Source organism: Argiope bruennichi, chromosome 1 (assembly GCF_947563725.1).
Source record: "Argiope bruennichi chromosome 1, qqArgBrue1.1, whole genome shotgun sequence".
Classification (NCBI taxonomy): Eukaryota; Metazoa; Arthropoda; class Arachnida; order Araneae; family Araneidae; genus Argiope; species Argiope bruennichi.
In genome coordinates, this window is record NC_079151.1 from 112,852,128 (window position 1) to 113,136,123 (window position 283,996).

The following is a 283,996-nucleotide window of genomic DNA, read 5'->3' on the forward strand; positions in this document are numbered from 1 at the left end:
CACCATGCTAATACAGTACTATGATAATTCTGTAAGGAGAGTTTTTTTTCAGTTTAAAAAAAACATTTTTATATAATTCAGTAAATTTAAAATAATATATATCTGAAGATGAAAGTCAATTATAAAGTTTATTTTTCTTCAAAAAAATATTTTTAAACACAAAATTTTAGCAAATATGAAAGTTGTGTTGCTTTAATAGCTTATCCCTACCTATTCCTTTTATTGTGAGCATGAGTCATCCTAATAGAGTCATGTTCTGTAATATTGTAGCTCCCACAAGAAGACAATTATCCTCGTCACTTATTTTTTAAATGCTTATTTTCTCGGTGTCTAATCTCACTTATTCATTTCTCAAATTAAATGTACAGATAAGAAATTTACTTTTCCACCTCAACTTTCAACAATAAAAATAAATAAAACGCTTAAATATTTGATGAAACAATAAAATCGGCTTGATTTTCATCGTAACAAGAAAAACTATTGCTGAAGATTGCATTGAAAATGTTTAATAAAAATGTTGCAATTTAAGAAAAAAATTGCATGATATTGCACTATATTAATACCATTATAAAGAAAATGTCTTTTCTATTTTGTAATTTTATTAAAATCATATTTGTACTATAATATTTTTGAAAGTTATATCAGGCAAGATAACTCTTAATTTTAACTAACAAACTAAAACTAACTGTAGTTAAAAAAAAATTTTAAATCTCCCTAAGATGTACATTTTCACCAAGTATCTTTGTTCCAATTTGATAGTTTTAAATCAATTCTTCTGGTCTTGGAAAGCTAACACGGATAGAGGAATACACATGTGTGTCTGTATTTACGCACATACAGACACACATCCTTCTCTATTATTAGTAGAGATTTTGTTGAATAATTTGTTCACATGTTGACATTTATTAATTTATTATGTTCTTCATTCTATTGAGTTAGCACAAACTGTGTGTTACGACTTTTTTTTTTAATCACGCAAACAAAGATACTTTTTCATTTAAATCCAGGGAATTGTATTTCTAATTTTTTGTCAGTGAGAAGTATTTGTCGGAAATGAAGCGGGGATAGGAAATCATTCTTTTGACAGGGTAACGTCATCGTAGCGCTCGTCCAATGACGCCTTTCCCAAACGTCACTCGATCGAGGAAAAAAAAAAAAAAAAAAAAGCAAAGATCGGCGGCAACAGGCGGTTGGCGAAAAACTTGGGAAAAACATTCTACTATTTCTGTGTTGAAAGAAGAAGTTACGTTCAATTTAGAAGCACGCGATAAATTGTCCGGGAAAAAAAAGTTTCTGTTTTGAAAGAATTTTAACACCATATTTCCAAGGTAAAGGCTTCCTTGGCAAACAGAAGTTACTAGGTGAGTTATTTTCGATTCAACTGAATTTCTGCCGACGCAATTATTATGCGTGTTTCGAAAACGCACGTGAATTTTATCTAATGTTTATATTTACTCGGCCGAGTTTGGGTCTTGCTTTTAACATAACTGTGTTTCCAGAAGTCGTGCGATTCGTCAAGCAATTAAGTAAGGAGTTTTTGCTGTTTTATACTTGGTCTATAAAATATTTATATATAGATAATTAGTGTTGTATATATATATATATATATATATATATATATATATATATATATATATATATATATATATAATTGTACTTTATAAATGCATATGACGTGTGTGTTCAAGTAAAGTCACTTTATTCTAATGGTCTATTTCGCCATATTTAATCAAAAATTTATATAACAGTGATGTAGCAGATTGAAAATTATGAACAATTGGTTTATTTTATTAACGTTGAGTTAATTTACCCCCCCCCCGTGTGTACAAATTTCTTCAGTCTTTCAACAACAAAAAGAAAGTGTAGACTGTTCCTTATTTTATATAAATGTTCCTTATATTTCATTCATCACGAGTGAAATTCGTATATAATTAAAATTACCAAGAATCCAAATCAACAGTAGTAAAGCATTGTTTTATATCACATTTTTTCATGAAATAAACGCTGCTCACAATTGTGATTCAACAGTTGAGACCAGACAGATTTTAAGACGTGAAACATAATTTCACTAAACTAAAAACTATTTTGAATTGGTTTTATATTAGTTTTGTAATATGAATATTTTAACAAAAAAGAAACATGATTTTTGTTTCAGAACGTTGCTATAAGGAAATGTCAGTCTTTTATTTTTCATGCTATTGATATATTTTATTGAAACTATTTAGTTCTTAAGAATTTCGACATTTCAGAATTACTTCGATTTTGAAATAATTATTTAAGGAATTGCATTGTTTGTGTAACTGTCTTACTGTATGCATGGGTATATTAACTCAAAAACGAATCTATCTGTTTGGATGAAGTTTTGTAAGTATTACAAACCAAAACTGTTGATTTTTATCAATTACTGTCTCCCCAATGGATGAGAATCTTTTCATGCAGGATGTCAATTAGTCAGGTGAATGCTTCTTTTTTGTGTACGTTAGTATTATTATTACGAGTTTTTTTAGATACAAAGGTACGAGAAAGATAGAAACGCAATTAAACTGGTATCATTAAATAATTAAAAAAAAACATTTAAAATTGTTTAAATTTTTTTCTGATTAAGGTTTATATATTTTTTGCCAAAAAATATAAAAATAATTTTATAAAAAAGAATAAAGGGTAAATCAAAAGAATTTTAAAGGGGTTTCATGGATGTCACTTTGCCTTCTCTTGTTTAACATAAGGCAACATAGATTATGACTATAGTTTGCAAACGATGTGCTTGAAATCCTGCAAGGATGTGAAAGGGAGATAAATCTAGATTTTTTTTTTCGATATGGTCATTTCCACGTATTAGTATGCCTCTTAGTATTAAAATGTAGTACGCTATAAGTTTTTATAACGGAGAGACAACATGCAATATAGAATGTATGAATTCGTTATATGATGTACTATTGGTTTGCAATGTAGTGTTATTATTTGTAACAATGAAATCGAGACACCATTATTGTATAGCAGTTTGAAGAGAGATTTTAATTCTGATAATATGTTGTTACAATTGAAATATGCAAAATGACAAAAATGTCTAATAAGTGGATAATTTTTTAAAAATTTAAATAATTATTAATTAAAGGGAATTTTCATTGGCCCTGGCAAATTGTTTGTTATTAACTTACTTTTAAATGATTTAAATAAATGTATTTATGTATATACACAGAAAAAAGTAGATTTTAAGTAAAAAAGAAAAGTGAAATTTGATTGTCATATTTGGCATGTTATGATATACTATCTGTACAGACTGGTTATATTTAAAATAATCCTATTCTGATCTATGCAAGACTTTCTCTGGCTGTCATCCTTCGTTCAAATTCTTTTTATAGGTACTCGTTTGATTGACCTGTGTAAGTGGAATCTGTTATAAAAAATAAATTTCCAAATTTCGACTACTAGGGGGAAATAAGGCATGTAAAAAAACAATATATATATATATATATATATTTAAAATATAAAATTATACTTAATTATATTATACATTTATTCAAAGTGCATTCCATTTATGTCAACCACTGTATTATGTTGAACGCTGGCGTGAAGGAATTCTTCAGGAATTACATGAACATGGTATGTTATGCTTTCTTTTAGTTGATGTAGAGTAAATATACTTCCTCTAAATACAGGATCTGTCAGATAATCACAAAAGCAGAAGTTATAAGGATTCAAGTCCTGAGAACAAAAATAGCAAGGATCTGGGACATTGCGCGATATTACACGATTGTCGTCTAAGTGAGCATGAAACAATTCGTTCAGTTGTCAGCAAATATGGGCTGTTGCACGATCCTGCATGAAGATAGTACTTACATACTCTTAACATTACTTTTTTTGTAAAGCATGAATGATTTACTGTTTAAAAGATATTAACAATAATGGGCACTCTGACTGATCACCTTTTAGGGCTTTGAAGATTCGTGTATATAAAGGATAAAAAATTGAAGCCAGCAACAACAACAAAAAATCATATAACACAATTTATTTCCCATTATGAATAGTTTATTCAAGTACAACATTAAAATGTGCAGTATGGGACAATTTTGGGTATCGTTATTCTTTATAAAATGAAATATGTTTCTTCTGACCAAAAAAGTTTTTAAAGCCATGTACCTTCAATCACCATTCTTACCAAAATTCAATAAGCAAAATCAATGCACAATCATAATATTATAAAATATTCTGCAATTTTATTACGATATCTTTATGATATTGCATACCCGTTAGTATATCGAACAACATCTTGAGATGCCATAAAATATCTTGTACTTATAGCTTGATATTGTGTCTTTTGTATAAGGTGGGACTTGTATGGTACAATTTTAAAAATACATTTCAAAGCTTTCGTATTTTGGAGAAAGGGATATACAATTCCTGCGACGCAGTTTTAATGTACAAAAAACTCTGTCATTAACAATGGTTTCTTTCGCGATTTCGTTTGAAATCTGTTTCCACTGTTTTTTAAGCAGCTCATATAACATCCTCGCTTCTTCAAATTTAAATATCATCTTTTTGAAATCATCTTCCAAATATGTCTTTTATGCAAATCTTCCAGATATCGAAACTCTCGCAACATAGATTGCTGCTATTCTGATCGTTAAAGCTTGATCTTTCATCTCTACATGCATGATGAGGAGCGATTTTCTATTATTGATTACTGGCATTTTAAAAATTTGATAATTTTTTAAATATTTTTTTAAAATTTCCTCAAAAAGTGCCATCTTGGTTGGAATTCGAATAATAATCTCTTTGAATTTGAAGAGTTTCTTTTACTTGGTATCCATATAAGGTATATATAAAATTACAGTTTCCACAAGAGCAAAAAAAAAAAAAAAAAAAAAAAAATTCTGCATTGGTTGAGTAGGATCATTTTAATTGTAAGCACTCTGTTATAATAATTAAGTAGAAAAAAATCTGGAAAAATAGATTATGTTTAATGAAAAGAAATATGATAGTGTCTACAACGTAGTAATATAACAAAAATACAATAATAAACGCTAATCTGATGCTCGCCTTAAGGATCAAAAAAGTAATAACACACATTATACTATAATAATACGTGCCATTACTGTAGTTGTTTTGATCCTTTTTTGACTAGCCTAATATGACAATTTCATGAGTCAAGGATGCGGAATAAATTGAGAGAACGATGGCTTCTGTTGGTCAATCGGCCTTGAAAAGCCTAGAAAACATCTGAAAATGAAGTTTGTTTAATCCCCAACATGGGGTATAGGCATTCTGTAATACTCACAGAGAAAATGTTCTACAATCCCGTTTCGCTTGGCGGAAAATGTCTAATAAAATTTTCAACTACAGCGAGCAATTAGTTGTTAAAGCATATGTCTACTACTGAACTTTTTTTATTAGGAGAATGGCTAAATGGATGAATCCATAATCTTATATTCCTCTTATTTATATTATTTAACAAGACTAAACTCCTTAATCTATTGATGGGTACATACTACATCGAATTATACTTCATTCTTACTTTTTCCGTTCTATACTTTTGTTTATTATATGACTATACTTATAACACTCTGCTGTACTTTATACAGTAGACTCCCGATTATCCGCGCCTGCCACACTAAGTTTTTTTTTTTTTTTTTGCTTCCAAGCAAAGAGAAAATGCTTCCAAAGCAAGAAGCAAACACAAATGACTTGATTTCTTCAAAAAGGTGTAGTTTTACAGTTATGCTTTTGTAATGACATAATACATTACAGTATTAAAACAGTACATATGTATTAATTTTTCTGTGTATCCTTGACGCCTCTCTTAAGTACAAAGCACTTTTCTGTTTTCATTAGCAAAATGCATTTTAGGTTAGTTTTGAGTGATATACTAAAATATTAAGCGTTAGTTAAACATTTCCTGCTGTTTATTTTACATTTTATTGTACATAAAACGATTTTCAAAGTTGGAATAACTGTTTTCTCTTTTGCTATACCCGTTTTTAGCTTTTTTCGGATTATCCGCGATTTTTGTTATCCGCGGCGGCCGCGCCACCCAATTCCGCGGATAATCGGGAGTGTACTGTATCTTCTTTTTTATGCTTATGCATAAAAAATAAAGAATGACAATAATTAGAAGAAATAAGGACGATAATTAGAAGAAATTTATGCAAACGAATTTTCAATTTAAAGAATATTTAATTTGAATAAAATGGTTGAAGATATATTAACCAAATTTATGTGATAAAATTTATTTTAATGTTAGTGCAGAAGCAGGACAACAGTTTTACGAGTATTATTAAATTAATTTACGTACAATTTATTGATGTTTTATTACTGTTATCTTTATCTTATTTTTATGAGAAACTTTCTGAATTGTTGATAAAATTTGGGTCGCAAATAATATTTCCCATCAAACACGATCAATCATTCCTGATAAATACGACGCAAATGAAATCAGTTTTCTTATATATTAGATATGCTTGGCTGAACAACAAAAGTCCAGACATGTTCCTATTTCAATGACGCCAAAATGTTGTCCGCTTTGGATAAGTTTCGTAATTTGGCAGCGTGCCTGTTGTGATATGTGAACCGATGCATCGGGGGCTTGGCGCACAATAGTTCGGTTGAAACCGAGCCAAGAATTAATGGATCGATCGGTAAAAGGGGGTGGGAAAACAGAATTTGTGATGGGTCGTTGACCAGTTTCCCTGTTGGGTGAAAATCTTTTAGAATTTCTTTCCAAATAGTTGGTCTTCTAAAATGTTTGACCAGTCATGCTTCGTCACTTTTGACATTTAATATGCTTCATAGAACCTGCTGTATAATTATATCGGTTTGGAGTTAATTTGAGAGTTCAGTTATTTCCAACACGGAATTTTTTTTCTCAAATTAGCTCGTTTGCACAAGCCGTGTATGAACTTTTATTCAAATGTCATTATCCTTCGTAATTGCAATTACTTTTATATTTTAACATATTCATTGAGATTGTTATTTTATTCCGCAAAATTTAGAAAAATTATATTTTAAACAAGGAAACAAATTTTCTCGAATTTTTATGAAACAGTGAAAACATTATTTTTTAAAAAATTTTCTCAACAACAAACAGTTTTAGAACGACCAGCTGGTAGCATTGACAACATACGATTTGCTTTTTGCGGAGACCCTACTTATTATGTTGTATGATCAGAGGAAGAGACTTTTAAAGTTCTAGAATACATACAAATATCATCAGATCTCCAAAGGTAAAACAATCACAAAAGTAATTCATAAATACGCCATAAAAGGAATTTGCTTTTATTAGTCACTGGAATGGAAATGAAAATTTCTTCATATTTATTTCTCTTAATCATTGATTGTATTTCTCTTATTTGATTGTAGAGTGAGTGTAGCAGTCTTATTGGTATATTTTTAGAAAACATTATGGCATAAAATGAACTGGTACTGAATGATCCAGCTAATCAGTATTTAATTTTGATAACTTTGATATTTTCTTTTGAATCGCAGGTTTCGTTTTACAAAATTGTTTTTGCTATTAAGAAATGAACAAATTGTAGATTAGACTTACCCTTGAAAACTGTAAGCAACGATTGCATTAAAATTCTGTGACTTGAATAATATTTTATTTTTATTTGAGTTCTTAATTTTTTAGCTGTTATGAAAAAAATTGATATTAGAATTTTTTTAACATAGAATACGTTTTACGATTTCATTTTTAGCTTGAAATCAATACGAATTTTAGTTCGGAATTACTTTTCATGTTTATGTTTTTGAAACTCTCTTTTTTCAGAAACAATTTCCTGGAAAATAACTGAGCGTTTGGTTTGATTTGTTATATTTTATCTGTTTTTTTCTTTTTCTTATATGGTTATTGGTAATATTTTGAACACTGTTTGTTTAGTACGAATTATTTATTGATTTAAAATCGTATTGAGGCAATTGGCTCACTTAATCCATATAATCCATATGGATTAAACGAGGACCATATAATCCAACCAATATAATCCATGTCTTTGTACATAGATTTAGTACTTAGTTTGCGTATTTTAATATTTTAATTAAAGGCTATTCACTATTTATATACAAAGGTATTCACTAATTTTATTCATAACCCTTAAAAATGCAGTTCTTGGTTCGACTCCCGCCGAAGAATATTACTAGAGCTGTGAATTTCTACCAAATTTCTATGAATTCTATGATTTTCTGTTAAATGAAAAGGTCTTTTAGTGTTCAGATTTTCTAAATGCTATCTGATATGATGCAGGAATTGAATGCAAAATTCAGGGAACTCTTTTTAAAGAAAAAAAGAGCGAGTTCTTGGTCAAATCTCTATTATTAATAAAGAAAGTGTGCGTATGTGTGTATGCTAACGTTCTAAAGTATACCGTTTGACCTAGAACTTCCTAAGTTCACCCAAAATACTTTGGACGGAAAGAATGCACATCTTCAAGTAATTTTTTTGAAATTTTATTTAATTAAAATTTAAGTGAAGTTTTGCCGTTTCCTCACTGTATCTCCAGAAAATATTATTGTACGAAACTGATTTTTATGTCATTTTAAAAATTTGGTAAAATTGCCTTTCTAATGACACCAATTTAGTTAACTTTTAGTCGTGCAATTTTTTAAAAAAGTATTTAATATATAATTTCCGCCAATACATTTCATTGTTTCAATGAAATTCAAATCATATTTTTATTTCACAAACAAGTAATCATGTGAATTTTTTTCTTCCTTGAAAGATTACCCTAATTATCTACACATTTTACGTGAAGAATCAGAAAATAAAATTATTACAAAAGATTATATACAGTTGGAAATAAATCACTTAGATACTTAAGTTTTTAATTTGCGGAGATGTCACAGGAATCGACCCCATTTGCAAATGATGTTGCATACAACAGATAGAGCAGCCATAAATCTATTAAATTAACGCATCTTTCGTAACTATTGCAATTTTATTCTTACAATACTTTGCTAAGGGATTTATGAATATCAAGTTAATTAGACGATTTAACTGAAATTAAATATAGTCTACATTTCTGGAGAACCAGATGGTTGCCAAACGTGGCTAATAAATAAATAAACAAATAAAAAGAAGCAATGAAATAGAAAAAAATTCAGTGAAAGAAAGCCAGATAAATGAAACATTTTTCTATTACATTTTCTTATTTTTCTTTCAAGCTAGTTCATCCACTTTAGTTATCTCACGGAGATTATATCCATGTGCAATAAAAGTTACTATAGAGAATTCTTCAGACTCTAATGTTTTTTTAAACTAACTTTTCGATGATATTATTTCATTCGAACTATTTACTAATTAGAATAAACCATTACTACTAAAATATAGAACTATTTTTCTAAGAGAGACAAGGTATTTTAAATTTGGGATTGTTCTAGCTAAGCGAAAATGCCTGACCACGGTACAGATTAAGCAACCTATTTAATTAAATCCCTTTTGCCTCAGTTAAATAATTAGAATCATCACTATGTTTTCAGTCCACGTAAGTTTTAGTACAGATGATGTAAATTACTGTCAATTGAATGTAACAATAATAATTTTTCAAAAGAGATAAATAGTTCTATATCCTAGAAAAATAGTTCCATATCTTAATAGTAATGGTTTATTCTAATTAGTCGATAGTTCGAATGAGATAATATTATTGAAATTTTTTTTAAATTTTAGTTTCTGAAGAAATTTCCATTGTACCTTTTCATACTGGATTAAGCAGAGTGCAACCAATATTTCTGTTATTCCTCAGCATTATTTTAATACAGTCGAAAATGAGAACCAGCTCAATTCGGTAGCTCAGAATCTGTTTTTGGTTCTCTATTTAGCCCAAAAGAAATGATAAGGATTTTTTAAAAAGTGCGGAGACATCCGGGGAAGCAAATCTGATAAGAATACAGACGTCATATTCCTTCTCTTGAAGATAAATCTGAAGTGTATCTTGTTATTTTTCATGCTGTACTTAAACTTTTAAATTACAATTCTTGTCTACCGAAATTCCTTCTTACGAACATACAGCTGGTGCTGAAAACGAAGTAAGCTTTATTTATTCGAAGATTTTTTTAAAAAATAAGGTTATCAACTATTTTAATCATATCACCATGTGTTAATATCATACTATTTTGTGACAATGTTGATAGCATCTATAAAAGTGGGTGGGAAATAAGTAAAAAATTTTAACTTGGAGACTTAATAGTCATTTTTTATGAATGGAATTTTAAAATAGAATATTAAGAGTAAATGTAAGATAGTAACAAGAAAAACAAATTCCTTTTTAAAATTAAAATTTATTTAAATTATCAAACAGATTACCAGATGTATAGGAAATCGAAATAATTTATAAAGAATAATTTATATTTTATCGACAAAAATGCAGCTTTTAGCTAAAAGATTATGTAATATTTTGCTAACATAAAAGGAATGTTGAATTGAATTACAATTATACCAAAGTTACTTTTACATTTTTCAATGGAAAAAAAACCATTATGTTTTAGAGTTATAATGTAAAAAAATGAAAAATGATTTACGTACACGACAAAAAGGTAGAAATATTTTTATGATACGAAACAGAAAGTATAGTTGGTAGAAAAAGGTACACGAAATAGAGCAGCATTATTACTTTTGTTTATTATTTTTAGCATTTCAGGTTGATACATTAAAATTAGGTTACCATTTTCAATTTTCAAATATTCTAGTAATCGAAGACAAATTTTCCTTTAACGGAAGTATATATAGATTCTTTTTATTTTATTCTTATTATTATATACGTTTCTTAATATCTTTGAAGAAAATTTCCGCTTAACAATTTTTTCTTGCATTTGAAATGTATCTTTTAAGTGAAAACAATTAGGGTTTTAATTCTTTTGCTGCCTAAATGCTCATGCCTTTACTGGATGATTTTGGAATGGGTATTTGGATACAAGGTATATATAAATAACAGAGGAAAAATGAAAATACAACGACGATTTATAGAAATATAGCTTTAAATGTTGTGATTAGAGAAAAGATTGATTTCGAATTACAGAACAATTCTATTTGATTTCGAGTATCTTTTGAGAGTGTATTTTATTCAAAGACATCACAAGTTTGAAAAAAGAATAAACATTTTCGATAACTCTTATATTTCCGTTTTAATTATTATCTATCTTCATTTTTTTATTTATTGAGCAAACTCTATAGATAAGCATATTTTTTCTAGCTATTTTAAGGAATTATTTGCCTATTTATAGACTATTCGTATCCCATATTATCCTACAAAAATTACAAAGGGTGTCTTTGAACATCTGATTCAAATTGAAGTTAAATGATTGAGACATTGACATTGAGTTATATTACAATATATTGCATCCAAATAATCATGACCTGTTTAGATTTATATTTTTACATCGTATTTGACCTGCCTTGGAATTCAGGATTTTTGAAAATTTCTATGCGTAGAAAGGTCAAAAGAGCATTTTATTGAATTTATTTCTTATTTTTTACCTCGAAATATATTTCGTCTCATAAATATTCTTTGTAAGGCCGTAAACATGTTTATCCCAGCTAGATAGGAACACAGATAAAGATAAAAATTACTATTGATTTTTCTTGTACTTCATAGTTTTCAATTTTTTAAAAAAAAGTTTTCTCCTTGTAAGCTTTAGTCAGAACTTCAAAGAAATGTGAAAATATTTATTTTTGTATCATATTATTTTGAAATTAACCGGCTTAATGGAAAAAATAAATACAGTATTCATACATTTTTTTTCTCTGTTTTTGATAGTAGAAAAAAATAAAAATGAAAAATAAATGTTTTACATCAGATTTTAGTATCTGTAAAAAACAATATATGGTAATTTTTGTATCAGTTTTTATGGAAAAAAATCAAGAAAATAAATAATAAATAAAATTATTAGCAAAATATATTTGAAATGAAATATCTTAAATAAACTTTAAATTCAAATTCCCGAATGCGCATGAAAAACTACATAGCACGACTTTCTAAAATTAAAATGTATCCTGTAACATTTACTAACAGAAGAGTGGTGAATCAGCAGTTAAATCCTCTACAAATTAATGTGAGTGAATAGATGTTTCTTTGTATAATGCAAGGGGTTTAATAGCAAAAACATATAAACATCTGAAGTTAACTTTGAATTATCCACTTTATTTAAAATCTTTTCTTTATTATCGGATAATCAGGAAGTAAGGTGTATGCATTTTGAAAAACAAACTAAGTTTATTTATGCATTTACCCTTATCGAAAGCAATATTCTAGAAAGAACAATTGTTTTTTCAGCTTTTAAATGCTATGCTTTCGGAGATGCGGGATTTGTTGTGTTTTGAGTAACATGCCTGATTAGCCAAGCAAGGAACAGTATTTGTAAATTTCAAGGTTGCAAGGAAGGCTTGATTCTGGTACAATAATTATTACTCTTTTCTGATTTGCTCGAAAACGTGGATTTCAAAAATATTGCTTTTAACCATGACCTTCTGTTGCCCAATTAGGCTTAAAGAGCTAATGTTGATTATTAACAACGTCACCATCACCATTTGGATTTCGAGACTCTGAGAATTATAGATTGGGTCTCCCTGTAAATAGAAAAGTGGACATAAGCAGATTTCTTTAATGCTTAATATAAGAAGAGAATGTATATCTAACATATATTCTTATCTTAAAACCATTAAATTAATATAAAAAACAAAACTGGAATAACTATTTTTTTTATTCAATGTATCTCACTTAAATTTATGTCTGCACGGTTATTTTTTAAGGAAGTATAGAAACGTTAAAATGGATATAGATTTAGTTATTTTTTTGAGTGAATTTGTCATAAAAATTTCTTTAATTTGAATACTTTTCAGAAACCTGAAGAAAGCTTGAGAAAAGTATTAGGTTGTTGCAAATGAATGTCAGATTTTGGAATCAAAGAGTTTGCATATTTACAAACACTATGAAGTAGAGCAATTGCTGTCGAATGCTAAAAGCAAATATCTCTGAATGAGAGCAGAGATTCAATGAAGTGCTAAACAATAGTGTTAAGTATGTAAAATACATGGACATAAGCCAAATGCAATTATTTTCGCAATGAATTCAAAACAGATCGCCTCGAAATATAGGCAGTCAGAAATATCAACAAAACGTTAACAGATGATGCAATAAAAGAACGAACCGTGCAATGGTAGCTTAAATAATTCCGATTCGGCAATAATATAAATTAAATATGTAAATTAAACACATGGAGTTTTGACATCGGCATGGAAAACAACGAATTGTGGACACTAGTAGGGTTTCACCCTCACCTAACTGTAAGACATATAACAGGACAAATACTTTGCATTATTCGACAGTTTAATACCACTTGCAAACATGGACAATATAAAGAAGCTGAAACAAAAACCTGAAACCTGCAATGGAACTGCTTTTTTTAACAAAAAAGAAAAGCGGCGTATGATGAAAAGTGGAACTTATACTATAATCATTGCCTATCTGTTCACTATTAGACTTCGATAAAAATAATAAACCCGAAACTAAGCTTTCGTTTAAAAAGGATAATGGTGACTGTTTGATAATTTGCAGCTGATGTGTTTGTTATACATTGCAGTTATGGAAATATTAATTGAGAGAAATTTTCCATATATCTTGATACAGCCTATAAAAAATTACGAGTTGTGCAGCATAAGTAGGTTAACAAAAATGATCTGTCTCCTTATAACGCAAGATCATATGCATTTTTTGAAAAAATTAAGAAAAAAATACATAGTACGAACAGTTTTATTTAATAGGTAATGATAGGTTTTTTAGTTCCTCAACATTTTAAGCTGTCATTCTCTATTCCAAAATTAGATTGTAGAATTCTTTATTTATTTTGTCTAATGTGAAAATATTTTATTGATATTTTGCTTCGTGTTTCAGAGTGTTAAAATAGAGATAAAAATTGTATTGTTGTATGAATAACATGATATCTATGATAGCAGAAGATATTCCTAGTATTTCACGAATTTAGACAGGGACAGACAAGGAATATGAAGCACTACATTGTTTTAAGAAATTTTCTGATGGCAGTTAGGGATTAAAGATGAAGAAGATTATAAGTCAGCTAAGAGTCGTTGTTGAATCAGAGCATCCCGGTGACAGAAGAACTTAGACCAATCACTCAATAGTGGTATAACATCAGCGTTAAATGATTTATTAAAAAAATGAGATTTACATGAACTAAACGAACAATAAAAAAATTTCTTGTTGTGAAATATATTCAGCAATTTTAAGCAATCAAAACTATCCATTATTGCATCGTGCTGTTGTATGTTATGAAAAGTGAATTATGTATACTGACCAGAGATTCTGCACAGTGATTAAATATAGAAGAAAATACAAAACGTTCATTTTGATGCACAAAACAAGTGATACTGAAAAATGTTTAAGATTACAGTTTGTTCGTGAAACACATATCAAAAGGAATTATCCACTGAACTTTCATAAGATTGGTGAAGACATTACAGCTGAAAAGCTGCCAAAGATTGCGATGTTTATATCAAGCACCGGTGAAAAGAAGGAGATAAATTCTTTCCCTTGACAATGCTTGACCGCATGTCTACAAATCCTTGAAGAAGTTAAATGAACTTGTTTATTAAACTCTATTTCACCTAGCCTATACACAGACACTTTTTTCCTCAATGATTTCTTATTGGATAGATGCTCAAATACTAAGAAGGTGTCGAAAATATCTTTGAAAGTTCCATTAATTCTAGACGTCAGAATTCAGTCTTATAGAATGAACAACTTGTTTATTGTTGAAAAGGATTTTCTTGTTATTTGACCGTGACGACACGTGAACTGAGTTCATTAAATCTCGTACCAAAATTAACCCATGCGTCACGAAGAAATACTTTTTACGTACCACTTTTATAAGACTGATTTATCAGATTGTCACTGAAAATCAGATCCGTTCATGTAATTTTAACCTCAAGTGAATTGACTGTGCTTGCAATTTATCTATGACTGTTTCTTGGCTTTGAGCACATATTCCTAAATCGGTGACCTGTTATATATCACGTAGTTACATTATAACACCTACTTTTTGAGCTAGTATTTACCCTATGAGTGAAAATTATCAAAACCTGGCAGATTCTAAAGGTAAGTCATGGCATGTTTTTTTATAAAAATAATTTCGTTTTGGGGTATTTAAAAAGTTTGAATACCTTACGTAAAAAGATCTCCTAATCTTCATTCAATCATGATTGAATAACAATTATAATTTTGATCGGGTCTTCCTGATTATAAAAGTAAAATTTTAATTCTTCATAACTTCTTTCTGAAACTGTACACATTAAGAATATTGTAAGAATGTTACATAATACCTTTGTGAAAATAGAAGATTTAGTTACTTTTGCTTCGTGATACATATGAAGCTATTACGCACCTATTTGGGGTTCCATCAAATTTTTTATTGAAGAGAAAAGAATGTGATGCGAAGACCACAATGTATGAGACCCACTTTGTGTTGACCCTCTACAACAGAATATCATATGAATGAAATTAAAAAGTGCCCATAGCATTAAACATCAATAGGAATAATATCATAGAAACTTTTTCGCATACTCTCCAGTGAAGATCTTATCCCCCTTCCGTATAAAATTATGTACGTTGTTGGAATATTTTGCGTGGCACTGGCGAATATTATTTATAAAATATAGATCTTTAACTTGAATCTAACATTTTTTACTGAACCTGTCACGCGTATGTGTATTTCATACACCTTCACACACCTTAAGGTGTATTTCATACACCTTACATCCTGACTGATTCGAAGCAAAACTATTATTGTAGTCACAGAATTCCATTCTGAATTTCATCGATTTAAATGATTACATTTATGTCTTATTGCGAAAATGCAGACTAACAGACAATCAATCCTTCGACAAATTTAATTCAAAATTTTATAAGAACCTCAGTAGCTCTTTATATTTGTAGTTACGGAGTTCACGCGTTCTTGAAAATTCGGACAGATAGATTATCTCTAGATGGATTTCTTTCAAAATTTGATAGAAATCTGCAAATTTTGTCTAAAGTCGTTATACCAAATTACATCCGTCTAGTTCAACGCATTTTAGAGTGATAGTGTTCACAGATAAATGAGCTGACAAATATAATACCAAAATTTGTTTCTCGAGCTCAGAGGTGTCTGAAGCATGGAGATTCGTCCAAATCTCGAATTCAAATTTTTTGAAGATTACAATACTTTTTCTATACTTCATAAACGAGAAAGTAAAAATGTTTAAATACATTAAAATTGCTATTTTTTAAAAGTGCTCACCGCATTGCTAAAGGCAAAATCAAGCGTTAGTATGTCAATCCTAAAGACCATACAACGTAAAGAAACACGGTAAATAAAGATGGTAAATATGTCGCGTGACAACTAGGTAATCATTTTTGACGCTCTTCGTGACGTAACCGTGTGGAGAATAACGAACAAACAGAATTGCACACGGTCTGTTTGTAACACTTATATCTGCAAGTTGTGTTTTGATTCTAAATAGATATTTCTCTAAAACTTTTAACACACATTTTTTTCTTCTCTTATGTCATAAAATCTAGGTTACTGGCGCATTAAATTCTTAAATTTGCCTCTAGTATGTCTGTATATTGTCTTATAGAATAATGAATAGCTACTTTATCATATATGAATAATATTTCTAATATTTTAGTAAAAACATCCAGAAGATTGAGGGGGTAAGAGATATTTTAATTACCATATTGTTGAATTAATTTTGCTTGTTACAAACATCTATCACCATCATGCAGCAAACTTTATAAGAGCCGTTTCAACCTCATTTCACTGTTAAAAGAATGAAAAGCTTGCAAGAAAATTTTTTGATGGATTTTTTCCCTTACTTTGCCGCATACGAAGTGTAAAAAAAAAATATCGCAATCGTCAAAAAATTCGAATTCGAGCTTCTGACAAATCTCCATGTTTCAGACTTCCTTGAGTTCTAAAAACATATTTTTGGTATTATGTATGTCTCTCTACACAATAACCGACAAACGCTTTGTACTAGACGGATGAAATCTGATTTATGAATTTTAAACCAAATTTTTAACTTTCTGCCAAATTTTGAACCAAATTCATTAAGAGAAAATATGTCTGTATGGCTGTTAAAATGCAAGTTAACTCGATATTTTCAAAATATAAAGAGTTAAATGACTAAAATTTAGTATACAAGTTTAACCTTTAAAATGTAGATTCTTAACAAATTTGTTAACTGTTTGTTAAATCTGTTAAATGTTCACCATTCGTCAACCTGTATTTTCACCTGTATGAAAATATATAACCCATAACGAAATGACTAAAATCAATAAAATTCAGATTATGATCTTGACTATACCTGAAGTTCTGTGTCAAATTGTTTACAATCAGTCGGAAAAAAAGATTTCCAAAATACACATTCATAAGATAGATTCTGAGAAAATGTTTTAAATTCACACCAACAATCTATATTCGTAACTAATGTTCTCTAATATAACATCTTACTCAAGGTCCATAATTTTATGTGTGTGCGGGGAGGGGGTGGATAAAATCTTTGCTGGAGAGTATGCGATAATTTCTTTGGGAGACCACTTCAACAGCTGATTTTACATATTCAAGATATCTGGACACATAAAAATAAATAATTTTTTGACATTTTTTTAATGCACAATAGAATATTCTGAAGAGCCTTATCAATTGTAGTTTTTTTTCCTTTTATGTTTGTTGATCATGTAGTCTGATAACATCTGTTCATCCGTTTCTCATTTCTACAGAGCTCTCTAATGTTATTTTGAAATCTATTTTTTTATATTTTAAATCTTTTTTGATTATTAACTTTCCGAGTTCGATGAACAATGTAAATGACAGAAGAAAAACAATAATAACAAAGTAAGCAAGCATAAAATGGATCAATAAGTAGTAGATGCAGAGCTGTGGCCGTAACCAAATAATCTTAAAAATCATGAAAAATCCGTCAATTGCGGAGTAATTAAATGACAGGTCGGAAAGTTAGTTGCATTAAAAGGGATGAGAATCATGAGCAAGCTCACAATTAAATCTGTGATGCTTCTTTTTGTTTCTTCCTCTCTTTTAAAGCTCGTTCTTCGTTCTTGTAGTTTGTATTTCTTCGTCTGAAAAATCATAAAAATTCTCTGGATACGTAATAACTAAATAACAAATCGGAAAGCGAAAATTGACGTTCCTCCCATCAAAATTGGCAGTGATTAGGCCCACTGTTAAATGTGTAATATTTCTATTTTTTTTCTTCTTCTTTCTTCCTCCGTTTGGACGCTCGTCTTCATTCTTTTGGTTTGTATTTTTTCGTCTGTAAATCTACAAAATCTCTCAATGAGCAATAACTAAATGAAAGCGAAAACTGAAATTCTTCCCTTTGAAACTGGTGGTGATTCGGCTGTTCATGACCCCCCACCCTCTGTGTGATGCTTCCCTTTATTTCTCTCCCCCCTTTTAAAGCGCGGTTTAGTTCTTTTGATTTGCGTTTCTAATTTATTCCTCTTTTACTCTAATTTAGTTTCACTTTCAATTCCCCTTGATGGAAATGCGCTTTCTTTAATACACATTTATTTTCGTATGATAGAAATCACCCATAAAAATTACTTTGGTCATTCTCCAAAATTCAGTTCAGCTAATAACAATTTAAAATTGCAATCTCTTTATAAATAGTGTTCCTTTTTAAAAAATCTGTATTTTAATTGCATTCTCTTGAGAAATATATTCTTACAGCAGTGCTCGTTTCTGAGTTGACGAGATCCCTTGTATTGAACCACATGTATGCGTTATAATAATTAAATAATAGTGTTTGGAAAATAGATTTTAAAAAAGGGCCAAATAATATTAGGTGTAAATATTAATACAAATCAGCTTGAAAGGCTAATAAAAATTTCAATAACTGCGCAAACCAGTTTTTGTGAAAAGGAAATAAAATTAAAAGAAGGATAATACTGTTTTCCAATTCTTTTTTACATGCTTTGTTACATTAGTTTGTATCTAGATAAAAAAAATAATGAGAATAAAAAAGATGTAAAGATGAACTTGTATTCAATTAGTAAAGCTGCGTTGTTCTCGTTGTCATGGTTACGAGCCAATATTATGACCTATAGAGAGAATATGCAAAAGTCATTCGTATTTTCAGCTCGGGAAATTATAATTATTATTTTTTATAATGTGCGTCAGTTAAAATCTGAAAATTAATATGGTAATAGGAAGGCTTTAATAGGTTTTTATTTTAAAGGAATAAAATAGATATTTTCAATTTTGTTTCCCTTTTTTCTGGTTTTGATCCTTGCTCAATAGAAAATATATATGACATTCCATTATTTTTACTTAAAATTTTATATTCTACTATAAATAATTGTTTTCTTTTAGGAAAAAAAAGACCATTTTATTAATTTTTGTACAAATTTATTATTTTAAAAATAATACAAATAACTGCATAATACTATTATAAAATTCCTTGTCAAGAATAGATTTGCCGATTTTGCATATTTTCCTAATTGTTAAAAAAATAATATTTTGCAAAGATTTTTTGAGAGTAGTAAGGTTAAGTTGATGGCATCACACTAAATTAAAAAATTGCTCTTCATCCCAATGTTACGTAGTAGAATTTATGAATTGTTTGAAAGCGCTTTTAGCAGTATCAGAACTTCTTCGAATCCAGATTTTTTTTTCTTGTGTCGAAACATTATTAAATAGTCACACTTTATAAAATAATAAAAGTTAGGAATATTTAATTGTTGTTTCCAATGGCACTTGCCATGGACTAGCTCGCAGACGAAGTCAACAATTTTAAGCCGAGGGTACATCCTCGTTTTTTAGTAGCGCCAACTAGGTCCAAGAGTACGTCTTAGCTACTCACGCATCACATTCGCTTGTACAGCTCCTTTTTAACAGTGGAGTACATTCACACATCTCACAGATAGAACAACCATGCCCGAACCAGGACTCGAACCCAGGACGCTTGGATCACGGGGAAGATGCCCTACCCCTATGCCAGGACGGCGGCTGGAATACTGCATAGAAAATTCTAATGAAACTCAATAATCTGTTTTTTGATATAATTTATACGCAGAAATGATGAAATAATTATGTCTATAGACCCTAACCTTTCAGAACAAAAACTATAGTTTAAACAGTGGGCGATTATTAAGAAACAGAAAGAGTAGGAATAATTTTATTTTAAATTATAAGATACGAATTTGTTTGAATAATAGTGTTTCACTTACTTTAATTAAAAGTAAAATCAACTATTTTTGAGATCTTTCTGAAAACTTATTTATAATTTCTAATAAATATGAATTAAAATATCTTTCTTATGCATGTATTCTACATCGCACAATTTGTAATTGAATTATACGCGTTTATATTACATATATCTATATCTATACTTATAATAAAGCTCAATGTGTGTGTGTGTGTGTGTTGGCGCTCTACAGGCCAGACCGTTTGACCTACAGCTACCAAATTCGGTACATGTATAACCATGGAGGTGGGGAATGTTCACCTGGGGTCCCTTTTTTTTTGAATTGTCAATTAGAATTTTAATTATCAATTAAAAACTAACTTTCCCGTCTAAAAAATCTTCATTTCCCCATCGCCAAATAAGTCAGGCTTCAGTTTTTCCCCCACGCTAATGAGGTTAGGCTTAACATGTTTTCGATCGATTATTTCAAACGATTCTATTTATTTTCTTAATGTTTGATGCATTTAAAATTAAATATTGTTAATTAATTGATCTTTCAGATTCCTTCTGAAGTACTATTGAATTAAAATAAAACAGAATAAAGGAAATTAAAGATTTCTAATCTGCATAGCGTTACCCCAACTGGCGTAGAAAAATCACGCATTTGCGTTACTATAACTGGCGTTGAAAATTCAGGCATGCGCATTGTGTTCTGATTGTTGACAACTATTTTCAACGGATGCGGACTTGATTTAAATTATTTTCAGATTAGTTGTATCTTTTTGTAATTAAATCGTATTTGCGTTAGTTATATATTTTTTTGCATATGCTTATAGTTTTAAGTATATAGTTTTTAAAGTAGTTTTTAACCTGTTTTCGACCGATTATTTTAGACGATTCGGTTTATTCTCTTAGTGTTTGATGCATTTAAAATTAAACATTGTTATTAATTGATTTGCTCGTGATGAATCTAAGAAAATTTTGTTGTCTTGAAATATTACATAAATTAAAAAAGATATTCTTTAGTGCCCATAAGATTTAAATGCTCAAAGACTCTGTTTTCAGTAATCATATTATAAAAAATGCTTTGTTTCATGCTATTATTATATTAATTGCAGATTAATCATTTCCACTCTAATTCAAAGCATAAATTCTACGGGAGTTAACAGAAAATTAGAGAGATACATATTACGTTATGACTGAAGGGTTTATAATATTATGAGGGAATTAAAGGACTATCAAAATTTGAAATCTTAAAACATTTTGATGAAGAAGCTATTAAAGTAGGAATTACATAAAATATTTAATTATTAAAATTTTAACGAGCATTAAGATTGGCGAACCGGTTTGTCGCCAAAGGCGGCTAGTTATTCATAAATATTGCATCTTCCATACATATTTATATATAATTTCAACATTTTTCAGTATTGTTATAATCAATATTTTCGCTATATATAAATAATTGGAATAATAGTTATTTTATATTTTTCGTTTATTATGGTTATTTATTATATTTAAGTTCTTTTTATATATAAGTTTAACCTCTTAACTGTTTAATTTTCTTTACTATCTAATAAGATAACACCTTCTATTTTGGGAATATTTTCTTATTTTGATTCAAATGGAAATCCATTGCATACTTGACTTATTTAGATATTCGAAGTAATTTTAATATTGAATTAAAAATGTTATGAATGGTTTATTTTTTGCTTCCAACTATCAAAATTCGATAAATCGATGTACGTATGGCATACGGGCAAAAAAGTTAAGCGGTTAAGTAAAAATATACTCTGACTATGAATAAATTGTAATCACATTTTAGAAAGTTGACAATGTTAAACATTCCACTTCTTCCCACTTTTTAATTTTTTCTTCTTTTGAGTGTCGTGTTTAACAATATAATCAGAATAAAAGTTGTGCACTATTAATTTGTGATAACTATTAAGGTGATAACTATTAATTACAGGTGATAACTATTAATTTTCGAACTTCGAAATTCTACTATCACAATGCATTTCTTCAGAATAGAAAACACAGATTCATTGCAATGAAGAAACTTTAGAAGCCTGAGTTTTCATTAATGGTAATGCATTGTACCATATATTAGATTGACATTTGAATGAAATTTTTTTATCCATCTTTTCAAAGTTGAAATAATCTGACAGAATCACTTGAAAATGCATGAACTATCTTCTGGAAAAAGAATGATGATTTTATAAATATTAATCTGTCGATTTTCCATATTTTTTTTGTAAATGAACTTTTTATTTGAATCGGTGAAACTTATTTTTCTAAAATTCTATTGATATCTTTGAAACTTATTGTTAAACTGTTCGTTTGATACTTTTAAAACGAATACTTTAATTCATCGAAGTATTTGATAATTATAAAATTTATATTTCTTTCTTCAACGAAACAATATGCTCTTTTTGTTCTGATGAAACAGATTGAGAAACAATCTCCTCTTATATTCTGAAGATTTCTGTTTCATTGGCGATAACTTGTTCAGTTTCCAAAACACGTTTTTTCATGTTACGAGTCATCAATTCTTTGTTACTTTCAAATGTTATTCTCTTTCGTCTTCGGAAAATTTAAAGTTGGTACAACATTTTGTTTCAACATTTTTTCGAGGGAATATCAAGCAATGCTGCTTCCAACTTACGCTTTTGTTGAAATACTGAGGACAAATTCGAGTAATTGCAATGTTGTAAGTATCTTTCCTTCTGAATATGAAAATTCAAATTTTCGTAATATCAAATTTTATAAAAATTCAAATTTTTCCATATTTTTTAACTGTTTTTGCCTTTTATATTCTTGGGATATATTCAAATCATCATTTTTTCAAAAATAATTGAATAAATAATTGAAAAATTGAAAATATTATTAAGTAGTAATAAAAATAATTTCAACTATCATTTGATCAATTTTACTTTTTAATTACAATAATATATCGGTTTGATTAAATCATATATGTTTTCTTGATTTGATTATATTAAATATACATATTTCCATAGAAAATTAAATATACGTAACTCGATTTTGTTGCTATGTATTAAAAACTTAACCCTCGTACCTAGCAAGAGTTTAATGTATTTAATAATTTTATTACAAAATAAATGAACTAATGTCCAGGACAATCCACGTGGACACTAAATCATAGTGCTTGCAGCTGAACAAGGACTTCCATCGTATAGATTGTTCTGTTCTTGCAGTACATTTTGTGCAAGTTTACGTGGGAGATTAAGATTTCTTTTTTGAAAGTATATCGTTGAGGCCTTGCATCGTACTTTTCATCTCTTATATGCTTAAAGAGGAGATAAATATTTGGCTGCAGAACAAAAAGAAAGTTTTTTGAATCTCGTGTAATATCATAAAGATATCGCTACAATATTGCAAATTGCATTAGTCACCTTGAAAGTCGAATGGCGTAACTTCTTTGAAACGGAGCAGTTTATTAAATCGCACTTTTTTTGAGTTAGAACTATTCCAATTTTTATAACTCACTCGGTTTTAATCTCAACAGAGTGGACCTTTCTTTTTATTTAAAGTTTAATCTATTTTATTAAAGTTAGTAAATAAAAAAGTTGCATTTAAATAAATCATTAAAATGCTGGTTTAGTTAAAAATGCCTTGTAATAATAAAATGATTTGATTAATAAACTAATGATAATAACTCCTTTGACTTTAGAGGTGCTAGAACTGCAGACCCGACAGAGTTTTTATCATTTTTTTTACGTCTATTCAATACTAGCTTTTGTTTCCTCTGTTTTCTGTCTCTTTTAATGGATGATTAGGAGTTTTGGTTTCGATTACTGTTGCCTTGACAGAATAGACATGCTTTATTGAATATTCATTTTCTTTTATTAAATGTTACTTTTCCAAAAGAAAAATATATGAAGATAATTTTCTGAAACGTTATTCAGATGAGAATTTTTAGGAAGGATCAATTATTATTAATTATTACATATAAAAATCGATGAACGTCGCAGATTATTTATTGCATATTTTCATTCGACATTATTATTTGATGAGCACCATCAAGCTGACTGTAAGCAGATGAAAGGGCGTGGGAGAGACATTAATACTTTTATTTGTTGAATTATCACTTGAAAATATTATTAATGAAACTACTAGAAATTTGTATATAATGAGTATTTAGTATGTTTGAAATGCAAAAACTTTCATAAGTGGATTTGATATTAAAAATCATTGGCTATTTATGGACAAGTAGCCAAAAAAAAGTATCTAAAGAGAAATTCTCGAAATTGTCGAAAAATTCTAAATCAAGATTTTCAGGAATCTCCACTTTTCAGACTTCCTTGAATCTGAAAAAAACCATTTTTGGAATTATATCTGTCTGTCGTCTGTACGCCTTTGTAAACAATAACTCAAGACAGTTTTGAGTTAAACAGATTAAATTTAGAGTATGAACTTTACAGATTTGTATCAAATTTTGAATTATATGCATTTAGAGATTCGTTATTTAGAAAGTCTATTTATCCAATTATCCATGTACAAATGAACACTATAAATACAAAATGCAAAGATACATAAATAAAACTGGGTACACAGGTACTTACAGTGTACATCAGTACCAAATTTGGAACTCAATCTGTCTTGGGGAAGACCGTATATCAGTTTTGTACTTTTGTATGCATCTAAACGGTAAAATAAAAAAAATGTAATAATTTTGGTTCAGTGTTTTAGAATTTAAAGTGTATATTATTATCAAATTTTAACTAAAATCATCCTAAGGTTTGAGTGTTTATTTTTCTTCACTTTCACATGTATAAAAATGTGATAATTAAAAAATGCAATGATTAATAAATGAAATTTGGTAGGAGATTCTTTGACTGCAATTGCAATTCTATATCAAATTTTGGTTTCAGTTGATCGACAAAAAGTTGCTCAAAATGCATATTCAATTTTTTGTGTCTTATATATTAACCGCATGTGAGAAATTAATCGCCAAGGATGGTACCATAAGTCCAGTAAAAATCCTAAATTCATATTAAAGATGGACCGTTGCTCTTCAATGCAGGGAATACCGATTTTTATCATTATATTATGAAGAATACAATTATCTGTATGGAACTAAAAAAAAAAAAAAAACTGATCACCCGTGAAATTTAAGGCCTTGCCTTATGCCCACAATTTTATGCTTGGTAGGAGATAATGCATGTATTAGAGAAAATTCGAGAAAGTTTTGAGAAGATTATTTTCGCAGATTTAAACTGAAATCTTTTGAAAATATTTGTTTCAGTACTTCTAATTTTTAAGCTGACGTGCTGCCACTATCTATCGTTGTATATCGGTTCGAAAAATTACTGATTTATTTGTTCAGAACGTGACAAATACATCCCGTAAAAGTGATTGACGGTTTATGTCATATTTGATCAATAAAAAGTCGCGGGCTCTGACAGTCAATTTTCTTGAGAGCGCCGTAAGCGCTCGCAACTGTTGATCGTTAATTGATACGATCGTCCATGATATCACTGGTGAGACACGCGAAGGTTGAATGCCGTAGCATCTGAAGAATTTTCAGCGTGTCAGTGAAAAAATATCCAGCTCGAAATTCTTCAAATAGTTGGTACTTTATGAATGTCCTCGTTCGTTTCGCGGAATCGAGACCATCCCGTTTTCCTAGCGCGTCGAGTAATGGGAAAAGACGCGCGTTGTTTGTGAACCTGCTCGTAATTTTTCTTTTTTCTTTTTTTTACTATGCTCTATCAGAACAGCTGGTGTAATTCCTCCACTACTAGAGCGTCAAAATATCCGAAACGAGTGAGAGGAGAAGTCAGGTTCTATAGTCAAAGAGTTTACCGCATACGAATGTTCTTTTGTTAATTTTATGCCAAGGTCAAGAAATCGTAAATACCGTATATGGCGTTTATTAGATCTAAATGAAAGGTATGGTGTTTTGAAGTCTATTCTTTGAAATGATTTGCTTTCAGATTTTGAGAAACTTCACTTCACTTGAGTTTTTCATAAGATGAATAATATTTATGTTAATATTTAATTCTGAATCTCCATCGAGGTCCAAAGCTGAAAAATAACAACTTTTACTTTCTTTTATACGAAGTAGACAAATCTTTCAAACTTTTCGTCTCCATATTCTAGATGAAGAGTCCGAAAAATATATTTTTGAAATTATAGTTTCTGTAAGGGAATATAATAAATTAAAAATGCAACAACATTGATAGAGGGTAAGTGATATTTACATCAAAACTGTGCATTTCTATAAAATCTCTGCTAATAATAAAGATGTATGAATGTGTGTGTTCGTGTGTGCATGTTTTGGCACACTTCAGACTTGCCGTTTGATCTACAGCGACCAAATTTGGCACATATACTTCTTGGAGGCTGGGAATGTGCAACTTGGAGCTTTTATGAAAGATGTTAAATAATTATAAATTAAACTGAATTTTGTCGTTTTTTCGAGATATCTTCGTAAAACATTATTACACAAAAATAAATTTTACATTCCTAGAAAATTTTAAAAAATAATCTTAATGAAATCAATTTTTATAGCCGTGATAATTTTTCTGGAATTTCGGCAATTTTTTAAAAATATTTCTGTGACTAATTTCCAATAACAGATTACCATGAAATTCAAACCAATTTCATTGTTTTATAAAATTTGTATTCGCTTGATTTTCTTATATTGTTAAAAGCTAAACAAAAAAAGGATTCTGTATAGTTTATAAGACGAATAAAAAAAATTGGTTGCAATACCACGAAATTTAGAAAGATGCACCGCATATTTATGTTTTTCATAGTATCACGATTTTATTGGATCGATCTCCATTAGAAAGTTTCATATTCACAAGAACCAAGCATTTGTAAGACAATTAAAATAACACTGCTTTCATGTCTGATAATTTGACTGAATTATGAACACGAAGTTATATCTAAACAAATTAATCGAAATTAAATTCAACCAATATCCTGAGGAACTAGCTGGCCTCCAAGGGCAATTAGTTTATAATAAATTTGACATGTGTTGATATTTATATTTATATTATTTATATAAAAATATATAAGTATATTTATATTTTATGCATTATTTAATAAAATGTGATAAATGTATAGTAAAAAAATAAACGCGTCGAAATATATTTATTCGGGTAGTTACAGAATTATTTATATCTGTAAACATAATAATTAGAAAGGAATGGTACTATAAATTTGGTAAATGGTTTTGCACTTAAACTGTCGATTTCAAATAAGTTTCAGACGAAATCTGTTTACCAACTTCATTTGTCCGTTTGAGGGCACACAGTAACTCAAAAAGGCAATTAGCTTAGTAGAGGCAATTATGATATACAATTTTATTATTAGAATCATAGATTTTTTATCAGATTTTGGATTAACTACTTGGGAGAGTTGTGTGTTTATCATTTTGCCAATTTTCGCAGTGATAATTTAGAAACGTAATAAACTATATCGGAGAAACACTGTGGACTTTACATAAAAATTACAAATCTCTAAGTTTTAACTGAATCTTTTAATGAAATATTAGTTTCTCTTTACATGGTTTCCCAAACGTGATAGATAAAAAAATTTGTAAGGTAGACAAATAAAATTATTGCAATATTGAAAAACTATTCATTAAAACTCTGCAAAATTGTTCTAAGAAATAATATGCTTCTAAGTTTCTTAAGCCAAAAAATTGTTTGGTAATTGAATTGGTTTCATTAAGATAAAAATTTTGAATATTAAAACGACGTGAAAAATTAATATTGTGCGATATATTTCCAAAAATTATAGCAAAAAACGCAATAATTTAGCAAAGCTTTTAATCTATACTTATAATAAAGCTCAATGTGTGTGTGTGTGTGTTGGCGCTCTACAGGTCAGGTCATTTGACATACAGCTATCAAATTTGGTACATGTATACCTTAGAGGTCGGGAATGTGCACCTGGGGTCCCTTTTTTGAAATTTTAATTAGAATTTTAATTATTAGTTAAAAACTAACTTTCCCGCCAAAAAAATCTTCCATTTTCCCCACCGCCAACTTTCAGTTATTTTTTTCTCCCAACAGAATTGAGGCTAGGGTTAACATTTTTCGGCGAATTATTTCAAACGATTCTGTTTATTTTCTTAATGTTTTATGCATTTAAAATTAAACATTGTTAATTAATCCATGTTTCACATTCACTCTGAAGTACTTTTGAATTAAAATAACACAGAATAAAGGAAATTAAAAATGTATAATCTGTATAGCGTTACCCCAACTGGCGTAGAAAAATTCACGCACTTGCGTTAACGTAACTGGCGAAGAAAATTCACGCATGCGCATTGTTTTCTGACTGTTGACATGGCAACCAACGGATGATTTTAATTATTTTTAGGTTAGTTGCATGCTTTTTTAAGTAAATTGTATTTATGATAGTTATATATTTTTTGTATATGCTTATAGTTTTAAGTACATCGTTTTTTAAGTATTTTTTTAAACCTGTTTTAGACCGATTATTTTAAACGATTCATTTTATTTTTTTAGTGTTTGATGCATTTAAAATTAAGCATTGTTAATGAATCGATCTGTTCATGATGAATCTGAGAAATTTTTGTTTTGCAAATTCTTGAGATATTACATAAATTAAGAAAGATATTCTTTAGTGCCCATAAAGTCTAAACGCTCAGTGACTCTATTATCAGTAATCATAGTATTAAAAAAATGCTTTGTTTCAGTAAAAAATATTATTATATTAATTGCAGATTAATCATTTACACTTTAATTTAAAGCATAATTTCTACTAGGGGTAACAGAAAATTAGAGACATACATATCAGGCTATGACTGAAGGCCCTTATAATATTATGAGTGAATTATATGACTATCAAAATTTGAAGTTTTAAAATATTTTGCCGAAGAATCTATTAAAGTTGGAATTGCGTAAAATATTTAATGGTACGACCGGAGTTTACCCTCCTGCTTGGAGCAATTTTTAAAAATCGCCAACAACGACCTTGCGAAATGTTCAAAAGCAAAGGAGCAGATGTTCAATTATAGTGCATAATAAAGATTGCCAGCTTTGGAGCGTTATCGCAACTTCGTGAAGAAGGGGGTTAAACTCCGGTTCAACCTATTTAATTATTAAAATTTAAACGAACATTAAGATTGGCGAACCGGCTGGTCGCCAAAGGCGGCTAGTTATTTATAATTATAATTCAAATATTAAAAAATCGCTACGAGTTTACGCTTTTCTCATCCAAAGTTTATATATGCCCAATTTGGTAGTACTGGGTTAAACTGTGTAATCTGACGCACACAGTTTCCTTTATTAATAGTAAAGATTCTTTGCAAATATATAGCAGTATATATATATTTTTTTTGAAAATATAATTCTTCTTCTTTTTTATACTTTATGCCTCAAGCGATCCCAGTTCCAATAAACAACAGTCACATATTCACATTTAAAAATATCTGACAACAACAAAAAAAAGCTGTTGTTGCAAGAGTCCTTTTTTCTAAAAGACAATCAAACGGTTCTTGACTAGACTGAAGTTAAGCCACGTCTGCTCCAATTTCGAGACTAAAATTACTGTAATGGGTGTTCGTCAAAACTTTCTGAATCGTTAGTCTACAAAATCTTTGGAAATATGTTTACAACTGTTATTTATCGAACATGCTTGTGTTTTGTTTCTCTTTTTTTCTTTCTCTCTCTCTCTACTCTTGAAAATCGTGCTGGCGTGAACTTGTTTTCACCATCTCCCCTAGCAACGGGCTGTATCTGAAATACTATTCGAATTCGTAAACAACTCGATAGACAAAAGCGTCAAATTTCGATACAGTTTTTTTTTTCTTTCAAATTTTGATGCTGTTTTTCCAATTGAACAGTAAAGACAAGAGACTTTTTTTTATTTCGATGTTTATCCACTTAATGCCGAAGATGATAAACCTCTTCCGCAGCTGAAACTTTTAGCTCTTTTCTTTTTGAACCTGAAGAGAATCTCAAAAAAGAGTTGGTCAAGAAGTTAGACAATGAGTTCAGTTTCTTTTCAAATTTCTCATTATTATTCCGCTTCCGTGTTTAGAAACTTTATCAGCAAATATGTGTCGTTTCAATGGTCTGGTGGTAAGATCCCGGTTTCGGGACTGGAAGGCTAGTTTAGGGTTTTTTTTCATAGGTAAACCGCCACGAAAATGGTCCTGATCACTAGTTTCTTCATTTGGAATATTCAGTTATTAAGTGGGAGAATGGAGAAGGAAGCCAAGTCATCCTTAGCCATTTGACTATGGTTTGAAATTGCAAAATCGTCTCAAAGAATTCCTAATGTTGCTTCGAAACGGGGAATAAACTGAAACTAAATGAGATTTTAGCGAAAATATATGCTTCTCAAAATCATATTTTTGAAATACAAAATTTTTTTGTCAACAAACCAGAATCATTTTTGTTTAGACTAAGTTCGAATATACTACGACAGATTTTCTGCGAAATTTGGCTTCAAATTCGAAATATTCTAATCTCGAAACCAAAATTCAACTACGAAGCTACAGTATCTTAGATTAAGAAAGAACAAGTCTAAAATATTGTTACAGAAAATGCAATTCAAAAGACCCATTAAATCCTATGATCCGCAAAATCAGCGGATTTTGTATAATAGGTGTAGGATGAAATAGTCTAATAAGCTCAATAACAAAGAACAGTGCTTTATTCAATATGGAAGAACTATCGACAAAACATGGCCAAAAGTACACGAGAACAGCAAATAAACTGCAATACACAAGCAAAAAATCGATAGTAAACAGCTATATCAGCACAGAAAGAACTCAAACTCTATCTCAACACACGATTACTCAGACTTTACTCAGCACATGACTTAATGCTGCCTCAGCGTTTGATCGACTACTGCCCTGTCTTTGATTTTTTATAGTTTCGTCGATATAGTGAAGAAAATTCTATGAAGATTGTCATAACTCGCGTTCTAATGGGCCTACCACCAAAGTTTTTCTAGATTCCGGAGTTCTCTTTGTCGCCAACATCACCAATTTCGTCGCCAAGATTAGGGTCATTAAATTGGCACCCGTTCATCATCCATAAGAGACGTCTGGAGAACTGTCTTCCTTACCAAGAGACTTAATGCGCCGGGAAGCAATATAACAGATTCGTAACAATACATATTAAGATGTTTTTATTTATGAGTAAGGTTTAAGGATTCTTAACTTTTAAGGTTTAGCAGATATCAAAAACTTCTTAACCAATGTATTCATTATGATGAAACAATAATTCTTGTAATTTGAATAATCTTCTTATCTTTACTAAGTAAGTAGTTATAGGATAATGAAATTGTCTATTGTCTGTCTGAGTCGGGCAAAAAGGCAGAATAAGCAACTGCCTAAGAATAATACAAATTTGAGAGTGGGGGTCCTGATGTCTCGAGTCTTTTGGGAATATTTTCAGAGTAATTAATTTTATACTTTTATTTATGAAATCTTTATACTCGGGTTAATTGAAATTAAAATCAAATCTTATTTAAAATTCGAAACATTATTCTAGCAACATTTCGAATTAATTAACTTTTGTAAATCGTATTATTTTGCTTTGTAATTCTAAAAATAAATACATTCTTAATAATTTAAAAAATGAGCGTTTATTGTTTGTTTGTTGAATAGGTTGTTTGATAGCGATTTGTTGCTTGTGAGTTACGGTTTATTGCAAGCGTTGCTCCTGCGTATGTATCAGCTGTGTTTTGTTATTGTGTGTTCGTGCGAAGAATACAGCATCATTAGCCTTTACTGAGTATGCTGGGAATTTTTCTCCACACACACCAATATATTTTCCGAAAAAAACAAACATATTTTCCGTAAAAATATGGTTTACTTTCTTTTTATTTCTCTAGTTTGTTTTCATTTTTTCTCAGAATTTACTTTGTACGCATTCTGCATGCAGCAAGTATTGTTCCTACACATTTAATGACATTTTATGTTAAGATTGCGTCAAGAGGCGTATTTTTTACTAAGCACATACCTAGAGCCACTGAGCTAAAAGAGACAGCAGATAAATTGATAAAATTTTTATTCTTATAGTTGCCAAATAAATAAATTTTAAAATTACATGGATTAGGATAATTTAATATTAGCATGATGTCAAGCATTATTGGTCAGGTTCCTATTTTCATTATGTTTACTATTTTATAAACATTCGGAGTTTCATTAAATAATTCTGTACACAGAGATAAAAAACTAAATAAACAAAAATACGCATTTTTTTAAGGTTGGGAAAATAAGAGATTAACCTAAATCATTAATCATTTATTAATATTTTGATTGAGTTAAAAACGTATTGAAAAGGGAAATTAAATTGAACAGTTAGTTGAAAAAAGGATTTCGTTATGTGTACTGCCTCGGGAACAAAATGCTTAAATGCGTTACAGAGTACATTCCAATATATAAAAAAAGTTACCTCTTAAAATTTTCAAAATTTTGCAACCGTAACTGTAAGCGCTAAACTATTATTTTTCACATCATTCTTATGGCCATACTTAAAATTGCCTACATTCTACATTTCATTTCATTTCCATGATTGACATGTTCTTTAAGAATTCTCCTAACAGCATAGAATTTTGAGAATAAGTCAAAAAATGGATAAATTAATTCTATAACAATTTCGCTTTGAGCTAGCCTGAATATGTAAACTAAATTTGCAGATTTCTATCACACTTTGAATAAAATCCTTTAAGAGGATGTCAAACCGTCCGGCTGGCCGAGTATAAATTAACACTACAACTACAAAACGAAGAGAGCTAGATGGATAAAATTTGGTACACATTTTTAATATCTAAACATAGACATGTGTAGATATGTACTAAATTTAAATTAAATCTGTCAATTTATCAACCGCTGTTGGTCTATATTTTGAGCACATAAAGCGATAATTCAAAAACGTAACAATATAAGAAATGAAATTTGGTTTATAGTTTTAGCATCTGAAATAAAGATTTTCATTAAATTTTGAACCACTTCTATCAAAGGTCGTCTGTCTGTCTATACTTTCACAAACATGCAAACACGATAAATCAGAAACGTAAGTATAAAATATGAGTATAAGAAATTTGATATATAATGTTGTTACTTTAATTGTAATCAAACTATCGGTCGGAATAAAGTTCAAAATATATGTTTGGTTTTCTGGTATTTGTTTCTTAACCGCATCTCAGCTATTAATCGACAAAGATTGTACACTATTAGGCTCTTTTGTAACTATTATTAACTAATGGTTTATGGTTAGTAATATGTATGTACATTTATTACAGAATGTAAAAGAAAGTTTTGGGGAGACATTCTGTTTGTTATTATCTATTTATAGCTAATGTTTTTTCAGAATTATAGAAATTTTGTTATGCAAAATATACTTATTTAATAATTATATCCAATACTTTACGAATGTATATGCTGAATCTTATAGAAATGTTTGTTATAGGTTTGATTTTAATGAGAGTTGCTGAAGTACCATCACTTACTGTAATGAATCAAACATGTATATATATTCAAACGAACTGTTTCTGAGTCGGAAATTTTTCATATTCACGAAAATTAATTCAAAATATAAAAGTTTGATAAAGACAGTTCTGAAGATTCCTATGCTTTTTTGGATTTTTATGGGATTGCGACAATAATGTTCTCAAACAAAGAACACTCAGCTTAGTAATGCTAAATTTGCAGACTTTCTGTATCTAATGCCTAAAAAAGAACAAAGCAGGTGTTAGTGTCACGTTTCACGAAAATATCTTGTCTGTCATAAATTTAAATACGATTGCAATAATTTTAAAGAAATTAGAAACTTTGGCAGATTTCCCCATACATTTTAAGAATAAAAGTTTATTTTTATCATTCTAATAAAAAACCGGATTGAGGGAAAATACCCTATGATCATGAAAAAATAAAGTATTTCTTACATTTAATTTCGCAATTTTACTCTTTCATAGCGTTATTACGCACATCACATTACATTTCTAGGAATCTGTGTTGTATTTTATAGCAGAAAGCTTAAAAGGTGAACAATCTTCAACTCACGTGGAGTACGGTTTCTGCAACTGAAATCTTTAACGATAAATTATTCGGCAAGCCTTTATTTCGTAATTGAAGATCTCATGTATATTCTTTTCATTATTATTTGATTCTTTAACTTTTATTACATAAGATTTTTATTACGTAACATACAATTTTTCCATTTTATTTAATATGTAACCTTCTAGTTATGATTTTATATGAATTCTGTTGTAAATTAATTTTAAAATTTTCCGTTGTTAATATTTCAACATTTAAGATAAAACTCAGGTAAGAAAATACACGTAGAAATTATATAAAGAAACATATCTTGAAGCTCCTGATGCAACACGTTATGTCGAGAAGACATTTGGAGCTAGTGGAAACCTCACTTATATTACCAGCAGTGTATGTAAAGCCGGCATTCTATTGAATGCCTGCGAATTTTTTATAAAATTGTGAAATATAAGAATGATTTGAATATGTATATAATTTCCTTAGGAATTATATGCAATTCTATAGAATAACAAATATAAGCAGAGATTCTTAAAATAATAAATTCTATTTAGACAAAGGAGATCCTGATAAGGATTTTATTTAAAAGACATGCATTGATGAGGAATAAAAATGTTACTCAGAAAAATAATAAAAGAATAACATTAAAAATATTTCGTTCTAAATGCATGAAAGAAAATGAAAGCCATACTAAACATGGTTTATGCCTTTTTAATCCTATTTTGCCATTCTGTTATTTGGCTTGCATCAAATGCTTAAGACATGTGTACAATACTAATTATTTCAAATTTGGATGAAATTGCGTAGACATTCTATAGAATCCGAATTTTAAAGTTTGCCGTTAACTTTCGAATTGATTTATTTAGTACTTCAGTTTATATTAATTATTTTTTTAAACATACAAGATGCTGCAATAAATATTCTCGACAGATGTAATAATTCCCCGAAATTTTATGAGTATGCAAACTGGCCTAGCCTGTAGAAAGCTAAGACGTCTTCATCTCGCATTTGATGTCATGTTCCGTGTTCGATGATTAATTTCTAAAGCATATCTATATTTCAAGTGAAAATAAAACTAAAAGCCATCATCCCCACTAAAAAATGCTTTATTAAAAATCAAAATCTTATATTTATTGTTAATTTTATTTTTGATCTGAAAGCGCTTCCTTCTGGGAATAAAAGTTTTGTTCCAGAACCTTCTGAAAATTTCTGCTAAATGTAAAAATAACACGTCTAAATCCTTATTTAGAAATTTTTTGAAGAAAATTTTCTAGATAACTCTGATTGAAAAATTTATTTATATGAAAAACGTAAATATATTTATAATTAATTGGCTCATTATTTCGCCGAGAGAAAAGAATATTCTTTTACTTTTGAGTTTCCAATAAAAAAATGTTCTGAAATATTTCAAGGAATGATCAAAATATGTATGAATTCATAAACATTGAATTGTTTGCAGTAAAATTGTGAAACTCTCTATTGTTTCGCAATTTTCCAAAGAATATTTCTTCCTTTCGCAATGAAGACGACTGAACTTCAGTTTTATCTGAATTCTCAGTTTTATCTGAGAAGAGGTCACATTTTGTCTTACATGGAACTATTCTGCGCTATTTTTTTCTTATTAACAGAAAGAAGTGCTAATAGAGAACATGAGACCCATTTTACAATATTAATTACTGATAAAAACACAAGAATTTTACATTTTAAAGTTTTGTTAGTTGTGATCATCCCGGTATTAATTTTGAAATACTTCAGCTATGTTAATGATGAAAGAGAATGTGTGCGTTTATGTGTGTGTCTACTTGTTTCTTGCCACTCTACAATCTAACCTAGAGCTTCCAGCTTTGAAGTGTGGGAAGCACTAATAACTTTTACTTGACATATTAATTAAAATTCTAATAAACTAAAAATTAAGGGGATGTTGGCCTTTCCCCTTTAACTAAACTAATGATGCATAAAAATCTTTTTTGCATCATTTTAAAATTTACAAAATATTATTTTTTTAGTTATATTAATTTAGTTGTCATGCAAATCTTTTCCGAACTTTGAAATTTTTTTAAAAATTTTTTTTAATTATTTTTCTTTATAGTTTCGCATTTTTGCAGTGAAATTCAAATCATTTTCATTATTTCACTTAATATCGATTAACTTGATTTCTTCCATTCTTGAAAGCGTATTTTTTTTATTCTATATGCTTTATATAAACTATATAAGGAATAAGAAAGTAAAGTTTCAGCGTCATAAAAATAGAACAAGTTAGAGGCTCTTGAAATAAAATGTCTAATTTATATCTATCATAATTTGATTTTTAAAAATATTTTTTGGTGTAAATATTAATTAATAAGCATGTATAAGAGATTTAATTGAAATTAAACATCATCGATATCCCTAATTAACTCACTGGTCGCTAAAGGCTGTTAATGATAGTAACATACGAAGAGTTTTGCAGAAAATTGAACGTATTCTGGAAAAAAAAAGATATTTTATTTTTAACTTCTTTGACATAAAATTGGAAGTGTGCTTCTTTAAACTTTCTCGTAAATATGCATCTACGAAGTTATTACTTAATTACATTTGAACCAAAATTATGTATATGTGTGTAATGTAACAAAAATTATTTGATTGCACCAAGAAAAATTGACTAAAAGTATCCCAAATTTTCTTTTACATTGATGGTTTTTAATTTCTTTTATAATATATATATATATATATATATAAAAAACTTATTGTATTATCAAAAAATTTGAACTCGAGATTTTGACGAATCTCCATGCTTCAGACCTCCCTAAATCCAAAAAACACATTACTGGAATGTGCCTGCCTGTGTGAAAGCGCAATAAGTCAAAAATGCTTTTAGCTAGACGGATGAAATTTTTATATACGATTTCTACTTTAAATTTGTAGAATTTTATCTAATGTAATTCCTTCTGAGGAAATCTGGCTGTACGATTAATGTCAGCACGATAACTACAAAATTTAAACACCTAGACGATAAATTTTAGTATACAGGTTTAAAATCAACAATGTAGATCCGTATTACATTTTGAACCAAATATGGCAAAGAGTTGACCATCTGTCTATCTGTTCTTCTTCAAGAAAATTAGCGCGATAATTAAATTGATTTAAATACTAGAAATTTAGCATGTGACTTTTTTGAGAACAAATATAATTCTGTTAAACGTTTATTGTTTCAATTAAATGTTACTGTTCTGTCAATTGTTAATTGGCACAAAAAAAGGCGTTCAAAATAAACATCCAGTCTTCTAGTACCAAGTGATTAATCTAGGCACATCGCACTCTATCAAGTTCTTTCGTAACTATCATTGGTCTATGGCATAAAATTAATAATATACTAATACATTTGTTAGAGAGTATGCGAGAAAGTTTCGGGGAGATTATTCCCGATGGTCGATTTTGTTATTTTGGCATTCCTTGCGGTAACTTAGAAAATTATACTTAGAAGAAAATGATTATAGGGTGTTAATCCAAACGGTAGCTTATATCTAAACTATTGGAAAAAGATATATATTTCCTACTAGAGCTTGTTCATTAGACAAGCAAAAATTATATTTTGTGTTGTTTGAGATGTGTAGATATAATATTGAAATAATAATGATAAAATAATACAAATAATAATAAATGAATGTCTAAATTTTTATGCTGTTCTCTTTCCCTATTAGTCATTTTTAGTAGCATAATTTTGATACACTAATATTTTAAACCGAAGAGGTGCATTCTAAAATGACCGTACCTAGAGTGCTCCTATTTTAGCCGATTTCTGACTCTTCCAATGGATCTCTGGATGAAAATCAGTCAGTTAATACACGACACGTCTAGAGGCAGTTATTAATTGCTATCAAATAACGAAATAAAAAAATTACATAAAATATATTTGGTAGCGGAAGTGTAGATCTCCTTTAATAAAATACTATTGCGTCAAAAATATTTTGCTAAAACTGACAACTAGAATTCAAACACTATATAAAAAATTGAATAAATATAAATTTTTAAAATGTGCATCTATTAATCCAAAAAATATATAATATTATTCTTTCTGTCATTTAATTTTATTTCAACTTGAAATATATGACTAACTCTAATGACTTAGAAATTTGTTTTTGGGCCCAATCTCATATTATACCTCCAATGAAATATTTACCATCATTGGAAATAAAAAAAAATGAAAGATCTTTGTAAGAATTATGCCAGTATCTTATACATAAGCCATTTTATCTTGCGTTACCTCTGCTTGTTGAAATTTAGAACGGTTCTTCAATCGATGAAAACATACGCCTGACCTAATTGGCTTAACATTCTTGTTAATTTATGTTTCCGAACTGTTTCAATAAATGCGCATTTCTAAATAAGTGCTTGCTCCTAAATGGTGATGCATACTTGTATGAGTTATTTTTTGAAAATGTCAACCCGAAACATTATTTCTTTTATTTATAAATAAAATCCCATTTCAGTGTACATCTATACAATTAATTATCTGTTTGTTTATTCGTTTGAACCTTCCACTATTTTAGATGGATTTGAATTAAATCTGAAACTTATAGTCCTTGGAAACTAGAAGTATTAAATATCTATTAAAAAGTTATTGCAACTCCTTCCAAAATGGGGTGAAATGGGGATAAAACAGTTTACTATTTTATCCCTCTATTACTACTTAATATATCACAACACAAATTATTTTTTACATAATCATAAAATTCAATATATTAGCTTTTCAGAGACACTAATTTAATTTTACAATTTTGTTCTTAAAATTTATAGCTTATCTTACTAAAAGTCAAAATTGGATATTAGATGGTGCAATACTATGATCATAGGCTGTAATGTTACATGAAAAGAAATATAAATTGTCAAAATGTTAAATTATTTGCAACTCTTAAGGAATTTGTTTTATTCAAATTCCTTCCGACGAGAATAAGCAACCGTCGAATAAATAAGGATTTCTTGCTTCCCCTGGGGATCATATTACTTTCATTTTTATGATGGAATTTTCAAATACGAAAGAATGGAACGTGGCCAGTAGTAGCCCCTAGGACTCAACTTCAATTCCTGTTTTGTTGTTACGACAAAAACATTCTATTAAATTCCTGATGCTTAGAAGGGGGTGAGACTAATACTTTACTGATTATCAAAAGAAAAAATTCATTATTATTATTTTTGGTTCAGCTTTGAATTTATTTGCATTAATATAAATAGTTTCCTCCATCCAGCATTTAAATAATAAAGTAAAATCCTCTCTCTTTTCAGATAAGCAACAGTTATTGATTTTGTTCTTTTTGCTTACCTTGTCTTTAGAGCCATATGAAAACATGTTAGGGAATTGAATATTACAGACAAAAATGCTTCCTCTTACACCGCCTCCAACTTTAATTATATGGACAGGTAAGTTTTTTTAATGATGCATTTTTATTAAAATGTATTGTACATATATTATTAAATGTATGATGTATTGATATTTAAAATATTTTTATGTTGAGATCTATAATAAATAATTTTTAGAAAAGATAAAATGCAAGCAATAATATTAAATTTTAATTTGTTTATTATGCTAATTTTTTTATTAAAAATCGCAGTTTTGCTTCAATGTAGTTATTTTTTATGCATTCAAAAATTATTTTATTCTTTGTATTCCTATTTTTATTATTTCAAAGAAACATAATAAATTTATTGTGAAAGAAACATAATAAATTTTTTGAATTATAAAAGCTGATAAATATAAAATGAAAATAAAAGCGACGAACTTTACTGTTAAATAATCGAATATCATTCGAATTTTAGGGCCAAGGAGCCGCTTATCAAGATCATAGTCGAACATCGTATTACTTATTTTGCATACCACCACCAACAACAAAAAACCGAATTACAGTCTTAATGATAAGTTTTTGTTGTTGGCACTTGTCATAGATAAGCCCGTTGACAAAGTCAGCGATATTAAGCCGTGAGAGCTTTTCTTCTTTTCAGTAGCACCATCTAGAGCCAAGAGTATGTCTTAGCTATTCATTCGGCACAACCCTTTTTACGAGGCGGACTTTATTCAAACATTTTCATTCACTCACCCATCCACCCACAGATCGTACATACACATTCGCTTGCATAACCCCTTTTTACGGAGAGTCTCATTCACACACCTCACAGATAGAACACAGGGCACAGAACAACTATTCCCGAACTAGGATTCGAACCCGGTACTCCCAGATTACAGGGAAGATCGCTTGCACAACCCCTTTTTACGGAGAGTCTCATTCACACACCTCACAGATAGAACACAGGGCACAGAACAACTATTCCCGAACTAGGACTCGAACTCGGTACTCCTAGATTACAGGGAAGACGCACTACCCTTAGGTCAGGTCCTCGGCTGATAAGTTTTTAAATTTGTACTGTAGCTGTAACATTTTGGAACAAGCTGTTGCAAATGATATGATGCGATTCCTTTTTAAATTGAAATTTTTCAGTGATTTCGATACAAATAAATAATTTTAAAGCATTTTCTGCTTAAAAAAGGAATTTTCCTTTTATGAATTGATAAAGCCCTTTTTACTACAATGAAGAATAAGGATTCAACTAATCATTTTACAGATTTGTTTGTTTTCTTGTGATTGAATAGCTCAAAAGCCAGATCTACCATATTTTGGCAAACACATGGAGAAAGATATTCCACCATAGAATTAATAACAATAAAATTTCATGAAATAAACTAACAAGTCAATAGAAATGAGCGATTTCACCTGCATTGAATCATAAATAGATAAAATTTAAAAAAAAAAATGGAAGAAGAAAATTTTTGCACTATTTTTAGAACTGCTCAGAAAAAAATAAGAGAAATACTGCCATGAGGTATTAAATTCAAAAGATCGAAAACTTGAAAATAGTATCATAGTGCAGCCTTATATTAAATATTTATATAATACTTTATGAGTACGCGTGCCATGAGATATCTCATCTGCTAATTTTACAACATTTATCTGATACATTTTATGAATTCGATCTAAATCTCGAATAAATATATGCTTTTTAACTTAAATAGTAATAAGGACATCGTTTTAAGGGCTTGATACGATTCATCTTATTAAAATAATGTGACTTTGATTATAACACGACTTAACTATCACAATTTAATGCTTAAAAATATATTTTGTCAATGGTATCACAAATATCTTGATATATACATATTATGAGATATAAGGGATTTAATTGATACTATACACAACTGATACTATACACAACTGATATTCCGATGAACAAGTAGGTTGTCAGAGGCGGCAAGTAAAAAATAAAGTGAAATGAACTAAAACAAACACTTGAATTGATGTGCCAAATCAAATTAATAAAAATAAAGATCTTAATGGTTATTTCTATCTTCATCATTCACTCAAATAGTAGAATTTCAGCTTGTTATAATCGTGTTTATTTCCTTAGGTAAATTGTGTCACATATTTTGATGATTCGATTGAAAGAAGAGATAGAAATAAAATTTCGATTTTTTTTTTAAACTTAGAATGTTTTATATTTCTATAACCTTATATTTTTTAGTGTAATTTCATTTATTATTTTCGATCGAAAAACTGAAACGAATTTCAAAATTTTTTTTTCTACCGAAACTTCAGATGCTGTTAAATTTTTTTCAAATTTAACTCTTTGGGTTTTTTTTTTTTTTTTTTGCATTGTTTTTGCGAATCTTGACACGTGTACATCAGGTTTTCCTGCAAGAAGAGTTTACCAACAGCGAAACCAACATTTTCTTAAGTTTCTCGAGCGATGAATTTTCAAAAGGTTTCGTTGAGCAATCTGTTTTTTGTTAATTAACTAAATACCCGCGAAAGTAGTTGTATTGTTTTGGCAAACATTTTGCAATGTTAGTCTATTTTCAATACTTAATTTTCATTTAGTAAATGTTTCAAATAAAATACTTATAGCTTAATTAGAAAAAAAAATTTACAATTTAGGCAGCTTTCTTGTGGCGACATTTCAACAACAACAATAATAAAAAAATCAAAAAAATCAAAGTAGATTAATTTTACTAACGAACCTTCCTTGGTTATGATTGAAATTTCCCAACAAATAAAAATACCAAAATTGAAACTTACTTAGCAAAATACTGAAATTTAAGCTAAATTTTATGCATTTTCTAGGTGTGCATTCTAAGTACTCTAAGAAGAAAATGCATTCCAAGAGTGTATAAGTTATGTTTAGAAAACATCATCCAAAAGAATTTTACTAGTTAAGTAATTTTGATCAACTTAAAATTATTATATAATAGAGTTTAAAAAAACATTTTGGTATGCAGATTGATTTGTTTTTCTTACTATTCTATATCAGAATAAGAAAGATAGTTAATAAACAAGAAAAAAATCTTTAATTTTTTCCACTTTTGAAATAATGTGATATTACAAGAACCTTTAAATACACGAACAAAATAAAATGCATTAGTGAAGGAATTTTTAAAATATAAAGTACCCATTTTAATCGTGACCTAGTATCTAATTTCAAAATCGTTATAGACAGGCGTATACTTCTAATTAAAAAATGCTTTAAATGACATAAATAATTATATTTTATGCTATTGTGTTAATAAATGCACTTCAAAAAATTACCAAATATAAATTTTTATATATTTTTTTACATTCTATTTGTCATATTTTGTAAAATATTTCCAACATAAACTATTTTTTGATAAAAAAAAAAGACTTTAAGCTTCTCCGATTAAAATTATCCGAGTTATAAAGCTTTGAATATCACTATTTTAAATAAATTTGGATAATTTTTTTGAACATTATCCCCACCAAATCAACTTATGTTATCTCTAATGGTAGCCGTTCATTGATCTAAAGTAATGAAAAGCTTTCTAAATCAACTAGATTTGGTCACAGAGAAGTGCAATTTCTTTGATAAAATTGGTAGTGTATTTAGTGTGTCGAAAATGTTAAACTACATATAACTAGGAAAAATTGAAACTTCGTAATTTTTAACTGTAAATTAATTAATCAAATAATAATAGATTATAATTATTCGCATTATTTAAAATATTTTTCCATTTGGAAGTATATCTTGATCTCTAATGATTTAGAAATCAACTATTGATCTGTTAATGGATTAGATTCCCTATATATTGGATATAATATATATTAATGATAAAATATCAATTTATATATATTTTTAGTTACTGAGATCAGATATTAATGGGATCACTTCAAGTACTTTTACATCCCATCAACTGAGTTTAAAACATAATAATAATCATTAATTTTTCAGAAAATGGTTTTGTTTATTTTGTTCCTTTAAATCATTTAATTGACAATAATAGTGAGCATCAGAAGAGTTTTTTTGGGGGGTAGGCGGGGCTTTCCATTAGAGTAATTTAAAACGTCGTTGAATTTCGATAAATTAACCTTGAAGTTTTAAAGCACGTTATGTCATTTGCAACCATAATGAGTATTTGATAGAAATTAATGTTTACAATTAAATATAACACGATTATATTTTTACTTTCTCTTGGTAAACCTGTGGAATATTATCATAAAAACTCTTTTACATCATTTGAGAATACAAAAATAGTTCTTATTATGATACTTATTTATATCCAGTACAATTTTTTTTTAAAAATTAATAAATTTTGAGAAACATTTTTAGATGTAATTTACAACATTTTTCATTGTTGTAATGAAACTCAAATATCTTTTTTTTTTTTCTTCAAATATTTTATTCTCGGTTTCCCATGATTTTTCTCCAGTGTTAAGATCTAAAGTATAGATTTTTTTTGTACATTCATTAGGTTTTTTTTAAAGCACGATCTTTATACTTTTTTTGTTTCATTGTAATTAAACAAAGGATTTAACTTCAAGTGTAAAAAATGATTTTTTTTATAGTTTGTGCAGTTCTAAATGCTATTGCTCCTTTCGGTAAAATAATTAGGTATATATAAAGATATTTTACATTTTAAGCTTCAACTTTTTCTACTTTATTATACTACACTAAATTTTCCCTTAAATCGGCGAAGTTGAAAGATCTCTAAGATATTACAAAAAACTATAAATCCTACTTTATAATTTCCATTAGTATCTTGATATATTTTATCAGCTAAGTCCGATTCCTGAAGCAATTTAATAAGTTAGTTGTTGCTTAATTATTTTCCATTTCAGACTAACGACTCAAATTTAGATTAGATGGCAAATAAAGTTATCTGACAAATGTATGACAAGATGACTAGAACAGATACAAAGCTTTTAAATTAGCACTTGTCTATAAAAATTAAAAATTTGAAAATATTTTAGAAATAGGACCATTAAGACTAAATTATCATAAAAGATTTAATTGAAATTTTTCTTATATGAAAATCCTGGTTAACCATTTAGTTCGCTAAAAACATCTAGAACTAAATAAAAGGCTATTTTCTCCATTTTTTTTCTACTTTTTAATCATCGAACCTAATAGAAATCATTTAGAAGATTTCAAAATAAATAAAATTCCTAGCTTGTTCATTATAAAAAACTAAACCTACAAAATTCCAATTTATTTTTCTTCGAGACTTCTTTTCCCAATCGCAATGGAAAAAGACTAATCTCCAATCGAACCCAATCAAAATAAATAACCTTCCTTTAGCTCGCTAATAAAGCGAAAGAATAAAAATCCTTAGCTGCAGAAACTTCTCCTCCCAAAGACCATCTTCTTCCGTCGCGACAAAAAAGACGAAGTAAATATTCCACACGTGGCCGCCCAGAATAATAAGGGAACATTCTTTTCTTTGTCAGTCGCTGCTATATTTAGCTTTCGGGTGTCCGACGTTATAACATGTATTATCTTTTGGTACTTTCAGTGGAAACAGAGCCGGGGCTTTGGTTGCTATTTTTAGGGTCACTCGCCTTCACCACCCTTCGACTATTCTCGGTCTTCATTGATTATAGACTATTCTCGGTCTCCATTGATTAGCTCAATAAATAACCTCTCGTGACTTCCGATTAAAAAGTAAGACCACTCGGATTTCGGTGCCTTTCATTTTCCACCTTTGATTTTTTTGCTGCATTCATTGGTAATTTCTTTTTCATGCATTGTTTTTAATGAACAAAAGTCTTGATTTGAAGCAGAAATTTTTGCGATTTAATAATTATCTTCCATTTCACTCAGATTCCTGTTTCAGGAATATTTGATATAATTTTTTCGTGCTGTTGTAGAAATCGCGTGATTAAAATGAGAATAAGTGGCATTGCCAATTTCACCAGTTTTGTTCTCTAGTAAAATACTAATGATTAAAAAAGTATTTTAAAACCAGATTTTCAGTAGAAATTTTTTGCGTTTATAATATTTTCTCTAACCCCATCTCGCCACAAGTACTACATACAGCATGTAACATTTTTTTATGGTGTGACAGAAGTCACGAGACTAAAATGGACACAATTGCCCTGACTGTTTTATTCAGTTTAATACCAAAATAAAATATAAATAACTGCGCGAAATTTATTTGCCTATTTGTTTTAGCAGTTACAGTCATTTATAGAAGCATTCAACTTCTTTATCTTATCAATAACACATCAAATTTCATTTAACTGTCTTGTTACGTTTTTGAATAACCGCATTCTAAAACAAATGCTTCTAATTTATGCATTTCGCCCAAAATTTGGTACAAATTAATACCATGGCGTTAAGATCTCATACTAATCCGTCATAAATTTTCATATTCTAGAAAATAATTTTTCATATTGTCATTGTGCTGTAATTTCCAGTAGTTATCGTGGAAAAAGGCCAAACATTAATTTAATTTTTAATTTATTAAAATTCTAATTAAAATTTCAACGAAATTGCTCAGAGGTGCACATTTCCACCTTCCAAGTAGCATTTGCCTAATTTGGTACCTCTGAGTCAAACGATCTGTCCTGTTGAATGCCAACACACACAAGCACACATTTTCCTTTATTATTGGTAAGGATACTGAATAAGATTTTGTTTAGGGCATACTTTTAATAAAATTATTGAATATTGTGGTAATTGCAACTAACGTTAACTTCAAAAGTAGACAAAAAAAAAATTTTTTTTGAAGCTCGCTTGTTTTAAAATTATTGCTATTATATTATTGCTCTTATTTATCAATTCAGATAAATTTTTATTGAATAATTCTTTAATATGTTAAATCAATCATTAAATATATTCTTTAAGATAAAAATTCAATGTTGAGAGACATTTTTTTATGAATGTGTTTCGATTTTGCGTGCATTTTATAGGATAAACTGAAATCTAATCAGTTCTGATTTCTTCTTCTGATACTTTTATTTTTTATGAATAGGCTTCGATTTAGCAAATATATTAATTTAAGCACTCCTTGTTTAACACTATGCATAAGATTTTAGATGAAATGCGGGAAAATTAGACAAATAATACCATGAGCATAACTGTATAAAACTCCTCAAATAGTACATATTAAATAGCAATCAAAGTTTAAAGTTTAAAAACGCTTTGCTGGGGAAGTCATTAAGACTAAATTACATATAAAAGATTCAACTAAAATCGTACATAATCAGTAATTCCGGCGAATCAACTGGTCATCAAAGTTGGCTAATGAAAAGAAATATTACTAGTTAACAGAAATGTTACTAGTTATATTAGCAAGAAAATTTTACTATCCAGATCAAACAAATTTTAAATTTATTTGATCTGGAAGAGACCATTGATTTGCTGTTGCTTAAATTTCACTTGCAATTACGAAAAAAAAAAAAAAATGGTTATCAATAGTTCTGGAAGTGTTTTGTATGAATGTCATATTTCTTTCTGGAATTACAGCTGACACAGAAAAATTATTAGATTGTTGTTCGTTTAACTTTCCATAGCAGGGCAACGTTCGCTACAGCGCTTAGTAAAAAGTTAGAGGAACTTTCCATAGATGATTTTCTTATAAAGTTTGTTATACGTCCACTGGTTTTGTTATTAGAAACATATAGCAATTTCATTCGTTTAGCATGCAATGTTTTTCACTTATTACATTATGCTCATATAAACGCACTCTGATAACTCCAAAGATAATTTTTACCCTGACTTATAGTTGTTTAAAACATTAAAATTCATCAAAATTTCAATCTCAATTTTTTTCTGATTGCAAATTTTTAATGTAGTCACAAATATGAGAGAACAGGAGATAAAAACGCGTTGTAACATAAAACAATAATCTTCTCATAAAAGAAATTGCAATATACGAAGGTATTGCAATTTTGATCAGTCTATGTTTACTGAAGCAGATTGCCCATTTTCTTCGAAAAGTAAAAGTTACAAAGGGGAATTCTTCGGATGCTATTTTTTTTTCAAATTAAATTTAGTGAATCGTTTTTAATTTTTTCAAAAATGAACTATCTGAAATTCTTACTTAAAAATTAGGTGAAATAAGGAACATTGCTTCAAGGCGTAACTATCTTGTAGAATCCGGAATGCATGAAGATTTTTAAAAGATGACATCGTCTTCTTAGATTTATGGAGAGAATCTTCTAATATATTGTGTTTATACGTCATATGGGTTGAGTATTTTCTGCAGGATCTTATCCACAGACTTGAAAATTCAAATAATCGAGTAGCAAATTGCGCCAAAGCTATTTCATCATTAAAGTCCTGCATCCTAATTCCTAATTATCAGACAATTAAATTTCATTTCTGTCCTATATCAAACACATTTTGGGGCTTATTTTAGTTTCTGTTTAACATCTTTTTCTCTCTAAAGCAAATTTTTTATATACCACTCATTAGTCAGATTTTGAAGTCTAAATTTCGACATTTTTTTTCTTCTTCTTTACGTGATTTTTGAAGTAATGCAATGGATTCGAAAATTATCCATAACCTTTCTTTAATACTTTGCTCTGCTTTAAAAGATTTTAAATAAATATCTGTAGAATTTTTTAGATTATCTTTTTCCGCCTTTTTCAAAAAAAATTCTAAAAAAGAGTGATGAAATATTATTTTGGGGAATTTATTTTTTTCCACAATTAAGATAACTGTTATTTGTAGTGCTTTTGATATAATTTAAAATAAATTTACAGAATGTTTTGTGTAACACTGTAAGGTGGGCATTAATGAGTGCGTGTTATAGCAAACTTATGTTTTAACATTCGTAATACTTCTTTGCGTGAGAAAATAATTTATTTTGCGGTTAAAACAATTTTGAAGCTTAGTGGCTTCACCACTTTTAATTAGATATTTATTTTTTCACGTGGCAGTATTGTTTCAAATAAATAATACGTGGCTTCTACAGAAATGCATCCGCAACAAATAAAGAATTGTAACGTCTTTAAGTTGCCAGTACGTCGGATTGCCTATTTTAAAGGTACTTAGTAGAAAGGGAAGATCTCGTTTCATTTAAAAATAGTTTCACACTTTAATTAGCATGAGTAATAAAGTTACTTTAAAATAATTTATCAAAACAGTCCTTAGAAAATTATAATTTATGGAAATTTTTCTTAACCAAATATGCTCTTTCATACTTATGATTCTGATTAATTTTTAAATAAAAGCATAGTTAAAATTTTGAGAAACTCTGTGTATATGTAATTACATGCAAAATTTGGCATCAAATTTTCTAATTCAAAATTTGGTATTTAATGTCTTTTTATCGTATCTTCAATAAATATTATCGTAGAAAAACATTTTTTCATCACTTTAGTATTCAAAATATGAACTCTGAGTGATAGAATTACTTAAGCGATTTAATGTCAATTTCATATCTACGCACTTAAAAAAAAACTTTAATAAATTTCCAAAATTAGTTAAAACACAGTTTTGTAACAATTTATTACGACATGCAACAAAATACAAAATTGTGAATATTTTATTAGCTCTCATGCGATTAGGTAAAAATAAATGTTAGAACCTCTATATTATTAATTGAAGCTTAATATAATAATGTTTCAATGAATGTTTTTATTCTTGGCATTTTTTATATAAATAGGTTTGGTTATAAAAAAAAAATCTACATACTGAATGCTGCACTTGATACAATCAACCCATACTAATCAAATCTAAAACATTACAACTTTAAGATGTTTTAGGCTAGAGGATTGAATCGCCTTTATTTTTTCTCCCTCTTCGAAATGGCTTATGTAGACATTTCAATGTATCCAATTGTGGCATTAAAAATAATAATAATAATTCACATTCAAATGGTGTAAAAAAAGTACAGAGCTTCTCAAAAAGTTTGTTAAAGTTACCTTTAAAAAGGAAATTCACATACTTGAAAAACATAATTAAGATTTTTAAAAAAAGAGAAATAATTGCAAATTTTTAAAAAATGCCAATGGAAATTTTTATTTCATTCTTAGGAGTAGGTAATTCCTTCTAAGGAAGAAGGAAGTACTCCATTTTTAGGAGTACTTCCTTCACAATATTTTTCATTATTTAAATTTTAAAGGTAGAACAGCATATTCTCTAATCGCTTTTTTTAAATAAATTTTTGGACAATCTGTCATTAAGCTGAAATAATTTTATTAAATATATGATTGCCCATCTGATCAAACGACCTCTCCTCCATGGTACGATGTAAAATCGTGGAAAGAAATGTTCTTGCGCAGCACTGACCTTGTCATCTGAAAATGGTGCGAAATAAAGATATATGCTCGAAAATATTTCTTATATAGCTTCAGAATGGGAGATTAATTCAACTACACTAAACTGAACCGAGTGAAAAGATTTACCAACTCAAAATCTTTCACAAAAGGCTTTATGGAATTATTTCTCTTTTCTCGAAGTGAGAAAAATTGCACTAGATGCTATACTGCGTGATACCCAGATATATATTCTTGGAATAAAGGCTCAGAATCTACACGTGTAGAATTAATGCGACATGTGTGTCTGTGTGCCCGCTCATGAAAATGCATAGCTATTTAATCATTAGGAGATTGCAGTGTAGAAATGCTTATTAAACGTAATGATATTACGTGAAATCTTTAATTTCCCACTTTTGCCTAGCGAACCGCAAAAAGTAGCTTTCTAATGAGCTTCCTTGTTTTTCCTGAAATCCCAGTTCCGGGCGCATTACAGGAAAAGAAAAAAAGAAATGGAAAGAGAAAAAGAGACAGAAAAAAAAAGTCCTTCAGATCGTCCTGAGGGCTTATGCTTACGTTTTCGAAAGTCAGCCAACCCGGAGAAAAAGACCTTTTGACGTCATTGGCTTATCGCCGTTGCCTGGGAAACGGCTCTCATAACATCCTGCCGTTCAGTATGTACGGAGCTAGCTCTACAATATATCCCTAAAACGTGACTGAATTTACTCGTAACGAGCAGCCCTCTCCTCAGCCATTGTTGTGACAATACTTTGATTAGCATTTTTATATTTCTTTTGAGACCTTCCCCTTTTTTTTTGCAATTATGGCGACTGACCATTATACAGCACCACAGCGGTCGAGTCTTTTAGGGACCCCTAGCTGACGGGGGACCCATGCACATGAAAATAATATGCCCGAAGAAAAAGAAAGCAAGTTCATTTTAAAAAGTTTTTGTAAGATTTTTTTTATAGTGTGCGTAATGTAGGAACAGTGTTAAAAGCGAAAACGAAACCAACAGAAGCAGTCAGTTTGTTTATATTGCTTTTTAGGTAGTTTATTTCTGTTTAGACAATAATACATTTTGCATAATGCATTTCTCTTAAATATTTTAATATTTAATTTAAAAGAATTTTCATTCTTAGAAAGAGAATAATTTAATCATCCTGGTTTAGTATGCATACAAAAGAATTATTCTGAAATATCTTAATGATTTTGACAGTTAATTTTAAATTAGTTGCAAATATTTGCCTAAAAATTGTTCCTTAATACAGATTTACTGTGCTTACTTTTGTTCCTAAAATTTTAATTTGTAATAATATTACTGCACCAGGGTTATATGGATTACAATGTTTAGAAACATATATAATTCATTATAATAAATAAATCAGATTTTTTTATAATATAACAATTTGTTATAGATTTTATATTAACTGCAATTCTTATAAATGCAATAAGAAAGTTAGGTCTTTGAATTAATAAAAGAAATTTCATTTTAACTTTGCTGCAATTTTGATCTATCAGATATACATCTTTTCAATGTAGTCAAATGCTAAAGTTGTTTTAAACTTCCATATTTCTTTTGTATTTGAAATTTGTAAATATATTTTTTGATTATTAAATTAATCATTTAAAATTTTTTACAATGTATTATTATATATTCTGGATATTTTTATCATTATTGAATATAAATCTGGAAATTCAGCTATATGTATATAAACAGTATATCAGTATTAAAAAGTGGGAACAGAATATGAAATCTGCAAAACAATGCATTAATTGATAAAAGAAATGTAGATTGCAAGTGGAATTATAGCATTTTCTGCTGATTATGGCATTTACTTGTTATTTCTGTTGTTATATATATATATAATATTTGCTTTTTGCTTGTTTATCATTTTGTCTATATATATATATTAACTTTAGATGACTCGAAAATTGAATTGTTTATGTTTAAATATATATAATGAATATATTGCAATACATCTTTAAGAATTTATATATATATATATATATATATATATATATTGATGAATTTATTTATTATTTATTTAAATCCAAAATCTATGATTTTATTCTCACTGAAATACACAAATCATTGCTGATAAAGAAATAAATTAATATATTTATTCTGAGCTATTCATTATATTTGTGGTTTAATTGATAACTTCTGATTAGAGAATTGGCATGCATTGTTTTGATAGAATAATATTCACCATACAAGATTTGTTTTGCTTAAAAATGAAATTTTTATTGATATTGACAAATATTGTATTTCTGAATTAGTTGCATATAATTGACAAACAAATCAAATTATTTTGGTTACAAAAGTGCTTATTAGTGTGTGGTCTTTGGTGATTTTCTTAGAAATTAGTCCTGTCATGGAATTTATATATAAGTATCCAAATTTTTTGAATTGCGTTAAAAGTGTTTATTTATTAGAAAAAATGAACAGAGGTTTTTTCCAGTCTTAAAATCATTTGTAAAACCATTTTCAAGTTTCATGTAAATTAAAATATTCCCCTCCCCCCAGAGAACAATTATTGTACTTCATGGCCTCAGGATTCAAAACAACTGAATAATAATGGAATGTTGTTAGAAGACGAACGGCCTGTTGTTCCTGGAGTTACTGTAAAAGCTGCTACTGTTGATGCACTTGTTGACTTGTTGATAGAGTCTTTCTGTAAGTATTATAGCCCTTGCTTACTTTTACTTTGTTTATGTAAATGTATGCACAAAATGTATGCATACTGTTTTTACTGTAATTTTATTATTGTCAGCGAGTATTAATCATTTTTATTAATGCTTATTTCAAAAATTAAGAATCATTTTATGATTGAATAACTTGACTATATAAATTCCATTAGTGAATTACTACTTTTATTTTTTGAAAAGTTCAAATTTGACTGTTTTATCTATATAAATTCCATTACTATTTTTATTCTTTATTTTGAAAATGCACAAATCTAGCTATTTAAATTTTGGGAGTATTTTTGTGAAAATGAAATTATTTCTAAAAATATTTCTTATGGTAATTAAAATTTATTTTATATGTTAAGCTGATATCTGAGAACAGTAAAAAAATGCTTTGGCTCTATTATTTATTTCATTTTTTTTTTTTTTTTGTCTGCATCTTGATTTCTGCAGTTTTTTTTCAATTTGATTATTATTTGATAGAATGGATGAGATATAATGAAATAGTTTTACTTTGTTTAACATATAAAATAAGCATTTTAAATACTTTTATCAAATCAAAAAAATTTAATTTGAATGAATTCTTTATTAAAATGTTTGTAAAAGAATGGATAGAATAATTATTGTAAAAAAAAATTATTATCCTGTTAAGTATGTGGATTTTTTTTTTTAATTCATTTTTTCACACAGTACCTACTGGTGGTTTGAAGGAAGAAAACAGCAATTTTGCCAGAGTGATGTTGCTCATGCATCAATGGTTTACATCATCAGAAAATTTAGCTCATTGCCTCATATCCAGATATCCTTTCTGAGTTTTATTATTATTGATACATAATTTATAATGCATTTTTTTTGCATTGTATTTAAAAAATTTTAAGGTATTTAAAGAATTCTTTTTTTTTTTATTATTTTTTTTTTTTTTATTCTCATCTTTGGATTGAATTCATGGAACATTGGTTTTTAGCAATCTGCATTCGCTAAATCTCTTAATGTATTCCCAGTTTCTTTATGTGACAGTAGATAATGAAAAGAAATTTAAATATTTGTGAATATAGAAAACTGCTTTTGCATTTTATAGGAAATGTTAGAATATTCTTCTTTTTATTGAACCTTTAAAAGAATTGCAGTCTGCTCATTACTTGCAGATGATTTGCTTTGAAATTTTGCATATAATTTAAAAATTGTAACATTATTTAATTTCTCTGGTAAAAACAATTTCATTTAAATATTGCCTTCCTTAGAAATATTCATCTTTTTTTTTCCATCACGATTTTAATAAATATTTATATGTTTCACAATGACATTTACAAAGATGTATGTTAAATAAAGTTTTAAAAAATTCAAAACTTTCAATTTGTAGATGATGTAAGTGGTCTTATCTCATGACATTATTTAGGATTAAAAGTTATCCTTACATCCCCATTAATATAAAATGTCATACCTCATTAATTTACTAAATAATTGAACTCAACAATTTAATCTTTATTGTTATGAGATTTTTTATTGAAATTTAAAATAATGAATGTCTATTAGGTCTAAAAAAAAACTTTTGGAATACTTTGAATTCATTTCATTTTCTTAATTTCATTTCTTGTTAATATAGTAGGGACCTCACTTCTTGAAAAGCATATCATATATTTTCAAAGAGTCTCATTTGAATTGTATCTCAATTGCATATCTAAGCAAAAGTTGTTAGAATGCAGTATTGTCTAAAGTGACTGTAGGACATTAAAAATCTATCAACTGTCTAATCTAAGCAAAAAGGATGGAAATCAAGATGAAGGAAACAAAGCACACATAATTTTCTTTAAGCTTACAATTTTTTCTCCATTTTTATTATCTTTTGATCATTATGAAGAGGCCATGTAGTTAAAAGTAACTGATGATTGATGTTTCATTGTATTAAAGTGAATTAAAAAGAATTGCTTAACATATTCTAAAATTGTCATACATTATATGTTGCATTATGCATTTGAAAACAAACTTTGATGTTGTTTCAGACTTTTTATGCTAGATAAAAGAAATCATAAAGTTCTGCATTTGGAAAGAAAAAAAAAAAAATGCACATATTTCTCTTCTAAAAAATAAATTAATTTTTGCAAAGCATTTACATGTGATATATTTAGTTTAGTAGACAACAAAATTTTTTTTAATATAAAAATATTTATTTTAAGAATTTAAAAATGGAAAATATTAGAAATAAATATTTTATTTGTGATTAAAATAATAAAAATCACTTCAAAATGAATATAAATAAAAGTTTAAATTTTGTGGAATAAAGCTTGTGTTGCAGAAATAAATAAAGCTTTGCATGTTGTTTTTATTCTTGATGCATAGCATTTTATCTTAATGAATATATTTAGATTATTACTGATTTCTAGATTTTTATTTATTTTGTATAATGGAGGAACATTTTACAGACAAATTTAAATTCATCTTCCTTTTGTTATATATTTTTTTCCTTTTTCTATAAGAATAAATTTGGAATATACCTATAAATGTTTTTTTTTATTAGTTTAATAATTCTATGTAGTGCAAATGAATATAAAGTTTATATTTCTCTTAACTTTAATCCACATTTTGGGATTCTGAAACTGCTCTTCATAATTGTCAATCATCATGTCCACATACATATAAAACAGTCACAGAATGTACAATATATCAGTACCGAGCACGTATTTGCCAAACATTCAGGTTGGTGCACTATCTTATTTATTCTTAATTAATTTTTATTTATATTTGATATTTTTTTCCTAAATTGCAGTTTTGATTACATTTTAATAATGTAATATCTTATTTATGCAATTCAAAATTTATTATATTTTACTTTTTAATGTCTGCTTATATTTTGATTTTCTTAATAAAGGTATTGGATTCGCATGTTTCCTATTCATTTTGATCTTAATTCTGCTTTAACGACCATTGTAAAAGACTTTCAGAATCACCTTTATAACCAAAGCTTTTGTGCATTAGCAGATCATCTTGATCTATCAAAACTGTAAGTATTCATTAAAAATTTTATTACAATGATTCTATTTAAAATACATTTTTATTCTTTAAATGCAATATGACCAGCATTTTCTTATTCCCATATACTTTGTAGATTTCCTTTTTCTTAATCCCTTTCTTTAGACTTTTTAAAGTGTTTTCTGAATGCACTTTTTATGCAAAATATAACATTTGATTTTCACTTTTTAAATCTTTTTATGTTGACAATTAATAAATTATTTATATGCTAAGCCATAACAGTTTGTTTAAATGATTAAACTATTAGCCCATCAAATATATTGCACTATATTAATTAATTATATTAGTAATCTTTGTTTTTTTAGTTGCTATAATGTTAATTTTTTATAATTAGTGTAATTAATCTTTGTTTCTAATTAAGAGACCTTTGGGATTCATTAGATAAAAGTATATGTAATATATTTAAACTTATTTGTCATTAACTTGCCTTTCGCGTTAATAGAATATAGTAGTAATATTCAAATATGACGCAATGTTATGTTATGTTCAATCAGATTTAAAAAAACAGGTTATTTATTTATGAAAAAAAAGTCAAAACCTTTTTGAAATCTGATTCAAACATGATTGATTCATTACATGAATGCATGTGCTCTTAACTTAATATTTAATTTTTTTAGACCATCTTATGATTGGGCGAGAAGTATGTCAGTTAGAAATCCTCCTGCAAAACATACCAGGAAAATATCATTGGTATATGATCATCTAGAACCTAGTGAACTTGCAGAACATATAACCTTTCTGGAACATAAAGTAATGCGAAGAATTACAGTAAGTCAAATGTTATTAAATAATTTGCTATTCTTCTTTTACAATTAATTTTTCCTACCTATAACTTTGAGATAGTTCATGATTTTTTTAATTTTGATTATGTATAGGTCTGATAATGAAATTATTTTGAAATGTTCTTTACTTGTTATCTTTTTATATCTTTAATTTATTATCTTTTCCTTGATTGCACCAGATACAATATAAATTTTAACTAACCTACAGCTTAAAACTACAATAATTCCTCAGAGCTACAGTGTTTATTGCTACGAATGCATGCCATTAGAGAAGTCATAAAAGGAAATTACTTAATGTGATTGCCACTCTTTTATGTCTTCCACAGTATCATATCCATCCAGATATTTTTCTTATTAAAAACTGGTATTTATGTGATGAAAAGGGAACACTATTTCTATGAAAGTGGTTTTGGTTTCATTTAAAAACTGATATGAATTGTTAACAATGAATGACTGCCTATCAATACTCAAAACATAATTTGCTTATTTTAAAATTTTATTTTCAGGATGTCTTTGTTTAAAAATGAAAGCTTTTATTAGTCTAAAAAAATGCCTTAATTAACTCATTTATTAACATAAAAGATACTAGAATAATATTAATAAATGCAAATTCCAGACACTAGAATTTATATCTTATTATATTTTGACTATGCTATATATTTGACTGTGCTATACTTGTTATGCTAATGTTTTAACTATGAAGCTCCCTATCATTAAATTTTAATGATAGGGCTTAAGCTTATCATCAAATTTTGTTTCCATATTCTTCAATAAAAAATTCATAGTACTTAGTTAAATGGTTGAAAATTATTTGTTTATACTTGTATGTTTATTCATATTGCTTATTAAGAAGCAAAACTTTTTACTTTGCGATGATTAACTCTCATTTTTCTTGAATAGTTTTCAGATTTTAAAGCATATGCAGAATGTGGTACTCCTCAAGACATTCCCAAACTGGAGCGTTCCATTTCTTTATTCAATGGCCTTTCTCAGTGGATACAATGGATGGTACTAAGCAAGTCATTGCCACAACAAAGAGCTGATGTTATTGTAAAATTTGTACATGTTGCTCAGGTTAATTATTGCTAATATTTCATATGTTTTAACAGAAAGACTATGCATTATCAACATTTAATCGAAAATAAATTATTCCATTATTGATTATACTCAATTTTCTTTCTGTAGAAACTTTTACAACAGAATAACTTCAACTCTCTAATGTCAGTGGTTGGAGGTTTAAGCCACAGTGCTTTAGCCAGACTAACCAACACAATGGCTTGTGTTCCCTCTGAAACTAAGAAAACCTTAGCAGAGCTTGGTGAATTACTTGCATCAGCATCGAACTTCAGTAATTACAGACGAGCTCTTATGGATGCAAAAGGCTTCAAAATACCTATTTTGTAAGTTTATATATAGTTGTTAGATGCACTTGTATGCTTTAGAATATGAATTTGTGTACTTTGTCTAATATCAATATTTTAGTGAATTTGGAAATGAACTTTATAAATTCGGGCATAAATTTGATTTATGAGATTTTTATTTTCTCAGTTGTAAAAATTATTGAATTATAGAACTTTTTGTTTATTATATTTTGTTGAAACTCCCCCCGCCCCCTTCTTCTTGTTGTTTAACATTTATTAAAAGCAAGCATATGACAAAAAACAGTTGCTATCCTTTTGTATCAAAATCTTCTATGGATCTGAAACCCATCGTTGAAAATATTGTACCTTTTTCTTCCATTATCATTCATGTTGCTATTTTTATTTAATTATATCTTATACGACAGAATATAATCTAATTATTCTAAAATAGATTCCACTATCATTTACTCAGACACATTTTAAAGGTTGCAGGGTAGTATATTCAAAATGTATTTTTTTTTATTTAAAAAATCCATATTATTATTATATATGCAGAAATAGGAAGGAAAATATATAAAAAATATCAAAATTCTTGTGTTTACTAAGCAATATTTTTAATGAAAAATTAAGCTATCTAATTAACCTACTTTATTTTATTTATTTATTTTTTTGTAGAGGGGTTCATATGAAAGATTTAATATCTCTTCACGTTGCTTTACCCGATACTATTGAAAATGGACTAGTCAATTTTAGGAAAATTGCACAACTTTCATTAATATTTCAAGAGCTTTGGGAGCTCCAGAATTCTGTACCTAAAGTAGCTGTTAATGCTGATTTAGTGAACACATTAAGAGTGAGTTTTTATGTTTGTTTTTCATGTATTTATAATTAAGAAGAAAAAAAATTAATTTTTTGTGTAATGCTGATTTTTTTTTCTGTTTGCTTTAGTTGTCTCTGGATACTCCATATACTGAAGATGAACTTTATGAACTGTCTCTAGCTAAGGAACCCAGAAATTCTTTATCTGTAAGTAAATTATCAGTTTTGAGGAAATGAAAAGGGAACAAATAAGACTTAACTATGTTATTAAGTGCATTGTGTTAATAAGCTCAGTATAGAATGTGATTTTTTTAAATATTTAGATATTGTTTTAAATTTATTGTTAATTTGAAATTCTACATGAATTTTTTGCCCCTATTTGTATGAAATGTAAAAGCAAACTTAGGAATTTAAAATATTACAGAAGAAATGAGAAATCTGGAAAATTTGAGACAGTATTTTAATAACCAAGATACTCACACTTTTGTCACCTATTGTCTTTTTATACCAACAATCTAAGTTTAAAAGTTTTGTATATTTTCTGTTGTTTTTGAAGTCATTTGCACTAATATATTTAAAGAATTTCATTTTTTGATTGGTTGCTAATCAGTGATTAGTTTGTTGGTAAGTTTCCTGCAGTTTTGAATGTTGTAAAATTCTGAATTATAAATATTTCTAACACATTTTACCAATTTTGCTAACTGAATTTTTACATAAAGGTTTTATAGAGCTTTTATTAAACAAATATTTGCTAAGGGTTTGGAGGCATTTATATGATTGTTTTAATTTTAAAAAGAAAATAAAACACATTAATTTAAAATATTTTCACTATTGTGATAGAATTAAGAAATATTCAGAATGCAATTATGAGTAAAGAATACTTAAATAATGCAAGATCTTAAATAAACTTTAAAAAAAACTTATGTAACATTCATGCTTTATACATTACATTAAACCTTTATACATTACATGTATAAAAGTTTATTACTTTTTTTTTTAAACTTATTTTCCCCAATCGACATTTGAAAACATATCTTCTGAAAATAATGAATTGGATGGCCATTTGCAGGAATAAACATACCAAAAGAATATTCTATTTCATTTTAGTAAACAACATTTTTAAATGAAAATCATGTGCTAAAATGGTAGCATTAATTGTTACTGAAGAGATGTAAAATATTAATTTATTTGTCTTGATTTAATGATATGCTTTTCTGACTATGAATCATATATGAAACATATTTTTAAGTTATATAATAAAAATATATCTGTCACTTATTCTTAGATAATTTTCATGCAAATGGCTTTTATTGAGTGAAATGTCAAAATTGAATATTGTAATTTTCAATCATTATTCTTGTATTAGTAATTTCATTTGGATCAATTCTTACCTTCTGGGCCATAAATTCAATTTAATTCTATCATTGAAAAGTATATACATGATAAATCAAAGCATGATATTTTTAACATTAATATCATATATAATCACTTTAGTAATGGTATATTTATATTATTGTTATCTAATTTATTATTAATATGGTTTATTTACATTTTTATTATTTATGCATTTTATTAATTTTTATTTATTCTTATTTTATACTTAATATTATTATTACTAATTATTTTTAAATAAATCTTAATTAATGCTTAGATTTCAGATTTTCTGAATTTCTTTTTATTGTATCTACATTCCATTTTAGTTTATTGCATTTTGAAAATTATAAGAGCTGATGCATCTCAAAAGTTTGACTTGTCTGATTGGGTTTTATGTCTTGTATGATTTCAAATCTTGTCTGATATGAAATCATTAACTTGATATTATTTAGTTAGGAATTGTTAAAAAAAATAAAAGAATGTGAGATGTACATGTTTTTTAAACATCAATTTATTTAATTTTATTAATTTTAGGTAAGCTATTTTGTTACCATATTTTTATATAATTTTAACTATATTCTTTTATTTAAAAAATTCAACCTTTGCAGCCGCAGTCATCTCCCACTAAATTAGCTGCATTTTCGGAATGGGCTGCTGGTATTGGAGGACCTGCTGATACAGAAACATTGGAAAGATTTTACCAATCCATTGTTGAAGTAAATATTTAATTATAATTTTAAATATTTTGATTTTTTAAAGATATTTTTAATGAAATTGATAAAAATGATAAGTTAAATATTTTCGAAGGGGTTAAAAAGTGTGGAAAATATTTGTATTGGGAAATAAAATGATTAAAATAAAAAAAAGAACAGGTCTTGGGTGGAAATTTGTATTTAATATATATGTGTTGTTAAACATTGGGAATATACTGATTAGAAGTTTCTGTGGTTTTTAGGTGATCATGAAAAATTATGATCAAGATAAAGATGGTTATCTTTCTGCGGAGGAATTTGAAGCTGCTTATATGAATTTTCCATATATAGACCCATTTAATGTTATTGATGTTGATGGGTAAGTTTATATATTATTCCATTTAATAAATTATTTAAGCTTTATTTTGTATATTTATTATTTAGTAATCTGTTACCTACTGTATTGTTTTAATTGAATGCAACTTTTATGAAAAAGGATTGAATTATTTAAGTATTATATGCACCAGATTAATATATATGGACGATAATTTATGTAAAGCTTTAGGTTGTGTAATTCATTATGATGCAATAAAATTTGCTTCAACATTGTAATAATACTGTGGATATAGAGAGCAAAATGTACAATTAACATGGAAATTTGAAAATTCTCCTAAAACTTATTAAATTATTTTTTTTAATAAAATTGTAGATATAGAAAAATAAATAAATAAATATGAATGAGAATTTGCTGTGCACCTTTTTACTACTATCTCTGTCCAGATAAATATAATGCTTAAAAAGATTAAAGTAATCTGTTTTAATATTTTGGTAAGTTGATGCAATTTTATAGTCAATTAAAGGTCTTGGCTTCTCATTTTATTTGCGATATCTCAATTATTTCTATCAATTGTTAAATTAAAAAATCCTACTCATAAAAAGAAAGAAATTAAAATAATAAATACAAATTCAGTACAAAATTTTGTTGTTAGTTTTAAAATATTAAGGCATCAAAATTCTGACTGTGTTAAATTAAGGATGGATAAATTATATAAAAAAAATGATATTTAGGACATGAAATCAGCTTATTATAAAGCATTTCCTAAGGTCATATCCAATTTCTATTCAATTGCTTAGAGCAAAGAAATTAATTCTCACATAAAGAATTGCCAATTTCTGAAAAAATGAGAAATAAAATTTCTATGTTTTAAGTTTTTTTTTTTTTTCTTTTCTTTTCAGTGATATAAACATATAGTTGTGAGATTCATTAGTTCAATCATGTTTTATAAGACAAATATAATAGTTTCCATAGAATATTTGAAAATTTTGCAATTTAAAATATTATTCTGTCATCTATACAAAACTTTCTAAGTTTATTTACAAAATTTTTCTAATTTTATCTAAAAAATATAAGTTACCATGCCTGAACAAAGAACTTGACACTGAACACTTTTCTTTATTCCAGAGATGGATTAATCAGCAAGTCAGAATTCGTTTCCTACTTTTTGACTGCAAATTCAAAAGCTATTCGTGTTGCATTTCAACATGATTTTAATGAAACGACTTATTTTAAACCAACATTTTGCGCTCATTGTGCAGGTTTGGTAAGTATCAGGCATTTGTAACCACACTAATAATTATCCATATTATTTTTAAACACATTTGTTTGCAACAATTGACATAAAAATCACAATATGCTGTCATGATAAAGAAAGCATTATACTTTCAGTGTTTTGTTTTAAATTGAAGAGGAATTCTTATGTTTTACTTATTTTTTATCAATCCTATTTCATTTATGTAAGAATTTTTCATCCTAATATTCAATTAAATTTTCTTTTTGTAAATGTTGATTTTACTTAATTTGTTAATATTTGGATTTATTAGATTTGTGATTGAACAAAATTATTTTTCAGTTCTATCTGTAATATGAATATTTTTTCTTTGACAAAAATATTTTTGATAGCTTTTGTTTAGTATCTCTTAAATAGATTTTTTTTTTTAATTTTAAAGATGCTACTAAATTTTAAAAGGAGTTTTGTAGCTTTATTTGAGAAATGGTTGCAATAATCAATTTACATTAGAATAAGCTATTTTGAAAATGTCTTAAGTACATGTATTTAGTTGAAATTCTCTTTCTCTGTCTTAAAAATTGTATACTTTTTTTCTGTTTTCTTTTCATAATGTACTTTCTTGGTGAGGAAAAGTTAATTATCTATTTTAATAAAACTGCTATTTTGTATGTGTTCAAAATAATTTAATAATTACAGCAATTGCACAGTTATAATTAAACTAATTATCTTCGCTCTTATGACCAAAATTCTCAGTGAGATGTTTATCAGTAAAAAATATGTAACAAATAATTGTCAACTTATGTGCTGAGTAGTAAGTAGGAATCACAAATCCGGAATATTTTTTGGGGTAATTCAGCCAAAATTCTATAAATTAATTCTGCATCCTGTCATACTTTGAAGTCTTGGCGATGTTTATATTTGCCAATTGCTATGGAATTCTTTCATTAAAGTATGAAATAAGGATAATTCTTCCAAAATACTTGAGTTCTTAATTCTTTTAAGGTTATTTATGGGAGTAGGGGATTCAATAAATAATTCTTTATATGATACAAAAATGATCAAACTAGCAAAAAGGATAAAAAAATTTTTTAAAAAAAATTGGAAAAATTCTAACTACCTACTGAGATAAAAATTTTATAAATAAGTAATTTCCTAAATAAAATTATTATTACTACAAGGTGTTCAGTCAGCAGCCTTAGTTGAAAATATTTTGCTTGTGAACATAATAAGAATAATGATTCCTCTGGTAAAGTTTTAAAAGAATCTTGAAAATTTAAAGAAACAATAACAATATTTTTGGGGGGATTTTTTAAAATTGTTCTTCATTGATAATTGATATTTGAACCCTTGTGTAAAATTTCATGAAATATTGAAATTTCTGGCTGAAAATTATCAGAATATAAAAAGAGATAATAATAATAAAAAAACTTATTATTCTAAATGTAATTGAAGTTTAGTTTCATAAAAAATTCTGGTACTGTTAATAACTACCATCTAAAAGAAAAGCAAAGATCATATTTTTATAAATGATCCTGATGGAGTATTAATTTTCATTTTTACCAAAAAGGCCTTTCTACATTTTACAATGGATGATGATATTATAAGAGATATCTAAAATAGTGTGATACAAAAATTTGCATTATTCCATTTTTTATATAAAATTCAAGATATTGTTTTAATTGTTCATGAAGTTGATGCAAATTTTTTTAGTAAATTGCATATATCATTTGAATATTGATTATTTGAATACTATTATATTTTTAGTAAATTTCATATTCTATAAATTTTTTTTAATATTTTCTCTATTAGCTGTGGGGTCTTATAAAACAAGGTTATAAATGCAGAGGTAAGTAGTTTTATTGTACTTATGATGTATCAATTATTTTCCTTCAATTGATTAATTCATTAAACATTCAGGAGGATTAATTTTTAGATGTAGAAAAGGGTTTTTTTTAAGATGCTGTATAAGAAGTACCTGTATAAATCAATTTCAAATATGTCTGATAATATATTATTTTCAAATTTTTTGCAACCACAAAACATATAAGTAATTTTTTTGGCCCACAATTTAAATACTAAACTTTGTGAGAAAAAAGGCTTCTTATATTATATCCACTCAGTATTATTGAAACATGCAAATAATTTGATTTCTTTGTGTATTTGTCTTAAATTTCTTTATTGAATTCTTAATATATGTATGCAGGGCCTTTCTTTTATTGATCGGATCGATTACACCCAATTCAACCCCTGCTCTTAAGAGGCCCAATTGTCCCCTTAGGACTACCCCCCTTTCACATACATACATACAAGGCCAGCCCTGTATATATGTATGTATGTGAAGAATCTTTTGTAAACTATATATATTTATATGCTGCAGCCTATAAGAATGCTATTTAATAATAAGAATATGATACTTAAATGTAAATTAAATACTTTTTAAAGATATATATTTGGTATATAAATATATTTTAAAGGTATATGAATACTTTTTAAGAGTATATAAATATTTTAAAGGTGTATTTAAATACTTCTTGAAGCTATATTCTAGATTATAAAAGTATATATTTTATATATATGTTTATAGATTGTGGAATCAATGCCCACAAACATTGCAAAGAATTGGTTGTGATGGAGTGTCGAAGAACATCTGCAAGTACATCGAGGTCAAACTCTTTTGCAGCTGCAGGTAAAAAATCAAATTTAATATGAATTCTATAAAATATCTTGAGGCAAAAGAAACACAATAATTAATTATTAATTGAAAAGTAAATCACATTATATTACAAAAATATCAAACCCTGTATTCTTTGTCATTAAATAAAATTCTGCATGAATATTTATCATTACAAATTTTACAGCTGTCTTAAAGGACTTATACTTATTCTGAATGGAAACAAAATAATAATAAGTATGCCTTATATTTCCAAATATGTGTCAAGAGGACATTTTTTTTCTTCAAAAATTTATCTAAAATTCAAATATATAAGCGTAAATAGAAGTTAAAAAAAATGTGCTGTGACTTTGAAGCATGTTACATTCAGTGCGAAAACATCGCCAAGCAAGAAAAAAGGGGTATATATTTTCTAATTAAGTTGCTGTAAAGTAAAATGCTAGATGTCAGGGACGATAGTTATAATTCTGGTAATCCTATTTGAAGTAGGGATTTTTTTTTTCATTCATTTGTTTTCTTGTATAAGATTTATTGCATCTATGCTAGTTTTTTTTTTTCGTTTGAAAGATGAGTGAGAAGGGAAATTTTTATTCGACAAATTTATAGCTACAGGTGATCGCATTTTCAGGAAATTCGAACTGTATGACTGTGTATTATTTCTCGTAAATGAAGCAAGTTCGAGAATAGTTTTTGCGATGATGCAACAATAAATTATTTCGAAAGTGAAACAACTCATTTCCACTAAATAAATAATTAATTTCATTAAAAAATATTTTTTCTTTAAATTCAAGAATTATATGCTATAGAAATAATCACTAATAATGATCTCTTTTCAACTGTCTAGCAGACCCCTTTTTTGTGTGCGTGTGTGTGTTCCATAAAGTTCCATAAATTCTTCTTTTAATCTTGCAATATGCAGTACATGGGAAATATTTGTAACAAAAGTTGCTATAAGGATATGTTAATAGTAAATTTGTTTTTATGTTAATAGTAAATTTATGTTCCTGACATAAATTTACTATTAACAGAAAATGTCATTAAAATATACGAGTTAAAGAATAAAATAGTTTTTAGTGTATTTGTAATGAGAAATGCAAGAAATATTTAATTGTTTAATTTTTACTGAAGTTACTTTTCACATTATTAAATTTTTTATTGGTAAATTTCGAACTCTTTTTGAAAATTTATGATTTGAATCACAATAGTGTTTCAATTTTAGGCTTCAAAAACTTACATTCTTGGGAATTAAATATTAGAATTAATTTTAAGAAACTGATATGTTATTATTGAAACAGTCGCAGTTGTTCTAGTTGAAAACATTTTCATTATAAAAAAATCTGCTAAAGCCTCATTTATTTAAAATTTTTCACCAGATGGCCCGAAATTAAAGACTCGAATGCAACGACCTTGGCGCCGTCAACTGAAAAGTAGCCATTCCGACGGCGATTCCAGTTACAGTTCCAGAACTAGTACTGAAAGTGATCTCTGTAGTTGTGACAATGGTTTTGTGTTAGTGGATGAGCCATCTCCTGGAAGTGCTAGAAATTCAGTAGAAAAAGATTATCCTCGAAGTCCTCTAACAAGTGAGTATGCTTATTCTTGTCTTCACCTCGGGGCACTTCAGATATGGGGAATGAGAAGCTTTCTGTATGGTGGATGGTTACAGAAAAACTGTGGGGCTGGCTACACTCCCAATGTGTCCCATATAGAAGGCACTGGACCATGGTCATTGATGGCCCTTGGGATTCAATCATAGCTTCTGTCTACGCTGTGGCGCCATTCTGGTCATTTAAAATTAGGGCTTGTCGGAAAAATCGCTTATGATTATTTTTATCGGGAATGGAGCATTTGCGCTCGATAAATTATTCCCTACCCCTGCTGCATCATAGGTTTACTGGGATTTGGCCTTTGGCAAGAAAACTTGACGCGGATGACGGTTTTTAGTTTTCCATAGCTGCATTTCCGGTCGGGCAAATTGGTAATAATGGAATGGTGATAATTTTTGTAAAAATTTTATTTGAGCATGTATTTATGAGATCTTGTACATAATTTATCTTATTCATATATCTTGCAATAAATGATAATTACGTAATAGAAAAGTAAGACTGTTTTTATCAGAAAAATAAATAGCGGAATTAAATGCATTTAAAAAGAAGTAAGATGTAAGAGAATTTATAGCTGTTTTATTAACTAATATTTAAACAATCTCATATTTCTAAATGAATTTTCTTGAAAATTGCTATTATCTATACTCATAAAAGGGGAAAAAATGTATGTGTATGTATATATATTACAATAGTTCACTTAGCAATATCTTTATTAAAAAACTAGCCGCCTTTGGTGATTGCAAAATATTTAGCTATCAAAGTTTCAGAGTTTGATAGTTATATAATTCAGTCATACTATTATGTAGGCCTTAAACAGTTCTGTTCATTGTATTACTTATTAATTTCTGTCAGAGTTCATAAAATGTGCACATTAAATTAGAGTGGAAATGTTAAACTGCAATTAATATAAATACATTTTTTACTGAAAACAAGCACACCTTTTTTTGAATATGAAAATTGAATGTAGAGTCGCTCAGCATTGAAGTTGTATATGCAATGCTGAATAATTTTTGTAATTTATACAATATCTTAAAGAATTACTCAACAAAAATTTCTCTAATTCATCGTAAAATTCAGTTTTTATTTTTACTTTCAAAACATTTAAATGATGCAAATGAAAATATTTTATTTGACTTCAGTCAATAAATGTTCTTATGAAAAAATTATGAAGTTTAAATTTTACACAGTCCTTTTGTCCTAAGGAGTCATATTCTGCGAAATACTCTTGACACTTCAACTCTTAACTCAAGTTCAATAAATAAACTTTCTATCTTCTGCGATCAAATCTGTCAGTTTTTACATATCAATATCAGAACAATAAATATTTTCATAATCATAAGCCAATCACTCATTTCAAGTATTAGCTTGTGGAATATATATATACATAAAAGCATACATACATATAGAAAGAACTAAACATTATTAATATCCATTTAAATTTGAATTTAAAGCCCTTTCTATGGATTTTTTTTTCATTTTGTTAAATAAAGTTAAACCGTAAGAGATATAGAGATTAAATCCTCATAAAACTAAAAATTATAATTCATTTTATTAGATTAAATTTGTATTATGCACATCAGAATTATAATTTTTATAAATGTCTTCCGTGTGGGAAAATTATAAACGTATTCCTTTTAATAAATACATTTTTAAAGCAAATTTCTCACACTTTTTATTTATTATATTCAACACTCGTTTGAAAAGTGGTAAGGGTCATCAGCATTTTTCTCAAGGAAGTTTCGTTTCGTTATCAGATACAAGTAGTATCTTTCTCATTCATAGTGAGTTGATTACCATTTGGCGTACATTGTAAAATCGCCAAATCTTATGTGCAAAGATAAAATTTATAATGTGGTAGTCTTTCTTGACACTTGAGCGGAAAGGGGGAAATTTATCGAGCGCAAATACCATAGAACCATTTTATCATCACTATCTGTTAATCCACTATGGTGGGACCTTAGATTGATGACGAGAAGTTGCTGTATACGAAAAGGAAATGTTTAAAACTTAGAAAAGCACTTCAAAACAAGTAGGAACTAGTATTGCAACTTAATGGAGCTTCCATTTCAAATAAATCGTCCGATCTCCTATTCAACTCCTTTTTATTTAACATTTACACTGCAAAAGGAGTTTGTAGTGCAGCTTCTATCTGACTGTCGGAAATTACAAACTATCATTCACCATCAAAGCAAATTTTGACTTGATAAAATTGGTATTTTTTTTAACTTTTTTACATTCGAACACTGTCAACTCCATCCGTGCCTCAGACACTTTTGTAAGGGTTATAAAATAGTGAACATTATTGGCGGGAAGTAACTCTACCGCTTTTCTAGATTTAACATAATGTCTTATAAGAGGTAATTCCAAATGTACGAAAAAAGTTGGGTTTTTAATAAAATAAAATCATTTTACAAACTACGTTACAATGAAAATTGGCAGGAGTAATTGAGAACCCTATTAGGAATAGGAAAGTCCACGAAGGAAAAGTGAATCTTGCTCATAGCCATTGGATCTTAATAATCCTAGGGACGTATAGCTTCATAATTTAACTTGCAAATAACTGATGCAGGGAATGAATATTGTCACTTAAGAAAGTTTGGTTTTCACATTTTGCTTTCTCGTATAAGTAATATTGAGAAAGTATAGTAATCGTGATAAAACTCAAATTCGAGATTTTGACAAATCTCCACGTTTTAGACCTCCCTGAATTCGTAATGCACATTTCTGTAAATTGTCCGTCTATCTGTATGTCTGTTCGTGATAAAGATAACTCATAAGCGCTTTGAGTTAGAAGGTTAAAATTTGGTATGTGTTCTTTACATCATATTTACAGATTTCTGACAAATTTTGAATAAAATCTGTTCAGAGGAAATCCGTCTGTTCGAATAAGAGTTTACACGATAATTACAAAACGAAGAGAGCTAGATAGATTAAATTCGATACATGGATTTCGCATCTATAGTGTAAATGCCTATCAAATTTTGTGCCAAATCCAACTACGGGTTGACTGTCTGTCGGTTTCGGAAACATTTGAACATAACACAAAACCGCGATAACTTAAATATATCAAATTTGATACGGTATTTTGTGACTATAAGTGCAGTTTTGTATCGAATTTTTGGTTTAGTCGGTAGAGAAAAACGTGCCTCAAACACGAATTCGATTTTTGGCTACTGTTAAAGCATTCCAGGGTGTAATCGCCAAATAATTCGCCAAGGATGACGCGTTTGATTTAGTAAAAATGCCAAATTTATGCAAAAATTAATATTTTATACTATTGTATGCCAGTGACATGTAAGGCGTTTTCTGGCATGGCAAGTTTATTAGAGAGTATGCCAGAAAATTTTGAGGCGACCACTCCCACTGATTTTAATATGATTAGTACTAAAATAAACAAACGTTGGAAAATAACACTGAAGAAGGAGTCCCTTAAAGAAAGCAAGTGTTTCACTGCCCGCTAAAGCTTCACCGATGAGTACAGTAGTCACCGTTCCTAATTACCCTCTCTGACCCTATTTGAATGAAATCAATCATGCTTTTGTAATAGTATTAATTTATTCTCTTATTCCCTTATTATGAAGTTTGGCTTATTTTCTTCGGCAATAAATAATTTTCATTTGTTTTACTTTTAACAGAAACTCCTCCATCTCCTCTGAAACTACCCTCTTCTCCGCTGAAACCACCCCCTTCTCCAAGAGGTTGCGGGTGCAAGCAAGAATTCAAAGTGCCGTCTTCGCCGAGAACGCCTACTTCGCTGGAAACGGACTCGGAGCAAACCCTGCTCTTGCAGAAAGTGCCAGCTCGAAAGAATCTCATTTCATGAAGTATTTCTCGGATAACGAACTCTTCAGAATCTCAGTCTCTGTTCATCTGAAGTTTATATAAAAAAAAGTCTGATTCCAGCTCTTCCAAATAGTAAAATGTAAATGACTAATTTCTAATTTTTATATATATAAAAAAAATATCGAGTAAGCTACAGCCATGTCCCTTGGTGCCATTAGAGTAAAATTTTTTTCCTCATTTTTACTAGTCAGTGATTGTGCACGTTGTATGTGCTGAAGTTTTAGCATACATATCCAAAGTAATACATAGTTGATTGTACATTTTATTGATATGCGTGTTTGTTATTCATGTGCATGTTCATTTTCCATCCATAGGAATGTATTTTACAAAGTACTGATGGTGTGATTTTAAAATTTTTAACTTTTGTAGCTGTTGAAGCTTTGGCTAAACAACTTTTTGTCAAAGATCTCCTTTAATGCCAGAAAATGCTTTGAATGCAACTGTTTGCTTCCAAAACTAGTTTATTACGAAATCATCTCATGTTGATTGTTGTCGAAGATATTTTAATGAAATTACGAATTTTGGTCACAACGATGTAAATTTTAAGTATGTATATTTTTTTTCTTCAGATGTGTAAGAAAAAGAAATTTTCTTTGATTATAAATTAAATCACTTGTGAGAATTTATATATATATATATATATAATATGTGTCTTCTACAAATAGTAAAATAGTTTGCTTTAATGAGTCTAATGAGTCTTGTATAATGAGTCTAAGTAATAATTTACATTAGATGCTTTAATTTTTATTAAAAAAATGAACCAATATATCCAATGTTTGATTATATCTATCATTCTCGATAATAGCTATATACTTTAATTGTAATTAAATAAGAATTCAATTTCTTTTTGATTAATTTTCTGCTTGTAAATTAAATATTACAGAGTGTTGAATTGCTTCATAACATTACATAAATGCTTGCAGTAAAGATATCTATATGTTGGTTATATATCTTCCAATCTTTTCTTGTGATTGAATTCTAAACCCTAAGTTACAATACTGATTTGAATATCTTGAATAATTTTTTTCTCGCTATTTTAAAGAGAGACTCTTGCCTTACATTCACTATTAATATTTTAAAATCTCTGCCTTTTTATAATAACTATCAATTCAGTATATTTACATCATAAACTATCTCTATGTTATGTGATAATTTGTTCAAGTCTGGTTGTCTCAAGAAGTTTTAAATTCATCGTAATTTTTGGAAAACTTCGTACCATTTGATTATCTATTTTAAAATCTTTTTTCCATAATTCTTTTTTATAAATATCTTCTTTCCTTCTTCTTACATACAGATGTTTTTTGCTACTTAAACTTTGAAAATGACAGTCTTCCTTTCCAGTTTCTTTACAGAAAAGTGGGACCATTTATTTTCTAAAAAATATGAGTACTTCAATATATATATATATATATTTTTCATTTAAAATTTCCGAATTGTTGCTGTGCTTCATTTTTGTGAATCATCTAAAAAATTCGTTTCATAAAGCTGTCTTTTTATATGTTATTGTTTTAATTGGTCATTTTTTTTTGTTTTCTATTTTATCTGATAAGTTATAATCTAGTGTAAATATTTCTAGTATTACTCAGATGTAGTCCATCTTTAGAGCTTCTATAAGAAATCATACGGCAGTATTACTAAAATAGATTTTATATTAAAAATATAGAAAATGAATTTTAATAGATTGATGAAATAGAACAAATGGGTACCTGAACTCTTCTAAATGTGGACTCCAAGCCTACCAAAGTAAAGGGATGTAGAAAGTAATCTCTTCTTTTAACAGGAATGCAATTTATCACTCTTTTATTATTTTAAAAAATGCATTTTTTAAAATTTAATTAAACAATTTACTATAAAATGTATAATTTTCCCCGTATTGCTACATTTAAGTACAATTGCAGTTAGTACTTTCCGGACAAGTACTTCTGTCTTTTTGTGTAAATAATGGTAAATATAGTTAAGCATATATATTTTAATTTAATTCTAATATTTCTAGATCTTACATCTAATTTTCATGCTCAAAAATAATATTTCCTTTAAATTTAAAAACCATAAAGTAAAGAATAACTTATATACATTTATATTTTCCATACTTGTCGATAAAAAAAGAAATTTTCCATGTAAAATGGTTGCTTTGAAGAAGAAATCAGATCTATATAGAAAATAGAATATTTATGTTTTCTCTAAATATTATGGCTTTTATTATTAAATTATGCAAAATTTTTCTATCTCTTCTTAAGTCGATGCAGAATTTGAAATGACTTGTAAGAATCAGTCTTTAAAAAGCAATAAATAATTGATGAAATCTGTTAAAGGTATGAGAAAATATTCACTTGTTAAAAATAATAGTCCTTTTCTATATTTTATAACTCTTATATATATATATATATTATAACAGAAAAGCATTTTTTGTATGTATTCAATAAAATAACGAAATCGAATAAACGTAAGAATCAATATTTTTACAGAAATATTTTGAATATTAAATCTGTCATGCTTCGTTACATAAAATGCATGTAATAACCATGTCTCAGTCATCGAAGACTAAAAAGATAATAACTCATTTCAAAATTACATTTCTGAAATACGAATAATTGTTTATTTTTATAGATATAAAATCTGAATGAGGGAGATAAAAGTATGGTTTAAAAATACATTTACATATAGGTGATCATGTAAAATCTTATAAAAAATAAGAAATTCAGAGAAAAATAATAAATCCAGTCTATTATAAATTTATCCAATCAATTTTTAAGTGTTGAAAATGCTAATGCATTGTAAAAATAAAAATTCGTCACAAAAAATATCTTTTTTTTTTTTTTTTTTTTTTTTCATGATGTGTTATTTATGCGGTTATACTTACCTCAGCATTTGTAAAAAAAATATTCGCTTATTTTTTTATTAATAAATATTTTTAATTTATGTAAAATAATAATCAACCAATTTTTTCTAAATGAAAGAAATTTTGAATACGCCTTTCTTTACATTTTTTCAGGTTTCAATTTTAATTGCTAAGCATAAGTTTTATATGTGCATTGAATTGTTATATTTTTAAAATTATTATCTGCATTAAGCTGTTCGCAGAGTTTATAATTCTTGATAATGTGATATCTTTATATGCTATATCTGAAATATTGTCTGTTTTAAATTAAGCAATAACAACTGTCAATGAACCGTTTGTTAGAAAGTGCAGGTGTTCTGCATCATAACCAACCAATGGTCGGCAATTTAATGGTATTTGCCTAACATTGTTATTAACACCCGACACCTTTGGTTATCGGCCAACTGGATCACTGAAATATTGATTATATTTGAGTTTAATTCAAATTAAATATAAGCAGAGCGCCAAGAAATGCACTTCTACATGTCTTGCCCATAATTTTCTCAAGAAAGGGTTTTTAAAGCCTGAAATTGCAATAGACGTTAAAGCTGTGGCATTTTAATAGTATGCGCCTTTTTTATTTGATATGTATAGGAATCTTCCTAATGGAGTCTAGTCACAGTGACATTAAAAATGTTATTGATTGGGTTATATATCTTCCTGTAGGACGTTTCTTCCATGGAGTAATCGTATTCTTCATGTAAATTACAGAGGCAATAAATATAATCGTTCTTCCTTGGCTCTAAAACGAAAAAACAAAATCTGGCATTTAAGTTTTGTGGAAACAATGAAAACGATTTAATTTTAATTATTGAAAATTATACAAAAGTATATATATTCTTTAAGAAAATTTCGATTTTTTTTTTTTAATTAATATTTGAAGAGATTTTTTTCAACTTTAAAGATGAAAAAAAAAAAAAATTGCATAATAAAATTTACTAGTACACCAAAATTTTGCTCGTTTCTCGTTCTTTTAAAATTAAAAAAGATAACTGCTAGGTACAAATTTTCACCCTCAAAAGCATATTTGTGCCAAATTCAGGAACTGTAGGCTCAACGAGCTGTCATGGTATGCCAACAGAAACTTCATTTTTATTATTATTAGAGATATGAATATCCAAATGTTGATATTTAACTCACTTTAAATGTAATGTGAGAGTTTGAATGGATTTATCCTTAAAATTTGAATTATAATATACATACTCTTTTTCCTTCTACAAATTATGAAAAATTCTTAGATGGATTTTTTTGTTGCAGCAATGATAAAAATAATTTCATTATCACGATATTAATCATCTTGATTGTGATACATATGAAATATGCTTTGCTGTATTTAGAAGTTGTTAAATCTCTCATAGAATATACATAATAATACATTAGTTTTTATAGGTACTTTACTTCTTTAATCAGCTTTGTTCTAGTCGTTTGTGATTTCATTGTGTGATGTAATTTATTGCGTGTGAATGTTGTTTTTCTAGCATTGTTAAAGAATTGTATAGTGTAATTACATATTGTTGCTCCTGCCCTAGTTTATGGGACCATGTTTACCGAAAGAATTGTACATTATAATTTTTGTTTCTTTTTAATTGAAAAGTTTTTAATTTCATTTACTTTCAAAGTGTTCTTATTTTGTATTAAAACTGTATTTATGGATTTATTTTATAAAAATATTTACAGAGTTTTAAAAATTTATGAAATAAATATTTGAGTAACCTCTGAATTGTTTGAAAGCAATTATTTAAGAAAGGGAATACAAAAATGTAAAATAAAATACTTGAGGATTTTTCAGATATTTTTCTTAATAAATAAGAATAACAAATTCTAATCTATAATTATAAATAAACTAAAGCAGTAATATTAAGCTTAAAAATTGTCAGAGTGTTAAAAAAATAACCATAAAAAGTATATATGAGGAGTTAATTAATATTCAGAATACTAAAATAATTTACCTTTGTTTCTGGTATTATCATTTCTCAGCTGACATTTGTCAATCAGTTTTTTCCTAACATTGAATTATGTTTTCTTTTCCAAGGAAGAAATAAACTGAATGCTTTAACTAACATTATCTTGGAAACTTAAATTATATTGCAAAGCTTATAGAACAAAATTCGTGTAGTGAAATTACGCTTTAAAACTTGTATGCAAAATGAAAAAGTTCATTTTATATTTTCATTTTGATTATATATAAAAAGAATGTTTCAGTTTTTATATTTCTAAGTAATTTAAACTCAATTTTCCATTTAGTTGTTTTATATACGTTTCCGTAAATAGTATGCTTTTAATATTTTGATTTATTTTTTACATGTCTATGTAATGGAGCATTTATTTAAATATAAATAGGATAAAATACAAATTTTTTTTCTCCAGAAATTCTTCACATTCTCATGGACATCTTTTCGTTTAAATATCAAATGCAATTTATTACTAGCATATTTTGTTTATTCCATTTGTATCATAGCGATTTTATGTTGAAAAATTGATTGTTGTGCATTTTGTGTTTATTTGTTTAATTTCAGTATTCGTATTATTGATGATTATAGATATTAAATTAATGCTGCTGTCTTTTAGAAATGATATTAATTTTTTTTTTCGGAAAAATTTCTATTAATATAAGTTTTACTGAATTAATTTTCAATTTTTTAATTTATTTTTCAAAAAACTTTAAAACAAGTAATATATAAAAAAAATTTAAGTCAATTCCTACTTAGGTCAACAAAGGAAAGTTTTATTTCAGTTACGTTTTATTAAATAATTACAATCAATATAATTATGTGTATACATAAGACAGAATCACAATATTAAGTGGCAAAAGAGAAAGCGAATTTCCTTGCAGTTGTCCATTTCCTTTCTATATATGGTGTTGGAGTATTATTTTTGTTTGTTACTATTTATTCGCTTTCTATTTGTTTCCGTTTCTAATTATCTTATATAAATATCTTATATCTTATTATCTTATATAAGAGAAATTTTATTCTCCCATATAAAACTTAAATTAATTAATTAATATTTGAAAAAACTGTATTAACATCAAGTGTCATCCACTACAAGTTTTAAAAAATATATTTGAACCCGAGCGGATAAATAAAAAATATTTTTTAACGGTTGAAAATTTGAGCAAGATATATAAATATATATAAGGAGAGTGTGAACCAATAGTAGGAATTGAAAAAAAGGTTTACAAACTTTTTTGTTTCGCTTTATAAAAAATTATACGAATTTATTTGTCAGTTTTAAATCTGAAGCAAATGATTAGTTCAAAATTTATTTGTTGGTATTTAATTTGAAAGACAATATTTTAATTGTTAATGCTTTTATATTTTGTAAATTAGTAAACTGAGCTCCGAATTATCAAAATAAGTCTTACTGAATGGTATTTAATCAAGACTGTTTTTTTTCTGTCTGTACTGTTTTCCTGTAAAAAAAATGTAGATTTTTTTTATTGTTAATGGATAATTGCATAAAAACAAGTAGATCTTTGAATTTTTATAATTAGAATGTATTTTTCAAATACTAAGCATTCTTTTAAAGTATTGAGTTGCATTTATAATAGTCATTTAAATTGAAATTACTCTTGAAGTTACAATAATGAAAGACATAATATTTAAACTCCTGCCTTGTCTCCAAGGAAGTTTGAATTTGACATTTTTAAAGAACTCTTATGCAGTTGTTAAGTGCCATGTATGTTACTATATGACAACGTGTTTTCCTCTTCTTAAATAATTGCTGTGATGATTTTTTAAAAATTTAGAGGATAATGCATTATATGTGTTGTGATAGTTTTTGTTATTGTTTACAAAAAATCTAATTATGTATTTCTTCTGAATAGGGACCAGAGATGTCACGTTCGTGAAAATGAGCTTTAAAAACTGGTTTAATTTATTTAAACAGACTTCTGCCAATGGCTAGAAACATTTAAAGCCTCAATATTACATTGCCATATAAATCCCATTATGTAAATTAATTTCATGTCAAGTATTGGAATGTGTTTGAAATTTTACAATATTAAATAAGCATGAATCCAAGTGTAATTTCTTTATATGATATGATAAACTTTTGTATTTATTATAGTTATTACATTTATATAAATTAAAATATTCGAATTCTTACGAGTCTCGAATTTCACATAATTTGTACATTTTTCCCCCCGATATGTAGTAACGAGTGCTGCAGTGTTTCCAAACATCTTAGTGCATTTGTCGAGGTGTTTAGATCAGTTAAGTGAAGTCTGAATGTGATATTGAAATTTGTAAAAGTGTTTGAAGACCATTATTCTAAAAATAAATTTATTCACGGACCATTTTCTTCAATACAGTTTGTTTTTAGTATACATACAATAATCATAGAAGTTATACTGGAACAATAATAAGTTCGATTAGAAATCATTAAACCATTTTATGGAATTACTAAAAATGAATTGATCGTACATGCTTTCAACATAACAATGCCATCATCATTAATATTTTTTTTTATATCCACCACCATTTTCTTAATTCCTTCCTTACATTAAAATTTTGTCGGACTTCGAATTTCTTTCTAAATTTTAGATAAGTTGAATGTCACAATACCGGAATACTTTCCGTAATATACAGAATCGTATTTTTCTTATATGTCATATACAAGTAATTTCAGCATTATGTTATGTCCTTTAGGATTATAATATTTTTTACGAAAGATTTTGCTGGATAATAGTATAAATGTTGTACGTAAATTACAAAATTATTACATCATACAAAAAATATTTTTTTTCTCTGAAAATCAACCAGCTGTTGAAAATATAAATCATATATGTAAATATAAATATTTTTGAAGGAATGAAATGAAGTCTGATGCACACATAAACCCCAAAACAAGTCTTTGAGCACGGCATACTTTCTATGAATTGCATCATGGCTTTGGTTTTGATTCAAATGAAAAATTATTTCGATTTTTTTAAATTTAAAAATGGAAATAATTTTCACTTACAGGATATGCACTTAGTAAGTGGTCTAAATATTGTCCATAAGCCTGTTACGAGAGTAGATTAGATCTATCATAGTTAGGTTATTTTTCTGTAAAAAATAATTCGCACGATGATGTGAGCGCTAAGAAACAAGTTTTAGAATAGAAAATATTGCTAGTTTTTCTTATATTTTTATATAATGAAATATAAAAATTTCTGTGCTGGATTATTACTTTCCGTGCATATCCAAAATATTGCTTTACAAGTTATATAACAAATGTATGAGAAAATATGTACGTAGAGAGAAACAGTCTTTAAACATTTGTTTTGCAATTAAATTAAAATGACTATATTTAAGGCTCTCTTGATGGGAAGTTTTATAACCTGTTAATGACTATATATCTGCACATTAGATTATCCATTTCCTGTCTATTTCAATTTCTGTCTTTTATAAGTTTTGAAAGTAGACTTTGGTGGACCTTGAAGAAAACGTGCTCTTTGTACATGCCCGTAGACAGCAAAATAAGCCGAGCTGTACACTTTTAATAACTTACCCGTCACTATACACACTGACATAAAGCAGCTTTTTATTGTGGCACTTTCTCCTGCAGATGCTCTGCCATTTTCTTTGCAGGATTCTGATGACTACTGTTGGTTTTAGTTGCATTTTGTCCAAGAAAAACTGTGTTCCGCAACAATAAGTTCCTTTTTTTTATTTTTTTCTGTACACAGTTTCAGATAGAGAACGTGTGTCGTGTGCAACACATTCAGTAGGTTTTCCTGATTTCACAATTAGGCAAAAGACTAGCAGTGTATTTCTCGTAACACTACCATTGTACGAGCCTCTCAAAATCGAGGTCATTACACATCCAGATTTAAAGTGAGCAAAAATTGGAGCATACATATTTCCATATGTTGCAGTCTAGGAATGTTAAACATTGGTTATATTGTGATTCCGGGCTAAGTATCCTTCATAATATTCTTTACTATTAAGAGCTTGTTTAACAGCTATCCCGAGGAGAAAATTAAAGAATCTATGAAAAATCCGAAATCGCAGCAACCATCCAAAGGTGAATCGCATCAGCCAGTAGCCCGTGCTTTCGTAGATGCCCATGGGGAAATCGCAGGGTAGATCCATTTGCTCATACCAGAATCTGGCCATGGCCTCCCAACTTAAAAAGATAATAAACGAATTCATGGCTGTAACTATTCCGCGGCTCATTGTAGTCGATTCCTTTTGAGGTTTTTGTACAGAAGGTCTTAATTCGCTGTCCATTATATCTCTGCAGATTGCGAGGGTCTCTTCCAAGTTACCGTTGCACAGATTGTAGCGGTCTTCCATACCGAGCATATAGCCGATTCCGCGCCAGAAGTGGATAAGGCATTCGAGGTCTTCTTTACTGCAATGCAGGCCGACGTGTTTCGGGTGGAGAATTATGAGGCCGACGAAAGCAAATTGCGTGAGAGCCATGTCATATTGTGAGACAGCTGGACATCGGCGTCGACAAGTGGACGGAGGGCCGTTGATTTTGTCGGCGACTCTCTTATGCATGCCGCGGACCATGGTGATACTTTGGTGCGCTGGGTCATCGGGGTTGAAGATGTCTCCCTCGTACCATCGCCGGATGTGGACCAACGTGCTGAGGTAGCGACGGAAGAGGCACACGACGTTTGCGGAATTGCCGGTGGACATGAGGGGGGCAGTCATACTCGGTATATGTACAATGAGCATCAAACCCGCCAAATGAGAAAAAAATATGCTGAAAAGAAAGAAAAATTAGATGCTTGACGGATATAAGAAATACAAAGCTAAATGGCATTACAATGAAAGTAAACTCTTAATCAATAAGTGTCTCACGCACAGATCAAAACACTGTAATATTTGTTATTATATGAATTCCTTTAAGAAGTTTACCTTTTTCAAATAATTTTCATGACATGGTGACAAAATTTCTGCATATATTCACCGACATATTTTCTCAACTTCCCTTGCGCAAAAGTCGATCCGACTGTTATTTTAAAATGTATATGTTATTCAATAAAGAATGGTGATAAATTCATACAAAAAATTTTACCAATATTCATCCAAATTTTAATCACTCTCAAAACACCCCCATTATATGCTATTCACATATCTCACTTCTTTTACAGTCTTCAGATACTTGTTTCTTGAAACCATTTTTTGACATACCATTTAATATTATTTCCGCAGCTTGTACCATTGCCTCTGAAGATGGTTAGCGCTTATTCCAGAGACGTTTCTTCAAATTCGTGAAAAGAAAAAGAAAATCGCATGTTTCCATATAAGGAGTATAAAAAGGACGAGAAACAAATGTGACTTTGATTTTTGAAAGATAATGATGAGCAGTCTCGGAATTCACCGTGCAAAAAAATTGCTCGTGCCATAAGCAATTTTTCTGTGCACAACGTATGATTGGCATCCAATGAAATGTTCGATGTTTCTGATAGACCTTTTAAAGTGATTAAACGATCTTCTGCCATTATCAGAAGGGCAGTGTTGATATTTATTTCCTTTAAAACACTCATTAAAACTGCGACTCCACGTTCCTTTGAAATCGATGTAAACATTTTAAACTTATTCTAGTTGTGCTATAGGGAAGAAAGACTCCTTAAATCTTTCTATTGCATCATCTAGGCCTCAGCTGACGAGATTTTAAATACAAAAACAAAATATCAATGTGTTTTCTCACCATCCTTTTGGGGTAGGTGAATGTCCATTCTTCACTATTCCTCTAAACAATCATATTAATTTCATTTTTCTTGATTCTTTTATCACATTAAAAAATCAGGATCATTCTTTATAGAATAGCCTTTCGTCTTTAGCAACTACATGATTTCCCCAAGAGAGCTGGTAGTAATTTACTTTGTTAATTGTTACGTAAAATGTCAGTCGAATCTTTTATATGTCTAAAATGTCTTCCTCAGCTAAATATCTTTTTATTTCAAATCTTGATACTTACGTAAATTGTACTATTTTGTAAGTATTATGCAATTATAATTGTATGCCAATCTAATTTGCGGCCATTTTTATCGGAAGTTTGATTTCAGTAATTTTATTGAATAATTTTAAATGGGAAGTGATTAAGTTCAACTTAACCAATAAATATAATTATTTTTTTTAATTCAATAAGAAAACAATATGGCCAACTGAAAGAGTGATAACATATTTTACGCAACACACAATATTCAAAAATCTGATTAAAAGCATACTTTAATCAGAAATATTTCTATTAATAATAAAGATGAATGTGTATGTGTGCGTTGACGTTATATACACTAAACTGTTTGACCTACAGCTGCGAAATTCGATCCATATATATACATTTTAGGGTGCATCCTGGAGCGTTTTTTTAAATATTTATTTTATTTAAAGCTTTAATTAATTCAAAATTTAGCTACATCTGGCCGTTTTTGCTACATTTGCATTTTTAATAGAGGTATGATGTTATTGGGATGGTCTCCGTTAGAAAGATTCGTGTGCACAAATAAACATAATTTAAGTTAGACAATTAAAATAACATGGCTTTAAAGGTTGACAGTTTAACATAATTATGGGTAAGAATTTATATCTAAGCGATTTAAATAACACTAGGGATAATAACTTAAATAATTTGCTCATGATCAATGTTGTTTACTAGCAAATTCTTTTAAATAAAAGGCACATTTAAGAAATTAACATGAGTTATTACTATATTTTAATAAATCTAGCCACCCGATGTAACTCTTTTGTGTTTATCGGTTTTGATTATAATTTTTTGAAATCACTAAAAAAACTGTTAGATGAGAAAGCAGGAACAAACTAGCGCCCTCTTTATATGCCCATCGTTAGAGCACCATAGGTTCTTCTCATATTACTCACTTGGTACTTTTCAAGTGTACTACATTATAAAATATTGCTCATTTAAAACTTTAAAGTGAAAAATGATGTTTGAATTTTTTTGTGTTCTCACTTATCAACTGTAAAAATATTTTTTGTGCGGTACTTTTAGTTCTCAAATATAGGTCGTTATCACAAAAAAGATAATAGAATGCATAACAAACATTTGCTAACATAGATTATATGTATATATAAATTTCTACAAATATTTCATAAAGACGTTAATTGTCCTCACTTTATGAATCCCCGTTTATATTTTAATTTATTGCACAGTCTTTTTTAAAATTTTGAAAAAAAAATCAGGACAATAAGCCAATTTCTTCAAAAAATATCAGAATGGAATATATAAAAGATGATAGAAGACTTAAACTGTGTATGCATTTATAATCTTGTCCCACAAAATATCTGTGATAGTAGCGATATATATAGAGAGCATTTAATTTTTCAATTATTCCTCGTATGATGTTTCAGTTGGGCACAACTTAACATCATAAGAGGAACATCATCACTCTTAAAACTTAATATTATTTTGAAAAGTGGCATATATAGTTGTTGCATGGAGTAATATTTTTGGAGTAGTATTATCACTACTTATAATCCGATTGAAAGAACCAAACGATGTAATAGTAGATAAGAATTTTACAACCTTATTACTATGAATGATTCATGATATGAATAATTATTGATTCATCGACGTGACTTGTGAAATATAATTGCATTACAAATGGTTCATTGTATTACCAGTGAATTGATTTAATTAGTAAATGCATTTACAACTGCCTAGTCACTTATTCACAATGATCCTTTCTGGGGTCAGCATGAATCCCGGATGTGAATTGTCTGGATAAATAAGCGATTTCTTCCTTCTCCTAGAGGCAGAGTAATTATTTAAGGTCGAGTTACTTTCAATCCCATGGCAGGACGTACCTCCTAAGGGAAAAGTAGGTCATGGCTGGAACAACTCTTAACGACTCTGCTTTCAATTTCCATGTTAATTTCGGGACTGTTATTATTCAGAAAATCCCGGATTCTTAGGTAGACTGGGGGTAACTCGCTTACGGTATGATACTCATAGAGATAAAATATTAACGTGTATCTATATAGGGGGCCCACTTTAAACTCTTTATCCCACCTTAACTTTTGAACCATAACGTCTATAGGCCTGAAAGTGGTGTCTGGGTGCATTAAATGATGCTTAGTCTATCTTAGTCATCTGGGTGCTTAGTCTATCATTCTATAGACTAAGCGATAAGACTGCTTATAGCTCGACTTAGCGGGAACTTCTGCAATTAGCATTCTTATCTCCACTTTCATGATTATGAAATTTGCACCACTTTCATGACTAAAGATGCCGTCATTCAGAAATTAAGATTGGGCATAAAGGATAGCTAGCTAGTACCCTTTATACAGAAAACGCTTTTTTTCCAATAATTCTTCTTCTTTTCTTTCATTCACTTGCTTCTCTTTCTCTGTTTTTGAACTGTGCTAAATATACACAAAAACTAATCCAAAATGCTTATGTAAACCGAACTCGTATGTCTGCGATATCAAACTAACAGGCTTTAGTAATTTACTGATTCCCACATTGTCTGCAGAATCAATATTTAAGAAATATTTTTTCTATTTCTCTTTAATTTTATTGCCAAATGTATTCCTGTAATACATTTTATCATAAAATATTTGCTGCTATTTAAACAAAAAAGGGGACTAAAAGAACTGTGAAATGCGTCTTCTTCACCATTACAGTATAAACCACCTGGCATAAATAAAGCATAAAAATAAAGTTAACCACTATTAAAAAAGTGACAATACACTAATATAAATATCACTAAAGAACCTTTTAAAAGATAAGTTATTAACATTACATAACATCCGATTATTACAAGTTCTTTTGATGCTAAGGTAGCAATAGGTTATATACATCGCCACTGATGCAAAAACTTATTGAAGCAAATATTAATATATATTTAATGACTGTTCATAATGAGAAAATTTAAACATTGAAATAGTATAGGGATTTGAACACAAAAAGATGAACCTTTCTTATTTTACGACGTTTGCAGTCTCGAAAATTGGAATCATAATAAAGTATGAATTTTTATTTGCATATTGGAGAAATCACTTTCTCTTAACATTTTTTCGTAAGTTTCTCATTATAAATCATACGAGTATTCTTGTGTCTGAGAAGTAAAGGAAATTTTAAGTAAGAGATTTAATACCCTTCCTTTTGAAACAGTTGAAACCCTTTCTAAATTAAACAATGGCATTTCAATACTAAATTTTGATTTTTTTTTCCTCCATAAACTGCAATCAACCAAATTGAATAATGATTAATGTACTAACCATTTACTGAAGCTTGCACAATCGGACCAAAAAAACAAACAAAACATGCACACTATCCTATATTTCAATCAGTTTGACATGGTTACTTGAAATAATATTAATATATTTGTGCCAGATGGTTTAGAAGAAGAAAAGAAAATCGATTCTTGATGAAGTTGACTTTAAATGAAGATGTAGAAGGCGTATCTTTCTTTTTCTCTCTTGTCAGATGTATTCTTTTATGGGCGTCTTGTTTTTCAGCTCACCTACCGCCAGTTTACGCTTTCCGCTCCACTCCCGTTTTCGGAAGTGGAGCATCTCACGATTTCTGTATGTTCTTGTGACCGAATGACTTCCAGGAGCTCTCATACTGAATCTCTCAAGCATTCAAATGGAGTGACGGATGAAAGACGCTCGCCTGTTTTCCTTTCTTAAAGCTTACCTATCGCAGACAGATGCCGTGTGCGTCTTCCCAGGATCTCCTCGTTCATAGAGATGAAGTACTAATCTGAGATTAGTGCTTTTCGATTTTTATATGCGAATCTGAACTATTGTTGGGAAAAAAAACGATACTTTTTTTTCTTATTTAGTTATATTAATGTCTCGTTTAAAGCTCACGTCGACTATTTAGTGATAAACTTTTATGTTTAACATCAAAATATTTATGGGCTGCTATGTTATCTTAAATCGCGACATCCAAGAATGAAGTTGGACAAACGTTGCACAGAGAAATCCTTTCATTTTCATTATACTAATTATCTTATAAAAAATGATATTCGAACATCTATACCGTAACATCAATGTATGATTATGTTTCAAGATTGATCCATCTGCCCTTATAACATTTTTAAGAATTTTCTATTAATTATATTGAAGAGATATCTTGCACATACAAAATATATTTAATACCATTGCAATGAGCTTGCACGATCCTTAAAATGTTAAAAAGTATTGATATAAGGTATAATTAAAAGCATTTTTAAAAACTCATAAAAATTCAGAAGAAATATACAGGTATAAAATTAATGTTAATGTTAGTTTTTTTTATATATTTTTTTTAAGTTGCGCAAAAAATGTGCATCATGTTCCAAAGTTAATAAACATTAGCACGTGAACAAATTTTTTATTAAAAATCTATTTAAAATTTTTAAAGCTCCCGAGTTTGCTTTTATCACTAAAGAAATAATGTATAAAATTTGGTGTTCAAAGTCTAATGGTCTGCCCCATTTTCAATGATTTATGCATAATGCAACATGCAACTATTTATAAATGCTGTATGAATTTACAAATTGTACACGTCTTGTAAACATTATAATAACTAAAATCTTTAAGACACCCAAATAATAATGCAGATACTTCTAGTATTTGATCAACGAAAATGCCTCAGAAGTTATCGCTAACTTACACGAAATATTGCTCGGAAGTTAAAGAGAAATGACCTACAGGAAACATAGCTTGATAAACTGAACCTTTGATAAATTGAGCCAGGTAATTCATTTTCATTAACACTGAAATTAAACCATTTGACAAGGGCTATCTGACATTAGTATTTGTTCGATTTGACATTAGTATTTGTTTATTCTTCTTATGTTTTGCGCTATATTAGACATAAATAACTAAATAGTTTTCATGCAAATTTTTTGTACAATGAAGAAGTGACCTTTGCTCACCTGAAAAAATGATTTTTAAATATTTCCCTAGCTCTGTAGAAGCGCTCCTTGTCGAGCCAGGGGGGTGGTTGATCGGCGGGGCTTTCGCAGTCCCCCCTCACCTCTGCCCCCTCTCGAAGTTCTTCCAGTTTCCCGACGACTGCATCCGGCTCCTCTGGTTTGGCATTCGGTGACATGGCGTTGCTCGGTAATCCGGCACTCGGCTTCTCGGTGTTATCCAGGTCTTCGATCGGGAGCTGTGGGTGGCAGGAAGGTATGCTAATCACTTTATACCTTAAAAGAAACGAAATACGAAGGAATTATTACATAGTTTTCAATGAAAATAAATTCTGTTCAGTATTCCGACAGTAAATCATTTACAGAATTAAAATGATATATGAAGTATTGATAATACTAATTGATGACCTTTTATCAAATAGCAGGTGTCAGCATTTATACCTGCGCTATATATATGCACAGTTATGGCTTCCTCATTGTATTGAGATTAAAAGATTAGTAAGTACATTCACATAAGAAAGAGCCTGCATACAGATTACAATTCTGAAGAACAATCCGATGTTCGACGATTTAAAGGAATCTAATGAATTTGAATGATGACCTCCAGAACATCCGCTTTATATCCCTAACATAGCCTCAGACTGTTACCTCCACACTATTAACTGGCCTTGAGGGTATTTTCAGTCGGGTTCTGAATTTGAGGTACTCATGGGCTGCACGACCCCGCAGAATTTCCTCTAACATTTGTTGAGGCACTAATAAAGGAAAACCGGATAAATGTATATCAATGTAAAAATGGGTACATTCTGATGATTTGAATATTTTTTGATGAATACTTTTATTTGAAGAAAAAACTTTCCAGTGAATATAACAGCGCTTATTTCTAGATATTCATAATTAATTATTTTATAATACTGCTAGTATAATAATAATGTAAACTTTTTCTTAAAAAAACTGGAGTAATCAGAAATAATGATTATAGTGTCTCTAAAACCAGTGTTTTTTAAATTTAGTTTATTCTCAGTCTTGTTCTCAAACATACAGAAAAAGACAGAACGATTGAAATATCAAGATTTTCAATCGCTGATTTCGTTTAATTTTAACACCATAAAAATTAAACGGATCCATTGCCTTTCATGAAAAATCTGTAACTTCATTTTATTAATTTATATCAAAAACTCTTTAAAGCATTTGAAAATTTCTTATGATTTAACTTTTTTTTTGCTCTATATGACCTTTTTGTAAAGATGGAATGCTATTTTTCACTCACTTCATGATGAAAATAAAATTCTGAAAATTTGTTCAGTTACTTGCTTCTAATGACAATACAAAACTGTAATAGCTTGAGAACTCTTAATTATCAATTAATATATCAATTTAAGGAAATATTAATTTCATACATGAACCCCCATTTCGTTTTCAATTTAAAAAATGATAATTTTTGGATTTTAAAAAAATTGTAATCAAGAATAAGAAAATATAATCAAGCCTAAAAAGAATACAATAACAAAAAAAAAAAAATTAAAAAAAATTCACTTATTTTTATTAATGCTGTAAAAAGTTATGTTGACAATAATAGAAAAAGTAACATTATAAAGACACAATGAACATAATGAGAAATTCCTAAACCTGTCTTTTAAATAAAAATGCGATTAAAATTTCTATTTACTTAGAATATTTTTTTCAGAAACTGAAGCTTTAACAGTTATGTTATGAATCAATATTTTGTATAAAAAATTAATCAGGATAAAAAATTTAGATGAAAATTAAAATATTTACTTTTAAAATTAGAATTATTCACTAAAGAGAACTCGATTATATAATGGAATATTAAAAGCATAGATTGTGTAAAAATTGGAATAATTATACTTCGGAAACAAGAACATCAACAGAAGGTTATTTTCTCCAATATGAAATTTGATAAATTTGTTTAGATTATGGGTGGAAACTTCAAGAAATCCTATCGGTGTATCAACTTGTTTGCTTACCAAATTTGCTATACTGTAGATTCGATTCTTTGATAAGGTTTGGATACTAAGCAAATGTAAAAATCCGAGTTCTGTTATCAAGTAGATTGAAACAGGAAGATAGCACCAGCTTTAAGTTCTATTGTTTAAATAATATAATAAAGATTAGAGATTAATTGCTATCAAAAGCAATTTTAACTGTGCATTTAAAAACAAAAAACATTTTTAACAAGAAAAATCGCCGGAGAGACGATAAAAAACGATAGGAGAAACATATAAAACCATAAAGTCTCAGTAAATATAAGGAATTCTTAACAATTCTAAATTTTCATTAAATAAATAATAAAATACGTTGTAAATGAGATGATTCCTTTAATCTAGTTAAAGCATTTCTATATATACTTCACTCTTTTTGTAATTTATGTTTGAGCTATCTTATTTTTGAAAACAAAAATCTTTTTAACTGATAAAAATATTCTAACTTTTTTTTTTATAAATGTATTTTATTTCGTTTTAGTTACGTTCCCCCCCCCCTTACGTTTTCCATTAACCGATGCATACAATTTATTTTTTTACAATCGTTGGGAAAAAAAATGAATACCGAAGCAATTGCATGTATTTTTGTTACGTAACGAGCGGAAATAAATTGCTTTTAAAATTTCATCATTTCGCGAGGAGGACAAATATTCTATTGTGCTTTCAACATTTTATAGCTCATTTGTTCTTTTTAAACTTAAAATCGTTGAAATTTTTCGTTTATATTCGCGCAAGCGCACAAAGAATTTTATTTTCTAATGTTCCTGAAATTAGTAGATAAAACACTTATATTTATAGAACAACTAAAAACTTTCTTCCAAGGTTAAACATTTATCAAATATTTTAACTTCCACCGCCACTAAATTATTTATTTGTATGAACTATAAAAAAATTTCATATACAATTCCGTTTGACTAATTAGAATATAGATGAGCCGGCGTCCTGGCATAGGGGTAGCGCGTCTTCCCCGTGATCTGGGCGTCCCGGGTTCGAGTCCCGGTTTGGGCATGGTTGTTCTTCTGTTGTTCTATCTGTGAGATGTGTGAATGTGCCCTCCTGTAAAAAGGGGTTGTGCAAGCGAATGAATGATGCGTGAGTGGCAAAGTCGTACTCTTGGCCCTAGTTGGCGCTGCTATAAAAAATAAGAGACGTTCCCCCTCAGGTTTAAATCGCTGTCTTCGTAACAGCGGGCTTGTCAGTGGCAAGTGCCATAAGAAACAAACAAACAGAATATAGATGAAAGACGATTTTAAAGAAGCAATCTAAGAGATCAGATTTCAGATCAATTCTCAATTTCTTAATAAAAAACATTCACTAAAAAATTAACTTAAAACATAAATTTCAGTAAAATTCTTTAAAAATGCGTTAAACACACTAAGATTAAGGTAACGTGAAATGCAATGTCATTTATAAAAAAGAAAAAGAAAAACTTTTTGGCGGAAAATTGTGATTTTTTTAAAGCACTTTCTTATATATAGATTAAAAGTTTTTAAACACATAAAATATAGGTTGCTTTCAATTTCAGAGCATTATTTCGAAAATAAGGCAAAAAATATTTTAAAATGATGATACTTTCATTTCCAAATCTGTTTAATGGGTTGATATATACTAGTTAAAACCTGTTTAAAAGCTTGGAAATACATATTGATTTGCTAGACGAGACGGGGGAAAAGCAATAATAGCAATGAAATGCGATTAGTTTTGCCATGGTAGTGAAATGGTATCTATCTTCGAATGAGGACGTTGTACGTTTATGGGTTAAACTGCAGTTCTTGCATATGTGTTAAGTAATGTGCCAGAATAGAAAAAAATACTTCTGATTACTTTCTGTGGCAGTCCATTACAATTGCCTGAATGGAACGACTGATCGGTATCCCGAAAGGTCGGCAATTCTAAATTTCTCTTTACTTCAAGCAGGATCCGCTATCTTAGTATAGGTAGTATCTTAGTATATAAGTAGTGATTAATCCTCCAAGTGCATATTTCCAGTAATCTCAGAAGATTAAAATAAAAATAAAGTGAGATAAACTGTGCAGAAAAGGTTTATTATCGGACAAATTATATTAAAAATATCGAGGTAAGTGGAAGGGAAGCGGTCGATGCAATTTATTATTTCACAGACAAAAAGTGTTTAATATTAATATATGAATGAACAATTTTCTAAATTTGTGATATTGTTGTTCGATTTCTAAATACAGTTACAAGCTTTCTGAGAAAAAATAACAGCATATTATAAGCATTTAAAGTTCTATAATGCATAATTTCCAAGCTTCGTAATGCAAAGAATGATTAAAAATGAAAAAAAACAGTATTGAACTAAAAGAAAAGGCTTATTTATCGAACAAATTGTATTTTAAAAAAAGTGTGATAGAAAACCTTCAACGCTATTTATTATTTCATACACCCAAAAAAAATGTTTAACCTCTAAACATGAGTATGTGCAAGTGCGCCTATTAGTTTGAGTGCGTGTTACTGCTCTAAGGGCCAGACTATTTGACCTAAAAGCTACCAAATATGGCAGGTGTATTTTAGAGGGTGGAAATGTTTATCTTCTTGAAATTTTAATTTAGATTCCAATTAATTAAAAATAAGAAAAATTTTGGCACTTTTTCGCGATAACTGCCAAAAATATTGCAGCATAAATATGATTTTTATCATTTTAAAATTCAAAAAAATTATCTTCTGTTTATTGTTGAAGGGAAACTCAAATTTTTTCATTGTTGCTACAGATATTTCCTCCTGAATTTTTCTCCCATTGTTGATATTTAAGTTATGAAGATATGGTTTATTTTTTCCCCGATGAATTAATTATCCTTTTTACTTTTCGTATACGAAATAAAGAGAAAATATTGTAATTGTCAAAAAATTCGGAATCAAGATTTTGACGAATTTCAGAGTTTTAGATTTTCCTAGGGTGGAAAAACACATTTCCGGCATTATGCATATCTGTTTGTTTGTGTGTATGTGACAAAGATAGCTCAAAAATGCTTTCAGGTAGATGGATAAAATTTGGTATACAACAAATTTGTAAATTTCTCTCATATTTTCTCAAAATCCGTTCAGAATAAGTCTATCTATCCGTGTCTGTTCTTATATAAATTAGCAAGATAACTATAAAACGAAGATTCGGTACACAGATTTAACATGTACAGTGTGGACATCCATCAAACTTCGGGCAAAATCCAACAATCGTTTTTCCGTTTTAGAAACATGTAAACGTGAAGTCAAATACGCAATGACTTAAAGGGCCGCGGTGGCCTGGTGGTATGGTCTCGGCTCTTGTGCCGTGGGTTTCAGGTTCGAGACCCGATTCCCCCGAAGAACCCTCGTGTAAGGGGGTGTGTTGCAAGCTAAATCCATCAAGGCCAAACGTCCTCTCGCTGGTGTGGCGTGGCGTGCTGTGGAAAGGGGGGTGCCAGCTCAGGTGTCGTCCTCGTCCTCTGACTGCGGTTCAAAATGACGAGGTCCCTCCCAAAATAGCCCTAGTGTTGCTTAAAACGGGACGTTAATATAACTAATCAGCAATGACTTATCTAACTAGCAGTTAGAATGTAATTTTGTGAACACGAGCGTAGTTCTATGTCAAATTATAGTTTTAACCGGGTGGGAAAAACGCGCCTAAAACCAAAATCTAGGGATTAACTGCCAAAAAAAACTTGTGATACAGAATAGATTCAATAAAAATACTAAATTTATGGAAGGTTAATATTTCATAACTATTTCACACCAGTGCCATGCAAAGCTTTATTCGAGAGTGAACGAGAAAGTTTGCTGGAAACCACTTCCACTTTTAACAACCATTTTTAAATTTTACTGCATTTACAACTAAAGCTCCAAGGTACGAAGGGAAGGGCTAAATTATGCAACGATGAAAATTTTTTAAGTGATCCATTTATTAATACGTTTAGAAAGAAAGCTTTTCTATTAATTGAAATTAAATCGCTTCAGCTCCATATTAAAGTTCAAATGTTAAGACAGACGATATAAAATTAGGGGGGTGTATAACATAATGAACAGACCGGTGTTAAACTTCTACTTTAGTATGCAGAATATGTATATCGAAATTTGGAGTTTAAAAAGACTTCGAAAGCCGGTAAGATCAGGCTTCAAAAAGTATTTAATCGAAAATTGTGATAAACCATCAATTACAGCGCCCTATCTAATCGCCAAAGACGGCTAGTGTTAACATATAAATTAGCAACAATTTTACTGTAATTGTGCCGAAATTATTCGGGTTTTTCCTCTATATATAATGAAATAAAGGATTTTGTGGGGGAAATGACATTGCTTAAAAAGCTAAAAAATTGCTTAATGGAATTTCTTTTTTCTTCATGTACAGAGCTGCATAATTCTAAAATTTCGTAATATAAATATGGAAATGCATAAACTCTGCATGAAAAATCATAGAGTGTATAAATTTTGACTTATTTTAATGAATAGTCGTCATGTAATCTTTTTTTGTGGTTACATGACGACTATTAGTGAATGTCCTAGTAAATCTAAATTGTATTCGAAAAGTGAATATGAAATATGCACAAATGTTCCATTTTCCTGTATTTTAAGGCATATTCGTTCATTCCAGAAAGATATCGATTATATGCACTAGGCTTGCGCATACTATAAATATTCGGTGGAATAACATCACAAATTAACTTCGATTGTTTAATGTTGTGTTTCTTATCTATAAAATCAAAGTCATTTCGATTTTATAGATTAGGAGGAGATCGATCTTATGCGAATTAGAAATTTCAAACAGACACTTAAATACTAAATTTTTAACAGATGATTGCCATTAAACTGACAAGTGTGATTCATATCTATTATCTATTTAGAGAATTCTTTTTTTTTTATTATTAAGAGATGGAATTATCTAATTAGATAAAAGATTGGAATCACAGGCGTATTTAGTTTAATTTTAAATTTATCTGGCCGTTTAGGTGCAACTCGATTGCTTGCCCAATTTTGAATTGAAGTCTAAATACGAGGATCCTATCTGGATCGGCAATTCTCTCCGAATTTCCGCTCAGTACGAACGAGAGGACATCCAAACAGATTTAGTATGCAGCTAATTCACTTTTACGGTAGTTCTCAAGCAGAATTATATTTCGAGTCAAGAACTCCTGGGCGCCGAAACCGACATCTTACCGCTAGACAACTACGGCACCAATTAGACAGTGAACATGTTAAAAATATTTTTGTTTTTGCAGAAATATGCTATGTTTTCTTAAAAATATGCTAAGCAGATTTGATTTTTATCGATTAATCTTCTTAGCATCAATCAGCGTATTAACAACCATTTGCATATTAAGATTTACATTTCATATGCAATTTCTTAATACGCTTTCGAGGTTAGTTTCTGATCAAGATCATTCAGTTCTAATCTCGCAGAGAACATCTGACCCAAATTTGGATGCATTATAACAACAAATTTTAATTAATAAATTGTTTTAAAGTAACACTGTAAAAATAAAGTTTAATAATCCTATATTCTTGCCTACATCAAAATAACGAAAAAAATTTATATACATAAGTGAAAGAGAAATTATAAAACATCATTTACTTTGTTTATACGAATTATTACCTTATTCTTTATTCATCAATTTTGTATGAATAAAGAAATCTTTTAATAACACAAGGATCATGTTTGAAAAAAGATTTCATCTGAAATCAATTATTCATTATGTTATAAAATGTTAAATAATATTCCGAAATTTAAAACGATAGTCATTATCAAAGTTGTACTATTTTTTAATAATTTTTTTGTTTTGTTAGTATAAACTTAGTTAGAAAATATTAATCTTTGAATTTTTGTGATCAATTTAAATTGCTATGTTTTTCATTAACCTTAAATCCCATTAATTGAGTTTATGCTATGTTTCAGAAAAAGTAAATCTAAAATTTTAAATAAAATGAAAATAAAATAATTAATAAAATGAAATCTGAAATATACAAACAGTTGAATTCTATATATATATATATACATTTCACATCTATTGGAAGAAAAAAAAGTGAAATATTTCGAAAAACTTTCAAAATTCAATCCAAACAAAAAAATTGTAAAAATAAAATTGCCAGATTTTGAATTTTTCTAAGCTAAAATCAATATAAAAATGCTCATTTTTTTCCCTCATAAGCATCAATAGTTCAATTTTTTTTATTTTCATTGTTTTTGGATGATTGTTGAGGACATTAATTGAAAGCTATGAAAATAAACCAATTGTCATTGATAGCATACTATATTATTTCTATAAAATTTCTAAAAAATTATCTTATCTTCAAAAATCAGTTATTGCTCCTAGTTCTTTGAAGATGAAAAATAATTAATAGTTACTGTCATCGGGTATATAAATTATTCCTCAGTAGATACTTAAAATTCAAGTTACTGAAATATAGAGAATAAAATAATACACAATCACAATAATACTTACACAACGGTCCATTTAACCTTTCATTGGCATTTTCTTATGAATAATTGTAAAAATTAATCTTGTAAAAATTATAAAATTACAAATTGCCACATAGATATGTTTCTTGTTAATGGTAAATGTCAGTAATAATGTGTAAATGAATCGCTTAAGTTTTCATGAAGATGGGTGATATTTTAAGGAAAGATGATTTAAAAAATAATTTGCCAGTCATGCGTAGTTCCCTTTTTCATGATTTTCAATGACAGTAAACGATTTGCTCATTTTTGTGTAAATGATAAAATATACATATTCATTGATGATAAAAAAAATGGAATCCGCTGTTTCTTTGTCTATAAATTTACTACTTAAAAATTTTTTTAAATAATATTAACAAATAAAGTCAAATCAGAAACGGTGAATAATATAAGTACAATCAATAACTGTTAAGATAAATTTATATAGGATTTGTAAAGTTTGGAAGGATTCTCTGTGCATTTTACCATCTTATTCCTGATCATATCATATTTGAAAGCTAACACTGGTTAGTAACGTAAGTGCCAAAAAATTCAAAAATGTTTTAGTTTCCTTTCTTCCTTTTCAGTGTTCCTTTTAAGCATCAAAAGGAACACTGTTTTAGAATGTGATAAAATGTGAAAAATGAGAAGTGGTCTTCTTAGTATTTCAGAACAGAGTTTAAAGAGGTCGCTAGTATGATGTCTCTGCGGTTGAATCGAACAGAAGTTTATGATTTCCAAACCATTTCACTTTTGATATCTACAATGTCATTTACTTACAGTCTTCATTTCAAACAACATTATCCATAGCTTCTAACAGTTAGCTATGATTAATTTTACTAATCTAAGCAAAAACATCTTAGTTATTCTTATAAATACATAACAAACTAGTTATTTATAATCAAAATCGATCACTCGATATCAAAGAATGATTTCGAGCGCCTAAATTTATTAAAACATGCTAATTATCCTCGTTCATTACATTAAATGAGCATTTTGTTCTGAAGAATCTTTTTAGAAAATAATAAAATACTGGTCAAGGGTAATAGATTGCTTTTGCATACATTTATAATAGCAATAATGATTTTTTTGTTAACTATTTTATTATATTAGTAAACATAGTATACATAAATGAAAAGAAACTGAAATTTAAATTCTTTTATCAATTCGATTATTTTACGTTACAGATTTGTCGAATTTTAATATGATAAAAATCTTTAGAAGACTAATAAATTTATACAAGAATATATTACAATCAATACAAATTTAGATGTAAAGATAGCTACGGATATTTTTGTAATAAAACGCAATTTTTTTTTATTTACAAATCTTCTTATTTATGAGCAAAAGTTTTGAAATACTGCAATCAAAGTATCAAAGCAAGGACGGTGATATCAGCGTCTGTGAATTTATCATAATATTAAAGATACATACTTAAAAGTGTAAAAAATTTTTACCTTTAACAAACTTTATTAAAAATATTGGATAATGTCAGAATGTGTGCAAGCTTGCACTCTAGCACTCCACAAGCAAAACAATTTCATCGGATTTGGCATAAATATATTTAGAGGGGTTTCAATTTGTACCTCGGAGCGAATTTTTTAAAAATTTCATTTATAGAAAATCGAGATTTTGGCGCTTTTTTATGATACATTCCGAAGATATTATGACGCAAAAATTATTTTACGCCATTTTAAAATTTAACAATTTCAAATGATTTAAATTTTGTGTTCGTGCGATTTTTTTTTCTGAATTTAAACATTTTTTAAAAATATATTTTAGCAAAATTTTTAATAATGCATTTCATTGTAGTAACGATATTGAAGCTCTATTTATTGTTTTGGCAAATCTTTACTCTTTTTTGTTGTTGTTTTATTTTTATATATTATCTTTTATATATCTATATTATTTATATTATCTGAGTTATTTACATAATTAAACAGAAAGTGACTTTACAGTTCCATGAAAGACACCGCGAAGTTAGAACATATCGTATACGAACAGTTACTTTGCTAATGCACTGTGATATTATGGCGTTTGACTTTTTTTTTTAATTCCATGTATACATAATAAATATAAGTAAAGTTATTAAAATAAAAGGGGTTAAATGCCTATCAAAACTTGTTATTAAAATTATTTTGCTGCGATAAATACAAGCTTCAAGTTATACATAATCTATTTAACTGGTGTTAACTATAGTCAATATTCCCGGCAAACCGACTGGTCGTCAAAGACACCTAATCTAAAGAATATTTGTACTTAAAATGATCTATTGCAAATGTTTCCTGTTTACACATGATAAGCATTTAAATGTTTGAAAGGAAATTCATAATTAACTGACAAAACTTAGCAACAGACTTTAATATTCCTTAAAAAGGTAATACAAATATTAAAGCATATAAAATAACATTTAAAATGTTTAATTTAATTGAGATCAATAGAATAAGAAAAAAATGTAACAAAATAAATAATTCAAAAATATTCAAATTTTTGTAATTTTTTAAAATTGCTATAAAAACAAGAAATAAGAAAACTTCTGGTAGGAAAAATTAAGAAATTCTTTAATGTTTAAATTATAAACTTTGTAATACGCAGTTTAGTGACGATATGCAAGAATGAATAATGTAAATAAAAGCAAGTATGAAACAATGAAATTCAGCGCTAATTATACTTTATATAATACACAAACAGAAGAATACCTGTTTCCAAAAATAGCCAAATAAAGTATTTCTTCTATGAAATAGCAAGATATATAACACTGCGTCCATAGAAGACCAAAGTGTGAAGTGCTTTACGAGGCGAGAGATAAAAGTGTTATGCTGATCAATTGTCCTGCAGTCCAGTGTTGTTTCAAGAAGGACATGGCCATTGTTTCGAGACTTGCTATACCGAGGGACAGTTACGTATTTCAAGGAGACGACAAAGTTTTATGCCTCTCAGGAATACCCGTCACCCTCATAATACCCATCACTTTTAGGAAGTATGAAACTTCACTCATTCTTTAGCGAAGGACTCCTTCACGTATCAGGAAGCGCAAATTGCGCTTGCAAGACAAAAGAATTGAAGCTGATATTATAAACTTTTGCATGAATTTTCAATTTTGAAAATGAAATATGTGGGTTGCATTCAAAAATTTGAAATAATATGGTACACTTTTGTCTGGTGTCAAATACTTGTTTATGTGCCATCTAAAGTCGAAATCATGATAGTCTTCAGCTAAATAGCAAGCACGTATATTTTTGAACATGCCCTCTTCCGTTTTCGTATTTTAAAATGAATGTTTAAAAGTATAATTTATGTAAACATCCGTTTAAATAAATTGTTTATAGTTTGTCGCAGTATTCGTAAATAACACTAAAATTTATAAACAAATTTTTGAACAATCGTTTTTTGTTTACACCAGAGAATTATTTATAACAAAAAATATTTAATAGGTTTCACTACTTTATGTATGGAACGATAGAATTTGTGTCTTTTAAACAGAAAAATTTAAGACTTGTAAATTTAGTTACAAATTTTCTTTTCAAATTTCTGCATTTAATACCATGTTTCATTCCTAAAAATGAATGATATTATTTTTCATGATTTATTAAGTTCGTAGATATTAGATTGATATCGCATATCATATATTATCGTGTTTCATTTTATTTATTTATCTCAAATCAGTGATGTAATATGAATTTTAAAATGTCTAATTATTGTCCAACATTAAAATTTCTGACCTGAATATAAACCAAAACAGTTTCAAAACAAAGAATACCACTCCATTCTTTTTAAGAAAATAATTCTGTCTTCTGTGTAAAGTTACAAAATCTCCTGAATAATTTCTCTCGCTTTTTCATTTTTTTATTCTGAAGAGTTGAATTTAAAAGAAAAGGAATAAAATTTATTTGTTCCCTGCTTCTTAAAACAAATAAAACCTATGCCATTTTTATATCATCGACGTGAATTGAATGAATCCTATTGAACTTTAAAATTGTAATATCCCGATAATGTTTCCTGACAACCAAGCCACTGCATTTTTATTATCGTAATTTCTAACATAAAATATAAAGCCCTGAGAATAGAAATATATTTCAAAATATAGTCCTTTATAAGCACTACTCCACCTGAATTGTTCAAATTTAGTATAAAATTATCACTGCAGTTTGGAACATTTTTATCATGGTACAAAATATATTCACTTTGTCTTTCATTTATTTATTGTTCTTAACTTTCAGTTGAAAGAGTTCATTTAACATTTTTTTCTATATTAAAATTTCTAGGACTCAAGTGAATCACTCTTGGTCTCAACTATAACAATGCCACATTTCTTTTTAAAAAAATGTAAAAATTATTAAAATATTGAAATGATTGTTTTTATGAATAAATTTTCAATAAAGGGGAACTTTTCTCCAATTACAAAATAAATACCAAAAGATGTTAAATAAATCCGTAAAATTATGCATATATTTTAGAAGCAAATAATTTTTTGCCATTTTTGAAAAAGATGAGGAGATACTAGTTATGAAATTTATTAAACAGGTCATTATTTAAAGTGAAAATGTTATTTTAATAGTAGTAAGTAAGATTCGAATAATTCACTACAGTTATGATAGTTAAGAAAATGAAAATCAGAAATAATAGAGAATATGAGAATACACTTCGAAAATCATGTGGATCCTACTGGAAACGCTTTTGAAAGATATACCATTTAGAACAATCATATTTCTTAGCTAGAAGTGAAAATATCCTTTGAGAAGTTTAATATAAACTTCACAAAGCATTTACAGAAAAACAACTTAAACATCTTATTTTAACTCAATTTCATAAACGTAGGCCAAAACATTTACACTGTAAAATGATTAAAATTGTTTTAAATTTTTACCTTTCCTTTTCCCTTTTTTATTTTATCTATTTTTTGCTCAAAATTATATCATAAACATGTAACAGATATGTTATTAGTTTCAAAGAAAAATTATGGCATGAAGCATCTATTTACCAAAATGTTATAAAGCTGCTTGGCTATCATATCTTATTTCAACCGACTTATAGGAACAGGACAAAGGTGTTTTGAAAAGTCATGAGAAAATGCTGAAAGAAGCAGATTGTAGGCAAAGTAGGAAAAGTCATCCCTATTAGTGATAAAATTTAATTTTGAAGAATGTGGACAAATATTTAAATAAATAATTGTTTAAATCTTGTAATACGATTTTTTCACTTTCCTTATAGTGTAACACATTCATAACAGATAGAAATACACACGATATAAATCGAAATTTCTTCATAGTTAGTTTCTCATAGTTTAACTACATATTGCATATTTTTTTTCTGTGAATTCTCTTCTATAATGAAATTATATAGAGAGATTTGTGAAAAAATATATAATTTTTGACTTAAAGGATTAAAACTCTTAAATAAAAAAGCTCAATAAATAATTTATTTACATAAATGCATTTTAAATTGCTTTTAAAATAAGAGCATGTACGTAATATTTATGTTAATGTTTCAAAGTTTACATGGTCGAATTTGTATACACTATTCTATTCGGAATCTAAAATATTTAAAATAAGAATAATTACACGATAATTAACAAAGTTTTAAGAGATAATATTTTAAAATCAAAATTATATTTCCCTATTTTCATTTATTGATATGAAACATCAGATGAAACGCAAACTCTTTCTTCCACTAAATAATAAAAAAGAAGGCGGAGTTTATATTCAATATCGCGCATCTCAAAAAGGAGATTATTTTTTGTGTTTTAGACTTTACGAAATACCCATCGGTTGTGCAGGAGTAATTTGAAGAAAAATATGCAACAGAAAAGTTGAATTATACGTGCATTCTTTATGGATTTCGCCAAATAAAGAATACTGGTTGTTTATGAAAATGAATAAAACCTGGAAGACCCATTATTTCAAGCGATATAGTGAATACAGATTTCTTTATGCGGAGTCCGCAAAAATCCATATTTCACGCTAGTCGTGAGCAGGATATTGTACAGTCAGCTATTCGGAAGATTTTACAACGTTTATTACATCTTAACCCACACCGCATTCAAATATTACGACAAATGAAATCCATAATGTTGACATGCTCATAATGTTTAAAATTAATTGGATTACAGAATAGATAAGTGTTACGTAATGAATGAAGCAGATATACAGAATTAATAGCCTTTGGCAAAAAAACGACAATTTTGCCGTTTGTAGTTTGACAATTTGCTTTTATAGTTGTAGAACATTTTGGTGTATAATAAATTTAAGCCGATTGATTATTTTATAGTTACTATGTATTACTTTTTATTACACAAGTTTTAGAAGAGTAAACTGCTTATAAAGCTATGCATAAGTGTAAAAATGTTTTCAATTAGAATTACATCTATATTATGTATTAAAATCATGTACGTTATCTTACTCTCCATGGCAGTATACCAGCCGCGGTAGAGCGGTTATCCGAAAGGTCGAGTCGTATCCGTTTTCCCCTTGCGTCGTCTTTGATTCTCGGTCACACAGAATCCAGGGGAGGAGATGGACATTCTGAATAAATATTCGGGTTCATATTCTTTTTCAAGAAAAAAGCTATCTGTAAGAAAAAGGATGATGCATAAGTTAAAAATCAACAGACTTAACACATTAGATGATGGCAAACACAATTATTTCATTCTAAAATTTATATATGCTTTCCAATAAGTCAGATTTCCATTGTTCTTATTTCTGAAAGCGAATATGGGTAAAACCGAACCCTCCGAGAAGCATCTGCAGTAGCTATTATTGCAAAAAACAGTTTATGATTTATATAATCATTAGCGATTCTCTGCTCAATTATTAAGAGTTGCAAACTGATTGTCGCCAGATATTAAATGATTAGCATTGTATTTCGATTTGTGAGTAACATTATACTGAAAAGCAGATGTGCCTTTCTCCACCCACATACACGTACTATTCTCTTTAATAATTCTCTGATAACAGTAAAAAAAGTTGGAATTTGGATTAGTTTCTTTTGGATTACATAATCCCTACAATGTCTGCTACATTTTCAAGGAAATACCTTTAACAATTTGCTGAACATATTTCAACAAGGTAATGTAAAGTAACAAAAGTGTTGAACTGATTCGATGCATTTCGTCAATATAATTAACGTCTAGAATATGTATAAGAAGATCAGAGTTATTGAATTATTAAATAAAGCAACAAATTATTTGCAAGAAGGGCAAAAAAAATGTCTCCTAAGCATTATTGATAGTTTTTGCGCGATTCGAAATTTATTTTTAAGTATTTTTGAGGGAAAAAAAAATTGCTGAGCATTGAAATGAAAAAAAAATCTACTCCTTTTATACATGATAATGCACAATCTACCAATTTTTTTTTAAATTTTAGAGATACAAGAATTTATAAAGTTCGAAAAAATCAATATAAAAATAGAAATTATTTTTTTACAGTAAGGAAACTTGTAAAGCTAATTTTCAAAAATTAATATATTCAGTTTAAATATTGTGAGCTTAAGAGCAATTATTTTATGTTTATTGAAAAAAGCTACATTTTTACGAATATAATATAAACTAGTAATAGTATGAATATGGAATACAGTATAAATATCAAATTCTCCACTATTTTACTATCGACAAAAAAATGAATTACTAATTTTACCAAAGGTCTTTATTGTAACGTGCTTTGATTTATTTTAATCGATTTGCTTTTATTTTACTAGGCAGATATTATTTATTTATACATCAAATGTTTAAATTTCAAATCAGGTATAGTGTAAGATTTAAGAAAGATAGAGGAAAAATGAATCATTACAGTTATTGTTTACACACTTAATATTATGTTTAAATTTTATGTTATTGACAAGATACTTAATACATTATAGACATTGTAATATAGCAGAAGTAAATTATTATTCTTAGTATACAAATAATCAATCTTATTCAACAGAAATTCTTTTTTTTATGCAAGTGTAATTTAACAAAATCGAAAGTCGAAAAGAAAAGTAAAGAATTAAATTATAACATAAATTATTAATTATAACCTTTTGAACATGAGCGTGAACTTTTTTCAGCAAATATTAATTGCAGAAATCTTATTAATATTTACATTCATTAATAAAAAGTGCTTATAAAAACTTTTTAATTGTCAAAAGATTGGTGGAGAAAAACAAAAATTTTAAATTATATAATCAAAATCAATAATATAATGTAATAATTATATATCTATTGATGATTATAAATTGAGGTCATTATTGTATTAGAATGCATTGAAAAACAGATATATTTTCTTCTATAGCATTATTTCAAAAATAGAAAAATGAAAAATTGCTTATATACTTTTTAAACTTCAAAAAGTACTTTAAATAATCACTCTGTAAAAAATATACACTTCTTTCAACTTATACCAGAACAATGCATTACATTTAAATTCAATTTTAAGAATATTTTAATAATTACTGAAAATGATGTAATTGCTCTTTGCAAGACATAATTACAAAAATTCTCTCAGTCCATTTAAAGAGAAAAGTATTTCATTCATTTCAAATACCGTCAAACTATTGCTGACTGAAGTATTCACTCAGCAACAGTTAGGTGGAAAAAATTCCATTCATTTGCAGTCCTATGAAAACAGAATCTGGAATGTAAGCAATGAGAATTTCGATGAAAACGAGGAAATGCCCTAGATTTTTAACTAACGTGTAGGTCGTAAAAATATGCAGACAGTTGAGTAACGAGGAAACAAGGCTGGGTAGAGAATAATAACTGCATTTAAGTATTCAAATGTCAGTAACATATGAAGGCTAAAAAAGAACAATATTTTAAACTATTTTACAGAACTTTTTTAAAATAAAATAACTCATGCTATCTAGAATGAATCACGAAGTTACCTAAGTTATTTTTAAGCGATATCATATCTAAATATTTACTTTTTACTAGCAATTTACTCATTAAAAACCTTCTCATGCTCTATTTGTTCCTTATTCAAAATAGACTTTAATTTCTTATTAATCATTAATTAATCAGTACGATCTGCTTGAGTCAACTAAAAGATGCTTTAAATAAATCAAAACAAATTTATTTGATCAATTTGCTACCTGTAAATAATCTAAATGTCACAAAGAGATATTAGTTAAATCTAAAATAATAATATAATGATGCAACAAAATAGGGATCTTATTACAGGCTGACTTTTTAGAGCAACAATATAAAATTCAAATATTTTACCTTAATCGCTAAAAATATTATCGCTTAAAATTTTTCATTTTTTAGAAATTTTTTTTATTTTGTAGTTATAATGATAGAAAACGCTAAATATAGCATTAAATGATGTTCTTTCGACAATGGCATTGCAATGTAAATATAAAGGTTTTATTATTTTCAAAAAATTACACAAAAATTATAAAAGTAGCCATATGGTATTAAGTAACATCAGTTTTTTAAAACAAATTCTAAACCTTATAAGCTTAGTATACTTTATATCTCTTTTATTGTTGAAAAGTTACGGTAGTAAAAAGAACCCATTCTGACAAGATTGAAAATTGTAATTAAAACTAAAAGATAACACTTGTCAATTTCTAATGATTAAATTCATACCTAGAAATATTCATCAAGTTTATGTTGAGCGACTTTGTTCAAAAATGCATGCTCCTTAATATATTAGCAAATTAAATAACTGAGACAAAAAATTAGTAATCGCATATTTTATTATTTGAAATGTTTCAAATACCAAATATTTTAAAAAAATATATCAAAAAATACGACCATTAAAAAATTTGAAATATATATTTATCAAAAAATATAAAATTTTAACATATTATCAATTGAAACATAATTTTTAAAATAATGGTTTTGATTTTAACGATAACTATATTAATACTGGCAAATAATTATCGGTAAGTGGTAAAAGAAAGAATCCATCGATATTAAAAAAATTTGAGTACCAATAGTATCAACATATACTCTTTAAAGAGTAAATATTCTTTCTGAAATTTGAATCTAATCTTATAATTAAGAATAAAATTGCTAATAAAATATTTAAAATATTTTAAAGAATTTCAAATAATTTATTTATGAAATATTTCCCATTCAAAATTCATTGTTTTACCAAAATGCAATATATGCAGAATTTTAGAGTAATAATTAGAACTAATGCTTACATGTGACATATTGTGACAATATATAATCAAATGTTACAAATAACAATTCGGAGGGAGATATAGAAAATCAATTTAATTTACCGCAAAACTGAATGTATTTCCCTAAATGGGTAAAAATTAGCTCTTAATTTTCAATAGATAATTATTTTATAGCTTATAATCCAAATAGCTCAAATTTATTATAATTTAAAAGTTTTGTCAGCAATTGTTTTAAAGGTTCAGAAATTTAAACCCGGAAGAAAGAAATTGTATTTGAATATATTTTTTCTGTATCGAAACTGCATTTGTATAATAAAGTTGAAATGCTAATAAAAATACACGAATTATGATTATATTTTGTAACTTATATCAAATAGTCACATAAAATGGACACAATTTTATCCTCTGTAAAAGCTTTATAACATCGAAATAAAAACAATTATTAACGAACATCGAAACAAGAACAAAATAATAATATAAAATTCAGTATTAATGATCTCTTATACACATCATTAGTTATAAAGAATTCAAATATCTGAACTTTCGCAGACAATTCTGCAGATAAGAATACATACCTATTATTGTATTAAATTTAGGTTACCTCATGAAATCTTAGCAAGATTCTAATATTATTAGCTGGATTTCATATTATTTACCTAGAAACAAAACGTTATTCTATAATTTGTACGGATAGAACCATTATTTTGTTAGAAGATCCACACCCGTGGTCTATCAAAAAGTTTCAGTAAGTAAAATAATGTTTCTGAATTCCTTTTCTCCTAAACAAGTCCCAAATATTCAACTCCATATAAAAACAGATTAACTACTTAAGTGACGTTTTAAGGAAATATTTAAGGAAAAATCCTGAAAATAATATTTGCAGTCCTCAACATCATTTCTTTTCAGCAAAGTAGCCTATAGTTACTCGTACTCATTATCTCCAACCATTACATGTATTGCAAATTCTGGAAGCTGCAATTTGTGTCTAATTATTAAGGAAAACCTATGTAACTTCCTTCCCTAGTGGAAATTCCTAGATCGAGTAATTATATTGCAGATTGTCTTCGAAGTATTCATATCAATTGTCTATATAATTAATTCCGTTGAGAGCTTTATCCAGTACTCGCTTATATAAAACTCTTGTTTCATCTAGAAATGAAAAAGTCTTAATGTTTTTTTTCTCCCATACTCAACATTAACTTCTAAAAGATTTTCATAATTGTTTGATATTACCATTTACTTTGCATTAAACCGGTTACTTATAAAAGAAAGAAATATCTCAACCTAAAGAGTTTAACAATTTAAGTACGTTAATGACTTTAATAATCACAATCAATTATAAAAATAAATACTTTAAATCTCTAAGGACTGGATTTAAGGTTTCTATACGAAATGAAATTGTGTTTTTGTTAATTATTTTATTTTCATAATGAAATGCTGGGTTGCCACTTAGTTGGTTTGTACTTAATGATATTTAGGTTTAAATGGTACTATTAAAATTCAGTTTATAGCTTCAAGTATTAAATTAGCCAAAAATAAAAAAAGCTTTTGAACTGGTTCAACTCAAGATATATAATAATTTTCAAATTTCAGAATTAATCCATTTACCAATATCAAAAGTGATGGTTTTGAGAATAAAAATAAAAATTATTTTATTGTCAATCTGCCTTATAAATACAGCCTTAAAAAATCATGCAATCTCAACATAACTTTCACTTCAAATGAGGTTAACTTCCTGAAACAATTCTTAAACTCCATGAATCAAAATCATATTGGCTTTCCTTGTCTTCTTTACGCATTAGAAATGTTCATAATAGCTTTCATTCAGCTTCTTTATCTACAAATTAATTTAATAAATTAATTAGATAACACATCCTATTTGGGATAATTTGTTACTTCAATCAATATAAAAAAAACCGGCACTCCAAATACTTAAAGTGCCCAGGGGGATTTTTTATGTGTTTTTTAAATAATTGATACCGGAATTTAGTCACAGAATTGAAAGTAGAATTCTGTAATTCATTGCATTATATTTAAAAATCTTAAGTACACAACAATAAAATAATTTATCAGACGAAAACTTAAAACATTTTTCATTTTTTCAATGTAGTAAGGATAACCTTACGCTCAACTTCATATATACATGACAAAAATTGCTATTTCAAAATGAAATTACATTTTTAAAAGACTGCGATTTAAAAATAATAGAAAATAAATTAAATAAACTAATTGCGAAAGAATAAATAATCGTTGCATATATTTTTCTTTAATATTTATTGAAAAAGAATGTTCTTCTATGCATGAAAACACAATTTTCAGTAACAAAAAATTTCTTTTCTTTCTTCTGAAAGTATTAAGAACTTTGATCTTGTTTCATATTTCATAAAACTTCTAGATTTAGGCCTCCTCTAATACAGTTATATGCTAATAAAAAATTGTAGAATAAAACTTTTAATTAATATTTCATATTTCTTTAGGAACTTTAATATAATCACTTATATAATGGTTTTCATAACAAAAATAGATGCAGTCATTTGTAGCATTTCTGATTCAATATTACTGAAAAGCATAACCAGCAGTGTGGAATTGTTAAATGCTGTATTTTTTTTTTTTTTTTTTTGCAAAATGTTTTCAATTCTATGATTTGTATATAAATGCACTTTCATGCTAATATATAAGGATAATAATCTAAATAAAATTAGTAGCAATTAAAGAAATGAAATTTTTAAATTTTTCTATCTCATAGAAGATTTCATTGAATTTACTGAAAAAATATAATACTCGATATAAATTAAGGAAATTCTTTTCAATTCAACAAACATAAGATTATTATTTCTTTTATTTCATCTTCTCGTATTTTCATGAAGGAATCTGTCATTTTATGATTTCTTATCACTTTCCATCTGCCACACACTTCAGAATATTTCAAATCCAAGCTTCCAAAACGTCCTTTTCTACACAAACAAACATAATTCATTTCAAAATGATGACCTTTCAAGACTGTCAAAGCTTATCCATCTACAAACTGTTTGAAAGTCAATCCGCGTTTTTTCTGACAAACATCGATTGTATTCGATTTACTAATTTAGTGTTCAAAATGAATTTTACATAATGGAGTATTAGAAATAGGCATCTAGTGTTATTGGAATATTATATATCTAGTGTTTTGAAACTACAAGTGCCAAATTCGTTGGCACAATAATGAATAAATGAATAAGTACGAGTATCTCTCAGATAAGTTTGCGGTTCGGTAGGAATTGTAAGTAACTCCAAAAATTAGTTTTTATTATATGTAGGCTCTAAATATACTGTAAACACAGTCGATTTACTTATCTTTACTTGTTTTTACTTTGTTTCAAATTACTATAATCAACCTTTTTAAAATGTAACGATATTTTGATTTCTATTTAGCAATTTCTTTATTTTTTTTTATCTATCATCATGCATATGATATCTCTTTATGACTTCGGCGGTACAAAGATTATACTTAAATTTGCTTAATCTAGCTATGATAAATGAAAAAAGTTTGAAGAAGGTAATTAGCGGCAAAATAAAAAAAATCGAAATTCACGTAATTTTTTCATCAAATCTCTACTATCATTCATTATTATAAAAAAGGAACGAAAACCGCTAAATATATTACTTGTTTAAGGAATCTCGTGGAAATAAAGATATGCAAATTAAAATAGATTAAGAAATCTGGTAATTTATCTTTTTTTCCCTCAAAAAACAGTGAAAAGATTCATATCCTCTTTTAATTTACTGATTCACATGAGATAATGTGCTATAAAATATGTATAAGGTTTAAATAAAAATTCAACCAGTTTAACATAAAAACGATGAAATTTTATTCTGAACATATACATAAATCACTAATACAGTCCTTAATAATCATTATAAAGGTAAAATCAGTATTAAAACATTTAAGTATAATCGAAACTTTATGTAATTTTGCAATTTTCCCAGTGTTCTGAAATAGTTTGCTTAGAATATTGCATGTATTCGTTTTATAATATATTAGATTTATAATATGTTATAAAACGAATAAGTTTTATAATACATTAGATTCATTTTATATTTTTAAAAAGAATATTAATTGTGGGAAAAATGCTAAAATATCTTACGAAGGTATTAAACTTTTTAAAATAGGTTTTCAAAAAATAGTATTAGATTAAGACAGCTTTTGCATTTAACTGAAAAGTATTGATTAAAGAATGTATTAAATTTCATACTAATGTTTAAAACAATTTGAATGAAATTGCGAATTTTCTTAATAAACTAGTCAAATTTTAACACTTTTAGAAAACGTTTCTAAATCCATTCTGAATCGTGTCTCTCCCCCCCTCCTAAAAAAACATCATTATTTTGTTTTAAAAAGTAATTTTTTATTCTAATTATTTTAAACTTTTCAATCTTAAATTGATAATTAATTATTATAGATTATGAATCTTGAAATCAGCTTTTGACAAATTCATTACCTGATTCCTTCTCTCATGTGGCATCACAATTTAATTATATTAATCCATTAACTGATAATTAGAGTCTGGAAATATTAAAAATGTATAATTTATCGAAGGTACACAAGCAAACAAAACTTCCATTCTCTTGGAAATAACAGGAAGTGAGAGTAAATTCGATCATAAAATACTTTTTTTACAAAAAGAAAACGATAAATTGAAAGTACTTAAAAAAACAGGCAGAATAAATTAAGCTTTAAAATTTGGTGACGTTTGTTCACAAATTACAGTTTTTTATATTATGCGAATATGTTCGCAAGAGGTGACCTATCTAAAATGGTATAAATTGATATATCCAATCGTAATTCCTGCGTCAATATGTTTTTATAATAGTACCTATCCATTTAAGAATGCAAGAAAAAAAATTGCTAGATAACGAAATTACAATCAAAGACCATTACATAAAAAAGGAGTTTTCTTATAACCCGTTTGGTTGTAAATGCTACGAATTCAAGCTAGCTAAACTCTGAAAAAATTTAAGCAGATGTTTTTCACCATACTCCGTCTTGTTCTTAATGATAGCATTTTTCATTCCCCTGGAAGGCATGTAAAAGCGCTGCTAGCTGTAAAACGAATTCTCTGACTACAATACTTTAAGCGCAGAGAAAACAACCACAAATTACCTAATTCGATAGAAAACGAATCGAGCTATATCGTCTGCCAAACTCTAATACTGCAATACTGGCAATACAGAATTAGTTATTAAATAGATATTACAATATATTTGAGAGAAAATGGTGTAAAAAAAAGAAAAATTTAAAAAATCTTCAGTTAAAATTTTTTACGTTTTTAATGGTGTCTTTTATTAAATGTTTAGATTTTTTTATCCTATTTTAAGTGCTTAATTGCAAGCAATTAATATAGGATCAAAGAATATAACTATTAAATAAAGGATGGAAATTGTTAATAAAATGAATTATAGATAGAAACAATATCATTGCATGCATCGCAAATTTAACGAAATAAATCATTGTTATTAATTTTTATCTATGAGATCGTTCAATTATACTGTTATATTATCTTTGTAATGATAAGTGGCCAAGAGAAAAGAAAGAAAATTAATATGTACTATCTATATTAAAATGATACATCTTTAACAAAATGCTCAATTAGTTAAATCAGTAAATCATCAGTATCAAATCTATACATGTATACATAATTTGATATAATAATATGCATAGTTTTTTTGTTACCCATAGATGGAATGTTAAAACAAGAAACCATTAAGTCGTTTTCACTTTTAGTAAAAAGCTTATGATGTATTAGTAAGCTCGAGTTTATTTAAAACAGAATTTAAAACAGATTTTTTTTATCCTGCCAGTTTAACATTGAGTTTCTTCTTTAACCGTCATGGTTGAATTTTGTCTTAAAAAATCTATGAGATGTATACATACATTTTTATTGGAGTTGAATCAATGCTTATACCAATATTCTAAAATTAATGATTAAACAAAATTGTACACAATAGACGCTAAATTTAAAAATAGCAGCAAAGAGAAGGCAATTTCAAATACAAAATTCGCACTTTCTATTTTAAATACATTATATCAGAAAAATTATATTATGTCAAATAAACTATAACAGAAATATATAATTTCTTTGATCGAAAATGACAAACATATTTTAAAAATAAAAAAAGAAAATGAGGAGACAATGAAGTTATGGTTGAGAGCAATGGTTTGAACAAAGTGAAAAAATAAAAAGTAGTAAATAGTAGTCAAGTAAGCAAAAAAAAAAAAAAATCAGTAAATCTTGTAATCATTTATAAGACTTCTTCATTAACGTTTATTAATGTCATGAATGATTTTAATGCATCTACTTATTCTTGTTCTTATAAACATTAGTGTCCTCTTTAAGAGAACACACAAGAGTTAATTGGAGGTAGATTTCGAAATTTTAAACAAAAGGTAGATGATGGAGATGATACTGAACCGACATCCCCCATCTAAATATGACAAACGTACCAGCGGGAAACCGTTTTTCTCTTGACAACAGATTTAGTCTGTCGCAAATTCATATATAGGAGGTATTTTCGTGGGATTGACTTTCGAACTTGAAACATTCTGCATGGAAGCTGAGATTTTACGATAAAATTACGGATTAGAAAGGTAAGAAAGTAGAAATTCTTATAAACTGAAGTTTTTAAAAAATTTGTCTACATTTCTGAAAGAAAGATAATCTAGTTTTAGAACAAAAGATTATATTAGAAAATTCATAGATATTTCCACAAAATAATGATTCCTCAATTTTATTTAGGTGTTGTTTCATGATGTTTAACGCTGTAAACAAACCTCTAAAATTATAACAAGGTATGATACCGATGGACTTTACTTAATTAAAGCTAATAATGAATTTCTCATTTTGATATTTAAAAAGATAACATTAAAATATGAAAAGTAAAATTTTGAAATATATTCTTAACTACTCTTAAAACTCTATATGCGGAATGGTAGCCTCTCGTTTTTAGCAAATATGAAAGACTTTATTGAAATGAATTACTTCGTTTTATTATTTTCATGCTTCATTTGTAAGTGCAGTTTCCTTTAGTCATGGTGAAACAGAAGTTCTTCCTTCTGTGGAATGTTTAATTAAACATAATTTGTTGTATGCTCATTAAAAATTGCTCTAATTTTAGAAAGTTTATAAAGAAAGAGTGAAAAGAATTCGAAACACGCGGTTAAAAGGTCGAAAAGGAAGATAAACAAGAACTTGGCCACCTGAAACAAAAAAAGAAGAAGAAAAAGAATGAAAGAAACGTAATCAATGCTCCCAGAACCTCGCTGTATAATTGTAAGTTCAGTTTCTCTTATGAGTTCATCGAATTCTTGCCGTGACCTTGGAGAAGGCTGCAATCGCCCCATCCGCCTCTCTGGAGACTTCCTACTCATTTGACCTAAGGCACAGGTAGGCATCAGCACAGTTGGGTGTTGGAAGCTATTCAAACTTTACTCACATTCTTTACGTAGATACGTTGAGTTTCTAGATGATTCTTTAGAGTTGAAGCAATACTAGGTGATGAAATGATTTCTAAATTAAGAGTTTCTAAATGGTTAACGTCTTTCTAAAATATAGCCTCGGGGTATATTTAGGTATTTCTAAATATAGTGCAAGTATTTTTTGCAATCAAATTCTTTAGAAATTAAATTTTTGAAGCATTTAAAGAAAAATAATTAACAAACTTTGTAATAATTGGTGTTTGTTGTAATAACAATAATAACCTCTTTGCATAAGATGACAATAAATATTCTAAAAGCGGGTAAACAAGCAATGAATCTCACAATGTAACTTTTTATTGATAGTCTTATGAAAAGAAAAGAAAAATTTATTTTCAAAGTTATGGTGATTTATTATTCTAATATTATTCACGGATTATTTGTTATTCTAATATTACATAGCAATATGAACCAAAGGTAGGAAGAAACTGAAACTAAGAAGAAATAGGGCACATCTTTATCATTAAAGTTTAATAAGATGCATTATTTATATCCTTATTTTATCCAAACATCGATAATCATTGTTTATCGATTTCCATTCCATTTCACATTTCCATTAAATAACAAAGTATGTCAATCTAAAAAAAAATCTCACTTTCTCTCTTTCGAAAACAAACTGAAATGCTTTTATAACATTAAATAACTAACTTCCTTGGAATATTTTCTCCTTTATTCTATTATTCAGTATAATTAGATTTTCTTTTTATTCCTTCTCTTACAAATTTTTTCATTAATTATTAATATAATTTTGGAATTAGTGTCAAAAGCGGATTTTGGAAACAAGAAGCCACTGCAACAAAATCGCTTTGATGTCCCTTCCCTTTGCCCCATATGGTACATTCATTTTTGGCATTGTAATACCTCAGGTATAAAATATGTTTTAAATAGAATTACAGATTTTTATATTAGCTGTAAATTTAGCAAAGTCACAGAAATTACAAATTTAATCAAGTAGAATTTATTATTTCTTTTTCTTTCATTGATTCCAGAAAAATGTGAATACAAAGGCAAAGGAGACATTCTTTAAATATCATGCAGAAATAGTAATCTAATCTAAAATGCAATTGATTTCAGACATATGTTAATAAAAAGATAATTGAGAAAAGAAATAACAAATCGAAATTCTAGTCAGTTATATTAGGGAATATTTTTACAATGATATTTGAATGGGTATATATATATATTTCTTTTCTTTGAATTCTGAAGAATATCATAAAAGAGTCTTTTTGTTCCCAGTTTTATATTAAATATTTTTCTTTTCAAATTACTACATTCTAATTTTGTACAAAAATGTTTTAGAGCTGCTTTACTTTTTATTAAGAATGAATCATTAAATTTACTACACAATATCACATCATAGTGTAAAATCATTGTAAAAATTCCACATTTGCATTCCAAAACTTCACTCTTTTCCATTACAATCGAAATTCAGGGGAAAAGCTTTATTTAAGGATGTACAGTTTGTGATTAATTTTTTTTTTTTTTGGTTAGAAATTATTCTTAACTTTCCGTATTTTCTTATTATCCTTTTTTAAAAATCGTAGCCTACTTTGAATTCAATTTATAAAAGAAAAAATACATAATGTGCGAAATTTTACAGCTTTCACTTATTTACTAATCTACTTATAGTAGAATTCAGTTTTCAAAAGCAAATGAATTTCTATCTTTAAACCAGAAATTTCTTTTAGATCTTTAAGAAAACTTGGCGTTAGAAAAAACTCATATGGACATTAAAAATAATCCTAATATTTTAGAAATAAAGCAAATTCAAATACAGAATTTCTGCTAATAATGCTCACTGTGAAAGATATTTCTATACATTCGCATTTCTTCAAAGTATTTAAGTGTTCATGCATTAGTTAACTTAAAATTAATCGAAATGACTACTAATGTAATTTTAGTTTTCTGGTATTTTAGGGAATTTCTTTACAGTTCTTTACATTATTAAATATATTTAACGGTGAAATAGGAGCTATAAGAAAAATAAGAAGAATAAGAAACATAAGTATTTTTATTGAGGTTTTTGTGTGTGTGTGTGTGTGTGTGTGTGTGTGTGTGTGTGTGTGTGTGTGTGTGTGTGTGTGTGTGTGTGTGTGTGTGTGTGTGTGTGTGTGTGTTCATGAATATATTGACTGATTTTAGCAGTTTATTTTTATTCTCTATCCTAGATTAACATTATTTAGAAAATATATTTAATTTTTTGCATTTTAATTTAAAAAAATTTATATTTGAGAAGAAATTATAGCTTAAAAACATCGAAATAAAAGCCTTAAAATAAAAGGCAAAAATAAATAATGCAAAACGATACTTTTTAAGTAAAAATAAAAGAAACGTAGCAATATAAAAGATAAAAAATATATAGTCTTGTAAAATTCTTTTTTTTTTAATTCTCTTATGGCGAATTGAATTGATCTTTTTTAAATTTTCGACAGAGTGAAAGTAAATGCGTTTTTAGTATGCCAACAAGCTGAATCATTTAAAAGTACCTACAATGATCTAGAAACGGAAAAACCTTTTCTAAAATTTTAATACTAGAAAAATTCCTAGATAACTCTGAATATCTCATTTGATTTCCCTGTGATTTTAGTAATGCTCAGCATTCTGAATTGTGGGAATCAGGTCAGAGTGATTAAAATTTGAGGTGAAATTAAAGTTTTCAGACTCATGATATGAGTCATTTGTGTATGACCTAAAAGCTTGACAAAAGCACAACACAATAGATATTTATTGCAGCAAAAAGAATCCGATCACTTCAGTGACACATCGAGGGATTACTTGAAAAAAGACTCTATTGTAAGTATTAATGAATTTCGCGGAATTCAGATATTAGATGTTGAAAATTGTTTCCATAAATTTGGCTTATAAAATTTGCAAATGTAATATATATATTTCATCGTTTTCTTCAGGGGGGAAAAAGAAACCCTCGACAAAATTAAAACTATGCTGAAATCTATTTGTCAAATGTCATTATCTCAAAAACTATACATGCCAATCATCAAAACGTCAATCAACCATTGTTCCGACGAACCGGGACAATTTTAATATTCAGGACAATCGTTACATTCATCATAAATTGGATTAAACAGTTTGGAAAATCTATCCAGAAAGAAAAACTGACAATAGCATTAAAGAAAAATCGTTACATTTTTTAAAGTGTCCTTATGGCCTGTTAAGAAAATGAATATCAAGTTTCTCCTTTCATTACCAATGAAAAAAACTGAAAATATTACATAAAATTGATATGAATGCTCACACGCTTGAACTTACCGAATATTATGGATGAAAGTCTGAATAATTTCTTTTATATGGCCCTCTTATTTCTCACATAATTAGAATGGACCATTTCTGAAAAAAAAAGATTGTAAATAAGCATATACTCAAATCCATTATGAATAAAACAATAACTTAAAATATTAACTTACAAAATGAATCACATTAATTATCAAAATCAATTGCGTATACAACTAAATTATGTCAAAGAAAACCCCCATGAAACATCGTTTTATAATCCAAATACTATCATCTGTTTCTTAACAATGCAATGATTTTCAATTTATGCATATTTTGTGGATTATTGAACATTAAATCTAGAAGAGAGAGTTCAGTGTTCTCATGTTGAGGATACATAGATGGTTATAGAATCGATTCTATTATTTAACAACGATTTCAAAAATATTAGGTCCTTTCTCAATTAAATTATAATATTTTACATATTACAGTATTTTAATATATTCAAGCTGCGTGGTAAAATATAGAAAATATGGCCCTAAATTTTGAAAAAAAGAGCCAAAAGAAATTGTATAATAAATATAATTGTAAATAGTATATTAAATTTCAATATACTAGTAAGAAAAGATACATTCAATTAAAAAAATAAAATAACTTATTCAAAAGTAGAGAAATATTTATTTGTACTCCAAAAGTTGTTTTGATATTAATTATTCAAAGTTTCAAAATTAATTAATTTACAGAACACGAGTAATACTGAACTAATACTGAATTGTGATTTTAAAAAGCTAATTTTCAAACATTTAAAGTTGTAAAAACTGTAAAATACTCTGTTTTTCGGAGAATTCGAATTTTGATCCAATTATTTCTTATTTTACCAGATTCTTTAACATGAAAAAAAGCCATCAGAAGTGAAAAAATAACTTTGTAATTAACTTAATTTTTATGCCTTATGTAGTAATTTATATATTTTGTTAATAACTTCAGGTAGTAAACCATTTTTACCGTGTGTCCTTACAGTATGTTAAATAAAAGATGATGATTTTATAAATTGATATGATTTTAAACGAAATAACTACTTTTAACAAAGAAAAGTGTCTTACTGACAGATGAAGCTATTGAATTATGAAAAATATGAGATGTAACTTTCTATAGATACAAAAATCAAGGTGGCTGATTTTTAAATTTTCCATATGATATTGCAGAAAACTGTTTAATGTATATTTGTAACACTATTAGCAAGTTGTACATATAGGCGATTTTACCCTTTTTCAGTTAAAGATACATGGAAGTTTTAAATTTCAGTTTACTTTTGCAAAAATATCAAGGATTTTCGAATTTTTTTATTTTATCAAATTGTTGCACATCAAAGCGAGGATAAAGAAATATTGTGTGCCTATTAAAGAGGATTATTGTTAGTCTGGGAAACATGGTACAAAACTTAATCCAATCCAATTTGAAGAATATCAGTCTGTAAGTATGCTACATCTCAATATTGGTACTTTTCCGTTTCAATAAACAATGGCTTTGCTAATTTTGATTATATCTTAAAATATAGTGAATGACATCCATAATCTTTTATAGTTAAAGTTATTAGTTAGAAAAACAGAAAATAACCTAATAAATACGTCTTCTATCAAGCCAAGTTATTCTTGTATTCGATTGAGTATATATGTTTTTTTGGATCTCTGGCATACAAAATACAAATTAAAAGTTCTTTTCAAAAAGTTATTAAATCAAAGCATTTTCATGCACTATTTGATGAGTCATTTGTGCAATAAATTCAACATCACATCAAATTAAATCTTTATTCAATTTTCGTTTTTCAAATCGCATCATGACCAAAGCTCTTTTCCTTCGCCTTATTGTAAATTTTCGACTCTTAGATCTTTAATCCTACAGTTTCTGTGCTAAGTGTAATAAATAACAACAGAAATTAACATTAATAACTAAAAGAAAGATTGGTTAACAGCGTCTGTATTCTAACAAATAAAGTAATACAGCATTCATAAATTATGGCCTTTAAAAACTTTATAAAGATATCCAAAAAAAATTTATTTTAGCGAGAAAAATATTTTTTTTCTCCCGAGAAAATGTATTGTTATTAAATAATAGCGGTGCTGTCATTACGCTATTAGTAAAATTTAAAGTATCGATAAAACAGGTAAATATTATTTGTTATGTTAATTTCTTCTGAAAGCTGTATTCAAAGGTTCGCATTATTCAAGAATAATAAAAATTGCTTGTTCAACTTTTATGAAGTTCAGTGATTTCTCGTTCATCTTATCAAGTATTTGAATATAATAATATTAAAAAAATGGAAAAGTTATTATTCTTGCATTATAAATCTATTATTAAGGTAATTAATGCAAGTTAAGCAGTTTAAATCATGACATAAAATCAGTAATCGCCGTAAAAGAACAAGAATAATTGAACACTCTTAGATATTATATGCACTTCCACGGAAGTGGTCTATAGGCACTATAGCTGTTGTCTGTCGGAGAAACGTAAATGAAATAATTAAGCAATTGAAAATATTCAGTATATGAATAAATACATCATGAACGCACGAAGACAGCTTATCTTCCGAATCGGAGTTCTTAGAAGACTTCAGGCATCGTTAGACGGCCTATATTACAAAAGAATTTTTCAGCCGCTGGTAAAGAATATGAAAATGCTCAAAGAATAACCAAGGTAACATTCCATAGCAAGCGCTATCAAGCAATGAACTGAAGAAAACATCAATTAGGTCCAGACGTGCATCGGAAAAATATATTGCTTAATGAAGGTTTCCATTTTTTTTGCTTTTCTACCAAAGACACATTATTTTTATCATAACTTAATCTAACATGGTTTAGTTTTTCTTGTATTTTTATAGATATTTTCTTCATAAAATTCATGTTACATATAACATATATTTTTGTCTTGGTCAAAATATCTTTTTTTAATAATTTATTTATAGGAATTTTTTAAATATATTTTAATTATTTTGAAGTATAATTTAATTACTTTCAAACATTCATTCTGACATAAACTTAGTAATTTTTTGACTTGAATTAGAGAATATAATGTAGAAGTAAATAAATAAATTCAATGTTCAATAATTTAAAAAATAAGGAAAAATAATTCTATAATAATCAAATAATTATATAATGATATTAAGTATTGAATCAAAAATTTAATAAAAGAAAAAAATTCTATATTTGAATTCAATTTCAGATATTCAAATTTTAATCATTAATTCGGATTTATTTGACTCACTTGCATAAAAAACTCTTATCTCCTATATTTCTAAAATGCTGATTTAATTGTAACCCTTCTTGATGATTGAAGTATTTTGATAATCGCAATAATATGTATTAGATATATATTAGTGTTCCATTGTTGTTTAAAACGATTTAAATAATTTTTATTATATTTCATTTAATCTCTGCCTTGATATCGACGAAATTATTATAGACAATACGTATAAATTGAACGCATAATATTTTTGATACGATAAATAATATGCTAAATTTATGAAGTAAACACACGTAAAACATACAAATATTAAAGAATAAGATATATAAATTATATTAAAGTACGTTTTGAAATTATTTTAGGAATCTGAATAATAGATAAATAAAAGGCTTCGCATTTTTTCTGAACATCCAAATTAAAGTAATTTCAGTAAGAGATCAGAATTTGCAATGTAAAATATACCTACACCGCAAAGGAAATATGAATAAATAAATACTTAATTATGAGATAAGAATATTATGTCATAAACTGTATATTATATCCCTTATTATAAAACGGCCTAACTTCAATGCATCCAAAATCAATATTACCAGGAAACGGAAGTTGATAATGTAAGTAATGAAATAATAAACCGACAGCGAATTTCCTCTTTTGTTGAAGAACACCATGAAAATGATAAATTATTTGATATTTTCGAAGTATGTTACGAATTCTAATCCCTATACTTTACTTTAATAATCCTTTCTGAACCATTCTTTTGGATTTAGAGTAATCTTCTGAACTTAGATTATATAAAAATTATGTATAATTGGAATAACTCAGGGCAATCATCCGAATGAAGCTTCTGAATACTCATATGAAAAAATTCTATTAAAAAAAACAATGTATTCCGATTTTATACCCCTGTATGTCAGATTGCAATTACGTAAATTTCAAAATTAATACTTGTAAAAAATTTTGAAAGCTGTATTTTCTTATTATGCTTTATAACTGAAACAATTTTTTTCACTGAAAGTATGCATTGTGTAAAATTGCATATTTAATTAATTCGATAGACGATATCGGAGTGATAACAGTTTTAAAGCTAGATGCAGTGAAGTTTTGTGTACTTGAATATAAAAAGCATTTCTCATGCAAGTTTTAATACTTGCGAAAGTTTTTCATGATGCTATTTTCACGTTTGGCAACTTCTATGAATAAATAATAATAATTTCTTCCACCAAAATAAGCAAAAATCCTCTCATAAGTATATTCCTAAATTATCACTTTTGGAAACAATTCCACAGAATAAAAGCGCCCTAGAAGTAAAAGAAATGATATCGAAAAAAGTAATGAATGCCAGGAATATAATCATTTAGTTGTAATTATCTGTTTTTGGCAATGCAATTTTGAATTGAACTTCATTCTTCAAAAATAAATTTTTTGAGTATTGCTCTGAGTAATTGTTGGTTTTGCATATTTGCCCCATGTTAATATTTGAGCTTGATTTAAATAAAAAATACACATGAAGAAATGAAGAGGTAATGTTGCGAAAGACCATTATTAAACATAACTTTTTTGTTAGTAATTATAGACTAGGCAGATGGTCGAATTTGGGATAGTCAAAATGTTATTATTACAATAAATGTACTTTTTATAGTTGAAAATCATTATTAGCCTTTTTAGTTCTTTGATTTAACACCAACGTTAGTCTTTGCGATAATAATTTGTTCAACTAGTTAAATTTGAATTTCTATAAGATTTCATACGCTGGCTCAAAATTATTTTTAATAGTAATCATAAGTTTTAATTGCAATACTGTTATATTTTAATTTTAATGCTGTTAATACTTATCAGCAATTTCATCTTTATAGTACAGACTTCAAAGAAACTCAAGGAAACGTTTCACAATATTTGATATGTTGCTGTTTTTCTATTTATTCTCAGATTTGACGCCTACATTTAAATCATACACTAGACAATGATATATAAAAAATTAAACGAACAATAATCAATTTATATTGTTATTTCGATTTTTAAATTTCGCAGTATTTTATTCCTTTAAACCTCAATTAGATAGAAATATATTCAAATATAGCTCTATTCTTAAATGACAGAAATCTTGTTCAAATTATTAAAAGAGACATAAAGATGCTACTTATTACTTGTATTTATTGTGTCTTACTCATTAGCAAATTATCTCAAGATGTACTAAGTTTGAAGTAAATGTAATATATAATTACTGCTGCTTTAATATATCTTGTATAGTTATGCTGCTTTTCTTAAAACATAAACTAATGCGACTTCATTAACGATTAAACATTGAAAAATTAATTATTATTTACTTGATTATGATACATAATATGTAATGCGAAGAACTTTCCTGAACAAGAAAAACGATCTTTAATATTATTTAACTTATTTAATGTTATTAACATTAAAGATCGAAACATAACTTAACATAAAGAATTAAATATTAATGTTATTTAACTTACAACATTTCTTAAACTTTTTCGTCAATGAAAAAAAGTTTAAAATATTTGTAGAAACTCTTATTTATCAAGAATAGTCAACTTAAATAGGAAAGAAATCAAATTAAAAATGTTTAGTTTTTTAGGGAATTGAACAAGCAGAAAATATATTTTTGGCATTACTAGTTTATAGCAATGGTTTTCCATATCTTTTTCAAGATTATTAAATTTAACTTATGTTCTTATTAATTATTGCATATACAAATACAAACTTATATAAGATCTATACAAGCATAAAATCATGAGGTACACCTTCAATAAAGACTTAGATAGTAGAAACACTAATGAGCTCACCTTAAAATATAAGTTGAATAAGTTTAAAAATAAAAACCAACAGAAAAACATCCAAACGTATAAATTTAACTACTCAGCTGCAATACTTGTCTGTAGATCAGTCGTTATTTTTAGCAAACAGGAACTTGTTTCAAAAGTCAACACACAACTTAAAATAGCCTCAAGGAAAAATAGTGTCAATTACCTATAACGATTTCACTTTTTAATATCGCATTGAGCATCAACAGTCGACTAAACAACGCTTCGAGCGATAATAACAGGTTTAAGAACTTCCCTCTTTACTTTTCTTCTTTTTGTCAACTATAAACCCCATATTAAAGAATAGAAACAGTAATAATATAAAATTAATCGCAGCAAAAAAATGATCATTTCATAGAAGGCTTGCAATAAAATATCAACATATTTTGAAATTTGATTTGAAAAAGAATTTAAAAATTGCATTTATTACATCATTAAAAAATGAATAATGAGTCATGATAAACGAAACAACATTCTAAAGAAAAAGAATTTTATACTAAGCGAGCTATTAATTAGGCAATAGAAATTCCATAATAGAAGCTAATCGAAAAAAACTATAAACATTTGTTAGGGAGTCTAATGTTATTTTCTGTTCTACGAATATCTTTCCTAACTTGGAACGAAACATTTAATTTAGATTCAGATTAGTTTTAGATTTGTAATAAAAAATGTGATTCCTAAATGAAATTGTTTAAATGCGAAAAAAAGATGTTCATTTTTGTAAAGAAACGTCGGATAGGAAATAATGATGAGGTTAAAAAAAACTATGAAATGTCAATGCTATAACAACGGTTTTGAAAAATCGTGATTCGATTATTAAAATTTTTGAAAATGTTTAGAAGATTCAATTTAAATCTTTAAAACTCTAACAAGGTTGATAAAGTAATGTTGGAATTGGTAGAAACGATCCATGATAAGAATATTCATTTAATGGATCACTCATTAAATATTAAGTGATTGAATTTGCTGTAATTTGGTGAATAATGAAAAAATAAATATATTTATATATTCTTGTACATTGACATTTCTATAAATAATTCTATTTTTATGTCTCGTTTCTTTCCAAGAAACTTCATGTTCAATGCATAGAAGTTGCATTCGATATCCAATATCCCCTGTATATAAGATTTTAAACAGTATCTTTTGTTTGTGGAATGACGAAAATGATCAAGCTTTAAATTAATTACGTAATTATATCACCTTTTCCTTTTCTAACTGATTTAAAGCCAACTGAATTAAATTTTATTTTAGTATTATTTAGTCTGAAAGCATTTACGAGTATGTTTTTAAGCAGATAAAGAGCTCTTCGAAAAGATATTAAAAAAAGCATTTTACAAATGAATACATCAGAACGTGTGCCTACTTTAATGTTATAAATTATACATTTATTTGAACTTTAGTCCATGGTCATGTCTTCGTATCATAACGTAATATGGATATTTTAAATTATATATAAAATATTTACTGTTTATACAATTAATGTTTTCTTCTTTATCAAATTTTCTATATGTATCTGACAAATAACACTATTGCATCTACGGTTTTTGTAGCTTAATATTAAAAAATCAGATTTAAAAAAAAACGTTAGTTATTGTATTAAGAATCTTACATATCCATATCTAATAGTGTCGAAAGAAACTTTCAAAATCTATTTATCTTGTCTATGTCTTAATCACAAATATACAATATTCTTATGTTCTCAATTTTTTTCACTTTCTCTAAAATAATTTCACGGTGTTTTTTGTTTTACTTTTATACAATGGATGGGGCAATTTTCTCTGTCATATGAAATAAGAAACATTCATAAAATCTCTTTAATTTGCGTTGAGTATAAAAATTTCAATCTCAATTTCAATGTATTTGCCCTTGCAGAACTAATAATTTGTTTTCATTTTACATTTTGCTGTCCAGTAAGCTTGCAAGATTTTAAAAAAAACATGGTAAAATATAATTTTTAAAAATTGACGTTTTATTTATTTTAATGATTTGAATGAAATGTTCTTTTAAATAAGATGATCGTCATTTCTTTAAACTGAAATATTTTAAAACGTATCTTTAACTAATCATAAAAATTTACTAAATTCTATATAATCAGCTTTCTTCCTTATTTCGATTATTTCAGATTTTCAATATAAGTTGAAAATCTATTTATTTTTCTATTTTTGTGTGTTTATAAAGGTTCCATCAACTTACAGACTTTTATTATGAACTAATCGCCTTTGGTGACCATTGGTTCTCCTGGTTAATAGTCGCTAAAACTTTCAATTAAATATTTCATATAATTTGGTTTTAATAATTTCTTCAGTAAAAATAATTTTCAAGTTTCAAATTTAGATCGATAAATAATTTATATTATTTTAGAAGTCAGTTTTGTTCATTTACTATGCACTTTCAATATTTCGGTCAACATCCCTACAATTCGTAACAAATGCATACATTCTGTTATTTTTAACCTTTTAATAATTTGAGCTAATTTCTAATCTAAACAATGTAAAACATTCATATTTTTCCTCAAGTTAATAGTATTTTAAATATACAATTAAAATTACTCTTTATTTATCCTACATGTGCTATTCTACTTCCAGTCCTTTTAAACAGTAAGATATCAGCATTTAAAAATTAAGCTCATTCTCTGATGCACAGGTTCATACGCTAATTCAATTAAAAATATAATTTAAAGAAATACTGTAATTCCAAAAAGGCAGCTGATGTAAAAAAAATATCATCATTTGAATTATTAATAAGTATTCTCTAAAAATTCAAAATTATTAATAATTTATTTCAAAAATTCAAAAATAAGTAAATAATACCATGTAGCATTTAAAATGATTTGTATAAGCATATCAAAGTTAAAATAAGACAATTTTATAAAACTTGAAACTTTCCATGCATACGACACGGCTTATTATCTAATAATAAAGAACAGATTATAATCTAATGCTATTTAACTGTGAAAAATCTATAATACTATAATAAAATATTCTTAAACACACTTTTCGGCTTATTAACATTTATTACACATTTCTAAATTGCCTCGTTCATGCATTTAAATTGTAATTAAAATGTACTCAGAATAAACCTTTCAAATTTTACAAGAAAGAATAACAAATTAATCAGATTCCTTTCTTATTTATATATTGTGCTGAGATTTAAGAGGCAAAATATATACTTATTTTCAGCTTTTTTTAATTTTTTTTTACAACATGGTATGCATTGAAAAATTGCATGTAACGTTTTAAGAATTCATTAAACGAATGATAGCTTCTCCTGTAAACAAGAGTTTCAAACAGAAGAATCTTTACGTGAGTACATTTTAAATTAATACTCTTTTTTTATTCTACAGAAAGAATTTCTATTTTTTCGCTAGAAATTATAAATATGCACTTATTTATTTAAAATTTAATTTAATATAAAAAAATTACCCCTTCTGTTCGTGACTTTTTCTAAAATTTGTAAGCTATTAAAGAATAATCTAAAAATTACATACACATTTTTATATTATATTCATGAAGAATTTTTTGCTGGGCATAGTTTATTTTAAGACTTCCTTACAAATTTAGACTAAACCAATTCACCTGACAGAGAAATTAATTATCGAATATATAATAGCTACGCATATTCATTTCACAGATCAGTCAGTTTAAGTACTTTGTCCTAGAATTTTATTAAATCATGGCGAATTCATATCGTGCATTGCAACTACTTGTATTGGAAATGGTAGTCAGATGGGATCACAAGAATTATTGGGTGTTCCCTCTAGCTCGTGCTAACGATTTCAAAATTTAAATATACAATTAACTAACAAATGTTTTGAAAGACCATAACTAGACCCGAATCCATCTCTATGTACGGACTTGCAGGTGCAGGAGATTTTTAAATTTTGGCATCTATGTTTTAAAAATGCCAACTTAGTGAGTACCTATTTCAAAAGAGAAAAGGATTTGTTAGAAGATTATCTGACAGATTTCAAATTCTTAGGTTCCTCTCTCGGAGACGTTATGCTGAGACAGTTAATGAATTTCATTTTAGTTTTACATATGTAATGACAAGTGTGAAGTGTATAAAATTGATAGATAGCGTTGATGAGATGGACTGAATACATTTTACCAGAAACTCGATTTTTATTTACTTACGGGTGATATAACACGGGCTTTTCTTGTTCTAGTGTCAATAGAAAAATATTGGATGCACAATTCACAATTTCTTAAGAGGAGTATGGAAATATCAGGAAATATATAACACTTATTAACATCAATGATAACATTATTCACATTATTAACATTAAACACAGGTTAACTGAGTTGGAATATATTCATAAAAGCAACAAATTTTGTTGTAATCCGATTGTGTTTAAAAATTTTGTTAGTGTTTCAATACACATTTATAAATAAAATTTTTTAACAATAAATTATCAACAGTGACTACGGTCAATATACATATACTGCACTAACTTTGTTGAAAGGACAATGCAAAATTTTCATACATCAAATTGCATAATAAGAAAAAGTATAGGAGTTTTAAAAAAGGATTTTTTACTTTCTTTATTTTGGAGATTTTATTCAGAAAGAAAAGAAATTAAATAAAGGTAAAATAACAATAACTACTTCAAGATTAAAAACCAATAAAAATCTCTTTTTTTAATTAATATACAAAAATAAATATTCTTATAATTTAATTTTTTAAAATTCTAAAAAATGGGATTAAAGTCTTGATGAACAAATGAAAAAATATTATCACTGCTTTATTGACACAACCAACAAACAAAAAAATAAAAAGTTAAATATTGCGTAGTTAAGATTAAATTCAAAATCTATTATCAAAATGCAAATCTGAAAGAAAATGGTTACTGCCACGTTTTAAGATTGCTTAAAATCGCATAGAGAGAGAATATTTTGATAATATATAGTAAGGAAATAATTGAACCTACAAAGTGATTAAAAATTTTATAATTCAATAATTTGAAGCTGAAGCTTGAGTGTAATTCACTTTTTATGCTATCTTATATTGTTTTATAAGTATGATATCTATTTACAAGAAGTTCAATGTATTTACAGAATGATATATTTTATCAGAAAACCAAATACATTTTTATCTGCATAGTAGAGTTTATTTTGCACTGCAAGAGTAAAGTAAATAATACCTTTTACAAAATGAATTTCAAGAAGACTTGTTATTTTAATTACAGTATAAAACAACAATAATTTAAATGTAGTAATATTATGGTATACATTTTGTGATGTTGTGATGGTGTACATTTTGTAATGATCCTTAAAAAGAAGGTAGAGGATAGGTGATTCAAGTAAATGTCGCTGCTGAGCATAAAACAATTAAATATTGAGTGTATCAAAAGCTTAAAAAAACAAGTGCAAAAATAATTAATTTTGATTTAAAAAATTAAACTTACCTCATCAAACAAAATGGTGTTCCTTAAAATTTCGTTTCAAGATCGTTTCAAAACACCGCTTTTCTGGATAGTTATTATTTTCTGTAATAAAAAAGAAAACATTAAACTTGTAATTTCATAATTTCTAAAATTCATTGATTGAAACTTTAAAACTTATATTTTATTGTGTATCCTCTCTCTTTAACGACAACTGCCTGTACAGTTTATTTAATTTTTATTACTAAGTACTAGTGAAATCAATCAAAATGCAGATAATTTCATACTGCAATAAAATAAGCAAATATAAGATATATACATGAATCGAATAAATATTTTTAGCAATTTTTTAAATATAACTAAGTGCATGTATCTAAAACTAAGTTTTTATTTATTACTAACATTAATTTTAGAATTTTAATTCTCAGTAAGGAAAGAAAATAAACATGTTCATTTGAACTTTCTCCAATAGCTTTCATATATGCATTAAATCAAAAAAAAAATTCTTTAATTATCGATAAAACTTCTAGAAAACTATAAAAGCTTTCTACTAATAATATATCATTTTCGTTGTTCAACTTTCAGAAAAGAAATATATTAAATGAAGTATTATTTTGAAAATATTAAAAGAAGAAAGCAATGTGTATGTTTGAAAGCTCAAAACACTATTTCTTTAAAAATGCGACTTTGGTTAAAGTATTATTCATTTTTTGAGCAGCTAATACAATGCAGAAAAAATGTTTTTCATCGTAATCAAGATAACGTTCATGCAAACGAATGCACTATTTTTTTCTCTAAGCTAGAAATATCGGAATTTGCATATATCATAAATGCAATGATTCAAATGACAAACTATATCATAAAATATTGCAAAGCATTGTAATTTAAAATACATTTAAATCATTAAAACATCGCTTAAGGAATCAATAATACAAAACTTTCGGTCTTTTATTATATATATATATATATATATATATATATATATATATATATATATATATATATATATATATATATATATATATATATATATATATATAAATTTCATCGGGAGTATTTTTATTACTTCAGGAATCCTTTTTCTAAATCCTTTAAAAACAAGCTTAGAAACAAAAAAATTGTCGAGAAATGAAGATATATATTGAAAGAACACAAACCAAAAGCACTTTTTATTCCTTTTTTAAAAAAATTAATATTATTAAGTAGTAAAGAAAAGAAAGTAAGATGGCTTACTTATATGTTTCTCTCAGAAAAGAAAAAATAATTAAATCACAGTTACATGTGAATGAATCCATTTACAGTACTATTTACATGAAAATTGTCTGACAAAACATTCATGATTTAACAAATAGCAAGATATATAAAAAAATAATATTTCTTCAAAGTATTCTATATATTTGTAAAAATTCAAATAAAAAATTAAAAACTGAAGGTTTTTAAAGACGCGTTGTTCCGGACAAACAAAATTTTATAGATTTATTATGGACAGTTCTAAAAGTTATGAAATTTCGAAATAACTGCAATTAACCAATAGATTTACGCGTGTATGTTTCTATTTTTACAATCATACCTAAGCTTTATGGCCCTTTCTCAGTTTAGAAAATTCAGATAATTAATAAACACATCAAAATAGCTTACAGTCGTATTTAAATAATTCTTAAAAACAGAATAATAACTACTGTTATTTTGATATAAAATTCTTATAATTTAGCAATATAGAGTTAATAACAGTTTGTTTTGGATTTATAAACTTTGAGTTGAATTTTATATAAAAATAAATGAAATAATGGGAACTGAAAATAGTCTTCATAGCAACTTGAAATTTAATACATTTCATTATGAAACTTAACTTCTGCCTTGTTTATATTGCTAAGATATCATTCCACGTAGACAATTTCAAAAATAAAATTAAATTAATATACTTCTCTTCCGCATTTGAAAATTGCTCTCAATTTAAAATAAAGAAATCGAATTTTGAATAAAAATAATTTGAAAATAAAGCAATCGTTCGACGATCTTCCGCATTCGAAAATTGATCTGAATTTAAAATGAAGAAATCGAATTTTGAATAAAAATTATCTGAAAATAATTCTGCAAATTGCTTTCTGCGTTTTAGTGAATAAATTAATGGAAGTTTCCTCAAGATTATATAACCATTCTTCTTTAGTATAAAACAAAAGACGTTTTTTACTGGGATCGATAACTTTATTTTGCATTGATTTTAATTCTTTTGCTATGAAAAAAATTAGTTTAGCTTTAAAATTTCTATATTATTGTGTAAATAGCTATGTATAAAATTAAATCACAGTGAAAAATTTATTAAGTGGAATAATATCTTTAAGAATCACTTAACACCGACAATAATTTCGCTGAAAACAGTCTGAAACAATTTTTGCAGTTAATATTGCTTTTGTGATAAAAGAGCAGCGAAAAGTGACAATAATGGCATCGCAGCTTCTTAATGAAGAAAAGAAGTTATAAGTTGAATACTTTTAATGGTTTGCTTTTGTAATTGAATTGTTATTTTTCTACGCTATAAAATGTAACTTAGGTTTTAATAGTGTAAATAGTCAATTTTCAGAAAAATCTCCGATACGATTTAAAATTAGATATCAGAAAGACCAATTTATATAGGAATTTCCGAAAAATAATGCATTTTTATGAATAAAAACATCATTTCGAAAATTATAAGCACGATATATTAAATCTTATGCGTGTATCTAAAATGAGTGCAAATATAATCAGTGACAAAAGCATTTATATAAAAGTATAAAATGTATAATTCATTAAAAAAGAATTCTAAAATATAAAATTTTATAATCATTTTTTTTTAAATGGCGATGTAATGTATATAATCCAATAATTTTTATTTAAATAAATGAAACTTTAAATATTTGTATTCAAAAGTTTAAAAAAATCCACGTTTTAGAGTTTTAAAAAGAAATGTTATTTTAAACGATTAAGAAATAATTTTAATTTGACTAATGTTAATCATTTATTATATGCTGTGTGTAGTAATTTAGATTTACCCTAATAAAATAATCGACCGCAGAAATTCAAAGTAATCGAAAATAATTTTCAGTTTTCAATAGAATATAAGAATGCTTTAATGTAATTTCAAAAACAATCACAATTGAAAGTATCTTTCTCATATTTATGCTAATAATATTCAAATGCGTTTCTTTTATATCCATTTTTTTAACTTGCACAGTGAAACTTTGGAGATAAAATATTTACTCATTATCAAAGTACTGAAAAGTAACTTTCGATTTCTTTAAAGAACATTTAAAGTAATTTTTATTGCGTATAGGTGCGTAACGCGTATTAACGGAAAACAAATATTTTTTATTATTTTTTATAAAGACCTAATTTTTTAAAAAATTTAAAATAGATAAAAAAAAATTGTCATTTTTCGAATTTTTTAAAAATATGCTTTAAAAAGCTTCAATGCCACATTTTCCCGCAATATTAAATGATTGCCCGGAAAATATCGGTTAAAATCAATGATTATTAAATAAAATATATTTTTTTATTAGAAAATGAATTATTGTTGTTTTTAATTTGTTTAAAATGCACTATTTTATTTCTTGGAAAATAATTTGACGTCAACAGTTCAAGCTGATGAAATTTTTCAAAGAATTAAAAAGGGATTTAATAAATAAGTTAAATTTGGAAAAAAAAATCTTCAATTCTGTGCAACTAACAAGAAAATGTTTTAAGAAAATAATACTTATTTTTCATGCGAGTGAAAAAACTCTTGAAGACAAAATAACCTTAATTTATTCTTAAATTTTACCCTTGTTTTGATAATATCATACTGAGAATAACTGAAATCAAGAAATTACTAGTAATATCAATACTAAAAACCAGTGCTAATAATATAATAAAGTGCAAATAACAGTTACACAGTTTGATAATCGGAAATTTTTCCTCCTCCTAATATATATACAATAATTTGGGCAAAGGCGTGTTCGATCTTTGCATCTAATGTTGTTTCAAAATTGCCAAATCCTTTTTCCAAATAGCCCTTGTATGATTCCAAAATTGGGCAATAATATTATTAAATGAAACAAAACCAAAATTTCACTTTCCGTTTTATCAAAATGCTGTTTTAATTGTTATTACTGTTATTCAATAATGATTTTCTAAAAGACTTCAAAATGAAGTCTTTCAAAATGCTTTTAAATAGTATCATATAGAATGTATTTGTAGAAACTAAATATTTTTATATCTTTAATTTTAAAGAAATGAAGTTCCCTTTCTGCATTTCTGTAAAAAGTTAAATAAAATTACTTATTTACAGGTTCTGTGTAATGTTCTTTAAAATTGATGAACCATTGATAACCAATTGCATCATCATTGAGATACAGCTGTCAAGATTGCTAATATTTATATTAAATTATAAATAGGGAGATTTATTTTGTCCTTTAAATGATTTAGACACAGCAGCATTAATTATTTCTAAAACGAGCAGAGTTATATAAAAAATAACTGCTCATAAATGCTTTTGTGCTGTTAAAATATTAATTAATTAATTAATTGTGTTCCAATATAATTATTTTCCTTTCTAAAGAGCATTGTGGTGCAATACTCGTTCAATTGTAACAAATGTTTTTGAGTTTTATTGGCTTGGCAATCGGGCAATTACAAGAATCGTGCAAATGTCTAGGTAGTTGGAAATAAATAAATCATTACTGTTGCAAATTTAAAGTGATTCTAATGAAACTTATAAGTCATTTAGAAAAATCAAAGGTTTATGAATCGATAATATTTATCGATTTTTTTCTCTTGAATTTTACAATAAGTTTTAGATCATGTTGTAAATCTTTAAATTTATTTCATTGTAATTCAATTATAAATTTGTAACAGTAAGAAGCTAGTAGTAGTTAACAGGTAATAGTAGTAAGCTTTCTAAAAGCAGGATTTTTCTCAGATTGCCAATTATTATTCTTGATTTTTGCAAAAGTAAGCAGCTGCTTAATAATGGAGATAAGAATGTTATGATATTCTATAACCCAATTAAAAGAAAATCTCCATTGAGAACAATAACGCACAACGCAATTAGAATAAAACAGCCCAAAGTTTTATAAATTCAATTTACTTTCTCTAATACCTAAAATAAAAAAATTACTTTTACTCCGTGTTAAAATTTTGCAGTGTTAAATGTGAATAATCAATTTTCCTTTATAAAAAGCTTAGTAAAAATACATAAAAAAATTATTTCGGCCAATAAATCTTTTTGTTCGAAACCTATGCCTAAAGATTACAAATGGACATCATTTTTTATTGTTTCCATGATTTAAGAAAGTATTTTAATTATTTCTCATAGCAATAACTACAAAATCGTTATCTTCAATTCTGATTTGATTTAGATTTTCTTATGAAAGGTGTAATGCGTTTCAGAACAATCTGTAAAGTCACTGAAAGAGTCGTTCATATTTCAATAGTCGTGGATCAATTGAAATACATCTAGCTACCATCGAAGAGTGCAATTAATTATCATATTTATTTTCACTCCTTGAATTTCGAAAAGATATAAAATTACGTTCTCTATTTTACAGCAGTAAACGTTCAGACAATAAAATGTATCTGATTTGTCTCTACATTGCCGGAATGATGCTGGCGTATACAGCTAACTATTTGCAAATTTTTGTTTTTTTGAAAACTTATATTTATTGTTTTATTTTCTTCTGGTTGAATTATGAGATGTATCAAAATATAAAGAAAACAGTTATACACTTACAATCAGTAAAAAACTGTACCTTATTTTCTTGCATTCTTATGGCTTAAAAAAATCGTAGGTGAAAAAAAAATTGTAAAAATTGCGAATGCTATTTGAAGGCTCTGTTAGAGAAGTTCAGTTCTTGGGTTCTTGTATAAAATTAAAAAAACATTATATAAATCAGTGATTGGATATAGAGAAATTTTCCTTTAATACTAAAATAGCAGAAATTGACATTGACATTCAAAATTATTTAATTAACAAGTTCATATTAAAAAATTCAAATTGTTTCGCCCAGTAACAGAAAATAAGTTTTTAGTTCATGTTGAAAACTTTCGTTTTTCTTAAATTGATCGAAAAAAAATTATCTAATGCAGTAAGATAAAAGAGAAAAACAAAGATTAAATTTCAAAGTCTATTGTATCGATTAGTTGAAAATTACCATTCATCACTTTGATCAGTGCAAAAATTTAGAAATGGTCACTTTACTAAAGAAAAATATCTCTGCGGATTGTCCGATTTAATTAATCGAAAATCTTCAAAGAATTTTTTTTCCGAAAAACTTGTACATAAAGGAGGCCATTTTTATATTTTATGCCATTAAAAAGTAATAAAATTTTGAAAATGGTTGATAGTTCCATCTCGTCATTTACTAAAAATATGTTAAATGATTTTAAAACATTCAGTAGAATTATAAAGCCTTTTAGTTGAGAGACTTGAAAGTTGACTATAAAAACAGTATTCAACAAAACTGTAGTATTGAGATGACTTTTCAAAACGAATAAGGAATCATTTTTTAAACGAATTTATTCAATTAAATATAGTGTGATAATTTTTCTTTGTAAGTATCTCGTTAAAATAAATTAGACAACTTTTATATCAAGAATATCCTTTTTTTAATTTTGCAACTTTTTTTATTATTATAAATTTTTAGTTCTTACCCTTCTAGCTGCTCCTTCAATGAAACCAGAAAGTTTTAATTGGGTACCAATTTAGATAATGTCTTCGAAAATATTTAGATGCGAAGTTAAAAAGCATTTATGCAAAAGAACAAGGTGAATATCGAATGAACTCTAACCACATCCATTAATGAAAGCAAAACAAAAACATTTTGTTTGCTACTAAGCAAAAAAATAAAAAAGAAAAGGCACCAAACCTGTAAAAGGTAAAAATAAATGGGGAAACATCCTTCAGCTTATAGGATGTCTAATGCTTTTTAGAAATGAGGTCAGAAAATGAAAAAAAAAAAAAAACTGGACTAAGGAAGCCATGAATACTTTCTCTTTTTTTATAGAGTCCAGCACTACTATGAAAAAATCTTGTTTTTGTTCCAATCATGGAAGGGCGGAAATTTTCCACATCTGTGATGCAATATGTTCTAATTCAGTTCTTTTACACGCAACCACTTTCTATTTAGGTCTATAAAAAAACAATATTTTTGTTCTGTAAGGTAGAAAGTGAGAACGCGTGAGTAAATGAATAAAAAGAAAGTTATAGAAAATACTCGCATTTCAGGGTGTGTTGCCAAAGAAGGAAATACCATTGCAATCAAATAAATGTTTGGGTTTTTCTTCTCAACAAACAATCGCTCAACCTAATTAGTATTTAAAAGCGTCACGTTGCTAAGCAGAAGTGTCTTAAGACGATGTTTTTAAATTTCTACTTTTTTTTCAATGAATACTTCATTCAAATACTTCCTTTCTTTTACGATTTTTAATAAATAAATTGCTTTCAATATTTATTCTTCAAATAATAAAAGAAAAAATAACAGTTAATTATATTTTTACAGGAATTTTATTTTAAATTAAAGTTTATATGTTTCACGGTTTCATTAACAACAACCACTCCTTATATTACATTTTACAGGTATAAACGCTAACATGTCTTATGGCTTTTACTTCGATAAATCGATTAATTGTTTTAAAATATTTATTATGAGGAGTTATCAATTTTTTTTTCATTGGCATATTTAGATTGGAGTAGATATCCACTAATCAAAATCTCGATTACAATGATATCTTTCATCATACAATTATATCCATAACATAGTCAAAAAACGTTATTTTCTGAAACATAACATCATTAATATAGAAATAATTTTGAAAATGTTTAATTAATTACCTTTTAATAACATTTTCTTAAATCTTCTGACGATAAAATAAATATGATAAAAATAAGATCTATTAATTTTTATACTAAAAAAATGTATATAATGAGCATTTCTTTACCAAACTCTGTATATTAACTCTGAAAACTAATATTTACAAGCACGAGGGAATTACGTAGAACATTTTCAATTTTTTCATTCATTTTTACTGCATACCATGACTGAAAAATATAAGAAAGTGTTTGCTTTAAAAGCAGAAGTAATACAATGATTCAGACATAACAGCATTTCTCAGTGATCCATAATATGTAAATTGTACATCAGCGTAACATCTGAAACGCAACAATTACATTTTTAAACATTAAAGCAACGGATTGTTTTGCCAAACCTAAGAAGCAATTCAACGGTTGAGAAGCCAAAATGTCGGCAAACAGCATGTAAGTATCACCTTATGTTCAGCGAAGCAAAAAGGAACTTATCATTAAAGAATGGTTAACAGTAATGCGGATATTATTGTTAAGTTTCTTTTTCATCTTACCTAAATTAAATAAGGCTCAAGACTTGCGTTCCAAAACCCATACACTATTTTATCTTATAATATTCCATGCCATTAACTGAAATCATGCGCAAAACTATAGTTAACCATTGCAGATATCTTGGAAACTGAAGATAAAACACATATTCTCAGAAATGAATTTATCAACTCTTTCAGTATTTCACAAAAAAATTAATATTAATTATTGTTAATAGGTTGAGTATAATTTTAATGAAAATAATATTAAACTCTAGAAAATAAGAATATTTGAAAAAAATGCATTGCCATATCTAAAATGATATAGAAAAATCCCAATAAAATAGCCTTAATTAATCATCAATGTTTATTTTAAATCAGCCAATTATTTTCGATGAATTCCAGTTTAACTCTTCGTGAATGACTTTTTTACGATTAAATCATATGAAAATTAAAAAATAATAATTCAGATGGTTATTTATTCAGTTTATTAGTGAATAATTGTTTCAAAAAGAAATTTTTAGGTTGATTAGAGATAAGATTGTTTTTTATAATATTTTCCAACAGTTTTGAAAAACGTTCCAAAATAATAAAATATGTGATCTTTATTCTACAATTTTAATAGATTTAGAAACTATGTTATTTGATTTTTGTCAGTTTTCATTAATATCTAATAAGTTATACAACATGAAAGTAATTTATATTAATTCTTATCTCAAATATGGTGTCAAAAATGTACTATAAATATTAAGATGTTTATGGAACAAAAGTTATAGTCTTGTTAAAAACAGATTAAAGTAATAACATGTACAATAATTGTAAAAATACTATTTATTTATTCGAGGTAGTTATTTCTATCTGCATTCATACTTTTTATTATGTTTTAATAGCAATCGCTTTCTTCCTATTTATAGAAAATTCGACAACTTAAAGTGTATAAAAATAGATAAAATGTTAAAAAATAAATAAGAAACCAAGTCAAATAAGAAATATTAAAAAAAATAGCGCTTTCAAAAATGAATGTTTTTCGCTTGTCAGGTATCTACTACAATCATATTGTTGCTGATATTATAACTAAACTTTAAAGTTTTGATAATAAAGAATAAATTAAGGATAAATTCGAAATTTATTTTGACTCGAAATTATGGCATCATAACTAAATGCATTGAGTGAAATATGAGAGAGAGGATCTTGTTTTTAAAATTCTGCAACAGTGTTTTAGATAAAAGAAGATAAAAATGAAGTTTCTTCAGAATTTCTTCACACTGAATTTTAAGAAGTTTCGTATAGTTATTAAATCAAATAAGCTTCTCTTTAGTTCGTTTCGGGTAGCATATTGGTGTGTCAAATGAAGACAGAAACTGCCGAAAGCTAACTACTAAACCTATATATTGAAAAATGAAGACGAAAATAGCCGACACCATGCTATTAAAACCTGCGACTAGTTATGTTTTAGTATCATATCATGAATCTCTAATCCAGTCAGATAAAATGCATATAAAAATCAGAATATATTAATATCCTCTTGACTCGTAACAAGAACTCGTTTGAAAACCAGTAGCTAACCACAAGCCGATGAGAAAAAGTGATCTGACACAAATACAGAAGTAGGTTTTGAGCTTGAGGATATAAGTCTCTCTGTCTATATTTACCGTGACAGCCGGCAGTTAGAAAGTAGATCAGATATAAAAATACGCGAAGAAAATGAAATAGTGTCTACAAGAGGGGTAGATGGATCAAAGTGGTGAATGATGTTGCAACCGCACGAGGGTACATTCGAAGCCCGAGGACCATTCGACGTTACTGAAAGAGAAATGAAACCGAAAGCTACGCGTCGAGGAGGAAAAGCATTGAACCCCAAAGCTCGTTACTTCTGTTTATGAGTTTTCGCGGCGCATCACAAATGAGCTGTCCGCTATATTAAAATTGAAACAAGAATTCCTTCCCTATTCTCAAACTCCTTCATTTCATCCTTATAGAATGCACTAATTTAAGAAAAAAATATTGAAAATGTAATTGATTTCGCTAGATTTGTCTCTCACAGGTGGTGTTCTTAATAACAGCAAATTCTTAAAATAAAACAATCTAAGGTTTTCATATTTTAAAGGAAAATCACAATCTCGAAAGTCGAAATAATTCTTGCAACACGCATTACCGAATAATCAATAAATAATAATAATAAACTGCTTATTAATGTTTTTCAAGTTTATATGTTAGTGCTAACATTTTAATGTTTCTAGTACATATAGATATTATGTGTACATTATATACATATAATATTTAGTACATATATATATGTACTAGAAATATATAGTACATATATATCTCTAGTACATTTCATGTTTTTAATACATATATATAAATTAGTTACGATTTTTCCACATTCTATCTAAGGTAGGATTTTATTGCCTCAAGAAGCATGAATAATTCATCGTACAGTTCTACTTCTACTGAAAGGGATGCATGGAAAATTATTCAAATCTCAAAGCACTCCTGTTTTGGCAAACCGGAATTCAAACAAATAAAAATGACGGTTAATAAACGCTACTTTCTCCGGTGAGAATTATTTTAAAGAAATCCACTTCAATAGATGAGATGACAGTGCACTTTTCACATTCGTATTCATTAAATCAATTGCATTAGAAAGAAATATAATTTAACTCTACTATAATCATTATAGATTAGTAATCAATTAAGTCATTAAATGAAATAAATTTTCTTCAAAAAGGCAAAAACTCTGGTGATTAATTCCTCTTTTACATTGCATTTATGTTTAATTCCTTTTGCTCTTTTTTTTTCTTTTGTTTTAAGGCCAAAATTTTCTTCAACTTATGGTTTGTTCTTATAAAATAGAATGCATCACTTTTGCAGCTTTATTGCGGACAATAAATCGTAATTCAGTAAATATATTATCTTTTCATTTCAAAAAATATACAATCTGTGAATATGAAAAAAAAATAATGCTACAAAAATGTAGTAACATCTTTCAAAAATGAAAAAAAATTACTTGAAATAATCAAGAAAGCTTTAAATGCAATATTAATTTTAATATCTTATCCAAAATTTCAATAATTTAAAATATAGATAAAAAATTAATGATAAAATGTAATCTTCTTCTGCAATAAATATCATTCCTATAACAATAATTAGTCAATAAAACCAATTACAACAAACCAGTCCATTTCCAAATACAACAAAATGATAAAATAATATTCGTCAGATTTTATTAATCTGAGTTCAGCCATTTTCCATTGTCCCTGGTAATGTAATTTTGAAACAGCAAAAATTCAGACAGCAAGTGCCTCCACGATTCCATTAATTCTTTAAAATTTTGAAGCTCAAACGATTAAAGAACTCATCCTAATTTAACATTGGATAAATTGCTCTCGACAAAAGAATAAATCAAAAAATGATTTATTCTTTTGAAAAATATGTTATCATAGTTTCGAATTTATTCATATTCATATATTTTAAATTAATACTTCGTTTGTAAATTTTGTTTCGGATATGAATATTTAGAATCAATAAAACTTTGTAATTCGAAATTGTTACTTCAAAACAATTTGAGACTCAAAATCAGATGACTAGAAAAGCTCATAGTCATTTAAAGACTTTAGTAAGTGCGCTTATAAATCGTGTAATGTATAATACTTTTTACTTCAACCTAAACAAAAAGAATTTTTAAATTTTCAAGTTTCAAAATTTCATATTTTTGCCGATAAATTAAAAAAAATTAATGTAATACATTTCATTGACATAATTTTGTTAAAATAAATAAAAGTAAATTAATCTCGATATAATTAAAAATTTTATTTTAGACAAACAAAAGAGAACTCATAATAAATTTCTGCATTTTTACCAGTAGATATATATATATAATCTTAATACTGCTAACAATGATTAAGCCAAAGAAAAATTGGTTAATATATTCAAATTAATTGAATTTCCATCTTTGTAACAGAAAATTGAATATTTATGCATATTCAGCATATATTGTATATCAATGAAATATGTTATGTATGATTCTCCAGTTACAGAGATATATTTTAAAACAGTTTGAATACATTAATTCATTTTCTTTTGACTCTGTCACTTTTAATGGCATGGGGAAAATATATTTCATTTTTAACAAAGTTTTGAAGAGTTACAACTTTATCATTGACACAATGTAAAACAACATTTTAATTATCTAGAAAAAAATATCAATAGATTTCATGTGAACACAAAATCATGAAATAGAATGCCTATTTTACGAAACATATTTCTTATTGCCTATTTTTGAATTCATGATTTAATAAAGACAAATTTAATCGCCTTAGATATAAAAAAATGTTTAAATTTGAGGCATAAGATAAAAATTTTAAAAAATTACCATTTAAAAAATGACTAATTTATTCTCAATTGTTAAGACTTAAAAATGCTTCTATACGTTAACATCTTATATCTTTTTTCAAGGAAAGTTTCCAAAATCATTCTTTGCAATGGATTTAGATAAAATAATATAATGACTAAAACTCTTCTTGTTAATAAACTGTGCCAAAAAGTAATAATAAAATCGAAAAATTTAAAAAGACTGAAGTTGGGAATAGATGGATTTATTTATTTTTGCATTCCTATCAGAAAAATAAACTATTTTATATATTAGAAGAAACATAAATTTTTTCAAGTTTATAAGAAAAGAAATATTTTTCTGAGTTTAAATTAGATTGCTCGGAATTTAAGATTTTGCTCTGAAAAATTCATCTAAATGCTTTTAATAGTTTAGATATTTTTCTTGTATTATCTACTATAAAATCTATTTGTGCAAGGTCATTTTCTAAGATGGCTTTCTAAAGTTTTCAAATATTACTGGGGTGAACCTATTTTATAGTTGCAGTGTCATGTTATACAAGGTTTACATGTAACAGTCGCATTTTTTGGCAGTGGTATTCCTTTCACTGCATTCACAAAAATATGCATGAGAATTTATATTCTGTTTAACACAGAACAGAACTTATTATAGTAAAAACGAATATTGTATCTAAATATGAAAAGTCGTTATGAAGGAAATTAGAAGGCGGCAAGTTGACCGTATCGTTATACTTAATCTTTTGTTTAGATATGATATTTGTTATTGCATGAACAAAAATTAATGTCGGAATGTTATTATATTTAAGTTATCAAAATTCGTTCACCATTATGATGTCATGTAAAATAACAGCATGCATTATATTATTACGGCTTTAAACTTTGAAAGAAATCAGTCAATAAAACTGTAAGTCAAAAGGATACAGATAGTCAATCAAACTGATGCCGAACCAATCTTTAATTATTCATTATTTTAAGTTCTTAAATTTTTAAATGTATGGAAAATATCTCAATTTTTTTTTTTTAAAAATTAATTTCTATGTGTACGACTTTCTTTATCCAAATATTTTTTTCTCGATTATGTACCATAGTCATTTCATATATCTTGAAATGCGAAATGAAAATTTTCAAATATTTTGAAAGTGAAATGAAATTAACACTTATTATTAGAAAACATAAATAACCATAAGTAATATTTTGAATTTATACGTGATGAATCATGTCAATGTAAAAAAAGATTTAACTTATCCCAGATTTGACTCAGCACTTAACAATAAAATAAAACATGATAGCACTCTAAGCTTGTATTTAGAATTTACATCATGCAGAGAAGCAAAATGAAAGTTTACCATTTAAAAGACTGACTATAAATAAGAAGTATTAAGTTATAATAAGATCTTCGAATTCATGTCTTTTAATTTTCTAATGCATGTGAAATATAGAACAAATTTTTGACATGATTGTATCTGGTTCATGAAGATTTCAATTTCGGTTATAGGTTTGGTTGTTAAACCTGTGGTATTTCAAGATACCTATGAATATATATATGCTCTAAAATTCAACACACGGTTGTTCAAATATCCAAGGCAATATAAAAAATTATTACAGTATTAAAAGTTTATTCAACTGTCCAGTAAAACTGGACAATTGGAGAAAATACACGGAGAAAATAAATCTTTAAGATATTTTTATATCGAATATTTCGCAGAATTCCATAACATCATCTCTTTACAATTTACTTTTTGAAACATAAAGATTCTAGAAGTCTCATTAATAATTCCTATTTATAATTTACAAATAATATAAAAATAAAGTTCGAAGTCTCTAAAATTATGTATTTTTCTACTTCAGATTAATAACTAATGACACAAACAACACAATTTCATTGTTTATGATGTTTCAAGCATAATTATATTCTTTTTATCGCAGCATATGCAATTTAAATGGCACAAATGTTGCTCATTTTTCCTTCGTAAATATAATATTCGAAAAATAGCTTGTGCATAGTTCGCATTCTTCTGATGGAATTGTTCATATTGTCTTTCTCCTGAAAACGGATGAAATAAGGCTTTAATTTCTAGTTTTAAAAAGATGCGAGACATCATTATAAACTTTATTTACTGAATCCATGGGATTACTTTATACTTGAACACTTCAGTCTAGACTGGACAATAAAGGTTCGGGATAAAATTGCAGTGGTAATATAAGTGGAAAGGTTTATTTCCACTCTAAATTTAGAAATTTTTCTTCCTGTTTTCCGGTCAAGTGAACATAGCAAGTCATCTGATACCACAACAAAACAGAAATGAAATTCTTCTTTAGTAGCCAACGGCATCAGAAAACCTGTTCATCTGACTTAATGTCAAGTAACTCGTGATAACCTCGCACTTCTGTCTCCCACTTAATTCCGACCTCGAGTAAAATGTCTTAAATGACCCAACGATGACACGCAGACTACTGCATCAAACAGTAAACAGCTTCCAACAATCAAGCATGAACGCAATAGTAATATTCTACACCATTATTAAAATACTGATAGTTTTTACAATCAAAGCTTTCTAATTTTCTTTCAAAATAAATTAATAGTTGATCAAAAATATATAATAACAATGAGTTTATATAGGGAGTTTTCCTTCACCATGAAATCGATTTCTTTTATTTGAATTCTATTTTCAGTGTTTAAAATTAAAAACTTCAGTGATTCCATGTATTTATTTTTTTAGCCAGCTTAGATATAGAACTTCAAATGGGATTATATCTTTTCTGGCAACGTACAGCAAATGGTCACTATTTACAAGTACAATATGATGATAATAAGTAAATATTTCATTTTATCATTGGGTATATGTCTTAAAGATAGTGTATTTTGTGAAATTTTTCACAGCTCATGTTCAACCCCGAATGCATTAAAACGAAAAAATAGTTATTCAACACATTTAATAAAAATTTTGAATACTATTGAAAATAAAATGGTTTTTGTAAAAGTTCATCAAGATGTTGAGCTTTTCAAAATTTCTAACTCTTACCAAAATCATATTATGAATTAAAGTTGTAATAAGGAAAATCCTTTTTATTGTTTAAAATTACAGCATGACTAAGCTTATATTTCACTGCAGTTTTCTTTTCAATATAAGAACTCCATTTTGAAATTAACATAATCTTGTATTCCTTCAAAATTTGAATAAAATCCATTGGCAATATATCAGTGAAGTTATAACTTGAAATTTCATTTAATATATATTCCTGATAGTTAATATAAAAAATATGAATGACATATGGTAAATAGCAGGTAAAAAGAAACAAAACCGTTCTAAAAGGTGTAAAAGTAAATTCGTTAAAAAAATTATCACTCTTTTTATTATAATGGACACAATAAGAGAAAAGAGAATAAATAATTGGAATTATTTTTGCCGGTGAAAGTTTATTTTATTATAAATTACTTAAAGCATTTCAAACTAGCTATCCAGAACTCCTTTTGGAAAGATACAAAACTTTAAAATATCTTTCTAGTTCAATAACCCAAGTAGTATTATGACGATTTTAGAAATTTCATTTTTAATAGGTTTTTCTACTAGGATATTTTAAATAAAATATTCAAACCCGTTTTTTATTGGAAGTATATCAAAACTTTCTTACACACAAAATTAAACCTTGTAAGAAAATTATCCCATAGATACTTAAATGGACTAACAAAAATTTTTTGGAGAAAAGATAACTATTTATACATGTTATCATCTTTCGAAAAAATTAAAATAAGAAATTCTAAATAAATTTTAAGGCATTTATTAAATAAAATATTATTTGATTCGTTTTACAATAAATGAATTATTTTAATAAATATTTTATTTATAATTTAAACTTTAGAAGTCAATAAATTATTTTAAAAAAATTTGAATTTGTCAGTAAAATTTAGTGATATTGTCTAATAGTTTTTATGCTGGAGAGGTATCAAATTTAAAAAGTCTTAGTCTTGATTCAAAATTTTTTGCACTCATAAAAATTATTAACATTAGCCAATAAAAGATATATTAATTTATGTATTAAGTATGAAACATCATTTAAGTATTCAACTTAATTTATGTAACTGGAAAAATTAGTGTCCAGAATGTTATGAAATTTAATAAGTCAGTTTTAAAAATAAATTTACATTTTACTTTAGTTAATCGCGAATTTAAACAGTATTTAAGAAGCTTTAAGTGATTTAAAACTCTAAATTATTTTCAATATTGATTCGTAAAATATTATTATTTTTTCCCTATATTTATTATATATGCAATTCTTGAAAAACCTAAATAAAAAAAACATGAATTAACATTTCCAAAAATTTAAATTTCTATTTTTAAAAACAGTATCAAATATCCAAGTCTTTAATAAATTACCATTTTAAAACTGGAAATGCTACATGTGAACTAGGCGATAAGAAAAGCAGTAATAAACAAATATAATGTAATTTTAATGTTTTAATACATTTCACCGTGATTGTTCTTTTAAAACATAAATTTGTCGACTTAAGTCTTATTATCTGAATTTTTCAATTTAAGAAAATACAATTTTAGACATGTATTTTGAAACAAAGTATTTAAAAAAATAGATTCACTACTTTTGGAATTTATTTTAATCAATTGAAATAATTTACACAAAAAAAGGTATTTTGTAGAATGTTTGTCCGTGTAAATTTCATCAAGACGTTCAGTAACACTTTAAAAATTATCGAAGAATTTTTTTTATTCACTAAAGTTGCATAAATTTCACCAGTAAAATAAAAAAAAAAATCCTTTTATAAAAAAAATGTAAAGTTTAGAGCTTCAAGTTCTGAAAAGTTCCCGACCCCTGCTCACAATGTGGAAACTCCATCCGATGGCATACATAGATGAAAAATTATGAAAATGCAATGAAAATGTAACTGAAGCTTTATGGTAGAAATGAATAAGGAATATCAGGTTTTATTGAGAACTTTTTCTTCTCACCTAACAATTGTGCGCTATATTTTAGATTATATACATAACATTTTTCATGAAAAGAGGCAAAAAAATTAATTAATTTCAAAAACTTTTGAATTTTATTCAAATACTATTAAATGAAAATTAAATAAAAATGGTTCACATATTTTGTATCCCATTAAAATCTTTCATTTTTGATGCAACAATTCTTTTTGAAAATTTTAACAATACTGGGTAAATAATATAGTACTATGACATTTTTAACATATCTGAAACAATTGATATCAAAAATATCAATTATTTTTATTCATTTATTTTACTGAAAGTCTATTTGTTATGTTTCGTATTTAGTGACTTGCATTTAAAGAAACTAAATTTTCATACTTTTTAATATTTAGGGGGATCATTTGATTTCTAATTACAAACTTAAAGTATTTAGTCAAAAACTATTCCTTGAAAAGAAAATACTACCTTTTATATTCAGTTGCTTATAAAACTACAAGCAAAAAGATACATTTCATTTTAAGTGCTTTATTACTTTATTCCTATTCCTTTTAAAATCGATAACAGTTAAGAAATAAAAAGTTTTGGTAGAAATTAGTTTTCTTTTAATGAAATGGGAAAATTATTTTACTAATTTTGGGGATACTAATATCGTTTTATATCAATTTTAACTTTTATATCATTCTAGCGTCTTCATTTCATAGCCCAATATAATCAACCAGTTTCTGCTCAGATGTAATTTATTAATTTAAAAGAAATTAAAATAATTTCAAAAGCAATTCCCCAAACAAGAAATGGAAATATATTCTAAATAAAAACAGATCTAGTAAGTTGCTATTTTCCGTTTAATAAGAACCTTTCTCGCCATTTTACGTAATAATTTATTGATTCCTAGAGCTAGTTTAGAAGATTTCAATACAACTGAAAACTACACATTCGCAAGACATGTATCTTGTAAAGCAAACTCTTTTACTTTAAATTCGTATATCTATTTTTGACAGATAAATTCGTCTTAACTTTTTGGATAATTTGAGCTATAAGTCTTAACTACTTTTTAAATTTTTTAACTACAGAAACATTAAATTATATATCTGAATAAAATTTTATGAATATGTATGTGCTTGAAATAAACATTGTTTGTTGTGGAAAACTGATTTATTTTTTTAAAAAATTGAAAAATAACAAATAAAAATCAAAATAAAATATTTATTATTTTAATACAAAAGTGAAACAAATTTTTTTCGTCAAAATTTTGAGAAATAACTACGTAGATTTGAATCATGTTTTCCCTAAAAAATGATTTTATAGAAAGTTAAAGAATCGGCCAAAATTATAATGAATCTAAAATTCAGAACATAAAATTGAAACACAAAAAAATCCTAATTTTAACACAATAAAATTTTTAAAATCTGGAAAAAATATCGACAAGGATCTAATTTATAATCGTGTTATGCGAAATTAATGAAATCAAATGATTAAAATAAACATTTGAATAAATTAAATGAATTATATTTTATGAATGATTATGTGCTGTTTACAAATATAGAAATTGAACAGTGAAAGAGTTTCCTTTCTAAGATCATGAAATTAAAATCACGAATTTTTCATTATACATACTTTTGGGCTCTAAAAGATTTGTAAAAGTTTTTAAAGGGAATAAGCATTTTTCAAATGAAGAGAAAATATTCTGCCACTAACAATCAAAATTAATCATCTTAAATATTAAAGAAAATAAATACTTAATTGTATAAAACACATAACGTATTTCATAACTACAGAGAAAGGACTACTACGATTTGATAAATATTTCCAAAGGTCAGACTTTTATTAAGGAGACATTGCAAAGTATAAATAAGCTAACGAATATAAAAAATTATGTATATATTTTCAGTTTTCCTTTCTAAATACATTTTTAAGGTCACGGCATTTATATATTCGATTTATAAAAGAGATAAATAAAGTAAAAAATCATAGAAATGTTAACCTAGAATATTTTTCACTTTTAATATTGGCAACTTGCATTTAGAAAGTAATGAAGTGTAGCAAAATATATAGTGGTGAGTTAACTGCTTCCTAATCAGGCAACTTCATGTTTTTTGCGATGTAACACTTGTAAATGTCAAAAGCATGCACAGAATTCATCTAGAATTGCGTATTGCCCTTGATAGGCATTGCGTAATATTCATGGAAGGGTGTTCCATTCCGAACGTGGCGGTCACTCGGGCACAGGGCCTTCGCTCAGGCAAGTTTCACCGGGTCGCACGACCGAAACAAGACAAGTTCCGGAGGAGGCCGGTTCCTTTGCACCGGAGGAACAGGTTCACCGTCGTGTTAGAAATAACGGAAATAAATAAATCAAAATGATGAGTGAAGTACGTCATTAACACGCTATTTTCAGCAGAGCAATTAAGTAAATGATTCATCTGCCAAATATGCTGCAAATCGACAGAAAATTTGGTTTCGGTGTGTGCTTAAGATTTGAATTCTGTTCTTTGCAACAAAATAATTTTTAATACGTTCATTAGTTTATCAGATACAAACACATCTTTTTACTAGGCTATCAAAAAATCCTATATAATATCCTCATCAAATAGGAAATAGCAAATTTAGATAGAAAAAATATAAATAGAAATTATTAAAAATTAAAGCAGCAAAACCAAAATTGCCTTTATTTTCATTACGTTAAAATAGTTATAGTAATATTTCTCCTTCAGATCTGTATTAAAAAGTTTAATTAATAATATGTGTTAAATATTAATTATTTGCATGACTAACTTAAGAATACCTTAAGTTATTGCATGGAAAATTCAAAATTGTCCAAAAATAATAATATATATAATAATAATAAATTTATGCAAAAAGCAAAATGAAATAATAATAATTTATGATTGCTTAATCCATTCTTTATTCTATTTCCCCATTCACTTTTTATTTGATCACAAAGAAATATTATAATATTTAAAGGATATCAAAATTCCAATATTTTTTTTTCTTTTTTCAATAGATTAGCTTTATAATATTATGATGATATTAGCATACTTAACGCACAAATGTAATTAAAACTACAGCTTATCTAACAATATATTTAAAATGTAAATATTTTATTTCTCGCACAGAGTTTTATGAAATAGATTAGAAAAAAAATTCCCACTTAAGAAAAAAGTACTTTTAACTTAACTTTTTTTTAACTTTCTCTTTAGTTTTAAATTGAAAGTAAATGTAACTGAAAATTTACAATGTTACTTTTTTCCTTTACAATGTTCAAGTACTGTATGGAATCATATCACTTAATTAAGAGTTTTATTAAAACATCATATCGCTTATATTGCAAAAGAAAGCAAAACATTATTATAGATGGGAAAAAATAACTCTGCAAGTGATAACGGAATTCTTATTTGAACTAAACTCACCACTTTCACTAAATTCACCAACAAGAATAGGGTGTGTTTTTTTTTAGTAGTGAGTTATAACATAAATAAAAATTTGTGATCTAAACAAAAATCCGGAATGTATTTTTTTTATCATACATTAAATAAATCTAATAGAAGCTAATATTTTGCACAATGACTTTCACGAATAAAAGTTGATGAATAAAAATTTCCATTCAAGAATTTTTATCAAATATTAATAAAAATAATTTTTAAAGTTTTAACAAATTTTTTCATGTCATTTTTTTTCTAATATTATAAGTTGATTTTCAAAAGCAACATTGTGAATGTTTTATTCTCTTTCAGTTATCACTCTCTTCATACAATACAAAATTTGTGAAAAAAAATCATACATCAAGATCTCCCTTTCATATATTAGTAACAAACACTGTTATTCACAAAATGAATCAAACTCACCTTCACTTAAAAAATTTTCCAAAAAGAATAAGAGTTAGTATTCTGTTTATAGTTCCAAACCGAAATAAAAACAAAATCCAAGCGCAGCCACCTCTATCACTGAATAATTCACAATCACTTCATTGGGATCACAGCGCGCTTCCAACACACACTGGAGTGCGAATCTTAGTCCTATCCAGATAACAGTGCTCGTATATGGGGACACTAAGAAGAATGGATCGACCGTTCAGTGAAGAGCGGCGGAATAACTGAACTTTTCCGCCAGATGCCGCTTCTGAAGCAAAGCAAATCCAGGTCAATCGGTCTAAATCCAAAATGGCTACGATGTAATGCTACACATGTTTCTGTTCTATCAACCTATCGTCTACCTTTCCACACGTTTTATTTCTGTTCGTTTATTACCGCTACCTGATCCTTTTTTGCATCACGCGTTTGCAATTTTTCGTAAGACCGTTATGTGGGTGTTGCGAAAGTTTTGTGATGACAGTTTGTCCTCGGGCGAATCAATTGATTTTTAGAGTCACGATTTGGTTGCTTGCTTACGGTGATGCTATAAGGACTTCCGCTCCTAACTCCTGTCCTACTTCTGACATGCAGTTATTCTTATCAATGCAGTTAAAATATATTACTCATTATTCACTTAGACAGGTCGTCAATTTTCTGTTAATTGTTTTCCTGCTAATTTTAACACAATAAACGCCCGTTTAAGAATCTTTTAATTTCATTTTTCCATTAGCACTTTTTGCTTTCAAAAACTCAAGACAATCAATCCATTTAAAATATTTGCAATACAAGGCACGTGAGTTCAAAGTAAAGCGGGATGTAAAAAAATTAAAATGATTAAGAACCCTGCATATTTTAAAATAAAAGTACCAGTTACATTTATACAGCATTGGTATTAAATTAAAAATTAAACAAACTAATAATATCTCCCAGTTTTTTTTTATGATCTTCTGCAGAATGCACAATAGCATGTAAGTTTTTTGCCATACGAAAGATAAAAATATTTTGGTGTGAAATTTCGCTACAGGCTTTATTTACTTTTGCAGATTAAAATTACTGATCAAATGTCGTCAAATAAAAAATATATATTTTCCGAAAATTTCCTGAAACTGATAGAACAACTGTATTTTAATTTTTATATGTTAAATTACTTTATCGAGTAAAACCTTTTATCGAGTATTTACTGGTAGTTGAAATTATTATGGACATTATTAAATTAATTAATATTATTAAATTAATTAATATTATTTAATTAATTAATATTATTTAATTAATTAATATTATTAAATTAATTAAAATTATTAAATTAATTAATATTATTAAATTAATTAATATTATTAAATTAGTTAATAATATCTATCTGTTTGCTTTCCTCATTTTATTTAAGTAATTAGCTTCGTCACCTTAACGGAATAATTTTTGCTTTCAATTCAACTTTCTTACTACACAAAATGTGAAAAAAGTTATGATGCAATACGGTTTCATACAACGTGGAGAATATTTTTCTCGCAATAAAAATTGTTTGATGCGAACATGTATTTTCAAACTAATACAAGGCAAGTTCAAACTTGTTTTTAAATTAAAAATGCATATCATTAGTGAGATGTTACTTTAAAAAAAATTGTTAGCTTCATTGTTTATGTATAAACAACAAAATGTATGAAATTGCTTCTAAACAAAGAAAAATCAATGACTGTGTAAATATGTTAAATTCATTTTTGCGTCATGCTGGTTTGTTTATTGCTCTATATGAATTCGTATCACAATTTTTTCTTCTCTTTGCCTTATTCAAGAATACGCTTTACTTAAAAATTATACGAATTTCAACTAACCGGCTAGTAACTAGTTGGCTAGTAAGTAGCTCTCATATTCTATATATTACAGAAAAAGATGGAAAACAGAGGCAGCAAGAGTCCTGTTGCAAGATTCTTAAAGAGGAAGGAAAACGTAATAAATTCAACATATTCGCTCTTTAAAAAATAATTCTTTTTTTAACACTTAAATCCAATAATATAAAGACTTAATTCTTTGAACCGCGCCTTTTTTTTTCCTTCGCCTCAAATATATTTGCAGAAATTTTCTGGTGATCATGATATGGGCCTGTACATAAAAAATAATCCATTTAATTACAAGGGTTTATTCTTAAAACAAATAGACTACAGTAAAACAAAGAGTGCTCTAAATATTAAATACGAATTATTTAAGGTTAGGAAATATTTAACCTTCATTATTGCAGATATTTCTTTTATCCCAATAGTACGCAAAATATCAACAATCCCTAACAAATTACAAGTAAATTATTCCAAATAATTAGGTTAGGGCGCTAAAATTACGCCTGTCGCACTAATGTAGGGTTAATTCTAGCCAACTTCCAGCTGGTTCCTCTGAATTTTTTTTTTTGCGTGCTAAATATTTCATCAAAATCTCTTTTGCGAGCCTGATCTTAATGAACCCTTACAAAAGTATTTTTCAATTTCAAATTGTAATAGGCATACTTATAACAACTTGTATTATTTTAGAGAAACTTTAAATCTGTTCTTTGCATTGGGCTATGTACCTGCCATTCCCTCTGTCTTTCATCTAAAAAAAATCTGTTCTTTAATCTGAGATAGGAGATGATTAAATTTCAAATAACTTAAAAACTTGCGTACAGGATCAAAAATTGCTAAAAAAATACGAATAAGAAATATAATCATTTAGTTTTGGAATTTATTTTTGTTTATAATATAGATTATGTTCCATATTTTTTGTAATATATTTGAGAAATTTTGTTGAGTGATTCAAAAGGCATTTATTGTAACAACAATAAGAAAATAACATTTATAGATTGAAAAGTTTTAATAAGTATATTATAAATCAATTAAATTATAGAAAAGAGCAGCTATGTTTAGAAAAAAAAATCATAAAAATATCTTTATTTTTCTTCTTACTTTAGAAGTTAAACAACAACTATAATAACAACAAACAAAACTTTAAAAAAATTATTTTTAAAAACCCTGTTTTTGAAAATTCAAAATAGAAAAGATAAAGTAAATCTTCATACTTTGATTTTTAATAATGAAGGGAAAACTTAGGATAAATTATTTCTCAAAGCATTGAAAAAAATTAGAATTTCATTAAAACATTAGTGAATGTTGTTACAAAATATGACTAAAAATATTTTCATAAAATAATTAAAGTGAGTGAAAAAATTGAATGGCAACAATTAAATTGTTTCCGTAGAACATATAATTTTGAATTATTAGAGGATGTAAAAGCGGAATATTTTCGAAAATTACCAAGGAAAACGTCTGAATTTCGCATACTTTTTAATTAATTAAACTTATAACTGAAATTTCAAAAAATTTCTCCTAGGTGCACATTTATTATTTTAACCCTCTAAGGTATGTTAATTCGAAAATGATTCTAACGAATGTGTAAGGTTATTTAGGATTATAAATTTATTCTTATTGGAAAAGACGCACTTACTAATACTTCTAGGGAAAAAAAAAACTTCATGAGATGTTTCCACTCAAGCACATAACACACGAAAACAAAAAGAATGGCACTTCATGTCACAGCAATAATATGAAAGAATTTCTGTTGTCGACATAACAACGATATGTAGGGGTAAATGGAATCCCAATCGTAACTAGAGGCACAAAGTACTAAGACAAAAATTAAAAAGGGGCTTAGTTACTCGCCTAAAGATTTAGATGATGCTAAAGAGGGCAGACGAAAAATCAATGAAAGATGCTGCATCAAATACCTGTTAAATTTAAAATTCCATAAGTACTTAAATTTGAATTTTTTTTATACGAGTAACACTGAGTATATCAGCTAGTTAATTTATCCGCATAAATATTAAATGTCCAGTTTTCTTATTCAGATACGAAAAAATTAACAGGAAATTTCTCATAAGCCAAAAGTATCCAATAATCTCCTTATATTTAATTTATTTAAAATCAAAGCATTTTAATTGCTTAAAAGTTATATTAGTGAAAATCTAAGAACAAAAGTTCTTTGACCATTATTTCTTTGGTTCCTTAAATTAATTCTAAAATTGTGCTTTTTACGAAAAAAAAATCATTTGTACTAATATAACATTGTCGACTGCAGAAATAGAGAGATAAATTGTTTTATCTGATTAAAATTTATTCAAAGTATTTCGAATATTACAGTATTTAGTAACCACCTTGTATAATAAAATGAAATATTTGAGTAAGATCAAAATCCTAACAGTTTCATAAAAAAAAAAAAAAATACTTTTGCAATTTGATACTGTTCTTTAGATCTAAATCCTTTCTTTTGATGGAAATAATCAATTGATCCCCAAAAGTTTTTAATTAAAAATACGCTCTCCCATTCTCCGTAGTAGGAATGTTGCGTCATTTTATTTTTAAGAGTTCCACCGTCGAAGCCCTCTATCAGCGGGAAAGTTCATTTTGTGAAAAACTAGTCAATCACATCCGTAGTTGGTTGTATGAAAAAATAACGGTAATGTCATTGAGCAACCTTGAGAAATGAGACTTGATTTGTGTTTGATTTTCCTGCATATTTATTCTTGTTCGTTAAATATCATTATGTTATAATTTGAAAAAGAGAACAATAGAACAAGAAAATTTGATTTAGAATAAATCAAATTTTCATGCATTTTATCATGAATTTTATTAACAATTGACTTGCCATATTTTATTAAAAATCCTGTCAACTTGATTTAAAATGGAAATACCAACATTTTGACAAACTTCCTCAAAAAATTCAGTAATATATATAAAATTCGAAACTACATATTGTGATTGCATTTTACGAAGCACATATCAAGCAAATTAAAGGTAAGTGACTTCATGCCGGATGAATTTTTTAAAAATTATAAAATACATACACTATTGAATTTTTACAAAAAAAACAATAAATAAAAGAAAGAGAAAGAGATGGAAGAAACATCTATGAAATATCAACAAAAAGTCCAAACTTCCAAAACTATGAGATTTTTTTTTATTAAAAAAACTCTATAAAGCAACAACTTTGTAGTTTAGCTTGCTCAAATCTTGATAAATGATTTACTCAAAATCTTGAAAGATAAAATTAAAAATTTATTTCCCATCTCTTGATCTGAGAAATAAGTTGTATTTCTATCCAATTAACTGGATAGAAGTATCAGAAGTCTGACTGATAAATATCATGAAACACCCAATATTTTCACATTATGAAATAATAAAACAACTATAAAATCTTTTGTAATCAACAAAATTCTTATTCTTTAATTCAGAACTACAGAACATATTGAGAAATTTTAATATCAAATTTGAACCAAACTTTATTAGCTTGCATTCCATTTTATTTATGTGACTTTTCTTAAAAAGCTTTAATAGGCATTTAAAATTTGAAAAAATAGCATTTAAAGATACAAAAGCATTAAAATGTCAATTAAATAAAACGAATCAATATATCTTCCCAAAGAATCAACACAATAACAAAATTGATAAAAGTTTTATGAGAATATCTATTTAGAGATTAAAAATATTGAATTTTAAAAAAATATTCTATATTTTCACAAAAAGCAAAAATATAGGAAATTATATCAGGGTTTTAATGTTTTACATGAATTATAAAACATTAAAATCCTGGCATAATTTTTGACGATAGAGACAAGAGAATTTATACGTAAGAGTATTTCAAATAATTTTTTGCTATAATAAATACATTTAAAACCACAAAGATTATTGTAGCATTCATAATAAAAAAACTGAATTGCAATGTATTTTTATTATAGACTTAAAAGAAAGGTAAACTCGTTTATTAACCCCATTTTAGGCTTCATTTGAAAAGATGTAAATTACAAAATTCACGGTGCAGTTTTGCAGCTTCGTAAGCATTATAATTAATGAATATAATACTAAAAATAATTCTTTATAGAAAGAGTTTCCAAATGATTGTTGTGCTTTGTTCAGATTTTGTAAGATTTTTAGCGGTTCTTGATGCCTCAGAATGTAAAAACTAAAACTGATGTTGCGATGAATTTATCATTTCAGTTAAAGCGTAGAGCTGGGATCACAGAGAGCCTCGGACAAAATCTCTATTTTTTGTAAACATGGATAATGAGATTTTCAAGCCATTTAATGGCAAAGCTCAATATATCTCCCATCAAAACCAATGGTTTTCAAGCTGCAACTATTGTGAGAAAAATATTTGGAATTCGACGCTACTAAATCAATAAAGCAGTTAAACGATTATCACATTTATAACAATCGTTTTCCTGTATGTTGTTTCTATATTCGATGCCTGTCGAAGAATTTTATTGTACTTATTCTGCTTTATGGTGCTACATAATTTTTGAAACGAGAATTTTGGAAAAGTGAAAAATTGCTATGTAAGTGAAGTGAATTCAATCTTCATAGAATTATTTACTATAAAAGAAAATGTTAACTTCATTTTGAAAAGATTATTTTTGAATTTTTTTTAATGCAAAAACAGTTAGAATAAGAATTTCTATTTACATTTTAGCAGAACAAATCCTTAGAATAAAGGAAATTCAGATTTAATTAATAAAATGTATTTAAATTATGAAAAGTATTTTAATTATTTGTATTTGTGTATATCCGTACATCCGATAAAAAGTGCACCTCTCTGCGATTTTTTTTTTTTTCGAATTTTAAAGTTAAAATTTTAATTAGTTAAAGATTAAAGAAATTTAGTTTTCCACAATACATTTTGAAAATATAACAGCAGAAGAATCATTTTTAATTAATCTTAAAGTTCAAAAAAACTATCTTTCCTATCATAACAATTTTTTTGCAGTATATTTTTTTTTTCAAATTTTAATCAATTTTGGAGAAATATTCTAAGCTTATACAATAACATTAATATTTCATCATTGAAGTGACGATTTTAAGTCGTTTTTATAGTTGCAACTACATTATATCCAAAATTTATTTCTCAAAGTTATGATCAAGATGAGAAGATTCGGGTTATTTCTTCATATTGAATAGGTTTCAGTGTAAAGTATGCTTTTAATAAATTTTTTGAAATTTTGTTGTTCTTACATTTAAGGCTTAGTTTCAGAACTAAGCAATAGTGAAATATATTTTTGAATTACTTTTTTAAATACAATTGCTCTTTGTAGTGATATAACGATGTGTAAAGATATGGGCAGGAAATAAGGAAAATGCATAACACAATGAGCAGAACTGTGCAAAACTTCTAATATATTAAAGTTATTTGTCTCTCAAAATTTGAAGTTTAAAAACATTTTCTTCAGGAAGTCAATAATTAACTGAAACTTTTAGCAATCCTTATTCTGACATATCAGCTAGTAGTCAAAGACAGATAATTTTCAGTAAATTTATACAAATGAAATATTTTTACTTAAAATAATAATTTTTTTATTATATTCTCATTTATTTGTACATTGTTGTAAATGCTAATTTTTAATATGCTATTATCGTGATTTTATCGTAATTATTAAAATTCATTTTCTCTGTACCTTTATCAAGTGACAATCATGAAATTCTTTCCAATATGAGGTAGATAATAACCAAAAAGGAAGAGTTGAAAATTGTAACTAACAGTAATTAATGAAAGTTTTTATTTTAAAAATCTGTTTTCACTCTCTTATTTACAATTGTCTCATTTCTAACACAATTAGAAATTTTTATTTACATTATTAATATACCAATAAGACAGACAGAAAATTTTGTAAATAATTTGAATATTGGGTTTTAAATTAGCTGTGTTAAATTTTTCCTTCTATCCTCTTCTTTACCTACAATTATTTAGGAATGGTTATTTCATAATATTTTTTTTTAAAAAAACTAAAATAAAATACCAAGATTTTTAAGAAATTTTAATATATTGTTAACTGTTAGGATATATCTTTTTTTACCAGATTTATAGGGATTAATAAGTGGAATATAATTAAGCCTAAAATATATAAAAATAATATTTCATCAATTATGCATATTTTTCTTAACTCTTTTTATTTAAAAAATCAAGATTTTTACATTAAGCATAAAAAAATTTTAAAAATTCAAATGAATAATCCAGTAACTTTTTCTAATCGATGCATTTACTACTACTTAATTGAAATGAAATACTGCTAAAGAAAATTCTCTAGTATCTAGATAAATTGCTTTTTAAATAAAAATGAGTAGAAGTAGAAGGTATTGAAATTTTCATTGCATTATTTTCCAGTAGTGGCTTATTCATATCTTAATTTAAGTTCCTGTTACGGAAACACTATGAAAGTAAAGAACATATTATATAAATTTGTTTAAAACATGGAACGAAATGAAACAATATAAAAAAAAGAAATAGAATATTTTATGCCCGGATGAAGAAACGGGAAGTAATTTTATCAAATATAAATCTGATTATCTTCCATAAATAGGCTAAGTAAACCAATATTTTAACAAAAGAAAAAAAAATTATACAAAAAAATAAGGCACAAGAAAATTACTAAGGATAATAAAATAGAAATGTTTATTGAATACTTAAGAAGAAATCGGTCATTTAAGAGACTGGATTTTCAAAATTTCTCTATATCTATCTATACTTATAGAAAGCTCAATGTGTGTGTGTGTGTGTTTGTTGGCGCTCTACAGACCAGACCGTTTGACCTACAGCTACCAAATTTGGTACATGTATACCTTGGAGATCGGGAATGTGCACCTGGGGTCTCTTTTTTGAATTTTTAACTAGAATTTTAATTATTAATTAAAAACTAACTTTCCCGCCAAAAAAATACTTTCATTTTCCCCGCCGCCAAATGAGTAAGGTTTCAGTTTTTTTCCCAACAGTAATGCAGCTAGGCTTACGATTTTTCGGCCGATTATTTCAAACAATTCTGTTTATTTTCTTAATGTTGGATGCATTTAAAATTAAACATTGTTAATTAATCACTCTTTCAGATTCATTCTGAAGTACTTTTGAATTAAAATGAAACAGAATAAAGGAAATTAAAAATGTATAATCTGCATAGCGTTACCCCAAAAGGAGTAGAAGAATTCACGCATTTGCGTTACCGTAACTGGCGTTGAAAATTCACGCATGCGCATTGTGTTCTGATTGTTGACAATTATTAACAACGGATGCAGATTGGATTTAAATTAGTTTTAGGTTAGTTGCATGCTTTTGTAATTAAATTGCATTTATGTTAGTTATATATTTTTTGTATATGCTTATAGTTTTAAGTACATCGTTTTTAAGTAGTTTTTTTTTAACCTGTTTTCAACCGATTATTTTAAACGATTTGTTTTATATTCCTTGATGCATTTAAAATTAAACATTGTTAATTAATCGATCTAGTCATGATGAATCTGAGAAATTTTGTTGACAAATTCTTGAGATATTTCATAAATTAAGAAAGATATTCTTTAGTGCCCATAAAGTTTAAATGCTCAGTGACTCGGTTTTCAGTAATCATATAACAAAAAAATACTTTGTTTTAGTAAAAAATATTATTATATTAATTGCAGATTAATCCTTTCCACTTTAATTTAAAGTATAAATTCTACGGGAGCTAACAGAAAATTAGAGAGATACATATTACGTTATGACTGAAGGCCTTTATAATATTATGAGTGAATTAATTATATGACTATCAAAATTTGAAGTTTTAAAATATTTTGAGGAAGAAGTTATTAAAGTAGGAATAACTTTAATAACTTCTTCATCAAAATATTGCATAAAATATTTAATTATTAAAATTTTAACGAACATTAAGATTGGCGAACAGGCTGGTCACCAAAAACGGCTAGTATTTAATAAAATTGGAATTTTTGCTGCAAAAGATTTTACTTAGGTTTTAGTACAAATTACCTTGAGTACTGGAAAATGTGTCTCCATTTACATTTATTGTATACAGGGTTCAATTTTGCATTCGAAATTAAATCTGTTTTATTTTAAATTGTTTATAATAAAATTAATTTTATAATATTCTTAGTTTAAGGAACATTTTGGCAACTAAACAATCTTCCCATCTTAAAGAGATGACTAAGGCTAATTTACCTACGTTTTTTAATCAAATGGACTAGGACTGATATTTTTATTTATTTCACAGAAAATAATCAATTGATAATAAAAAAAACAAATCACTTTTGTGTACTCCTTTTTAATTATTTCTATTGATTTAATTATTTAACTATCTTTTAAATACAACGGAATGCTGTTTGCATTTCTATATATCTATTATTATTTTTTTCGTTGTAATAATGATCTCTTGCAATGCTTAACATTTTTCACTTACTCAATTTTCATATAGTAAAACTTTATGTAATAATTTTTAGCTTTTTGAAAAGTTTAAAAAAAAATCTTCATAATTTTTCTAAATTACAATTTTTTATACCATAAAAAAATTGAAACACGCTTTAAAAATGTCAGTAATCTATTCTATTTTCTATTTTGGTAAGAGTGACTTTTAAATTTTGAAAACAGAAATCGTATCTAAAACTTTTACCTTTTTGATAGCTCAATCTCGAACAGTTGCTCAGACACTTTAGATTTGAAATAATCTCAATGTGATAAACCTCAGGGTGTCCTTTTTTTCGATCATAACACAATTAATAATTCCAAGAATTAATTCTGAACTTCGGTCTTAATGATTCATGTGAATATTCAAGGCCTATTTTCAAGTTTCTTCAAACCTTTTAAATTTCTGCTTTTAGGGACTGAGTAAAAATTAATTTATCAAAAATTCATTTCAAACTAAAGAGATGGTTCTACATTATACCAAAAGATTCAATTGGCAAGAACTGGTTAAGCTAGATGTAATTTGATGGTACTAAAGAAACCTTATACCTCAGAATGTTTTAATTTTAGTACATCTATAAAAATTTGTTTGTTTAATTAACCAAAGTATTAATAATATTCGTGTACTTCATTTCATTGTTTCAACTGGTAATGTTATCTTTTTGATTTTCTTCAACTTTTTTTCCTAGTTTTTTCACCCTTCTTTAAAGAGCCAAACGATTCCGGAAGAAGTTTACAAAGAACTCTCGCATTGCGTGTGATTTACAAAATATTCTTTTGTGAAATCATCATGCAATAAGGACGGAAAAAAATAGACTTCAGGATTCCTTCCGGCTATGGGGCGCTGGTTTATGCCTACTGACTCAGACAGTTTTCGCTTCCTCGAATTCCAATCATAGACTGCTGAAGCGCGTGAGCAGTAGACCATCAATAGCTTGACAGTGAGAAACATTCTTTTGAAAATTTGACAGGAAGTGCAAAAAAACCACCCGTTCGGTTTATTCAAAAAAAATGACAATAGAAAAAGAACCGTGTCATATATGAATGTGAATGAAAATATAAAATCAAATATGAAGTATCTGAAAACAGTTTCAAAAATACTGAAAGTTCATGTAAAATCAATGGAAGCATCATACATTTCAGTTCCGTCTGGATCCTAAAAATTAAGGAATCAGTAAAGTATGATTTTTTATTGTTACTAATTATAAAGGGAAATGTGAGTGTATCTTGACCTTTACAACTAGACAGACCTCTAGGACAGATCGTTACACCAAGAGTTTTCATAATTGACCAAGCATACTTTAGACGTGGTGGTAGGTTAAATTGACAAAAATATGCGTAAAAGAAAAGTGCACCTCGGAGCAACATTTTTGAAATTTAAATTATGGTTTTTAATGAATTAAAATAGGATAGTGTATGACTTCTAAACTGATATGAATTTCGTGTCTATCAAAATCTAAGTTTAAAATAATTTACTGAAGAAGTCTGGAGGAAATTTTCGTTGGCAAATTCTGTACAAAATATTTAATTGAAATTTTTAGCAAATATTAGTTTAGCTGAACTATCAAAAGTCAATAAAAATGGCTTGTAGATAATATCAAAGAGTTTTTTAAAAGTTTTTAATATTTTAATAATATTACAGAATTATACGAAAGTTGTAAATTATTTTTTTAATAATTCAAAAAATAGTAATAAAAGTTTTTATGATATCCTCAATGTTTCGTTGCCAAAGAGAATTTTTAAAGTATCTCTAACATTCCGTTGATAATGAGCATTTTTGAATTTTCATTATTTAATCTACAAGATACTCCACTGATTGAAAGTTCAATAAGATATTATTCCTGTAAAACTCGTTTGCAGCAAAAATGTAATTAATTACATGAGAAAAAATTGTTAAAATATAATGTTCATTTATAGAACATTTAATGGTAACGCAGCATCAAAACTTAAAAATTTAACAGCTGTTGTTTAAGCTATGAGTTTTTCTTTTCTCTTTAATTATTACAACGATGACATACAAAAAAAAAGAAAACTAAAAGAACAAAAAGAATGTTTTCTATTCTTTCATTTCATTTCATTGTATTTAGCATTCATAAACACCAACAATAAGAATCCTTTCTATCTTTGAATAAGTAGTATTGCTCCTGACCTGCTTTTTTCGCATCTACGATTCTCAAGGAATTACGTTCCCGGATGTTCAAATTCACTGACTGCAGTGCATTCTGGGTCACAAGGGAAACCATTTAAAATTGTGTGCACAATAAAGATTTACTACATTATACAAAGAAAAACTGCAATTTTTCGAATCAACACACGGAACTAGAGACCTGAATATAAACCTCAAAGAAATATACGTATATACATTGTCCATGGGTAAAACCCAGTGTTCGAGGAAGTATATTTTGGAAAAGTTAAATGTTAACCGCATATGAATGATCAATAATGTTCGTTAATGATCATTTTGAAGCTATTCAGTTATGCCTTTTTTTAATATCGCTTACAAATACATAACCTTTTCTTATGCATTACAACTGTACAAATCCTTCAACGAAATCTAGCCTTGTTTGATTTTCCTTATAATTAGGAACAATTAGCTTTGCTTTCGTATGCAGTTAAAGTTTAATTCTTAATTTTAATTAAAACTTTCGTTTTGAATAGTATTCTCTACTGACAACGTTTGTGTATGAGTGTGTGTGCATGTGTTCTTCTCTGTAATATTCTTCTTCTATGTTTAATTCATTTTTCAAAGCTATCTTAAATATATTTTCCAATAAGAATAAAAAGATGCGTAAGAATTCAGAATGATTATTAAATGTATCACAAATAATAATACTAAACTCTAAGAATTTTTTAAGAACTCCAAAAATTATTGATAAAATTCGCTATTAAAATTACAGATTTTTTTTATAATTTTACATTTTAAATTTCTATCGATAATAATATTAAACAATGAAGAGTTCAAATAGGGAGATTAAATTTCTGTCCTTAATGCAAATCATTATTAGAAAAATAGATTTCAAGAAAAAAACAATATATTTACTTTTTCTGGGAAAAATCTGTAAAAATTTATTTATATTCATATTTAAAATACTGCCAACATGAAAAAAAATGCCAAATTATACATTACATTACATGACAAATTGATTTTTAAGTTAAAAATTAGATTGCATTACTAAAAATTTAAAAGAAACAGAATATGTCCATTTTTTACGAATGTTAGGGAAGCTGACGGAAAATAAAGTAAATTCATAGCAAAATGAACAGAATGGTATAAGGTTTCTAAAATAGTTTGAATTATATATCGAAATTGGAAGTTTAAAACTATTTTGCTGAAGAAGAATTCAGTTCAAGTTATATAATATGTTTAATTAAAACTTTTAGCAATCAATTATCCCGGCTGACCAGTTAGTCACCAAAGTGCGGCAAGTCTGATAATAAAACAAAATTCTTAGTGGTTGAAACCTAACGGCTCGCAGAGTATCAACCAAAACTCTCATCTCTTCAAAAACTTTTTTTTTGTCACAGCATATTCTGAAACGGTTGAATAATTATGAGCTGCTATTTTATAAAAAAAGAAAATTCTGATAAAAGCTTATTCTGTTTGAACATCTTTTGGACGAATTCAAAAAGAACACCATCCGAACGAATTATTCATTATCAATTCAAATAAAAACTTTAATAAAAGTTATGACATAAATACTTGCATCTATTCTCTAAAGTTTTATTTTACGATTTAATAAAAACATATAATATATAATAAGAATATAAATAATATATTTATATTTTATTATTTATTTCTCTTTTGACTGTTATTGACTGAAACAATATAGTGAATATGACTAAAAGTACTCAAAAATAATAATAAAAATAAAGTTTTATTTTATTTTCGACTAATTCGACTAATATATATTAAATTTTTACTTGCTTGATAATTACGCATTAGCACAAATAAAACATTTGAATGACATTTGTTGACTATTTTTGATAACATCATTGTGGCTGAGATTTTCTGATATCGATGGTGAGTAATTCGAAATATTCCTTCCGATTTTTATTTTTATTTTAAATATAGTAATTACTTAATTGGTTATGATGGTACTTTTAATATTTACAATAATAATGAAAAAGAAAAAAGCTATTGATATAAGTTATGAAGTAATTTGGTTTGAAAAACTGTTCATGTGTTGATCATGCTAGATATAACATTTAGTAAAGCATCAGTTACTCTCTATTTATATATTATGGATTTTAAAGACAGTGTTCGTTTAGTAATATAATATAAAAGAAGTGATTATAGAATTCGATGCCTGATCTAAAAGTTTCAAAAGAAAAATAAAAGAAATATACTGGATGATCTAAAAGTTTTAAAAGAAAAAGAAAAAAAGGATATTCAATAATTCTCATGTTTAAAATACATCGTAGAATGAGAGCATTTTAGATGTTAATCTATTTTTAGATTTTTCTATTAATTATATAGCAGCAATAATTCACCTCGTAAAATGAAATGTTTTTAATACCGTTGCAACGCGCAAAAATGAAAATGCAATGACTTAAATAATAAAATGTATTGTTGCGAAATATGCTTAAAAATAATAACTTATTGGTGCCTGAAGAGAACTATATGGAAAAAAACTGATATCATTAAAAAGCTTATCTTTTGAAATTTAAAGTGTAAAAATATTTTTTGTGCAAAAATATGCTTTAAAGCTAATGAGAAAAATTGTAAATTTGCACTCGATAGGCCAGACAATTTACCAACTACATGTAGGCCTACCAAATTTGACACAAATATATTTTGGAGAATTTCAATGGACACTTTGGGGAATTATTTTATTTTACTTAGAATTACAAATTAAGCAATTTTTATAATTATTACAAATTAAAGAAATATTTTCGTATTTTTCGGGATATTTTTTGAAAGAAATTATTGTACTAAATTGCTTTTACATCAATTTAAAATGTTGAAGAATGTCTTTTGAATATTATCAATTTAGTTTTTATGCAATCTTTTCTCTGAATTTTGGCAATTTTCTAAAATTATAATTTATTGGCACTTTTCTACACTATATTCAACTGTCGGAATGATATTTAAACCATTTTCATTATTTCATCGCATATTCAATGGCAGAAATCATATAATTCACTGGATTTCTTCCATTGTTGAAACTAAAGAAAAAAAGGGTTCTGTTTAGTATTTGTATATTTCACACAAGGAATAGAAAAGTAAAGTAATAGTATCATGAAAGACAACGTGCATTTAGAAGATAGATTATCGGGACAGTTATGCTTAATGGTATATTGAAACTTGTTTCAATTAGGAAGGCTCAAACACACAATACGCAGAACAGTTTTAAAGATTTTGAAATAGCAGATCTTTAATCTCTAACAAATTTTTGATATTTAAAAAATATTTCCTTGATGGAATCAAAGCACTAAAGTCATGCATAACAGATTTAATTGAAATTAAAAAGAACAGAATTCCTCGGCGAACGAGTTGATCGCCAAAAGTGGAAATTATAATGGTGAATAAATAATAAAAAATTTCTGCAAACTATTATTTAATTAGAAAAAATTTTATGACCTTTGTATGAATATATGATTTTCTATCAATGGTTAAACTTATAAGAGCTTGCTATTTTTAACTGTGATATTACTGCCCTTCGATAAAATTTAGAAACATTTTCCTCGTAAAATACAACGAAAACAATAATCATTCGAAAAATGTTTTCATAAATACAACGAGATTTTCCAATATACTCAGCCTTCCAGCATCTTTAAAGGAGAAAATTTTATGAAAAGGCTAATCTCAGCTCAAATGTAATTAGTTTTGCTCGTTACTCGATAATCATGGTAAACAGTTTTTGATATCGTCAAATACTTGAATAAACTACTTTTCTTATATGAAGTTATTTTGAGATTAATCTGAATTCTAATAACTTCTAAGCATAAAATTAAAATTCATAGTTTTGCTTTAATTAAGTATTTTTTTATATAAAAACTGTTTTGAAAAGGAGCATTTTCCCTCCTTCTTTCTAATAAAACTATCAAAACTAACTACAGAAACTTGAACACTTATTTCACTGTTTATTTTAAAAGCTATTTAGAGGTAATATAGTAGAATACTGTAATAATTATATTTAGTAAATCGTCATCATTGTAATCGGATAATTTAAAGAAGGAATCAAATAATTATATTTGAAAGTATGGTGTGAAACAAAGTGACTTACTTTAGAATTCTGGAAAAAAAATTGCAGTGTGAATTCCTCTTCAATTAAGCAAGATTTTTGCATACATTTAGTATAGCATTTCTTCTATAATATAAAACATCTATAAATTTCTGTTAGGATTTAAAGAAACTTGCTTTTTAAAATTTCTAAATTATGAAGCAATGAGAATATTCTTAAAATATTGTAATTATTTTGCCAACAAGAAATTCCAAATTTTTTAGAATGTTCTTTGAAAGATTTTCAATGAGCCAAACGATTCTGCTTTAAATTTCTGTTGCCCTTCGCATTTTTTTAATTTTGAATATTTATTTATAAATCATGTGGAAGAAACTACATAGCACATTATTGAAATACAATTGTTAATTATTCTTTTCAAAATTATAAATTCAAAATTTTTATTATTAAAATTTATTTTCGTTCAGATGATAAAAAATAAACAAAATAAAGCGTAAATTTTGAGTAAACAATAATGTATATATATATATATATATATATATATATATATATATACACATCATACTTAATAGGTGTAGTTTTAATATTTACTCGTCGATATTCTTACATAAAAAAATAGAAATTAGAAAATAAAATGCCAAATGTAATGCTACTTATTCATAAATGCTGCATTCAAAATATTAAATGCGAACAAACAAACTCAAAAAATAAAAAATTACAACAAATAATTCTGAAATACCAAACGATTTTACATTTGTGATGATGAATAAGAGTTTTTTTTTTGTTGTTGTTTGTTTGTTTATGTGATGCATACTCACTCTTTTGTTGCGTTATCTCAAATACATTTGCGAAATATGTATTTTTTTTTTCACTAAAGCTCTTTAATTTCATTTATGTTTTATATTGATGACATTTTATTTATTTATTTAGCTCATAATGGAAATATTTTGCTAATTTATGTTTTTTAAAGTGACTAATTACTACGACTTTCTAACTTTTTATCAACAGAAATGCCTTAAAGAGTGATAATTTTTCTGCTGGGATGAATTTATTTTAAGCTTGAATGTAATAAAATATTGGGTTAAAGAATACATTTTTGAAATTTGTATTAAGAAAATTCATCCAATTTCGGTAAGTTCTAAATTTTTATATTTCCTGAACTTTATTTTGAAAAACATTTCCTGTCAAAAATAAATATATTTAATTTAAAAAATAAGATTTAAGCTTGCTTAACGTTTTAGAAACGAAAGAAACATTTTGGAAATGAAAAACATATTTAAAAAATTAAAGTATTTTTCTTATGACACAATATTTATTTCATAAATTTTTTGTTATCTGTCTGTTCTGTTTCTCATCAAATCATGAATGAAATTACCAATGCTGATAACAAATTTATTTAAAATATTCACACAAATTCTGATGCAGTTGGCTGCAGTTGTTTCTGAAAAAAAAATGATGAAGTACCATTTTGGAATAGGCACAAAAAAACAATAAAAAAATGCGAGCGATTTCTACAAAAATCTATCTTATTAAAAATATGTATTCTTAAAAAATTTTTACATAGGTAAAAATATTATTAAAATTTTCTTGAAATGAAAGTAATTCATTTTATTATTTCCTTTCTTTCAAAAGTTTAACCCACTTTATACGATACGGGCTTTCGATTGTTCTAACTCATTCGTCTTTTTCTAAAAATAGCCTTATAAACCAGCTTTTTCCTCATTTACGCACTTACAATTTCAACAATTATTTTAAGGGAAGATTGACTCCATGTCAAAATAGTCCTTTCTCTTATTCTTCAACATGATACGTAGAACTCTTTTCTTTCTATTGCCAATAATTGATCTGAGTGTTTATTTAAAAAATTTGTGTAACTCAGAACATTAGTCCCAAATCTTTAACTTTCTTTGAGGCTTGGTACAAAACCATAATATTTTTACATTAATAATGAAAAAAAATCTAGATATGTTGCCACGGATGCGATATTGTTTTCATGTATGTTTTTTTTTCTTATGTAAAAACTGTTCAGATGAATCAAAAGTGAGTATGTGGTATCAAATTTTGTAATATTTGATATTTTCAGAAAAGAAAAATAAGAAATATTTTTAAATTACAATATTTCATAATTCTCAACCAAATCCAAACTTCAAAATCTTAAAAGTTGTCAACTTGGCTTGAAAAGGCATTGCCAAAGATCCGTGCGAAATTCGATATTCTGAGCTTCTATTTATACATCAATTAAGATTCTATAATTACGTTTCGGTTTACAAAGGTTAAATCGTTATTGTTGTAAATATTTTTCTTCTTCTTTTTTATAGAGTAATCTGCTCAAAATAACTAGACAAAAAAAATAAAGAATGTCCTTTAAAGCGCCACATATTCTACATAATACGGAAGTTTTGAAAACAAATGAGAGAAACAATTTTCGTTACTTTAATATTACTGCAGCGTTCCTTGATCTGATATATTTTAATCCCAATAATTTTGAATTTTGTTTTTAACATTTTATTTCCATGTCTATTCAACATATAAAGATATACCTGCAAACAATGTCATACAATCATAGGTTAACAAAGAAGATTTAAGAAATCAATACAGCTATCAATATTATTATGAATGTACATGTATTCGTCAATATTGCAAATAAGTTAAATAAATCTATATAGTATTAGAAGAAAAAGTCATATTCTTTTTAAAAATATCTTCTGATGAATGTTGAAAAATTTATAACTAACAATAAATGGATGTTAAAGGTGGTAACCAATTTTAATTACGTCCTATTTATTCAATATATATATATATATATATATATATATATATATATATATATATATATATATATATATATATATATATATATATATATATATATATATATACATAAGCCGCGACGTGATCTTTAAAAAATATTATTTTAATCTATTTTCAACCGCAATCTTACTATTTTGCAATCTAATAGAATTATTTCCTTAGACAAGTCTGGGAAGACAAACTATCTTGGGCGAACATACATCCTTGAGTAAAAATTGTGCAAAATGTAACGACTGTTTAATGATCTGAATCCTAGCAATGTAGACCACTATCTGCGCAGTGCATTTATGAAAAGATGTCTATAAGTGCTTTACCTGCTCACCACATCTATTTATTCACGGTTTGTGAACGACACGCAAGACTAAGTTTGCTGCGATTTGACCCATATCTTACGAACAAGTTATCAGCTGTTGCCAGTCGTTCGTTAATTACTGTCTTTTAATTAGGCTTTCGAAAAAATCGTCTGAGATCTTCGCGGACGTGGGCGCGGCTCCTTGTTTAAACTTTTTAAGAATGAAAGAGTGACGCAATCGAAGAGAACACCTCTTTATTCGAGATGAAACTGGTTGTAAACCACCTGTTCAATACTCTATTCAAGCCACTTGAACTTCGCAAATTGACTTAACCCAGCCCGCTTGTTGAGGTCACGCATTGCATACTTTTTTGTATTGCTCACATTTTTTCCATGCCTTTGTTTTTCGTGTAAAGAGACAAAGATCAAAATTGGGAATATAATTAAAGGTAAATAAAAAAAATTCGTTTATATCGCATTCAATAAAAAAAGTGAATGGTTGAATTTTCGCTCCATAGATAGAAAAAAAAAAGATTTCGCACTGACAAATATCTCGTTATCATTTAGAAAGCAATGTTAGTGCATCCATTTATCACCTGTGGAAGAGCTATCTTTTCGACTTCTGGCATACTTCCACAATTTCCAATTTTTTTTTTTTAGTTTAGTTTCGTCACTTAAAAAGAAATTCAAGTACACATTTTGGAAAATTGCTTCAACTTATTGATGCTTTGGGGCCACATTTGATTCAGTTCAGTCTGTAATTTTGATGCAAAGTCTACATAGAAAATCTAACTTATCAAATTCTTTACGTTTTTAAGTTATCACATTAAATTACAGTCTGGTGTATTCTGTTTATGATCATATTGAAGTAGAGATTCCAAATTTCATATAAATCTAAAATTTTAATGTAAAAGTTACAACCAAATTCCCTCTGCATAGTTTTTTCAGCCAAATTAAATACATTGAACTGAAACTAATAGCAATTGTTATTTTTCTTCCAAGCATTTAACAACTAGCCGCCTTTGACGACAAGTTAGCTCGTGCAGATTGATGGTCGCTAGAAGTTTCAATTAAATATTTTGTGCAACTTGTTTTAATGGTGTCGGCAGCAAAATATTTTTTAAGTTTTGATAAACATATATCTCACTCATATTATTTTAGAAGCTTACGCCATTTTGTTTATTGTGCCTATATCCTTACTCGTCCAATTTATATCATAGAGAAAAGCAATATAGTTTAAAAATGACCACACTTAACCAATGCTACTTTTGGATTTGAATTTTGCATGTCCGTAATAAAGAATTTCAAAAATTTTATTAAAAACGAGCCTTATATTGAAATATATATAATATGAAGAAACAAGCAAGATATTTTGATCAACAAAGATAGAAATAAATTCCAGCATGAAATATCAAAGATAAAAATGAAAACAATTTGAGTTTCATTTAAGCATTAAAATATATTGTCGTAAAAGGAGCTTAAAATATTTTTAAATTAATTAATAATGCAAAATGAAAATATATAAAAATTGATATCATTGGAAAAGATATTTTTTTGAATTTTAAACTGAGGCAAAAAGTCATCTTTCTTTTGTATACTATTTGCGAAAGTTGACTAGAGAAAAAGCCAAAAATTTCACTTAATTATTAAGCAATTAAAATTTCAAAAAAAAAAAATCTTTTCGAGGTACACATTTTCATTTTACAAAGTATATCCGCCAAATTTGGAAGCTCTAATGGTCAGTTTTGTAGAAGGCCCACACACACATTAGTAAAAATGAATTTAAAGTATATTATATTGGAGTAATTCGTGTTCTGTATAAACATCGGCAAACTCTGAATGACCATCATAGTGACAGTACAGAAAACCATAGAAACAGAAATTAAGATTGAGCCTTAATAGCCGTCATCGGACTTAGTACAATCCCTCCAATAGGAAATACGTTCCGTCATGGAAATCAAGGTAATTCATATTTAAATTTCATAGACTACCATCCATATTTAAAAGCAGTGATTGTTAATAAAATTTTATGACAACGGGAACTTCTTTTTTCTTTTCCTTTTTTTAGCCGCAGAATTCTTTTTATATATTCTTACATTACAACAACGTGAAAATGTTATTTGATTAAAGAAATTAATGATCAGTAGTATGTAAGTGCCAAATAAAATGCTGCTGACATTGAAACTTGTGAATGCATCCTAAAATGCAGTGCTTCTCAGGCATTACAGGTAACCTAATGTAAAGAGAAATGTATTCTTAGTAATGAGTTGAAATTTTTAAAGACCCCTTAAAATAACTTTTTCCTTCAACTTATACCCATATTGAAGTGTGTTGCCTCTTAAACATTTTTGAGCTCTAATTTTGAATTTTTTGCATATTAATTTTTCAATGATTAAAATGTGTGGAATAACATGTCATGAGACATGAGTGGAATAACTGATATTAATATATAACAAAGAGCTTAAGTCAATGGCAGCAGTATTTTTTAAGATATGAATATAAATCATAAATTTTATTTTAGCTTTAGAAGGTCAAAATTTTGCTAGCTCGGAATTTCAAAATGATTGGACTTAGACTAATGAAACTTGGTTTCGGGGAAGAACTTTTGATGTAATTTTGAAATTTGATGACAAAAATGGGTATCGCTATTCGAAATTTTGAAGTTTACTCTTATTTTAATATATAGATGGACCCTTATGAAATTTTTAATAAAAAAATCTTAAGGAATATATTAAATTCTTTTGGAATATTACGGTTGGTTTTTTTTATGATTTTACAATGAACGATACCAAAATAAAGCAGGGTGACACCTTTATCTTCCGCAATTATATATGAAACATCAAATAATTTTTAATATGTCTATATCAATTAATATTTTATCCTTTAAACTGGTCTTTATTTGAGGTGCTTGGTATAAAAGTACTCGAAGCATTCTCTAAGCCTTAATATGATTTATAGTGTTGTGAAAATATTTTAATTAGAATCACAAATATTGTTAACACTTGTTTCTATTGAGATGGCCAACCAGTTTATTTAGTGGAGGTGGTATGATCGACTGTCTTACAAGAAAATAAAAGGTGTATATTTCAAAATTTTGAAACCTTCACACAATACACAGTTGTGTTCAATCTACTTTATTTTCGGCGGAATTAGAGCTAAATTCCTTTCATTTACCTCAAGCTGTGCTGTTTTCCCAATTAAGTGCATTTACGAAATAATACTGGCCTTCGAGGGAAAAAAAAATATTTTTTCTTCGCCTGGAATATTATTTTCATAGCATAGGCAACGATGGAGAGATTTTCATTGAGGTTTTTCAGATGAGATGAATCTTGTTTACTGCATTGATGTACATGATGTTACTATTCTTATGAAATATTATAGATTCGAATTAAATTCCAAAGATAGATCTTTCCTCCAGAGAAACTGAAATTTAAAAAACAAAAATTTTAACTCGACAAGGAAAACTTCACAATAAATTATGTTTAAAACTTAACTTTTACATAAAAAAAACAGAACAATAAAAAAAATTCAGTATTTTTTTTTTTTTTTTTTTTTGAATTCTTGACTAACAGACAAAATATCTTATGAAGTTTTTGGATGTAAATCTACGAACATAGAAAAATAAAACAGATTAATAGTCTTTCTTGCTTTGGAATAATTTACTGTTCAAGCATAGCACTCTTTAATCGGACATATGTTAAGTTCATGTTTTTTCTTTACCATACGTACTTTTCTTAAATGAACTCGTTTTAGTGCACGATATATCATCTATTATTTTAAAATATATTAAGATTTTGAATATTTCAAGATTTTATTTTGCAAAACATCGAATAACTCTTTGATCGAAAATACACTTTCCAACACAAAAACGAAAGTTAAGAGGATTCTTTCTACAAGAAAAAAAATTAAAAACTTGATTTCAAATAAATGCTTAATTTAAAGTTAATGCCTTTTTATAGGCTTGTGCTTGCAGTTATTTGAATGGAATAGCAAAAGAATTTCCACATCCAACATAATTCAACAATAAAAGATTTCACTTACAATGGAATAGATATTAAATGTATTTTATGTTCCCAAACTTTCGAAACTGATCAGGAAAAAATAAATTAAACCTATGATGTCATTTCGAAATTCGCTGCATGCCAACTCAGTTGGGGGGGGGGAGAGATATAATAGAGCAGATATCGATTTCATTTCTGGAAGTAGCATTGTTCATTTTTCTAAAATAATAGCAATCGGCGAGACTGTGACATTCAGGATTATTTTAGAAAGTTTTTGTTTTACTTGAATGAACAAAATTTAGATTTCAAGACGGTTAGATATCCAATTGGTAATAATGTGTTACGTAAAACACTGAATGTTCCTCCCTTTAAAGAACACAACTCGAAATCAAACTATCATAAAAGTCATTACAGGTTATAATAGAAGTCAGTTTACATATCGTCCGATTTAGAATGATAGGATTGCTGCACTTCTGAAATTTTAATGGATTACACTGGGTGTTAGTTTGAAGCTAAATTTTTACAAAACATGAACTAAAATCAATTTTTGTGACGCCTAATTCGCATGAATATCATAATCTTCAGTGAAAGTCATTTAACATCAAACTGCTTGTTGTTGCATTCAGTACTATAAAAAAAATATTATTTTCTCTTATTTCGTGAGCAATGAATATCAAAATAAAATTGATGAGGCTTATTTGATGTACATTATATGGTTATTTGATTCCATTTGATCCCTCATATACGAATATACTCATATTTACACGCAAGCACAAATGACATAAAACTAATTAAATATATTACTCGGAATGTTTTAATAAAATGTTTCACATCAAAATGATTGTATGAATTTTGCTTATCGACATTGAAAAATCTGATAAAAATATTTACTAGAAATATTTTCATTGCCACAGAACCATGCTGGGATCAGGATCATAGTTCAAAAAATTTTGTTCTAAATAATAAAATTTGAGTGCAAAAATTTCATTCAATCTTAGCATTCCAATTAATTAACCATAAACATAAGAAACATAATCCTCAATGGCATCAAAATAATTTTTTAAAAATTTATGTTTGATACTAATTGTCAGTAAACAAATATTTCTTTATTTTCGAATTGAATAATAGTCATGTTTTATTTCAATAATTTGGTCAAAAAATCTATTTAAAGGGGAAAAATCAATAAAATTTGTATGATTTATTTTCGCTTTATATTTTTATGTTGCTTATTTTATCTGCCGAAAAACCCAATGTTTTTTATTGTCTTTTAAAGTTTAGTTCCAATTTATATTCAATATCCGATTCTTTAGCCTATCTAAACAATTCTTCAGAAGTACTTTTGCTCAGAATCATCGCTCAAATCATGTTAAGAATTTTCTTATTGACGTTACCACGCTCAGATTCACCTCGAGCTAATCCTTGTCTTATCTTCTTACATAATACTTGAACCCAGAAGCGCTCAAAAAGCGAATATATTATAACAAGAAACATGGAAATATTTCGGAAACAGATAAACGACTAGGCATAAAATAAACATCTTTTTGTAAAAGAAATAATCTTATATGGTACTTTTTTTGGGTGGTGGAATTTTTTTCTGTCAATAGTGGTGAATCCATATTACTCGATTTTTCCCTTTATACGAAAAGTTTTTTCGCATATGATACAAATGGTGATCAACATAAAATAAAAACTTTATTTTTGTAGCCTCTGTTTCGAAGAAATTTTTTATAGTCGATAAAATCTGAAAATTCAAAGTGTATTAATAAAAAATTTTAAATCTATGTTCAAGCTTTTTTCAAAAAAATTAATTTTATTTAGAAATTAACCATTTATAAAAAAAAGTATATTTTAGTATAAATCAAAGTCATTGTGGTTTTGCATGTATGTATATAATGTAGAAATGTTACTATTAATATACAAAAACTGGCTTTCTATAAAAGACCTAGGCATTTTATGCAATCCCGACTATGCTAGACTTTTATGCTAGGCATTTTATGCAGGCCGAAAAATGCGACGTACGAAACGGATAAAAACACTTCATAGATTTCTCAAGAATTTTATAAAATGCTCATGCCAAACCGGCAAAGTATGAAATGCATCTCTGATGTAAAAAAAAGAGTGTTCAAGAAATATGAATGAGACTATATTAAATAATGAATTAAATCAACATGATGATGGCATGCTTAACAAAGAAACTTCCGTTTCTGTTATGTACTGTATGTGTTTAAATGAAACTAGTAATGCACATTCATGCACCAAGTATCGTCAAAAAGAAATACCTTTTATGATCATGCTAGTAAAACTAATGAAGATGATATTTTGTGCACTCTTTATTTCAAAACTAATAAACTGTTTAAATAATATACCGTATCCTTTTCTTCATACTTTGCCTAAATTTCATTTGTCGTTCTACAGAATGTTTATTATATACAAAATCTTGGGAAAATGTGTAATAATTCTTATTTTTCATATTCATTTTCTTTAAATGCAGACAATAAAAGGATTTTTCATATTATCATATTTCATACAAAAATAGTTTATTCATCAAAAATATTATATATGAAAAATTTTAACCTCCAACAACGCCGGGTATATCAACCAGTTATATATGTATATATATATATATATGTGTGTGTGTGTGTGTGTGTGTGCGTGTGTGTGTGTGTGTGTGTGTGTGTGTGTGTGTGTGTGTGTGTGTGTGTGTGTGTGTGCGTGTGTGTAGATCTATAGAAAGCAGTAGTATTTCTAACAAAATGTACAAATGGGCTGTGTATTGGCAGGTTTTTTATTTGTATTCAAGTGATTCGTGTGAAAAGATTTCCGACTGATTATGGCCGCATAACAGGAATTAACAGACTTTACACACGGAATAGTAGTTGGATCTAGACGCATGGGACATTCCGTTTGAAAATTGTTAGGAAATTCAACATTCTGTGATCCACAGTATGAATAGTGTGTCGAGAATTACTAATTTCAGGCACAACCACTTACCATAAACAACGCAATGGCCGACCGTCTACACTTAATGACCGAGAATAGCAACGAGCGCGTTGAATTGTCACTGTTAACAGACAAGCAAAACTGCTTGAGATAACTGCAGGAATCATTGTAAAATTAAAAACGGATTTGTTCATAGGATAATGACTTTAATAGAATTGACTCCGAATTGATTTTAATTGACTTTAATAGACTCCGAATTTGACTTTAATAGGCTATTACAGCAGAAGATCGACTTGAGTGCCTTTACTAACATCGCGTTCTGACATCACCTTTTTTACAGCGCCTTCAACGCCTTTCCTGCTTCGTGACTATATCGATTGACTCAAGACGACAGGAAAACCTTTACTTGGTCATTTCATCTGGTAAGAATTGATGGAAAGGTTGATGTGTGGTACAAACCCCACAAAGCTACGGATCTAAGTTGCTAACAAGACACTGTATAAGCTGTTGTTACCATAATAGTGTGCTATTTCTTACAAAGAATAAACAGGGTCCTCTGGTACAAATGAACCGATCATTGACCGGAACTGGTTATGTTCAGCTACTTAGAAACAACTTGTAACCATTCATGGACTTCATGTACCCAAGCAATGATGAAATTTTCAATGATGACAATGCACCATGTCACCGGATCACAACTGTTCGCGATTGCTTTGAAGAACATTCTGAATAATTCTAGTGAATAATTTACCGCCCTAGATCTCCAGACATGAATATCATCGAGTATTTATGGGACGTAATTGAGAGGTCAGTTCTTATACAAAATCCTGTACCGGTAACACTTTCGTAATTATGAACGTCTGTAAATGGCTCAGTATTTCTGAACGGGATATCTAATGACTTGTTGAGTCCATGCTACGTCGAGTTACTGCACTTCATAGAGCAAACGGAGATCCAACACTTTATTATGAGGTATCCCACGACTTCTGTCACCTCAGTGTGCATATATATATATATATATATATATATATATATATATATATGTATATATATATATATGTGTTGTGTGTGTGTGTGTGTGTGTGATACACTTTTCTGAAAAAATAAGAAAAAAAATGCTGTAATTTGTCCGCCTATTTTCAACAATGCGAAAGATTTTGCATAATTTCAATCATCGTTGTCATCGCATCATAGAAGCCTTGTTACAATCCTAGCATATTGGTTGATACATTCAGCTTTCAAATTTTTCAGCCATCTGTACATCATATCATAAATTAGACTGCGATTAATTCTGCTTTATGACAACTCACGTCAAAGTGATAAATAACTTTTAACTTTTCACTTTGTTACTAAGTTGCCCTCGAAGATAATGATGAAACCCAAAATAATAGATAACTTTCTACTATAAGGGCAGTTTTTTTCCCACAACCCTAAATAAAGCGAAAATTTAACAGCGCGTCTGTGAATAGGGTCACGTAGCCTTTTCTCTCAAATTTTTGTTTTTCTGTTCGGAGGAGAAAGTGTGTCATCATCGATCAGAAGAACATGCAGACGAACGTGAAAAGACCTCCCCAAAGGGTCATGCGGACCTCACGGCGTTCTCCAGTTCCTCCTCAGCCGAAAAAAGAAAGAAAAAAAAATCTCCTCAAGTCTCGCATGGATAATATCTCCTTTCGAGATCCTCACCATTTGCATTTGCTCCGGGGCACAAAATTATCACTTTGATAAAGGTATGGTCTATGGTAGTTGGCTAATAGGCGTGATAACGATCGACGATTCATACAAGTTTCACAATTACAGTGTCTCAGTTTTCGGATAACATTTTATCACTCATTGGGTATTCCAATATGCATGGGATTCAAGACGTGTAAGAGCCACTTTTAGTTACAAAATGGCAAGGATTTCAAGATTAATTTCTTATTTTAGAGCGCTGGAATTGTAATTCAGGAAGAGTTTAAGATATGCAATTAGCTCATCTTGGAAACTTTGGGGACTGGAACAGGTAACATAGAAAATAAGAATTCACATACCAAGCACATATTTTACGAATTTAAATGCGCGATAAGCAACTTATTCCTTAGACTATAAACAATATTTTGCATTCTACTTTTACTACTTTTTCTTGTATTTGACATTGTGTATTCTATTTCATATTTGGGTTAGAATGAAAAGTAATTTCTCATCACTGAAGGCAATCAAATGAATGAACTCATATTTTAACATATAGCACGTCCAAATGAAAATCGTTCAACTACGAAAATGTAATGTTTCCTTTATAGGACACTTTTTATTCCATTGTTCTAAATTTGAACACTCTTCCAAAATGGCAACTTATTCTTTTAACCTAACTTAAATATGAAACTTCTTTTACAATCATTAATTTTTGATAATTTTCTAAATATTTCTTGCTGAGAATTCAAATTAATTCGATTTGAAAAATGTCTTAAATGAAACTTTTACAATAGTTTTCAAATCTCTCATATTTTATATAATAAATTGATCAAGCAAAAATTAAGGTATTGAAAAACTTATTTCGGCTGTATTTAATCAAAATCATCTTGCTGCAATTTTCACATTGCTTATTTTTACTTTGTAAATGTTTCAGTAACGAAAATTATTCAATACTTCGTTTATCTAAGAAAATTCATATATCACTTGGTACAAATAAATCAAAAATTATCATGATGATCTAAATACATTTTTTAATTCGAAACGCCTTTTAATTGTACATTGACTGCGCTGATATACGATTCTTATTTTTTTTTAGATATCTCCGTATTAATATCATTATTTCTTTTATTTATTTATTTTTTATTTATTTTTTATTTATTTTTTTGCCTAAAAAATGCACACTTCATAAAATTGATATCAATGTTATCCAAAAATTTTAGGATGCAGTGAAATAAACACTTATTAATACACTTTAAGATAATCAAAAATAATATAGACTAGTCAATAAATATTTTAAATTATTTAAAGTTAGGGAATATCTTAAATTAAGCGCAAATTCTTTTTTACAATAACCTTTCACAATCTTTAATTTATATTAAAAATAGAATCATATTATGTTTTGAAATATTGGTCCATATAGCATTTTTAGAGCATGAAGCATTCTATCAAACGCTAACATTGACAATTAGTTTAATAAAGTTACAAACTTCGAAATAAAAGCTAAGTTTATTTAATGAACTTATAAGGAAGCTTTATTTTACCTACGGCGGAGCATACATTTATTAACTTTAAAAATGAACTTTTTGAAATGGATTATCTTTTTTCAAAATATAAGTTTTCCTACAATATATTAACTGGTTTATAGAGAGGTTTAATTGATTTATAAAGCGACTTTTTGAATAAATATCTTTTCTTTTCTCATCAATTCTAGGGTTTTTATTCATTCTTTTATTATTTCTATATAAGTTTTATTTACTCGATGAATAATCAAAGATTAAATGTTTTGAATCTCCGTTGATTTATTAATTTCTCATTATTTCTCACGCTAGCTGAAAAAAAGATCTGTATCTCCTAAACAGTAGCAAATCTGAAAGAAACAAAAATTACTATTACTTAAATGTAGACTTCACGGGCCTTTCTTTTGTTTTCAATGTTTTTCTGAATAAATCTAAGCATGTTTAACTTTTCAGTTGTTTATTTTAGCTATTCAAAACAATATTTTTCTTCCTCCATTACTATTAGACACTTAAAGAAGGAAATCTTAATCTGGTTGTTAGTTACGATTTACAAAAAGATTGCCTCAAGTATATAAATATTTTGCATGTGTAGATGTAATTAACCTTTGCAAGTTTATAAATAGAAAAAAAATTTAGTTCAGCTAAAACTTCTCTTCTGTGCTACAAAATGAAATGAAATGCTCGACTTGTAATTGATAGATGGATTTGTTTTTTTATGAATGAGGAAAGAGATTTTACCAAACTACTGCAGAGATCATTTGTTTACCCTGAATTCTTTTTCTATTTACCATTACTAGTTAAACTCAAACTAATAATTACTAATTAAATTTTATGATCTTTCATTCAAGAAGGATCCCTACTAATAATAAAGAAAGATGCCTGCACGGCAGGTCATTTGGCCTATAGCTGCCAAATTTGACTCAGATCTACTTTGGTGAATAAAAATGTGCACCTCAGAGCAATTATTTTTTGAAATTTTTCGTAAAATTTTAATTAATTAAAAATTAAGCAAGTTTTTTAGAAAGAATTCGCGAAAATATTACTACATAGAATTAATTTTTATATCATTTTAATTTTTAAGGAAAAATCTTTAATTATGCAAATTTAATTGTCTTTCAGGGTTTTTTTACATGAATTTTGTCATTTTTTAAAAAAATATTTTTTTAAATAATTTTTATTAATACATTTCACTATTGCATTGAAATTCAAATCATTCTCATTATTTCATCAAATATTTAATCATGCTATTTTCTTTCATTATTGAAAAATCAAAGAGTGAAACATTATCATAAAGGCAACGTAGTGTTAAAAATAGATTACATAGCCACAGTTTTTAGTGGCACTATGATGGCTTATGATTCGACTCTATTAGGAACGTTCATGTGAACAATAAAAAGAATAAGTGTAAAACTGTAAAAATTACATGGTTTTAATGTACAATTTGATTTGTAAAAATACTTTGTTGAGATAATCTTGCACATTAAATAATGTATTAGGGGTTTAATTAACACTAAACTCAATCTGTATTCCAGGGAACCAGTTAACCTTTAAAGACAGATAATAAATAATAAATTAAAATATTGCTTATTGTATTGCTTACGTACAATAAGCAAGACGTTTTATCAGAACCCAGCACAGTAACTCAACTAATTTCACTTGTAGTAGTGATACATAAGATATTTCAATATCTATGGTATCTATTTAATGAAGCAACCCTAAGCATATCCTTCATCCATATTTCTTTAAAATTATATCATAAAAAGATGGAAAACGATTTTCTTTTACAGTTTGTATACTTCTGTGTAAATATCTAATAGCTTGTTTCCTATTCATAAGAAAACGAATCAAGAAATTTCAATATTAGAAGCTGTTTTCATTTTAACCACATATTACGAAATTCAGAATTTGGAAGTAAGAAGAAATTCTTTCAACGACATAAATTTCACAAACAAATTTCATTGTTTGAGAGTTCTAGAAAGTGGCTGTTGGCAAAGACTTCAATGTATATCAAGGGGAGAAATCATCGGAAACTCACTATCAATAAGGCAGAAATTCAATCTGCTTAAAAATTATTGATATCTCAGAAATTAATATTTCTAATAAATCACAACGATTCCTGACGAAACATTTAAATTAATTGCAAGAATTCTCAAAAAAAATTAGATGATGTTATTAGATTTCATTTCATTCTAAATATAGCTCAGCATCGGATTCTGTTGTAATAATGTTAAATTAGAATAAATAATCCACTGATTTAGCATCATCCAAATTTTCTCAAGAAATAACCTCTGCAAAATAGCCATGGAAAATTATATAATAGTATATAAGAACACGCTTCTCTTTGTATAGAAATGAGTCTTGAAACAGACCAAGAAATTAAATGATTCATATAAATTTATTCTGTTATTAGTACGCTCATCCAAAAATGTATATAACAACATTTGATTGCCAATTCTGCCTTTTAATTTTACTCACGGAGGCACATATTGACTCACGTAAGATTATCTGTCTTATCTATAACATGAAAGATTCCCTCTTGATCCTGAGTGATGGTGATTGTAACATGTTTTTATAATAATTTCGAGATGAATAGTGATTTAAACTGATTTTGAAAGACATTAAGAGATTATATTAATTTCATTAAATTAAATTCATTCATTTATAGAGGTACCAGACTGCAATAAGCAACATTTTTTTTTCTCTTTTCATTCAATCGAAACTTATAATTCAGAAACAAAGAGGCATTCTAATTATATGTGACAAATCTATTGATATAAAAGTAAAAAATATTTAACAAACAGAAAATTTTTCATGTTAAAAGTTCAATAAATACTATACATAAAAAGGCTTTCAAATTGTTTAGTTAATATCATATGCTCTAATGATGGCAGAGAAAAAAACTGACATTCAGAACTCATTTCATTTTTTTATATGTTCACTCTGGCTAGAAAAGTACTCTTTTCTTTTGAATGAGACATTTGATGACATCATTACTACTAAATGCCAGTTCGGAGTAAAACCAAATAACTTGTACTTATTTGTTGCTATATTTATTATCTGAATCTATTATTACCTGAATTAAATATATGTATTAACGCAATATCATCGCTAGAGGCAAATTTCCAAACAAAGAAAAAAATGGAATTATTTACTTCTAACATGCTTTCACCAATTTATTTTTGAAATTGAAAGCAAATTATAAGCCACAATTTTTTCATAGAAAATTATTTGTATTTGGTTAAACCAAAACACAAACTTTCCTTATTTGCTTGTTTGTACATAATAAGGAAAAATTTGAAGCAGTACTATAGTTTAGGCGGTTAAGGTTTTATGACTATCTTAAATCAATGAAACAAAACAAAATAGTAAGCATAAAGATGTACAATAGGTAAATGGAATACGAATTGCATTGTATATTCCACTTATATAAAGAACACACCGTGTCTAAAAGAAACCATATACCATAGTAACATATAGAATTCATCAAAAGAAGACTCTTTATTTTGAAACGAATTTTCTAATAAATTGACTAATTTATTTGAAAATGAAAATAACAACTCAAATCTTTTTGTAAGAAATGCTCAGAATTATCTAGGATTAAACACAATAATTTTTGAAATCAGAACTATTAATAAGAAAGATGCTTATTTCTGTAAAATGTTGGACCAGCTTTCAATTCTTTGCGGTATTTCATATTTTTTGACATATTTATGAATGTGTATGTGTGTGTTTATATAAGTATATGTTAATGTATATGTATTTATATAAGTATATATTAAGGCATATGTATTTATATAAGTATATGTTAATGTATATGTATTTATCTTAATATATATAAATTACGTGTCACGTTGTTTGTCCGCGATGGACTCCTAAACTACTTAACCGATTTTAATCAAATTTCCACACCGTGTGCAGTTTGATCTAACTTAAAAGATAGGATAACCCTTTTTTTGAATTATTAATTAGAATTTTATTTATTAATTAAAAACTAACTTTCTCGCCAAAAAAATCTTTTCATTTTCTCCACCGTCAAATGAGTCCGGTTTCAGTTTTTTTTCCCAACAGTCATGAGGCTAGGCTTAAGATTTTTCGGCTGATTATTTGAAACGATTCTATTTATTTGCTTAATGTTTGATGCATTTAAAATTAAACATTGTTAATTAATCGATCTTTCAGATTCATTCTTAAGTACTTTTGAATTAAAATAAAACAGAATAAAGGAAATTAAAAATTTCTAATCTGCATAGCGTTACCTCAACTGGCGTAGAAAAACTCACGCATTTGCGTTCCGTAATTGGCGTTGAAAATTCACGCATGCGCATTGTGTTCTGATTGTTGACATGACAATAATTTAAATCATCCGTTGATAACAACGGATGATTTAAATTATTTTTAGGTTAGTTGCCTGTTTTTGTAATTAAATTGTATTTATGTTAGTTATATATATTTTTTGTATACGCTTATAGTTTTAAGTACATCGTTTTTTAAGTAGTTTTTTTTAACCTGTTTTCAACCGATTATTTTAAACGTTTCGTTTTATTTTCTTAGTGTTTGATGCATTTAAAATTAAACATTGTTAATTAATCGTTCTGGTCATGATGAATCTGAGAATATTTTGTTGACAAATTCTTGAAATATTACATAAATTAGGAAAGATATTCTTTAGTGCCCATAAAGTTTAAACGCTCAGTGACTATTTTCAGTAATCATATTACTAAAAAATACTTTGTTTCAGTAAAAAATATTATTATATTAATTGCAGATTAATCCTTTCCACTTTAATTTATAATATAAATTCCACGGGAACTAACAGAAAATTGGAGAGATACATATTACCTTATGACTGAAGGCGTTTATAATATTATGAGTGAATTATATATCAAAATTTGAAGTTTTAAAACATTTTGATGAAGAAGCTATTAAAGTAGGAATTGCATAAAATATTTAATTATTAAAATTTTAACGAACATTAAGATTGGCGTACCGGCTGGTCGCCAAAGGCGGCTAGTATAAGTATATATTAAGGCATATGTATTTATATAAGTATATGTTAATGTATATGTGTTTATTTAAGTATATGTTAATGTAATTGAGTTCATATAAATGTTCATTTGTGTACGTGCATTTATATAAGCTTGTATTTGAATGTGAGTATAAATTTAGTTCTATTTTTGCTCACTTCTTAAATTAATTCCCTTTTTCATCGTCTTTTTGACTTTTTTTTCTTTCTCGTATATGAAGCATAAAAAGATTAAATACTGTAATCGTCAAAAAACTGGAATCCGAAATTTTGATGTATCTCCATGTTTTAGGTCTCCGAGTTCGAAAAAAAATTTGGGAATTATGTTTGTTACTCTGTGACATGATAATCAAAACTTTTTGAGTTAAAATGATGAAATTTTGTACATGGATATTTACGCCAAACATTGAATAAAATTCATTCAGGGATAATCTGTCTCTCCAGCTATCCAAGTAGAAATGAATAGAATAACTACAAAACATAAAGAGCTAGATAAATAAAATTTGGAGTATATACTAAATATCTAAAATAAGATAAATATCAAATTTAGACTGAAATCCGTCAAGATATTGATCATCTGTCGCACTGAACTTTTGCATGCATGTAACACGATAATTCAAAAACTCATTGGCTTAAATAAGGGAAATTTGGATGTTATCTTGTGATTGCAATTATAGTTCCATGTTTAATCTTGGTTTCAATAGATTGGAAAAAAGGATTCGAAAATATATACTCTATCTTCTAGTACTTGTGTATTAACCGCAAGCTAGTGATTAATAGCCAAAGATAGCACACTAGATTCAAATCAAAGAGTGATATTTTTTTAAGAATTGCCAGTTTCTCGCATTTGAACATAAGTAATCGGATTTTTTTTTTTTTTTTTTTTGTTATCAGTATACTATGAAATATACTAATCTCATGTGTGGGTTCTCGTAAAATCAAAATCTGGGCTCTCATGGCATTCATGGAATTGCCAAGGTTTACTATTTTATGCGGGGAAAGGGGGATAACACATTTATTGAATAATATGCAAGAAAGTTTTGGGAAGACAACTCCAACTCGTTTTGTAAGCCAGTTGTTTTGTACACGAATTGAATTGTTTAATATGCTTACTTCTGTCAAGCTTAGTGTTGTGTATTTGTGGTGCGTGAGAAATAAGAAACGCTCATGTAAAAATATAAAAAAGTCTTTTAAAACCCAATTATATTTTATTATTTCGCAAAAGATACGTAGCATTGGGGATTAGGCAACTTCCGCTGGGAAATTAGAATTTCAAAATTTAAACAGACTGTACAAAAACTCAGTTTTCTCAGATATACAATGTTTATACTTAAGTTTTACACATTTTAGTATGTGATGACGTTCCAAGGAGGTACAAAATTTGCATGAAAAGACTTTCTACCTCATTCTACTAAGCTCAGAAAACAAAAGTAGTACAGCGGCCAATCTGCATTAAAGGACTTAAGACATCCGTCAAAAAGAAAAGATTTAAAAAAAAGACAGAGAAGAAAAAAACACCCCTCGGGTCCAAAATCTTGCGTAAACAACTCCTACAAATATCAGGGAAAAACATTTCACCATTTCTTTCCAAAACTCTCTCCCAGAGGTACACTTTCGGTTCTACAACGAAAGTAAAAATAAAAGTAGGACTCGTTACTATTTTCTCTCTTCTCTCTCTTACTTCCATTCTTTCGAAAGCATTATCGTTCCTTCGTGCAGGTGTCTGGCAAAATTGGAAGGAAAGGTGGGGAGGGAGGGCATGTGAAGGCGAAAACGCAGACACCAGAGTTCATTGACGATCTGTTGGAAGTTCATTACCCCAGCCGCGGCAATTTGGTGGCCACCTTTCTCGAATATTTGGGTCAATGGGCGAAAGCAGATATACCTAGCTGCTGCTCCTTTGCAAAAAGTTTGCCGTCTTCATCAATCCCTCTAACCCTCCCCCCCCCCTTCCTCCTCCTTCCCAATCCCGAGCGGTGACCTGACCTCCTTTTCACTCTTACCTTATCCTTTTTTTTTATTATTATTATTATTTCTTTTCTTTTCGTTTCTTTTTTCATTCTCTTCTTTGTTACGTTCATGGCGATTTATTTATTTTCACTGCTGCAACCGCTGATAATGTCGTATCGTGAAAGGCGTAAGTCGGACACTGTCCGCAGTTTCAACTTTCCAACGTTGTTGATTTTTCCGCAGGTAGTTATAGCTTTCTCCCCCTTCCTCTTCGACCCTCCATCTGTCTCATCCCCCCCCCCCTTCCAACTCTCCCATGGACGGAAAAGTAAGTAGTGAAAACGCCATTACCGTCAGGTTACGGCGGTTCTCACTTTGATCTGATAGCTATAAAAGTGTTCTTTTCCTCGTTTTATTTTTTATTCATTATTTTTTTTGTAAGCACTATTTCTGTTTATCCTTTCCAGCTTTGATTTTAATTTGATTATTTAATTCAGCAAAGATTATTAATCAAAATCAATTATCACACCAGTTATTAGTGGCAACTTGAAATGAATTTGCAAACATACTTGCAAATAAACAAACTGAATTGAGCGTTTGGGAAGTTCAAACTGTCGTTGGATTATTAACAGGAGGTTGAATTTGGTAGCAGATAACCTCCTTCCAGTTAATTTGTTTCCGCTGTGACGTGAAAAGTACATTCGATGTGAACTGGATTAGAATTTAATTAATTTAGAATCTTAATTAGACATTATTTAAATTATATTTCATATTGTAGACTACCTATCTTATGGTATAATCTTAAAACTTCTACGTCTTAAAATGAAAAAGTACGGGCATTATGAGAAATATCCATTCTAGAGCTCGCATCTCCTATCTTAGGAGTTTGGAAGTGCACCTTCGTACATTTCAGAAAATTGTCGACAGACCGCAGGATAGCAACAGTTCTAAGAAAAGAAATCACTATTTATCATAAATGTCTACTTCCTATCATCATGATAAAAAGAATTGTTTATAGTATTCCTCTATCTTTTTGAAATTAATATTACGAATGCTATTAACTGTTTTTTGTTCTTTTATTCATTAGCTATAATTCTTGTAGGACAAATAATCATAGTCAGTAACAACAGTATAACACATATGTTCTACACCATTTATTTATATTAAAAATTAATTAAATTTATCACTTTTGCATTCTCAACAATAAATAGACCTATTGATAGTAAGCCTATCAACAGATTTGGTCGAAAAGTTTGGGGATAAATTTAATGCCAACCTCATCTATTAGTCCTGTTACGACTTTGAATTACTGTGTTTGCATATGGAATTACAGATAATGCTTCGCATATGGAATTACAGATTCCCTTTAATGCAAATCTATAATTTTTTTCATCCAAATTAATGCATTTCAAAAATTTCAATAAAACTTTTCATGCATTGTTTGGTCTAAAGGATTTTCACAATCTTTCTTCCACCTTTAAATTTCAAATTGTGACGAACATGTAAGTTGTAATATTTTAGGAGTTTTGGACTCGTCTTTTTCATTGCGCAACCACTTTGTCTGTCATCTTATATAAAATTTAAATTTAATCTAAAAGGGGAACCGATTAAATTTAAACCAACCCAATGATTTGGTAATTGAATTTAAACATATTAAGCACAATGAGAGATATTATTCGTCTGCTTAGTGCTTCGTTTAACATAAAATACTTTTCAAAGTTTTTGTAATATCTAATGGAGTTTTTGTTTGGTGATAACATTAAAAAAAAAAATTCTTAGAGTGCAATAAGAAAAAAGATTTTTCAAATTTTAAAAGCGATATTATTTGTTTATACATCCAATTACATGAAAGAACCAGCGGAAATGGTCTCCCCGGAACTTTCTCTCATATTCTTCAATGAAAGTCGTAGTCTCTTTCGTCCGAATAAAATTGAAGACCCCAGATAAAACCATGAGTACATTGCATAATAACGAAATCTAGGTCTTTGACTATTTAGCATTCTTATTGAATCTATCACAAGAATATGTACTTTAGACGCCTTTTTTTTTTGCCTCCCTCTTGATGCCAAAATTTCATATAAAATGACACTTGTAGTCACAAAGCATACAGAATTTTAATGATTTAAGTCATTGCGTTTACATACATATGAAAGTATAGACAGAAAAACGATCAACCGTTTGACGGATTTAGTTCAAAATTTAATAAGTAATATCTTTATTTTAGAATGCTAAATCTGGATATCAAATTTTACCTAGGTGGCGGTTTCGGTTCTATAATTATCGAGGTCACGTGCTCCCGAATAGAGAGACAAACTGACATTAGTGAATGAATTTGCTCCAAATTTGATAGGAATTTACAAATTTGATCGTTAGTCTATATACCAAATTTCATCGTCCAGTCCAAAGAGTTTTTTAGTTATCGTTTTTACAGGCAGGAAGATATAATGCCAGAAATGAGAGATCTGAAACGGAGATGCGTCAATATCTCGAGCTCGAATCTTTTGACGATTGTAAAACTTCTTCCATATTTCATATAGGAGAAAGTAAAAACACAACTGTGTTTGAGAATATAAAAGAGATAAATTTTTAAAAATTTACAGCATTATCTAATTTTCAGTTAAATTTTATTTTCAATTACCACAAAACTAAAAAATCATTTTTTGTTGTTGTTGAATACGTGTTCTGATAAGAAACTTATTCCATATACAAAAAAGCCAAATCTTCATACTTTTGCTATTGAGAATGAAAGAAAAAATCAGGAAGAAATTCAGCAGCAACAATGAAACTTGTTTGAATTAATTGAGGATGAAATTTTTTTGTAGTAAAATACATAAAATAATTTTAAAAATCATTAAAAACATTTGCGGTTATTTTTTGATGATTCGATTGGCGTAAAAAAACATTTTTGTGCTATTATATTCCTCGAAGCTACAAAGAAAAATTCAAAACTCTAGCTTGATTTTAACTAATTAAAGTCATTCTACAAATTTTTTTGTGCTAAATTTCGTAGCTCCAGAGCCTGTGGTTTGTTCTTTAAAGCGTCAACACGTTAATTTTTATTAGTGGTAAAGAAGAAATTTATTTTACAAGATTACGATTTTATTTTACTATTACAAAAGGTTTAGAAGAAGGATATTTATTATAATCTCAATATTTTCTCTTTGTATTAAAGAAAATGGAAGTCTATTATTCTTTAAATGGGAAAAGACATTTGAGATAGTTTGAAAATAATGGTCTATGTTGTAAAAAATATCATCAAGTATCTATTTTATATTGCTTCATAATATATTATAAACTAAATTCTGAAGGGAATAAATACCACTTGCCTGATGTTTTCAGGAGGTCAGACGAAACAGGAAAGGATCTCTTTTTATAGCACTGTTGTTTTTATTTGTTTTTCTCAGCATCGTTTGTATACTGGAATACAGCTATCGGTCAGATTAAAAATGTTCTTGAGGTTTTTTTGAAAAAGAATTTTGATTTGCATCCTGATGAAAACGGACAGGGTGGTTATTAAAAGGTTCTTCCTGATATTTTATTATGGAAAAATCAGGGCATCATAGACATTTGTCTGTGCGCCATGGGTTTTCCTGTTTCCTTATTTGAGTAAGGAATTTTGTTACCCAACTGACTGGAAAGTTCGAATTGAAATACATCAGACAAGTTTCGGTCAAAAGGAATGCTCATTCATTTTGAGCAACGCTTTGTTGTACAGCTAAATGACCTAGAAATTTTTACATTCTGCTAAATTTTTTAAAAGATTTTTTTTTTAAGTTGGATTGAAAAAAGGACCAACATTAGCATACATCCTTTTACTAAAAAAAATAATTAACGGAAACAAACATTAACATCATTTGATTATGATCCCCTAATATTCACATAAGAAAAAAATGTTAATTCATATTTCGTCTAAACAAGAAAAGAAACTCGCTCTGATGAAACTTCTGATGAACAATGTGTATGTGTGCGTGTGTATTGATATTTCGTCTAAAGGGGAGAAAAAAACTAACTAAAATTTTATTGTTTTGAAGAAATAAAAATTAAATATGATATGAAATTTCGTGTGTATATATATATATTTTAAATCTTATTCAAAAAAAACTCCGAAGTGTAAACAAGACTTTAATGAAGATCTTGTATAGTTAATTAAATAATTATTTCTTAGTAATAAGAGAACATGAGAACTATTTCATCTCGGACAATGTTAGGTATACCACATAATATATACAGAATATCCATAATTAAAGAACCGCATGTTAAAGTTGTCTACAAATGAAGCTATTTTTCAGAAAGTTATAAAATTTAATGTCGATTATAACGAAAAGATGGGCATTCATTTGAGCAAATAAAAAGAATTAGTTTGATTCATTCAATCAATTCATTTTTAATGAATTACCATTTAATAATTTATAAATTTTATTATAATAAAACATGTTCAAGAGGATGGGCATCATTTTCAGCTACCATTTGGAATCATAAGGTAGCATGTTCAACAATTGGGCGAAGTATATTCTCAGAAATCATACAAATATGTCATAATATTCTATCATTAAGATCAAGTAAAGTTCTTATTCAAGGACTTGCCAGAGAATTCAAATATCCCCAAAACCAAAAGACATATTGATTTAGGTCTAGGGATCAGGGAGAGCACAGATCATGAAAGTGGCAAATGATGACTCGTTCTTCTGTAAAGAGATTTTTGAAGGCATCCTTAACACGAAGGCTAATGTGTGGAGGAACATCATATAGCATAAAAATTGTGCATGAAAGGCATTGATTGACTGTAAATCCAGAGCAATTTTATCCTATAAAAGCAATGCATATCACTGCCCAGTTATCGAGCATGTTACTGGATCTCTAGCACTTAATTCCTCGGCGAAGTACAAGGCCAAAATATTCGAAGCATGAGTATTATTCGAATAATGAACATTCGAAGATATATTTCGCAAGGGAACTCGAATACCTGCATTTCCTCGGGTTGTCACATTGATTTTTTTTTTTTTTTTTTTTGTAATTTTCAATTGAGAGCAATAAGTTCGAATGTGTTCGATGGTAGTTGCTGTCGGAGGAGCAAGGAGGCCAAGTGGGTTTTTAAATATTTTAATCAAAGTTTGCAATTTACTTTAGAGATTGTGTGATTTAATGAGTATGAGCTATTAGAGTGACCTATGGATAAAAAAGTCGCAGTGCGTAATTAATCAAAAACTTCCTCTGGTGGCAAAATTTTGAATTAGTTTTCTTATTTCCATCCCTTTATTATGCCATACATAAAATTTCATAACTTTATGAACAATAGTTTTGATTGTGAATTAATTATGGGCAACTGTACATAAAATTATTTTACAATGCTACGAATACGTATAAAAATTTCAACTTTTTTTGTTACAATGTTAATTATACTGTATTCTTCACTATACTACTGTTACATAAGACATAATCGTTTTCTGTAATTATTGAGCGCATAAAATAATATTTTATGTATTTCAGAATATTGAGATACATTCATGTCCATAAATTAAGGATAATTCAGAATCACACAGAAATCGAACTCTTAAGTAAAAATTTCACTTGTAGAATTATCACACACACATCTTCAAGAATAATATGCAAATTAGAGGATGACGCCAATAGTACGTCACAAAGATGAGAGTGTAGGTTAGGGGTATATAAGGAATGGTGACAAAGAAGTAAAATTTTTCGCAAGCTTTCTGTAAACTGATCAGGACTATAACCGAATAATTATGATATACAAGACGTCTGTAGATGACTTCTTACAAGGTAAAATATCGGCAATCTGGAATGTGGGCGTACTTCGATGGAAGTATCCGAGGAACTTGGAATCGCCCAATGTATCTTTTCTACGCTTTGACAACGATTACAAGATGATGGAAATGCCAATAGTTGCTACATTACAGGTCGTTACCAAGTTACAATGCCGAATGACGACCTGTATTTGGCAATAACTGCCAACAGAAGCAGACGAAACACAGCATTAGACCTATCTCATCAACTATCTTCAACCTCGGATACAACAATTTCAAGGAAAACGTATAGACTTTTGAGACTTATTGGTCTATATGTTCGCATACCAATCAGATGTGTTCCACTCAAGGCAACTCATTGTCGCAAGTGGTTAGTCTGGAGTAAGAAACATGTAATGTAGACATCGTCATTGTGGGCCTGTGTGATGTTTTCCGACGAGTCCAGGTTTGGTTTGCAGTCTGATCACGTTGGACTTTCAAATGGAAAACGACATTTACCTGTTACCACTAAGAGAACATCATTGAACGACACTGTTACGATGGGGCTGGAATGCTTGTTTGAGGTGAAATTATAATGGGCTCCAGATCAATTGAATCTGCATATTCAAATCTAAACCATGACAGGCCAAATTTATAGACATCATTCTGATATAAGTGTGCGTTTGTTTAGGAGTGCTATAGGCGCAGAATTTGTGTTTATGGATGACAAAACTCGTCCTCTCCATGCTCGCCACCAATAAATTTCTAGAAAATCGTGTTAGAATCTATTGTCATAAAAAAGATGCAAAATAGATAAAATCCCACATCCTATTGAAAATATTACTTCCTGTCTTTCCGAGCTTCTAGAACAGATCATTTGAGTATAAATATTTAAAAAATTGAAGAATCAATCAGCAATGAATAAAATCATATAATATGGTATTATGAAACTACTAATTCTTCTGAATTGAAAAAAAAAGTTTCTGTTGAGAAATTATTCTAATATAGTCGATTTCGCCAAACTTTTACTTTTTTTCTGCAACTAATATCTTATCTATTTAAGCTTTAGAAATCCTGGGTCTTTTTGATCTGCTTTTTGAAACAAAAAGATTCTTTTTTTTTAATAAAATTGTTCTTTTCTGTTCTTATTGTGGAGTTTTTGTAGGAGTTGCGTCTGAATCGTACTTAATAAAATGTTCATTCTTTCTGATAGATATTTTAATATGATTCGACCATCAATTCTCATTATCACAGCTGCAATTTTGACATTTATTTGCGTTAGAGCAGTCACTGGGACATCGGGTTCACCTTCTTTTGAAATCAACTTCTCTCTTTAAAATTTCCTATCATCTTCCAATAGTGCTGTAAAGATGGAAAAATCCCTCTTAATCTTTCTGTAAAATCCCATAGACCTCATCTGACGATTATTTTAAGGCAAAAACAAAATTTCAATGTATTTATCGCATGTCACATTCATTTTTAAGGCTGGTGAAAGTGAAACACGTGTGCTTGGCTGGATACCAAGGCAAGAATCATGTGTTGTCTATTGTTTATAAATACTGCATCAAACTTCATATAAAATTCACTTCTCAAGATTTTTTTAATGATTTTTTAAAAACTGAACAGTCCTTGGGAATAATTTCCTGCCCTAATGTAAACCATTCTAAAGGAAGAACATTTGACAGAAGTCCAAATGTTAAGTAAATATTCGGCATATTATTAAGATAAAATTTTACTTGAAAATTACAGATTATCTTTTGAAGGCATTAAATTTAAATATCTTCAAACGATTATCCCTAAATTTCATCTGTCATGTTTTACATTTAAGTATGGAATCGCAATATTTTTATGCTCTACTTGACAAACTTATTTATTGGTATTATTTTGCTTTCATTAGTTCATATTAAGTTCCGAACAAAATCTGTCTGGAATTCGATTTGAAGTGAAATTTATATTTGAAGGATAATAACAGACGTTTGAAACTGTATATTGATTAAAAAAATTATTTCAAAATACTGCGGTGAAAATCATAATTTGGCGAAAATTATTGGAAATTCGAGCCTCTAGTCCGAAATATAATAGATTGATAATCTTTTAGGGAATCTTTCTTGAAGTCACTTTAAAATTCCAAAAATGAACTTTTCATTAATAATAATTTTATTACCGTTGATTTTTTTCGCTAATTTTGACGAATTTTTAAGGCACATTTTATAGCAATACTTTCTTTATTCTAATAACTGTATTTATAACCACGTTTTGCGATGAAATTAAATATATTTTTATGTGAATATTAAGAGCAATTTTCAAATATAGAAACAAACAATATATTCCTAGGTTCCCCCTTCTGAGAGAGATTATTTTTTAAATTTTATTATTATTATTGTTTATTTTTTTATGTTTAAATTTTCCTTTTATTGCTTAACTCAGAAGAACTGTATGATAATATCGGAAAATACATTTTTCATTATAATTAAAAGTTCACAAATTATGCAAGCTGTACATTACAGCGGAATGTAGGATTGTAAGTAATCGTTGACAATGAATATATATCTTTTTGCTCGCTTATTATATGATTTAGGTAATCATTTAAGTACATTCAAAAAGTAACAAAAAATGAGTAAATATGGGGTATAATGTATTAAAAAATATATCCAGTTGTTTCATCTCCATACTTCAACAAATTTTTTAGACATTAAAATGATTCATTCCTCTTCATATCCAACAAACTCCATTAAAGTCACTGGGCCGCGGTCTTGTGGTAAGGCCTCGGCTTCGGAACCGGAGGGTTTCAGGTTCGTGACCCGATTCCACTGAAGAACCGTCGTGTAAGGGAATCTGTTGCACGTAAAATCCGTCATGAACAAACGTCCTCCCGCTGGTGTGGTGTGGTGTGATGTGGAGAGGAGGGTGCTAGCTCAGGTGTCGTCCTCGTCATCTGACCGCGGTTCAAAATTACGAGGTCCGTCCAAAATAGTCCTAGTGTTGCTTCAAATGGGACGTTAATATAACCAAACCAAACCAAACCAAACCATTAAAGTCATTTGTCTTTTGAATGAAAGAGAATAAAATTTTATTAAAAGATAGAATTTACTTTGTGAGTTTTAATCAACTTACAAAGTATAACTGAAATATTTTCTCAAAGCCTCTTAAATGGTAATATAAGTGCATGTAATAAGAGAGGATATAAAAGGAAACTCCTTAACAACATTTTCGTTATTTTTCAAAATGCTTTCTTAACTGAACTATATTCAACTAAAGATAATATTTTTATTACTAAAGATGGTAATTGAAATTTAACAATGTTTCTACGGAAGTGGTCCTCACTATTCAAAATTCAACCTAATTCATTGAAAATGATTTTTGAAAGTGAGTTACCACCTGTCAATACCTAAACCCTTATCACTGCGAATTGCATTCACCCTTTATTCACCAGATACTATTCCATGTGATTTCTATTTTTCAGATCATAAGAAAAATTTGTTTAAAGCATTTGTTTTTGCATCGGATAACTTTTTGATAGTTGTTGTATGTGTTAAGATCGCATTTTGAAATTATCTTCCATATCATTCCTATTCTACGGCTTTTCCTATAGAAATATTTTTAGTTATATCTACAATGATGCAAAATATTTTTTCAGTTCAAAATTGTAGTTTAACTGAAATTCACAGCATTCTTTATACAGAATAAGAATTGAAGTAGAAAATGGAAGGCAAAGGGACAGACGGCAGCTCAGGACATATCTGAGGATTATGAGTTTTCATATAAAATAAAAATTGGCGGAACCGAAACCAATAGCTGGGGCTGAAGGACAAATTCTTTGATTTAGCCAATTATTTATAATCTCTAGTAATTGTTCGATAATGTGTGTGTGTGTGTGTGTGTGTGTGTGTGTGTGTGTGTGTGTGTGTGTGTGTGTGTGTGTGTGTGTGTGTGTGTGTGTGTGTGTGTGTGTGTGTGTGTGTGTGTGTGTGTGTTGCCACTTCGCAAGACAGCAAGACAGACCGTTTGACCAATAGTTACCAAAATAGTACAAATATACTTAGGGAGATAAGAATGATCAGCATGCTGCAAATTCTTTATTTTAATTCATTTTAGTGAGATTTTGGCATTTATCTACAATAACTATCGAAAATAGTACTACACAAAACTGTTTTTATATCATTTTAAGAGTTAAATATTTGTCACTTTTATTATGTCAATTTAGCTGTCTTACAATTTTTTCCTAAATTTCAGCAGTTCTTTTTAAATATATCTTTTACTTTTTTTACAATAGATTTCCTTGTTGAAGGAAATTCAAATCAATTTCATTGATTCTTCAAATATTTAATAGCGTGCCTTTTTTTCTTCCATTGACAGGAAGTCCAGTAAGAAATATCCTGTCAATTACATGCATAGGTTACTTGAAGAATTGGAAAATGAAATTAATTACATTTATGACAAAATAATGTTAATCAAATTACCGGTTAATCAATGTTAATCAAATTACCGGGACACAAGTTTTTATAGCTCTACGATATCATGGAATTACAGTCTACTTTTAGAAGTGGAAGCTATCCTGCTTTTTGTCATGCGTATAGGGGCATTGATTTTCCAATTAAAAAAGTGAAATGAAGGACGATGGAGGAGGTGTTTATTTTATTTAAACTACAATAAACCAGATTATCAGCGGAATTAGATTGTGTAACAATCGCGAATTATCCGCAAGCTTAAATAATTCTTATCAACAAGAAATACTCAGGTTGTTAAATAGTAATAAAATGGTCCTGTTTAAAATAATTAACAAGAAAAAACATGTCTAACTAAATGAAGGTAAGGTTCTTAAAAAGTATTCTGGAAATACTTACTGCATACCTCCCTTCTGCAAAGCAAAATCATCCAAGAGAGATGGTCTCGAGTCCTTCAAATAGATTAATATACGCAATAAACTAAACAGGCGAAATAATAATAAATATCACGATCATAATGGTTTCTTAAAAGAACTTTGTTAAGGAAATCGGGAATATTAAATTAACTTGACAAATATGATTGAAATTAAACATAATAAATATTCTTAGAGAATCAGCTGAACGAAAAGGGCAACAAGTGCATAGATATAAATGCATAATCCTTGATTTTATCAAACTTTAACTGATGAAAGTCTTTACCCATCAAAGAAAAGAAGCGCCTGAACAGTACGACCTCAATCCATCATGTAAAAAAAATTTCTGATAGAGTAGCAGAAAAATACGTAAATAATCGCACTACATAAATAGACTTAAGCAGATTTGACTATCAAAGACTTTTACGAAATCAGCGAGGCATTGGATAAAAAGTTAGTAAGAGAATATTTTAACTTACAATACAAGGTCTTTTCTTATTTATCTTGGTGACTCAGAATCTGTATGTTTCATTCGCAAGAGAAGTGAAGCATGCAAAACTAATTTGCAAAAGCCCTCTGCAGCTCAAAAAGATAATCTCTTTTTTCAATACATTTTAAATCTTTGCGCTTTCTATATTTTGAATTGGAATTTTCCAAACTGAACAAATGTTAAAATTTACGATGACAAAGAATAGGCTAAGAGTATTTTAGAATATACCTGCGGAAAGAGAAAATATTGTAACCTTTAAAAAATCATACTTCGAGAAATACATATCCTTAAGAAGTTTGTTTATACAGCCATATGTATACAGGGTGTTCATTAATTATTGCCGGGGTTTTCGTACCTCATAACTTTCGAATAAAAAATATTATGCAAAAACCGATTACGTATTCGTAAATTACAACTCAAAGAATTTTATTAATGATATTAAAGTGTAAAGCTTGCACAATTTGCACTTTGTAGGCATTCAGCTGAAGGCGATTAGGTATTCGTAAATTACAACTCAAAGAATTAGGAATACGTAAATTACAACTCAAAGAATTATGTATTCGTAAATTACAACTCAAAGAATTATGTATTCGTAAATTACAACTCAAAAATTTATGAATACGCAAATTACAACTCAAAGAATTATGTATTCGTAAAGTACAACTCAAAGAATCGCCTTCAGCTGAATGCCTACAAAGTGCAAATTGTGCAAGCTTTACACTTTAATATCATTAATAAAATTCTTTGAGTTGTAATTTACGAATACGTAATCGGTTTTTGCGTAATATTTTTTATTCGAAAGTTATGAGGTACGGAAACCCCAACAATAATTAATGAACACCCTGTATATGATATATGTATATGGGACACCTCAAAAAAAAGCAACGAGCTGGGTAGATGAAATTTTCATACGATTTCAAAGAAAAGGAACAAAGAATAGGCTAAGAGAATTTTAGAATATACCTGAAGAAAGAGAAAATATTGAAATCTTTAAAAAATTATACTTCGAGCAATAAACATCCTTAAGAAGTCAGTCTGTTTATACAGATATATGTATGCGTACATGTGACACCTCAAAAAAAAGAGAAATTAGCTAGATAGATGAAATTTTTCATATGATTTCAAAGAAAAGGAACAAAGAATAGGTTAAGAAAATTTTAGAATCTATCTGTTGGAAGAGAAAGTATTGCAATCGAAAAAATTCGTGCTTTCAGCAATATAAATCCTTAAGAAGTCTGTCTGTTTATACAGCCATATGTATGCGTCCATGTGACATCTCAAAAAAAAGCAACGAGCTAAGGTAGATGAAATTTTTCTTATGATTTCGTCAAAAAATTGACTGTCTATCAAGTCATCCATTTTTTTTTTTTTTTTTTTTTTTTTTTTTTTTCATATTTGAACAAGAAAATTCAAAAACGCGTGAAGCTAAATGGATGAATTTTGATGTATAATCTAAATTGATTTGATCTAAATATCGTTTTATTCTGCAACTTCAATCTTAGGAAAATTGTGGATCTTAGAAAACTGTAGATTTTAAATTAAATCCTTCAAAGTGCAGACGGTCTGATCGTTTATTTAATTATGTGTATATGAGCACGATTACGGCATAGCTGTTTACGTTAGGACAAGAACGTTACTATTACAATTACGTTAGGACAAGAAACGGCATAACTGAATTCTGATATGTTGTCCTAACATTGAAAGCGTATATCTGTATTTAATTTTGAGCCCAACCAATCAGAAGAGAAAAGTCTATAAAAATGTTATGAAGATATAATATTACTTATCTCCGCAGTTAGCTCCATTGTAAGGAAGATGGTTTTACAGATAGCTCATACGGATGTTTAGTTGATGCCGCTCAATGGTTCCTTGGTCTTGATGACTTGGCGGAGAATTTGGCGACAAAAATGGTAATTCTTGAAACTGCTGGAATGCTGAATATATTGATTAGCAGCAAAGATAAAATATCCTCCTAGGAGCTTATATAAAAACAAAAAGAAACTATAAAAACGCCAATGGACAAAGCTGAGAGTAGCCATTTAAATTGAGTTGAATTAAGTAGTCCGCAGTAGCAGTGGAGTCAAGAGAAAGTAATTGTCTCTGGACGCTTTGTGCTGTTTCTTTTGTCTTATGCCGATCTGTTGCTATTTACTGAAAATACTGTTTCTGTGTACTCTTCGGCTTATTTTGATACTGTGTATTCGTGCTATCGTATAAAAAAAATCAATGCTATTACTATGCAGCCTGTTTGGCTTTTCACCATATAGCTCACTGACATATTTCGGATTTTTCCGATACAATACACATTCAATTCTTTACACTTTTCTACAATGAAAAATTAAAAATGCGTTTCATTGCATAAGTAAAAAAGAACGATGAGAATGGTAATGAATTATAACAATCAAGGTCTGTCTCAATGAATTTCATTACCTTTCTATAACGCAGTGAATTTTAGTCTTTACTAAAACCATCAATTTAAAACTATTTGAGGAGGAAATTTGAAAATCTCCTTTTAACGGCAACAAAATGCCTTGTTCCTGAACAGAATAACAAGAAAGAGCAGTTCCCTCCCCCTTAGCATTTACTGGGAAATAAGATTTAGAGTCGGTTAGAAGCACAGTAAGAATTCTATTCTTGCTTTCTTGCTCTGTTAAGTTCAAAACATCGCATCGTGTGGAAGCAACACGAGAGTTTGTTTGGGTTAGATCTCAATTCTACACTGAGATCAAGTGACAAGGGTAACATTTTAATCATATCTTCCCTCAAAATTTCCTTGCTACAACAACGAGAAAAAGTTTGATCCTTGATATCAAGTTTAAAGGACATAAAAGGCACATTTCATGGAATCTGTTTCGAAATTGGAACCATTCGGTTCTTATGCCAATACTTTGCCACAAGTTTTCCTTCATTAGAATAAAATTCTATAATCAGGCAAGCAAGTAACAGAGTAGAATATGCTAATAAAATCAACTGGAGCGGAGTTCACTTAGAGTAGAAATAGCTCCATCGGAGTAGACATGTGAAATCTTATTATCTTGATAGTACAACCTCTATATCGAACTGTGGGGGCTCGGCTTGGTGTGTAAAAAGTCAACTGTTCGAGACTCGATTTTCAAGATGAGACTTCATATATACGGAACAGATTCGTGCTAAACTCGTGGAAAGTGAAATGGATGTTGTGCTAAAGTTTGGCGAAAAAGATATGGGCTCATGTGTCATCCTCATCATCTGACCGTTGCTAAAAGAATGAAAGCCTCCAAGAATAGCCCATATTCATCTTTAACGGGGCATTAACATAAAAGAATAAGTAAATGGACATTAATATAATAAAATTATATCAACTCACATGTGGATGAAAAAAAATTTTTGGTTCTTTTGCATCGGTCCTAGTAGAATGGTAAAGACTAAGAAAAAATATATATGTTGATCGATAGGTTTGTAAAACCAAATATACATTATAATATATGCGAATAAAATGGGAGATGAAAGTAGAAAATTTTAGAATGGACCTCACGAAATGATAACATATATCATTTGTCATATGGGATATATTTCAGAACAGCTGCCTTTGGCGACCAGCCCGTTCGCCAGGAATGCTAATTGTGTCCTGTTTAGTCTCCTAATAATATAGCTTGTCCTTCATGATCCAGAAAGCAAGGAACTGATTCTAAATTTCAAACTAAGTGTTTTGGATTATGATCAAGCATCTGTTTATTTCTGGGTCAGAGAACTTCCCGAAAATGCAATATTTACAGTAAAAGAAAAAACAAAGAAAATAACTTATAAACGAGCCAGAAATTCTAATAAAAGACACAAAACATGAAGAAATTATTTTGTAACCTACATGTGTCGGATATGAAAATAGCCTCAAGGAAAAAAAGTGATAATAAAAAGAATATAACTATATTCGATAATGTAGTGAAACTGTTTTTTTGTTTTTTTCAAATCTATTAAATCTGAAGTATAAAGAATCTAAAATCATTAGTAAGAAGACAGCATTTTCTAGTACTACTTTCTTTCAGCTTAATTGACAGTGTTCACAATTATATTTGATTTCTTTATTTCTTTATTTTTTATTTATTTTTTTTTTCTTCTGGGGTGAAATCTGCGCCATTTGTCGTATTACAGATATAAAATAAATAATATAATTCGCCCAATTATTGTGAAAAATATGCTTCATTTCAATAACAGGGACATTTTTCATCATTTATTGCAAAGAAAAACGTAAAATTGTAAAACACATCTTAGAATGGGAACAGAAATATGTTATACCTCGGAGAAAGTTGAATCCACAAAATTCTTTTTTTTTTTTAACAGAAAATAGCATCATCCATAAAACTCGTTAAATGTACTCTGTTACTTTAGATAATGAAGGATTTCCTTAACTTACTTGTCTAATTTGTTTTCGCCCCACATTATTATTGCGAGTTGAAAAAAGCTATGCTTATTAAAAATTGAATATCTCTGTTATTACTTTCCTTTCTGACATTTTTTGAATGTATGAATTGGGTCAATTATGCGTTAGGACAGGGTTGTTTTAGTACTTATTCCAACAATATAAACATAAAATTTCATAACTCACTTTCCTAAAATCAGTTGCTATTAAAATTATAAATTTTATGCTTTTATAAATAGAGAATGACCTAAAAATTTTAATAAATTTTATTTCAGCGTTCAGAATAATATTGAGATGTTAAAAAGAAAGTCTTTTAACATGATAACATTTATAGGCTGTCGAACCATGTATAAATTGTGTCATGAGGGATGCAAGGTTAAAAAATCATTTAGACAGTTTCGAGAGCAAACTAGTAAACCTAGCCAAATTTGTCACGCAGTTAATTCTTGGATAATAAATGCTCATTAAGAAGGGATTTTTCAAAAATTCATTTGAAATACGCTGTGCAGCCAATGTTATTTTGTAAAAAGGATGACTAGAGTAATTTTGTTTGGATTTTAACTGGCTTGGAATATGTTGTTAGATATGTAAAAACCTCGGACGTTCGTAAATGGCCCATCTAGCTCAAAGGGGTTAGAAATGGTGGAGGGATTGAAATTTTCATTTTGCTGTAACTTCCTTAATATTTAAGATAAAAATACTATATCCTGTCAGTTAAACTAGCACCTCTTTAAAAGGAACAACTTTTGCATTTAAAGTTTTTCGATTACTGCAATATCTTAGAAGTTAGGGGCTGAAAAGTGATTTTCAAACCCTAATTTTGACTGTTTCTAGCATCAACAATTTATGTTCCCAAATATTAACTTAAATGTAAAGGAATCTACCTTTGACTTCCATCTTGCCGAGAAGAATTTTTTTATTAAGTAACATTCTTACATAAATACTACTGAAATCCACTTATAATTACCATCAGAATAACCAAATATTTGCGATGGCTGTGTATTTCCCTATATGAAAATTCCTTCATTCAATTAGATAAATAAGATTGAAAAATGGAAAGATATTTTGTAATTCACAAAAAATTGAGTATTTTTATTAAATGAGAGTAAATAATTTGAAATATGTAAAGAAACTAAACAATTAACGTTCAACAGTCTTCGTAATATCGTTTTATTATTAATCTTTATCTGTATACTCAATATTAATTCTAAAACAAATTTTAAGAAATATAATGAGTCAGCATTTTACAAATCCATGATAACTCTGTTGTTTAAGATATCTCTAATAAAAAGTTATTGAACTAGAAGTACAATATACAATTTTAGTTTTATCTATTAAAATGTACATAAAAAGTCTTTCATTAAATCAATACTTGTTTAAACTGTTCAGCGCCCTTGTTAAATTTATTTTTTAAAGGCGCTTAGATTTACTGCCAAGATCAACAAGTACTTCATAGAAGATAGTCAATACTTTTTTTAAATATAGAAATTTATCGACTAGATGAGCTAGCTCTAAGTGGACTTTCCATGAAAATGAAACCAGGGGTAATAGTACCTCTGGAAGGAGGGACAGGGGGGAAGAAGGACAGGGGGTGTGTCTCAAAATTTCATCCTTATACCTGATGGACAGAACTAACAGAACCTCCCGTTCATTTCTATTCAGGGGGAAACTCATTTAGAATGGCACAGAAAACATTTATATTTGAAACAAAAGTCAATGGATGATCGTTTTCTCTTTACTAATAAGACAAAATCAACCTAAGCACTAATTTTCAACAAATATTAATTTGGAAAAAACTGGGAATTCGCTACCTGTTTGTCAACATCAGAGAAAGAGGTCATTGTGGCAGTGGAGGTATAATGCTTTTGAGCAAACATCATGCTGGATGGAAGCGGAGACCTTCAGCCATTTGACAAAAGCTCTATGATTCATATCAGACACAGAAACCAAATCTTAGAGCTTCTCTGTTTGCTTCCTAAGTGTACAGTTGACTCTTATTTCATTTCTATGGACTACGTTCCTCCACATACGGATCATTTGTCCGACGAGTTCCAAGAGAATGAAAATATTCGGTGAATGGATTGACCTGTCATGTCTCTGGACCTTAATTCGGAGAGCACACTTAGGGTGCTGTTCGGAAAACAAATGCAAATCATCTTCTCTTTCCTAAACTTGACCTACAACATTCTCAGAATAATGGCAATGTCTGTTTTAGTAACTCGTACTTCATTTAATACGTTGCACTTGTCAAAGGTCATTCCATTAGCGCGTGGCCAGAGATCCAATGTTATATAAGACTAGTGATCATTTATTCGTCCCTTTTTGCCTTCTTTCTTACTTCTGTTTTTGTGCCGCTCTACGTCTTCTTGTTAATAATTATGCTTTCCTGGATGGATATTAAAGAGAGAATAAAACGAAATTAAAACTACCAACCAATATGTTACATATTATTTAGTCGACAGGATAGTTTCCTGTGAAAAAAATGTTCAAATGAATGAAAAGAATTAAATCCCCGGAATGAGAGGAAATTTGATGTTACGGCACGGCTCCTTGATTCGCCGGTAATCTAAAGATGGTTCCGTGCTGTCTCGGCCGCGTTTTTTCTCGCTACGCTGAAGGTCTCCGACACTGAAGGTTTTCTCCAACGGCCACGTCGTTCCACGCAGCAGATGCGATATCCTCTGCATTCTGCCCATAACCTACGACCTCATCCGACGTTTCAGCTCTCCGATGTGTTTGTGCTGCTTATTTTCAAGACGTTCCACCCTTGCCATGATTCATCAAAGCGTTATTAGTGTTAAAAAAAACCTCCATCAGCCGATTCAACGGATTAAATTCAAGATTCATACTTTGAACTTTTGATTTTGTTTTGAATTGCATTTTTCTATTATAATATAATTGCAAATAATATTTTTATATTATTATTCAAAATATCATAAGTTTTAGTTTAAAACATTGAGTTTTTTAAATTTTTTTCAAATCTATTATTTAAAATTTATTTATAATATTATAATTTGTTGAATTTGAAATTTATGTACATGCTTTTAATAACTAAGTAAAAATTATTTCCCCAATTTAATTAAATTTATCTAATTCAAAGGTTTTTTTTTAAATTATGCATGCAGACCTTGTGAACGGAAAAAGTAACATACCAAGACTCTTATATACTTAATAATTAATGGCCCGTGGTAATTAGACAAATGTAGTGAATACCTCAGGAGAAATTGTTACACCCCTGACAGTTATTGAGCTACCCTCTATTATCACTGTGTCCAAATACTTGTTTTTACAAAATACAATTTTTTTTTTTTTCAGTTACTCGACTATTTTTTATATTACATTTTTTCTCCAAATATTTTAAGAGTATTTTGAGTCGTGAGTTTGTTGCATTCATTCACAAGTGTTTTGTTTGAAATCTTTGAATTTTTCATTTTTTACTTTTGGTTCCAAGTTTTTCATTTGATATTTTTGAATTTTACAATTATTATTATCATTTCCAAATGATTTATTTGAAATATATGAATCTTATATTATATGAAACCATGCAATTTTACAAGTATTATTTTTCATTTCCAAGATTTTCATTAGATATTTTTGAATGTTATAGTTATGGTTTCAATTCCAATTGTTTAATATGAAATATTTAAATTTTGCAAGTATTATTCTCATATCCAAGTTTTTTACCTGAAGTTTTGAATCTTGTGTTTTTATTTACAGTTAAAATATTTTATTTGAAATCATAGCAATACTGATATTATATTTAATAAATTAATACTTTATTTCTAAATCAATAATTTTGTTGAGTCAGAATTCCTAGCATTTAAGAATAATATAGGCAAAATTACCATAGACTGTCCTCTTTAAATTAAATTCTATACTTCAGTTTCTACATAAAAATGGTCAAAATAGCTTTGTGCAATATACAGTTAAATTTATTAATATTTTGTCATTACTTTTGATTATTAAAGTTTTTATATACTATTTTCACAAATATAAGTCTTTTTTTATGCTCCTAATATAAAATGATAAATTCGATGTCTATATTAATATTTGCATAATGTGAAGGCAAAGGAAACTGAGATGTCACTTTCTACATACTTTTAAATTAAACTTACTTGGTCACCACTGTAGGATATGGATGTGTGTCAAAGAGCCCCGACGCACTTTCAGTTTTGCGGTGGGGGGGGGGAATTTTAATGATATTTTAAACTCTTAATTTAATCAAAATTAACTTCTAAAACTTTATCTTAATTTAGCCCATCGTAACTTCATTCTGAAATATTCTCTTATTTCTTGATCCAATTCCATTTTCGGTTTTATTAATCCCTTTGTAAAAATAATGCGCCATCAGTACTACGTACCAAATGAAAGTGATACTTCATTTAATACGTTGCCCTTGTCAAAGATCATTCCCTTGGTGCGTTGCCAGAGATCCAATGTTATATAAGACTAGTGATCATTTATTCGTCCCTTTTTTGCCTTCATTCTTTCTTTCTTCTGTTTTTGTGCCGCTCTGTGTCTTCTTGTTAATAATTATGCTTTCCTGAATGGATATTAAAGAGGGAATAAAACGATATATATATGTTCATAATTAAAATGTTTCGTTTTAATCGTGCTTCTTTTTTCTTTAAAGTTCCTTCCTTTTATATCAAAATAAAGATTTTTCATCTCTCTCTCTCTCTCTCTCTCTCTCTCTCTCTCTCTCTCTCTCTCTCTCTCTCTCTCTCTCTCTCTCTCTCTCTCTCTTTTAAATGATATGACTGCATGTAATTCAATTAAATTTAATGTGTTTCAACAAACAAATAAAATTTTAGATACTCAGCTTTCAATACTACGTTCTTCTTCCTAGAACAGGAGGATTTTTTTTTTGTATTTTTTTTTTAAACTCTCCAATTAGGAACGTGAAATTAAAGAATATTGGAGAAACACTAGACGAAAAACCCAATATCTCGCAACATTTATTTGAGGTTGAGTATCGAAAGTATTCTAAAGAGTTCAAACCACAAAATGAAACGATAATCCTGTCCCTCATTTCCTGAGGCTCCTCGTTATGTTATAAATTAGTTACTAATCAACCAGATACCTCATCTCTGATGAAATCATATCCTTAAAAGATGGAGGCCAACGATTAGTTCCAAAAGAACTGGAAAGCAACCATTGTTCTTTAAAAATGAAAATACAACTTTATATAAAAGAGCCAGTTGAATGACTCTATTAAAAGAAGAAAAGAAAACTTCCTCTGTTGATTTCTGATAGAATTTTGAACTTTTCCTACCTCTGAGCCAAATTTTTATTGGATCTAGAAGAAAGCATTTGTCAAGAAGATACGAATAAAACGGAATATATTGCCAAGGTTTATACAGTATGTTATTTTAACATATATAAATACTTCAGAAAGGTAATATTTCAAACATGCTGATTTGTGATAATTTACCAAAAGAAATTACAGTCAATCCTCTGCATATCTAACTTTACAATTCTTGAAAAAATTAGATACACGAAAATTTTAATGTATAGAAATATATTTTGCAAAACCTACAATGTGTAAAAAAACAAATGTGTGGAATAAAGATTTGGGATTAAAAAAGAGTGAGCTTTCTAAAAACAGTTTTAATGTATAAATATCAAAGAGTTTTCAAAATTTTGATACCTTATTTGTTGATAAAAAAAACATTCTGGGTGTTTCTTCTTTATCCCTTTTCCTATGTTATGGTGAGCTTCTCTTAAACACTTAAATATTCCCATTAACTATAAAAAAAATCTAAATTGAATAAAGTAATGGAATATAAATTTGTGGAATATAAGCTAAGAATGGCATATTACTCAATGGGAAGTGTTGCTTTTTTTAAACGATCTTTTATCTTCCATGTATTTCTGCAGCAGTAACAATCACTGACATAGGGTTCTTTTTACTTAATTATTATCTTCCTTGTAAAGAAAATGAATAGTCACTTTATCTCTAGATAACGTTTTATGAAAAATATGTGTTAGTTATATTGAAATTTTAATCGAGATATAGAAATTGCTTTTTCCATTGAAAATCTAAGATTCCTGAAAAAGTTGAATATATAGATATTTTTGATGCATGAAAGTTCGAAAGTTTCAATAAGGTTTTACTGAATATGCAAATTCTCTTATTTATTCAAAGGCTTTTTGCCACACTTAGAAATATATCTGTTTTATTTCAATTAATTTATGAAATTACTATGAAATATTATTTAATACATTGTTTGAAAAATATAGAAAACATATTTTTGTACAAAAATATTTCGATTAGTTTAATTAATTGTAACTTTAAAACAGATTTCTAACGTTAAAAAGAAAATGATTATTTTAATTTGATTTATAAACAAAAGCAGAAACATACTTTTTTTTCTTAAAAGAAGAAAATTATAATTTACATGATCAGTTAATCATTCAGTTTGACTAGCATGCCTTTAATATGCCGAACTGATCAAGAAAATTATAATTTACATGATCAGTTAATCATTCAGTTTGACTAGCATGCCTTTAATATGCCGAACTGATCAAGAAAATTATAATTTACATGATCAGTTAATCATTCAGTTTGACTAGCATGCCTTTAATATGCCGAACTGATCAAGAAAATTATAATTTACATGATCAGTTAATCATTCAGTTTGACTAGCATGCCTTAAATATGCCGCATATGTATCAAACATTCTTTCATTAATGTGATACAGAAATATCGAGTTTGGGTTCTGGTATCATACTTATAATCTACCTATAATTCAAATACATTGAAGATCCATAAAAGCTGATACATCTACTTAATATTATGTTGAACTCCCACGAATAATAAGAAGTGTCGCAAAATGACCTGGTATATACTCAACTAACATCTGAAGTTATAATGGAAGCAATTTACATTATGAATTTCATATTGCAATCTACAAATCTATAGGAATTCGATGTGGCAAAGATCTCTTCTGAACAGCACACAGAAATGTTTAATAATGCTCATTTTGGGAAGGATTTAGACGGCCAATAAAAGCGCCTAAAGTCAAAAAAGTGTTCCTGAAGTTATTCGGTAACGATTCTCGACAGATGTGGTGCTGCATAGTCTTGGTATCCATCGGAATGCACAATGGACATGAAAGGGTTTTAATGGAACAGACAGGATGCTTACATACCTGTCACTCATCGGATTCATTTCGGGATTCCATATCATGCATATCATCTCAAAGACTCCACCAGATGAAACAGTCTCCTGTTGATGCATAAAGTATATATATATTCATGAGGTTGTCTCTATACCTATTACCCATTTACGTTCATCCGCCCGATACAACTGGAAACGAGATTCGTTCAATTTATTTCGAGTCATCAACAGTTTAATAGCAATGTTGGCGGTCCCAGGCAAGACATAAAGCTTTGTGCCGTGAAGTCGGGATAGTAATTTCGGCTCTAAAAGCCCTATCATAGAAGATCCTTTGAATGATTTGTACGCTAGCGCTTGCTGATGTCCCGTCATTGAAACTGCCGGTAATTTGAGAAAGTGTTTCACGTCTATCTCATTTAAGGATTCTCGTGATCTTCGATGGTCACGTTCTTTCAAGGACCTTCTGACTCCTGCAATGTCAGGTTATTAAGATTTCAGTGATTTTGAAAGGAACGTGACATACTGGAGATGGAACAAAGCATCGTGGGAGTGATGAAATTTGAATTTTCAAGTACGGCAGTTTCACGAGTGCAGCTTGATTATCGAATATCCAGTAAAACATAAACACAGTCGAAGCTTACACAACACTTGCCACAAACAACAGCGCACGAGCAGAAGCTCGGTAACAAGCAACCATAACAGTGGAAAGCTGTCAGATAATACTCTAAAAACAGACTTCACTCAACCAGCATTCACTCAAAATAACCCTAGTGTTGTTTCAAACGGGACGTTAATATAACCAAACCAAACCAGCATTCACTCTCTCTCGATTCGACCACTGATTCCGTTTTCTAAGTTTATATATTCTTCATGGTCAAAGAAGTTTTTAAAACAAACACCAGAATTCGTGCTCTAATGAAGTTATCGGTATTTATTCTTGAATATTCTGGATCTTTTATTTTTGTGGCCAAGTCTGTCGCAAAGGCTGGGGGTTATTGAAGGGACATCCATTCAGCTGCCATGACTCTATCTATAAAATTATCTTCCTTACCAGGAGTTACTGCGCAGGGAAACAATATTTCAAATTTTTAACAACATATTCTGATCCTAATGTTTACGAATCTACCCTGTTATATGCTTCAATAAAAGTATGAACAAACATAAATGGTGAGGATTCTAGAGCTGTAATAAAGAAATGAAATAATACACTTTCACAAAATTAGCATAGTTTCTTGAAAAAAAAAACTCAAAATTAATCATCAGCGTTTTGGTTATGTCAAAAATGTGTTGAAATGTCAAACTAAATCAACCTATTTAATTAAAGAGTGACCACGCAATATATACTGCTAAGAGTGCAAAAAATCTAAATTTTCTCCTGTATTCTAGGATGCATTTTATTCTCCTATTATTGAGCAAGTGAAAAACCAAATGGCGTATTTTAATTGCTCATTTAAACATCAGAGAACGAATCAGAAAACTTTTTGTTTTGTTATTACAATTAATAAAAATTAAAAACTGCTTTAATAGCGAGCGAATTTTTTATAATCTTATTTTTAATTTTCATATTTTTACTACTGTCTGTATTTAATGCAGAGATGCGAATTAAGTTAAGTTAACCACAAACAGTATTTCATTCTACTTTTTCCATGAAAACACACTTTAACACTTTGGGGTAAACATAACATCAAAATATCCTAAGATACAACAAGGTTTGCATGAAATACGATATTTAGTTTCAAAACACATCAATTGATCCATTATGTAATATGTAGGCTTATTTTTTTTTCTTTTGTAATTTCTGAAATAATATTGTAATAAAAAAATAGCTAATATATTGTTTAAGTTATCAAAAATATCAATTAATCATAATAATAATTACTCTATTTATTTGTAAATAACTTTGTAAAATATTTTCTTTTTTTTCCTTTTTCAAAAAAGTTGCCTTTATTTATTTATTTAGTATTTATTAGAGTCCAAATGTAAAAGGATGTGTAATTTATGCCTTTTTTAAACAAGATGTAATCAATTTAAAAATTGTAATACATTTTTTAAATGATTGATTTTAATAAAGTTTGCACAGTACAACTTTAAGCATTCCCCGAAAAAAAATTAGGCAAAAAACTGTCCCGAGATGCACTTTTCACATTTATTTAATTTGATTAGAACTCATTTTTGCAAATAAAATATTATTTATTAACTTATTTTTTGTTATAATTTAGATTATTTTGTTGGCATAAAAATAATACATTATCTTTATACTTCACAAAAAATTATCTCATCCTTCAATTAACTTTGGAAAACGAATCCGTGAAATCCTTTCTCTTGCACTTCCTTTTTTGTTATGTTGCTTAAGAATGTCGTTCGATTTTTTTTTTTTTTTTTTTTTTTTTTTTTTTTTTATTGAGCATTAGTGAAAGTTCTTTTGCTTTTTATAATGCTGAGTGTAGTTCTAGAAATCGAAACATCCTTGAATGAAAAAAAATGAATCCAAAGATTCATGTGGAATTTCTATTTGCAGAAGAGAGGCGCGTATTTTCCCCGATGAAGCAACAGCAGGATTTTCCTGCAACCGTTACAAAATATTGAATCGCCTGCGTTCCTCTCTCGACATGCACACCTGTAAAATATTTCTTGAACTGCTTCCCACGGAAAACACACCATAGAAATCACAGGAAACCTTTCAGAAGCAGAGATAAAAAAAATAATTAAAAAAATATCCTCTCATATTAAAGGCAGAAATAGTTTTGCACGTGTTGATCTCGATTTTCAGAGCCAGAGAGGAAAGTCAGTTGCTTTTTTCAGACTTTTTTTAGTCTTTTATTTATTTATTTTTTCCCCTTTGGTATATTTCTCCACAGACGCAGCAGCAGCAGAAGCAGTCTCTCGCTTTTTTTTTATTATTATTAATATTTCTTTTTCCATCCGAATCTCTGATTGTGTCCTACTTTGACACCTGGACGACAACACAGAAGATCTTGCAGGATGGGGTTCCGCATAGCCCTGAGCAGCCAGCTTCTTGTGCAACTGGATGTTCCCAGGGTCTCTTTTTTTCCGAATGAGCCGCTTCGGGGTTCAGGAGGAATCTTTTTTGGAAAAAAAAGGTCTATTAATAGAGGTGTTTTAAGGAAAAATCCGAGGTAAAAAGTAACTTTTCGTCCGTGTTGATATTCACATCCTCGGTACATCACCCAAGATGAGAGTTCGCTGATATCCGACTGTTTTGCACTGCCGGGTGGAACCGCTTCTGAATGTAGAAGACGGCTTAATGCATTCGCTCGTTTCGAAATGTTCGCCATTTTTATTTATCTTTTTTTCTGCATCTCTCGCTTCATATACCTCATTAGAAAAGACTAAATGAGCCTCAAAGTGGCAAAAATCTTCATTTCGTGAGCATAAAGTAGAACAGAAAGAAAATTAATTTTATTAAAAGTAGATTTTCTGATGGAAAAAAAAAAGCGCGACATACATTTTGAAATTTTAATTACTTTATGATTCTTTTTAGCGAAGTCTGAAGTGAGAATACTTTTTTTAATGCTAATGAAAGAAATCAAATGCTGGACCACACACACTATTGCAAAATTAAATTATAAACAATTCAGAAGTTAATATATAAAGAACAAAGGAGAGGTTAAATGATGTAGTAAAATTTTATTAGTTCTACTGCAAATAGTCCAAGTGGTCGTAAAATAATTTTTCTCACAGAACAACATTTAGTTTTGCGAATTCTTATTTTCAAAATTTTGGATCACCGACCACCAATTTATTTTAATATATATTTAAATGCAAAACTATAATAGTATAAATCAGTGAAATAAATAAATCTATTAGCTCATAAAATCACTAAATTAGAAATAAGGAAAAAAGTAATTTTTAAACAGTAATGAACTTAGTTAAGCTCATTAATATTTTAGATGCAACAGCACTAGCGCGCTTTAAATACAATGCATCGCCCTTTTTATAGTTTTGACTAAACAAATATTTATTTTTAAGTTAGTTTCAAAAAATTTGCTTTCATTTTTACTTGATAGTTTCTCATAAAATCACACAATACAGAAGAAAATATAGAATGTTTAAATGTCCACAAATCGCATGTCTAGTTTGCTTGCTTTAGTAAGAAAAACTTTCTTTCTCTTACGTATGAATTTTATAAATCTTCATTAAATTTATATAAGCTGGCATTGGTTAGTTGCGTAAACTGAGAAATAAAATCATTCAAACGTTTAATAGGGTGGATATACTAGTGTATCTAGAGATATAAAATTTGGCGCGTAATAATTTCTACTTATTAAGATATGAGTTTTCAAAATTTTAATCATTTTAATTCAAAATCAATCACATTTTAACATTTTTTCTAGCAACAAGTTTGGAGGATTCTACTGGACAAAAATTTTGTCCTACTATAAAATTTAAGAAATAAAATTTCAAAAGTACCAGTTATATTTCCTTATAAAGATTTTTTTTTAATTTAATACTTTTTTTAATATTTTAACTATGTTTTGCAACAACTTATTTTGTTGTTGTTTTAGCTACTGGATTTTTATTCGTGCGCGTTGCGACTATATAAAATACATTTTTGACTGCCCTTTGATGTAGCTATATACTAAAAAACAAATTTATTTTTTTAACAGAAAGTTTTAAAGAAAGTCTTTTTCAAATATCTACTGCAAATTGCTCTATTACAGCACTTTTTGGCAATTTAAGAATTTGACCCCATAATATTTAAATTACAACCTATAAACAAAATAATTTTTTACCTATTAGCTTGCTATTATTATAAAGACATTTTTATTACATTTTAGTACGAGGAATATACAAAAAGAAAACTTATTATTGACAAAAAATTCAACCTTAGATTTCGATGGATTTCTACAAAAATGCCAATGATCTGTCCGTAAAGGCTATTTTTGAAATTAAGTCTGAGAATGAATATGACGAAAATTCAAAGAGTTTATAGTAAGTTAACTTTTAACATAAAAATTTTAAATTCATTATCAAATTTTGAATTAAATTCATCAATTTGTTAGCCATTAATCCAACCATATAAATAATAACGCGATAATTAAAAAACAACAGCAAACTAGATAGATAAGAGTTGTCTTTTTTTTTTTTTTTTTCCCCACCAGAATCGTAGATAATAATCAAATTTTGGACAAAAACCATTAAAGAATCACATTTTGGTTCGTCATTTCGTAGATATGAGGACGCGAAAACTCAAATATGGAATAATTTATATAAATTTCAATACTTGATTTCATCACCAAAATTGTAGATTAGTGTCAAATTTTCTTGTTTTAAATTAATCAAAGGCCACATGGAGCAAAAGTTGATCGTTGTTGGCGAATTTTTTTTTCCAAGCAGTCATTGAAACAGTTTAAAATAATAATTTTTATATTTATATTTTACTCTTCCCCATTCTCCCATATTTTGAATCATGCGAATTTATCTTTAAGATGTTGCTACAATCTAGATCGAATTGTGTTTCCATTTAGGATGGTGCTGCCATCTCATGGAGAATGGCATAAAAATTAAATCATATACAATGGAAAAGATTTCAGAGAAAATTATTAATAAACTTTAAAATCTAAATGAATAATAGTTTACAAAATCCTTTTAAAATGCTTCTTTTTTATTTTTCTCACAGATATCAAATTTAGCTGCAAAAATTAATATGATAAATTACAAACTAATCATGGCTCATGTACGTATCAGATTATTGGAACATAGTCTCGTTATTCATATACAAATGTACTCCTGGACTAAATTATTAATATAATTAATTATATATACAATTAATAATATATAATGTATATAATTAATATTATATACAATTAATAATATATAATTAATAATAAATACTTATTTGCAAAAATTAGAATATTGATGTTATTTATCTTCCAGAAAAATGGAATCAAATTCAACTAATATCCTATATCTGGAACCTTTTTTTGAAAGTTCAAAATGAAATTCTTTATAGAATAAGTTTAGTAGTAGCTAAAAATATTAAAGAAAATCGTTTAACTTACATGATACTAAATTAAACAGATCATATCCTATGGGGGGGGGGGAGTCATGAGAAAACGTACAAACTTTTCTCTGAAATCGGATTTTTCAAGGTATAATTTACACACTCATTTCAAACTTATTTTGGAAAAAAAACTAATAAGAAAGTGATTGGTAGGAGTCATTTCTCAATTCAGCATTATCTAAAAGAAAAATTTATAATTATAATAAAAAATAAAATTCAGTTTTTGGACAGAGTAATTAGGTTATTAATAATTAATTAAAAATATTTTAATATTTATTTTTCATTAACTAAATAGAGAATGAGGACATATTTTTCTACAAATTCGGAAGCCACAAGAAATGAGTGACTTTGAGACACATACAATATATGAATGGTATTTATATGGACTTCGCAGTGCAACTTAATTTTACATGAATGGCTTGATAAATAAGCATAACTTAACAATATTTTGTCTTTTCCAAGAATTGTAGAAATCACTTTGCATATAGAAAGATCACAGATTTTGTTTTTTCAAAGAAAAGGTAGGAAGCAGACAAATTAAGCATAATGGTCAACAAAGATTTATAAATCATCGTCTTCATACAAATAATTTTAAAATAGTGTCCACTCTAATCATTGCCTAACAATTACTAAAGAATAGAATAGAATTAGAGAAAAGAATTTAAATGCGGTTGGAAAAATGTTCTAAATGAAATAAAGAATTATAGTTTTATATTGTTCCAATTAATAAATAGGTAATGAAAGAATTATAATCTAAATGTTTACAGTCCTATGGCCCGGTCCTACTAATTGTATTAAACTCTTTCGCCGTCCTCTCCTGTCCGCGAAAATTTCTCTCCAATGATCCTCTGTTTTTCGTCGAATGTAGTGTTGTTTTCTCCGTACAGATTACTATATAGTATCTCTGTATACTAATTATATTAGTATACATACTCTGTAAACTATAATATATAAGTACAGATATCTCTGTACAGATTAGAACAAACAAAAATAAAAATCAAACAAGTAAACATTAACAAAGCTTTTAAATGTTTTAAAATGTATAAGAATGTTTGAAGCGCGTTACGGCCACCCTGCAAAAGTTTCAATTGAACGCGCTAGAAGAGGTTAATAACAATTCTTGACATGCTAACATTTTAAATAAAAAAGTGCACTCTTCAAACAAAATCATCGACCAACAAATCCTTGAATTTCATTATTTTAGATCGATCAGCGGCTGTCTCGAAAAAGTGTCCTTTGCTGGACAGCTCTTCCGTTTACATGGCCATTGAAATGATTTAAAATACGTAATATTCAAATTTTCATAATTCGATAAATTTTAGTCGCAGGAATATGGATTTTTTTTCTCTAAAAGATGTTAATGTTTCAATTATATTTTACTGCAAACAACAACAAAAAAAAAAAAATGCAAAAACAACAAAAAAATTAGAATTCATAATTTTTTGGAAACATATTTAATACTTTTTTTTTTTTCCCCTTTGAGAAATGTTACTGGTGAGATGAAACAACAATCTGGAATAAGCAATATTTACAATACCATAATATTAATATTTATCAAAAGTATTTTTTGTTTGGTTTTACAATAGTAGCAATAATATTTTGTGTCTGGTTCTAGCTCCTCGCTATTTTGGGAATCCCAGTGTTATATAAAAGATTATTTATCTATTTAATATATAATAGAACAAGCTTCTTTCCCTTATTTTAAGATCGGTAGAAAAGTGATGCACACAAATAGATTCCAGACATTTTAAGAAAAAAAATATTATTTTCCCTTTAGAGTCCCTGAAGGTAGTCATAGCACTGATAAAGGGCATAATAAGATTAGCGATAGGATAACTAAAAATTGTTTCAAATATTTTAAGCAGGAGTTCCAATACTTGAACTCAGTTCCAAAACTGATAAACCAGTAGTTGTAAATTTTGAAGAATGGAAACATACAAAAGAGTATAACCACTAGTAAAAATTTACAAGACACTGCAAGAACACTATATATTGAGCATTACATGAGTTGCAAACATATAAGGAATCTGTGGAGCTTTTTCAGCAACTCACCTAAAAAAAACTAATAAAATCTCCAATTTATAATATTCTGTAAAAACTTTTTTTTATATACATAAGGTGAGAACTACCTACAAAACACAGATAATTAGAAACAATGTTGGATGCCCAATCATTTGTAAAATAAGGACGATTTGAAAAATGCTTATAATAAGTGCTTATAATAATAAATTTTAAGCAGGCGATTCACTTTAAGATCCTACCACACAGATAATTCCCCCAAACTCTACTGTGAACAGTGGGATAGATGTGTCCTGCTTTAAAAAAGGAAATACCTATTCTGGTCAATTATAAGTTATCATCCTATAGAGCAACATTAAACCTCAGACTCACCACAAACAAGAAGAGCTTGAAAGAATCGAACTTTCACCATATTCACAATATGGTTTGGATCTTGCTCCATAGGATGATCATATGTTTGGCTTTTCGGAAAAGGGTGTTTAGACACCAATTCAGTGATACTGCCCAAGTTTCATTCACCTGTCAAAAAGATAACAAGAAATCCTCCTTCACAAAATAATTAGGTCATTTTGTGAAGGATGTTGTTTATATGTTGATTTTTTAAAAATATTTCTTTACTTTATATTTGTATTGTGATAACGTTTGATTGGAAAAAAAAGAAAATATTTGTGATGTGCAAGTTATTATGTAATCAATATAATTAAAAATATTTTGATTACTCAATAACTTGGACAGTAATTTCTTAAGTCTAAATTATAATTTCTTAACATAGATGACTACAGTCTTGAGTAGAAAATTAATTTAAAATAGTTTAAATGAATACATCTATAGTTCCGCTTTAATGAATGTGTCTGTCATAAGAAAATAGGGAACAAATGAAGTTAGCCATAGGATAGTAAAAAACTTTATTTTATTACAAAAAACAATATAAAAGGCAATATAAATGCTACCCAATATAACAAGCATAAAAATGATAATAAAACAAACTATACAAAAAATGTAAAATTTAACAGAATGTTCCATAAAAAAACTACTTAAAAAATGAAAAAAAATGACTATTAAATTAATGATGCAAGAAGATGTGATTTACAATATTTTCTTTACCAGTTGTCAAGGAAATCAAATCCAGTTTTTGGTATACCCTGAAAAATAAAATTTATTTGTATTACATAATGATAGTAAAAAAAAATATTATCATTGCTGGAAATAACTTTTATATCTTGAATTAATTTAGAAGAAAATCTTTAATTGCATTTTTTGCATGAATTAAATAAGATTTTTTCAGAATAACACCAGAAAACAGAAAATACATTTAAATTAATAAAAATGAATTCATTAATATTTAAAGATGTTCTAATTACAGAACTAAAGAACAACCATCTGGTACTTATAGTTCAGCACTATCACACTCTTGGTGTTTGTTTTTTAATATCATTGGGGAAAGTAGCCATACTATAAAGAAAAATGCATTTGATTAAAAGAGTATATTTTCAAATACCGTCAGGATATAAAGGTGTTTTTTTTAGCAATATTTTCTCAAATAATATGAACTGAAAAACTTATCAGAAAAAAAGTCAAAAATGTATAACGTAACCAAGCAAAAAATTGTTTAAAATCTGAATCGTTTCTCCCTGCCAATGTGAAAGTAAGATCACAGATGTAATTTTAATACTATAAATGTAACATTTTGATGAAATGCTCAGGAATTCTTTAATTTTTAATTTATTCAAGACTTCAAAAAATAAAATTGTTTATAAAGTCATCAACAGCTAACTTCCAATATAAAAAGTAAAAATAAAGCAATTAGTGCTTCCTAAATCAAAGATATAGTCCTCCTAGTAATTATTTAATAAGTCAAACTTAAATTTAAAATATAAACACAAATAAGAATATGAAAGAATATTTAAATAAGTAAAGAAGTTTCACCGAAATTTATTTTTAAATCTTAGATTTATATTAAATTTCAAACAATAAATACAATATTTATTCATTTCAATAAAATGTTAAGGAATAATTATATCAAATGTATATCTTTATTTGCACATTGGAAATGGCACAAAATAATGGTATTTGTTATAGCATCAGTAATTAACTCTAAAATTAAAAAGTCAAAACAAAAAAAAAAAATAGATATTTCCTCTTCAGATAGTGTTCATTTGTCAAACCGTCAAGATAATTGTATGGTTATTATAATATTTGTTTCCAGATATCACACGATAATCAAGAAATCAATCATGTTTTCCAGTTATCACAGGAAAGAGATTAAAAATTAAACCCAAATCAATACAAGAAGAACACTCAAAACAAATAATGAATTATTGAAATAAGTAGTCCAAAAATATATTAAACTCACAAATGCATGCTCATACTTTAAAAAAAAATGTGCTAAATGCATATATAAGCAAAGAGTGGAGATGAAGTACCTGAAATTATTTTTAAAAAGTGTTTATTTATTAACTTATCCTTAATGAAAAGTTAAGTAATCTAAAGCAAAAAAAAATTATTATTTAGTAATTACAGCCAATAACTATAATTTGAGTACGAAAACATATTCATATTCTACATAAGACAGCATGAGAAAAATTATGTCAATCCAAATATAATTGCCAATTAAGCCATGACTGAAATAGAATAAAATGAAAATGATGATGAAAATTAGTAAATACACAAACATACATGTTTCTTTGAAATAATAAGATACAAACAAAGAAAATAAACTAATTCTGAAATTTTAAGCAAATTAAAAACTTAAAAGTTACCTTATTCATTATTCACCCTTAACTACTATCAAATCAGCAGAAAGTAATAAAATATTAAACTCAAAATAAACTAGTAATAAATATAAACTAGCAGAAAGTAATAAAATATTAACCTCAAAATCAATGGGTAATGTTTTGTATTTTGAAATATCAACTGTTCCTTTCAATTCCAGAGACATACGAGGAGGTACTGCAGGCTTCATTTCCTCTTTTGCCTTACGATGAGCTTTCATTTCACTAATTGAAAGAGTCTTTGTGGCAGATTTGCGTTTCATGACTTTAGCATAAATAGGGATTTCATCTTTCTTTGCATCAGGAAGGGGAGTTTCAATACGAGATGGAATAGGTGGAATAGCATGTGGTGGAACCGGAGGAGGAGGTACTTCTGGCCTTTTCACAGGAGGTGGACGCTTCATTTCCTCCTCTTTTCTGCCTTCTGTTTTCTCAGGTTCTTTCTTTTTAGTTGCCTCTTTCTCAAGAGTGGTAATCTTTTCACTATCTGATTCCTCTGCATCAAATCGCAAGTCTAGCTGACTCTAGAAATAACATAAATATAGCAAAAAATAAATAAATTGATAAAAAAAAACCTAATTCAGTATTCATTTCATTATACTGTCACTTTGTTAGGGGTATTAAGTTTCTTTACAATATATTTCCCTAAAATGGTACATAATGTATATTATAGGATATAAAACACTAAAAGAAAGGTATATGAAAATTATGCCATTGAAATTCTTGCAAAAAATATGAATAGCAAGTTATGACAATTTAACTTTCCATAACTTTATAAAATTTATAGAAACGTATCCTCAGTTTCAGGATTTTGAAAATCTCTTGATTTATTTTATTTCTTTGGCATGAAGAAAAAAAACTCAGTGCTTCAGTTTCATTTATTTTCTCCATTACCCAAAATGCACATTCTCTAAAAGAATAAAAACATAAGAGAAAGAAAACGATCAATAACAATCATCTTCAACTCTCAACGTCTGGCAATAAGAAATGCATATCCATGAACTGACATTTTAAGTAAGCAAGTTCATCTCTAATTATTTAATAAATTTTACATACTAAAAAGTGAAAATTAATTATCTACTGCAAATTTCTAATCCAACGTTCTCTGAAAAATAAAAATTTTAGTATTAAAGAAATAAATGCACTTACTTATTTTTGCTTTAAAAAATTAACTCATGGTTATAAATTTCTTATTGCAAGATGTAGAAAGTCTAACACATTTTTCAAATAACTACATTAATTTTATAGTCACCAGATAACTACGTAAGGTAGATAAAATTATCAAAAAGAATACATTATAAAGAATTCGATGAGCCAATCTTTGTAGTGCATTTATTTTTTATGAAACATTTTAAATGACATTTTCTATTCCTTACTTTATGAGTTTAGGCAAAAATTTTGGGTTAAAATAACTTTTTTTTTCTTTTATAAAAATGAAGCTTAATTTCCATAGCCTCTAAGTAGTACAACATTAGAAATCATAAAATGAAACTCAACAAAAATTCTAATTTCATGCCAATTAATTTATATTAAATTATTTCAATAGTTAAATTTAGTGAATAATTTGCTAAGTACTAAAAATTATTTAAACAGGAATGACATTCTTAATAAAAAGCATATCTCTTCAAAAAAATATCATACCTTCAAAATGAATCAATATCTCCTAAAATATAAGCTAACTATAATTATAGTTACCCATCTCAAACTAATTCCCTTCTCTATTTCTCTAACCTTCTCTTCAAAAAATACTTTCTTTATAAAAGATACAGCACTTCCACTTCCAATACATCTTCTATTACTGAAATATTTCTAGAGAATTACTGAATCCTAAGGCTCTCAGAAAATGTCCTTCTCTACTATTGCTTCAAATCTTTGGCCTTTTAAGAAAGATTTCAATTTGGGAGTAAAAGCAGAGCCACTGAATAAAATCTAAAGAGCTGTGGCATATTTCAGAAATAATCCGCTTCTGAATGATTCTAACGTAATTCATATTTGCTTATCTACTAAGGTAAAAATTTTGCTGAATGCCATGCCTCTTTAGCGATAATGTGGAATAAATGCTTCGAAATGCCTTAGCTCTTCAATTTTCTCAGGAGCATTTAAATAATAATTTGCAAAAATCAAAGGATGCATCTCCTTGCTGTGAAACAGCTCCAAGTGAGAATTGGTATCTAAATTTAAAATTATCTTGGCTAGAAGTTAAAATAACAATATCATCCAGAGTATTGGGATAGAATTATTGCAATAATCTTCTTGCAATAATTTAATTGATGAATTTTACACAAAATTTTGCAGAAACTTGTTGCTCTTTTATTTTTGGAGATAAATACTTAACCACCGCATAAATTATTAGAATACTCTAACATTTATAACACAGCACCAAATGGTTAAAATGGTATATAACATTCTCCAAAAAAGTGCCGATGCCAGTTCAAAGAATGCTACATAACCTCTTTGCAAAGTGTTTGGTAGGATGATGTATTAAAAATCTATATAATTTTGAGGGGAAGAGTATACATTATATATTAGTTTTATTAATAAATTAGTTCTTTTATGATCAATAAAAATTCAGCTTTCTTAATATTCATTAGAAAGAGAAGTATTCTCTTCTCAATTAAATTCATTATCACAAAAAAAATTAAGTTCTATGACACAAATACCCTTTTGTTGGAAATTTGGATATCGATCAATAGTATTCTTCTAAAAGTTTTAAAAACTAAAAGTAATTAGTAAAAGAAAGGATTAATATTCCTTAAATAATGAGTACTGACAAAAAGAAATGAAGAAATAAAATAAATTTAAAATTAAAAGAATGATATGAAACAAGTGAGAAGTTCCGTGCATTTCTTTCAGAATAATCTTCACATAGAAAATCACAGTCACATCATTATATTAAATATTTCAAAATAGAACAAAAAATACTGCATAATTTTTTTAAAATAAAGCTTCATTAATATTCTTTTTATTAAAATACATCAAAAGGCCATATTTCTCACTTTTTTCAGGATCAATGAGATATTTCTATAAAATAATATAGTTCATTCAAAAATCGGAATTAGAGTCTTTTTATTACCTGCGTTTCCCAACGAAAAGGTGCAGAATGCTCATCTCTCCATGTATAACCCTAAAACAACAAATTTACTTTCAAAAATGAAATTAAAATACATTACATGAAAATGTAATCAAAACATACTTCCTAATTTATAGTAGCAGTGGATAAAAAATTTTATGAATCAGCTTCAATCCTCCTTGTTTATATAAAATGTAATATAAAAAAGAAATGTTAACAATGCATTAAAAAAAGAATGAAAATAGAAAGCAGAAAAAAATAAATATTTGAAAAAAATTCAAATAGAAATTTTCACATTTTTCTATCAATACCATCTTTAAGCATTTCATTTTAAAACAACCCACTTCTCAATAATCAGAAGAAATAAATTTCATTGTTAATCATTAAATACATTGTATATTCTATATAATAATAAATAACAATTAGGCATTAATAAGGATCAGTAGTCTAAGCAGCATAATAGAGGTATTATATTACAGCAAAGACTACGATATCAGCTTAGTTTAATTTTGTTCTATTAACATCCTGCATTGAAACAACACAAGGGCTATTTTGGGAGTGGCCTCATAATTTCAAAACCCCAATCCAGTAAGGTTACTCTCTGTCCACAATAGCAAGAGAACAATCAAGTCAATTTGAAATCTATAAATAATAATCGAATAGAAATAACAGAATTGAAGTCCATTAACGCTACTACTTTTTAACAGTTATATCAATAATTATAGTTATTAATAAAAATGCTTTGAAATTTAAGATATTTAAAATAATTAGTGGGCCTAAAATAGCTATTATTTGCACATAAAATAACAATAAAAAGAAGAAAAAAATTTGAATTTGTTTGTTAAAAGTTCCCTCATTAATAATTTTGTAAGTGCTCATCTTTCCTTTGAAAAAGTATACACAAAACAGTGGCAAGATTACAGATTCTAACAGCATTTATTGACAGCACATATGGCAAATTAATGACATTAGGTCTTATATATATGCATATAATGTCTTTGATATATAATCAAAGACATTAGACAAAGTCTGAATCCAAGATAAAAGGAATTTCAGATAACATAGAGAATAAAAACATTAATTAAGGAATAAACAAAGTATAATAAATTAAAATATTTCTGTTATGTAATTCATATTCCTTCATAAAAAAACATTTTAAAAAAAAGAATTCACTTGCTTTCACAAAAATTTTAAAACAATCATCATAGCTCATCTTATTTGGTAACTCTTTTACTTCTAATATAAATTATAGATGGATGCAATGATCCACATAATTACAATTACTACGTAATTAGATGATCTGCTAGCCTTAGTGATTTAGTCAAAACAATTGCAGTCAATTGTATAATTGAATTGGATATTTTTAAACTGCAGTTTGCCAACGTATCTAAACATTCATATTTTAGTAAAACTCTGATAAAAGTGAATTTTTAATTCTTTAATAATTTCATCAACTGTTTCAAAAAAATTCAACTATTGTTTCATTCTAGTTTTATAAACTGCCTGCTATATACAATGCGAGTGGATGGAATATTCACATCTAAATATAAAATTTATGGTAGGAAAGTAACTCCTTATATAATCAATTTAAAATAAGATATATTTAGCTTAAGATTTAATGGACAGAGTATTGATCTTATTGAGCAGTGAATTATATCAATTTTCAAAATGATAAATTAATAATAATGAAGTTCTTTGAAATGCATGTTTGTTCTTTGACTATTTTACTTCAAATTATCATGGCATATAATGATGTGTTTAAAATATTTAACGGTATTTCCTTTTTAGCATTGATTTAAAACAATATTAATTAAAAATATATTTTACTATCATGTACATGAAATTATACTAGCTTATATAGCATTCATTAAACATATATCAGTGCTTCCAATTCACATAAATCCATGTCTTTATCATTGTCTTAAAATAAAAAAAAAGAAATGCTAAATATTATTTTAATTAGGAATTATACAGGTTTGCTTTTTAACTTTATCTTTAATTATCTTCGACAAAAAAAGAAGAAAAAAAGAATGACAGTTAAAATTGTCAAAATGACATTTATTAAACTTGAAATGAAAATTAATTAAACACAATTTCATGTCTCTATTAATCAATTTTTTTTAAAAAAAGACAAGAGATCCTTTATTTTTAAATATGATGGAAAAAAAATTTACATGAAAAAGAAAGTTATCTTTAGTTTATTTTCTCATGCACTTTTTCTCATTATGAAATGAATTTATAAAAAAAAATCGTTATATATTAAATAAATTATGTGTACATATGCTATATATTTACATTTTTTATAAATAAATCACCAAACTCGAGCGAAGACAAAATGTGTTCACATTCAACATTTTGCAGCAATAAACGATATTTTCATCAAAAAAATAAACGATTTTCGCACGTCGTGATTTCAGTTTCTAAAGAGAGTAAATTGACATTCATATAATATTTTATTCTGAAAAATGATGCTTGGAATTCATTCTTATACATCAAATAGAAAAAAATTTTATACTCACAAAGGAACGCCCCGATGCTGCATCATCGTCAACAATCATTTTTTCTCCCGGACGAGTACGAAGAACAGGAAAATATTCCACATCAATTTTATTTTCAGGCAAATTTTTATACTTTTCTATGGCTTCAGGTTTAACTATCGACTTCCAAATTAACTGAGATTGCTCGTCGTCAGGTAATGTTTCTAAGACATTGCTATATTCTTTCCGACAAGTCATAATATCAGCCATCATCCGTTTCGATGTGGGATTAACAGAAGAAAAATAATTCTCCAATTGTTCTCTAACAATGTTAGACATAATGAAATGAACGAGTAATTCGCTTCTATCTTTAAAGACAAGAATTCCGAAACTTAGCGGACAGAACTTTAATTACAACTTATTACTTCATTTCAGTTCTGTGCGAAAGAATGGGTTGTCATTTATTTTAATACATCAAAAGCAAAATTCGGAAACTTAAAACATATTTTACTAGATTGCAATACATCCATATATTATATTCTAAGAAACAGCAAATAATTAAACGTTTGCAAACCCCTCAATCTCCATCATTTCTTTTACATGGTTGATGAACAACAGTAGGAAATCAGGCAATTGAGCATGATTACGTGATGGGGAACAGTGCGTTGAAGTATGAAATGAGACTTGATGAATATTTTAGATAATAACCATTTGCGCCTAGACTTATGCAACATATAGATTATTCTCAAACCTGATTTCAAAATGGCTATATCCCTTTCAGATCTAATTCACTATGTGCGTGTATGTATAATTTACTCATTTAATTCTTTCATATCTGATGTTTTAAGCATTTATTGATGTTGGATATTGATTTTTCTTCTCCTTCTAGAGCATGTGTTTGAGCGTGTTATTCAGTTCGGACCCTTGGATTAAGTGGAGTAACTATCACGGAGACAAAAGAATATATATCTCCAGATGCCAGTCTTGTCTTGGCCAGAAATGTCATAGACAAAATATAAATGCTTTAATGTCTTTTTTTTTTAAGAGAAATATCACTAAAGGGATGGAAAAATATTGCCCTGCCAAGACACTACTTACGTTTATATGTTCGGATTATATGGTTTAAGTAAAGGATAATATGACTGAATAAAGAAAATTATTTGATTAGAAAAATTGAAATGCTGGGTAAGTCAAAACGAATGCTCCAATTTCATAAGTGTACTACGCAAAATTTAATAAATGTATTCATTAAAAATGTTCATACATGCAGAAGTAATATAAGAAAGTTTTGAATGCACACCTCAGAAATGATCGATGTGAGCTCCTTTTTTTATACGGCAAAAATCAAGCCTGAAATGCAATTCTTGCCAAACTTTGTGTAACATGTCTATGTCGATGCGGGATAGCAGCTATGATTCGGGCATTCAGATTTCTTTTCCTGGCCGTTTCCTCCAGGTCTTAAGACCATAACTGATTTCAAAGCCCTTATCACAGCTGCTATCCAGAAACTGATGACAAAGATAAAAGCTGATCAAAAATGCATGTGAAAGAAAGTGGAAAACGAACAACACTAAAAGGAAATAGGAACTGGATAAAAACTAAACGATTGAAATCAAGGTTGGGCAAAATGAAATAAAAGCAGAATAACTATAGTAGTAAAAGAAGTATTAATAGCTGCTGTGGCAGTCTTTCGTGTTTTAGTGATCCCCCACAATACTATATGCATACTGTCTGTCGATCACAAGAATAGCTCCCGCCAAGAAGTCTGTCTAGTGGCGGTCGCTGTAGTAACAAGACTAGTTCATTTCTAATGGGGATTAAGCATGTAGGGAATTGGTGGAATTAAAGGTTACATCACGTCATTCGTCTTCTCGGATTTAAAAGAGTTGCACGCGTTATCTTATCCTTGTGTTTATTTTGCTTTTGCTTTTAAAATTATTTATTCCTTACTGGTTTAATTGATTTTGCTAATTTGCTAAACTTGCAAGATGGCCTTTAAGTTAAGGAAGGGTGAAATTTTGAAATCGCAGGCACGTAAAATTGTATATAATGTTGCGGAATTTTGTTCCAATGAAGCTTCATCGAAATCTGCGTTAATTCCACTCCCACAAGCTCTGAAAAAGGCTTCTCAAGCAACTGGAATTTCTGAAGCTACAATAAAAAAATAAGAAAGGAAGTTTCATCATCCGGCTCATCGACAGTTTTAAAATCACCCGGTAAACACCGTAAAAGACCTAGTGAGCGAAACTGTGAAATAGACGACTTTGACAAGTGTGTTATACGGCAAACAATTCAAGACTTTTACATAAAAGAAAGGAAAGTACCATCCCTCAGAAAATTACTACCCGTGTTGAAAGAAAAAATTGGATTTTCGTGGCAAAAAGACACATTGTGCAAAGTCTTACATTCAATGAATTTCCGATGGAAGAAGTGCGTGAATAATAGAAAAGTACTCATGGAAAGACCAGATATTGTTTTTTGGAGACACAGATATTTGAGAGAAATGAGATGTCACAGGAAAGCTGGACGACCGATTGTCTATATTGATGAAACTTGGGTAGACAGCAATTTGACATTTAAGAAATGTTGGCAAGATGACACAGTTTTGGGAGTTACAGCAAATGTTAATTCGAAAAATAGACTTATAGTTGTTCATGCTGGGTCATCAACGGGTTTCCTTACGGGTGCTTTACTAGTATATAAAGCATCAACAAAAAGCGGCGACTATCACGGGCAAATGAACTATGAAAACTTTAAAAAATGGGTGTTGGAAAAACTTCTTCCAAATTTGCAACCAAACAGTGTCGTATGCATGGATAATGCACCGTATCATACGACTGTCGAAAACCCCACTCCAACGAAGTATTCTACAAAAAAAGTTATGATAGACTGGTTGAAAAACAACGGAATACCCTGCGATCAAAAAATGCGAAAAGCGGAACTGTTCTCTCTTATAGACAGTAATCGTCCAAAGAAAATTGTCTATAAAATTGATAATTTAATAGAGAAAGAAGGACATGAAGTTATACGACTACCCCCTTATCATTGCGATTTGAACGCAATCGAATTTGTGTGGTCCTCTGTAAAAAGAATAATAAAGGAACGAAATGTTACTGGCGATTTAAGTTTGGACAATCTGAAATCTCTTCTTCAAACAGCTATCACTGAAGTTACTTCGGCAGAATGGGCAGCGCATTGCAAACACGTAGAAAAGCTTGAAAATAATTATTGGGAGAAAGATGGACTGTTAGAAGATTTAGTGGACGAACTGTCATTTCAAATTGACACCAATGATGATTCTGATTCAGAAGAAACCGAAACTTGTGAGAGTGATTTAGAGGATTTTGAAATGCTTGAATGAACATTATTTTCGAAATTTAGACGGTATTTTATTTTATTTTACTTTTAAAACTGTTTTGCCTTAGAAATTGTTGGAAAATACATGCTGAAAGTTTAATAATCAACGAAGTTCTGTCATTGTATTAATAATCTAAAGTCCTTGATAATTATTAATAGTTATGAAAATATTAAACAATTATTAAAAAGTTAAATAATTACTTTTTTATTATAATAATTTTCATCTTTATTGCATATTCATTAATATTTCATTTTTATGTCTAAAAGTTTAAATATTATTATATAATTAATATATTAAACAATTTTTTTCACTCTTTATAAGCCAATTAAAAAAAATCGCCAATACGTCATCAAGGCGATCAGTAAGCCAACATGGATGCCTTTCTTTTTAAATCCCCTATTGAAAATAGAGCAGGTCTTGTTTCCACGGCAACAGACTATCGTAGACATATTGGCGGGAGCTATTCTTGAGGTAGACAAACAGTATCTAGGTATGCATTTTAACAGACTATTTACGGAATTATGAAAACTTCTCTGTATTCGATCATTACATCCACAGCCAGACATAATGCTAGAAGGATATAATCGAACTATTCTCATCCCTGTGTTAATGTTTTAACTAAGTGAATTGGGAGCATCATATATCCAATATCATATGACAATAAAAAATGCTATGCATAATGCTGTCGGCTGAACTATTTTTCGAAACCATACTGAATTATATTTCGTTTACGATTTGGAGCTACGTTTGAAAAAAAGCACATCAAATAGACTAAAAAAGAATACACATAGTGAGTAACAAAATGAAGACGCTATAATTCCTGATCGACATAGTGGTATTATAAAGGACAGCAAGTTTTGTTATACCACAGGATCCAAGTTCAATGCAACGACAATGGGAATTTCCATTCACCATTATTAAAGCAATAAATGATGTGAAAACTCGAAAGTCCCAATTTTACATCCTAATTATATATATATGATGATCGGTAGAGTCCTTTTAAATTCAAAATCACGTCTCCCATAGTCAGAGAAGTAACGTGAACTTATATAGTAAAGTGAATTTATAGAGCGCCCCTACTGACAAAATAAGGATGTTACAAAAAAATAAAGAAAAACCGACAAAAATCCATCTAGAAAAATGTACACTATACCATAATAATAATAAAAAGACTAAAATGTTTCAGTTACCTGTAAAATAGGCAGAGATATTATTGCGATTAAAATTACGAACTTTACATAAAGGATTTGTTCTAAATTTGAAAAATGTACTTTCCGATATTCCCCTCAACCGAAAGCTGTTTCAATTTTTTTTTTTATTACATTGAATAATAACTTGGAGAAAAAAACTATGATAATACTGGAAAAGAGTTTTTTTTTTTTTTTAAATTTAAGAGGGCTCTTTTTCAAATCACGTAAAGCTCATAATTTTAACCACAAATACCTCCGCCTATTTTACCGATAACTTCATAAAACCTTTTTCTATATTTTTATTATGGCATGAGATGCACTTTTCTAATTATACTTTTAAGTCGGTCTCCACATTTTTTATAACTTCCTTATTTCGCCGTTAGGGGCGCTGCAACTTCTCAATAAATTCAACACAATCATTTTTTCTATAGGTATACGTTACTTTACATGTTACATGAGATACTGTTTTGAATTTAAGGGCTTAACAGGATTTTACGTTCACCTAATTGACAGCCACCATTGCATGAAAATGCACTCAATTTTATTTCGAGTTGACTGCTTGAAATGTGCAGTTTTCTGAGAGAGGAATAATGTTGCGGTAATTTTGACGCAAAATACTTGTTTTGGAAGTGCAAAGCGTTATGAATCTTAGTTCTTGAAATCGACGACATATGCATAAAGTTCGATCATTCGCCGTGTTAAGATTCACTTAACTTCAAGTTAGTTGCTTAATTAGATATTCAATGTGATAACTCCTATTTTATGTGATTTAAAATTACTTTAATCAAAGAAATCCATATAATTTGTGCTTCTTTTTCCAAATAAAACCCAGTTAGTGCAACAATGCGGTGATTTTTAACCAGAAAAATCAAAAAGGGAACAATGAAGTCGCACAATTCCCCTTCATTCTGAATGCAAATATATTCAAGTATCTGACGAATTAAAAAATACTTATAGAATTGGTGATCCTTTATAAAAGTAACTACCAAGAGTTTTTAATTGGATCTGGATTATGAATTAATGCTGGAAGTGTTTCATATTCTTTATAACAGTAATATTCACTTTTAAAAGGAACAACATCAAATTTGTATCTATTACAGAATTTTAAAAGGTGCAATAATTGTGCTATAAATTAGTTGCTTTACGATTTTTAACAAACTTGTGAGAACATTTTTTGTAGCACAAATAGCTTATTTTAATGGGATATAATGGCAACAATTCTAGATTTGTCTAAACTGTATCAAAATAAATGGTGATACAAATAATAGATTATAAATCCTTTTTAAACATATACAGAAAATTCGAATCTGCTGTGCAAGTCCTCAAAGTACAATTCTTTTATAATTGGAAGCACGTTCAACTTTCGCAAGGCAACTCAAAAAATTTTAGTGGTTCTCTGCTTCAAAGTTAAATATAGCAACGTAATAGAACAGGAATTGTAAATATCAAATAATTCCAATGCAAAACTGGTATTTCTACATCAACTAAATTAAGTACAGAATGAATTGATGAAAATGGTAAACCCAAATTTGAAAATCAATATTTTGCATGCTAAAACTCCATATTATATATTCTTATATTAAATATAAAACCTACCTAAAATATATATAAAATTTACCTCCATATTTGATATTTCATTCTGTAGCATACTAGTGACTTCATAAACATCATGGAATGAAAATCGGCAGATGTAGTTCCCTGAAATTTTCTTGCATATTCTCAAATAATAGTATTATTCCCACCCATTAAATAAAATTGTTAGAATTCAAACCAATTTGTGAAACCTACAATTGGTCAGATTTCATTTCTTTTCACACGAGATTTGTGTATTTCATAGTATGGTAGAGATGCTCAAGTATTAACTGCATGTCACTGGTAAACAATCGCAATTAAAAATCAACCTTTGTAACTGAAAGATTAATTTTTGATAAGAACCTAGGGTGCGATCTTTAGCAATTAATTACTGACATATAGTTAACCCATTTAAGCAATATCTCATAGGAAACTGCTATAAAATTAAGTGTCTAAATTTCTCAGGGAGTGAATGGGTTAATGCACAATTACCAGAAAATTAAGTATGTATATTTTTTCTCCACCCAATTGAAAACAAAATCTGACACAGAACTAGAATGTCAAAGTCAAGGTCATACTATACTTCATTCAATTTAGGCATTACATTTGCATGCATGCAAAAACACATACCACTACATGGCCTACCCTTTCCAGATTTGGTTTAAAATTTGATATTGACCCATCTTATAAATATTAAATCTGTATAAAATTTTATATATCTTTTATAACAGTGTTCAATTTTATTCATATCCTTGTACCTGGACAAAGGCAAATTTTTCTGAAAATATTTTGTTCAAGATTGATAAAAATTTATAGAGTTGATATAAATATTCATGTACCAAATATCATTCATCTAGATTATTATGACAAGAAACGTAATTTGAAAAATCCGTTTTTTTAAATCCAGGATGCAAAATGCAGAGATGTGTTATATGAAAAATTTCAATTATTCAGATGCGACAAGGGAATGTGGGAGAAAAAAAGTACTCAAGTTGCCTGTATAAAAATTTCATATCCACCTTTGTCCTAATAATATTTTGGAAAAAATCAAAATAATTCAGTCAATTTTCCTTAAAACACTGTATGCATATCTGTTTAAGTTTTATATCAAGTATATTAGAACATTCTTACATCATACAGATTTTTTATCTCACCTCAAAATGATTAAATAATCTAAAATCCTGATAAGGCAATAAAACAATCCAACAAAGGAACATTCTTTACACCAATTATTACCTTCTTAAAAGGCAATTGTTTTCATCATATCTTTGGAAACATTCTCTTATTACTTAGATTCAAATTTCAATTCATTAACATTGACTATAGTTTTGCAGTTTATCATTTTGTTCTAATAATTTATTTAATGCTGCACAAAAATTACGAATTGAACTAAAAAATAAAGATCAACACGAGCTTTCTGAATCCATAATTAATATTTACAAGTCTCCAAATTTAACTTAATATTCCCCAATTTACACCCCAATGATTCATCTTGATAACAAAGACAATTTAAAATCTTAAAGTTCAAAATAAAAGGACAATAGCTAAGATGTTTTATATTTTTTTACAAAATATTAAGGCTTATTTTGGAATATAGATAAAAAAACACTGCGACTTTTTGCAAAAAAAAAAAAAAAAAAAAAAATCCAATGCTTTGTATGCATATCTTTCTAATTTAAATCACTTGAAGTAAGAAGTTAAAAGAAATTAGTCCCAAATTGCAACTTAAGATAAACACATATTATATAATCAAAAACGTGAATATATACCAGAACTGGTTTATATCTGGTATATATAAACGTATATATACCAGAAACATGTTTCCCCCATTTATTCATTTGCGAAATCCTTCAAATTAGTTCTTTTGAGTAGATGCAGATTTTAAAACTATGTATTCTTTATCAATCTTGAGAATATGGAAAACATCAAGTTACAAGATTTCTGTATCTAATAGGGCATATTTATTGGATTAAAAAATATTCATATACAGGATGTAATCTGATTGATATATGTCCATTTTAAGCACTTAGAGTTTCTTTCATTCAAATTGTTGAAGAATAAACTAAAAGAGTACATTTGAAAGTTAAAACTCAAAAGCAACTACAATTACTGAAATGAACTTATTTTGATGTAGCACCATAAAAAAAAAAAAAAAAAAAGAATGTAATTAAATGTCTTGTGTATAGAATTTAAACATAGCTTTAATCAAGGCACTTAAAAAAGTTCCAGAATGAAACATTTAATACATAGTTCCAATTTACTATTAAAACAAATTTACAAAGGGCTTAAAAGGAAGGGATTTAACAAAAATTTAAAAACTACAATAGCATACACAAAAGCCTTTTAATTATATAACATACAATAAAAACTCATAGCATTAGAATGTACTACAGAATATATTTTTTCCATTATCCGAAGTTGAAAACTGGGAAAAATGTATCCATCTAAAATTCAAACAGCCTCAATTTAGAATACAGTTTTCTTTAAGAAATTTCACTCATTCAACAATCATAAGCTCGAAATAAAAAGTTTTTGCTACCCAGCACAAAACACAAACAATTAAATATTAACATTATTAGACATTGTGATACAGTCAAACTCTCCCACAAAATTTTTACTATCTAAATCATTTTCATCAAAAATAAGTTAACCAAAAATCTTTTGACTGAAGTATTTAACACTTAAAAAACTTTTTTTTAAAAAAGAAAAGACGACTGCTAAGGCAACTAATCTATCTGAACTTCAAACATGTACATTATACAAACAGCTATAAGAGTGAAGCATACATATACACACATCAGGGGGTTGGAATGATAAACCTAAAAATTGACAAAATCCATGCACGCATGGCATGACGAATTTGAATACTATATGTTTGCTCAAATAGTTCAATAACTAATTCAAATGCAAGATGAAATCTTGTCATATACATGTTCATGACTACAGCCTCAGATAAATAAGGATTAAATTAAATTGAATACAGTGGCTAAAGAAAAAGGAGGCATTGTAATAAGAACTTAAATAATCACAACAGTTTGTTTTTCCTTTATGACAAAAGAGAATTTTAATTTCTGTTAATATAAATACAGTATGTTTGAAATCAAAGGGCAAAAATCTAGAAAAATCTAAAATGATTCTTTTTTCTTTTTGTAATGTTTGAAAGCAGCCAAAAGTACAAGGGAAATAGTGCCACGATGGAGTCTATTAAATGAAACCGTTTGTCCTGGCAGACTTTTTATACACATCTACCTCCAGTGAACTTAGCCAAAGTGCCTGTATTTCACCAACTGTTGTAAAATGAATGCAAGCCACTGAATTGATGGAATTCATTTTTCTTTAAAAAGCCCTTAACAGCACCCGCCGCTTGGTGCCTTGACTGGTGTACTGGGATTGATCTTCTCCCCTTGCCGAGATGCATCTGCAGCAGACGTGGGTGGTCCCATACGTTTCTTGATTTCAGCTGCCATAGTCATGAATGCCTGTTCCACATTAGTGGCATTCTTTGCACTTGTTTCCAAGAAGGGAATACCCAACTGATCAGCAAATTCCTGTCAATAAAATTTTAAACTGCATTATAATTTTTTTCTAATTCAACATATTCATATTTTTTTTAATGTGTTAATTTTTTTGCATTTAACAATATAAAACATTTAATAAAAATACACTGAATGTTACTGAACTAAAAATTTCAAACTTTACGAAATTTATAAATTTAGAGCATTTAAAAAGCTATTCATAAAAACAATTAGAAAAATGTTTACATAATTAAGAATGCTTGCCTGGCAAGTTGATAGATAGGATGAAAGGATAGGAAGCAATGAAACAATTTTATTTGATAATTCAAAAATTAGCATAAATAAACACTAGATTTTAATTTGTTACATTTCATCATAGCATAACTGAAGATAATGAGACCTCAATAATGAGAGGGAAAAAAAAAAAAAAAAAAAGCAAAGTTCAAAACAGACTACAACTATTGCTTCATAACTGTTAACGACTTTTTAATCCTAAAAGCACTTAATTTTTGAAATGCAAGTACTTTTGGAATTTTATTTTTAAAGAAGATAAAATAAACTTCTGTATATAATATAAATTTAAAAATAAAGAATTTTGCGCAGTGAAATCTAAAGAATATATAATCTGAAAAAGTCGATTTAACCACTAATAAAATACAATAATTTTAGTTTATTTTTGAAATAAAAAAAATATCCATTATTTGAGTAAAAAACTACTTTTGATTTAAAAACCAAGAATGTATTAACAGAAATTAAAGCAAATTAAAGTTTTTTTTTAATTTTATAATAAATACTAAATATTTAAAAAATAACTTACTTTGGCAGTAACATAGTCTACTACTTTTTTTGGAGTTAAATCACACTTATTTCCAACTAATAATCTATTTACATTTTCTGAGGCATAACGATCAATTTCTTGCAACCATTGTTTCACATTATTGAAAGACTCCTGTAAAAAAAATATAACATTAAAATTCATAAATAGTTTTTAAATTCCAATCTAACAAAAATTATTCTTACATTACTAAAGACTTGTTCACATTTACCTTGTGCTTTGGCAAATCAAGTCAAATGTCACTTATCTCATGGCCTGAAAAAGTCCCCCCGCCCCTCTAAAAACAGAATAGTTTCACTTTTACCACAAAATGTTGGTAAAAAAATTGGTCACTAAAAGCTAATGAGCATATTGATGATAGTGTGCAAACCATGGAAATAAACTGATCTATCATACATTTGTTGCAAGTGCAACCCCAGGCATGACAATTTACAAGTCATTAGAATAAGACTTATTTCATTCAACTACTTAAAAAAAAAAAATACACAGATACTAATCCTTTCTACACCTAATTTTTAAGAATTTTAACCTGAAAGAAAATCAGAAATAGCATATATAGAAAATTAAGTTTATAAAAAATTTGGTAGTCTTTATATCAGAAGTGAAAATTTTAAATTTTATTGTTAATATTTTTTTATCTGTTCCAAGCAGTTCACTTAATATTGAAAAGCTACCTTCAACTAAAAAATAATAATTCTTTAACTAATATTACATAATAATGAAAATTTTCAGAGAGCTATAAAGAGATTTTTATAAAATTAAATATTAGAGAAAAGCTTTGAATAGCTAAATGAGGATAAATCAAAAAATGCTCTCATACTGATGAGAAAATCCATAAATATATTAAGCAGCAGATTACTGTAAATACTGGACATATCACAATATGCAATACCAAACATAATATTTACCATTACCAAGATAATTTTTGATACAATAAGAAAAAATAACAATTCACAAATTAGTAAAAAAATTTATTCGAACACTGCTAAAATAAAACTTTATATTGTATTTAAATATGTTGGCAACACCATTATGCTAATGAAAACGTGAATGCATGCCTTGTTCATTTTCTAAATTTCATGGTAATGTAATTTAATTTTTATTAATCTTCTAAACTACAAAGATATTTAACAGATTCCTTCGTTGGCTTTCAACAATAGAAGAGAATCATAAGATTAAGTAACTGACAATATAATTATAATGGTTTAAGATTTTCAAATTGATATAATTAATCTATTAGAAACAAGGCAAAGAAATTTTTGAAATACCAAAATTGTACTAAAGTGATGATTTAAAATTTTGAAATTATATGAAATTATTTGAGCAATAATATTTTCTAATGTTATTATAGAAAAATTCCAAAATGTTGCTTAGTTTTTAATAAAAATGTGTTGAAATTTTAAAAACTTTCTGAAGCATACAGTACCTGAACTCCCAAATATACATGCCAAATTTGATAGCTATAAGTAAAATTATTTTGTCTGTAGAATACCAAAATATATATATACATTATTGTTAATAGAGACAATACAAACCAGTGGGCGAGGTCTTCACAAACCTTTCTCACATATTCCAAAATAAAGTTGTTATACCAGAAAATATCTTGCACAGAAACTAGCATACAATATTTACAAAAACAACCTTTGAAGTGAATTTAGCATTTTAACTGAATCTATCATGCTAACTTTGACCAGTTATTTGGAATTAATCCTGGCATGTAATTAATAACATCTGAAAATCGAATTTATGATTTAGATGCATTTTCCCCCAACAACTGATTGAAACCAAAATTTGACAAGAAACTACACTTGTATTTAAAAAAATCCCATACTAAATATTTTGTGTATTTGAATAATCACATTTATATATCTCTGGAAGTATAAGCCAACAGACTGTCAACCTTTCATTCGATTTGGTTCAAAATTTGGTGGGAGTTCATACTATAGAGGTTAAATCTATGTCCAAATTTTATATACCTAACTCTCTTCATTTTGTAGTTATCTTGTTAAATTGTATTCGGATAGCAGGACAGATAGACTTCTGAATGGATTTTGCTCAAAATTTGACAAAAATCTACAAATTTGATGCAAATATCGTATATACGAGAAAATAAAAATACAAGGATCAAAATAAATTAGCTTACCTGATCAGTTACATCATAGACAACTATAATTCCATGTGCTCCTCTGTAATAACTAGAGGTGATGGTTCTAAACCTTTCCTGACCAGCAGTATCCCACTATAATAAAAATTAAAATTCCTATAAATTTCAATGAAAGGGGGAGAAAGGCAAAATACAGATTAATCTTTTAGGAAACTGTGGAACTTAAAACTATGTACAATGAAAATAAAATCCCCCATTCAACTTTATATAAAATTCTACATTAACAGATATATGTAAAATTTTATATGCTTAATGTCTTACTTAAATATAGCTTTGTTTAATTTAATAAAAAAAAAAAACATTAGAATATAGAAGGATTAAAAATCTTTTATTCTTGATAAACCTTGAATTGTTAAATTCAAGTACTTGTTAAAATGGCTAGGGAAATTCTTAATAAAAATGCTAGGTCTTAAGAATATCACTATTGCTTACGTATAACAAAAAACTAAACAAACATTTTAAGTACATTTCATTCTTTGAAAAAGCATTGTATAAAAAATCCAAATTTCATGCATTAATACATTAGCAAGAGAAAAAGTTTTTAAAAAAATTTCACTCAATTCACAATCTATTCATGGATATAGGACATTCTTCCACAAAAGGAAACACAGAACAGCTAGCATTTTCATTCAGAATTAGAGTATCAATGATTTATTTTTTTAAATACTACCTTGGATTTGTAATCTAAATATAAACACCCACCCGACTTGATAACAGGTTTTCATAAATGTTTATATATTGTACATGAAGAACAGATAACTTAAAAATTAAAGGAAATAACTGAATTAAAAACAGTCTGCCTATCAGAAATAATTATGAAAAATCTAAAGAATTAGAATTGACAAAATTAAAAACTCCTTGAACAAAATTAACTAAATTTATGGGAAGAAATGCAAACAAATCTACAAAACATTGACTTTAATGGTAAATTTAAAATTAATTGTAAATAGTTTTAAACAGTCTTCAATTTATCAAACAACTTATTGAACTTAAGATTTCAGATTTATAAGATCTTATAAACACCTTTAAAGAAAATTTTTCACCACCTTTAGAGTTAAGCTTATTGTAATTATATTAAATATATGGTTCTGTATTTAAAGGAGGATGAAGAAATACTTGAATATATAATCAAACAGAATCCTAAGTACCATAAAAATATTTATAAATTTCTGAAACTGAAGAGAAAATGCAGGCTGTTTTTAATATCAATGAAATGATATAAATAAAAGAAACATTGATTCTAATTTCAAAAAAAGAATGCAATTTTAAGTTAAGATAAATAGATAATGACATTTAATATGATATTGATATCACAACCCCAAAAATTATTTCAAAATCGCTAATTTCTTTACAAAACAAAAAACTTCAATGAAAAAATTTACTTACTATTTGAAGTTTGATAGTTTTACCTTCAAGTTCTATGGTTCTTATTTTCTGCAAAATAAAGAACATTAAAAAAAAATTAATGAATTTATCAAAAATGTATTAATTTTAATACATTTAAAGTATTAAAAATAAAATTAAAGTATTAACAGAAATTGAGAATTTTTATTTGATCATAACCTTTCTTAGTAAGTTCAAATTAATTACATTAAAATATTTTAAAGTTTCTTTAGAGCAAATCTTTATTTCAAATTATGAATCAAATCAAAGGCTAAATTATACTGTACAAAAAGACTTATAAAAATCTATAGTGTGTGGTATCAGATGAAAATATAGAGGCCTGTTGCCTTATAATATGGTGGTAAATTTGCCATCTCGCTAATTATAGGACCATTCTCACTTGTGGACAATGGTCTGGAACTTCATGCAAACTGCTGGTAAAATTAACAGACAAAGATCCCCATATAATCACAAATGAGGGGAAAGAAGGCAAAATGTGCCAGACGCAAGCTGCTTATGGACCATAAGAACCGTGCTTAAGAAATTGTTTGTAGTGATAACCAGGGGTGTTTGTGGGACCCCAAAAAATCCCCGGAAACTTTTACGGACTTACTACCGACATTTTGCAGTTTCGAGAAGGGGGGGGGGAGAGAAATGAAAAATTACGATTATTAAGTATTGAATGACCTAATTATAAAAGTTCAATGAATTACTTTTTTTGCAAAATTAATAACCATTAATTTTGCAAAATTAAGACCTTTGAACCCAGGTCACGTGATCGCACATCTGGTCGAACGAAGTCTCTCCCTTTTTTTTCTGCCGCGCCTACTTGCCGAAAAGAATCCAGAAGAGAATGTCCGAGAACCGGGGGAATGAGTCATAACTCGCAATAAGGAAAGAACAAAAAAGAAGTTTTTTCCCCCCTTTTCAGGCATTATCACTGCCTTTGGAGAAAGAAAGGAAAAATTTTCACCACACACACTGACCTTGCGCTTTCTGCTTTCAAAGCAAACAAAATTAAGATCAAAATAAATAATTCATTATTATTCCTACTTCCTTTTGAACGACAAGGTCAGTGATAATGCATTTTCAGGCATTATCACTGCCTTTGGAGAAAGAAAGGAAAAATTTTCACCACACACACTGACCTTGCGCTTTCTGCTTTCAAAGCAAACAAAATTAAGATCAAAATAAATAATTCATTATTATTCCTACTTCCTTTTGAACGACGATCCCCGGAATTTCCGGGTATCGAAGTTCAAAATCCCCGGAATTCCGGGGTTTCCCCGGAGCACAAACACCCCTGGATAACAGATGTAACAATCAGTTGCAAAGGAAGCAACATGCCAGTTCCACTTGTATAATCAATTTTAATGTTCATGTAGTTTACCATGCATGTTTTATTAAAACACAAGAGGATGACCTTGATTCATTAAAAAGTTACGAGACCTTTCTGAAGCAGATTCTAGAACCTGATCCAATGCTAGTGTGAAATAGAAAACAATTATAAAAGGATCATTTTGCCATGCATGCATGAATTGAAGAAATAGCAGCATACAGCATGAAGACAGGGGTAGCCAGAAAGAAAAAAAAGCCACCATCAGCCTGCAAAACTCAGTAAGCCCTTCGACCCTTAAGAGCCTTCTAATATTATATAGAATCTTTTGAAGAACATTATTCATATGAAAAGTTTGATAACTAATACTTTTAAGAAAATTAAATATGTATATTTTTCAATCTTGTACATTGTTAATTTTTCAGTTTCTAATTGAATAGAATAAATAATAGGATAGATATTGTACAATCTTTATTTCACATCCTTTTTTTCATACAGAATTTCATCAATAAGGCATTTTGATTATTTCTATTATTTTGGCTTGTATTCAAAACCTATTACAAGTAGTATCCATTATAATTAGTGCTTAAAATCTATGGTTATTTATAGTTTAGCCAATAAATAGCCACATAGATTAACCGCATCTCTAGGAGACAAAATTTTAAGATTCAATCTAAAAAATTTTTATTGTTCTCGATGATTTTTACATGTATTTGTTGTAGTATTATCCCTTAATGTTAACAGGGAATATATATAGAGATGCAATGAGAAAAACTTTTTTAACTTGTTCTGCACATCAAATGTAATTTCCAGAATTGAGAATTTTTTTAAATGGTTTTTCTCATAAAAAATAAAAATCTCATTTTTTTTTTTTTTTTAGTAAAAGGTAATAGAACTTTTCCCCCATAAGTTAAACAAAAAACAGGTGAAATTCTTTTGTAAATTTTTAATAAATTGTTTTAAGTTACAAAAACCACGAGATTTTTTTTTAAGTTACATCAAAAAACATTTATTGGATCAAAAAACTAAATTTATCTAATAGAAGGTACAGTATATCTTATTATACTACAATATTACAAGAATTATATAAATATTTGATTCTTGATCTAAATTCCACTTTTAAAAACTTTCCAATATTAAGAAATATTACTAAACAGCCAATGGTACTTCATTTGGTTTGCAATATTTATCTATTAAATAGCTAAATATATTACATTGTAATTAGTCTGTAAAATACTATTATAAAACAAAAATATCTAAAAAAATTAAGAATATTAAATTCAACTTCATGAATGTTAACCTCCTTTAAAGTTTGGTCGAAATTTCATTAAAATATTGTGTCTTATGTTCAATACCGTTTGATAATAAATGGTTAGAAAATAAATGACATAAAAATTGCATTTTACAATTAAATTGTATCTTGAATTAAGATTCAAAATTTTCATACACAAAAGAGTAAGAATATAAAAGTCAAAAATTATTTCAAGTTATCATTAAACTATCGCTTTAGGAAGACCTTGTATAGTAAGGTACAATGTTTCAACTCTTCAAACTGTTAAATGGCAAAATTTAAATTAACCAAACTACAAGCAACAGTTTTGTTAAAATTTTATTTTCTGACCATGTTAGACTAGATTAAATAATAAAAATTTTAATCTCAAAAATATTTAATGAATTAAAATATTTTTTTATAAAAATGCACATTTCTCAATAATCACGTTTTGAAGCAGCTCATTTCAAGGAAAATAAAAAAGATACTTACAAAATCAACACCAATTGTACTGATGTAGCTTTCTGTGTATGTGTCATCCTACAAGAGAATTTTAAAGTAATATTTCAAAAACACCATCTTAAATTCAAAAAATATTTAAGTCACAATCGTAATATTTTTATATATGTGGAAATATTCATAAAGTTACAAAAACCAATTAAATGCCTTAAATGTTTCATTTCACAGGATCAAGAAAGCAAGAAATCACAGAAGCAAATTAGATGTATTAATAATACTTAAAATGAAGTGCCATTAAATTTTATACAATACCTAATTTAGAAGACTTATTAGAAAAGGATGAACTTAACATTTCATTTTACAGAATTCAGATATGACACAAAAATTTCTTAAAATAGAAATGCAATAACAATGTTATCAAATTAAAGATTACTACCATTCATAGAAAATAAAAAAGATAAAAGAACCAATTGGCTCAAATATTTCAAAGCCAATTTAGAAAATTTCTCTTTTAACATAAATTTCTAAAATAGCTTTTTTAAAATAGCTATAGAAAAAGGAAAAAATGCAGCATGTAATAATTATATATTTGATAAACATGAGAAAGAAATTTTCACTATCTCTTTAAAATTTTAATTAAGCAAGAAATTACTTAAATCTTTAAAATTAAGAAAAATAAAACTTTTGTTGAGAATTTAATCTACAGTTCTAACATTATAATTCTTTGACCTTTGAAAAAATGACTTAAAAATAATCCTAATTTTATTGATGGAAGAATCAACAATTCATAATATATATAGTTCTTACATATTAAAAAATATCAGCAAATATTTTAAATAACACTTACAGCAAATCTCAGTAAGAGACATGATTTTCCAACACCAGAGTCTCCAATAAGTAGCAATTTAAACAAGTAATCACTAAAAAAGAATTTCATTACATTTTAACTTGCATGTAAGTTTATATTATTTCTACAAATTAAATAATTAAAATTGCAAAATTTAAGCATATAAACAAATATACACCAAATTCTAATATCAATATTGGAAATTCAGATTTTTAAAGAAGTTTTAATTTTACACTGGCATAAATTTCAAAAATCCTTTATAGTAACTACCAGTAATATTTCTTAAAACATTTCATGTTTTCCTCTCTAGTATTAAATGAATTTTTTGAATTTCACTTAGGATCAATATTATATTTTTAATTATAATAATTGATCTTTAAATGAAAATATATATTACGTTAAAATCTTTCATGTACATAGTTGGAACTCAGATGTTCAGCAAGATTAAAAAATTTTTCTATCAGCAGTTATTTCAACAAGATATTTAGATATTATATTAATTAGCAAAGCTAATGAAAAATTTTACTCGTGTGCAATTCAAATTCCCCAAGAACAAAAATTAGAATATTAAAAGAACTTACCAATATTGCATTGTTTATTTCCATTATAAAAACAAATACTATAATATAATCACATACAATCATTAAAAGAAATCAGGGAAAAAAATTCAATAAATTGGGTGGAAAGTAATTATCTCAAATAAATGAAATTTAATATTAAATTTTAATTTGATGTTTTACACAAAGTTAAGCAGACAATTTTTGTTAAAATGCTTTATACATAAAATGATCAAAATTAAAAATCAATTACCATTTTTTTAAGAATGAGCTTAATTCTCAATAGTGTAAAATCAAATTAAGAATATAAAAACTAAATGCAATTAAATAAAGTTAATTCATATAAAGATCAATAAAATTACAGGACCATGCAATATTATTTTAGGAGGTGGTTTGATGAGAACAATGAACAGATAACAAAGGAATTATCAGACATTTCCATAAATAAACATTCTTTTTTGCACTCAGCATAAAATTTTAGCACTTAAAATAAACAGGTTTGTCATAGAAGTTGTTTATATATGTTAATTTAAAAAGAGGGGGTGTTTAAAAAAATATCATGCCAATTACTTGAACAAGATTTCATTCAAGTTTGATTTCGCAGTTCTTGCAACAAAATGTTATGTAATCATTTGTAAACACTTTAAGCATAAGAATGTACATAAAATATTACGAAACAGAGCATAATAGAATCAATTATTCTTATTAATCGAACATAAAGAAGTAATTTTTATTTGTTAGGCTTATGTAGCTTGCGTTTATATAAATTTCAAAGATATTGATGTTTGATATTAGCTTCTTCATTGTATATAAAACTTGAAAATACATCGATTTTTTATATTATACTTCCCAATTACGAGTCGTATGTACAGACGACATTATGTGCATACGCTATAAGGAAATTCTTCAAAATAAACAGAATAAAATCGTCTCGAATAAATTTTTCATTGATAAATTAACTTTTCCTCAGCTTTTAAAATTTTATTTATATACGGCAATATACAAAAGAAAAAAAAAATCACATGATCACTAAATACATTATCTGACTATCCAGGTATTACGCATCAGAACAATTAAAAATATCACATGAAAACAATGACATGGCTTTCCAATTTGCAGGAATTATATTTCTTCACAATTTCGTACAAATTTTAAGTAATTGTACGTTAAAAGTAATGACTTTACTTACATCGAAAATTAAAATTTGGTACAACATAACTTTTTATATAATTAAAAATCTGTACAATATTTCAACAATCGGACAGAACAAGGAAAAACTCAATTTAAATAACATAAAATACTTACTATTCGGGATTCATTGTGGACATTACAATTTAAATGGCAAACTTTTGACAGGAGTAGCTTTAAAGATAAGGAAAATGATTTTATAAATATGTCAACTCCAAAAATATGCCCTACAAAATGGCTAACACAGCGCGACGTTTCATGAACCCAAAGTAAAGAGGGTGTATACAGTGGATGGCGATAGCAGGCTGACGTCACGTAATTGACGTGGCAAGTCTAAAGCCTTGTGAGTAAACGAACGTCATATGTAAAATTTTGTAAACATTGCATTAAATATAAGAAATTTAATGATGAATTTACAATAATTAATTTTCATGGAACAGTTAGAAATAAGACAGTATATATTTATAACTTAAAATTGTCCAAATTTAACTTTCAACGATGAAAAACGAAACGAAAGATCACGGGACTGCTTTATTGAAGATCAATTAAAAATATTTTGAGAAATATAGATTTTTTAAAAAATTATTTATCTATAACTTTTTGCTGAAAACAATAATTTGAATTCAAAATTAAGTTAATATTTATGATACTAATGAATAAATATAATTTTCTTGTAGCTAGATTGGTGATCTTTAAAAGTTATGCTCGGAATACTTCTTTTTATTAGTTTCGCTTTTTCAAAAGAATTAAAAGCTAAATTTCTGCCAAAATGAATTTCATTTAGTTATTTGCAAAATCGGTGATTTTTTTTAAAATAACAAATACTTGATTAATGAATCTATAACATTTGTGAGGATCCAGAAAACGATGAGTCACTGTGGCAGCATTTATTGATGAAAGATTAATAAAGCATTAAAAGAATTTGAAAACAAAGGAAAGGAAGAAATATTCAAACCAAAATCTTATTTCCCGGAATGTAAGACTTTCTTTTCTATTCTTTAGTAATAATATTATAAATCAAGTTAAAATAAAACTATCAGTCAACCTAATTTTGAAGACTATTAACAAAGTAGCTATTTATTCCTTTAATATTTATACTTTTTTTATGTTTATAGTAACATGCAATTTTTAACTTTTTAGCTACGATTTCTCAATTGCAATCAGTATTAAGATTACATGTCATTTCACAGAATTCTATGAAAACTGCATCTATAGCATCAATATTTCCAAGTGAATCATACGGAGTGACCTAAATCCTGGATAGACCAAGAACATTATGTCTATGTTTGTTCCCTCTCTAAATAAACTACTGTTAAGACTATAAGATATGACCATGATTAGATTTGTGGGTTTCACACTGCAATGTACGTACTTGAATTGGATCTTTTAAGGATGTCATTTTTTTTTCATGTTTCAGTCATAATTCATATTTAAAGTTAATAAAAATTATGAGAGTTTTTTAAGAACAATTTGGTTTAAGGAAGCTCATAAACATTACTGAAAGAGAAAAAATAACTGAGTCGACCACAAAACAAGTTTTAAGGTTTAAGGAACGATTTGAAAACTCGATCTACGTGAGCTCTCAAAGAATAATTTTTTAATTAAAAAAAAACTTTGAATTTTAATAAGCAGTATTCAGAACTTTCATATTTGTAATCCTCTTATCTCTGTCAATTTTATTTGCACATTTCAAACAATTTTTGACTCATTTTGTAATTTCTTACACCAATGATTTTAACAAAAAGAAACTAAGACTGAAAATGTATGTATTTAATAATCCCTTATTAATTTACATTTGAAAAATAATTTTTTAATCATTCGAACTCCGGATTCACTGTAGCTTTGAGTCTAGAGTACTATTATTTTTCACGCGGAATCATAACCCAACATCGTCAAATTCCTTTCTGAAACTTCAGAAATGAAGTTGAAAATACTTTCTTTAGCTTTTTTTTCTTCCTGCTCTCTGTCTTCCTATTCCATTTGCTGCATGGTATTCGTCTTAGCTTTTCAAAAGTAATCTTAATAACATAAATATTTCACTATTTCTTTAAATTAAGAAGAAAAAAATTACCTGAATTTATTAGAAGAAATTAAAATGAATTAAAACTCCAAACCTGCTTCTTCAAAGAATGTTTTATATATGTTAAAAAAGTCGAAAATGTCATTTATCTAAAACGAAATAATCTAAAACAAGGTGATTCAAAACAATTGCATCGGTTATAAATGGTCATTCTTCCATAATTAACCTTCTTTTAATTACAGAAGAAAGAAAAATATTTGAACACAATACAGAAAGAAATTTGAAATTTGTCTTGCACACGTAATAATAGCTATATATGATACTTCTTTAGCCACATGAAAAGCATCCAGGCAGTAGGCCATTTCACATCAGGCAATATGGAGCATATTCACAGAAAATGTCGACCTTTAATCGATTGAATCATTTCATAAATGGCCCCGCTACAGAATGCTGTTGATTCTGAGCTCATTTCAGTTGCGATATTACTACAGTTGGATGAAACATAGCAAATAACCTGAAAAACTGAGATTAAGAATTTAAGCAAGATATAAAATATATGAAAGAAAACTATCGGATTCTCGATACATTCAAACCAGATAATTTGAAAAATCTTCACGCTTTCTACCTTCCTCAGCCAGGAAAAAATATTTCTTCATTAAATCTGCAACGTGATACCATAAACTCAATAGACGAAATTTGGTTTACAATCACAGAGCAAATAGATTTTTAATAAAATCCGTTTATAAGAAATCTACCTTTCCGGAGTTTGCTCAAAATTTTGCTAAACATAACTCAAAAACGAAAAAAACCTAATAAGAAAATTTTATTATTAGCATCATCTGATCTGTACCATATTATGATCTGTATCTATGAAAAAGTTTACCCATTGTTAGTTTGCTTTCTGTAGATACGTGAAAACTAATTGAAAAATATGATACCATTGGTGAATGAAATTTGCAATGTGTTATTGTCACCAAAATTCTAATTTTACATAAAATTTTGTTTCCTAAGGGGAGGAAAGGATTGCTTATATAGTTATTATCACTGCACTACGAAGCATAAAGCACGTCATCTTGTGCAAGTATATCAGAAAGTCGAAGAAAAAAGACTCCCACTGTTTTTTTTTTAATTCCAAATATTTAGTTTCTTTAGATTCTCAATTCCAAATATTTAGATTCTTAATTCCAAATATTTAGATTCTTAATTCCAAATATTTAGATTCTTACATTTATTTTTCCAAATATTCAGACTACATTCCCCCCCCCCTATTGAGCTTCGCTTCTCCTAAGACCGTAAACACATTCGACTTGCCCTATTTAGATTGCCACATACAAAAAAAATACAGGTCCTTATTGACCCAAAGTACGATATTTCTATGATGTTACTCAATACTCTGAATACCGAATAATATCATGAAGATAACGTAACAAAGTTAAGTATTTTGTGTTAATAATGATGGTTATTGTGTGCATTAATTCTAATTATTCTTTGGTTATGATGACTAACCATGACAAATCTATTCCATTCTGGATTGGGTAGAGTCAAAAGAATGGAAGAATTAGAATGAATGGGCATAACATTTTATTCTCGTATTGTAATTAGTTAACTTAAAAAAATGCAGCGGATTAAAATTCTCTAATGGAACCCTTAAAGGGATTACTACTGTCAAGGAATGAAGTACGGAATTATTAGAACAGCCAGAACAATTTTGATGAAACTTAACACGTATTTTTCACCAATCAATTAAATTCACTGAAATAAAAAAAAAAAATTATCCCTAACATAACCATTCTTGGTTAGATATGTATATGTGCTGGGAAGTGGGGGGATGGGTGAATCATTGAAAGATACACGATTCTTGAAGAAAATGATGCTCTAAATAGGATTAATAAGTAAAAAAAAAAAAAAAAAATGAATTGCAGTGTACTGTATGATGAAATAAAAGTTTTTAATTTATGAATAATTTTTTGAGCAATATGCTCTTAATAAAATGGTTAGAAACTTTATATTATTTATGTGAAATTATTCAAGTTTGATGAAATCACCCCCACAAGTTTTTGATAAAGCAACTCCTGGTTTTCTTCCAATTAGTAGATAGGTTATAGAGACAAATAGAAATACCCTTGTCAAGACTTTTGGTGTTCCCGTATATGTATTTATATACGTGTGTGTGTGTGTGTGTGATTCGAAGCATAAATCTTAATAAGCATAAAATATTTTTTTTTACAGAAATCATTTAAAATTTACTATAATATGGAAAATCCTGCTTATTTTTGTATGCTTCTTCTTTGTATTTGAAAATTTTTCTGGAACTTTCTTTTTTTTCTAAGCGTGATTAGATTCTCAAAATAAGCTGACGTAACTCATTTGAATCATGTAATATAGGAAAGGAATCTGTCCTGACGCCTGACTTGTATAATTGTTCGTATTGAGGTTTTAAATACTCCTATTGAGAAAAATGTACATTCAGCTAAGCAATTTGTTACTATTAATGTTAGAAACACACGGAAGCCAATGATCTGCTATTGGAAAGGTATTTTCAATGTTTTCTTCTATAATTATATTTTCAACTTCTTATATGTGAAATCTCACGACTCCTAAATATGTCATTACAGATTGTCTGCTTTCCAGCACTCTCAATTCTCGGGAGATGTCACAGAATAATGTTACAAATAGCCTCCCAATTTGAATGACTGAACAAATTTCGTCACTTTGATGGATTTTGGTATGTTACATTTTTATTGTGCAATTTTAAATCTATTTGAGATATCAATATACTTTAATCAGTATGGCATTCAAAAAAAAAGTACCGTAAAGTAAAAAATATCGTAAAATATCTATTGACAGAAACTATTAATTTAGAGCTATATCATATTATATTTAAAATTCTGAGGACATTTACAACGAAAACCTTTACCTGATGTACAAAATGTTACAGCTCAATGAGGTTTATTCAAATACTATATACACTCATGTCCATAAATTAAGGATAATTCAGAGTCACGCAGAAATCGAACTTTAAAATACATATAGCACCCGTAAAACGACTACACACATCTTCAAAAATCATATACAAATTGCAAGAAGCCAGCAGATGACATCGGCAGTACGTCACAATGACGAGAGTGTAAGAGAGTGATGTATAAGGAATACAGGCAAAGAAGTAAAATTGTTAGCAAGCGCTTTATAAGCTTTTTTTTTTCAGTGCAATAACCGCATAGTTATAACACAAAGGACGCATTTGGATGATTTTTTACATGGTGGAATTATCGGTTGTCTGGAATGTGGGCGTACTCAGCTGGAAGTATCCGAGGAACTTGGAATCGGCCAGAGTGTCATCTCCAGGCTTTGGCAACGATTCCAAGATGATGATAATGTGAGTAGACGTTACAGCACAGGTCGCCCCCGAGTTATAACGTCGAATGAGGACTGGTATTTGGCAGTTATTGCCGAAAGAAACAGACGGATCACAGCATCAGACCTGTCTCGTCAGTTCTCTTCAGCCGCTGGTACTACAGTTTCAAGGCAAACCGTGTACAGACGCTTAAGGCAAATTGGTCTATATGCTCGTAGGTCTGTCAAATATGTTCCACTTACTGCAACTCATTGTCAAATGCGGTTAGCCTGGAATAGAGAGCATGCATTGTGGACACCGCAACAGTGGGCTTGTGTGATGCTTTCCGACGAGTCCAGATTTAGCTTGCAGTCTGATTCTCGACGGACTTTCATATGGAGAGCGGCAAGTACTCGTTACCACCAAGAGGATATCATTAAACGACACCGTTACGGTGGTGCAGGATTGCTCGTTTGGGGAGGAATTATTCTGGGTTCCAGAACTGACCTGCAGGTTCAAATTGGGACTATGACAGGCCAAATCTATCGGGACGTCATTCTGGAACAACATGTGCGTTTATTTCGTAGTGCCATGGCGCAGAATTCGTGTTTATGGATGACAACGCCAGTCCTCACCGTGCAAACATCGTAAACGAATGCCTTCGATCGGAAGATATCATCCGTATGGACTGGACAGCATTCTCACCGGACTTAAATCCAGTAGAACATGTGTGGGACATGCTTGGCCGACGAGTTGCAGTCCGTCGACCACCTCCTACATGTCTACCGGAACTTCGGAGAGCACTGCTTGATGAGTGGTGTAATATTCCCCAAGATCGGATCGATAATTTGATACTCAGCCTGCCTAGGCGTTGTACGGACTGTATTGCATCGTCTGGGAGACATAGTATTAACCATCATACCAACCATGTAATATTGGTTTTTGTAAATAGTTTTTTTCTCTAGTAATTTGCTCCAGGGAGCAAAAAATCGCAATTTTTATTAATGATATCAAACGTATAGCATCCTTTTTGCTCTTTACCTTTTGTTTAATAAATAGGCTTTACAAATAAGTCACATTTGTTTTGCTTCTGATGCTTTCTTTAACTGAACTTGCATTATCCTTAATTTATGGACATGAATGTAGTTACTGACCTCATTTATTCTATTAAAAGCAGTTCCCTCTTTGAGGATGGGAAGAAACTGAGAGAAGCTTTGAAGTGCTCGCAAGGTTAGCTCCTGAAAATTTAATTGCTCAAGACTTACTTTTACACTATAGTAACATTTAAAAGATAGTTTTTAACTTAATGTAAATTTAAAAGCAGTGCTTTTTTTTTTTTTGCCTAATTTTCAACAATAGATTTCATTTATGCAAGGAAATCCAATCAACTTTCAGCCTTTTACCGAATATTTAATCGAATGTTTTCTTCCATTGTTGAAAGCTAAGGATTGAATTTATGATCTGCGCATTTTACATGACAAATCAAAAAGTAAAATCGCGCTATCACAAAAGACAATGTGTAGTTTGTAATAATTTTTCAGATACATTAGCTTGTAATAACATTAGAATATCACAGAAACTCAATTCTATTTGGAAAGTTCATGTGCATAATTTATAGAACAATAAATTAAAATTAATTGATCGTTCAATTAATTATTAATTTTGTAAAGCTAGCGAAATAACACGGCGTTCATGTCTGTCGAAATTTGATCTAAAAAAGTCATTTATTGAAGGAATCATGATCAACAAATTATGCATAAGAATCTAACTGAATTTAAAGTCTAATTACATTCCTAACGAACCAAATGGTGCACCAAAGGATGTTAGTGTATAATAAAAATAAAAGTATTAAAATTCCAATGATTTTCATTTTATTGTTAGTATTACTTTTGCAAGTTGATGCTATAGAAAACACTACTTAAATACTCGCGTACCGTATATTGTTGTAATTTATATGACAGCTATTATTTTCAAGCTCTGATACATCATACAAAAAGACAAGTGTAGGGAACAAAATAAGCATATTACCAAAAATTATGTACAATCATCCTTACTTTTCGAAGTAATCACATTGAAAGTCATACTGTTAGACCAGGTTTCTGATTATTTTTTTTTTTTTTTTTTTTTTTTTTTTTTTTTTTTGAGAAACGTTGTCCAGGTGATGTAACATTCCTCTGAAGCTTCATTTTAGTTTGAAAGTTCTTCGAATTTTCTTTTAAGAAAATAATATGGAGAAGAAATGTCTCAATATCCACCTTCGAAAGTCGCAATTTCGGTATGCTGATCCGCCAGTTAGTCAGAAAAGCCCCCGTTTCTTTCGAAAGACCTGTTTAACTCTCTGATTAAGATCTTCTGTTGCGATACTTTTACACCTTTGTTCCCCTCCATAAAGAATGTGGTAAGTGATTTTCATTTCTTCCCCGATTTGAAGGATTGGCTAGGATATCAAAATCCTAACTGCAGACTAATAAAGAGTTCATTAGAAAGTTAAGATCAATCTATCTCTTGGAGTGGATTCATTAAGTTCTTCAGAAAATAATTTCATTTTCTTTTTCAATAAAAATGAAAGACGATTTTTTTATAGTGAATAAATATTTTATTGAATTATATATTGTCCCTTCTGGTCCAATACCTTTTGCCATCTTTCTGACAGTAGCATGATTCCACGAATACAAATTATTTTATCATTGTTGGCAAAAACTGATTCTGGGGATTTTTTGACGTCCTCATCTGAAGTAAACGTTTTACAAATTAAAAAGAATTGTTGAGACCGAAACAAATAATTATCGGAAGGTGCCAGATCTGGAGAATATGGTGGATGCGGCAATATATTCCATCCAAGCTGTAAAAGCTTTTGGTGAGTTATAAAACTTGTACGAGGCTGACATTATCTTGGTGGAACACTACACTTTTTCTATTGATCAATCCTGGCCTTTTCTGTTTAAGTGATTCATTCAGTTTGTCCAGCTGATGACAGTACACTTCAGAAATGATTGTTGCGTCGTCCGGTAAAAGCTTGAAAAAAACCCGATACTTTTGAAATTCTACCAAACAGAAAACAACACTTTTTTCTACTTTTTTTTAAATAAAGATTGACTTTCGAAGTGTTTTGAGCTGATTCATCTCTTTTACACCACGATCTCTTGGGTTTGACATTGTTGTAAACAACTCATTCCTCGCCGCCTCCATTGATGATGCGCTTCAAAAATGGATCATTTTCTTTCGGGTGGGGGGGGGGGTTGAGAAGCAAATCACAGACATGAAAGCGATGGCCCAAATTTCTTCCTGTAAGAAAATGAGAAACCCATATATCGATCTTTGAGATTAAACCTTGACGTTTCAAATTATCATGGACCATCGAATTCGATAAATTTAATCTCTAAGTGATCTCACGAATTGTTTTTCACCGGTTTGCACCAAATAATGCCTTTATTGTGTGTTCATCAGTTTCAACTGACCTTCCAGAACAAGTGCATCTTCAACATCAAAATTGCTGGATCGAAATGTTACAAACCAGTTTCGGTCCAGGCGAGTTTATCAATACATTTTCTCCATACACATCGGACAATTTTTTTTCTTGTTTTAACAGCATTTTTACCCTTTTGATAGTAAAAATAGTAAAGTATTCCAAAAATGCTACTTTTCACTTTTCATATTTAAAAGGGTATCAACCAAAAAACTACTGCATAGAATCAATCGAACTTTTTACAAGCAAGCCTTGCTATATCAGCTGTCAAAACATGTAATGATTATGCCGCTTAAGTGTGAAGTTGGCTGTGAAAAAATACAATTAAGTTCTCTGTTGGGAAAAACGAATAGATATCTGATTCAACTATACAACAAATGTCTGAATTTTCGCGGTGATTATTGTTGAAGAGTAACCATGATTGTACTTAATTTATAGTAAAAACTCTTTTTTTGTTCTCTACTTTTGCTTTTTTTGTGATCAGTCGGAGCTTGAAAAAAAATGGCCTCTGTAGTTTGGTGCAAAGCTATTTTATCAGATTTGTTCGGTTGTAATAAAGAGGAGCCATGGATCGAAGGACACAGGGAAGATGTTCAAAGTATAACTGGAATAAAGAAGACAGGGCAGATGCACTGAACGCCATTACAGGAGACACAAAATCAATTTCAATTAGATGCATTTAAGTGAAAAATGCAGTTTTTAGCGGGCAAGACAATATAAAAATTAACAAAACTATGTTAAGATAAGAAGCAATCAGATGCATTGTGCATTGTATACGATATGGTATTAATCGATTGCAAAATTTGTGATTACATTATAAGAAAAGAGCTTTTAAGAACTATAATTCTATTTTTGAATTATTATTATTATTATTTTATATAAGAGTACAACAAAAAGAAAGTATTGTAGTCGTCTAAAAATTCGAATTCAATATTTTAATAAATCTACACATTCTAACATTTTCTTCAGTTCCAAAAAATTTTCTTTGAAATTATATCTGTCTACCGTCTCAAATACAGCTTTATAAAAAAACTGAAAAGAAGAAAAATTTTAAAATATCCCTTAAAAACTCAAACTTTGAATTATAAACAATCCCTAGAATCAATGATCGTTTCAGTCTACTAATAGTCATGATCTGGTCTTCGAATGGTCATAGCTTTGCTCGTTATTGCTATGTTGAAATAAAGACCCAAAATGAAAATCATCCACAGGCTTAATTAAGTTAAAACTGAATCCAAAAATAAATTTAGTGTTGTTTAATATGTCGTAATCTCAATTCTTTCCTATTCATTTCAATACTAAAAAAAATTATAGTACCCTTCTTTGCATAAAATATTGTGTGAAGTCTCCATGGTGTTGTTCGACTTGCTGAATGAAATACAATTTCTTGTAGATATTGTTTATTTGGGGGAATTTTCGTTAATTTGGGAATTTTGTGTTAATTAGAATCCCATATTCTGAGCTCCCAATAAAAAAAATTCTCTTTTTAAATTCAATTAAAAAAGTTTTAATTTATTTTACACATAGTAAAGCTTGCCATAGGGTAAGTATTCTACCAGATGAAAGTGAAGTATTTTCTGCTAAGAAGTTAACAGATGGTGGGAGTCGTACAATGGGACAAATGAATGTTGGGATTTTTCTGAATTTGATCTTTTATCAACAATAGAAATGATAAAGAAACTAATCCGCCTTCTTTTCAAAATGCAATACTGAAGAATTCCGTCGCTTATCGTAATGCAACTGGAGAAAAAGTTTTAAAGATTGAATCCATTCCACTAATTCTAAACTAAATGTTAGAGTGCAGAATCAAACGGTAATCAAAATTAACATAATTTTTTTACGGTACGGCAATCAAAATTAACTTAAATTTTTTACAAACAAAATAATATTTTCAACATATTTACATAAATTCACCTAAAAAGAAAGAAAAGCAAAGAATGTTACAATAAATGCAGTCATTTTAATAACAATATTTTGTGATGAACTTACTTTAAATATAAAATATCACCTATAATGATGATTACCATTTACTTTTTTGCAAATGAAGTCTCGAAGGAGAATATGCGATTATCATCTAAAAATTCTATCAAAAGACTTACGAAGTTACATGAATTCAGAAAAAGCATTTTTGGAACTATGCTTGTCTGTTTAAACTAGATAATTCAAAAATACAACGAGGTTTAAAAAATTTGGCTGAAATCTGGCAGTTGATCTGTTCAGCTGCATGGATGTGAACCACAAAAATTCAAAAATGAATATATGAGATAGGTAAAATTTATTCATAGTTTCATTTCCAGAAATTTAAATGTGTATAAAATTTTGATTTACGTTCATCAAATAACTTTCTGCCGGTCTGTCTTTTCATGAGTTTGTAAACAATATAGTTAAAAAAATAAAAAATACACAGTAGTGCACCAGCATTCATCACTTGCACAAAAAGCTACTTCATTAAAGTATCTTTTTTAATTAGCAATGCAATTAAATGCAATAATTAGTTGAATGCATCATTATAATTTTATCTGTCCTTTTTTTGTGTAATATTTTGCAAAAACAGAAATAAATCTGAAAATATGCGTTTTAGAATTTGTTCTTCACTGCACAACTAATTCCATTTTATTATTCTGAAATGGTAGGATTCCTTTAAATTGCAAAGCTTCTCTACAATTTATTAACCCTAAGCCAACTATCATAAAAGAAATTGGAGCTGTAGATACTGTTACTTATGATAAGTTTCTCAAGGCAACCGACTTATAAGATAAAATAATCATAAATACTCATTTCTACAAATAATAAAAGATAATTTGTGTATGTTGACTCTCTAAAGACCAGATAGTTTGACCTATACCTACCAAATTTTGCACATATACAGGGCCTGATTAAGACCGGGGAATACGGGACAGTTGCCCCGGGCCCCACATCAGAGCCCCCCCCCCAAATCGAATAGAAAGTTTATTTTATGTATAAAGTATATTTATTATTTTGAGAGAATAGTAAATCTTGGTTAAAATTGAGTTAGTAATAAACATATTAAAATTTTGTCGATTTAAAAATAAGCATAATCATTCAAGGTCAATATAAATTTTATTATTCTCAGTTTTTCTTACCTAGTAATAATACAGTCTAGCACAATATTGTGTAATAACTTTAATTCAGTTAATGGAAAGAAAATAATAAATTAGTTAAATTAACATTGCTTTTCAAAGATAAAAAGTAACAAAAGTATGGGGCATTTCCCTCCCACCTTTTCTTTTAAATTTTGCATGCAATAATTAATTGAATATAAATATATATCCACCGTAGATGTAAAATTTATCTTTAATGCATATACATTAAAATTATCTTTTTAGTGGAATTTGAATAATGAATCGGTCTGGATTTTCTCTCTTCTCTAAGTGCATAGGACTTATCTATGGTATTTTTCATTAATTAATTCAAATTGCTAAAAAAGTCTTTACATTTTCTAGTTATAAATTTAAATAGCATTTTTGTCCAATTTCGGTTCTTTAGATGTCCTATATCCTTTTATTGATGGATATAGAATTGTCAGAAAATAAATCAAATGGACTGAACGATATTTCGTTTGACCATTGGAGGGGGGGGGGACTTTATAACTATTTTAGGTTCTAATCAATTTTCTTGTTATATATCTATAATCAGGTGAAAAATTTAAATACCTCTATAAAATTCGGTTCTTTATTACTGAAGTAGTGAAGCAGAGGAGACCTCCCAAAGGAGTTTTTGTCCCGGGCCTCAATTAGGCTAAATCGAGCCCTGCACATATATACTTTGAAGAGCGGAAATGTGAGCTCTGAATGCCATTTTTTAATTTAAAAAAATAATTAAAAATTGGCGTTTTTTGGCTGCAGTTTCCGAAAACATTCCTACATAAAATAATTTTCATATCGTTTTAAAGTTTACAGAATAATTATTTTCAATTAAACCAATTTAATTGCTGTAATATTCTTTAATTTAAGTTTTATTTACTTTAAAAAATATTTTTAAGTATAATTTACAACAATATTTTCACTGTTGTGAATGAAATTGGAATTGCTTTCTTATGCTTGTTATTAATATTTCACATTGAGCCCCTCTCTTAGTTTGTTTATGATCAAGCTATAAAGATTCTGCTTATTTTTTTCTTTCTCGAATATGAAGTATAGAAAAAAATATTGTAATCCTCAAACAATTCGAACTCGAAATATTGATCAATCTGTATGTTTCAGATTTCCTTGAGTTCGAAAAACATATTTTTGGTATTATGTCTGTCTGTGAAAAAAATTCAAAAAACGCATTCAGCTAGACGGATGAAATTTGATATATGGACTAACAACCAAATTTGTAGATTTCTCTCAAATTTTGCATGAAATCCATTCACAGAAATCTGCCGAGTACAAGGCAACTCTATAACTACAAAACGCAAAGAGCTAAAATTTCGCACAAAGGTAAAATATTTAAAATACAAATATCAAATTTTAAGCCAAATCTGCTAAATAGTTGGCCATCTGTCTGTCTTTATTTTTGCAGGTATGTAAAAACAATAATTCATAAATGCAATAACTCAAATGAAATTCAGTACTTGTGACTATAACTATTGTTCTGTATCATATTTTGATACCAATTGACCGGGAAATTACATTCGAAATACATATTCTCGAGATAAATTCAATAAAATAATAAATTCATATCAAAGATCTATATTTCATAACTTTCGTTCAACAACGCCAAACAAGATATTCGTGATCTTACCCAAGGTCCCCAAATTAATGCGGTTGAAGAAGATAGCAGAGAATAAGGGTAATTTTTAAAAGAATATGCAAGAAAGTCCTGGGGAGATCCCTCCCTTTGGTACCATATTGCAATAGTTCCTGTATACAACATGCTTTGAATAAATTTTTTGATTACTTTATAAATTACAGCCATTATTTAACTTCAGAAGTAAGTGATGATGAAGTTTCTTAAAGAGCATTTTAAAATATTTTCGCTCTTTTCTCTTGAGGCTTTGCTTTCCTATTGAAGTACGTTGATCTTCTTTTTAATTTTTATTTAGAGAAATTTTTATTCAGTAATCATCAGATATGTTTCGATTCAGCAAACCTATTGCGCCATTAGTTTAAGTTTGATCGCTTCCATTTCAAAACTTAACTTCAAATTTTAAGCGATATGAATAAAAAATTATAGAGGCGTATAGCACAATGAACATAATTTGCATAAAGCTTCTGAAATAGTACGAAAAAACAATGCTATTAACATTCAAAATATAAAAATATTTTATCGAAGAAAAAACAAATTCAAAAATTTGTTTCTCAGCAATATCATTTCCGTACATTTTTTCTCTAATTTTCATAATTTTCTTCAAAATATTAAAAAAAAATATTTCAAAATAATATTTTTTTAATAGCTGAGTTTATATACATACGTATTGCATCTATTTTAATAACATTTTTATGAACACACACACATATATACTTTTTTTTTTTCTCTCCTCTTACTTCTACTACGAAAAGAATAATGTGCAAATTTCTCTTTTCGTTATAGTTATTTGATTTAGTTCTTTGATTCATGTATTTTTTAAAAAAAATTAAGAGGTATAAGATACCATTATATCAATTGCATTTTTAGATTCCCTCACAATTTCAATCACCGAAATATGTTGCCATTTAAATGGCTTTCACCTTTACAAAAACGTAAAACCTTTCACCTTTAAAACAAATTAAAAATAAGACTTTTAAAAAAAAAAAAAAATTAAAAGAACGTTTTCTAGTATATAACGCTTGGAAGCAAACTTCATAACACATATTTGAACATATGAAGTCACTGAATCATACAAGCCTCATGTGTGATAAAAATATCATGATATGACTAATCTGCATTCTATGTTATCATCAGCATTAGTCACAAAACTGTCGTTGCTGTTCGATAACTGTTGTTGTTCGTAGGTGGTGTTGAATATATCTGACGTGTAGTAATTTTCACCTGAAAATTTTTTAAATACAAAAACAAGCTTTTTCCTTTCCTTTTTTCAGTATTTGCATTGCAAAGATGAGTTATATTCGATAAAATCGAACTATTTCAAAATCGCAGTTTATATGTTTTGAAATTATAAGATATTTTATCTTGAAAAGAATTCTTTAGACGGCTAGGTAAAAGAAAACGAGGAACTTTAAATTTTCGAATGTGTCTTTCTGAGGTTGAAAATAATTTAGATAGAAAGATGTTCCTTGAAAATAAGATTGATTTGGTAATTTCTCAAATTTATAGCAGCGCAAAATAACAAATATTAGGAATGAAATATATAACCGACAGGGTTGCCGCTCAAATCTGAAAAAAAAAAAAAAAATCCATGTGTTTTTCTTGTTTGTATATTCAAGATACGAGGAAACGAGCGAATAGCACTCATGTGCTAGTTATAATGGAATATGGTTTTAAAGAGTGGAAAAGAAGCCACAGTTTTAAAAAAATGGCATATTAAAAGAAGGTTTATATTTGAAAAATTCTTCATTTATTATCTATAATTTAGCAATACAAAATTTATATGTTAAGGGGGAACATTACCTTTCATGCTCTTTAAGTCACAAATTAAGGACTAGGGTGAAATAACATTCTTGTCATAATGATACAAATCATTCATGGATTACTTAACAAAACAAAACTACAAAAAAAAAAAAAAAAAAAAAAAACCCATTAAAAAGCAAGATTACTTTTTTTATGTATTCATTTTTTACAAATTCAAGTATTTGGGCATCAATTTCTGCAGATTTTTCAGCCATCGATTTCATACAGCTAACCCGTAACAAATAAGGTACATTTCTGTACGGCCTAACGTACATTTTTTAGCTATTTCACTTTCAGGGAACATATGTAAAAATATTTCAGATTGAATGCATTCATTGGACAAATATGACGCACCAAGTTTTAATGCCTATAAAAATTCAGCTTTAAATTATTAATTTTTGAACTAAAAAGTTAGAAATCGATTTATTTTTCGGACATCAAATTTGACGTTTTCGGATTCTTTTTAAATACAAAGTCTAATAATAATTACATTTTTTAACTGGCACGGAATTTTGTATATTTTCCTCGTTTGACATGACCAGAATGTGTTTGTTTTTCCATTGAACTTAGGTTTATTATTTTCTTACAAAGCGAGCAGTAAGCAATAAATGGATTTTGTGGAACCTCTCGAACCCATTCAGCAAAATCATGATAGATTTTTTTTTATTCGTCCAATTCGTATTAAGTACGGATTTTAAGCAGCGCATTGCTTTAGAAAAATCTCTAATGTACCTTGAATAAACTTACAGTTTTTCAAATAATAAACAAACCATTCAATAAACTCAAGTTAGGTTGACCAAACACCACAGAGATTGAATATTGATCATTCCTGCCAGAGAAAAGTATTCTATTCATTCAAGCAGTTCAGAAGTTCTCGCGCATGCTCGTTAGCCGGAATTCGGAAAAAGAACAACTGCATCTCAAATCGAAACTGGAATTATCTATACTGAAAATAAGGGGCGAATAAATAAAAATCTAGATAATTGTGGTGCTCATGATTTTTCCCAAGAACAAACTTTTAGATGAAAGGGAGAAGGGGAGGAATAACACCTTTATTGGCAACGGCAACGTCGTGATGTTTCAGTATTCCCCGGTGTGACAAAGTGGTCACGTGCACCTCCACATCATAGTTTCGAATAGTTATTATAACTTGTAAGTTTAGGGAAAGATTAAAATTAATTGAAACTAATTTCGACGAACGCATAATGCTCTAACGTCATGAAATTTGGTAGAATTGTTAGATTATAACTTTTATGATATAATTAATATAATATTTTGAATATTTATAGGGGAAATAGAACTTTAATGGGATTAGAATGGGAAAAATTATTAATAGAACATTGCAGGTGCATTTTACTATAGGGACTGATTTAACTATTTTAATAAGTTATTTTCGAAAAATTCCAGAAATTTCACGCGTGTAGGTCATTATAGCTATCTAAGGCCGAAACAGGAATAATTTTGAGAGATTTTAATCAACCAGATAGGTAACAGAGTTAACGAATTCTCAGTATTTTTTCGGACTCGAAATTTATGTAGAAATTGTCAGTTGCAGGCCTATGTCTTTACCTAGAGCTGGACACGACAGGATCATATGCTGGCATCTGAAGTAACTCGTTTCGAATAACTTAGATGTTCTTTTCATAAATTCCGAAACAAGCTCTATTTGGCGGTGATGATGAAGTAACAACTTTATTAGAAAGTAAGCAAGTAAGCTTCGGGCAGGGAGCTTCGCTGGTTTTAAACTTATTCTATTATATCTCAGCAATGTTATTGAATATAAGGCATTAATTTATTGATTTTTTATTGTCACTTTTTCAGAACAGATTTTGAATACCCGCTTTTTTTTATATGCTAGCTGTCTTAATACCATTATTCCATTCAGTTAAAAATCTATATATTCTTGTAATTTGTTGACTCTTATATAGATCTGTGGTGAATAGCATATAAGCCAGTAACAGCACTTCTACCCGAACAGCTGTTTTGGTATAATTGTTAAGTTACTGGACTGCTAACCAAAAGGTCCCAGGTTCTATCCTTCGTCTCACCTATCACTAAAGATCCTATTAGTTTTTCAAAAATCTTAAAAGGTGCATTACATAGCGTCGAAAATAAAATCAGTTATTCATATTATACTAGGCAAAACAAAAATTATGACATTAAATTTATGAATTTTTTTTTACATGATAAACTGATATACTATCTGTAAATTTTGATGTGAGAGATGCGAAATATATGATTAAAAAGTGTACGAAAAATCTATGGAGCTCATTGGTGGACCAAGAGTTACCAAATTTGATAAATAGTTATTTTTGCATAATAGACGTTCACTAAGAAACATTTCCTCAGTAACTTAGGAACATATTATAGCTCCCCCCCCCCAGAAAGTTTTACACCACTTTAAAATAAGCTTTACAAACATTATTGATTTTTGTTTTTATCTGCGAGAAAAGACCTGGGACAAAAAAATTATCTTTCTTATTTTCAAGAAACTTTCATTTTTATCCAAGGCAAATGGGACAAAGAGCGAACTGAACAATATTTTTATAGTTATTTTCTCTGAATAAAAAACTCATGCATTCAAATTATATAATCAAAATTTCTGCAGGTGGCTGGAAATCAGCTTTCACAACAATACATGATGTGATCAAGAAATTAGAAAAATGATTTCCAACCAGGGTATAACAAGGGTCCAGCTCGATTTTCTGAAGTCCTGCAGATACCATATACATATGTTCAGTAAAAGATTTAGGGCAATTTATAAAGACAGAGAAAAATGAAAACTATTTTCCTACTCTGCATATCTAATTTGTTTTAAAATTGTTTACTTTTATACATGCATAACATTACTTACTATACCAAACTGTAATATATAACTTATCTAATCGTATATTTCTTTTTTAAAGTTTCAAGAATTTAAAAGTGTCCAATTTCTATGGACTGCAAAACATAGAGAAGAGTTTTAATTCTTTTAGAAAAATCATCTAAATAATTTTTATTACAGTTTTCCGAAAAGAGTAGGTCCTCTCTCTTTCGACCGTTAGATAAAAGAAAAAAAGAAATTCTATAAATAATTCAATATTTTCATCATTAGTTTAAGATAAATGTTTTATTTAACTTAAATAATGTAAACAGAAAATAGAATTGAAAATTTCATCAGTAGAAGTCATTTAATTGTGTGCAACTATATTAACTGACAGCAACAATTTTTTTTTTTCTGCAATACTGACACAATCCAAGTATCAATTTTAAAATTTGAGAAAAATGTTCATAATAGATAATAAGAACTGTTTAAATATATAGCATTAACTTTTAAAATTATATTGTTATGATGAATTATCACAAAAATTCAGGTATCCAAAAAATTCAAGTGCCATGATATCCAATAAATTTTATTAAAAACTAACAAATAAATTTTTCACATTACAAAATGTGGCAGCATAAATAGCACTTAAATTATGAAAGTATCTAAATGAAATTGCAATTTCAAATAGTCCAATCAGAGACCTTACTTTTATTGAACAACATTCATAATTTCAAGGGAAAATCCCTCATTTTTGATGGGATCTTCCTAATGTTATAAATTTGAAGCACACATCAATAATAGGATGTAAAAACAAAATGAAAAAGGAGATACATTTTTAATTCTAAAATGAATTAATCATACATCTCTCTACTCTAACATTTTATTAAATGAAAATATTTTTACATGAAATGATGAGATTAAGCATTTTTGCGAGAATTGTCATGCCCTGCAATCTTTTTCTCAGGTAAATAATTTGCAATATGTTCAGGAAGCTTCTCTAGACGTGTCTGAAAATAAAGTATACATTAGGCAATATGGAAATTATCCTTACTATTGTTACTTACTGTTTATCCTTACTATTTATAGCTAAATCACAATTCAAATTAACTATTAAATTAAATCTAATAGTAATTAATGTATTAATTAATTTGAGCTATAAAATTTCTATATATGCTATGTTTTATGAAAAAAATTATTTAGAACTAATTTGCAGCAATTTATATTTTACAAGGTCCACATCTATATCTAGAGACATTGTAAATAATAAGTGCATTATTAATGTGTCAGTATTCTCATATGGTTTGCAAAAAGTGATATTAACAAAGGGCCGCAGTTCTCAATAAAATGAATAGTTATTTACAACCTTACATAAAAGTGTCTGTAATAACTGATTATCTGAGTGTAAATAAAATATCATTGTTGTAAGATTTAGTAAACAAAATAAGAAAATAGTTTTAAAATTTTTTTCTCAATATATTACATTTTTTTATAATAAAAGAATTAATAGTGGCGTAAGACATGGCATGAGCACAGGAACAAGCATCAGAGAAAAGTCATGGACTCTATCCCCTAATGTGATATAAACCAACATTATTCAAAATGTACTACCTAAAACTATGCTTTAGACAATGAATTGTTTGTTATAACAGGCTGGCTGCTGGAGGTATTCAAGTGAAATATATAGGAAACCAGCCACTTTGATGTCCTCCAGGAAAGCCAATTTACTCCCTTTTGTATAGGAGTTATGTTAAACTTCTACTTCCATATGTTGCCTAAATGCTCAATGAAATCAATGAAAGATGCCACATTTCACTTTTATTAAGATTCTCTAACTCATGGATTAATTAAATATGCAAGTCAAGAGGATTCTAATTACTACTAACAAGTGTGTTCCTAATTCTAAAAGTCATCATCTTTTTAATGATTCCCAACTTTAATATAGTTTTCATACTTTGACAACTATTCTTCTACTTCATGTGAACATACATAATTTATAACTGAATGATGAATAACTTCTTCAAAATAAATGTTGAAGTAAAATCTATAATTTAAAATATTAGATATCTTCTCTTTACATGCCAATATTACATAAATTTTCAATGCGCAAAACATTGAACATCAAACAACCAGAAACAGTTTTCACACTTCTTAAAAAAATTTAACAAATGAATAAAAGCATTAATTACCTTGGTAACTTTCATTCCCACACCTTCAGGAAGATTTCTCTGAATATATTCTAGATACGTATCTGCAGTAGATCCAGTGATATGCTTCAACTATCCACAGAAAATATAAATATATTGCAACAACTATAATATATTATAATGAAACAATAAGAAATTCACTTGAATTCGTCCAAATTGGAAAACTCTTAAATTCATGGACTTTTGCAACATTTTTCATCAAATACTTTCAAGCATAGTTGAATATTCAAATTAACTTCTTAAAGAACAAATTCGGTGTCATTTTTTTAATGAAGCTGATAAGAGAACTATTCAATTGAATTTTTTTAAAACTTTAAATTTTGTTGATAATACAATTTTGATTATTTAAAAAGTTATTATAGATAAATAATAAATATTTTAAGTATATATCCACAGAATCTATTAATGTGTGGCATTTAATATACCACTTAAAAAAAAATTCATTTTTTTTTTTTAATTTTTAGCTTCATTTGAAACAATGGATTCTTATAATAGTAGGATATGAAATTATGGCAAGTGAGGTTATTTACATTAATATATGCATTCTACAAGATAATAATAATAAAAAAAAAAAAAAAAAAAAGGCAGCACTTCATAACAAAAAAGTTAAAAAGTGCTTGCTCACAAAATTGATAGCATTCATGATTAATTGAGAGCATTCATATGAATAACTTACATTCAACTTAAAATGTTTACTCACCCTTATATTTAACACACAAAACAGAACTGAATCATTAAGGACAATTTTGGTTGTTTTTTCCAGTTGTTCACTGCATACATGCACACACACAAATGAGGAATTTGTCAAAAATATTCAGTGAAATATTTTGTTAGTATTATAGACATTCCTACATAGTACTATATACATTCCAGCATAGTTTTAAAAATAATTTTAATGCATTTTTAAACTATGCATAGTAAAAAAATTTTACAAAAAGAAGGTGCAATTTAAAATTGTTTGTCACATTTACTAAGATACAAGAGATAACAGGAAATTTTTTAGTTTGACACATGCACATGCACGCACGCACACACACACACAAACACTCGCATGAGCAAACAATTTTAGCAACGAATTACAGCAATTTAAATTTATTGTAATAGTTGATAGTATAATTAATATAGCAAGCCCCAAAAATTTGCACTACATTTATCTTAATTGCAAAAATATGTGAATATTGTTGGGGTTTTTCATGAATTTTAAATTATATATAGGGCATCAATATTTAAAGTATGTTAAAAATTTAAGCAACTTAGATAGAAATTTAAGCAAATGCCATAATTATGTATCAAATATTAGTAAAATAAAATTAATATTACTGATGCATATGCCTTTAAGGACCAACCACTAAATAGAACATTTTAGATTTCTGGAATGTTGTAACAATAATGCAACTGAAACCAAAGAATTAACTCATTCATGAAAATAATCATTATTTATGAAATCAAAACATTCTGACAAAGATTTAAAAAAATTCTCTACACCAGTGATTAAAAATGATATTTCTGAATTGTAAAACGTTTTTACATGATAATGTTTTTTCCATACAAAATTAGAAATAGATCCACAAATTCACAAAAATAATTTTAACTTCATATCAAATACAAGAAAAAGGTGTTCATGATTTCTCAAACTCAAGCACCTGAATGATTTCTTATTGATTTGGAAATCATCATTTTGAGAAACAATATCATTATGAATAGCAGAAAAATATGTTACATAATTTCTTCTAACAAAATTAAATGCATTTAATATTGTATTGCTACATGAATGGAATTTTAAAAGCATAAATAAATCTGTATTAATTATTATCATGCCACTATAATTATGGAAAATGCACATGTAATAGAATATTTTTGGGGGTATTAATTGGTATAAAATATTTATAAAAAAAGTTAAATATTTCCTGAAGAGCAAATACTGTAAAAAAAAACACATAAAAAAGAAAGAAACCATGAATTGTCTCCAAAAACTGCTAATTGTTGATGAAAATAAAAAATTATACTTATCTAAAAATTGGACCTGCTAGTTTTGATCAAACGTTTTTTAATGTGAATTGGCAGCAAAATAAAAAAGTAAAAAACTGAAAAGAAGGACTAAGTTTTCTTATTCTGTATTATTAGTTATATTTAAAATATACTTAATGTTTTATTTTTCTTCCAGAATTATACAGGATCTAATGTAAGTAAATCATCACAAAAATTAAATAAGAAAGAATAAGTTTATTTTAATTCATCCTATTATAATCCCAAAAAATTTTACAACTTAAAAAAATGTTTAAAAAAATATTTTAAGTCTAAATAACTGTAAGTTAATAATTGTTGAAGGAATAAGAGACAGTTAAGAAAATAAATAAATAATTCAGTTATTCAGATAAAAAAGGCACTAATAGTAATATAATTCCTTATTATTAATTTTAAACTACTATTCTAGGTTAAAAATAATAATTTTTTTTCAGTGAATGCTTACTTCAAACAAACGAAAATAGGTTCTGAATTCATATTGCACACGATGCTTTTTATAAATAAAAATAGATTTTAGCAGTGTTCTTCGTGCCTTATGAACCTGAGGCTCCCATCTACAGAAACAAAAATGAGAAATACACAGTTAATTAAAAGTATATTTACAGGGAAAAATAGATAAAATAAATAATAATGGGAATAAATTCTCTCACTCTCTCTCTATATATATTAAATCTCAAATGAGAACTGCAAAATGTATTTTAAATCAATTTACATAGAATGAATTTCTGTATATTTTATGTACAATTCCCTTTCTTCACAAAAAAAGCAAGAACTAAATATAAAAACATGCACTTTTAAATTAAAATTCATGAATTTTGAAATACTATTTTCTGAATAAGATAAGAACATTCACAATTTTATGGTTTACAATTACAGCATAAAATAAAAAAAAACTAATCACACAAAATCATTATACATTGACATGCCTAAAGTAGTTAAAATACCTCAAAATGACTTAAAAAATTATTCTTATTTTTCCAAAATAGTTGAAGTTGAAACAAGAAAATAAACTAGGTATAGCTACACCACTAACATATCCTTTTCTATATTTTCCTTTCTTAAAATTGCCTCAATAGAAAATCTTCCTTTACCCTTCTTTGTAACATTTCATTGTACTATAATGGGGGGGGGGGTGAAGAGCGAATAACATAAATACAAAGGGTGATCCAAAAAAAAGTTTACAAGGCGAAGGAAAATTGTTTTATTAACAATAGACACAGGATACAAATGGTAATTAAGAGACATATGTGGCGATCACTTCTCTACATAATCACCAAACTTGTTGAGGCATTTATCACATCGCTGGACCAATTTGTTTAACCCGTCTTGTTAATAATTAGGTCCCTGGCTATTAAGCAAGTTCTCTGCACCTTTTTGAACATCACCATCTGATATGAACTTTGTTTTGGATAAGTGTTTCTTCAAGGCTGGAAAAAGGAAATAGTCACTGGGAGCCAAATCAGAGCTGTATTGGGGGTGGCTCAATACCTGCCACCAAAACATTTCTAGCAATCCTTCTGCCCACTTCAAAAGAACGACACTATTTCACCACCTGCTTCGCCCCCCACACTTTAACGATTTGTCATTGAATGTCCGATGGGGACACATTCTTGGTCCATAGAAATCATATCACAGCTTGCACCTCCATGCAAGACCACTTCTCTAGTAGTCTTACCATTATTGTCGCTGTTTCTGGTCTCAGTACTATCTGCTTGAACGACTGGTCTAAGACAACTAGCGCCATGTGTCTCCACTCTGGGTAACAATATTCCCATCCACAATTTCTACTTTCCAAATACTGCTGTTTGTAAACTTTTTTTTGGATCACCCCTCATATTTATTTACTTAATTTAATACTGTTTTAATAATAATTATTCAACATAAATCCTGAAGAAACATATCACAGTAAAGACATGGCAGTTTCTACTAAAATTTCCACTAAAAAACACAAACTATTGGTTAGAATTCTACAACCTCTATATTTATCTTTATGATGACATGTTGCAAACAACATGTGCTATTTTTTATTTTCATTTTCAATCTCATCTCTCTTTCAAATCAGTAAGGTACCCAGTCAAGAACAAAAATTTTAATAAAAAGAAATGAACAAAACAACAAAATTATTCAATATACAAGCTGATAATGCTGTTTGATACAACAGATGTTTATATTAAGCATGTATAGATGAGGACATGGCAAAGAACAAAATTTCAGCAAGAAAATTTTAAAAATGATTTACATTATCAGAGATGTGAGTGATCAAAAGGCAAAAAAGAGGAAATCCAAAAATGTGACAGGAAACAACGAAGGAGGAAAAACATACAAAAGGTATGAATTAAATAGTCAATGCATTAAAATAATTAAAACTACAGCAAAATTAGCTTTAATATTCATTTCAAAATATTCATAAAAGTAAGAAATCAATAGCATATGATTTTTAAAAAGACATTTCAAAAAGTATATTGTCCAAGAAAAATTGACAATCATTTTTTTAAATAAATATTTCTCAGTAATTTGACAGCTTTGCCAGATATTTGCTTCGCAACTTCTTTTGATACTAGCATTTTCACTAGACATGTCATTGTCTTGTTTCTTTTGTTTTGATAAGAACTTCTGCACTGTAGTTCCTTGTTCTTGAATTTATATTTTTACAGTGATTTCTACCTACTTTAGCTTTAAGAGAATCCTTATTTTTATATAACTGAACTGCAAATTTCTTTTCTCTAGCTTTTACTTCATACTAGACATAAATTCATATTTCACAATTTGAATGGCATAAAACAACTCTACATTTGGTCTACTTGCTTCAGAAGTGATACCAAATTAAAGATGTTAAAACTTGATTCAACTTTAGATCCATTAAAACAAATGAGCATGAAACATACTTTTTTAATATTAGCAGAAATTGTTTAGATTTTTTAACTTCTATCTACCAGTTTACTATTGGCTTTTTCTGCTATGACTGCCATAAACTAGCATTAAACTCCAAGTCATAAACACATTTTCTACCACCCTAATGACATTCTTTAGTCAGTAGATCAGGAAAACTTTACATGAATGTCAAAGAACGAGAATGCTTCCAACAAATAGGATCAATTGCTGATATATATTGCAACAATAGATTATCCAATGGCATCATCTGCAAAGTTTGAGAACATTCAACATATGCTTTCAATATATATATATATATATAAATTTCTTCACTATCTTTAATCTTGACTTTGGAGCTGAAGTGGAAAACCTTTTAACACCACTCCACATAAATACAGATATTGTGGGAAGATTATTATTATTATTTTGATAAATTGCAAGAATTTTATTTTTAAAAAAGTAAAAAAAAAACATGACAAAACTCAATAAAAGAGGAAGACCACAAATCTTCGAAATAATCATTTCTTGAATTATGCATACTTTTGTTAAAGTATTTTTAGAGTATTAGTAATCAGAACAAAGAAAACTTCAACTGTCTTTGTTGTTAATCATTTGTTTTTGGTTCACCAGCATCTTTTCCATTTTAATGATAGTCTGATTGTATCCAATATAAAGCATGATTTAATTATGATAAGAATTCTACACGATATCCGTACTTTATCACTGTCAATTAAATAAAACTAAACGGATATAAAATAAAGTGATTTTTACTATTCTAATACTGCAAACAACTTAATACTATTGAATCTATATCCTACAGATTTTTATACTTCATCTTATACAACTTACTTCATCTTACACTTTATTTTTTAGCACAACTTTATTTTTTATTTCTTATTTAATAAAAAGTAATATAGCCACAAACACAAATCTTAAGCAAGAAGGAGTATAATACAGCAAAACATTTAGGGAGACTTACATTCGTGCAATATGGACATCAAGTTCAGTAGCAGCTGTTTTTGCAAAAAATTCATAGCTGTTAAGGACAGCTCGATCATGCCCTCTCACTTCAACAATAATAGTTTCATAAAGCTTATCAAGATTTTGTTGTGCCTGAAAATAAAATAATTTGAACTAAGCATATTTTATACTTAATAATGTTTCAGAATTTTGAAAGCTGCTTATTGCATACACAATGAAAACATTATTTTTTTTAAAACAAACTAATGAACTAGAAAATGTTTATATTAAAAGCCAATAATTTACAGTAGTTACAAAAATACTAAACATTAAAAAGAAATATTTTTTCAGAACTTTATGATTACTTATATTTAGCTTGCAAATGATATTTATTTGAATAATCTTTTAAAAATTTCTAGTTGTTTGCAAATTTATTTCAATAGTATATTAAAAAACTGAAAAAACTCTGATGAACTTTAAAATACTAAATTATTTTTAGATACTAAGAAATCAAGAAAATATATTTCATAGATGAAGAGAAGAAAAAAAAATTATAACATTGTATTTCTAAATAATTGGAAAAAAATGCACATGAAAATTAATCCCCCCCCCAAAAAAAAATCAACTAAGCTCAAATGAAATACCAAATAATTGCCCCTTATATGAAAAAAGCATTTATAACATGCATAAATTCTTATGATTTAACATAATAATGAATAAAATTTTATTAATATAAATTTCAAAGGAAATAAAATATTTGTTTTACAAAAAAATATTTAAATTTTTATTTATAAGATTGTAAAGTATCAATATATAGGAAAATAACTAACTGACATTAATGTCAATATGAAAATTGCTAACAATTAAAAATAACCTTAAAAAATAATAAACTTCCTCCAGTGGCAATAGTCTCTTTGAACTTATTATTGTCATGGTATTAATAACATGATACTTCAAAGGCACAAAAGTAGAATTGATATGACTGTGATAGTAAGGTTGTTATTACTTAAACATATATGATCACTTTGTTCCATTCTCAAAATCTAAGTTAGCTGAAACAAAATTATAAATTTTTTTACACAGATTTTATGAAATTAGTGTTCTTATTTTCACTTGAAATAATCTCGAATAGTTCCTAAAAAATTACCATTTTTTTAAAAAAAAAACTGGTTTAAAACTTCCAAAAAAGAAAGCTTACCAAACTTGCTGGATTTACAAGGGACGAAAACATAGGGGGTTTAAGAAACACATTTGTATTCAGAGTATTCAAACGACTAAGAACTGATCTTAGCATTTTAGGTTGCTTCAATAACTTCTTTTTACATGAAAATTATAATATAACCAATATTTTTTACTGTGTATGCAATACCATACTTCAAGCGATATTAGAAAAATTTTGTCGTTTTTTTTTGTAAACAAAAAACAGACATAAACATTGCTCTCTATTCAGTTCAGTTCTTCCATAAATATACTGCTTTGCGTTGTCTCATGGGTTAATTAGGACAAATCAAGTACGATAGCGTAGTAAAACATCAATTTATAGAAGGGAAAAAAACTGACGTTGTTTTTTTTTTTAATTAAGACGATGTTATATTAAAGGGAATACGTATTTATATGTATAATTTAAAGCATGATACAATGTTTTTATATAATGTCTTTGGATCTTTATTGAGGCTGTGACAATTTATTGATAATTAATAAAACAAGGACTACCAAATAAAATTTTTCATGCTCATTTTCCAGTTTGGTTCGATTACTGTACATTATTATTGGTGTAGTACGGCTAAACTCTAAAAGAATATATTAAACAAAAATTTCAGAACAATGGTCTATTGACACTACTGGGGGAATGATGTCAAGGAAATTATGAAAAGTTAACATTTCCTAATAAAAGTGTTATCTCCCTTTCCATGTGTAAAAAATATGAGCATTAGATAAGGCCATTAATATCATGAGTGCTCAGATTTTTATTTTCAGATTTCAGTGCATGAGCGTTTGGTTCTTCGTATTATAATGATTAAAACAGAGTATGACAGGCGCCTCAATCTCAGGAGACACCCGTGCACATGTCAAACCTGATTGGTTCGTTCGATCACATGACTTCAAACTATACGTCATAGGAAATCTTCTGTTGGCTATTTATCTTTCCCTTTGGCAATTAGATGCGTACTTTGACGAAATTAATTTGGAAATAGAAATTAACACTGTAGTATATTGTTTTGTAATTCAGTTGATTTAAATTTTACACACATCTATTTTATAATAAAGCTGATGTAGAAGAAATCAGGGTCTGCTACATGTTTCTAAGTTTATTTACAAGTATACATGCATATTTTTTTGAAAGTATTATATGAAATAATTAATTGTATATGCTAACTGAAATTTTTCTTGAATCCTTATTTTCAATTTTCTTTTATTTTCAAATCAGGAATTCCTTACACTCTAAAAAGTGATATATGTCATTTAAAACTAAGAATACTAAGGATGTATGAACTTCATTTTTTGTTGTGTTGACTATAGTTTCTAACTTTATTTCAGCTTAAAAAAGTAATTGAAATAGTAAAAGTGAAACATAAAAACTGAATTTTATTAAAAAATATTAATTTTCAATTTAAAGTACAATTCTTTTTATTTTCCAAGAATAAACCATGTAATGACTATGGCAATTAGTGAAACTAATACTTTAAATGAAATATTAATTATGAAAGTATAAGAAAAATTACCTAAATTGTATTAAATTTTAATAGTGAAGATTTCTGAATAATTTTTTTTCTTACAGAAGGTGCAACCAAATCTTTCCAAAATAAAAAAATTTGCCTGAAAATTGTTATTTGAGAAATTTTAACTCTTTAAAAATTTAATTGTGAAAGAACATTGGTGCATAACAGGTATAATTTGCAGTAATAGAGTGAACATAGTTGATGATTGTTGATGTAAAATTTAAAGCAATGGGCATCATTTGCTGTTATTAAATTAAGAAAGAAATCAGTAGCATAACTAGTTACATTTTATTACCATAAAGGGTTAGCTCAAGTTTGGAGTAGAGTGGACAATTTTTCTTTTGATATCTTAATAAATAAACCTTTATAAATTACAAGAGCATAATAGACAATACATTCAAATTTAAAAGGGCTGTTTCCTTTGACTCTTCATAAATATATTGAGGGCACTGACATTGTAACTAAACTCTTATTGCCTTCAGACATTCCCTGTCCTTGAGATAGCCATACATTAAATGGGCTGAGTATTAAAGCATAAAAAAGCAAATTATATGCATTTTTTATGAAAAAAATAGAATTACTGTTCTCTTTACTGAGAATGATTTTCATAGATTTGAAAAACTTACAAAACCTTTTCATTTCATCAAATAAAGCTTTATATAATTAAAAAGGTTTATAAATGTTGTCTTTCAATAAAAATGAAATGCTCAGATCTACAAAACTCTCACTGGATTCATTTTAACATATGTGTTCAGAACTTAAGGCAATAACTTCACATGGAAAAACTCTTATTTCTATATTTGAAAAGAAAATATTACGAACTGTTCTTAGTGATGCTGATAGTATTAAAGAATGCAAATATTCCAAGGGGAGAAGCTCCATCTCAAATCCTTTCTATATTTTGATTTTTTTTAAAGCTACATTACTTTTAAAAATTAATATGTCTTCAATTCAATATAAATTTTAGAGCTAATGATTGAATTTCATACTCTTATCTAATACACTTAATTGTTGAAAGAAATAAAAATGCATGTATTTATAGAATATTTTTCTCATATTCTGTATTTCTTACTTTTATTCTTATAAAAAAAACTTTATATTTTTTACTTTCATTCTATGAACATTATATTTTTAATAGATTCTTATTTAAACCATTTGAGATCTGGGTTGAAGAATGGGGAGGTGATTGTATTACTTGAAATTAGGATTGTAACTTGGATAACTACATTAAGAATTAATTACATATATGTATATATGTAAAATCTGAAAAATAAGGAATGAAAACAAGTACCATTGCAAATAAAACAATTTATTTTCAAATAAACAAATTTTTTTTTCAATTGAAAGGTGTAAATAACAAAAAGATGGAGATTATGTTACAAAAATACAAATACAAAGTAAAGAAATTAGATACAAAGTAAATTTCGAATAATATAATCCACATACATTTTACAGTGGAGTAAGTTAAACATACATACACAATATTACTTAAATATATTAATTTTATTATATAATATAAATTTAAAAAGGAATGTGCAAAAATTAACAATCACTAACACATCTAATAGGGTGATACACATGCAATCATAAACATGTGAAAATACAGAAAACATTAGAAGACAATTATTATTTATGTATACGATTGTAAGAAAGAAGAGATCAGACTTGTCATGAAACTAAGAATAAACATGCAGACATATTGATACAAAGTTGCCAACGACATATTGATACAAAAGAACAACATTTGCTTACTTGGAATAACAATGATCAGGATTAGTGTTACTAGAGTGCAACATTTCTTTTTTTAAGAGAACATTTTTCTTTATTTCAATTTCAGCAGAGTTAGGTTTAGAAAGCTTAATCTTTTTATTTGAATAAGGCTTCTTAACCGAATAAAATCGTTTTTGCTTAAGAATCTTCTTATTTGATGGTTCCGAAGCTATTTTAGGATGACAAGGAAAGGAATATTCAGAATTAACTCCTAATAAATGTTTAATTGCTATTAAGTGATTTTTTATTTGATGTGACACAACATCATCCATTGTTGTTAAAGAATTCAGTTTATTATAAACTATACCCATTGTAACCTTATTACATTCTAACTGACTAGGGCCTACTTCTGTAAAATTTTTAGATTCAGAATTTATAATAGAAATAGTGGAACTGTTTTTATTTAGTGGACCGCAAAAATTATTGTTTTGGCTAGAATTTATTGAAATGTAATGTATATGTATACATAAAAAATTAGAGATCATGTAATCATGACAAGTACAAGTATATGATTTCATACATAAAATACAATTTCTGCAAGCAATTATACAAGTGTCATTGCAAGAATGAACTTTTATTACATTATATACGTTTTTACCTGAAATAACTTTCCACTCATTTTCTTTAATTTGCTCGAAAGTTGCTTGTAAATTTTTATCATCCCTGTGCCTTTTAAAATTTTGTGTTGCCTTTTTAGTGATTTTGCCCTTTTGAGTTTTAATGTAATAATCAAAATTTTTATCATTTACTAATCTAATTAATTCAAAAATAATTTTATCGACTCTTTTTGTCGTTTTCCCTTCTAAATAAATATGTTTTAAACTTCTATGAAAATTTTCAATATGCATATTAGTATTAATTTTAGCTCCTTTTCTAAAACAATATGCCCACATCTCGCATCTTGAATGATAATTATTAAAAAAATACTCATAGAATTCTTTTGTATTGATATCTTCATTTAGCATCTCGCAAAAGCTGCTAAGCATATTTTTAAAATTATTTTCATCCAATTCATACATTAGAGTCTTTAAAGTTTTATATATATCTTCCCGTATTTCCTTTTTTACAGAATTTAATTTTTTCCTCCATGCTCAATCTACATGCCAAGCACATAATAAATAATGATCACATGGACCAAACACACTAACCCAAGCATTTTTAAACATAACAGCATCATCACTCATAAAAATGTTTGGAATGATGCTGGTAGACATTGTTGTCTTAATACATTGAAAAAAGTGGGTTAAAATTACAGTGTTTACTGAAGATGAAATACAAAAGGCAACAGAAATACCTTCCTCGTATTCATCAATCACAAGCACAGTAACCAATTCAAAGTTGTAATTTGAAATACTGCGAGTTGAGTCAACACAGATTCGATCTGCTCCTAAACGATAAAATATAGATTTTTGAAAATGTGTCATGAGAACTAGCATAAAGTCTTTATTTTGAATTGTAGGGTGAGCATCATCCTGTCTTTTATAGAAGAGAACAGGATTATCCTTCTCGATCTTCATTTTATCGACCCAAGCACAGACACTCATCTCGTCATCTTGAATAATGGATCCTCTACTAGGAAGCATAATCCCGAAATCTCTCTTGATGTTTAGCAGATCTTTCCTGGAAGTAAGGTGTTTTCTTCCAAATGACGTATCCAAGGACTGCCGAATATCTTGCAAGATATTTTTTTCAGCAACACCTTGAACAAGTTTACCTGAAATACATTTAAAAAAAGGTCTTTAGGCATAAAAATTTTAGCAACATTTTAAAGATTAACAACCATTTTCACCATCTAGTTTGGTGAGTACAAGCGTAAGAGCAATAAAGAAGCTGTGTTAAAATAATATTAGTTTTGTATACCAGATGCATATATTTATTTCAAAATGAATAACAAATAATATTGCTATTGTTATTTTTAAATATGCGTTCCAAATATCTGTTATTTCAATCATATTATTAATTAAAAATTATTACTTAATATTAAATATAAAATTTATTAATTGTAATTAAAACTTAATTTACTAATTTAAGTAACGTGTGATTGAATTAATTTATCTGTTTCAGCTTACTTCTTAAATTTTATTTTTTTTCTCAAAACTATTTCTTTAATTTAGTTACTAGAGTGAACCATTTTCTGGAAAAGATGAGTTAAAAATATATGTCATTTCTTTAAAATGTTTACTTTAGTCCTATATTCTACCAATAGATGGCGCCCGCAGTAAACAGAGTACATGTAATCGAAGTCAATCATGTCTCACGAGCAGTAAATGATCTGTATGGAATAGTGCATCATCAAATACGAATATCGGTCACTCCCGTAAAGTAGAGCGGTGACTTCGCACTTTCCAGTGAAGCTTCGCACTTTCCGGTGAATCACCGCTCCGATAAATTTCAGTGATATGCAATTCAATGATACGATACGATAATTCCAATAACTGGTCCGTTCACTTTTCAATCATCACAGATTTCTTTCGAGAGCTTCCATTGGACAGATCGTATCGATTATTACTTTCCAGTGAAGTCACCGCTCTGGCAAATTTCAGTGATATCGTATCGATTGTTACTTTCTATCGTGATCCAAAACCTGCAATCGAAATATCATCAGTAAGATCGTATCAAGCATTTGAATCACACCCCTCTTTGAAAAGTATTGATCACCTTGTATTTGTGACTTTTTGATATTGGTTACCTAATAACCGCTCTGAAAATATTCGTCATCCCCAGTTTAAAGCTCTTGGGTAAATTTTTAAAAATAAAACAATGGCTGATAAAACACTTCTTGAAGCGAATATTAACTTATGGAGCAAATATATAAGATTAAATGGCAAAAACACAACTTAAAAGTGCAACCGATCCGGCATAAAACTCTAAGAATGCTGTCTATGCACTTCTACTTGGTCATACATGAAGGATGAAAATTCAAATATGAACCATTTACATCGAAAAACTGACTAAAAATTTTGCTAAGGAAATTAGATTCTATAGTAACTTCTTGGCCACTGCTCATGCATTTTTCATAAATAATAATATTCTAACCTATATTATACAACTAAGTTATCCTTGTTGGAAAATCCTTTTGTGAGAAATAAATCATGATCTAATTTAAAGGTATAAATCGAATGAAACTTTATCATCAACTGCTCCGAACATCAGATAATTTTTTTTAAGGGACTCCACTAACGCGTATATCAATCCTTGGCTAGAATTCAAAACCATGTTTGATGAAAAATGAAAATTTTTCAGGAGACACCTATAACTGTTTCAAATGTTCAGTAAGAGCATTTATTAAAATTTTTAAAATGTTTGCTAGGAGCCTAATTTAATATACTGACTTACAAGGATTTTAAAGTAATATTCCTCGATTGCCCCCCCCCCTATTTAGAATCCTAATAAATCACATTTCAGTAAAAATTTAGACTTATTAAGTTTTTTAAAACTAAATTCAAAGTTTAATCAAAATATTTATTTTGGAATTGACTACAAGTTCTATTTATTTTCTTTTTCTTTTTGTTTAATTTTACTTTTTTTGTAAAGTTCAGAAAGAAGAAGTTGTAACCAATGGAGAATTTAACTGAGAGTTGTTGGTGAATTTCTACATTTCAAACTTATCTGAATGAAAAAAAAAAGAAAAAAAAGAAAGAAAGAATTTCGTCTTTCTTTCTGTCAGTGCACACAATAATTAAAAAAAAAATGCAAAGAACTAGAATTATAAAATTTGGTATGAGATTTTAGCTCCAAAGTTGTATTCTAACAAATTTTTGATAAAATCAGTCAACGAGAATTTTGTCTATTTGTTCACCTGCCTGTATTTAACATAGTAATTCAAAACCACAACGAGCTAGATAAATGAAATTTGATATATGCATTTATTACTGTTGTCAGGACAAGAAAACAAAAAAAATTTCTGCATATTTGCAAATATTTTCATAAGTGAACGTGGTAACTCAAAAACACAGCAAGCCAAATGGATGAATTTTAGTGTATAATCTGACCAATTTTTTTTTTCGAGAAAAATTCTTGGGATTATACACAAAATTATTTTTTTAAGATTGTGCACACCATTATACAATTAATATATTTAATATTAGACAGCATAGTTGCAAGGATACAGCAATACACATCACACTGTGATTCTTATTCACAGCAACAGTGTGATCAATAAATATCACACTGTTGTTATTTTAAAAGCAATTGTTTTGACTTTGACACAAGAATTTCCAATTTTTGCTACTTCCCACTGAATTTACATTTGAACTGATAATCTAGAAACAATACTAACTTAAATTTAAAAAAAAAAAGAAAAGAAAAGAGAGAGAGATTCTTGAGTATCCCAAAATGAAATATGCTACGCAAGATTACGAATGGGTATTGACAGGCGAACAAAATAAGCCGGATGAAGCAATCAGTTCCGCCTCTGTCGCGTCATTTTAGCTCAATTTCAAACGATTTTTAGCCACCGGATTTCTCTACCTTCAGATGTAAAGCGCTCAAATACTGACTAATTCTATGAAGTTTGTTTTCCAACATAGATATTATATATACTATAATAATAAAAAGAAATAATTTTTTTTTCTTTTTCTCTTTAAAGAAAGGATTTAAGATTAAAAAAAAGTAAATTCAAAGAATTAAAATATTTGAAATTACAGATTTAAATGATTGAAGGACAGTTCTAAAAAAGTTTTTACACTGAACTTTACAACTGAGATACAGTTCATATTGTAAGAAATAAGCACTGTAATTCCAGAATTGTTGAGCTTACGTTTAAATAGAGCTTTATCAATAATAGTATTCAGACCAGACCGGGTTAGATTTGCACATCAGTGACAATCTAAAACTTTTACTTGTATATGTCATGCTAAACTTCTCAATAACTATATGAAATTACAACATATAGGGAATCCTCGGCTATCCGTGAAATTGGATGGGACGACAACTGTGGATAATAAAAAAATTGCTATTACTATCTATTATTTAATCAATGAAAAACTTTTAAAAATATTTATCAGTGCTATATACATTATTTTTTATTGATTATCTAATTTTGAGAAAAGCAATGCATTTTAAAGTAAAAATTTCGAATGGTATCCATAGCTTTCTTATTCTAATCGCGCAACGTGTTTGCCAGTGTTTTGATTTAATTATAATTACATATATTACTACTGTTCGGACAAGTTCGTGGATTAAATGGACTTTAAAATAAGAGGACACAAACAAATATTTATTTGCAGTAGCTATTTACAAATATTTTCAGTTAATCAAATAAAAACAACTCAGTCTTCACTAAATTACATTAGTTCAAACTAACTAGCTCATTTACCGAGAGAGAGAAAAAAATCCAAGATTCAACGTGGCAAATTAGCTCAGATTCTTGGTCAAGTTCAGTAGTTTAATTGAGGTAATAAAACACCTTGTCATACTTATAATGAAAAGACTATAGCATCAGCGATTGCAGCAAAGTTTTTATATACTCCTGGAAGACTCCCAAATTTTCTAGAAAAAAAAATATTGAAGACTTTAAATCTGTCACTAATTCCCCCAAAAATGTCGCCAAATTTTGACAACAAATCTTTAAACTTTTAGACAAAAATCTCGCAAAAGATAAACCTATCTATGCTATATATAGTTCGCAATATAATATTCGCTATCTATACTATATGTAATTCGCAAAATATTTTGAAATACTAAGGGAATACAAAAGAATCAATCCTCTAGTCTCAGATACTGGTACGATTTTATCATTTTTTTTCATATGAAAGCTCATGATCTTTATGAGATATATCAACAATAGTCGCCTGTTCACATTAATTCTCTTTTATGTTTCAAAAACATAACAACGACGCATTCTCTAAGCTATAAAACGACAAGTAGAAGAAATGGTGAAAAAACGGCGACAGAGCTCCCCAGCAACAACCACTATACAGATTTCGAAAATTTGAATTTCATATGAAATCTCATAAACCCTATAACTAGTCGTTGGCCTTTATCATTCTTCATTTTTGAGATGATATCAGATTCTCTTTGGGACAAAAATCACAAGGAAATTTTCCAACCTTACCTACTGATTCGATTTCACCAATTTTCTTTTCATATGAAAACTCATGAACATTTAGAAAAGTCACCAATAGTCGTCTATCCTGGCTCAAAACTTATTTTGATAAGAAATTTCGAAAAAGGAACTTCTCTGAGGAAAAAATCATGACTTCATTCTTCAGTCTTCAGCCCCAGTCACTAAACTGATTTGACAGGGTTTTTTTTTTTTTTTTTTTTTCATTTGAAAGCTTCTGACATTTAGATACAAAATTAATGGTCATCTACCCCCCCCCCCCTCATTCCTTCGTTTTCTAGATATAACAAAATAAAATTTTGACACTGCCCAATGATTTTAATAACTGAACCGCTTTATTAAAATAAAACTTTCTTTTGTCATGTTCATCGAATTGCTTGATTTCATAAAATTAGCTTTATCAATAGCAGCTACATTACAGCTAATGACATTAAAATTTAAAAATGTTGGCCAAGTTTGATGAAATACTTTTTTCAATTAGCACCAGTGGACGCCCTAAAACTTCCTTCCATACTTTCTAATATGGATGGTATCTCTCCTGACCTTCTTCCGCATAAAATTCTGGTTATTGTGCAAGACTGTGAATGTCACGATTTATTTTCAGATTCTCGCATATAAGAGTTTTGTGCTTCGTGGTATAATAAAGAAAACAGTTTTAGTAGCAAGATTATATATATAAAATTGCATCGGGTTAATTTTCATGCAAATATATTCAGACCGCCTGTCGTTTGAGGGATTTGATACAAAACTTGAAACGAATCTGTCATTTAGATGCTAAAACTGTATACCAACTTCTATCCACCTGCTTTTAATGTTTTGTAATTATCGTGCTCATTTGCACTAGGATAGATGGACAAATTTAAAGTAAAAGAATTTCGTTCAAAATTTGATTGACCTCAATCGGTGCAAAGACTACATATCAAATTATATGAGTCTAGCTCAAAGCTTTATATATATATATATATATATATATATATATATATATATATATATATATATATATATATATATATATATATATATATATATATATATATATATATATATATATATATAAGCATTATTCAGAATACAGGTGCGACAAGCAGTGAAGAGATTTTGTATTTTTAAATTCGCTTTAATCCGTCCCGGGAAGGCATAATTTATTTACAAGAAGGCGCGGACAAGGCACGTCCGCTCTCTGCGCTGCACAAAGACAGAAATGGGGAAGAAAGAGAAATAAATTATCCCCCGTCTTATATAACATGAGATATTACTAGGGAAAATATTTTCCACAATGCTAATATAATATTAAGATTCTGATAGGGATTTCTGATGCATGTCAATCACAAGTAAGGGAAACACAGGCATCTTTTAAAAAAGAATGTGCTTATTGGAACATTTTTCTAGCCCTTCACGTGGAGCGTGTGAAAGTGTCAGCGTTTAGCCGATCCAGCAATTTTATAAAGCTTCCCTTGAATTAATTAAGTAAAGAAAGTGGAATTGGATCAGGAAATAAGAGAATGAAATTACTATGAGCTAAATTAAGATAAAGCTTTGGAAACTAATTTGGATTAAATTAAGAGTTTAAAATAACATTATATATATATATATATATATATATATATATATATATATATATATATATATATATATATATATATATATATATATATATATATATATATATATGAAAGCCACAGAATTGACACATATGCTTACAATTTTCATTTTGAAAATGAAGTATTCCCAAGGGATAAAACAAAATTCCAGTGATTCTATGAAGAAATTAATAGATAAAAACAGGAATTCGATTCAGAAATTTAGAATATTGAATTTTTTAAAAATTCTGATATTATCATCAAAAATTGACATTTTAATAAAGTTACTTTAATAAATAAAATTAATTTACTATCGCCTGTAATAAAAGTCCTTTTTTATTTATTTTATTTCTTTTTTGAAACACAAGGTAAATTCTCTCACCTGTTCCAGGAATAGATTGTTTCTTTGTATCGGAAGCGATTAGTGTTTTTATTTAAACTGAGCTCTCCATTCATCACTTCCGGATGCATTCAACTACGTAACTTCCGTTTATATTCATCCGTGTCCTTAATTTGGAACGTGTTCAGTATACAAATATTCAAATAAGAATTCACTTCGTGATTATAACTTCCGGTAGTGACTGAAAATGTCATAATCTGTCGTCAAATCTTGAAGTTTTGTCATTCATCCACTTGTGGCCTTAATGCATTTCAGTATTTTATAAAGATCGCAATCGATATTACGTGAATGATTGAAAAGGTGAAAATGAAATAACTCTGCCTTTGAAAATAATAACTTAACCTATAATCATTGCAGGATAGTATTTCATCTAACATAGCATACGGAAGATGCTACAAAATTAAGCAATAAAATAATTACTAGGAAAGAAAGGATTTTGGAAGGAAATTTCTAGACAGACAATCGGCTTAAAAAAGTAATTTATTTAAAGGAAAAAAAAAAAATAAAATAGAAAACATGTTTCAGAAAAAAATAAATTTAAAGAACAATTAGAATTTAATTGATTTTTTAAGCAAACGATTCGTAAAAAATAACATCAATATCAAAATAAATATAAATCGGCGAATCAACTAATTTTAAAACCACTACGCATTAATTTAACTTACTGAAAATTTGTGGGAAATTTAAATATTCTTTTTGTTGTAACAATTCATTTTTATTATTTCCTGTTTAACTTTTAAAATTGGTATTTTTCATCGATGCTGTGTTTTGTTAGTTTGCTAGTGAGGTGAAAGGAAATTTTCAATAAGAAACATAAAACATTTTTTTTTTCCTATTCCATTTAATAGACAATTTACACTAAAACAATTTATGCATTAAAAATGAAAAATTCTATAAAAATTTATTGCGTCTTACAAAAGAAAATAGCACAGGGAATAAAACAAGATAAGATTTATACAAAGCGAAAAAGAATCTCGTCCTTTGTGGGTTCATATACATTATTGTTATTTGATATTATCATATCCTTCATATTATTATTTGAAGTAATTGTCAACATTTGAAAATGAATGACAAAAAAGTATTAAAAACTCATAAAAATAAACACATATCTCTTTTATAAAAAATATTTTTATGTAATATTTCACATTTTTTTTCATGGGCGAATTTATATAGAAAACATTATTTAACACTGCATAAATATTTTTGCAAGCACATATGAATAAAGGTTTATTGTAGATTGTATTTAAAGTAGAATTAAGACTCTTAAGAACCATAAACACATAAAACATTTTGATTCTCATATTTATAATAGCAATTCAAAACATGTTGTTTTTTATTAATAAATTAATATAAATGGAGTATATATATACATTTAAATATTTTCATGTATAATATTTTTAGTGTAAAAATTAATTTTGTAGAAATTATAATATGTGCAATCCTTTTATACTACATCAATTGAATGACCATCCTTGGCTTTAGTAACTAGTAATTTCAATTCTTTTTTTCAGTTCTTTTAAGAAATAACTACTTAAAACCTATTTAAAGTAACTTACTTAAGTTAAACCAACTACTTAAAACCATTATAAAAAATCCCAAAAGAGATGAAAGAAATTCTAAAATATAATGGTGAAGTAAAACAATATTGCTGTATTTTTAAATTCTCTGCGTTAAATTTTAAATAAATAAATAAAAATGAAGAAAATATTGAAAAGAAATGAGTTTGGCATTGCTGAAAAAGTAAAATTGTAAGATGGTATTCAAATATTTCTAGTATAAAAATTTAATTAATTTTTAATTAATTAAATTTTTCTAGTATAAAAATTTAATATTTAATTAATTTTTTGAAAAAAATTGACGGTATTTTTTCTTTTGTCCTAAAGAATAAGTATTCAGGACTTAAGTGAAATCATCTCAGCTG

At 27.9% G+C, this 283,996-nt stretch overlaps 6 protein-coding genes across 18 annotated transcripts; 2 read left to right on the forward strand and 4 right to left on the reverse strand.

The window, feature by feature from the left end:
* Nucleotides 1-1,214: 1,214 nt before the first annotated feature.
* LOC129981702 (ras guanyl-releasing protein 3-like) lies at nucleotides 1,215-77,134 on the forward strand. Of its 11 annotated transcripts, none has more exons than XM_056092648.1 (19): nucleotides 1,215-1,361; nucleotides 39,459-39,593; nucleotides 52,248-52,397; nucleotides 53,099-53,207; nucleotides 54,986-55,102; nucleotides 55,275-55,406; nucleotides 56,053-56,203; nucleotides 57,118-57,291; nucleotides 57,403-57,617; nucleotides 58,254-58,431; nucleotides 58,527-58,604; nucleotides 60,380-60,487; nucleotides 60,727-60,842; nucleotides 61,926-62,064; nucleotides 63,841-63,877; nucleotides 64,616-64,717; nucleotides 66,076-66,285; nucleotides 69,945-70,698; nucleotides 76,857-77,134. In XM_056092648.1, the coding sequence occupies exons 2-18, from the start codon at nucleotides 39,551-39,553 to the stop codon at nucleotides 70,130-70,132; spliced, it is 2,247 nt and encodes a 748-aa protein (XP_055948623.1). In that variant the 5' UTR covers nucleotides 1,215-1,361; nucleotides 39,459-39,550; the 3' UTR covers nucleotides 70,133-70,698; nucleotides 76,857-77,134. The 11 variants fall into 11 exon arrangements, with proteins under 11 accessions (XP_055948623.1, XP_055948640.1, XP_055948689.1 ...); XM_056092665.1 differs by having other exon boundaries at nucleotides 69,945-70,687; XM_056092714.1 differs by having other exon boundaries at nucleotides 69,945-70,231.
* A 66-nt stretch (nucleotides 77,135-77,200) lies between these two features.
* LOC129981756 (uncharacterized) lies at nucleotides 77,201-148,367 on the reverse strand. 3 transcript variants are annotated; one of them, XM_056092745.1, is made up of 6 exons: nucleotides 148,043-148,367; nucleotides 126,592-126,672; nucleotides 115,165-115,242; nucleotides 100,670-100,847; nucleotides 85,860-86,132; nucleotides 77,201-79,729 (listed from the first exon to the last, which is right to left on the reverse strand). In XM_056092745.1, exons 4-6 carry the CDS (start codon nucleotides 100,684-100,686, stop codon nucleotides 78,901-78,903), a joined length of 1,119 nt encoding a protein of 372 aa, XP_055948720.1. In that variant the 5' UTR covers nucleotides 100,687-100,847; nucleotides 115,165-115,242; nucleotides 126,592-126,672; nucleotides 148,043-148,367; the 3' UTR covers nucleotides 77,201-78,900. The 3 variants fall into 3 exon arrangements, with proteins under 3 accessions (XP_055948720.1, XP_055948728.1, XP_055948737.1); XM_056092762.1 differs by having other exon boundaries at nucleotides 77,202-79,729; nucleotides 100,680-100,847; nucleotides 148,043-148,363; XM_056092753.1 differs by lacking the exons at nucleotides 115,165-115,242; nucleotides 126,592-126,672; nucleotides 148,043-148,367 and adding an exon at nucleotides 104,963-105,074.
* A 67,840-nt stretch (nucleotides 148,368-216,207) lies between these two features.
* Nucleotides 216,208-224,067, reverse strand: LOC129966449 (uncharacterized protein C1orf198 homolog). The gene is made up of 4 exons (XM_056080877.1): nucleotides 223,672-224,067; nucleotides 221,156-221,206; nucleotides 218,184-218,606; nucleotides 216,208-216,453 (listed from the first exon to the last, which is right to left on the reverse strand). The coding sequence occupies exons 1-4, from the start codon at nucleotides 223,966-223,968 to the stop codon at nucleotides 216,412-216,414; spliced, it is 813 nt and encodes a 270-aa protein (XP_055936852.1). The 5' UTR covers nucleotides 223,969-224,067; the 3' UTR covers nucleotides 216,208-216,411.
* Nucleotides 224,068-226,084: 2,017 nt separating this feature from the next.
* LOC129974702 (uncharacterized) lies at nucleotides 226,085-226,990 on the forward strand. Its single transcript, XM_056087569.1, has one exon. The coding sequence runs from the start codon at nucleotides 226,085-226,087 to the stop codon at nucleotides 226,988-226,990; it is 906 nt and encodes a 301-aa protein (XP_055943544.1).
* Nucleotides 226,991-232,073: 5,083 nt separating this feature from the next.
* On the reverse strand, nucleotides 232,074-243,591 carry LOC129974887 (ras-related protein Rab-1A). Its single transcript, XM_056087698.1, has 7 exons — nucleotides 243,421-243,591; nucleotides 241,559-241,631; nucleotides 240,745-240,792; nucleotides 237,650-237,697; nucleotides 236,243-236,338; nucleotides 234,082-234,213; nucleotides 232,074-233,297 (listed from the first exon to the last, which is right to left on the reverse strand). The coding sequence occupies exons 1-7, from the start codon at nucleotides 243,441-243,443 to the stop codon at nucleotides 233,097-233,099; spliced, it is 621 nt and encodes a 206-aa protein (XP_055943673.1). The 5' UTR covers nucleotides 243,444-243,591; the 3' UTR covers nucleotides 232,074-233,096.
* Nucleotides 243,592-262,343: 18,752 nt separating this feature from the next.
* LOC129966216 (28S ribosomal protein S10, mitochondrial-like) lies at nucleotides 262,344-270,980 on the reverse strand. Its single transcript, XM_056080632.1, has 5 exons — nucleotides 270,740-270,980; nucleotides 269,561-269,694; nucleotides 266,156-266,264; nucleotides 263,668-263,757; nucleotides 262,344-262,488 (listed from the first exon to the last, which is right to left on the reverse strand). Exons 1-5 carry the CDS (start codon nucleotides 270,833-270,835, stop codon nucleotides 262,399-262,401), a joined length of 519 nt encoding a protein of 172 aa, XP_055936607.1. The 5' UTR covers nucleotides 270,836-270,980; the 3' UTR covers nucleotides 262,344-262,398.
* Between the last annotated feature and the right edge of the window lie 13,016 nt (nucleotides 270,981-283,996).

Excerpts from the sequence above, each read along its gene's own strand:
- LOC129974887 (XM_056087698.1), bottom strand. The coding sequence starts at position 243,443 with ATGTCCACAATGAATCCCGAATA. Across the intron at positions 237,698-240,744 it reads GTACAATTGGTGTTGATTTT|AAAATAAGAACCATAGAACT; the intron begins GTAAGTATCTTT and ends TTTATTTTGCAG. Across the intron at positions 234,214-236,242 it reads TCTATGATGTAACTGATCAG|GAGTCTTTCAATAATGTGAA; the intron begins GTAAGCTAATTT and ends TTTTTTTTACAG.
- LOC129966449 (XM_056080877.1), bottom strand. The coding sequence starts at position 223,968 with ATGTCTAACATTGTTAGAGAACAATTGGAGAATTATTTTTCTTCTGTT. Across the intron at positions 221,207-223,671 it reads CAGCATCGGGGCGTTCCTTT|GGTTATACATGGAGAGATGA; the intron begins GTGAGTATAAAA and ends TTGTTGTTTTAG. Across the intron at positions 218,607-221,155 it reads CTTTTCGTTGGGAAACGCAG|AGTCAGCTAGACTTGCGATT; the intron begins GTAATAAAAAGA and ends TGTTATTTCTAG.
- LOC129966216 (XM_056080632.1), bottom strand. The coding sequence starts at position 270,835 with ATGCTAAGATCAGTTCTTAGTCGTTTGAATACTCTGAATACAAATGTG. Across the intron at positions 269,695-270,739 it reads TTGTAAATCCAGCAAGTTTG|GCACAACAAAATCTTGATAA; the intron begins GTAAGCTTTCTT and ends TTTTATTTTCAG. Across the intron at positions 266,265-269,560 it reads GATGTCCATATTGCACGAAT|ATGGGAGCCTCAGGTTCATA; the intron begins GTAAGTCTCCCT and ends TTGTTTCTGTAG.
- LOC129974702 (XM_056087569.1), top strand. The coding sequence starts at position 226,085 with ATGGAAAGACCAGATATTGTTTTTTGGAGACACAGATATTTGAGAGAA.
- LOC129981756 (XM_056092745.1), bottom strand. Across the intron at positions 79,730-85,859 it reads TTTAAAAATCATTTTTTCAG|CATATTTTTTTCTCATTTGG; the intron begins GTGAGCAAAGGT and ends CTTTCTTTTCAG.
- LOC129981702 (XM_056092648.1), top strand. The coding sequence starts at position 39,551 with ATGCTTCCTCTTACACCGCCTCCAACTTTAATTATATGGACAG. Across the intron at positions 39,594-52,247 it reads AACTTTAATTATATGGACAG|AGAACAATTATTGTACTTCA; the intron begins GTAAGTTTTTTT and ends CCCTCCCCCCAG. Across the intron at positions 55,103-55,274 it reads CGTATTTGCCAAACATTCAG|GTATTGGATTCGCATGTTTC; the intron begins GTTGGTGCACTA and ends TTCTTAATAAAG.